This window comes from Rhineura floridana, chromosome 21 (assembly GCF_030035675.1).
Source record: "Rhineura floridana isolate rRhiFlo1 chromosome 21, rRhiFlo1.hap2, whole genome shotgun sequence".
Lineage (NCBI taxonomy): Eukaryota > Metazoa > Chordata > Lepidosauria > Squamata > Rhineuridae > Rhineura > Rhineura floridana.
The window spans coordinates 20108063-20337802 of NC_084500.1; the positions used below are offsets into that span (position 1 = coordinate 20108063).

General features: G+C 52.0%; 6 protein-coding genes across 13 annotated transcripts; 2 read left to right on the top strand and 4 right to left on the bottom strand.

Annotated features, from left to right (window-relative positions):
- Positions 1-23049: 23049 nt before the first annotated feature.
- OVCA2 (OVCA2 serine hydrolase domain containing) lies at positions 23050-25227 on the bottom strand. Its single transcript, XM_061604801.1, has 2 exons — positions 24887-25227; positions 23050-23752 (listed from the first exon to the last, which is right to left on the bottom strand). Exons 1-2 carry the CDS (start codon positions 25053-25055, stop codon positions 23250-23252), a joined length of 672 nt encoding a protein of 223 aa, XP_061460785.1. The 5' UTR covers positions 25056-25227; the 3' UTR covers positions 23050-23249.
- A 3165-nt stretch (positions 25228-28392) lies between these two features.
- Positions 28393-68520, bottom strand: DPH1 (diphthamide biosynthesis 1). Its single transcript, XM_061605081.1, has 12 exons — positions 68383-68520; positions 65468-65620; positions 61936-61999; positions 50903-51024; positions 46019-46173; positions 44472-44593; positions 39966-40034; positions 34901-35057; positions 33867-33967; positions 33160-33238; positions 32625-32756; positions 28393-29414 (listed from the first exon to the last, which is right to left on the bottom strand). The coding sequence occupies exons 1-12, from the start codon at positions 68438-68440 to the stop codon at positions 29313-29315; spliced, it is 1314 nt and encodes a 437-aa protein (XP_061461065.1). The 5' UTR covers positions 68441-68520; the 3' UTR covers positions 28393-29312.
- An 11091-nt stretch (positions 68521-79611) lies between these two features.
- RTN4RL1 (reticulon 4 receptor like 1) lies at positions 79612-136410 on the top strand. The gene is made up of 2 exons (XM_061604800.1): positions 79612-79950; positions 134101-136410. The coding sequence occupies exons 1-2, from the start codon at positions 79890-79892 to the stop codon at positions 135429-135431; spliced, it is 1392 nt and encodes a 463-aa protein (XP_061460784.1). The 5' UTR covers positions 79612-79889; the 3' UTR covers positions 135432-136410.
- A 24897-nt stretch (positions 136411-161307) lies between these two features.
- On the bottom strand, positions 161308-203572 carry RPA1 (replication protein A1). Of its 2 annotated transcripts, XM_061605439.1 has the most exons (18): positions 203359-203572; positions 201064-201111; positions 200720-200798; positions 199037-199145; positions 198145-198233; positions 195886-195993; positions 186462-186591; positions 183561-183663; positions 180492-180560; positions 179561-179753; positions 177743-177882; positions 175780-175928; positions 171975-172107; positions 170431-170607; positions 166829-166936; positions 163684-163770; positions 162849-162894; positions 161308-162304 (listed from the first exon to the last, which is right to left on the bottom strand). In XM_061605439.1, exons 1-18 carry the CDS (start codon positions 203389-203391, stop codon positions 162153-162155), a joined length of 1953 nt encoding a protein of 650 aa, XP_061461423.1. In that variant the 5' UTR covers positions 203392-203572; the 3' UTR covers positions 161308-162152. The 2 variants fall into 2 exon arrangements, with proteins under 2 accessions (XP_061461423.1, XP_061461424.1); XM_061605440.1 differs by lacking the exon at positions 162849-162894 and having other exon boundaries at positions 203359-203569.
- On the top strand, positions 203405-217324 carry SMYD4 (SET and MYND domain containing 4). Of its 6 annotated transcripts, none has more exons than XM_061605432.1 (12): positions 203405-203697; positions 204281-204326; positions 206095-206231; positions 206353-206497; positions 207058-207147; positions 208282-209413; positions 209761-209943; positions 212736-212908; positions 214170-214302; positions 214864-214980; positions 216025-216148; positions 216993-217324. In XM_061605432.1, exons 1-12 carry the CDS (start codon positions 203420-203422, stop codon positions 217156-217158), a joined length of 2724 nt encoding a protein of 907 aa, XP_061461416.1. In that variant the 5' UTR covers positions 203405-203419; the 3' UTR covers positions 217159-217324. The 6 variants fall into 6 exon arrangements, with proteins under 6 accessions (XP_061461416.1, XP_061461417.1, XP_061461420.1 ...); XM_061605435.1 differs by lacking the exon at positions 203405-203697 and adding an exon at positions 203707-203785; XM_061605433.1 differs by lacking the exon at positions 209761-209943.
- A 754-nt stretch (positions 217325-218078) lies between these two features.
- Positions 218079-228364, bottom strand: SERPINF1 (serpin family F member 1). 2 transcript variants are annotated; one of them, XM_061605450.1, is made up of 8 exons: positions 228041-228364; positions 223853-223947; positions 223219-223411; positions 222975-223130; positions 222123-222326; positions 221750-221892; positions 219779-219989; positions 218079-218495 (listed from the first exon to the last, which is right to left on the bottom strand). In XM_061605450.1, the coding sequence occupies exons 2-8, from the start codon at positions 223937-223939 to the stop codon at positions 218236-218238; spliced, it is 1254 nt and encodes a 417-aa protein (XP_061461434.1). In that variant the 5' UTR covers positions 223940-223947; positions 228041-228364; the 3' UTR covers positions 218079-218235. The 2 variants fall into 2 exon arrangements, with proteins under 2 accessions (XP_061461434.1, XP_061461435.1); XM_061605451.1 differs by lacking the exons at positions 222975-223130; positions 223219-223411; positions 228041-228364 and having other exon boundaries at positions 223853-223934.
- Positions 228365-229740: the final 1376 nt, after the last annotated feature.

The window sequence follows — 229740 nt, forward strand, 5'->3', positions numbered from 1 at the left end:
TCTGCACGTTTATCTCCTGCTGCTACCAAACCGCTTGATGATGTTGATGGGATGCTATCTTCAGGATTCACTGTCTCTTCTTCTGCAGTTACAGAATTCTCCCTCTCCACAACTTGTCTTGACTTATGGAGTAGGAACTAACAAAGGCTCACTTCCAGTTTACAGTCATTGGGACTCTTCCCAGTGGCCAGCACACTCCCTTGTCATGCTGATTGGCTTGTAGGACGCTAGAGACATAGGCACCTTGCTGGGACCTGGCTCCCCAAAAAGTAAGGGGTCTCAGGCTACATGCCTGGAGCCCTTTCAGTTCTTGATGGTATCTCCGGGTAGGGATGAGAAAAGAGCCCTTGCTGACACCCTGAAGAGTCACTGCCCAGCAGTGCTGACTTAGGTGGGCCAGGGCCCACCTCAGGATGAGGCATCTTCCTGTGTTCCAAGCATGCCTGGATGACATATCCCACCATATCCCTGATCATGGAAGGCCAACCCATCAGTGCTCATGCTCATCCTAGCTAAGGGAAGCCTTCCTCTGCAAAAGCACAGCCCCCAGGACCTGAGGAGAGAAAGCCAGGGGAGGTGTCCCGCCCTGCAGGTGAATTCCTCAAGAGCACCTGGCTGACCACTGTTGGCAGCAGGATGCAAGGGGCAGCGCTTGCTTGTTCTGCCCTTCCTGTTCATTTCCAAGGCTCAGTGCTTGACTAAGGCTACACACCAGGCGGCTGGGGAGGGGGGAGGAACCTGCGCCCCTCCAGCTGTTGTTGTACTCCAGCTCCCATCAGCCCCGGAAGCACCCTGGCCAGTGGTCAGGGAGGGTGATGGGAGTTGTAGTCCAGTAACACCTGCAGGGGCACCAGAGGCCCCCTCCCCCACACCCCTAACATGCATCCTGGCGAACTTCTTATGAGTCACTTCTGAAACGAAAAGCAACCCAGTAACCTAGAGCCGAAATGATTTGCCCGGGCCGGGCCAGTGTGGCTCAGCGGCAGAGCCCCTGCATGGCCTGCAGAAAGCCCCAGGTTCAATGCCCAATGGCAGGGCTCGGAAATGCCCCTTGCCTGAAATCCCAGATGCTGCCAGTCAGTGTGCACGATACTGAGCTAGAGGGACCCCCTGGCCTGACTCAGGATGTGTGTGCCCCTCTGCCATGTGCAGAGCATGAAGGTGGGGGAGGGACCCGGCATCCAGTGGTAGACTGCCCCATCCATGGAGGTTGCTGTCTTGGCTAAATAAGAGCTTGTTTTGCACCTCCTTGCTGTTTATGCAGGGGTGACTGGGGGTGCCAAGACCAGGCTGGAGAGGGAGGAGGTGGGAGAAGGACCTGCCCGCTCCTTTCAGTGCCCTCTGCCTCTCCCCTCCTGGATGGGCATCAAGAGCGTCTTGCAGCACCTGGGTGCTAAGGAGAGCCACAGCCCCCCCCTTTAGAAAGCCCTCTCCTTGGCTGGCTGGCTCGGTTCTAACCCCCTCCTCTCTCTTTCCCCCCCCTCTCCCCGCGATATAAATAGCAGCCTCTGCCCGTTCCCTAAATTTCCCGCTGACGTCGTGCCCACGTCATTGTGTAGGTTGATTCTTTTCTATGAATGAGCGGCGAGGTCCCCGTTACTACGAGCCGGACTCTATAAAAACCCCGACAGCGGCAGACACCGCTCCGGAGCCCGCATCGCAGCCGGAGCCCGCCGCTTCTGCCCCACGCAGGCGGGGGAAAGGGGGCCGAAGTTCCAGCAGAACCGAAGAGAGAGGGGCCGGCAGGTTGACCCAGAGAGGGACGCGCCGTCGAGGCACAGGTAAGCGGCGGACAGGGCAGCGAGTGCCCCCCTCTCCCCCCCCCGCCCCCAGCCAGCCCTAACCCCCTCCCCATAGTCAGACTGGCTTACCGGCGCTTTCACGAGTGGGCGAGTTAGGGGGGCTGGAGGTCCCGCCACGTTGATCTTCTCTCATCCACGTGGATTCGCCCGGGGCAGAGTCACGTCCCCTCCCAGACGGTGGGGGGGAGGGAGGAGCTGGGCTGGGGGTCTAACAGCAACAGCACCTCCCGGCACAGCGTGACTCGACCGGAGTCGATTGGCTCCGGCGCCAAGCACGTGGGGCTTGTCCTGGCAGCGACTGTCCCCCCCCCATATAAAAGGCGGGGGGTCTTTGGGCGCTGTGGACCAGGACTCCTTTCTCCACTCCTCTCCCCGGGGTTGTTTGGGCCTGGGGGCGGGGGGAGTCTCTTTTTCTAAGGAGGGCACTGAGGGCACTGAGACTCACCATCTCCCTCCCACGTGAATGTACCACTAATAAGAACGGGGGGGCACTGCAGAGCTTCGAGCTGTCTCTCCCCCCCACCCACTAAATGCCTTTCCTTGCCCAGCCCCCCCCCCGTAAAACCCAGCCCGGGAGCCGCTAAGAAGAACCTGGCCGCAATCCCTGCGTTGCACGGGAAGGGGTGAAGGCCTAGATGGGGGGGGCAGGGGACCAGTGGAACCCCCGTGACTCTCTTCCCCCCCATTTAACTTGGAGGGGGCTCACTAGAGCACTCCTTTGCCCCTTCTTCCTCCTGCAAATCCCCCTCCACCTGTTGCATTGCGTCTGCCTGGCGCGCTCTCCCCTTTTCCTGCGCGGGGGCCCGGCGGCGCTGCAGCTCTCCCCCTCCCCCTCTCCCGCCCCCAGCCTACCTGGCGCTTGATTCACCTTGAGCCGGAACAAGGGCTGCCTGCGGACGCTGCTGCCGCCGGAAGCGAGGGGGGCTCGCCAGCCAGCGCCCCCCCATCCGTTTCGCAAATGCCAAGGTTTCTCACTGAAGGGGAGGCGCGGAGTGGCTTGGCGCGGGACTGCAAGGACTGGCCTTTCCCCTCCCCCTCCTCTCTCTAACCACAAGCATTAGTCACCCCCCAAAAAAGATCTCTCTTTGCCTTCCCTTCAGCTCCACTCCAGCGGTCAAACATGAATGAGGAGCACAGAAATGCAAGAAGGAGGTGCTGTTAGGTGGGGGGTGGGTGGAGGGAGGAGGGAGATGTTTTCTCCCCTCTGACCCCCTCCCAGCTCTTCCCTCCCCCACCCCACCCCACCCCACCCCGGTGGCCAGGTCTTCACATCCGGAAGCTGAGCAGTCGGTGACTGTGCTCTAATGCCTGGGCTGGAGTGGATGTTTTCAAAGGGAAGGTGGAAGAGCTTTGCTCTGTGCACCTTCCAGACTCATTCATATTCTCCCTTCCTCCCTCTCTGGATGAGCTTTCCACTACCAGATGCCTTGTTGCTGGACAACAGCTGCCACCATCATCATTCCCTGACCATTGGCCATGCTGGCTCCTGGGAGTTGAGCCCAGCAACATCTGGCCACTGAGTGGGCAAAGGCTGCTCTGGGTCCTTGGGGGTCCAGAGAGACAAGAGGAGCAGGCAGAGATGGGGGGCTGGGCTCAATGGGCCCCCTTTGCCCTGATCCAGTGCCCAGGCTCTTCTGATGGCATAGAGGAGCTGTGGGGAGCCTTTGTCCCCCTCCGATGTTGCTAAACTACCCTTCCCATTAGCCCCAGCAAGCTTGGCCAGTGGCCAAGGAGGGAGGGAGTTGGTAGCCCAGCAACATCTCCCCACGCCTGCCACAAGAGGGTGAAACAGCCAAGTCAGTATGGCATGGACCAGAAGCCGGAACAACAGCAGAAAGATTGCTGGCATTTATGGAGGAAATTTAGCCATGGTTGCTCAATGGACCCTCTCAGTGTCAGTCCGACTGAGTTGGGGGCAGTGGCTTGGGCCCCAAATTCCTTTCCCCCCTTTTAAATTTCTTACAGGGTTTCTGCATTGCTGATGAGATCCCAGCCACCCACCAACTTAATCTGCCAGAGGCAAATTTTGGTCACAGACTGGCTCCTGTTAGGTCCCCAGCAATGCCTCTGCCGAGTAGGTGAAGCCAGGGGGGCGTGCAGGGGGTCACCCTCCCTTCCCGGTGCTGTGGCGAGGGCTCCCACCTGCACTTTGGTGCTGTTGGTGGTCTGGCTGAACAAGGGGCTGTAAGCACTGTTTGGGGAGGGCCTGTCTGTGACTTTTCCAGCAGAGAGATGTCTTCACCCCCTTGTCACCCTGCCTCTTCCAACATGACCACCCCTCACAATTTCTATCAACATTATCTGCCCACTAACTCATTTGTAAGCCCAGTGACAGCTGAGGGCTCCATGTTGGGGGGGGGAGTGGAATCCACTCCAGGTTTTAGTCCAAACTTTAAAGGAGCTATCCAAGGTGCTTTAGTTCAGACTAATTCCCAGAGTGGATTCCATTGCCCCACTGACATGGAGCCACCAGGTGGCATGGGGTAAGCCCTAAAGCACTAGAACTTCGCCGCCACCTCTGGAGTTGGGTTCACTAATAAAAGGCACAATTTCTTGTCTTTTGCATCCCAGTTATACTTTGTGGTCATGAGAACTAGAAGCTTAATATCTCTTTTAAAAAATGACAGGCCCTTGGGAAGAGGTGGGCTTTTCCAGTTTGGGGCAGCGGGTATGGCAATTTCCCCCCTGCCAGCTTGAGTCTAAAGGGGGCAGCTGCTTGTGGAAGATCCACCCACCCCCCACCAGGTCAGTTCGTCGGCACCTTGGCTCTAGACTGCTTACTGCTAAACACTGCCACAGGAACAGTAACAGTCTACAGTCATGGCTACTGAAGTCTGACAGCAACGACGGTGCCGCTCCACCAGGAACCTTTGAGGTGTCTCTGTCTCCTACAGCAGCCCGACTGCAAAGGCATGCCAGGATCCACTGGTAGGTTTCTGGGGTGATTTGCACTTCTTTAACAACAACCACAAAAAACTCTCCCCTCCCCCAATAAATCAGTCTTCTGAAACTAAGAACAGTTGGGGAAGAAGTTGTATAGCTCTGCGCCTCGGTTTTCCCCAGCTGTAAAATGGGGTCGTGATGCTTTAAAGTGCTATTCCTTTAAAAACAAATGGCAAGGTTGCTTTTTTTTTTAAAGGTCTTGTTATGGTGGGCCTGCTGGTCTAATCACTTATCTCTCAGCCTCTGTGTTCCTCACCTGTAAAACAACTTTGGTCCGGTGTACTTGCATATTCAGGCCCTGCCAGTGAGTGGCATATGGGAGGTGGGGGCAGGCAACTGGCTCTCCCTCTGGACCACTCCTTTGCAGCTGGTTCCAGCAGGTGGACTTTGGGATTCTGGTAAGAAAACAAAGTAGGTCCCACAAGGCTATGTAGTCTGCTCCCCCTCAGTTATGCTGCTTCCATCATTCATGCTCCTGGGAAAGAGGAGTGGGAGTTGTAGTACATTCCTCAGAGACATGGGGGGGGACTGTGGTGTGTGCACGTATGCATGTAACAGAGGATTCGACTGCCCAAGCCTAGGCAGAGGGATGCCATCATGATGACTCTTCACAAGCTCATTAGGAGAGGGCAGAGGTCTTGGAAGATAAAGCTAACAGTGGCTACCAGCCACAATGGCTATGTTCTCCCTCTGCTGTCAGAGGCAGTATGTCCCTGGGAGTCACAAGAGGGGAGAAAGGTGCTGCTGTGCTTGGGTCCTGCTTCCGGGCCTCCTATTGGGGGCCTCTGCTTGGCCACTGGGAGAACAGGAAGCTGGACCTGATCCAGCCACTGAAAGGCTCTTCTGACAAAACAGATGCTGAGAAAAAGATGGCTCAGTTTCCAAACTAGGTGAGAGAGGCTGATGCCAGAGCATCCTGCATCAATAACATGAATATGACGGGGTCATCAAGAACTCTGACCCGTCATAAGCAGGAAAGGCAAAGCAGGGCATTCGCCCACAAGGAGCTTCCCATTGATGAAGCTGGATTGTGGGAGAGACTGTGGTGGGAGAGGCGCTTGAGCCAGGGACAGATAGAAGCGAATGCCAGCAAGTTTCCTCATGCTTCAAAAAGGGCATGATGAGGAAAGATGGGCTTGGAGAAAGTTCTTGAAGGTGCAGAGACACAGAGGGAGACAGCCTGGCCCCATGCAGGTGTTGTGGGCCCTAGCTGCAAAGTTCAGCAAGGTTGAACGGGAACAGCTGTCGAGTCCCTGTCTCCAAACTGGGTCCCAGTTCAGACCCAGCTGGGGAGAGAATGTGGGGTGAGTGAGATAAAACCTTTCCTGGCCTTGGGGCCTGAACTCTAAGCCCTTCTGGTGATAGGCCTTCAGGCCTATGGGCCGCTGTCCATGGTGCTGATCTCCAGTCTCTCCTAGAAGAAAACAACTTCCCTGCCAAACAGTCTAGGGCTGGCCTCACTTGTGTTTTGGACTTGGACAGGAAAAGAGTATCTTTTCCATCAGGTGCCACTCCGGCTGGAAACCCTGGAAGGAATCGTTGGCTTTGATCCATTTCCAGGGAGTGCCTGTGGTTGCTGCCGCAAAAACAACCAAGAAAATAGAAACACTGCCTTATTCTGAGTCACCCCACTGGTACCTCTAGCTGTCCCAGCCTTTACTGAAGATGCTGCCAGGGATTGAACTGGGGACCTTCTGCAGGAGACGCAGGGGCTCTTACAACAGAGCAACAGCCCTTCCCTAAGAACATGGGATGCCTCTCATGCCTGAAGGGAGAGGTTGGAAAGGGCTAGGTGGCGTTCTAGTTCTCTAGGTTGAGGACTAACGGACAGAGAGGCCAGACTGAGAGCAAGGCATTAAGTGACATGCCAAGAGGAATTCTAAGGTGGGCACAGGGTACTCCCATCATGGCACCTTTCCAAGCCTTTGCTAGCTAATGGTGACATAATAAAGACCCGCATGGTGTTGGGTGTTCCAATACCAGCCTGGCCAACAGGAAGCAAGATTAGTGTGAGAGTAAGACATCACCCTCAGACAGAGCAAGGGCAAAGTCTGTTCTTCCCCACCATCGCTCTTCCTCAGCCCAAGAGCTCAAGTCCTGCATTTGTCCAAGCACACATAGTTCAGGACACGATGGATTTCCAAGAGCCTCCAGTGTCAAGCCGGTGAAAGTAATACTATTTAGGATTTGTTGACAATTTGGACTTGGAAGCTGCAATTCCTCAACTTGCCACAGCCCACTGTTAGCTCAGGAAGCCTCCTGATTTTGCTGCCTGTCTTGCCTGGGCATGTAAGAAACTGGCTGGCTACTAAACTCCTCTTTGGCCGGTGGGCTGCAAGTGGGTTGGTGGGTGAGACATTGTGCTTCAGGGATTCAGAGCCTGTGTGACCCAGGGCAGGGGTGTCAAGATGGCACGGTGGTTTACCCACTCACAGTTCCAGCTTGGGCGGATTTTGCTCATGTCAAAGCTTAACACCTTCTGGGATCAGAAAAGAGCACATGGGAGCTACAACAAGATGTTGCAGCATGGAGTGCTGTCCAGTTGGAATCCAGTTGGCATTCCAAGGCCACTGAACATGCTCAGTCATCATTGGACTGGGTTTTTTTGTGGGGGGTTTACTTTTTCCTATCATTTTTTTCATACTTCTGCAAATCCTGGGGTTCCCCTGAACCCAGCAATACTTATCTCTTGTGCATGGGTGGTGCCTTTTTGCCTTATAAGGGCTGGCACTCCAAGAACTGAGTTTGCTATTAGTTAAATATATTCCCCCCCCCCAGGTCATATGTGCTTTGGCTCACTTGCCTTCTCTTGTACCAGCCTTGGCTCTGTAGGCCCCTTTCTCCAACTATCCCTGCTTCCTCTGGGGTAGACTGTGGTGATGTTGTTGTGTACAATGCTTACCCATTTGGGAGACAACAGTGTGAATGCCTAGCTAAGTGAAATGATCTGCAGGAAGGGACAATGACCTGTGTGTTTTACATCCCTCCACCTCCTCCTTCAGCCAAAGAACAAGGGGCGCTCCATGCAGGTGTGAGCTCAACCCTTCCACCTTTTTCCTGGAGCCAGAGGTGCTTCCCCAAACTCAAGGGGGTCTTTGATGAGCTCCTAAGCAGGGGGACAACTGCAAATTTTGGGCCACAGGTGCCCATCTTGGATCTCACAGCCCTCGTCAGAGGAGGATCAAGGGCAAGAATTAGATCCTGAAACACACATTGGAATGGAATGGGAATGGACTGCCTTCAAGTCGATCCCGACTTATGGCTACCCTACAAATAGGGTTGTCATGGTAAGCGGTATTCAGAGGGGGTTTACAATTGCCTCCCTCTGAGGCTGGTCCTCCCCAGCTGGCTAGGGCCTGCTCAGCTTGCCACCGCTGCACAAGCCAGCCCCTTCCTTGTCCACAAGTGCCAGCTGGGGGGCAACTGGGCTCCTTGGGACTATGCAGCTTGCCCACGGCTGCACATGTGGCAGGGCACGTAACCCCTGAGCCACTCACTGAGGGGTGATATTTAGCTGGCCCTTGACACCCAGGAGACACGAGCGGGGATTTGAACTCACAAACTCTGGACTCCCAGCCAGGCTCTCCTCCCCACTGTGCCATACCAGCTGCTGAAACACACATTATGGCAATGCTTTTCTTAGACCAACCACAAATAATGTGTGAGCTAGATGGTTTTTTTCATATAAAAAGGGAGGAGGGAGAGTGGGTTTAGGACATCCTTTTCTGCAACTGGTAAGATGGAGGGTGGTAGGGATTTTCAAGCGATGCCCTTTCCAGTGTTTTGAAGGTTTCGGGTTGAACCCTGGCCTCCTGGGAAGGAGGGAAGACTGCATGGCTGCCTCATCAACCTTTCTGTGCCAATCGTATAACCTTCCTTCCAGGCTTGGAGCTTAATTTGGGCAGGACTTGACCCAGCAAAGGCCATCCTTATGTGCTCCTTCAGAGGATGCCACACAGAGAGGGGGGGGGGTTGCAGAGAGAAATGGCAAGACCCCCAGGGCAGGGATGGGGACTCTGCAGCCCTCCAGATGTTAATGGACTTCACCTCCCAGCGGCTCCAGCCTGGCCAACGGTCAGGGATGATGGCAGCTCAGGAACATCTGGAGGGCCACAGATGACCCCCATTTCTCAAAAGGATGCCTGTTCCTTTATTCCACAGAATGCTTTCTTATTTAGTGATACTAAAATTAAAAACAATAAATAAGGGACAGATAACTGTGCAGGTGCAAGAGGGAGCCTTGTTTACCCCCAATCCCTTTTGACATGTGGAGATTTGCTACCCAAATGCACTCCCCTCGCTTGCCCTCCTCATGTGCCACCGTCCCATGATCATTGGTGCTGGTGCTGGCAGTAGCCCTGGAGTGGAGCATGGTGGTTGCCGACAACAACCTTCCCCCTGTGGGGAAATCAAGGGGGCTGTGTTTTGCACAGATCCCTTTGGAGAAAGTGCCTGCTGCCACCTGGACTAAGAGTGGGTTCAAGAGCGCACTGATGCTCCTCAGGACATTTGGGGTCTAGACGGCACCTAGGAATGCACCACTAGCTCTCTCCTCTGTGTGGCTTCTCCTCTTCTCCTTTACAGCAACGGGGGAGAGAGGGAGAGAGTCGGAGTCTTCAGGATGCCATTCGCCAAGGTGCCAGCTCATCCTGCGTCTCCAGGGCAACCGTGGCTTTAGATTGTTACTGTGTGGATGTGGGCTGGTAACAGTCTACAGCCATGGTTGCCAGGAGTGGGCGCCCAAGCGGCAGCGGCAGAGACGGAGGGGTGAGTGTGGGCATTCAGCAAGTAGCCAATGGTCTCCAAGGTGCCTTCCGGTTCTGGGCCCCCGCTGCAGAGACCAGCCTGGGAGAGAGGCTGGGCTGACTCATGCACCCCCTCCCTGGGTGCTGGGCACTGCTAGGTGGCCTCTGGGCTTCTGAGGTGTGTTGTGGGAGGGGAAGGGCATGGGGAGGCCAGCTGGTTGGCTATTTCATTCATTCATTCATATTCCAACTTTCCTCCATGGAGCTCAAAGTTCTTCTCCCCATATTATCCTCACAACAACCCTGCACGCTAGATTATTAGACTGAGTTGGTCCAAGGTCACCTGGTAAGCTTCATGGCTGGGTCGGAATTTGAACCCTGGCCTCCCAGGTCCTAGTTCAAATCTCTATTACACCACTCTGGTGGCAGCCCCAAGACAAAGGGCAAGATTCTTTTTCACCAGCCAATTTATTTATTTATTTCATTAAACTTATAGACCGCCCCATAGCCGAAGCTCTCTGGGCGGTTAACAAGAACAAGAACAAAACAACATAAAAACACAATATCATATAACACATTAAAACGCAATTAAAATACAGAATATTAAATTAAAACAATTCCAATACATACATACAAACATGATTAAGATGGTTAAAATGATTAAAATGCCTGGGCGAAAAGGAAAGTTTTAACCTGGTGCCGAAAAGATAGTAACGTTGGCGCCAGGCGTATCTGCTCTGGGAGGTTGTTCCACAATTCGGGGGCCACCACTGAAAAGGCTCTTTTCCGTGTTGCCGCCCTCCGAGCTTCCCTATAAGTAGGGACTTGGAGGAGGGTCTTCGATGCCCTTGTAACCTCTCACTACATAAAAAGAGACCAGCATCTGGGAAAGGAGTGTGTGTGTGCATGCATGTCAGTCTGAGGGGCTCAACCTTCCTCCCCACTTCTAAAAAACAGGGAGGAACAGCAACATTTGCATGCCAATTTGTCAGCAAGCAGATGCAAACATTTATTGAAGGTTGGTGAATGCAAGTAACAGATCTGTACTCACTGAGGACTAGTTCCATGAGGAAACACATTCATCCAAAAGAGGAAGGGCCAGATGTCTCAAAGCAAAATGGACATTGCTGCTTGTGTTCGCATGCTCTGCAGCAAATGTGAAGAGACTCTAACTCAGTGGCAGAGCCCCTGGTTTGCATGCAGAAGATTCCCAGTGGCATCTCCAGGTAGGGTTGGGAGACACTCCATGTCTGAGAATCTGGAGAGCTGCTGCCAGTCAGTGCAGGCATTAATGACCTAGATGGTCCAAAATTCTGACTCCATATAAGGCAGCTTTATAGGTTCCTGTTTAAATGCCTCTCAATTCCCTTTCCCCACATTTTGAGAGACCTTCTCCCGCTGCCTTCTTTGGGGAAGGAGTGGGGAGGCCTCAAGATTGTCATTGAGACACACACCTCTCACTTCTGCCTCAGAACTGGATTTCCTTTCTCCATCTCCTTTGTGAATCTGTCTCTGTGGGTAACCATGTGACATGGATAACAAAAGCCTTTGAGGGTTATACCTCCAATTTTTAAAAATCTCATACAAATTCAAAATCTGTTGCCTGTGTAAACATTCACACAAAAAAATACCTTGCGTAATTTTAATTAATGTTTGCATAATCCATTCTGCAGAGAGGTAATGGACACAAGTTCCTCTTGGAGGGTCCCCTGAGAGCTTTGCTATGGTCCCAAGGGGGTCCTGGTCGCACCCCTGATGCAGTCCTTGATGCTGGATGCTGACTGCATTGCCCTGTGATCTGCCGCGTCCCCAGCCTGCCTCAGAGTTGCTTTCAGGAGACACACCCTGTGTCTGTCCAATTTTGATCTCACATCTATGAAACAAAGGGATTCCAAGTGAAGGCAAGATGAAAAAAGCCACAATCGTGGTGTTTACATAACGAAGTCGTGCTCAGCCCGTGATTCATTGTTTCTTCCTCAGACCTGAAGCCTTTGACAGCGATAGCCCCGGCTGCATGTAAAATATAACAAGGGCTGATTGCTCAGTGACTGCAGGAATAAGCGACACTCTGCGTGTGGGGATGGAAGCTGCTTTTACGGGGCCAGACCTTTGGTCCATCTACCTCAGTACTGTCTACCCTGACTGGTAGGGTTTCAGAGAAGGAGTTTCTCCCAGCTCTTCCTGGAGATGCTGGTTGGAGATTGGACCTTGGATCCTGCATACTACAGCCCTTCCCCACAGACCCTCAAACAGGTCAAATGCCACAGATGCACTTCCCAAATGCAATGCATTTCACAAGAGTTTATGTGGTACAGCTGCGGTTAACACGTGTGAACAGGGCCATTGACCATCTATTATTTGCAGACAAGAAGCCCATCCCCATTTCACACGCCCATCCCCATTTCACACGTGGAGCTTAAGACCTTCTGCTTCCTGGCAAGTCATAAGAAAATCAGAAGAGTCCTACAGGGTCAGAGCAAAAGCCCATGTCATCCAGCTGCCTGGCTGCCCACGGTGGCCAATCAGATGTGTCCAGGAAGCCCACAAGCAGGGCACTAAAGCAACAGCCCTCCCAAGGGCGCCCTTTGTGCTGAGAGGCAGTAACGCCTTGGAACATGGAACAGGCTGCTGGTGGCGCCATGTCAGTGGGCACAGGAATCCATCCAGGTTTTAGTCCAAATTTTCAATGAGCTGTCCAAGCATTAATGGTGGTGTTTCCAATACCTGGAAAGGTTCTCATTCTTCAGCCGGGATTTACTGCCCAGTGCATCTACCACCAAGATCAGCCTGCCTTCTGGCGAGTGGGAGGAGAACCCCTCTCTTCTTTGCATCTGAAGAAGTTACTCCAGTTTCCCTCCACCATGCTTGATGAGGACAGTCAGGGTTGCTTTGCCTCTTTGTGGTTGGGGGTCAGCGGACACAGCGGGGCAGGCTCTTCCAGGCAGGGTCAGCCAGACTATCTGGGCCCCCCTGCACAGGAGGAGCCTCTGTGCAGATCCCAGCTGGCACTGCACATAAACTCTTACTGTTTGGGGAGGGCCAGGGGCAGGCTTCAGGAGGTGATGCTGCTCCCTCCAGTACCAGGCAGGAATCCAACGCTCCAACAGCAGGGAAGGACTGCTCCTGCTGGCCCTAGAACAGGTGTGAGGAGTTTTTGGCCCTCCAGAGGCTGCTGAACTACATTCCCCCCCCCATCATCATGCCTGGCCACTGGCCATACTTACTTAGCTGCAGTACAGCAACATCTGGAGGGCTACAGCAGTGACAACGGGTGGCTCCGTGTCAGTGGGGCAGTGGAACCCACCCTGGGTTTCAGCCAGAGATTCCAAGGTGCTGAACGTTCAGACTAAAACCCAGAGCAAATTCCACTGCCCCAGTGAAATGCAGCCACTGGCTGCCACTTGGCCAAAGGTTCCCCATATCTGATCTAGAGGTTCCAGGCCACTGCAGGAGCAAGGAATCACCCCCAGCAGCATAGGAGAAGTCAAGGGTGGTGAGATGGAGGCTGCTGTCAGAATAGACTAGCGGTGGGGATCCTCAAGGCTGGGAGCCACCTGTGGCCCTCCAGGCCTCTCCACCTGGCCCTTGGGACTCTCCCCAGTTAAACAAGGGCCCTGCTTCTCATGTGTCCTTGAACTCTGCACGTGCCTCTTGCTGCTTGCCTGGGTGGAATAGGGAGAGGGAGAAAGAGAGAGAGAGAGAGAGGAGTGTGTGAGTGTCTGTAGAAAGCAGCCTACTGTACAAAGGTACACATTTATGTGCATTGCCCCATTCACGTTTGCCTCTGGCCACGCCACGCATGTGGCCCCGGGAAGGCTGACCAGAAGGGCACGTGGCCCTCAGGCTGAAAAAAGGCTCCCCACCTCTATAATACACCAAGGAAGTGTAAAAGGAAAAAGTCACACTGATTGAGCATGTCCTGGGAAGTGGAGCACAGTGGAGCATCTTCAGTCCTTGCAGCAGAGGCCAAAGACATGACAGGCAACCACCCAAGAGGCAGTCGGTCTCTCGGCCTGGCGCATACACTCTTTTAACCAGAAGAAGGACAAACCTTTTCAGTTTGACCACAGCCAGTATTCTACCTCCAATGGGGGACAGCTAGACATCTCCAGGAAGCCAACAAGGAGGACATGGGCCCCAGAATCATCTGCCTCTAAACTTTATGGTTATGCCAACTCATCCCATGGGCGCACACACACCCCTTGGCAGTGGAGAGGAGGGCCCGGGATCCCTTGGAGGACCACAGCCTGAGGCTACCAACTCTCTGGGGTTGGCTAGCTCACCCTCCTTTATTTTCTTCCAGAGGCCTCTTTCAACCACCAGGTTCACACAGACAGATCCCATTTGCTTGCCTTTTCTTCTTCAGAGGGGTTGAGAAGGACCCAGTGAGGCCTGCAGGTTCCACTGCAGCTGGAGAGTGTGCCAAGAAGAGGAGGTGGGCAGCACAAACGCACCCTGGCCTCACCCTGGCCTTTGCTTTCCTTCCTTCCTGAATGTTGTGAGAAAGGCAATGGGGCTAGACTCTGACGATTGGGAGGGCACCCTTGGGTGGTTCCTCCCACTCCCCCTGGCCTTACCTTCCTGTGGATGCCAAGAGGAGAAACTCCCACAACAGGCCGTTATCCTGCAGGATGGTTGTATTGGACAAGCGTCAAGTTTCACCACTGAGCAGGCCGGCCCTAGAAGGGACTCTCCAGCAGCTGAATTTCCTTCCTGGGAGAAGGTTGTCCCAGTAGGGCAGAGGGCAGCGAGGGGTTGTGGGGCAAGAGAGGCCAAAAGCTCTCCCTCAGTGTGTGTGTGACACATGGAGCCTCTCAGTGCGGCTGCATCTGGAAGCGATTTCTCTGTCCTTTGGAATGTGCCAGCTCTTGACTCTCGCGCAATCAGGCCTGGCTCAGCGGGGGGGGGGGGAGAACAAGCCGTTCCCAGAGCAGGACGTGCCTTTGCCTCTCAGTCACTGAACTGAGCCGTGGCCAGAGAGGCAGCTCGCTTTGGGGGGCAGCTGCAGCCCACACGGCCAGGCCGGGCAGCCCATCCTCCCTCCCTCCAGGCCGCCAAGCCACCATTGCACAACCAGCAAGTCTGCTTAGGAAGAGCTGGCTGGGCTCAGACCGCCCCCCCGCCTGATGTGAACCACCCCCACCCCATGGCTGAGCAAACTTTGCTCCCTAGATGTGGCACAGCTGCAGGGGTGGCCTCCTTCATCTCCCACAAGGGAAGTGCAGGGGCAAAGTAGGGGTTTTTTATTGTAGGTGTGGGTGTGTGGGTCTGCAACATGTTCTTGACACAATAACAGTGCATTGGTGGTGGATTTATTCTGCTTTAGAATGTTCTGCAATCCGTCCCCAACACTAGAACCTCATTGCTGTCCGGAAGGGCTGTAGCACAACAAAAGCGAGACAAATGTAAACCAGGACATTTGTGGTATAAAAAAGTACAGGATTTCAAGCAGGAAGCCGCGGGATGTGGAGAGATGGAAAAGAAAGCCGTATATCTGCCCCAGAGCAGTACCAACAGCAGGACCCCTTGCAACTGTTCCGAGAGCATCATGAGCACAACAGGAAGGAGGTCTGGAGGAGCCCCACTTCACTCTGCTTTGGCTGGTCTACCCCCAAGTCCCCTTGGTCCCCAAAACCAGGGCAGAGAAATGGGAGATCAGAAGCGCCCGGCTGACCCAAAGGGAGCCTGTCTAGACCAGCACCCCTTTCTCCCAGGACCAAGCAGATGCCCCAATGGGAAGCCCCACGCCAATCCATTTCCCCCTCTGCCCCACAGCGCCCCTACTTGTCAGGCATCCCCACTTATGCCAACCATCAGTCATTTTATTTCATTTATTGTTGGACTTTAGAAACATCCTCCTGCCTGCCACTCTTCCAACCAAAATGAACTCCCAGCCTGTCCACAGCCTGAGGACCCCTTCCTCTCTCCAAGCCCCTCACATGTGGCCCCTGTGGAGATTCAGTGCTGAAATGTATTTGCAGGTGGGGGGGGTTACATCTGGTGTCACTTTCTAAACCTGAAACCCTCAGTCTTTGTCAGGCATCTTGGCCCTAAAAAGGCACTCTGCACATGGCTCAGAACTATTCTGAGTGCCCCAAGAGGGCAGCCCTTTAGCATCTAACTAGGATCAGGGAGATCTGGATCTAAATCTCCACTCAGCTTGATAGGTAAGTTGGAGCCATTCTCCCTCTCTCATCCTAGTCTACTACGCAGGGTTGTTGGGTGCATGAAATTGCACGGAAGAGGAAAAGAAACTCCTTGGGAGAAAGGCAGGGTGTAAATGTAATAAAATTAATGAAGCCTGACAGTTCCAAGAGGGTTCAAACTGGGGGTCCCCTCCTCCACCCACCCCATTGAAATTAAGGCCCAGAGGGAAGGGGGATCCTCTCCTCCCTCTCCAACCCCCTCCTCTGTGGCTTATCTCCCCCCCCTCCTTTTGCCAACGGTTCACTGGGGGGGCATGGGGGAGATCGAACTGGGGGGAGGAGTGAATAGGCAGGCAGGGACCCCCACGTTTGTGGAGAAGGGCACATGCCAAGCCCCCCCCTTTTCCGCAGCGGCTGAGTTTTCTGCTGAGGTGACGGGGCTCGGGATGGGAGCCCGGCCGGGTGGGGGAATGTTAAAGGTCAGCCCCCCGGAACATTCTTCGTCAGCCAAATCTCAACCGTGCAGCAGGCGAGCGGCCCGTCCAGGCTGTGCATCTGAGCATGTGCAGAGGGAGAGGAGCACAGCAGGGCCTTCCCCCTCCCAGCAAGCAGCTACGGAGAGCCCCTCCCCCGCTGCAAAGGGGGAGGGGGGGTTGGCCCCTCAAGGCGGGCCGGGCCTCCAGGGCTGGGTCCCGGATCTTCACCCCTTTTACCTGGCGTTGCGCGCTCCTCTGCTCCTCCTCGACGGCTCCCGGGAGGACTCTGCGCCCGACAACTCCTCCAGGCTCGCTGACGGATGGGGTTACTGGAGCCGGTCACGGGGCGGCCGGGCAGGCGGAGCCGCCAGCCACTTGCGCAACCCTGGCTTGGCTTGGGATGGCCTACCCGGGGCTGCTGCCGCCGCCGCTCTCCTCCCGCCCCGTCGAAGGACGCTCACCGAGCCGCCAGAGGGCGCCCTTGCCGCCGCCGCTGCTGTGATTGCTCCACAACCCACATTCGAACAGATGGGGAGTGGCGGGTGGGCTGTTCTTTCTCAGCTGTCGGGAAGAGAGGCGCTTTGCACATGCCATGGGGATATTAGATAACAACTCCAGCCCGGAGGGGTTTGGACAGAGCGAGCCTGGTTATTTAACCTGGGACATTTCCTGTGCTAAACGTGGTGTGCGTATGGCGCCGCTTAAGAACCTGCAAGAGGTCAGGTCTCTGCCCCGAGGGAGCTTATCACCTGCCTCTAGTTCCCCTCTAGCCCTTCCGAGCTTCTTGGAGGACAGGGGTGGTGGCGGTGGGGTTATATAAGTAAGTTAGTTATTCTTTATTTATATCCCGCCATCCTTCCAATACTGGAACTCGCAGTGGCTTCCAGATAACAGCACATATAATTAAAACATACAGAATCTACATTAAAATGAAATTAAACTACATCCAATATTAAAACCAATCATACTGCTAGATAGAAAGGAATAAAAACCAATTTAAAAATAGTAAAATTCGGCATTAGTAGTGCAGTTCCCAGCAGTCCCAACTTTAGCAACCGTCAGTACCAAAAGCTTGTTGGAATAGGAAAGTCTTTGCTTGGCCAGAAGGACTGTAGGGAGGGGGGCATTCTTGTATCCCTGGGAAGAGCATTCCACAGCCTAGAGGCCGCCACCGAGAAGGCCCTATCCCGCATCCCCACCAATCGTACTTGAGAGGAGGTGGGTACTTATATAAGAAGACACACCCCAGCGCACCCCCAATATGGCTCCCCTATTTCCCCCCAGGAGGCAGGGAGGGATCCCCTCAGCTGCCGCCTTGCTCGCCGCAGCCTTGGGTTTTTCAGCCAGGCTCCTTCTGGAAGGGCGGGATATAAATGGAATAAAATAACTAAATGAGCGGAGCTATGGGGACAAGGCCTCTGCCTGGAGCAGCGAGCTAAGGCTGCCTGCTTGTGCCGGGAGTGCCACCCTGCTGAGGTCCCGCGATTCCAAGGAAAAGGAGGGCTCAGAGGCTAGTTACAGATGTGTTTGTGCATGGCGGGCATTGCACAGCTCTCTCTCCCCACAGACATTTGGGCCCTTTTAGGGCATAAGAAACTGCCTTATACTGTACCTGATCAGATCACTTTTCCATCCAGCTCAGTGATGTCTGCATTGACTGGCAGCAGCTTTTCAGGTGGGGACATTCCCAGCCCTACCTGGAGATGGTGGCGATTGAGCCTGGGACCTTTAGTAGGCAAAGCAGGGGCTCTACACCAAGACCCTTCCCCTAGAAAAAAAAGCAAGAGTCCAGTCCTCATGGGTCTGAGTTATGGATAGATTTAAATATACCCATCTGGGTTGATAGGGTGGTGGTGTCAGAGACCCCTTGCTTTTTTGGGAGCAGGGTCCCAGCCAGGTCCCTGTGTATGAGCCAATCAGCATCAAAAGGGAGATGTTAACAGCTGATAAAAGTACTTGTCCTTTAGTGCTGGTTGGAGCCATCAGAGTGAAAGGTGAGTCAGCCACTAAGAGGACTCTCCTCAGCAGCTAACACACAGTCTCCCCTTTCGTGCTGATTGGCTCCTGGGGATGTCTGTTGTAGTGGAGTGCGGCCTCAGAGATGACAAGAGAGCAAGCAAGGCCTGGGAAAGCAGCTGTGAGGGAGCATGGGTTGACTGTCATGAAGGGACGTTCCACTCCTGAATTTGCCACAATGCTACTGTGTGTCTTAGAAATCTATGTCGCAGAGTGGTGAAATTGGGAATGGAGAGACTGAGTGAGCCTTTAGGTGTTTGAATCTTTGCTAAAGATTACACCTTCCCTGCAAATTAGTCATACAGAGACTTTTAAGCTTTAAAATAAGAAATAACTACTTTATTCTGGAGGTACACTTGATAAGAAAGAGTTCTACATCTAGCTAACTAGCTAAGTTGGAGATGCAAACCCTAAGCCTAGTGTTTGCCCTCATGCTGGGAGGAGAGGGAGAGACAAAGAGAAGACATCTGCCCTCCCTCCCAAGAGAACGAGGAAGGAGACGTGGTCAACATCCTAAGCATATCAGTCTAGCAGGAAGGGAGAGTCAGCAGATCAAAGGAGCGGTATTAGCTTAGCAATCAGGAGGTCTCCTCTCTGGCTACCCTTTTTAACCCCATGCAGCCTCAACCCACAAGTTGGAGTTGAACCACATATTCCAACAATCTAAGCCTTGGAACAGCCTTCCCCATCCTGATGTTTCAGGTCAGTGGTTCCCAAACTCCCCCCGCAGCTAACATCACCCCTGACCATTAGCCATGTTGATTGAGGGGAGATGGAGTCCGGCAGCATCTGGAGGGCACCAGGTTGGGAGTGGCTGCTCCAGATGCCACCCTCCTCCCCAAATCCTCCTTGCTTTCAGTTCTGCCTCCCACCCAGGCACTGTGGTCAGAGTGCCCTGCGGGCAGTACAAATGGGCCATGAAGGTCACCAGGCTGATCTCCAACGGATTGCAAAATGGTCCGAGGGGAGCATTATGGAGCACCTGATGTCCTGCCGCCTCCTGACAGAGCCAGTTGCGGGGGGGGGGAGGGAAGTGGGCAAGTGGAAAAGCCCCCAAGCCCAGCTACTGATTCATTGTGGCTAGCTGCCCTGGCTGCTTAAAGCCCAGTCTTCAGGCTTAAGCCACCCTGCCTGCCCGTTCCATGCATAACAATACACACCATACATTTTATGCACCTTCCCACCCCAAAGAATCCTGGGAACTGTAGTTTACTCCGATAATAACAACAACAACAACAACAAATCATTTATATCCCACCTTTTCTCCAAGGAGCTCGAGGTGGCATATAAGTATGGTTTCCCCCCTCATTTAATCCTCACAACACCCCTGTGAGGTAGGTTAGACTGAGAGACAGCGACTGGCCCAAGGTCACCCAGTGAGCATCATGGCTGAGAGGGGATTAGAACCCTGGTCTCCCAGGTCCTAAGGCAACACTCTAACCACTACACTCCAACTCCCAGCACCCTTAACAAACTACAGTTCCCAGGGTGCACAAATATGCTTTAAATCTGCTTGAAAGGTGTGGCAGTCTTGCCATCGCCCCCGAGTCGCCTTTTGTGATTCAGGTGGGGAGGGCTCATCCCAGCCTCGGCCTGGCGCCCTTCCCCCAGCGGCTGCGGCGGCGGCAGCAGCAGCAGCAGTGTGGGGCTTCTATGGAAAGCCTCCATTGAAAAGGCGAAGGAAAGGGGATGCGACTGAGAGGGGAGGGGAAGATCGGGAGGGGAGGCTTGTCCCCCCCCCCCCGAGGCTGCCTGGGAGCTCAGGACCCCCCACCTGCTCCACAAACGAGAGGGGAAAGGTTGCCCAGGCCCCCGGTCCTCCTCTCCCTGCAGAGCTGCTGCCTACGTCGTTCTCACCCAGGAGGCCTCTCCTGTTTATGAAGCCTGGGGAGGGTGAGTAAGAGAGGCCGCCTGGTGCAGAGTTGGAGGGCCGGGAGCCAAGGCAGCTGCCCCAAGAAGCCGCTGACAGATCGCCCTCTCCCACAGAGGCAGGCTGCAGGGGAGGTGAGGGAAAGAGGGCAGGGGGGAAATGGAGAAAAGGTAGGCTTGGGCGGAGCCTGCCCCCTTGGCGGCTGAAATAGGGGGGGCGGCAGGAGTGTTCAATCCCTGGCAGCCTCTCCAGGGAGGGCTGGGGGAAAAGGTGCCTGCCTGATCCCCTGGAGAGCCATGGCTGCCAGTCAGTGCAGACAGTGCGAGCTGGATAGACCAAGGGTCTGGCTCTGTAGGAGGCAGCTGGCTCTGCTCCTGCCAAGCTGGGCCCTAGTGCGGGTCCGGGAATAACCCCTCTGGTGGCCTGAGCCTCTGCAGAGCTGCTGCCAGCCGGTGTGGGCAGCACTGAGCTAGAGGGAGCGGTTCGGTCTAAGGCAGCTTCCTCTGCCCCAGGAGTCTGACCGGGGCTAAGGCAGCTTCCTGTTTTCCTGGTTCCTGAGCTAATTTTAGCAGGGAAAGCTGCAATCTCAGGCATGCAAAGCCCGGGTTCGACCTCAGACCTGGGAGCTGCCTTGTACCAATTCGGTCACTGGTCCATCTCACTCAGTTTTATCTGGCAGTGACTCTCCAGGATCCCCGACGAGGGCTTCTCTGAGCCCTGCAGGCAGATGCCATTGGGGACTGAACCTGGGACCTTTTGTATGCAAAACAGGTGCCCTACCGCTGAGCCCTTCCCCTTGACAACAGAGCAGGATACTAGTCCTCATGGTTCCAAACACAGGACTGGTTTCAACTGCCTTCCACCAAGTCACGCCAGTGGCCCATCTAGATCAGTCCTGTTTACACTGACTGGGAGTGGCTTTCTGGGGTTTTAGGCAGGAGCTTTTCCTGGAAATGCCTGGAAGAGAATGTGGGATCTCCTGCATCCAAACTACCACTGCCCCATGAGCCTTCTTTAAGCCGACAGCAGCGCTCACACCCTGCAACACAGGTGTGGGGAACCTTTGGCCGGCCAGATGCTGCTGAACCACAACTCCCATAATCCTCCCTGACCACTGGCCATGCTTGCTGCAAAGCCTGCTGGGAGTTGTAGTTCAGCAACACTGGGAGGGCCAAAGGTCCCCCCACCTGCTGAAACAGAAAGCTTCCCCCTGTACACACCTGTGCAGAGAGAGCTCCAAGGCTCCCAATTTATTTTTTATTTACTTATTCTTGCATTTATATCCCACTTTTCCTCCAAGGAGCTCAAAGTGGCGCAAATGGTTGTCCCCCTCCTAATTTAATCCCAACAACCCTGTGGGGTAGGTTAGGCTGAGAGGCAGTGACCGGCCCAAGGTCACCCCGTGAGCTTCATGGCTGAATGGGGATTCTCCCAGGTCCTAGTTCAACACTCTAACCACTACACTACACTGGCTCACTGTCAGGAAGGGCTTACCTTGCTTAATCGACAAGTGGCTTTGAGTTAGAAGTGGCTGACTACATTGCTGCTGTGGGGAGTGGCCATAGCTCAGTGGCAGAGCATCTGCTTTGCATGCAAAGGGCCTCAAGTTCAGTCCCCGCCAGCATCTCCAGGTAGGGCTGGGAGAAAATCCTGCCTGAAGTCCTGGAGAGCTGCTGCCAGTCAGTGTAGGCACTGCTCAGCTAGATGGACTGAGTCTGGTCTCCCTCTCTGTCCCTCCCACACGGTGCGAAAGGTCTGGAGACTGGGAGAGGTGTTGAGGAGGGACCCCCTCCCCTTCTCCCTCCCCTCCGCGATCAAAGCAGCTCCGTCCCAGGCAGACGGCGTCTTTCCTGCTCCCGGGAAGACAGCTCCGCCCTTCTGCAGCCAAACCCCAGCATCACCACCCCAGAGCCCGACTACTGCAGCAGCCCTGGAAAGGAAAGGAGCCCCTTACGGAGCAGAGCGGGTGAGTCAGACTCCGCAAAGCAACATCCGCAACCTCTCGAAAACGGCAGAGCGAGTCAGCGAGCGGCAAGTGCGTGGCAACGAGGCAGCACAGCCCTCCCTCTCGGCGCCTCGGAGCTCCCCCCTGCCAGCCGCTTGCCCCCAGCACAGCCAGCCTGCGCCTGCCTCAGCACTGCAGAGGAGCCGGGCAATGCAGTCAAAAGGCAGAAGGCGGCCCTGTACAGCAGCCTGGCTTTTCTGCAGTCGCGGCTTGCAGCTTAATTCCAGCAGGACAGCTGACAGACTCGCTGCAAGGAGCCAGAGTCTGTCAGCTGTCCTGCAGGAATTAAGCCTGCAAGCATAATTGGCTGCCTTTTCATTCCCTCCTGGGGAGGCCAGTCTGTGTGTGAGAGAGAGATTGTGAAGCAGGTGGGAAAATACCTTTGTAGGTGACACTGCCGCCCTCTCGTGTGTAAGTAAAGAAAATATTAAAAACACTCGCTTCCAAGAGCCTAGATCTTCCTTAAGCCACAGGCAGGGGATTCCAGAAGGTAAGAGGAGCCTGGCTGCAGAATTGGACCAGAAGGGCCCACCTAGTGCAGCCTCCTCTTCTCACAGTGGCCACCCAGATGCCCCAGAGGGAAGTCTCCAAGCAGCATTCGGAGACTTACTGCCTCCACAGTGGAGGCAGAGCACAGCCACTGTGACCAGTAGCAACAGGTAGCCTTTGCCTAATCCTCCTTTAAAGCCACCCAAGATGGTGGCCATCACTGCCTCTTGTGGGAGCGAGTTGCATGGTTTAAACACGCACTGTGTGTAGAGGTAGCACTCAGACTCCAGCTCCTCCAAGGCCACCTCCTGTGGTGCTGAGGCTTCCAACAGGCAGCTCCAGGTGCAAACAAGGTTATGGATGTGGGTCAGTGTTTTGTGGAAAAGGCCAGAACGATTGTTTCCACCACACAAACATCTTGTGGGCTTTAATAGCCAACCTCAAAGACAGAAGTCCCTTCCCCCCCTCTGGGAAGACCCCCCAGTTGTGCTTGCAGAGGACGGGGAGGCTCCTTGCTAAGAGACTGGTAAATTCCCAAACTGGGACAGACACAGGACTTTCAGATCTTACAAGGCCACATTTACTCATTTGACAGACAGTGGTTGTAAAACAAACAGATTCTCTGGCCAATCACGCCACAGCGGCCAGGCAGAGAGATGAGTGTGCCAAGGGGTGCTGTTTAAATCGCGACCAGCTGTAGGCGCTGCTCTGGCAAAGCCCCAAGGCGGTCTGGGCAATGGGCCCAAGTCCAGCTCAGTTACTTTATAAACTGATCCAAGAATTCTAGGTAGGCTGTCTTCTGGGGTGCAGATGCTGGGATGAAGTGCCCCCCGGGGTGGGTGAGAGTTAGGGGCTCTGTAAAGTGGGAGGCCAGCTCCCTGCTCATCTCAGCTGGGATGACGCGATCCGTCTCCCCCAGGACGTGCAAGCTGGGCATGGAGATAGGCTCCCGGTAGTAGCTGCGGTGGGAGGCAGCGCGACTCTTGAAGCCAGCAACCACAATGGCGAAGTCAAAGGGGAAACGAGGGTCTCCACATTGCTTCAGCGCACAAACGATGCCCACCAATGCTGCCCCCTGGCTAAAGCCCAGAAGCCCATGAATGGGGCCCTGCTCCACGAATGCCTTGGCGATGGCTTCCAGAGACTCCTCCAGTCCTTTGCAAGAGGATGCTTCTTCAAGGGCATGGAACGTCCCCTCCTGAGGGTTGGAAAACCACCAGCCCTTTGAGTCAGCTTCCAGGGGGTCTGAGGCAGCTTCCCCTGCAGTGGAGAGGTGGGGGGGGGAGAGAGGGAATGGGTGGAGGGGTTAGTGATGAAGTCAACAAAGATCAGTGCTGGAAATGAGGGAGGCTGCTTTCAGAACACCTCCGTTTATTCCTTTTAAATGGCATAATAAAGCGATGGGTTATTAAGGCAGCCTTCGCCAGCCGGGTGCCAAGTTGGTGAAGGCTTATTTACAGCATCATCACAAGACTGTTGTTTTTGCTACAAACGAACAAACCTTCCCCTCTACAAATTGTCCCTGTTTTCAGTCACTTCCCCCTGACTTTTTCTAATATCAAGAGCTCATGGAGCGTCACCAATTTTGGAGACCGAGAAATATGATTATATAAAAACGTTCCCGATCAATTAACACAGTGACTAAACTGTTTTTATACATACTCAGGAAGGAAGAGCTTATGCTATGGGCCTGCCACTCAGATACAAACTATAATGTTGCTGAATGCTCATTCTGAGAAGAGAGGGGCTGAGGAGGAAGATTATTCCACCCCAGCCCCACCATCACTGACCCCACATTCCAGCAAAAAATATGTGGGGAATTAGGATTTTTCACCGCAGCCTGCATCGTTTTGCTCCTGCTTACCCTGAATTGCATTTGCCGTTTCGCTGGCTGTTTACCCAGTTTGGAGGGATCCTTTAAGGACCTCCTCGCAATCCCTTTTTGAGCAATTTGGTATCATCCACAAACTTCGGCAGATTGAAAAGAAAAGAAAGAGAGAGGAGAGGCTACAATGAGAAAAGCAACAACAGCAAAGCGTCTCGTGGCACCTAAAAGACCAACCAATGTTTGTATTTATTCGTTCGTTTAATTGTATATCCCTCCCACCCACCCACCCAGAGGGGCCCACGGTGGCAAACACGCAAGCCACAAAGCGTCGAAAACATCGAAGAAGGACCCCAGCACAGATGTAGGCTTTAAAGGCTCGATGAAGTGCTGCGTCTTTATCACCACCACATTTGCTAAGTCTTTAGGATGCCACAAGGCTCTTTCTCGATTATGCCGCGGCAGATGAAAAACGGAAGGGGAAAATCACTCTGCACATGCTCAGAGGAACACCCCCCCCAGCTGAAGGCCATGGGGAGGCGTGACGTCAGAGCGGGAACGTCGCTCACCTGGCTGCGGGCGTGCGACCACCGCGTGTGGCGCGTCCACGTACAGCAGCTTCACTCGCCCACGTAGGGTTTTGCGCAGGGCGCCCGTGCGCGCCCGGAAGCTGCCCGCGTTCTGCCGGTAACCATGGAGACAGAGCAGCCGCAGCCCCTCGCCGGTGCTTGCGGACATGCTTCATCCGGGTATTCTGTCCGGGCGGAAAGTAGAACAAGAGAGAAGCCACAAATGGCGCCGTCCCGGAGCGCTCCTTCTTACAGCCTCTATGGCTAGGAGGCCGGAAGCATCTCTCTCCGATAGCCGTAACTTCCTGCGTTGGCTCGCCCCACAGACCTAACAAAAGTTAGAGTGACTCGTCTCATTATCTGGTGGGATAACCTTCGGGTTCGCTTTGAACGCCAGTATTTATCTGAATCTTTCGCCTGGGTAGCTAGGCGGGGAGTGAGATGCCCGCAGAAACCTGGTCTTATTTTATCTGAAAAATCTACATTCCTAAATGTAAAACTTAAAACGACCGCCAAAGCAAATATAGCCCACTGTTATCTATTATCCCCAGTGTGTAGGTGGCGGGGAGAGTGGCTTATGCCCGCCCTGCAGAGTAGTCCACTGTTAACACTGGAGGCGGGCTTGAATTCCAAACAAAAAATGTACCTTCCTCCTTTCAAAAATAAAAATAGAAATCCAGTATTCATGCAGGGTTTTCTTCCCCCTCATGCAGAAGCTTTTTCACCGCCGTCTTGCCTCCATGCTCAAAAGCTGACACTGCAACTAGGCATGCTTGCTTACTCAGAAGGACGCCCTCCCAGCTAGGCCCCCTCCTTTATTTCTTAGGTTGTGGCTGTTAAGATACGCATTTCGTTTTACAGCCGTATCTGAGAAAAGTAACAATAGCTTATGTTGCCAGATGTTGTATTTTATTATGCTTTTGGTACTATTACAATACAGATACTGTATTATGTTGACATATATTGTTTCTTGTGTTCTATGTTGTAAACAACCCTGGAGGTCTCTCTTGACAAAAGGGTGGTATGTAAATTTAATAAGTAAATAAATAAATAGGTGTGTGTAGGATGGCAGTCTTAAGGCGTTTCTCCATTTAAGAATACATAAATTGCTCTACATTCAAAGAACAGTCAAGTATTGTACAAAAAATATATATAAAACATGATACAAGCCATAAAACTGTGTTAAAAGCATGTAGCCAACAAGGCTAAAAAGCTACAGAAATACCCCCCACCCCCCAAAAAGCTGCAAGCAACCCCTGTCTTGTTGGTGGGCAATGCTCAATTCTCTGGGGAATTTTTTTTTTTTAAGACATCAAAAGGAACCAGAAAAGGCGGTACGAGTTTATAATTTTTTAGTCTATGGCAAGCAGCAGCAGTTGCCATGGAAACACCAGGGTTGTTCCCCAAAATCTGTCAAATAGCTTGCCCATTGCACAGCAAAGGCTGCACCCCCTTTTATCGCTGGAGGTTGCATCCCAATGGACTAAAGATGCCCAGCGTCACAATGACCTATCCATGTTATTATTTGTAAAGCACTTTAAAAGTTTTCTGGGTGCTTTACAAATCTTTATATATACAACAAGCAGGGCCAATGCCAAAGGGCAGCCACGTTGGGCCCTGAAGGGCCCTTGTGGCCCGGAGGGCCCCCTGAAGGGCCCCTCCTTAGGGTGGGAGGGTTGTGGTTCTGTTCCACGCTCCATGGCAGCATCAGCTCCCAACCTTGCTGCAGATTGCAGAGAGGGAGCTCCCAGGCACCCCGCCCAATAGTCAGTGCGGACTTCAATAAGCCCACATGCACGCTCCACCTACCTCTCCCCACCCTGTGAGTAGCATGTGCACTGTGCGCACATGCCTACCATCCATCAAGATAGCGGCAGGGGCTTCTCTGAGGGGCTGACATCATCACCGCCATCTTGGTTGATGGCAGTCATGTGGTGCAGCACGCATGTCATTCACAGGGATGGGAGATAGGTGGGATGCGCAGGTGGGCTTATTAGCCCCACACCACCTGTATGGGGAGTGGGCTACAGTGCCATGGGCCCAGGGTAGGCCATTGCCCAAGGGCCCAGTCATGCCTGGTGCTGGCCTCGACAACAAGCCTTGTGAGGTAGGTTAGGCTGAGCAGTCATGGCTGGCCCACAGTTATGTGGGGAGCTTTATGGCTGAATGGGGACTTGAACTATTTTATCCTCACACCAACCCTGCATGGTAGGCCAGGCTTTGAGAATGTCATTGGCCAAAGGTCACCCAGTGAGCTTCTTAGCTGAGAGGAGATATAATCCTGGACTGCCTCTGTCTTAGTTCAAGTCTCTAAGTTATGATGCATGTGCTCCCCTGCCCTCCCTCGCATACACACTCTTAATATCTCGTAAGCGCATGAATGCATATTTGACACAATCCACCCAAAGTGAAAATGAGTCTTGTAGCACCTGACAAAGGCAAACAAATTTATTGTGGCATATGCTTTTTGGGACCAGAGCCCACACTCTCTCTCACACATACACATGAAAGTTTTTGCCATAATAAATTTTAAGGTGCCACAAGATTCATCATTGTTCTTCCTGCAGCAGACTAACACAGCCACCTCTCTGGGAATCACCAAAAGTGAGGCATTTTTTAATCCTGTGGATTTCAGAGGAAAAGCCTTAAAGTCACATTTAAGCCAGCTTGTGTCCAACCCTATTCCGAAGTCTCAATGTGGGTAATGATTATTGGGGGAGGGCGGGTGTTTGAAGCACAAAAATCCCATTGAAACAACAGAGTGTAGAATCATCATCATTACAATCAGTGTATAAAAAGCCTGCTGATTTTTAACACCCGGTGCAGAGACACTCTGCACATGGGCAGAAAGAGGACCATTATCCTGTGCCTTCAGAGCCAGGTTCTGAGCTCTGACTCACATGTGGCTTCTCAAATTGCTGCTCCTTCACCCCAAAAGGTCCATCTAAAGGACCAAATGCTATGTGAACAGTTCACTGATGGAAACGCAGCAGGAGGAGTGGGGCTGGAACTTTTCTGCCATCTCTCCCTTGTCCCAAACTTTCATTCAGACAAGAAGATGGGGCGGCGGGGGGGGGCAGCGGCTACATACTCCCAAGGATTTCCCTGGTTAGGGTCTCACTTTCTGAAATTCTGCTCCCCTTATCTCCCCAAGGCGGAAAAGCTCTAACCCTTTTTGCTTCTTAAATAGCAAAACTTTAAAATGATTTGGGGATGACCCTGTACAGCAAGGGTGGGGAACTGTTTTCAGCCCAAGGGCTGCATTCCCTCTGGACAACCTTCCCTCGGGGGGGGGGCAGTAGTGGGCAAGGCCAGAGGCAAAAATGGGAGAAGCAATGGCTGCAAATCCACAAGGATCTCACTAGCCATCCTTTATTTTCTTTGGGGGGGGGAGTGAGATAAATTAAATTCACATAAAGGCAAATGGGAGATGGCAGATTGGATTTGAATAAGTGAACATGGTTTATTTGCGGTACGAGAATAATTTATATCATGGTACTCAAACATTTATTTCAGTGGAAATTAGCCAAATTTTATTTTTTCAAGAAAAGCTTACCAGGAATACAGAGTATGCTAAATGACACCTTTCCCACCCCTTGCAGTTGCTTAGCTAAGGGGCAGCCAGCCACAAGACTAGTTGATCCTGGTTCCAAGCAACACGTGGGCTTGGAGGGGAACACATTTGCTTGGAGGCGAAATGTTTAGCTTTGGGGCAACACCATGGCAGGCTCTGCCTCTCTCTAAGTCCCAAAGCCAACCCCCACCCCGCTCTCCTCCACAGGCTCCACCAGTCAGGGATCACAATCTAGGTCCAACGTGGACACATCTGGCTTCAAATTAAAAGACCACCCACTCAAAGGCCCTTGGCCAGCTCCAGTAATCCCTCCCCACTGTGAAGGCACCTTTTTTATTTATTTTCTGTCCCAAACAAAGAGGTGCTAGCCCCCCCTCTAGCCAGCACCCCCTCCCAATTCGTGGCTACAATGCAAAGCGGCCAGAGCCCATGCCCGCAGCTAGTTTGGGGCCCTGAGAGGTGAAGGGCAAACTGCCCCTCCTCTGGCAAGCAAGGATTCTACCCCCCGTTTACACAAGACTCCAACTGGGCAGTTTAGCTCAGGGCCCATTTCTGGACACGAAAGCAAGGAGGTGCAGTGGTAAGTGCGTAGAGACGGGTGAAACGCACCATCCTCCTTTCCAGCCCAGCTGCTCAAAATGTGAGAGTCTGGGTAGAGTGTCTTTGGACCACGCACAGCATGGCAATGAGGGCTTGTTACCTGCTTAATGAAGCTCCCTCTGGGGGGGAGGGATCTGAGCCCCTCAGCTCAAGCCCTGCTGCTTCTCAAATGCGCTGGCAAGCTGGCCCCATGCCCAGCAGCATGACGGGATCCCAGGTACTGGCTGGGCAGGCAAGGCCTCCCAGGGAGACTCAGGGCTCCTGGGTCTGCAGGCGCGGCGGCTCTCCCTCACGGCACTCGCAGCGCTCACAGGCTCTCTTCTCGGCTGGAAGCGTGGCCTTTGCTAGGTTCACCTGCAAAAACCAGGAAACACTTAAGATGGTGGAAGGCAGCAGGAATGGGGGCTCTCCCCACACAGCATCTGCTGGGCGACAGGTACACAGGCAGGTGCCTTATCTGGAGTGAGACCATTCTCTGCTCCATCTGCACTGTCTACGCTGGGAGCGTGGGGAACTGGATCCAGCCAGTGGGCCGGATCTTCATCTCCCACACCCCCTGCAGTCCAAGTGTGACAGGTGGACGGGGCAGCCCACCTGTCAATCACCTGATGTCTATGCAACCACACAGGTCACTAGGCGGGGGCTTTGCAGGTGACACCAATAAACTGCAACCCCCTCTTTGATCCAGGTGCGTCTTTACCTGCCGTGCAGCTGACATCATACATTATCATCATCATGGGTCCTTGGGCCAGAGATTCCCCGCTGGTTGCCTAACTCTGACTGGCAGTGGCTCTCCAGGGCTTCAGGCAGGGAGACTTTCCCTGCCTGAACTGCAGATGCTGCCGGGGCTTGAGTTTGGGGCCTTCTGCATGCAAAGCAGGGGCTCCATACCACTGAAGTATGGCCCTTCCAACAAAAAAGTAAGATTCCCGTCCTCATGGTTCTGAATGAAGAGCTGGCTTAAACGGGAACTTCGGAAGCTGCTTCCTGCTGAGAACCAGCCAGTGTCCGCAGTAGTCAAGAAGGAGGCTGCCTTACCCCGATTCAGACCACTGGTCTATGTAGCTCAGTACTGCCTACACTGACTGGCAGCAACTCCTCAGGGTTCAGGCAGGGGGGAAATCAGACGCTCTGCCACAGACACATTGGGCATAATGAACTAACAGCCTGAGCTGGTATTAGCTGGCTTCCTGTGAATCTGACCTACGCTTCTTGAGTGCTGACACACAGCCTGTAGCTCAGTGGCTGGACCACGTACATCATGACCATTGGCCACGCTGCCTGCTGGGGCTAACGAGAGCGGCAGTGCAACAACACCCAGAGGGCCACAGTTCCCCACCCCCCGTCCTGCTTAAGCTCACCAACAAAGGCGATTTTTAATGGATGACCCCAAAAGAAAGGACTGATCATTGGGGGAGAATCCACCCCCTTCCCTCGGCTCCCAAGGTGATATGCAATGAATGTATACATTATTCCTAGACAAAAAAGTTGCTTCTACTTTGGCTTTGGCGATAAGCACATTTATTTAGGTGGCTTTGTATTCCTGATGCTTAATTAACTAGACTCAGCACACAGTCCAAATGGTTTCCAATGGTCGTACAGTCTTTTAATATAACAAAGAGCCATTTGGCAGGGGGTCGGAGCAGAAATGCTATTAAATATTGTAGCTCTGATACAAATTTTGGAAAGTGTTCACTTTGCACTTGGACACCTCTTTCAGATATTGCAGCCAAAATTTTGCATGACAGTTTTTTCTCTGTTTGGATACAACTGGATGCCATTTTGAATCAAGATGGTGGACTGAACCACTGAATTTTTAAACTACTGATCTCAAATTTGCATTTTTTAAAATTTATTTTACTTTATTTTCATTGGTTTCTTAGAATTCCCAAACAATGCCAGGTATAAGGCTGCTCATTATTAAATAAATGTGCAGCTGCAATGCTAGGAGAATCCACTGCTGGTCTACAGAGGGAAGCCAAAGAGAGCATCAGGAGAAAATTTTTAAAAAATTGATCCGAGGGCTGCAAAGAGCCAGGGTTACTCCTGGGTCCTCTCTCCAGCCCTGCTTTCTCCGCACAAACACAACTCCAGCTGGAAAGGACCAGTAGGGGAAAGAAAGCAGCAAGAGCCGCCTCATTCACCATCTAGATGGCCACTGGGGGGAGATGCTGCCCTACAAGTAATGCTCAAGGAGGCAAGGCAAACAACCGGGAAGGAAGCCACAAAAATGGGGTGTTTTTAAGAGAACACACACACACGAGCGTCCCATCCCTGCAGGAGGGTCTGCAGCTCAGTGAGCCATGCTGAGAAGGTCCCAGGTACGACTCCTGGCATTTATAGTTCAAAAGATCTCTATGGGAAAAGTCTGGGATGACCCCTGAAAGAGACACTATTCACTGTTGTAACTTTTGTTGAGTGTTTGGGGAAAAGAGGGAGATAGGTAGGTAGATGAATAAACAAACAGAAAGGGGAAGGGAGGCTTAGTGGTGAGAGAAACAGGGTTTATGGGTTGGCCCAGTTCAGTTTCCCCACAGGCCATAAAGCACTTTTAAATTTATTTATTTATTAAATTTCTATCCCAGAAGGTGCCCTATTCTGAGCTGGATCCTTGCTCCACATAGCTCAGTACTGCCTACACTGACTGGCAGTAGCTCTCCAAGGTTTCAGACAGGTGGATACTTCCTGCTCTACCTGGAGATGCCATTGGGACTGAACCGGGGCCTTTGTTGCATGCAAAGCCGGTGCCCTACCACTGAGCCATGGGCTCTCCCCTCAAGCTCCTGGACAGCAACTGCCAGACAGAGCAGACAAAGCTAGCTTTGCAGCAAATAAGAGACTGAACTACCAAAACAAAACAACCCTGAGCCATGTGGCAAGAAAGGTCCCCTGGTTCGAATCTCACCGCTGCCAAGAGCGCTCTCTCTCAGCCTCCCCCCCCATGCAGCAGCAGCAACAAAATAAAAATTGACCTCGCTGTTGTTATAATGGTTTGTAGGGATGGAGAACCGCAGGCACCAGAGGCAGCCCTCCAGGCCTCTCCATCTGGCCCTCTGAACTCTCCCAGGCCACCTCCCCCACTGGCCCTGCTTTGCACCTCCCTTGAGGGTCTTTGCCTGGCTGGAAATGTGTCCTTGATCTCTGACCAGGCCTTCTGATTGCCTGGACACAGGAGAGGCGTGTGTGAGCGTGTGTAGAAAGTAGCCCCCTGGACAAAGGTAAACATTATATGAATTGCTCCGCCCACTTTCTCTGGCCCTGCCCACCCCTGGCATGTGGCCCCCCCGGAGGTTGCCCAGAAGGGAATGTGGCCCTTGGGCTGAAAAGGGTTCCTCACCCCTAGATGACATCTTCAGGACACCGGTGAAGGGCTCTGAATGTGGGAAAGCACTTTGCAAACATGATGTTGGCGGCTGCTTTCAAGGTCCCGATTCAGACGGACTCGTCAGCATTCTCTTGGAGCAGGAGAGTGCCAGGGGTGCATGCATGTGGGGATGTGTACGCAGGCGCATGAGGGCCCTCTGAACTGCCTGCCTGCCGAGGCCCGGTGGCTGTGCCTCTCACCTCTTTGCCCCTGCTCCCCTTCTGGGGATGGCGATTGCTGTGGTTCACTGTCCAGGGCCCCAGCGACTGGCTGGCGTAGAAATCCATGGGGTACGTCTCCTGCCACTGGATTTGCTGCAGAGCCACAGCGGCCTGCAAAAGAAGCCCCGGGGGAATCAGCACCCTGGCTCTAAGCCCCTCCCCTGCAGGCGTATCGCTCCTGAAGCACTCCCTCCCCAGATGGGCAATCTTGGCCGTCGTGACCGACTCCGAGGAGCACAAGGAACTCAGGACAGCATCCAGTGGCCGGGTGAATCTAGCTAGAGTGTTGTCTCGGCTAAGGTAAGGGTTTGGGCCCTGGGTTCAAGCCACAAGCCAAACATTTAGCCCATTCTGTCCATCTCCTCGGCATTCACCAAGCTCAGCCCTGCGTATGTGGCTCTTGGACCGCGAGAGACCAGCCTCAGCAATTTTCCCGTTGGCTGTTCACCAATTCTGATTCCCTGCCCTGCTGGGTAAAAGGGCCCCCCGAGAAACCCAGATGCCATGAACTTACCTCATAGGGTGTGAGCAGAGGTTTGCTGAAGGCCTGCCCCCAGTCGATGGAGAGTCGGGGACATGCCACCTGGACCCACCTGCAGGAAGAGGAAAAGGGCTGTAGCTCAATGGGCAGAGCCCCTGCTTTGCATGCAGAAGGTCCCAGGGTCAATTTCCGGAAGCACCCCCCGATTAAAAAAACAAAGGAAAATGGATTTAGCAGCAAGTCATGAGGAAAGACCCTTTTCTGCCTGAAATTCTGGAGAGAGGCTGCCAGTCAGAGCAGACACTATGGGGTAGAAGGACAAATGGTCTGACTAAGCAGCCTCGTATGTCCATCTCTCCAAGGGCAAAGGGACATCCAACTGAGGCTCCCACAAGGAAGGGCACAAGCATCTGGGCACGCTGAGCAAGCGTGGATCTGTTGGGGTCAAGGGGCAGCAAACTTCCAAGCACATCTTTTCATCCCTGATGGACTAGAACCTTGGCTTTGATTTTCTTTTTCTATGAAAGATGTCCACAGCAGGATCCTGCTGCTCTTTTTGTTCTGGGCATGGCTGCTGAAATACTCTGGCAGGCAACTCACCAGGGGTGAGAGGAAGCTGCAAGGTGGCCTCAAATGTCAACCCAGAGACCGGGGGGGGGGGGAAGCCAGGCAGCCATTCTGCTGGGGAGGGGAGAGGTCTTTTGAACTCCAGGGAGATGGTCCAGTCAGTCAGTACTCACGCCTCCACATCGGGGAAGAGCTGCAGCTTGTTAGGGAAGATCTCCGAGAGCAGAAGCCGGATGTAGGAGCGCCCCACGGCACGGAGGCAGGACTCCACGTGCTGCGAACAAAGGGGGGGGGAGGACAGGCTGGGACCCAAGACAGAGCCTTGCTAGTGGTGGCACCAAGACGGTGGAATGTGCAACCCCCCTCCAAATCAACAGGGAGGGAGGGAGCCTGTGGGCCCCAACTGGGGGTTCCATAAAGCTGGGCCCACAATACTGAATACACCAAGGGAGGCAGATACTGGGGTGTGTGTGTGATGTGAAGATCCCAAGCACAAATCCTGCCCCTGGACAAAAATGGCTCTTGGTATTGCACAGGGACACCCACTTCATTCACGCACACAGAGAATTCACCTCTTAACAGCATTCCACCACCCAGCCTGGTTGGCAAAAAGAAAAAAGGAGGGGGTCCATTTTCCTGCCACCCCTGTGCCAGCTTGTGGGAGCAGGAGATTCTAATCCACACGAGCAGCTTGAACTTGGGGGGGGCGGAGGAGAGGGCACAACCCTTCCAGATTAATGACCCCACAAGCCCCACTCCCTGTGCCACCCCCTCAGCTCCCCACAAAGGAGGGCTTTGCAGGAGGGAAACTGAGGCCGAGGCTGGGCAGGTGCTGGGTGGCCATTGCTGCCCCCCCTCCCCCTTTGCCCCCTCCTCCCACAAGACCGCAAGTCAATGAGGGCTGTTCCTCTCCCTCCCTCCCCCCCACACTCATTTCTCAGCCACCATCTTTGGAGCGTTCCAGGCACAAGGTGCCTCGCAGGCCTGATGCGCTTTTGCCTGGCTGGAGGACAGAGAGAGGGGTGTGTGTGTGCAGGAACTAGCCTACCGTGCCAAAGTATATGTACATTTGTTGCTCTGCCCACTTTGGCCCCTGGCATGTGACCCCTGGAAGGTTGCCCACGGAGGAATGCGGCCCCTGGGCTGGAAAACGTCCCCCACCACTGTCCTAAGAGGAGAGTCCCAGGGAAGGGCTGAGGTGGCTCACCTCCAGGATGGCTGGGGACCCCTGGCGCCCCAAAGTTCCCAGGATTAGCCCCCACTTGCAGGCACGAGATGCTCTCCGGATGGCTTCTTTCCGCGACTCCTGCATGCGCTCGTGGTCAAAGCGCTCCCGCGAGAAGATCTTGCCGTAAGGATCGTACCTGCCAAGAGGGGTCACAGGGGAGGAGGTCAGGCTGCTGCTGGACCCCTCCCCTCCAGAAGACAGGAAAGCAGTGCATTAACTCTGATCTGCAGATTCCCCAATTCGCTTTCCGCAGGATTCCACTCTGGAATCGAAATACAAACACATTTTGCATGTTTACACAGAGACAGCACCGTCTGCACTGACTTGCAGCAGCTCTCCTCAGCCCTACCTCACCCCTGCGGTATCTAAACGGGGATGGCCGTGCCTCAGTGGTACAGAGCTCCTGCTTTGCTGGCAAAAAGTTATAGGTGCAATCCCCGACAGCATCTCCAGGTACGGCTTGGAGTGCCCCTGCCAGTTAGTGTAGGCAATACTGAGCTAGACGTACCAAGGGTCTGACTCGGGAACGTAGGAAGCTGCCCAATATCATTTCAACCCTTTACTCAGAACCATGAGGACTAGAATTTTGCTTTATTTTGAGGGGAAGGGCCGTAGCTCCATGTGAGAGCCCCTACTTTGCACGTAGAAGTCCTACGTCAACCCTGAACGTCAACTCCAGGTAGGGTGGGGAGCATTCTGTCTGAAGCTCTGGAGAGCTGCTGCCAGTCAGTGTAGGTAATACTGAGCCAGGTCCTGAACTCCCAGGTCCTAGAAACATAGAAGAGTTGGAAGGGGCCTATAAGGCCATCAAGTCCAACCCCCTGCTCAATGCAGGAATCCAAATCAAAGCATTCCCGACAGGTGGCTGTCCAGCTGCCTCTTGAAGGCCTCCAGTGTCGGAGAGCCCACCACCTCTCTAGGTCATTGGTTCCATTGTCGTATGGCTCTAACAGTTAGGAAGTTTTTCCTGACGTCCAGTCAAAATCTGGCTTCCTGCAACTTGAGCCCATTATTCTGTGTCCTGTACTTTGGGATGATCAAGAAGAGATTCCAGCCCTCCGCTATGTGACAACCTTTCATGTACCTGAAGAGTGCTATCCTATCTCCCCTCAGTCTTCTCTTCTCCAGGCTAAACATGCCCAGTTCTTTCAGTCTCTCCTCGTAGGGCTTTGTTTCCAGTCCCCCGATCATCCTTGTTACCCTCCTCTGAACCCGTTCCAGTTTGTCTGCATCCTTCTTGAAGTGCGGAGACCAGAACTGGACGCAGTATTCAAGATGAGGCCTAACCAGTCCTCACTGCTTAAAGATGCTTAGAGGAGTTGCTTGAGCTGATGGGGAAGTTCACCGGGGCTCCTGAGTGCCCCTAATCTGGGAGTCGTTGGCTTGCAAGGAGGGGATCCAGGTCTGACTCGAGTTTCGCTTGGGAGGAGAGCCAAAACGTGGGCAGACCCCCCACCCACCACCACGCTCTGGCGCTCTCTCCCCATCATCACTTCCTTGGAAACGGGTGATTTGTTATGGGGCTCGACAAAGGGAATTTTAATCAAGCTGCGCCTGGGCCAGGCCGCCTCCCTGGCCCATAAAGCTGCCGTCCCCCGCCTGCTGGTAACAAACGACCTACTCAGAAATTCAGATTCCGACAAGCAGGCCGGGCCTTGCCCGAGCGGCGGATATTTCATCAGCTTTCAGCAGGGCTCATCATCGCATTTTATGGCCTCTGCCTGCAGCAGCTGGGGGAGTTTAATGGGAGCCCCACAAAATGCTTCTGCAGGTACTTGTCAAAATGTTTAGATTTCCGGGGAGTAAATGGCAGCTGCTCCGCTTGGTGAAGGAGGGGGGGCCTGCTTCCCACCCACCCCCGGCAGCCCTTCCACACAGCTTGGTGCACCTCGATTAGGCTGCCATTTCCCAAGCTTCCCATTGCAGAGAAACACCTTTTCCCTGCAATGAAGCAGGAGGGATGCTTGCCCTTTGAGAGCAGGTGCAAGGCCAGGCCATGAAAAGGCCACAGGGGGCCCATCTAGTGCTGCCTCACAGTGGCCAGGCAGGTGCCCACAGGCAGGTCATGAGAGCAACAGCAATTCTCCCTGCTTGCGAGTCCTCCCAGCAGCTGGTATTCAGAAGCCTCTGACTGCCAACATAGCCATATCTGCCATGAAACGCCACACATTACCTGCCCTCGGAGGAGACCTTCCACTGCCCTCCCTATCTGCAGGCATGATTCCGCCATCTCGTGTGTTCTCTGGCAGGGAGGAGGAAAGCCCAGAGCGGCTACTCACACACAGACTCAACGGACACCCTCCTTTTGAGGGTGGATCCTTTGAACTCACAAGATCCTTTCGTCATTTAATCCATTTCTCCAAGGCACACAGTTGGGGAGTTGCAGCCACGGGCTGCCCGGGTATGAATAAATACCACCCACACCCCTGCTGCCAAAAGCCCTTTCCATGCAGTGTGGATGGGTCCCTCCAAGGAACTGGCTCTCCCCCTAAAGAGAAGCCAAAGAACACAACCACCCTGTGGGACGATTGGCCTGTGGGACTCACCCCCACTCTAAAAGAATGCTTCTTGGCAGCTTCCTCCCAGACATGGGGGCAGAGGCGGGGGTCTCCTTTCCATGGAAGATTTGCCAACATCTAAGCCTTAGCAACTTCTGGAAACGTGGCCAAAGCCCTGCCTTTTTTGGGCTGGTTTTAAGGTAGGATGGGGAACCCGTGTGGCCCTGCAGCTATTTCGGGGCTCCATCAGCCAGCATGGCCAATGGTTAGGGAGGATGAGAACTGTTGTCCAGCAACACCTGGAGGCACACTGCCCTGTGTTTGAAGGGATTAAGATTTTACAGGAGCACACAGGATTTGATAATTGCTTAATATGTTTTTCAATAATGTTTTTAATCAGTTTTTTTTAAAACGTTTCTAACGCTGTTTTGTTTTAATGTATTTTAAGATCTGTTTTTATGATGTTTTAAAGTGTTTTTAGTGCTTTGTTTGCCGCCCTGGGCTCCTGCTGGGAGGAAGGGCGGGATACAAATTAAACAATAAATAAATAAATAAATGTGATGGGGCAAGCGGTGGCCACCAGCTTGGAGTACTGGCTACGAGTCCTAATGGATATGCTCCACCCCCACTGTTGGAGGCTGCTGCCCCTGAATGCCAGCTGCTGGGAGGAATCCCAGATTGTGCTCAGGTCCTGCTCGTGGGCTTCCGCTTTGGGGGCATCTGAGCCCAGGATGCTGGGCCAAATGGGCCCCCTTTGGTGTGATCCAGCTGCCACCAGGCTCCTCTGATATTCTCGTGAGTAGAGGAGGCAAATAAAAAAGGGAGAACAGCACCAGGGCAAGAGGGGCTGAGCATGCAGACAGACTTCGCCGCAAGCAGAATCGTAACCCTTTGCTGGGCGGCGAGTGAAGCCACAGAGCGAAGGACTCCCGGTTTCCGAAAAAGCAGAGGGCGGAAGTTTGCACTGTGTGTTTGCCTTCTTGTAATCGCTGTTTGCTGCCCTTCCCACGCAGACCAACCTTGAATTCCCAAAGCTCATCTCTTTAACAAGATTCTTCCAGCCGCTTAGCTCAAAGCAGCAGCTGTGGTGGGTTCTTGAGGAACGGGGGATCGGAATGGGCGGTGGCAGGAACAGGCGGCAGGCGTGGCATTCAGAGGGCACGCTTTGTGGCCCAGGTAAAAATATGGGGCGCAAGTGGGAAGGGGGTGCCACCTGGAACAGTTTTTGCCAACCGGATGCCCTCCGGATGTTGCTGGCTGGGGCTGTTGGGAGTTGTAGTTCAAAACATCCAGAGGGCATCAGGTTGGCGAAAGCTGGCCTACAAGAAAAAAACAGCCAGGAGCAGGGAGTGAGGCACAGCACATTGGCTGGGACAAAATGACGGCCCACCCACCCTCCACCCCCTCTTAGCTGCACCCATCCAGATCAGGCCAAGCAAACATCTGCCCGCCCGGCTCCTAAAGTCCTCGGGCAATTAAAGTTCCCACAACAACAGCAGCCTACAAGCAGGGGTGAGGAACCCCAGACCTGGAGGCTGAACGTGGCCCTCGAGGCCTCTCAGTCCGGCCCCTGGCACTCTCCCCAGGCCACACCCCCTCTGCTTCACACTCTCCTTGAATATGTTTTTGCCCAGTCCTTGAACTCTGACAAAGCCTCTCTCTCTCTGTGACAAAAGAAAACATTTGCACCCACTGCTGCGCCCACGTTCGCCTCCGGCCTCGCCTATTATGGTACGTGCCCCCCCAAAGGCTGCCCAGAGGAAATGCATCCCTCAAACTGGTCCCCCACCCTTCCTTTAATGCAGTTTGGCCTATTTGTGTCAGGGGCAAAAAACAACAACGCTCCAGGGAGATTGTACAAGTTTGCACATCTATGGTTGGAGGAATTTCATTCTGCTCCCTGGAACGCAAGAGTCATCCAGCTACAATGCAGGCTGGGCAGTGGGTCCTGGCCAGGCAGAGAGCGAGCCGTCCTTTGCACAGAGCATAACTCACTTATGGGACTCACTGCCACAGGGATCTTGCTTAGGTGGCCTTAAAAGGGGACGAGACAAATTCATGGGGGAATTTGCTCTACTTAGGCATGGTGGCTAAACTGAACCTCCAGATTCAGAGGCAATCTACCACTGAAAACTAGTTCCCAGGGAAGAAAGAAGGGGGGGCTGTGTGCCCTGCCTGTGGGCTGCCCGGGTGTCACCTGCTCTTGGAGCCTCAGCGCTGGATACGATCAGGCAACGTATTCCCCACAGATGGCCGAAAGTGCTTTTGTTTTGTGGCTGCAGCTGGGAACCTTTTGCCCTTCACCCACGCAGAAGGGCAGAGCTGAAGTCCCTGCTTAACGTGCATGTTTGCTGGGACTGGAGAGACCCAAGACTCAACCCAGCGGGGGCCACGTGGCTAGCAATTGCCATGGGCTGTAGGGGCAGGCGGGAAGGGCCTCCCTCACAGAACAACAGTGGCCGGGGAAGCTCCAGCATCTGAATGGCAAGCTCTGATCTTGGAGAGCACCTTTGGGCCCAGCCTCTGGCCTCCCACTCCTCCAATACCTGTAGGCAGGAATCCCTGGGTTGGCAATCATGATGGATTCCAGGTGGAAGCGGCCGTCTCCAAGGTACCTGCAAAAAGAAAGGAAGGTGGAAGTTGCCCAAGGGCCGCCACTGAGGGGCACAGCATCTGCCTTGCATGCAGACGGCTCCCGGGTCAGTCCCCCAACAGCATCTCCAGGCAGGGTTGGGAATATCCTCCTGCCCGAAACCCCCAGAGAGCTGCTGCCAGCCCGTGTACACAATACTGAGCTAGATGGGCCAAGGGTCTGGCTCAACATATGTCCCAAGGGTTGCCTAAAAGGAAGGAGGTCCCAGAGAGCGTGTGGGTTTGGGATGGAGGAAAGCCCCCCCCTTCTGCCCTAATGGAGAACGGAGCTTGCAAAGCGGCCCTGCTGGGCACTGTCTGTCGGCCGCGCTGGATTTGTGCCCCCCTCCGTCTGTTTTGCAGGAAGTCTCACTCTCAGGGAGCACATTCAGGGTCCTCTGTTTGCTTCCACACAGGCCCCAGGCTGGTTTGCAAGGCTCTGCTGTGGCTGCCAATTGCCACCAACGTGGCATTTTTATTTTTTAATGATTGCATTGTTTTTATTATTATGGCTTGATATTTTATTGAGTAAAAACATTTTTTTTTAAAAGGCAAACAACAAACTTTGGTATAAACACATAAACACAATCTGGCACTTATTTGTTGCATCTGTTTCTCTCCTATTTCACCAACAAAAGTTAATTCCAAAGGCACCTTACAACAGGTATACTTCCTCGGAACATAGAGGCACCATTGAGCACCCAACAATTGCTGGTAGCCCTCTCCTCCACCATCCACAGACTGAATCCTCTTTATGGATTTTCAGCCTTTTGTGCAAAACAGAGATGAGGGCTGCAGTTCCCAGCAGTCTGGGTGGCCAATGGCCAGGAATGATGGGAGCTGGCCTCCAGAAACATCTGGAGGGCCACAGGCTCCTTGTCACTGGTACAAAACATGGGCGCCCCCCCTCTACAATTTCCAAACACACCATCCCCAAATGCCCACTAATACTTTATGTGCTTCAATTCAGAGTCTGGGGGGCATTCAAGGCGCAATCACTGGACAAAAGAAATTGGGAGGGAGTGTCATCAGCCTCACTCCCTCTCCCTCCACTGGGACCGGCCCTTTGCTGGGCTCCAAGCGACCGGCGGTAGACCTCTCTTTCTCCAGCGAAGGTGCCCGGGACCGCCCAGTGGCCAAGACGGGTCCTTGGCAGGGAGACGTCTCGGCTTCCATTTCTAATCAGGTTCTGAGTCAGCAATTACATTTCAAATTCTTTCATTTGGCTGCCCTAATAGAGTGAGGGGTCGGAAAATGAGTTCGGACAGAAAACCTGACTAGATTTTGCCTTTAATTGGAGAATGACATTTTGGAGGATCAAAGCTAATTTGCCTGCCTTTTTTTTTTGGTTGTTTTTAAAGTGTTAGCCCAAGAGACAGGCAAAATAATGACCGAGGCTGAACCGGTTATAGCAGCAGCCTGAACTGATGACAGCAACGGTGCCTGGGAGTGGGGAGGCAGCAAAGCTGAGGGTGTGTTGCTCCTCCCTCCCCACCCCATTTGCAGAACGAGGTAATGCCCCAAAGATCATGAACAAAAAAGCAGGTGGAATGTCTGTAAAGGATGGACCTGTGGAACTCATAGCCACTAGATGTTGCTCTTCTCTAAGGAAATGCCAGTGTGGGGGGGGCAGACTATTGCCCTCCAGATGTTGTTCTGCTCCCTAACTCCCAGCAGCCCCATCCAGTACAGCCAATGGTCAGGGACAACAGGAGTTGGAAGTCAGCAACACCTGGAGGGCATCAGGTCAGCTGCCCCTGGGCAAGAGTGCTGGACTAGGCCCTGGGAGACTAAGGTTCAAATCCCTACTCAGCCATGAAGTTCACCAGGTGACCTTGGGCCAGTCACTATCTGTCAGCCTAGCCTACCTCACAGGGTTGTTGTGAGGGCAAAATAAGGGAGGAGAACCATGTGTGCCACCTTGGGCTCCTCAGAGGAAAGGCAGGATATAAATGCAATGAATAAATAAGGTATTTAAAGATGCAATAAGAGACAGAAATCTCCTTCCCCCACTCTTCACAGAGGCCAGCTGGGGATGAACTCAGTTAAAGAATCTTGCACCTTGTTAGCTATCCCAAGTGGTCACTGCTAACTAGAAGACATTTTGGATGATTCCCACCTTGCAAAAACGGAAACACCGCAGCCCTTGCCAACCCGGTGGCCCTCAGATGTTTTGGACTACAACTCCCATCAGCAACTGCTGTGTTGGCAAGCGCTGACTGCCTCACCATTTGCATCTCTGCCACTTTGCAGGGTTAGGGTGGGAAACCTCAGTCCCGGGGTCAAATGCGGCCCCCTGCAGGCCTCTCTGTCTGGCCCTCAGGACTCTCCAGAGGCCACGCCCACTCCACTGGCCCTGCTCCGCCCTCTTCTACAATTTTTTTATGCCTGGCTGCTGGAATGGGACCTTCAAGTGTAACAATGGCGTTTGTTTGCCTCTACTTTTGCATGCCTGGATGGTGCCATACTGGCATCCGGCCCCTGAAATGTTGCCTGCTGGGGAATTTGGCCCTCAGGCTGAAACAGGTTACCTACCCCTGTTATGGACATTGTGGCTCGGATGAGTCCTTCTGCCAAGAAACAAACTCTGCCGTGTTTGCAGTCTACAAGGAACTGAACGTCTGGACCTGGACCGGTCTCGGCTTTCCATCCATCTCTGGATTTTGTGATGCAGCCACTTGGATTGTCTCTCTCGCAGGAGGAGGGCCACTCCAACGGGCGCCATTCATCAATGCCGGCTACCCTACGCTGGCATTTCCCAAACCTCTAACAGCTGAGGCATACCTTGCTTGCTGCTGTTTCTAATTAAATGTGGAGGGACACTTAGGAACACGGTGGCACTGATTCAGACCACTGGTCCAACTCGTGTCTTCTGCGGTGCCTAGCAGCCGCTCTGCAGGGAGTTAGGCAGGGGTTTCTCACAGCCTCATTTGGAGATCCCGGGGACTGAACCAGGAACCTTCTGCATCCAAAGCCAGGATTGAGAATGTAAGAGCCTGCTGGGTGAGGCCAAGGGGGGCCATCTAGTCCAGCACCCTGTTTTCACAGTGGTCAACCAGATACCCCAAAGGGAAGCCCCCTAGCTGGACCGGAGCGCAAGAGCAACCTCCTGCACCAATATTTCCAGCATCTGGTATTCAAGAGCACATTGCCCCTGACCACGGGGGCACCGCATGGCCATCACAGCTAGCAGCCACTGCTAGCCTTGTCCTCCATGAATTTATCTAATTTTCTTTTAAAGCCCTCCACTGCCTCTCCCCACACATGTCCCTAAAAGCCTACAGTGGGCTTCAGGAGCATGAATTACCTGCCCTCAGAGGAGCCCCTGCAGCCGCTCTCCTGAGCTTCCTTAATGAGACTACCGCGCATGCACAGTCTCACATGGAAACATGGCTGCCAGCACCCGTCGGGAGCCAAAAGACCCCTCGGAGGGGGAGCGCAGGGTCAGGCTGGCTCCCCCCGGCAAATTAAACAGAGTATTCCAACGAAATCAGGCAAGCCTGTGGAGGAAAGGAAACTGGGATCCCCTTATTTTAACTCGAGCCCCCACAAAAACAGAGGGCTGGTGAGTGGTGCAAGGCCACTGCTCAAGCTGGAGAATGAAATTTGCCAAAGGAAGACAAAAATCCTACCCTCCTATGCGCCTTCCTCGCCTAGGTTGCCCCCCTCCCTGAAGCCTGTCCTAGCCCCCCTCTCAGGGGGGGGGGCATTATTTATTTCTCCCAGTCTCCCTGGCATGGCGTTCACAGCGCATTAAGCATTTCCATTACCTCCAATAATTAGGTGTGCGGAAGCCGGGGACTCAGCTAATTCGCTGTCCTTAAAGAAAATTAATGGGGTTGCAGCACCAGGCCCGAGTCATCTGTCTTCCCCAACTGCCAACTCCCCCCCTCTCCCCCCCCCAATTCTGGGGGCACAGTCCTCCATCGAGGGGAGTCATTCCAGGGCCAAAAGTTGGAAGGAGGATGCTGTGAAGTTCATGTGCCACCATCATTAACTTCTAAACTTCTAACTTCTAAAAAACATTTGCCACCTGCCACCATCATTAACTTGTCTGCCAAGGCGGCTCCACCCCCCCCACACACATTGGGAAAGGATTCTGGAGCATTCTGTAGGCCAAGGCCACATCTGCACTATAAGTGTAAAGCACTATCATACTCTTTAAACAGTCTTGGCTTCCCTCAAAGATTTCTGGGAACTGTAATTTGTGGAGAATGTTTAAGGGTGTAAAGAGAGACGTTAGGAGGGCCCCTATTCCCCTCATACAACTATAAATCCCAGAGTGGTTTAATCATCAATCCCTCTTCCCAGGGAACCAGCTCAGAAGCCCTCTTTTTCTTCATTTCTTGAATGTAAACCTGTAAGGGTGGGACAAAACAAGCGTCCTGTTTCCAAGCACGGCCACATTCACGGGGACTCACACAACAGCATCTGTGTCCTGGGCCAACCGGGGGGACGTGCAACCCAGAAGCTCCCCAGGTGAGAGAGGCTTACACTGGGGGGTGCAGATGGCGAAGTCAGATCGAAGCTCCTGGATGGCAGCCTGGGGGGGGGAGGGGAGGAACAAGAAAGCAGAAAAATGGACATGAATACCTTGGATGATGATCATTTATAATAATAATAATAGTTGTTAGAGGTTTAATCCTATCAGCTTACAAATATTGTTAATGATAATAATACTGAGACCAGCCCAGATTCCCCCCTCCCAATGCAGCTGTCCAACCAAGCGCACGGGAAGAGGCTCCCCCCACAAAAATCAGACGCGGTGCCCCTGAGAACTTGGCTGAGCTACATCTGACTCCCGCCGAGGCATCAATGAAAAGAGCCAGGAGTGGCGCCTGCCGTTTAACGCTTGAATGCTGCCGTGTTTAGACAGCTCTGGCACAAGGCTCCCATCCATCTCTGCCCATCCAGGTGCTCCGCGGGCCCTGCTGGGGAACCTCCTTGCCCGCCACCCAGTGAGCGTGTCACTCGCTCCGCTGTCCCCTGTGACATTAACAGAGTGGCTGCCCGACAGGGCTGGGGGAGAAAAGGGAGACAGCGACGCTGAAACATCGGTCCCAGGATTTTAGAGCACACAGATCTAATGAGTTAAAACTGGGCTGGGAGGGGGGCAGGGAGAGCATAAGAAAGGGGGGGCAGAGAAGGGTTGGAGGGCCCTCCTGCTAAACACCTGGCATCAACCAAGGCAGACAAGGAGGAGGTTGGGAACACAGACCAGAGGCAATGCCTTATACTGTCCACACTGACTGGCAGCAGCCCTCCAGAGTTTCAGGCAGGGCGTCTCTCCCAGACTTACCTGGGGTTGCCACTGGGGATTGAAATGGAGACCTTCTATATGCAAAAAGGTGCTCTGCCACTGAGCTGCAGCCCACAGAGGTGTGGGAACGCCAGGAAATGTTAACATGGCGTCAGCCATGTGTCTGTGCTGCTGCTTTCTCCCCTCCTCCTCAACAGCCCCCTGAACTTTCTGCACCAGTTCACAGACTTAAATAGCGCATGATGGAGTCCGCAGCGCCAGGGCAGGGATAGCGGCTCCCAATCTGATCCCCTTGCTTTCTGTTCTTCAGGCCCACGCTAGCAACACAGGGGAAGGCCATTCACGCACATAAGAACATCAGAAGAGCCTGGCTGCTGGGTCAGGCCAAAGGGGCCCACCTAGTGAGCATCCTCTTCTCACAGCGGCCAAGGAGTTGTCCCAATGGAAAGCTGGCAGCACTGGAGTACCACAGCACCTTCCCCGTTTGCAATCTGCAGCAACTGGAATTCAGAGGCCTCCAGCAGCAGACAGAGAAGGCGGCCCCCTCTCCCCCTCCATGAGCTAACCTTACCGTCTTGTAAAGCCGCCCAGGTTGGTGGCCGCCACTCCTGCAACTTGTGGAAGCAAATCCCACAGTTTAGCCACATGCAGAGTGAAGAATGACCCCAGCTCCAACACGCGGAACGGGGATCTGTTCCTTCGTCTTACCTGCAGCGCCGGCACAAACTGGACCGTGCTGACCAGCGCCAACTTGGCCCCCGCATGGAAGTTGAAGCGCAGCGTCTCAATGAAATGGGCCGTGTCGATCTTGATGTCCACAAAGACGTACAACATCTTCATGCCCTGTGTGGAGTCGATGGGAACTGGAGGGAGAGGAGGACAAAGCACGTTTCTAGAGGGTCCCCCCAGACACATACACACCAAATATATTTCAAGCCTCCACACCTCCTAGGGCCACATTCAGGCAAGTATTCTTACCCAGCAACCCACCACCCCACCCAATCCCTGCCAGTTTCCTTCCGAGAGGGATACCACGCCATCGCTATCACAACGTGCCATCGTCAGACAGAGAGCCTTGACTAGCTGTTGGTCTGGTGCCACCCCTGCAAAGAACTCGTTCAGAGAGACAGTCACTTTGGTCTTTCTGCAGGCTGAAAGACAAGCCGAAAAATGGAATTATAACAGTAAGACCCCCCCAATGTATCTAACTGTTCTACTGAGGGAGGAAACTGGCATAAAGTCTCCCATTTTTCAAGAGGGGCAACATCCCCCCCCGCCAGTAATAGAACTGTGTGTTCAATTGCAAAATGCCAGAGTGGCACCCATTCGACCCCTTTCCAAGAAGAAAAAGGTTCTCCTCTAGAGTAAAAATGCCCCAAACTGTGTGCCTCACAAATCAAATTCATTCAACAACAAACAGCTCCTGTTGTGTCTCTGTGCGAGTTGCTGGTCTGGTCTCTTTCCATTGGGGTGGAGAGCCATTCTGCCCCATCTTTGCCTCTGGCATGACTTGAGCACCCAGTTTGCCCTATTAGGAGGGGGCCTGTTGTGACTCTGCATGCTTCTCTGCTCCAGCCTTGCCCAATTCCAATCATAAGGCACGCCCAGAAGATCAACTTACAAAGGGATATACAGGCAGAATACACTTCCAGCTTTAATGTGGTGGAGTGTGGGGGGGCCACACATCAGTTCTCAAAAGTTTGTGTAAACCAGGCTAAGTTCAAGGTTCTAGTCTTGGTGTACAAAGCCCTATACAGCTTGGGGCCAGGATACCTGAAAGACCCAGTCGATCACTGCACTCTGCAAGTGAGGGCCTCTTGCAGATACCACCTATCAGGAGGTCTGTTCTGCACAACATAGGAAACGGACCTTTAGTGTGGTGGCACCTACCCTGTGGAATTCCCTACCTTTAAATATTAGACAGGCGCCATCTCTGCTATCTTTTCGGCACCCACTGAAGAACTTCTTTCAACAAACCTTTTGAGTAGAGACCTTATCCCAGTCTGCATCTGTGTTGGAATTGCTTTTTAATATATTTTTAAACCTTCTTTTTAAATTTTTTAAAGCTTTTTAAAAAAAAGTTTTTAAAGATGATTTGTTTTAATATGTTTTTAATAGTTGTTGTGTTTTAATATGTTTTAAAGTGTTTTTAGTGCTTTTGTTTGCCACAAACAAACAAGGAGCAAGGCCGGGATATAAATCAAATAAATAAACAATAATAAATAAATAATTAACCCGATCTCGAATACAGAGCAAAGAAGAACTCTAAAGAAGCGTTCACATTACAAGCTCTATAAAACGGGAGAGCATGGAAACAGCCGGGGAGGGAGGGGGAGTGCATGTAGGGATGTGTGGGTCTCCACGTGCAAAATTCCCTAGACCAAGGGTCTGCAAACTGTGGTCCGCAGACCACCAGTGGTCCACAAGCTTCATTTAAGTAGTCTGTGGCATATCTGTGGATTTGTGGATGAAGACAGGAGGTAGCATATCCGCCACCTTAAATATTCGTATTGATAATATATGGAATTCAAACTGTGGAACAATAAAATATATAAGAAATTCAAAGCAGCAACATAATTGAAAATCGTACAGCACCTAGCATTATAACTGCTGCAACAGGCAGAAAAATCAGTAAGTAGTCCGCCAAGACCCTCTGCAATTTTCAAGTGGTCCGGGGGGCGGGATGTTTGGGAAGCACTGCCCTAGACTTTTAGGGTCCTCTTTGCCCTGGGCTTAGGTAAAGGAATTGGAACCTGCTGGAAAATTTAAGCACCCCAACCCCTGAAAAATATAAACACACACACACATGTGCCAATGCATCAGAAGCGTGCCTCCTTTGCCAAGGTGGCTTACCCTGCGCGGAGTGTTTGGTTTGGATCACTTCTCAATCTCCCTGCCAAACAGAGAGACTTACTGTGGAGCCAGGTGTCACGTTGGCCTGCCTGCGACACCCCTGCGGCGCTGGTGCTCTGGGACCAAGTTAGCTCAGAGAAGGGGGAAGGGCTCACCCTGTCCCACCACTCTGCCCCAATTCTAGGCTTGGCATCTGACAGCAGTTCCCCGTTGCTGCCACAAGGGGGAGGGCTGAGCTTTAGGTTTAACATTTTGTTTGGGGGGGGCTGCATAATACAACCTGCCCTTCTTGTCCTACTCCTCATGCACTGAAAAATTTGGGAAGAGAAAGGTGTGCGTGTGCACCCCTTCCTCTCCAAAAGCCAGCCTTGACCTACAATGGCAGCTCATTCCTGGGTGGGGGGGAGCTAGGAAGAGGAATAAGATTTATAAAAGACAGCTCCCCTCAGATCCTTCCTTCCAGGTCTTACAGTGCCCTCCACCTCTTCCCACCCCACCTCGCAGGTCCCCAGTTTGCTCCCCATCCATGCAACAGTCCTAGCTACAATGCCAAAATTATGAGATGGGCCAAGGAGGGGAAAAAGAGGCTGGCAAAGGCTTCGCCACTCTCCCTCCCCTGCAGATATTTCTGCAGATCCACCTTAAAAGCTAACACACGCCCCCCCTCTTCCACCCTCCCCTTCCTTTCCCTGTTATTTTGAGCTGATTCCATCCTGGGTGGACTTCAAAGTTAGCAGCATCTGGGACAGCGCTGCAGTTGCCATGGCAACAGAATCCAGAGTACCAGTTCTGCCTAGGGAGATGGAAGCCAGCAGCCCTCCCCTCCCCTTTCTTTCTCCCCCCCCTTCAGCCAGGCCTCCTCCTCTTCCTCCTACTGTGCCCAGCAACAGTGCCAGCCTCTCCAAGGAGGGCTTGACACACTTTGCCACACCTGGGGCAACAGACGTGTGGCTGCAAGGAGAACTGCAGCCTGCCCACCCCCACATCTCCCGGAACAAGGGCACCGAGAAACAAAAGCTTTTGGGACTTCCAGAAAAGGAGGAAGAGGCAAATGCTGTGGGTGGTGCCAACACGAGAGCAGGGAGAAGATCCTGCAGGAATTCTGCCGTGAGAGTCCACCAACCATTCTCTGGCCTAGGCCATGGCATCGCCACGGCTTGCTGTCCATAACGGCTGGATTTTAATTTATTCATTTATTGCCCAATTTTCCTCCAAGGAGCGCAAGGTGGCGTGCACGGATCTCCTCCTCCCCATCTATCCTCATTATAACCCTGTGAGGCAGGCCAGGCTGAGAGAGACTGCGACTGCCCCAAGGTCACCCACCCAGCGAGTTTCATGGCTCTGGTCTCCCAGGTCCTAAGCCAGCACTCGAACTGCTATGCCATCCCTGGTTCTCTCATTGTGACACCTCAGGAGTTAATCGCAAATTGTTCGGGATCTCGGCCTGGACTGCTCAGCTGGGCGCATAGCAACTTCTAAGAAGCCAAGCAGGGAGGCCACCCCAAAAAGCACCTTCCGTGGCACTTGTTTGCAAGGCTGTGTGTGGAGTGTGTGTGTATACAGTATGTGTGTGTGTGTTGACAGCTGGACAGCAACCGTTTGGACTGGCTGTAGGGCGAGCGGGTGGGTTGCGGGGACTAGGGGGCAAGATAGATCCGATGTGGCTCTCGGGGGGGGGGGGCAAGAACACTGAAAACTCTCCCAGCGCAGGACTCTGTGCCACAGATGTGGTGTTTCCAACCAGGCGGTTCTTTTCTAGGCCTGCAAACACAACCGGACATCAGAGAGGCATTCGTGAAAACTTCCGTTGCCTGGAGACCTCTTGAAAACGCCTTTGAGCCAGATCCCTAATTTCCCTAAGCGCTAATTTTGGCAGGGTCAGGCACACAGATTGTTACTTTGGGGCTTTTTTTAAGCAAAGGCAACATCTCAGCGGGTCCCAGAGTGAAGTCTGCCTCAAGGCTGAGCCAGCCACACTGTCTTCCCTCCACTCACCACCTCCAGTGTTCCTTTTGGCTCCCTGTAGATGTATCAAATGATGTATTTTGTTTTTAAGGGGACTGAACCAGCTCGTTTCCAGAATTTCTGCATAAAACAGACTTCCCCAACCTGGCGTCTCCAGACCTTGTTGGCCTCCAACTCCCATCAGCCCTTGCAGCCAGCATGGCCAACCATCAGGGATGATGGGAGTTGTAGTCCAGCAACATCTAGAAGCAGCCTGAACGTCTGAATGCCAACCTGGATGTCTTTGAAAGGGGGGGGGTAGAAGTGGTTAGACAAATTCATGCAGGAGGACAAGGCTATCCAGGGCTGCTAGCCACAAAGGCTGTGCTGCCCTCCTCCTGTCGGGATGTCAGTTGCTGGGAATCCCAAATGGGGAGAGGAGGGCTGTTGTGCTCCGCTCCCGCCTGGGGGCTTTCCGATGGGCCTCTGTGAGAACAGGAGGCTGGGCGATGATGGGCCCCCCTTGACCTGATCCTGCTGCTGCATCTGCTACCGTTGCTGCTGCAGGGCCCTTATGACGTTCCGGCTCCCACTTGAGACTGTCTGCTTTCCGCTCCTAAGGCTTCCAGCAGCTGACTGCCAGGCTGCCTACCGGACTGGATGCCAGCGAGCAGGAGTGGCCTGGCTGGGGCTGGTGGGGCAGTACCCCCATTGCCCTAATGGGCCGCTTGCTAGTTCCTGAGGGGAGGGAAAGGAGGTGGTTGGCTGACGCCCAGGCAAAGACTCCATACGTACTCAGGCAGCTGTGAGCGTAGTGGACCAGGAAGTCAGCCCCGAGGGCCCGGGCCGTGAAGTCATCCACACAGCAGGCACCGTAGGTCACGTCGCCCATCACCACGGCTTCTGCGCCCGTGAACCTGCAAGAAGAGGGAGCGGGCATGGGCTCAGCAAGTGGCGCCACTAGGATGGGTGGGCTCAGGAAAACAGCCCCCCCTCCTGACTGCAATGGGTCAGCAGAGGGGAGGGGGGACCCGGATCATGCCATGGCCAACACCATGGCTCACCAGGCACGCTGCTGCATCCGAGAAGCCCGAGGCAAATCCACACTTCTGCCACAGACTCACTGCAAGGCCCTGAGCCAGCCCCCATCTTTCAGCCTCAGTTTCCCAGCTGGGAAATGGGAACAGACACCTCACGGGACTTTCTGCAGAGGCAGAAAGAAATAGGCGGCTATTGGGGTGTTACAAAGAGGGGGAGGATGAGTGTAACCGCCCCTCCTGAAATGATGGGCAAAGGGGGGGCAGAGAAGCCATTCCCGCCCCCTCCCCAACTAGCTGGAGGACCCAGGCAGGCCGCGTGCTTGGCTGGAGTTGGAGGAGGACCTGGCTACTCCGAAGATGTCAACATGATTAAACTGGAGTGCGCTAATCCGCCTCCTCAATTGGGGAAAGCTGTTTGCAATTCAGGGGATTAGGCGCTCATCAAAACATGCCGCCGGCTTCTCCGCACCAGCAGCAGATATGGGAGGGAGGGAAGGAGGCCAGCTTTGGTTCACAGGAGGCATACAGACGCCCTAGGCCCATGCCACCAGCCCCCCCAAGACAAAACAAAGGGGCAGCCAGGCCCCCAAAGCAACAGTCCTTGTAAACACGCCAGGGGCAGTGGGGGGCAGTGGCAACAGCTATCCCCCGGGCCGGAAGGTGCATCCTTGACTCAGCTGGAGAGCAGGGGGAGGGGGCCGCAAAAAGGCTTACTCCATTGACCAGTATTTATGTCAGACCTGGCCAGTCTGGAGGCTTCAATACTGCTGGTCAACTGCAGGAGCTAATCACAGGAGAAGATGCTTCACTCCTTGAGTCATGAGGTTTCCCACCTCGAGTGCCAAAATCTCTGTCATCCCAGCATTCTTCTGCATGGCGGGTGTTCTTCCCATTCCACAGAAGGGAAAACTAAGGAGCAACTTTCCCAAAGCCACAAAAACAAGGCAATGGCAGAGATGAGGCTTGAAACCACAGGAAGAATTTAAGGAAATAAAAAGCACGGCCTGACACCAAGGACTTGCATCACCCAATACTGACAAATCCGACTAGACCTTCCACCCGATAGCTGAAATCACGAGCATTTGATTGTACTGTTTCTCACCCCGCCTCCCTTGGGGATCCAAAACGGAAATCTACAGAGCTGGCATGGATGCTGGGAAGTTCTGCTGGGCCGGCCCTGTTTGCCCACACAGCAGAAGGCTCCACTCCATTCCAAAAAGTTTTATTTTTTTATAAATATATTTCAATACTGCTATTTCATGTACAAACATCCAAGCAGTTTATAACAAGTTTTTGTACAGTAAAACCTTTAAAATACAGTAAAAACAGAGGCCAATTATTGCAAAAAGACATCTTTTCCAGAGAATTCCAGAGCATAGGTTCAGAGGAGGGCAATGAGGATGATCAGGGGACTGGAAACCAAGCCCTATGAGGAGAGACTGAAAGAACTGGGCCTGTTTAGCCTGGAGAAGAGAAGACGGAGGGGAGACAGGATAGCACTCTTCAAGTACATGAAAGGTTGCCACACAGAGGAGGGTCAATATCTCTTCTCGGTCATCCCAGAGTGCAGGACATGGAATAATGGGCTCAAGTTGCAGGAAGCCAGATTTCGACTGGACATCAGGAAAAACTTCCTAACTGTTATTATTATTATATTATCATCTTTATTTATACCCCGCCATTTTTCCAAAACTGGAACTCATGGCGGCTTCCAGATAAAAAATACATATAATTAAAAACATACAAAGTCTACATTAAAATAAGATTAAACTATTTCCAATATTAAAACCATACACACATATAGCTAAAAAAGTTCAAACTAGTTTAAAAATAATATAATAGACATTAGCAATGCAGCACCTTCACGCCCTATCCTTAGCCTTCAATTCCAAAGGCTTGTTGGAATAGGAAGGTCTTCGCTTGTCGGCGGAAGGACTGCAAAGAGGGGGTCATTCTTACCTCCCTAGGAAGGGAATTCCAAAGCCTAGGGGCAGCCACCGAGAAGGCCCTCTCACGCGTCCCCACTAGTCGTACTTGAGAAGATGTGGGTATTGAGAGAAGGGCCTCTCCTGAGGATCTCAGGGCCCGGGCAGGCTCATACAGGGAGATACGGTCTGATAAATAGCCTGGACCTAAGCCGTATAGGGCTTTATAGGTCATCACCAGCACTTTGAATTGTGTCCGGAAACAGACTGGCAACCAGTGGAGCTTTTTTAACAGGGGGTAGTATGGTCCCTGCAACCAGCCCCAGTTAGCATGTAGTTAGAGCTATACGACAATGAAACCAATTACCTAGAGAGGTAGCGGGCTCTCCAACACTGGAGGCATTCAAGAGGCAGCTGGACAGCGGCCCTGTCTTGGAGTTGAGTGGAGGGGTGCCTCCTTCCCCTGTGGGTTGACCGCTGGGTCCCGGCTGGGTTCCCATGGGCCCCAGATGTGGAGACACCTTTGCTCGGCTTCGGCGACCTGTTGGAGGCCTCTGAAGGCTGGGCAGCGTCCTTGCAGCTGCCGTTGACACTAAGACCACTTTTGGCCTCGTGAATGGAGTACCACTTACGTTGTTCTTACTTTTTATCTGAAGGCGCACCCTTGGGATTGACACAAGCGAGGCGCCCTGATACTGTATTCTGAACTTGGTTCTATGACATTGTTTAATTATATTGTTTATTGTTATTGTTATACTGTTATAGTTTTTTAATGTTCCTGATATTTTGATGTGTATATGCTGTACTGTACGTCGCTCAGAGTGGCAGGGAAGTCAGCCAGATGAGCATCTAAGAAATCGAATAAATAAATAAATCTGTCGGGAATGCTTTGATTTGGATTCCTGCATTGAGCAGGGGGTTGGACTTGATGGCCTTGTAGGCCCCTTCCAACTCTGCTATTCTATGATTCTATGATGATCTTCTTAACTGCTTGCATATGCCTGGTGGAACAGAAGGGTTTTCCACAGGCATTTAAAGGTTAAAACAGAACATGCCTGCTGAGCGTTCCAGAGAACTGGGCCGACGACACGGAAGGCTCGATTTTGTGTCGATGTTAAATGAGTCCTGCCAACTCAGGGGAAGACCAGCGCCACTCCTGCAGAGGATCTCAGTGATCGAGCTGGGATATGGGGGTTCAGGCGGTCCCTAAGACGCACCAAGTACTTCCCAAGATTACTAAGACAGACAAGAGAGCAATCTGCATTTTTGTGCCTGGAACAAAATTTATGTCAGGCCTGGCCAATCTCATGCCACCCAACAAGGAACTCTGTGCAGCTCTGAAGCTTGCACCATCTTTCAACCATTGGCTGAAAAGAAAGGGGGGAAATCCTCTCACCAATTCCCTAACAGTGGAGGAGGAAAAACCCTGGAGATGCCCAATAAACTCCCTGTAAAGATTTGGTGGAAAGATGGCAGTGTAAAAGTGCAAGCAGGCTCAAAGTGGGAGTCTCGGGCAGGCAAAGCTCCTGCACAGTCTCCACCCTGGAATTTGCTCCCACAGAAGGCAGAGATGGCCACCAACAGGGACGGCTTTCCGGAAGCATGAGACAAATTTATGGAGGGGGACAGCAGTATTAATGGCTACTAGCCACCGGAGGCAGAATGGCCCTGAATGCCAGTTCCTGGGAACCAGGAGCAAGGAGAGGACTGGTGCACTCAGACCCCTTTGCCCTGATCTAGCAGGGCTCTTATTATGACATTAGTCATGATGTCTAAACTGCCTCCTCATGTTCCTGAACGCCAGTTGTGGGCATCGGAGGCGGGGAGAGTTGCTGCTGTGCTTGGGTCCCGCTTGTGGGCTTCCTGTTGGGGCACCTGGTTGGCCACTGTGAGGACAGGAGGCGGAACGAGGGTGGGCCACCCTCAGCCTGATCCAGCTGCAGCCAGGCTCTTGTGAGGTCCTTGCGTCTCCTTCACCCAGCACAAAGGCCAATGGGGAGGGGGGGAGAACCAGCCGCACAAGAGGCTCAGAGGTCCTGCTCCTCCCGCCCTCCCCCTAACCTTCGCCTCCCGTGAAGACGGGCAGCCTCAGGCAGCCCAGGGCCAGAGACTCTGGCACTGCTGCTGCCGCTGCCTGCCGCCACAACCCTGGAGCAGAAAACTCTGAGCAGTTCTGCTTCACCGGCTCTTCTCCCGTCAAATGTCACACGATAAACAGATCATTAACTCTGATTGGAAAGGGCCGGAGGGCACCATTCTGCTAACAGCCTCCCCCATCCAGGGCCAGAGGGAGGCAGGCACAAGTAACAGCAGGGAGGGGAGAGATGGCGGGGCATTTGCGTGCAGGCATGCAAAGGGGGGCCAGTAGCTCCCTTCTTACACACACTCACACTCCCAAGGATGGCAGCGCCAGAAAGAACTCTGGAAAAAAGCAAGTGGAAATTCCAGCACCAACTAATGAACGGGAGAACAGAAGCAGCAGCCTGGCTTACACAGAGTCATTCCATCAGCCCATCCAGCAGCACCCCTTCAGGGTTTTAGGAAGGGGGGGTCTTTCCCAGCCCTACCTGGAGATGCCGCTGGGGATCAAACCTGGGACCGGCAGCATGCAAAGCATGTGCCCAACTGCTGTGTTACAGCCCTTTCCCTTTAATTAAAGTAAAGTATGACGCTAGTCCTCAGGATTCTAAATAAAGGGCTGATTTAAGCAGGTACACAGAGGGTTGCCTTTCACCCTTGGCCCATCCAGCACAGTACTGTCTGCACTGACTGGCAGCAGTGGCTCCCCAGGGTTTCAGGCAGGGGGACATGCCCTGCCCTACTTGGAGATGCCGCTGGGGACTGAACCAGGGACCTTCTGCATGCAAAGCAGGTGCCTTTGACATTTCGCTAAGGCCCCTCCACAGGAAGGGCTGAGAGCGAGAGATTGCAATCAGGCAAAGAGGCAATCAGAGAATGAGTCCCATCGTTCATTTTGTCCTGCCGCCGAAGGCACCAGCGTTTAGGGCTGGAAAGCCTCTCCCGGTGTTGCCTGCATTCGGCGATTCCTGGCAGGAAACCACGGAAATTGATTCTCTGGTGAAGCATCCAGCACCCAGAGAACACACACATTAAAAAAGAAAGCGCAACAGCAGCAGCAGCAAGTTGCTAGTCCTCAAGGCTGCAAAGTGGGACCGGGATTTCTGGGGCTGATGCGGCAGGGCCTCTCACTTCCTTGCCCTTCCTCGCAAGAGACAGGAAAAACTATGCAAAAACAACCAGACACAAGCAAATGCAAATGCTGCCCTGCTCAATTTGCATAATTTATTCAGGCCACAGTTCAGCTTCCCAAGGCAGCCCAGCCTGGGTGCTGAATTTTGGCGGCTGCTGTTATTTTTAAGCCTGGCCCTGCCTGCTTCCAGATTCGCAGCCTCCTCCCAGGTGAAGTCTGGCGCCTGCAGGACTAGCCGCCAAACCTCTCCTACTCATCTGTCACCCCCTGCCCCATCCCAGTCACTGTCTGAGCTTCAGCAGAATTAAAAGGAGTCCTCCCCTTCCATCCCTCCCGCCCCGGCCTGCATTTCTTATCCGAAGGGGGTGGATGGGATTCACCTCCCACCCACACTCAAAATCCAGCTAAGGGAGAGCTTCGCTGCCAAGACAAGCAACAGAGAGCCTCCATCTGCAGACGCAGTCTACCTGTGGGGGGACAGTCCTAGCCATGCAGCCCTCCCTACTTGTTGTTCTTTCCAAAACCACTGTTGGAAACAGGAATGGTAGGTCAGATGGGATCTCTTTTTGCCTTGGGGGGGGGGAGTCTGATCCACGTGGCTGGAACTCTTTTCTTGGCCTGAGTACCTCCGCAGTTCCCCTGTGGGGCCTGCCACCCCAGCCCACCCAGCTCGGTAGTGCCTTGGACCGTTGCTTCGCTTGCAAGGGGAGGGAGGCTGCCCGCCATCAGAAGGAGCTCGCAGTTCCCTCACACGTGGCTGGGGGGATGCACCTCTCACACATGCACCCCAGCAGGGCCTCAGCAGCTGGGCTGCATTCAGAAGGTCCAGGTCCCATCCCCAATGGAAAAAACTCCGGTCTGAAACCCTAGAGAGCGACTGCCGGTCAGTGCAGACAGCACAGAGCTAGAACGGGGGCCACAGCTTAATGGCAGAAGCCCCCAGGTTCATCCCTAATGGCACCTCCAGGTCCCCTGTCTACAAGTCCTCAGGAAGCCACTGCCGGTCAGAGTAGAGCAGACAACAGAGAGTGAGATGAAGGTCTGACTCGGGATATGGCAGCTTCTGAAACCAGCTTTTTCTGCAGAACCTTGAGGACTGGCACCTTACTTTGTTCTCCGGGGAAGGACACAGCTCGGGGGCAGGGCACCTAGGACCCAGGTGATGGTATCTCCAGGTGGGGCTGGGACAGGCAGAAATGCTGCCAGTCAGTGAGCTAACTGGGCCAAAGCTCTGACTGCGCACAAGGCAGCTTCCTCTGCCCCTCTGTGGGGTGCAGAGCACCAATGCCAGGCCCTGCAAGTCACCCTGGCCTAGGAGGGAGGGGCAGCCATGGGCAGGGGGGCGGGACAGGCAGTGAACTCCCCAAATGAGGGGCTCGAAGCAGCACGGCACCCCTTCCTTAGCAAATCCCACCTCCCCCCCAAAAAGCCACCCTAGGTTTGGTTCTGCCTCTTCTCCACAAAGCCACTTAAGAATGCCTTCGCCATGCACGGAACTGCAGCCATTAAGCGTTCCCCCAAACCCTGCAATGTGCCCCACCTAAAGAGGACCCTGAACCCCACAGGGGGTGGCGGCTGCACAACGGGGTGAACCCAATGCTCACTGCACCACCAGCATGTCTGCTTCCAAACGACCCACAAGGACCGGGGGGGGGGGGGGGACAGGGCTCTTTTTGGAGAAAAAGCGGCAAAGCGCTTCTAGACCCCCCGCCCTGGTCTCTCTCCCACTTGACTTCCAGGGACAAGACCCCAGAGTCTCACCTTCCCTCTGGGGAAAAAGACCCCACCCCCAAGCAAGTCAAGGGGCAACAGAGATACAAGGCAACCCAGAGCTGCTCCAGAGCAGGAAGGTCTTTCCACACCTTCCACGCCAACAGAAGCCACAGGATCACAGGGGGGGAGAGAAACCCCCACCCCAGCCTCACAGGCCCCACCGATGTCACCGCAGGGCCCCTTGGCACAGCGTCACTGGCTCTGGGCTCGCTTGATCCTCGTTATCTCCCATCCCAGTTTGTTGTGTGTGGGGAGAGGGGGGCTTTAAAGTTTCTGCCAGAGACAGTCCTTTTATGCCCAGAGTCTCTCTGCCAGCCCAGATACGTGTGCCTAGCAAGGAGTGCCAACTGGCATGCCAGGCTGCTTAACTCTTGCCTGCCTGACCCACAGAAGCCCTAGTCTACCAGTCCCAAGCGCAACACAGCCTTGAAATTCTGTGCCCTTGCCACCCCGCGACCTGCATGGATCACAGGAAGGAGGGCCGGCGGAATCCTTCAAGGCCCACCCAGCCCCCACTCCGCAAGGAGGGCGGCTGCTGAGCTGACTAAGCGAGGATCTGAGCAGGAGGCACCCGCTGCACAGCCATGACCCTTCTCCCCCACACACACACTCCCACCTCACTTATGGCCTGCTAAATATTTCATTCAGAGTCCTCTCTGGAAGAGAGGTTTAATATTAAACAGAGGAGCGGCAGGAGTGCCCGGGAGGGGAAGGTAGGAGGTGCAGCAGCTTAGAACGCAGCCACTCCGTCCCAGCAGCGCCTTGCCAGGCCGCTCCACCGCATGGCAATCACCACCACAGCCGCGCAGGTAACAAAGCAGCTCTGCCGTAGGTCTGGCTGCCGCTCTGGCAAAACACGGCAGCTGCAGAGCCAGGGCCAAAGTGACACCCATTCCCCCCCCCAACCCACAGGGTGGGAGAGACACCCCAGAGGCACACATGCCACCTCCAGGTGGGCTTTTAAAGGTTGGGGGGGAGGAGGAGGAGGAGGAAGGGACTTTGTAGAACATTTAAAAGGTCCTGCGGGGTTTGCCACCCTCAATCAATTGCAAATTTGGATTTGGTTTTGGACTCAGGAAAAGCACACACAAAACCCATGAAAGGTGCCCCCATGTCTGTGCATCAAGAGGAATGGGGCTGAGCCTTCCTCAACCTGGAGCTCTCCGGACACTTTGGACCACAACTGTGACCAGCGCCAGCATCATAGGGCCACGCTGGCTGGGGCTGGTGGGCATTACAGTCCAGAGAATCTGGAGGGCCCCAGGTTGGGTGTCCCTGCTTTACAGGGCTAGCTGTGGCTCTCTGTGCCAAGAGGCTCAGAGCTGGACCAGTCTCAGGTACATCCAGTGTGTCCAAAGTGCCAGACCTGGAGAAGCAGAAGAGCCCTCCAGCCTTATACAACGCTCCTCAGGCTGACGCAGGACCGCCTTCTGTCTCCGGCGGCTGCTCTCCAGGGTGTCAGGCAGGGAGAGGCCCATCTCAGGACAGACGCCGGGATCGCGCCCAGCACTGTCTGCTGGCAAAGCACCAACATGGGGCTCCTCCAACAGCTGGGCAAGGAAGTGAAAGCGTGCACTTCATTTGCTGGATCAGGCCACATTTCCCATTACTGAGAGCCAGTGTGCTGAGATGGCTTATAGCTTTTGCAGAGAAACGGGTTCAGATCCACCTGGGCTAGTGGCTGTTGATCCCTCCTCTAGGAGAACTGAGGCAACCCTGGGCCAGACAGACCAGCGGCTTGGGCCAGCCTCATACACCCATTTACTCAAGAGAAGCCCTCCCAAAATAAGGTTGTCTAAGGAGAGGGAGAGCTGGCAGGGCAGCGAATGCCAGGCGCCCCCCTCCCTCTTCCTGCTGGCTCAGTGCAAGGGCTTCTGGGACGGGGAGGATCACAGCCAGCTGCAGCCCAGGGAAGTCTCGCTTCAGCTGCCTTTGAAGTCTGAGACCTGAAAGCGGCCCCATGCTGGGAGGGAGGGCAGCTCCCTTAAAGGGGTGGTGGCGGCAGCAGCACCACCACCCAGCCCAGAAAGGCTGCGGCAGAAGACAGGCCTGGGCAAGCCACAGAGGGAGGGAGGGAGAAGGACAGAGAGAGAGGGAGAGAGAGAGGGAGGGAGAGGGAGAGAGAGAGGGGGAGAGGGAAGGAGAGGGTGTCACTCCTGCTTGCACCAAAGGGGCAGGATCAGAGGAGCGGCACCCCAGCCCAGAGACACCCACTCTGCACTCCTAAGAAAAGCCGTGCTGGATCCGGCCACAAGAGGTCCGTCATCCTGCTTCCACAGGGGCCAACCAGACACCTCTTCTGGAAGGCCCAAAGCAGGACTTACTCAAGAAGCACAGCACAGTAAGGGCCACAGCTCGGCATGCAGGGCCCCTGCTGGGCACGCAGAAGGGCCCAGGGTCATTCCCCAGCAGCATCTCCAGGTACGGCTGCGAGAAAGGCCCCCTGCCTGAAACCTTGGGAGTACTTAGACAGGCCTACGGTCTGACTTGGTATTAAGGCAGCTTCCTCTATCCCTACTTAAGCCGGCCCTTTATTAAGAATAACGAGGACTAGAATCTTACTTTATTTTTAGGGACAGGGCCACAGCTCGCTGCTTCACACAGAGGCCCCGGGTTCAGCCCTTGGCATCTCCAGGTAGAGCGTGGAAAGATCCCCCCCAGCCTGAAACTCTGGAGAGCCCCTGCCAGTCAGTGTAGATAATAGTTGGTGGGATGGACTTGTACAAGACAGTGTCCTACATTCCTAAAAATGTGCAGGCGCCAGAAAGGAGAATCAGTGGAAAGAAAACAGTCATCCCAGCAGCAGCTGCTGCTGGTCAGGGCGGAGGGGCGCAGGCCAGGAGAAGGGCGGCTTCATTGGGCTCTGGAAAGCGAGGCACAGGCCCTGCCCTGCGGGCCGTGCCATTAGGAGGCGGGGTTGCCTCCCTCCCTCCTGCTCCCTCACCCAGAGATCAATGGGGGCTCTGCTTGGTCAGCTCAGGAGGCCCCCAGCAAAGGGGTCCCACGGAGCCACAGAGAGCTGCATTTTTTAATAAAATAAATCAGCAGCACTGCAAAAAGTCACAGATGCCCCAAGCTTCTGCAAGCAGAGAAGCCTCACTGCATGGCACTTGTAGGAAACCTGTGAGCCCCAGTAGCTCCCCACTGTACAGGCCGGCCGGCGCCCTTTACCCAACAACCCTCTTGCCCCGTGCCAACCCCAGCCACGCACAGAACATCCCCCCATCGCCCCTGGGCAGCTGGGCCCTGGTCCGCTAGCCCACAGCAGCGGCTCTCCAGGGTTTCAGGCAGGGAGCCTTTCCCAGCCCTGCCTGAGACGCCACCATCGGGACTGGGCCCGGGAGCGTCTGCATGCAAGGCAGGTAGTCTACACCATCGAGCTATGACCCTTCCCCTGAAAACAAGGGGGGGATTCTGGTCCCTGTCTTCCTGAGCAAACATCTGATTTAAAAAGGAACGCAGGAAGCCGCCTTCCACCAAGTCAAAGCATTAGGTCCATGTAGCTCAGCACTGCCTGCTCTGACTGGCAGCAGCTGCCCAGCATTTCAGGCAGTCCTACCTGGGGATGCTGCCAAGGGCTGAACCTGGGACCTTCTGCATGCAAAACAGATGCTCTGCCGCTAAGCTACAACACCTCCCACTGCAAGCAACCAATCTTTCCTGCACCCACCAATTACTGTGAGAGAGCTGGCAGAAGCTATTAAAATGACACAGAAATGTTGCTCTTTCTGTCTCCTTCCCCCCACCCACGTCCAGCACATCCTCTCATGGCCAGGCCCACACATTTACCCTCCCTCCCACCCACCCACCCACCCACCCACACACACTCAATCCCAGTCACGGGCAAGTCCACACACTACACCTCCCTTCCCTGCTCACCTCTCAATGATGTCAGCAAGGGTGCAAGCAAACATAAGGAGGCCTTCAGGCATTTGCAGTGCCACTGAGAGAGAGACAAAGGAGGAGACATGCATCAGAAAGGCTCAATTCACACCCCTACTACGCTTATTTCCTCCTCCCTCCTCGTCCATTCTTCTTTTGTGTTGTGTCGTTTTTAGATCAGATCAGGTATGGGGGACCTTTAGCATGAAGTACAACTCCCATCTGGTTTGCCAAAGGCAAGAAGTTGGGAGATTTCACAGGCAATGATCAGACCAGTGGAGAAGATTTACAATGCTTTAACTGAGAGCAGTTGGAGTTTTCACAGCAGGCCAGGCGCTAAACAGATGAAAGCAGCTCTTGAGCACAGCTATCTTACGTTTGCCTTTCTGTTGTTGGAAGCCCAAGGTAACAACAACGGAGAGAGCCCAGCTGATGGCCAACAGGCACATAGTACCTCTCTAGGTCTGTGTTGAAGCTCCCCGAACAGGAGTTAGGGAGACTTATTTATACCCAAAAGAGCCCCTGGACCTGGGTGCAGGTTTAATTAGCTATACCTGTTGGGATGTTTTTAATTTGGGTCTCAAGCTTCTGTCTTTGTTTATCAATCCTGCTGGTCAGTGTCTTTGAGCTTTGGAGCGGCATGATTCATTGCCCCTGCCTTGAAGGCCAGATTCTCAGCCTTTAACAGTGTGAGAAAACATTTTTGCCAACAAACTATTGGCATCCACTGTCTCTTTTGGCCCATGAAGAGCCTCTCCTTACCTCATCTGTGCTACGTAAACAAAACCTCTCAGCCTTCTGTACTGTTGTATACTACATAGGCAGGGTGTGAAAACACGCAAGGGGCCACCTGGCTGGAGTGCAGGGGCGTGAGATAGGAGCACGGGACAGGGGAACTGAGCACATCATCCTAGACCTCCTCATTACATTGAGATGGCTTCCAGAGGTATTTCCCATACACCAACATCCCTGGACAATGGCTACACTGCCTGATGGGAGTTGTAGTTTAACGGTATCTGGAGGGCCAAAGGTTCCCCACACCTGTTTTCTGAGGGAGGGAATACCTTTTGTGTACATTATTTTTAAGCTGTCTGTCTGTGCTAAAGAGCAGGATTTGAAAACAATAGCAAAACTCTCTCGCTAAAATTCTCTAAGCTGGGGCCCTTGAACATCATCTTTGAGCTGCGTTCTTGAGCTCCACCTCACAGCTCACACACACACACACACAGAGTGCAGGTGACCTAAAGTGGGTGCCTGAGCTTCCACAGAAGCCACGCACCTGCCCACAAATCCACTGTGGCACACCTGGATGAGGAACCCTAACTCCAGCAAGCCCTGAGCCCCAGAACCATTCATTTTGGGATTTAAATAACTGGGTCCTTGAGCTAAGCACTATGGGATGGGCGAGTTTGTGATGCTGGTGGATGCCAGAGGCACAGCTGCAGCCAAACAGGGACAGGACCCAGGAGGAGATTTGTTTTTAGAGATGTTTTGTTCTGAAGATGTTTTCAGTGTTTTTGTTTCCCGCCCTGGGCTCCTTCTGGGAGGAAGGGCAAGACAAAGATATAATAAAATAATAATTATACACAATGTTCAGCGGGACAAGGACTGTTAACGCCCAGTTGCTCCTGCATTCATTCACAGACATAGGAAGAGCCTGGCTCCTAGACCAGGCCAAAAGCCCACCTAGTCCAGCCTCCTGTTCTCCCTCCTGGGTCAGCTAGAAGCCCCACTGGGAAGCCAGACCCGGGCACAAGGCAGCCCTCTCCCCACCGGTGATTCCCAGCAGCCGGTATTCAAGGGCATACTGCTTCCGACAGTGGGGGTAGAACACAGCCACTGTGGCTGGTAGCCACGGACAGTCTGATCCTCCATGAATTTGTCTAACCCTCCTTTGAAGCCATCCAAGTTGGTGGCCATCGCAGCCTCTTGTGGGAGCGAGTTCCATAGTTTAACTATGCGCTTTGTAAAGAAGGACATTCTTTTGTTTGTCCCGAATCTACCAACATTTGGCTTCACTGGATGTCCTCACGTTCTAGAGTTGTAAGAGAGGGAGAAAAACTTTTCTCTATCCATTCTCTCCATGCCATGCACAATTTTTATACACCTTCATCGTGTCTCCTCTGACTCGCCTTTTCTCTAAATCAAAACACTTCAAATTTCCCTTGCAGGGGAGTCACTCCACCCCTTTAATCATTTTGGTTGCCCTTTTCTGAACCTCACATCCTTTTTGAGGTGTCCAGAATGGACATAGTTCTCCATCTCTCTCGAATGGGGGGGGGGGGCTTTGAGCAGAGGGCACTGTTAGCTGCATCTGGCTCACCCCAGCCAAGCAGGCAGAGGCCTGGCAGAGATCCCAAGTCCATCTCTGGCTGACAAGCCCACAGGACGCTGCCTTGTCCGATCCCATTACTGCCCTGACGGTGAGGCTGATCATCAGGCAGACATGCATCTTTGCACGGGCAACATCACGGACGGCATCCGTGGCAGTGCCAGGGGCCCAGCATGGCCACAGGTGCACACACATGCAGAGGGCAATCACCCTGCTCCCCCCACGAGCCAGGGCTTCCCTACAAGGATGCTCATGCACAGAGGGGGGGGGAGGGAGGGGCAGGGATGCAGGAAGCACCACCAAGACCAGCCCCTGCCTCCAAACAGCAGCAGCAACAGGGGAGGGGTGTTACTTATTTAATTCATCAATTAAATTTATATCCCGCCTTCCTCCCAGAAGGAGCCCAGGCTGCCAAGCAAAACCACTAAAAGCACTCTAAAACCTCTTTAAAAAGAAAAGCGTCTAAAACATATTAAACCAAAACATCTTTTAAAACATATTAAAATGAAGCAACAGCTCTCAAAACATCTTAACAAGCAATTCCTGCACAGACGCAGACTGGGGCAAGCCCTCCCCTTAAAAGGTTTGTGGAAAGAGGTCTTCAGCAGGTGCCGAAAAGGCAACAGGACGGTGCCTGCCTGACCTGTGAGGGGAAGGGCTGCTTTTGTTCTGTTCCAGAGCACTGGAGGCTGGACCATCTGGGCAAAGGGGGGCACTGCCCCACCAGCAACCAGCCCCCACCTGCCTGCCTGCCTGCCTGCCTGCCAGTGCAAGGGCTGTCTGCTTCCGCCTCCTCCTCCTCTTCCATAGTCTCTGAGACGAAGGAGGAGGAGGAGGTGACAGGCAGGGCCACCCCCTGGACCAGTTGCAAGTACAGATTTGAAGGCCCTGGGGAAAATGGAAAAATAATTTAAAAAAATCTTTTTCCCAAAGCCTTTTTTGTTTTGATTTTTGTAAAAAACTGGGGGTGGGGTGGGGGGACATGGGGTTTCATCCCTGCCCTGAAATTCCTCCAATTTTATTCCCCCCTGGGCCTTCATATCTCTTGTCGCAAGGCTGGCTAAGGGCAGGCCGTTGGGGTAGTGCCCCATATGCTCAGTTGGGCTCTTTTGGGCTCAAGCGTCCCTGGTGAAGCTCCGTGCTCTACGGAGGCCACCCAGAGAAAGCCCCAGGCCGCCACACGGGCACGAGACTCACCCCGTTTCGCCTGAGCCTCCCGGATGCGCCAGACTGTCTTGTAGACCTCGAAGTTGTAGTTGCAGGGGAGGGAAGCCACGGCCTCCTTGAGCTCTGGGTCTGACAGGATCTCTTCGGGAATCTGGTGAGCCACTCGTCGAGGAGCCCGACGGGCTGCAAGGGGAAGAGGAGGAGGAAGCCAGAAGGATCCAGGTAAGGATCAAGGCCTTAGGCTGCATTTACTCAGTGGCAAGGAAAGGGCACTCTGGACATGGTCAGATTTCCCTTTTCTCCGTGTTACTACTTTACACGTCCCAAGGATGGAAACAAAGTCTTGGAGGGGCAATATAAGAGCACTGGCTCTCACAACAGTGCTGTCAGGTAGGCTGCTGCTGTTCCCATTTTGCAAATGGAATGGTAGAGAACTGACACTGGGATGGCATTTAACAAGAAGCACAGGAAAGAGGCACAACTTGAACCCAGCTCTCAGAGATCAAAGGCTTTTCCTGATGACTGATAAAGAAATAGGAACATCCCAGAATAGGATTCCTAGTAGACTGGAAGCCCCTAGCCTATCCTTAGAGCTGAATCTAGTAAGTAAGAGCAGGAAGGGAGAAACTCTGGCAAGTTTAGGAGAAACATTAAGGGGGCCAAAGGGGGAGAGAAAGCCCCCACCAGAGCAGGAACATGAAGAAGGGTCCATCCTCACCTTCCCTCTCAAGGAAGGGGTTCCCTCAGGACTCACAGCCGGGGGGTGGGGGGTCCTTCCCTCCCCAGACCCTCCCCACACTAGCCAGCAGGGCGATGACATCCATGATAGTATTTTGGGCTGTTGCGGGGGTGGGGTGGGGTGATAACTGTCCTGGGAGGAGCTGAGTCACCTTTCAACCTGGGTGCTTGGCACCCTCCTATGGGGGTGGGAGTGCCCCAAAGGCCAGGTGGGCACTGACACGTCAACTGAATGCCAATGGTGGAAAGGGCAATTTGCTATTCTTTCACTCTCCCCCCCCTTTTTTTAGCACAAACGCCGTTGTTGCGTGAATCAGCGAAGCAACAGAGTTCCTGGAGGACGCAAGTTGGCAAAGTGTTATCTTTTTGGGGTGGGAAGGGTGAGAGAGGGTGAGAGGGAGGAGATTTGGGGTGGAGGGGGGGCTATTTATGCTCCTGCATGACTGTGCCCCTCTCCCCCAAGAGCAAACAGGCACATGGTTACCCGTGGGAAGGAGCAAAGCCAAGTAAAAATGAGTCACTCGCAGGTTTCCCACTCACCAGGGAGAGGCAGGAGAGCCCAGGCCCTACACAGGAAGGAAACTGTGCAGAAGCCCCCCCCCCCATTCAAACCCCAAAGGCATCTCCAGGTAAGGCTGGGGGAAAGAGCCACTGCGGCCAGCCCGCGAGATGAACCCGTGGTCCAACTCCGCAGAGGGCACCTTCCTACGTTCCTAAAGGCACATCTCAGCCACAGAGCCGCTCCCCGACAAGTGACACACTGTTTTCGTCCAGGTGTCAACTTCAGGCCCATTGACTTTGGCAGGCCCTATTCAGAACAGTTTTACAGAACTGGGTCACTGATTATGATATTATTACATCGGATTTTTAGATGTTATGTTTTTTAATTCTCTTTTTAATGTTGTGTTTTAGATGTTGTCAGCTGCCTTTGGCTCTAAATGAGGAACAGCAGGATATTATATCATTATTATTAATAATAATAAATAACAACAACAATAACAACAAAACAACAATAATGTCAATATTGAGCCAGGATGGCCAAGGGTTTACAGCACCCCGCCTGTGTTCCCTTGTGGGCTTTCCCAGAGGCATCTGACTGGCCAGAGCTAGAGACACAGCTAGATACACAATCCTCATGTTTCTAGTCTCTTAACAGACAAGGTTTGCCACCAGCCTGTAAGCATGACAGCAAAATGGAGCCTCTTTGCCAGATGCAGTCTACCTTGAAGAAGTAGCAGTCAAGCACAAGTCCCAGGGGATGATTGGAGACCTCCCTACATATCAAAACTGCAACCCTGCCCAATGCACCTGAATGGCCACATCTGGAAACAGAATGCTACAGGGGATGGGAGGGAAGGCAGTGGCACTGATCCAGCAAGACAGTCACTTTTGGGTTTTTGATTTGAGGCCTGGGGAGTAAGGGGCTCTGGTGCTTCTCATTAGAGAAGGAGCACAACACAGCATACAGCACGATTCTCTCTCCCCTCCCCATTTTATCCTCATAACAGCCCTGCAAGGAAGGTCAAGCAAAGACAAAGAGAGAGAAAGAGACAGCCCAAGACCCCTCAGTAAGAAGCTCCATAGCTGGGTCTCAACCCTAGCCTGACACTACTAGTCTAGACTGCAAGCCCCTCCGGGCAGGGACTTGCCTTCTAAATCCTTGTAAAATGCTGCACACAGCGATGGCGCTTTAATACTGGTAATTTTCTCAGTGGTGGAGGGCACTTTTTCGGAGAGCAAAGGCTCGATCACATCTGATTATATTTAAATGACACTGAATTTGCTGCAGGGCTGATGAAGACATAAAAACACAAAACGGGCCTCGCAGCTGGATCAGACCAATGGCTTATCACGTCCAGCATTCACATTCGCCGTCGCCTCCCCACAGTGGCTAGTCAGACGCCTCCGGGATGCCCACGAAGGCAACCAGCCCTCCACCATTGTTGCTTCCCCTCCCCAACAGCTAGTATTCCAGGGTAGACTGCCTCTGACTCTGGGAGTTCTATAGGGACCTAATCCCCTTCTGCAAGGACCACCGAGGGAAAGCCTCCCAGCCACCCCCTTTGGCTCTGGTTCTCCTTTCCGGGAGAGGAGGAGGACGAGGGCCCAGACCTAAAGCAAGCGAAACACAAAGTAAAGGCCGGAGCCCGTCCTCACGACCCACGCGCGTGCACGCTGCACCCGCTCCGGAGTGACTCCCTGTTCACCTGGAGCCGGAGCAGCCTCTTTCCCCCCTACCGAGGCATCAGCTGCAGGATCCGCCATGGCTGCACAACCCACGTGGGCACCAGAAAGGCAGCGCCAGTGGAGCGCCGGTCGTGAGAACCAGGCAGGAGCAAGCCGCCACCGAGCGCATCGTTCAGGAGGAAAAAACAACCGAGCAGAGATTCCTCCGTCCGTCCCCCTCCGGCTCCCCCTTCGCTCTCTGCTGGCTGTTTGCAAAGCTCGGGAGGAGGGAGAGCGAGCTTTCTGGTGTGTGACGGGGATCAGCCGGCCCCAGCACCTGTTTCACGTGCCTCCTTAGTACATAGATAATAACATAGCAAGGAAAGACGAGAGTGCCCTTGAGAGGGTGCAGAGTGCATATGACAGTAGAGGTGGGGGTGTTCCAAACGTATTTGTGGATGCGCAGTCCTAAATTGCAGAACTTTTTTCAAGAAATGATGTGTAATTCCCTGGGCTCAGATCGAAGAGTTGAGATAAGAAGGCTAAGGAAGACGACCCCCCCCTCAATTCCAACCCCGTGCCTCTGAAGACAAGTGTCTGACCCTTTACCCTTAATCCAAATGCGTGTCTGTAATTGATATGGACGGCACTCTATACATGCTCCACAGCACTATCTTTTCTGTACAGTCCAGCCACAGGGCTGGCCTGAAACCAAATGGCACCCCTCCACCTTCCATTTTTTCAGCTTTGGGATACCTTAAGGGGGTATTATTGCGTTTGTGGCCCATTTCACGACTTTGATACACGATTTGAAATGCATGATTTATCCCTGTCCTATAAGATGATAAATCTGCATGCACAGACCTATAAATCTCTATTTATTCATGCCATATACAAACCGTTTGCATTTCAGCTGTGACCGAGTGGGTAGGTGGATAGATAACAGGGAGAGAGCTCTGGGGCTCGACCTTGGGACCTAAGTCCAGCCCCCCTCACCGCCATTTGCAACCCAGAGCAGCAGATGCTGGGGACAGTGGCACAGTGATGCCCCACGCCGGCACCTGGGCCAGGGTGGACCCCCAAGGCTGATGTGGGTCCCTTTTGCTTTCTTCCCTTTCTTCTTAAAAATCAAACATTTCCTACTCAGGACAGACAGACGGGCACGTGCAGAGCCACAGATGCTCCATTTATTATTTTTTACTTTAAAAAGGCATTGTCCTTTTCTGCAATAAAATGGGGTTTATTCCAAAGCATGTGTTTTAATTGACTTTTAAATATTTGTTTTTAAATTTGTATATTTGTTTTTAATGTTTTAATTGTTGTAAACCACCCAGAGAGCTTCGGCGATGGGGCAGTATACAAATGTAATCATATAAATAAATCCAAACTTTTGACCCTTGGCTTGATGGGGGGCCGCTTCCTCCAAGGCCTCCCCTCCTGATCCAGGGAAGCTGGGATTGTTGGAGGGGGGGGCAGCAGGCACCCATCCATGCAAAGCAGAGACTGCCTGCCTCAAGCAGGGCTCCTCTCCTCACCTCCCCCCATACAGTGAGCCAACGCCTGCCCTGGGGAAGGGACACAGGGGTCCAGGGGCTAGAAATGCCGTTATTTCCCCTCCCCTGCCTGCTTTGTTCATTCTGCGGGTGCCTGGCCCTCGTTTCTCTGGAGCCAGGACAAACGTGTCAGGCAGCCTCCTCCTCCTCTCCTCACAAAAAGCCTCATCTGGGCTGGGAAGCGGGAGGCCTCAGAGGTGTCCTTGAGCTGCTTCATGTCTCTCTGCGGGGCTCCTCATGCTAATGGCCTCACAGACAGAGCCCCTACTTGGCATGCAGAAGGTCCCAGGTGTAGCCCACAATGGAATCTCCAGGCCGGGCCGGGAATGTCCCTTCTCTGAAGCCCCAGAGAGCCGCCGTTGCCTGCCAGTGCAGGCAGTTCTGAGCCCGATGGACCAGGGGTCTCCTTGGCATCAGGTTGCTTCCTGTTTCCTTCTTCCAACCCACCTCCAGGCTCAGGGGAAGAGCTTCCCCTCTAGGCTTAGGCCTCGCATCTGCCACCGAGGACCGGCCAGCGCTCCCCATGGCTCCCAGATGCCCTGCCTGCTGTGCTTGCAGCCACTCTGCCTCCCAGGGTCTCCCTCTCTCTTGCTTTGCTAGCCACTCTGAGCCCCACACCCGCTGGGAACCCCACTGGGCCGTCCAATGGGGCCAAATGTTGGACGATTCAGGGAGGATGAAAGGGAAGCCAAAGGCCTTGACACAGCCGCGCAGAGTCAAACTACTGGATTTGCAGTGACGGCCACCAGCTTGCATGGCTTCAAAAGACAATTCGCCTGAACTGGGGAGGTGAAGAAGACACATTCATGGGGAAGGATGTGGCTTTCAGGGACTACTAGCCATGTGGCTATGCTGTGCCTTCACCATCAGGGGTGGCGTGCCTCTGAATACCAGTTGCTGGAGAACACAAGTGGAAAGAGGCCTGTTGCACCGAGGTCGTGCTGGGGGTTTCCAGGTGTGGGGAACCTTTGGCCCTCCAGATGTTGCTGAACGACAGCTCCCATCAGCCCCAGCAAGCATGGCCCATGGCCACTCAACAAGGCCCCTGTGTGGCATGCCGATGGTCCCAAGGGCATCTCAGGTAGGGCTAGGAGGGACTCCTGCCTGAAATCCTGGAGCCACTGCCTGTCAGAGCAGGCAACACTGAGCTAGATATGGACCAAGGCGGTTTCCTATGTCCCTGGAGGGCCAAATGTTCTCCACACCTGCCCTTTGGGGCTCCTGGCTGGCCACTGTGAGGACAGGATGCTGAACGAGAGGGCCCGTTGAGCGGATCCAGCCACAGCCAGGCTCTTCCTACGTCCTTATTTGAAGGTGGGGGGTTGCAGGTGAGGAGGAACCTCACGCCCAGTGGTTGAAGGCGGCCCTCCAGGCCTCTCTGTCTGGCCCTCAGAACTCTCTCCAGGCAACGCTTTGCACCAGAAGAGGCCAGCTGCAGCTGGATCAGGCCAAAGGAGGCCCATGCCGCCCATCTAGGCCACCATCCTGATGCCCACAGTGGCCAACCCAATGCTGTGACAGGAAGCCTCCCAGCAGGACGTGTGGGCAAAAGCCCTTGCTGTTGCTCCCCAGAGACGGGTAGTCGGAGGTCCACCGCCCCGAATCCATGAGACAGCTTCTCCTGTCGGTGTGAGGACCTTTGGAGGCAGAAGAGCTGGCCTGGGAAGACAGAGGGGCCCCTCTCCTCCTCTGGGCCCAAGAAGCCCCCCACCCTTCCCAACGTTGTCACAGCCTGGGATCTGCTCTTTGCCACGCCTGGATTTCTGTTCCCTGACATTTTATTACACGCTAATTAAATTAGACCCTCCCTCCCCCACACAGGCTGAGCGGCAGCTGGTCTGCCCCCTCTGCTGGCTTCTTACTAAGTGCCTGAGTAATCCTTGCCTCCCTCTTGCTGCTGGTGGTCAGATGCTGGCCTCGAGTGGGCTCCACCCAAAAACACACACACAACTCTCCAAATGGAACCAGGTCTCTCCCTAACCCCCCTCCACCAAAATCCTTCTCTCTCTTGCCCTCTCTTCCCCCCATCACCCTCTCTCCCCCTGAGAAAGGTCTCGTGAACTCCACCAGAGCAGAAAGACCCACCCTGGAGGGCTCTGCTGCTTTTGCCTGCGTTGCCAACATTCACAGAGAGGAGTGTCACTGCGCTCAGGACACCTGCTTAAGGACCTCAGAAGATCCCCTCAACAGCTGGATCAGGCCACAGATGGCCTATCCCACCCAGCCTCCTGTCCTCACAGTGGCCAGCCAGATGCCCCAACAGGAAGCCCCCAAAGAGGGCCTGAGTGCAGCCAGCACTCCTGTCCCACTTGCAGTTCCCAGCAAGCCGCGGCATTCAGAAGCATCCTGCCTCCGACGGGGGACGGAGAGCACAGCCAGTGTGGCTAGTAGCCACGGATAGCCTCATCCTCCATGTGTGGCATGTGGGAGGGCTCAAACATTGATCCAACGATATCCGGGACTTGATTCAGCAGCCCTAGAACATCTTCCTCTCCCACTGGGTCTGAAGGCTGAGGCGGTCTACTCCACAGGGGTGAACTGGCAGAGGGCTTGGTAGCAAGTTCTCTCAGTTCACTGCCCTGGCTGAGCAGAGACACCACCCCATACAAAGGGGCCAGGTCTGGGGAGAAGGCAGCGGAGGGGGCCTCATCCAGGAGTGCAAGTAGGACATAAAAGGTGGTTGAGGACCAGGGCAATTGTCAAAATGAGTTAAGTAATTTACTATATTTGCCACACACCTTCTTTCTGCCTTTAGCATCATGTTTATTTCAGTGTTTCTTCTGCTTTTTTACATAAAGCACTGAAGGAGACTAACAACAACAGAAACAATAAAAAAAACTTTAAAACTTATTATAAATTAAAAAACACACGGACACAATTTCCTCCCAATGGCAGATGAAACGCCGGAAGCATTTCATCGCTCACGGGCCGTGTCTGGGCTGAGGTTGTGCCTCTTTCATGAAACAGACATGGGAAGCTGCCTTCTCCCACCCAGCTAGACCAACAATGGGGAACCTCTAGCCCACCAGGCCTCCTCACTTGGCACTTGAAGCCATTTTGGCAATGCCATGCCCACCTGCCCTACACCTACGTCACCTGTAGGTCAGGGTGGGCAAAAGGGGGAATTGTGGGCACTGACCATTAACTAATTGCCAGGGCTCGCAAAGAGCTTTGCAAGTGCAGATGACTTGCGGATTCAGATTCTAGCCTGATATGGCCTGCTCTGACAGGCAGCATCCATCCTGTCCTCGGGCAAAGAGAGGCCTTCCTCCTCACCCACCAGCTGGCCTTTCATACTGCACCAGGGCCCTCCGTTCCTCTCCGGTCACGTTCATGTGGGCAAAGGGATTTGCTCAAGACAGCAGGCAGAGAATTGCCTCGCCCATCACCTGCCACCCAACCCTTTTCTGGGGATGCCAGGGATTGAACCCGCTCCTTCTAACAGGCAATGCTGTTGGGATGAACCTGGGACCTTCTGCCTTGGCTCTGCCAATGAGCGACACCCCCTCCCCAGCACGGAGCAAGGGCTCACGATCACGGAATAAAACCCGGTTCCTCTTCGAGAGGCAAAGATCCTCTGCCTGTTTTCAAGGCTCTCTCCCTTCGGTGCCTCCTCCCCAGGCACTCCTTCTGCAACTGGGTTGGGTCAGCAGTGAGAATGGGGACACAGGAAGGTGCCTTATCCCAGGTCAGACCATTGGCCAATTTGCCTCAGTGTTGTCTACACTGACTGGCAGCAGCTCTCCAGGACCTCAGGCAGGGAATCTTTCCCAGCCCTACCCGGACACACCAGGTGTTGCACCTGCGCTCTTCTGCAGGCAAAGCAGGTGCCGCATCACTGAGCTATTATCTTTTCCTTTAAAATAAAGCAAGATGCTAGTCCTTGTGGTTCTAACAACAGGGTTAATTTAAACAGGAACAGGGAAGCTGCCTTATGCCAAGTCAGAGCGTTGGTCCATCTAGCTCAGAATTGTCTGCATTGACTGGCAGCCACTCTCTGGGTTTTCAGACGGAGGAGTATTGCCAGCCCTACGTGGGGATGTCAAGGACTGGACCTGGGACCTTCTGAATGCACAGCAGGCTCTGCCCCGATCTACGGCCCTTCCCCTAATCGATGGCATCCGTGGTGGCAGAAAGGGCCTTCTTCCTCCAGGGAGGGGGAAACGGGAAGCAAAACGGCATGTGCTGCTCATGGCAATCTGCTTGGCCCAAACCCCAAAGATGAACAGAAGGGAGGATTCGTCATGTACCCACCGCAGTGGGGCGGGGGAGAGCTGAGGCACCAGCAAGTGCCGTCCCTGTCCAAAACTCATCGCTGTGTGTTGTTCTGGTGCGGCACTATCAATATAGTCAAAATAAAGATTGCTAGCTCCCTGCGGGCAGACCTGTCTCTTTCTCCTCTTATACAATTCTGTAAACTTCCAGGTACATCAATGCACCAGGCACTTTCCAGGGGGGGGGGAAGACACAAATATATGGCCCCCAACCCAAGACATTTTAAGTGACGCACAGAAAGCCTCCCCGTGACATTTGGCACTCTTTGGGGGGGGGGATTTTTAAATTTTATTTTTTTTAACCCTATGAAATTTCTGTGAAGTTTACAGAACAGCACAAGGGACAGTGGTGGACTGGTGGGGTGGAAAGCAAGGAGGCCGCAGGAGGCGGAGCCAGAGCCAAGGAGAGACGGAGCCAACAAATTCTACTTTGCTTCTCCTCCTAGCTGAGTTCTACAAGGGCAACACCACCCCCACCCTGCTGGTTTGGATGGATTGGGGTCCAGGCAGGGCAAGGAGGCCAGTCCATGGCAGGCGTGCAGCAGCACAAGCCTCTCCACTGGTTTCAGGGTAGGACGCCCCATCGTCTTCCACTGAAGGACAGGCAGGCTCCCACCCTGGCAAGGGGCGGGAGAAGGACCCTCCTCTCTTCCAGCCAAGCTAGCAAACATTTGGTCCAGCACGAAGCTCTGAAGGCTCAGCTCCTAAATCCAAGTGCAAACACTGGGCCTGTCCGTCTGTCATCGCTCTTGAAGCTTGACATCCCTCCAGCATCCCCTAACCACCAACAGCAAAGCCAGCAATTGAAAAAGCAACAGGGCTCAGGTACCAGCCTGTAACAATCTGAGAGAGAGAGAGAGAGAGAGAGAGAGAGAGAGAGGATCAGGTTCACAAGGGCCCTGGCTCTGGACAGTGGAGGGGGCTGGCCAGCAAAAGGGCACCATCTCGCTGAGAGTGGCAAACAGGCCAATCTGCACAAGGCAGCACTTGGAAACACAGGGAAAGCTGAATCAGGCCAAAGAAGGCACGTCTAGCCTAGCCCCATTTCCAGATGACTCCATGAAACCCATCAACTGGGCATGAGCAAAATAGCCTCTACCCAGCAAGGAGTGTTAAGAGGTAGACTACCCTAGGACCTGGAGGCTCTATAGAGCCAGCTGTCTTGGCCACTGATTGCCTTACTCTCCATGGAAGTGTCTTTCAAAGCCATCCAAGCCAGGGGGCCATCACCATACCAGGTGGCAGCAAATTAGACACGCACAAGCTCAGGAAGCTGCCTCATTCCACTGGTCCATCTAGCTCAGTACTGTCTGCACTGACTGGCAGCAGCTCTCCAGTGTTTCATATCAGAGGCTTCCCCAGCTCTTCCTCGAGATTCTGGGAAATTCAACCTGGGGCCTTCTATGTGCAAAGCAAATACTCTTACCCGGAGCTATGGCCCTTTCCTTAACAATTAAGATTCTAGTCCTCATTTTTCTAAATATTAGTAAAGGGCTGAATTAAATAGGAATATAGGAAAGTGCCTTCTGCCAAGTCAGACCACTGGTCTATATAGCTTAGTATTGTCCACACTGACTTGTGGGGGCCGTCCAGGACTTCAGGAAGAGTTTTCTCCCAGCCCTACTTGAAGGTGCTGCTGGGGATTGAACGTGGGGCCTCTTGCAGTGACAGCCCCCAACTTGGATGTCTTCAAAAGAGAATGAGGCAGATTCACGGAGGAGACGGCTATGGCTATCGGTGGCTACGAGCCACAATGGCTATGTTCTGCCTCCACTGTCAGAGGCAGCATGCTTCTGAATACCACTTGCTGGAAACCGCAGGAGGGGAGTGTCTCTGTTGCACTCTGGTCCTGCGTGCAGGTTCCCCGTCTGTGCATCTGGTGGGCGACCGTGAGAACAGGGGGCTGGCCTAGTTGGGCCACTGGCCTGATCCAGCAGGGTCTCCTGATGCTCTCACCTGCCTGCCAGTCCCAGCATGATGCCAAAACCCCTCTGATAAAGTGCTAAGAGTGTTTTCCCTGCTCATGAAAAGGAGGGCCATTTTGCCAATTGTGCCAAAAGTCATACTGTGCCCAGGAGCTCTGCCCTTGCTGCCTGTTATCTACCCTGGGCGGGACTCCAACTCCCATCATCACCCCTGACCACTGACCATGCTCTCTGCTGCTGGGGCTGCCGGGAGATAGAGTCCAGCAATGTCTGGAGTCCCAGAGGTTGTTTACTCCTCGTTAGACAAATTCATGGAGGATCAGGGTATGGAGGGCTGCTCTCAATGGGGAGCCAGTGTGGTGCTATTTTTATTTATCTCTTTAAATATTTATAGGCCACACTTTCATAAAGCACAGCAAGGTATACTGGTAAGAGTATTGGACTAGGTCCCAGGAGACCTGGGTTCCAATTCCAACTCAGCTGTGGAATTCACTGGGTGACCTTGGACCAGGCGCTAGCTCTCAGCCCAACCTACCTCACAAGGTTGTTGTGAGAATAAAATGAAGAGGAGGATAGAACCATGAAGACCACCTTGAGCTCCTTGGAGGAAAAGATGGGCTCTAAATGTAATAAATAAATCAACAAACAAACAAATAACAATAATGGCTATATTTGAGACCTCCAGGATCAGGGGCTGTCTATCTTAGAGCACCAATTGCTGGGAAGCAACACTGGCTGAAGGCTCTTGCTCTCATGTCCTGCCTGCAAGCTTCTCGGAGGCCAGACTAGACCCTTCGGCCAGATCCAGCAGCCAGGCTCTTATGTTCAGCATTACCCCGATGCTATTTATCACACGCCCTTTCTGGTACAGCTTTTGCTGCTATCAGCAGGGCTTGTAGAGGAGCTGGTTCCCAGTAGACTGGCTCCTTTGTTAATTCTATTCCCAGGTCCCCTGCCCCATAAGAGCTTACAATCACAGTTTCAAAAATGTATTCCTCCTTGCAGTAAAGCACATCCCCCCCCCGCCTCGCTGTGTTTGTGCCATGTGTTAATTAAATGTAGATTCTAAGTGAAGTGTCTTAATCACTCTGTGTGTGTGTGTGTGTGCGTGCGCGTTGGGCTGTAGAGGTTTGGGTGTGATTCAGTGAAATGCACGGAGGAATCTGGCTCAGTCAGGACTGGGCCTGGCCGCTCATTCCAAGGCAATGATTCTCAGCTATGAAATGAGAGTTGCATGAAGTGGCTTTCCGAGGTGGGCAGAGAAGCGGAGGCAGCAGCTGTTCCAGGGAGCAGATGGCAACACGGTACCATGGTGGTGGGGGTGGCAGGACACAGCAAGGGACATTCTGGGATGGTGTTGGCAGCAGAGGCAGGATGGTGACCTCCCCCCTCACACAAGCTGAGCCAGGAGAACAAGGTCACACACACACCAGTTCAGAGTTGTAGCATTCAGTTTGGAGGACAAGCCAAACTTTTTTCTGAGTTGCAAGGAAGTTGGAGACCTTCCTTTACACTTGGAGAACACCAGCCATGTGTGAACTAACCAGGCTCTCCAACAGCTGAAGACAAAACTTCCATATTCAAAGGTAGTCTACCTCTGAGTACCAGCAGAAGATGGCTGTCACCTCCAGGTGCAGCTTGAGAGTCTCTCAGAAAGAAGTGCCTGGGGCAACTGTTGGCAGCAGGACCTAGATGTGCTCTAGGGGCCTGATCAGGAAATTTAAGCCCCTGATACTGGAAGTGAACCCTGTTCCTACCCAACTGCCAGTTCAGAAACTGTCAACTGTGAGTATCTCCAGTACAAAGACATCTTCAAATTGAACTGACTGGAGATGCCAGGCTGTGAACTGGGAACCCTGAATCTTGATTCTTAGGACCACCAGAAGAGCCCAGCTGCAGGATCATCTCAAAGGCCCACCAGTCCTCCTGCTCCCCAAAGTGGCCAGCCAGAGGCCTCTGGGGACCCCACAAGAGCAAGACCTGAGGGCAACAGCACCCACCCCACTTGTGATGCCCCGATGCCAGCGTTCAGAGACATAGCTTCTCTGACAGCGGAGCCACCACACAACCATTGTGGCAAGTAGCCGCTTCTCCAAGAGGTTCTCTTTTAAAGCCACCTAACTTGCTAGCCATCCCTCCATCTTGCAGGAGTGAGTTCCGTAGTTCAATCAAGCGCAGTGTGAGGAAATCCTTCCTTGTGTCTGTCCTGAACCTCCCAACATTCAGCGTCCTTGAATGAGCCTGTTGGGTTCTACCATTCTCTCTCCACCCGCAGGGCACCTTTTCATGCACCCCCATAATCGCCTCCCCCCACCCCCTGAGGTGCCTTCTTCCTCAACTAAAAAGCCTTCACTGTTGCTTCCAGCCCCTTGGTCATTTCAGCTGGCCTTTCCTCCCCCCCAGCTCAGCTGGCCTTCCCTCAGACCCACTCAACTACCTCGGTGTATTGGGGGACAGCACAACTGCCCTGCTGGCCAGGGTTGTTGTAAATTGCTGCGCCAATAGAGGAGCACCGTAGCCACGACCTGGGCGGCATGGGGGGGGCCTCCTGCCCTCTCTCAAGAATGGAATGGGGGGCACAGAGGCTAGCCCGCGGGGCGGGGCGGGGGTTCACTCGCAACGCTCCAGGAAGGTGTGTCTTTGGGCGCGTTTCAGGATACCTTTAGCCCCGGCGGCCAAAGGGCTTACAGCCGCCCCTAACAAGGAGAGGGGGAGCAAGTGGGTCTGCCCCCCTGCCTGCCCCATGGCCCCCCTGCCTGCCAGTTGGGACACAGATGCATCCACGTGGCGGCGGAGGGCGTGGTCGAGCCCCCGGACGGGGAGAGGGACGGAGGGAGGGTCCATCCAACTCTGGTTGGTTTCCATGGCAATAAGAAGGGAGAGGGGCTCGCCGTCGCGTTGCTATGGCGACCACGGCTGTCTGTCAAGGCCCTCGGCTTGCCACGCCTGCTCCTCCCCTCCCGCGCCCGGGCTGACACCTCCACCTTCCCCCGATGGGAAGGGGAAAGTGGGCGGGGCCCGGGGCCCTCCCCACGGCACCCCTTGCCCTCCGCTGAGAGGGGCTCTACGGGACCTGCCCCCCGCCTAGGCCCGAGGGGGCTCCTTGTCCCAGGAAAGCCGGCGTGACTTTCTCCCGGCCGTCCGGGCTGCGGCGCCATCGCGCTTCCCGTCGCGGCCCCAGGTGGCTGAGCCGGGCAGGCAGTCGGGGCGGGGGGCGAGGCCTCCCGGCGCCTGCACCACGCTGCAGATCGGCCAGGCCCCTTCCGAGGGGAGCCGGTGCCTGCCCCCGCCTGGCTCGGCTCGGCTCCCCCCGTAGGGAGCTGTCGAGAGTGGCGGCGCTCGCGGCGCTCCAGAAAAGACTTTCATAAATTTTCTATGCGAAGCGGGCGGGGGGGAGGAGCGCCTCTGTTGGAGGAGGAGGGGGGGGGACTTGGCCCTGCCCAGCCCAGCCCAGCCCAACCTTGCCGTCGCTGCTGCTGCTGCTGCTGCTGCTGCGGGAAGAGGCGAGGAGTCAGAGCCGGGGCGCAGCGCGACGCCCTTTGGAGGCGCAGCCAGTCTGAGAGAGGGGAGGGGAGGAGGCAGCGGCTGCCAGCCCGGAGGGGGCGGCTCCCCCCCTAAAAGCGCCGCCGAGCAGAGCCGGCGGCGACCAACCAGGCGCGGAGCGAGGAAAGAAGCCAGCCAACCCGCCCGCCAAGGGAGCTGCAGCCGCCGTCGCTGCCGGCCGCGCGATGCGGCTGCCTGGAGCTCCAGCGAGCCACTCTCGGATTATTTGCCGCTGCCGACGCCGACGCCGCCGATGCCCGCTGTGAGCGCTGCTCCGGGGATAAGCCGCCGCGCCTTCAAGATGCTCCGCAAAGGTGAGTCTGCAGAGCCCGCGGGGGGGGGGCGAGGGAGGCGGGCGAGGACCTGCTCAGGAGTCGCCAAACTTTGCCGCGCGGTCCAGGGACTGCTGGACGCTGGGACAGAGCCGGGGGAGCGCAGGCCGGCAAACTTTCCTGGCCCCTTCGGCAGCTGAGTCCCGAAGCCGCTTTGCGCAAGAGAGCCCCGCGTCCCCGGGGCCGTCGGGGGGCCTACGAGAGAGCGGGGCCCTTCCCGGAGGCGAGGCGAAGGCGGGGGACCGCGACAGCTCTCCCGCGCAGCCTCGCCCCGAAGTGGCGGGAGCAAAGCGGAGCGAAGTGGCGGTGATGCAGTTCCCGGGTCACCCGCCGCCGCAAAGCACCCCCTGGAAGGGGCCGGCCCGAACCTGCCGCTTCTCCTGGGAAGGGAGCCTCCGCGGAGCTGGGGAATGGGAGGTGGCGTCGACCCTGGATAGTCTGAGCGGGGCTGAAGTCGCTGCTGGCGCCGCCGCCGCCTCCTGCCTCCCACCTGGATCTGGGTGGCGCTGCAGGGAAGGAGCCTTCGTCGACGGGGTGGGGAGGCGAAGGGTAGGAGCGTCCAGAGACAGAGCCTTCCTCCTCCTCCAGCCCCCACCACTGGCTTCCTCGGGTGCAGAAAGAAGGGGGCTCTCCTCCGGCCTCCGGGCGCGTCGCTTTCTGCTTTGCGAGGGAGCGGAGCTGGGCGCGGGCGCTCCCTGTCTCTGTCCTCCGACGGGGCGGAGAGGAGACAAGCAGAGCGAGAGGGCAGCAGCAGCGCCTGGTTGGGCGAAGGAGGGAGCGGCGCTCATGGGGAAGCTCCGTCCCGCTTCCCAAAGGCGCCCACCGTCTCCCAACTTTGCCCATTCGCGCCTGGCCTCGCTCCCTGGCGCGATCCGGGGCTTTCGCTCTGAGCCGCACTCTCGTCCCCCCCACCGACCCAGGGCAGCGAGGCAGCCCGCAGGTGCCAGGTGGGCAGCCCTGGGAGCGGCCGTCCGTGGGAGGCGCGGTGGTAGCGGCGGGTTGTTGGCTAGTCTCTGCCAGGTGGGGCCGGGGTCTCTAAGGACCCGTGGGGACGGGTGGGTGGGCTTCCTTTGGAGGGGGGGGCGGCCAGCGGCTTTCTTTGTGAGCTGAAGGGGGTATGGCTTCGCTGCCGGAGAGTGGCTGGTGCGCTCATCTCCCATCCTGCGGCGGCGGCTGGCAGGCAGGGGTCACAATACGGGAGGGTCCTCGAGATAGGCTAAAGGGGTGCGGTGGGGCGGATCCTGTTGTCACGGCAGCATCTGGCAAACTGGTGCCCAAGAAGCCCCTGGGAAGCATCTCCCCTCCCCCCTTCTGCCCCAGTTTCCCGAGCGTAATCTGTGCCGAAGCAGCAGCTGGCCCCTTCCTTGCCTCTCCTGGGGGCTGAACGCAAGGTGGGCACAAGACGAATTTTTAACACCTCTGCATGTGGCGGAGCCCTCTGAGCGTACACAGAGTGCCTTTTCTTTTCCACTAGCCAGAAGCACTTCCCCACATAGGTGTGGGAAATAAGGGGGGAGGAAGAGAGGCTTCCGGTGGTCAGGAGGTCAGCTTGAGCCGCCTGCTGCCTCTCCCCTTTCTGAAGGGGGGGCTTTGGTGATGAGATGCAAATTGCGAGGCCAAGGAAGGCGAGCGGCAGCGCCAAACCAGCTTTGTTAAGTGGCACCTTGATTAATTATTGAACATCTTGTAGCTGTCTTTCATTAGGATCTATCTATACATCAACCACAAAAAATCAGCTCAACACACTTCCCCCCCCCAGTTAATGCCAGCCTGAATAATTCAGCAGGCTGCCGTCTTAAGGCCCCCTTGTCTGCAAAAGGCAGACTCCCTGCCCCCCCGAACTGGCAGTTTGCCCTGCCGGGCCTGATCCCTAGCAAGAGGAGGCAGAGGGGGGGCACAATTGCACTGGCACCGTCCACTTTAAAAGGAAAGCCTCCCACCAAGGGAGGGGCGTTGCATGGCCCCAAAAAGATTTGCTGCATGCTCCCGTGGCACAAATGTGCAGATATGTATAATCTATACATATAGATGCAAATTTAGGCTGATGTTCAGAGGAAGTCACCCTGTAAGCAAAGTGTACAGTATGTATATTTTACAACATCTGTAAGTTTTGCAATAGTTTATATTGTTTTATGCAAACTGCTCAGGGTTTTTTGTTGATTAAGCAATACATAAGTTCTGTTTAAATAAATACATAATATGTATTTGGGAAGGGTCAGGAAATTCAGGGGCTGGTGCAAAAGACTTGAGTCCTGGGCCCCCTGTGCCCCCAACAACAACGCTCCTGTGAAGCAGCCTCAGCAAATGTCCAGAAAAGTGTCTGAAGAGCCCACAGCCATGGATGCCACTCCTGGCCACAACTGTCGGAGGCAGCATATCTCTGCCGGTTACTGGGAATCCCAGAGGGGCAGAGCACAGCTGTTGCCCTCCGGTCCTGCCTAGGGGCTTCCCTGGGGACATCTGGCTGCTGCCGCCGTGAGGACAGGAGGGGCCCCTTTGGCCAGATGCAGCTGCAGGACCCTTTGTAGGTTCTCATGGATGGCTTTAAAAAAGTACGAGACAAATTATTGGAGGAAAGGAAAGTCAGCGATGGCTGCATATAACTTCCAGTGACAGAGGCAGTCTACTCGGAATGCCAGCTGGTGGCAATCCCAAGGGCGGAGGACTGCTGCTGCCCTCTGGTCCTGCTTGCGGGATTCCCTTCAGGGCACCTGGCTGGCTGCCGTGAGGATGGGGGGGCAGGTTAGATTTTGTCAGACATCCTGTCCTTCCTCCGGGAGGGAGCCCCCTTAGCACTGCAGGGCTCTTCTTGAGTTCCTGCTTGCTCCTTATGATGGGGTTCCTTCTGGCCCCAGAGCAGGAAAGGCGGAATCCAGATCACTTCAGTCACAAATGTTCCCTTTGGTTGGATACGGCTACCGAAAAGCATTCATGTAAAGCGATATAGAGATTTGGCTAAACAAGTATAAACAAACACATCTGGCCAGGCGCTGGGGTCAAGGAAGGGTCGCTCTATCGTCCAGGGATGGGGTACCTGTGGTGGTCCTCCAGATGTTGCTGGGCCGGTAACTCCCAGCAGCCAGCATGGCCAATGGTCAGGGACGATGGGAAGTGCAGGCCAGGCCCCTTGGATTCTTGCTTGGGAAGAAGATGAGCTGTGCTGGGCTCCCAGTCTGGGGGGGGGCATGCACCAGCACTGGTGGTGGTGGAGGCCACCTGAAGCACCTTCCTCCAGCAGGACAACGTATCCTGTCTCTGTGAGAGGACTGCAGTTGGAGTGACACAGATTTAAGACTTCTTGACAAGGAAATGGACGAGAGGACCATTCTGGGGACTGTTCCTGGAGGGTCCATCATCTCAAGGCTGTTTCAACCCTCGGAGGATTCTTTCTTTTAAAGCCAGCAACCTCAGAGTGCACCAGTTTCATTCCTTCCTGGGAAACTTTCCAGAGGCTGCATGCCAAGGGTGGGCGGGGCCAGAGGCAAAAGTGGGCAAAGCAGCAAATGCACATTTTACCTCTGTACAATAGGCCGGTTTCTACACACTCTCCCACCTGCCCCTCTCTGACCTCCATTCAGGCAAGCGAGAGACATGACCAGACTGTTCAAGGGCACCTTTCCAGCCAGGAGGGCGCGAAGTAGGGCCAGGGAAGGGTGTGGCCTGGGAGAGGCCTTAGAGAAAGGCCTGGAGGGCCACATTTGACCCCCAGAGCTGAGGCCCCTCAACCCTGTCAGAAGATCAGAGTCCCTCCTGCCGAGGCAGGAGAGCAACCGCTGCCCTCCCCAACACGTAATCTAGAGAAGGAAGAAACCCGGCTCGTGCCATTGCACTAAAGGCGTTAGCTGAGCAAATAGCTCTAGATGACTTCAGGAAGTGAGCCAAGCCACATGTCGCTGGTTCATAGGCTCAAGAGCCGCTCTGAAATTATTTCTCAAATGCAGGAAATCCATTTTGAGTTCCCAGTTACCGGCACATCATTGCTGTTCAGTTCCCACACTTGGTAGGCTGGGAGTGTCAATCCCAGAAACCATTTTGCCTGCCCCCCTGACAGCCCTGTCCAATTCTTAACCCAAGTGCAATTGAAAGTGTGCTGACCATCTTGCTTGTAAGAAGGAACTTTCTTGCAAAAGGAGACAGAGCAAAGCCCCTTTCCCAGGAACAGCCCTCCTGGGTCAGATCACGGGGCAGAGGTGGGTGTGGAAGGGATGACCAAAGACTTTCCAAGTTGGGGGTATAAGCAAAGGTTTAAGGTGCAGGGCAGGAGGAAGACACCGTCCGGCATTCTCCCCAGAAACAGTGAATTAGCGAGGGGATGTTAGGAGCCCCACATGGGGTCTCAAGACACTTGGCATGTATGGAAATCTGGCAGTAGAGAGAGGGCTTGAAGCCCTAGGGAGAGGCCGTGGCTCAGTGGTGGAGCCCTTGCTTTGCATGCAGAAGGTTCACTCCAAGTTCAGTCCCCAGCACAATCTACAGGTAGAGCTGGAAGGATCTCCTGCTTGACGCTCTGGAGTGTCACTGCCAATCAGTGTAGACTACACCAAGGTAGATGGACCCAATGGGTTTACTTGGCAGAAGGCAACTTCCTATGTTCCTATGTTCCTTCCTGCCTAGGGAGGTGGTGGGATCCCCTTCGCTGGATGTCTTCAGGCAGAGGCTGGACAGCTATCTGCGGGAGATGCTCTAGCTGTGGATTTCCTGCTGTGAGCAGGGGGTTGGACTCGATGGCCTACAAGGCCCCTTCCAACTCTATGATTCTATGATAAATCAGAACCATGAGGACTAGAATTTTGCTTTACTTTTAGGGAAAGGGCCATCACAGCTCAGTGGCAGAGCATCTACTTTGCATGCAGGTTCAGTCCCCAACAGCATCTCCAGGTAGGACTGATAATGTCCCCTTTGTCTGAACCACTGGAGAGCCGCTGCCAGTCTGTGTAGGTGAGCTAGATGGACCACTGGTCTGACTCATTCTAAGGCAGCTTCCTCTGTTCCTAAACAACCTGCTAAAGAGATGAAACCTTCTGAACACAGGGAAGAGATGCAGTCGCTGAACTGTAAGCTGTCTTGGGCAGAAGAGGCTGGGCACTAATATTTAAAGAAATGCCTATAAACAAGCAAACAAATTCATGTGAAGCACAAATGATATCCAGAGGGGATGTCCAGAGCAAAAATGGACCCTGAGGCCAGGGCGGGATGGAGAGCCAGTGATAGAGAGTTGGGTCTGGGAGAGCTGGAGCACTCAAGTCTTGCCTCTGCTGGGGATTTGTTTTGTGACTTTGGGCAAGTCACTCATTTCTGGCTCTCATATAAACAGCACCTTTTTTTTGAAGTGGAGATCACAAGCACGATTGTTTGCCTTTATGCAAATCTATGGTATGGTCATAGTTCGACTCATGTGCACAGTTCTAGTTGCCTTACCCGAAAAAGGATATTGTACAGCTGGGAAAGGTTCAGAAAGGGGCAACCAAAATAATCAAGGGGATGGGGTGACTCCCCTATTGGGAAAGGTTGCAGCATTGGAGCTTTTAAGTTTAGAGGAAAGTCAGAGGTGACCTGATGGAAGTGTTATACAGTTACGCATGGCATAGGGCAAGTGGATCAAGGAACGTTTTTCTCCCCCTCTTGTAACATTAGAATTTGTGGACATCCAGTGAAGCTGAATGTTGGAAGATTCAGGACAGACAAAAGAAAGGACTTCTTCATGCGGGGCAGAGTTAAACTATGGGATTCGCTCCCACAAGAGGCAGTGACAGCCACCAACTTGGATGGCTTTAAAAGAGGATTAGACAAATTCATGGAAAAGGATAAGGCTATCATTGGTTAATAGCCACAGTGGCTATGTTCCGCCTTCACTCTCGGAGACGGCATGCCTCTGAATATCAGGTCCTGCACTCGGGTCCTGCTTGCAGGTTTTTCACTGGGCATCTAGTTGGCCACTGTGAGAATAGGATGCTGGACTAGATGGGCCACTGAGCTCTTCTGATGATCTTATTGACTCTGTCTTCCTCCTTACCCCACCTGTAAAATGGGAATCATACTGTTGTCCTCTGTCAGACCATTAGTTCATTGTGAGGGCTGCAAACTCAATAAAGGTGTTTCAATTATGTATTTATGGCATTTCTGTGTCTCCCTGTAGTCAGATTACATCAGAAGTTAAAATGCAAACCAATAACCATTACAAATGCAGCATAAAAAATTGCAGCAGAGAGAGTTGGAAACAGGGATGTTTTTCATATACAGCAGCCTCATACCTGGGGTTCCTTGGGAATTCTAAGAAATAAAAAAAAACCCAGCACAGTTTTGAAATCAGGTTCAGTCTGCCATCTTAATTCAAAATGGTGTCCAATTGTATCCAAACGTACACAACAGCCTGCCCCTTGAGCTCTGGAACCGCCATGTAAAATGTGCTTATGGTATCTTAAGAGGTGTCCAAATGCACAGCGAACAGACAAACAACTTTCCAAAATATAGAGTGGAAGTTGGCAGAGAAGTGGTCGTGGACAGGGATGATGGCTGCAATGAGTTAGAAGGCATTCCCAGTGTGAATGAGGGAGACCTGAGATGGAAATACAGTGTGTGCGTGCATGGGAGAGAGCGAGCTTAAGGCTACTTAACTCGCTACTGTTGTTGGGCTGGTGCTGCTCAATGCCCCTTCCGTTTACGTCTCATCCCGTTGGGTCTGATCAGCAGCCCGCAGGAGACTTCCTCCTCCATGTCCCAGCGCCACGAGAGGCACAGTTGCTGAGAACAGGCCTTTTTTTTTAAAAAAGTAGCCGCACTCAAGATGCAGAACTCCCAGCTGCAGGAGATTCACTCTCTCCCTCTTTCTTCAACGGTCTTAGTTGCCATTTGAAGGCATTTGTTTGTGGGGGGCAAGGGCCGTAGCTCAGTGGCAGAGCATCAGCTTTGCATGCAGAATGTCCCAGATTCAACTCTTGGTATCTCTGGCAGGGCTGGGAGAGTGAAACTGGAGAGCTGCTGCCAGTCAGTGTAGACAGTGCTGAGTTAGATGGGCCAGGCGTCGGACTCGGAATAAGGCATCTTTCTCTGTTCTTCTGCTGTTCTTTTGTTGATTTAGGCCTCTCTTTGATATCCTTTGCTTCTCTCTGGCATTTGAGTCTCTTTGTTGTTGGGAGAGGCTGGTTGTGATGTGTTTGTTTGTTTATTATTGTTACAATTTTGTGTAAACAAATGATATGATTTAAATTGCTAGTGCTCCATCCAGAGAAGAAAAGTGACAACGACGAGAGGGGGGCAGAGATTTGAAAACAGAGAGAGAGAGCCTTTTCAGTTGTGGCTCCCTGTCTGTGGAATCCACTCCCCAGTGAGGTCCGCCTGGCGCCCTCATTGTCATCTTTCTGGCAACAGACGAAGACTTGTCTTTTCTCCTGGGCATCTGATAGACTGAGATGATCATAGAATCATAGAATAGTAGAGCTGGAAGGGGCCTACAAGGCCATCAAGTCCAACCCCCTGCACAATGCAGGAATCCAAATCAAAGCATGATGCTGTAGCTTATTATTGTGCTGCTTATTATTGTGCTTCGTTTTATGGTTTTGTTTTTATGGTATAATTGTTTGTGTTTCTAATATTCTTGTAAGTTGCTCGGAGACTTTTGGGTACCAAACGAACAACAACAATAATAAAGCGGCTGCATACTGAGTCAGACCATTGGTACATCTCGCTCAGCATTGTCTACACTGACTGGCAGTGGCCCCCCAGGATCTCAGACAGAAGGTCCCTCCCAATTCTACCTGGAGAATTGAGCCTGGGACGCCTTTCCTCGCATCAGCCTCTTGCTTCACCCAGGTCTGCCTTTGGTGGGCTCAGAGCCCAGCCTGTGAACTGACAACCCCCCTGGGGAACTTTTGCTTTTGTGGGCAGGGGGTTGATCCAAGAGCTCCTACTGTGGGATGTTGGATAATTGTCACTGCTATCCATCCAGGGATGCTCACGGTGGCCTCAAATGATGAGCACAAGTGCATGAACCAAAGAGACTCTTCCCCCCCCCCCCGCCGCATTATAGGTCCCTGGCTCACTGCATAAATTGATGCAAGTCGAAATTATCTTTTGGCTGACTGAATCCAGTTTGGAAGGGTTCTGTGGGCTTCTAATCTGCAGGTCTTGCCTGAGGCGGGGGTGGAATCTCCTTAATTAGGGGACTTTTAAGCAGAGGCTGGATGGCCACTTATCAGGGATCCTATAGTAATGAGTTTCCCAGCATTAGCAACGGGTTGGACTAGATGAGCTTTGAGGACCCTTCCAGCTCTATGATTTTCTGGAGCCCCACCAGATGGCTGGCAGGAACTCTTTGTGGTTTCTTAAACAGAAGGAGCCCTAATGGGACAGAAAAGGGGGTGCATGTGTGAGGATGTGGGGCAGAGCCACAAGACACACACCATCTTATCTTTCCAATGCCTTGTCTGGGCTTAAACCCAACAGAGACGTTAGGCCATCACCCAGATCTTTGGGAATGAGGCGTGTTCACCTCCCCCCCACCGCCATTGGCGCCTTTAGACTGGCTCAAAGGTGACTGAAATAATCACAGATACATACTGAGACCCAGAGGAGAGCTAGTTAGCCACTGCCTTTAATCCGGATTAAGGGGCTTGCAAATCAAAAGCAAGTTCTGTGCTAAAGAGATGCCTGGAAGATGTGTAATCCTCTTCACATGGCGAGTTAATCCAGATTAACTCCCCTGTGTGGAGCAGGACCACTTCTCCTAGCAGTGTCTGATGACAGCCTAGTCTGTGAACCCTCGACTCTGTGTGTGGAGGGGGGGGGCTTTCTCAGTGTTTGCTGCTATGCTGGGGGGGGGGGAGGACGGCTTCTCTTTGCCGTGACTGGCTGTGTCACCCGAGTGTGGAAAGGAAGCAGGCGGAAAAGGCGAGATATCTGGAGTGCCCAGCGACACCAGAGGAGCCTGGCTCCAGAAGGTGGATTCAAGGTCAAGGCAGCTGGCGAGGTTGCTGTTGGCCAGGAGTCTGGGGGCTGCCTGCAGGGAGGTACAGGAGCCCAGGCTGAGGTGCCCCCATGCCTTGAGAGCTCTGCTAAAAGGGTCACATGCCGGCCGGGCAGGAGAATTAAATTAAGTTATTTTCACAGTTACTGGGCTAATGCACGGAAGAGAGGCTGGGAGTGGAGCCAGAGGGAGCTGGCTGTGGGGCGGAGGAGGGGGGCAAAGAGCTTGCCTGGGCGTTGGACAATTCCCCCCTCCCCCTCCCTAACAAGGCCTTGCTCTCCTGGTGAATCTGCTTGCAGCAGCCTGGTTACAACCACAGCGTCCTCCAAAAACAGGAACACTATTAGGCACAGCCAGGCAAGAGTCCCAGGTGGCAGATATGGGGGGGGGGGAGGCAGCAGTGGCCGCCCTCCTCTCAAGCCCCATGGCCACTCCCCTCTGCTGGAGGTCAGGACTGCGTGTGCCATCCACCCCCTAAGCTAGTGGGTGCCTCCTCAGGGCAGACAGTGGAGGATGCCACCCCACGAGGCTCAACCGCCAGCCTATTCAGCTGCTTCTCTATGTGGGCTGGTGGGTGGCGGCCATCTTGCCCTTTGCTTCAGGCAGCAAGGAAGATGTCCTGGGGGTGGGTGGAGAGAGATGCTTCTGGGATTGCCTAGGGAGGCAGCCATTCAGTTTCTCAAATTAGAGGACTCTGTGTCGTTTTGAAGCTGGCTCCCTACGTTAGACCACTTCCTTCCTGAGGATACTGAGGAAAAAGCTCTCTGCCTATGCTCAGGGGCACACTCTTTTGGGACATCACATGCCACATAGAACTGAGACCTGGTGTTGAAAGCAGACCGGATAATTGGTAGGTGAAGTCTTCCAGGGTGTTTCCCATTGGAAGTGGGGAAGGGCTGCGCCTGGCCTGTGCTTGGAGAGGGGAGCAAATTGGAGGGAGGGCAGGAGGCAGGCGCACAGGACCTCCCCATCCTCAGCCCCCACAAGTGAGCCCTAGATTAGGGTAGGGCTCGGGAGAGGAGGAAGCATCTCCTTCCTGGCTTCCAGTTTACGGAGAGCATTTTAATGGCAGGCAAATCCTTTTAGCAGGAGAGTGAGCCCATCTGCTTTTCTCCCTGGCCCAGGGAACTCAGAGTCCCTAGAAGGGTGATTTATCAGTGGGGAGGGGAAGGGAGGAGCAGCCAGAGGCAGCGAAAGGGGGAGGCAGAGAGCGGTGCCCAAGGAAGTGGGGAGGGCCAGGGAGGAAGCGCTAGCCAAGGCTGCAGACTGCTCCCCTCTTGCTCCCCGGAGGTGGGGCTGGGGATCCCACACAAAACAGCCAGGAGTTGGGATGGAGAAATCGGTCATTCCCGGTCTCTCTCCATTTCTAAATTTTCCAGTCTTAAGCCCAGTTCACTCCATTGTGAATCCTCCCCCCAAACAGGTCCCTATGAAAATCTGTATGCCTCTTCACACACACTTCTCCAAATATATTTTTGTACACAATTTTGCCCAGGATAAACATTTTTTGCAAGCAATTTCCCCCTTAACAGAATGCATTTTTGTACATTATTTCCACTAATGTGCACATTTTTGGCACACATTGCTTGGCTGGAAAACTGCACCTCAAAATTCAGGGAAGTGCTGTGTTTCAGTCTGCATATTGGTTCAAAAAGTGCAAATCTGGGAAGTTCGCATTAAAAGGTGAGCCAACTGCAAGGCGGTTTCCTAGCGAGGAGAACCAAGCAAAAATGCAGCTATTAAACACTATAAATAATAAAATAATAATGAATAACCATTACTAAGGGTGTGTGTGTGTGTATGAGAGAGAAAATTTTCAGTGCAGATTAACCTATGGAACTCACTGTCACAAGATACCTGAAAGACCATATTATCCCTTATATACCCAGTCGACCACTGTGCTGTGCAGGTGAGGACTTCCTGAAGATGCCATCTTATCAGGAGGTCTGTTCCGCACAACATAGGAAGCGGACCTTTAGTGTTGTGGCGCCTACCCTTTGGAATTCCCTCCCCTTAAATACCAGACAGGCGCCGTCTCTGTTGTGTTTTCGGCGCCTACTGAAGACTTTCCTCTTTCAACAAGCCTCTTAAGTATGGCTAGATGCGGCCTCCAGGTTCAGGAGCAGTCTAACTCTGAGAACTAGTTTCTGGGGAGCAACAGGGAGAGAGAGTTTCTCCCTTACAAACATCCCAGAGATACCCAGCTGGCCATTGCAGGGGACAAGGTGGGTCTTGGGCCGGATCCAGCAGCCAAGGGCTTCTTTCCTGTTCTTACTGGAGTCTTGCAAGTTATAAGCAGCTGTCAGAGGGGGCTGCTATTCTTTAAGAGGGGGTGAGGAGACCCCCCCACCATATAAGACTGAGAGTTGAGAAGGTCAACAAACGCAGCCCAGCTGACTCCCCAGAAGAGAGAAGTTTTGCTCAGTGCAGTTCCACCCCTTCCCCAATGATACGGCTGAGTTGTCCCTTTCATGCAACTCCTACAAGCACCAGGACCCTCTCGAAGGCAGCTAAGGCGGCAGCTAAGGCGGCTTTCAGATGTCTGTGCCTCAGTTTCCCCTGCCTGCTTGCCACGTGAAAATCCTTTCTGCCAGAGACCCCCCAGGTTCCATGCCTTTAGAGACAAAATATGCTGAACCTGCATCTGTGGGGTTCTTTTTGCCCCTATTATCTGCCTCTCTCCATTCCCTTCAGTCACCCAAAATCAGCTCCTTAGGATAGTTTATCTGGGTCTGATTCAAACTTGTAACGCTGACAGTGGTGGTTTGATCAGTTTAGGCTCTGGACTTCATCATTATTACCTCTATATTCCCACATTTTCTCCAAAGAGCTCGAGGTGACATTTTTCGTTTGCTGCCTCCCTAACTTGTCCTCACAAAAACCCTGTGAGGTAGGTTAGGTTAGGTTAAGCTGGGAGACTGTGACTGGCCCAAAGCCAGCCAATTGAGCTTCATAAAAAGGCCCTAAGAAGAAGCCTGTAGGGCTGGGTCAGGCCAAAGGGGCCCATCTGGTCTACCTTCTTCTTCTCACAGTGGCCAACCAGGTGGCGCAATGGAAGCCCGAAAGCAGGACCTGAGTGCAAGAGCAACTCTCCCCACTTGAGACTCCTCCCGGCAAGTGGCATTCAGAGGCATTTACTGCCTCACAGTGGCTGAACTGGGATCTGAACCCTGGACTCCCAGGTTCTAGTCCAGGTGTGGGGAACCTTTGGCCCTCCAGATGTTGCTGACCTACAACTCCCATCTGCCCCAGCAAACACGGCCAATGGCCAGGGATGATGGGAGGGCCAAAGGTTCCCCAACACCTGCCCTAGACTAGCGCCCTAACCACTATACCACACTGCCTCTCAGGGGTCTAACAAGCCCTCTCCCCCCAATCAACTCCAAAGAAAAAGTGAAGAGCATTGCTCCCCCCGTCCTCTCTCTCTCAACTCCCAGCCTGGTGATTATAGTATTACTAAACTGCTGCTTCTCCGCTGCTGGATTTGAATGATGGTCTTGCGCTGGTCTTGATTCTGCTTTGTTTGGCAAATTTATTGTTTCTATTTTTAGGGTATTGTATTGTGTATGTGTGTGGCGTTGTTTTCTGGGCAGGTTGCTTTGAATAATTCACTTTTAGCAAAGTGACTAATATGCAAATAATAATTGTAGGGAATAAGGGTATATTTGGGGGGGTCCTGCCCACCTTTCCCACTAATTGTCCCCCATCAGTGGAGGGGGACCTTCCCCATCGCCTGCTGATCCCTTTTGCGACTGGAGATGGCATTGGGGCTTGAACCCGGGACCTCCTTTGGCACACGAGGCAGGCGCTCTGCCACTGAGCTATGGCCCTTCCGACTGGAGGCCTTTTTAGACTGATCCGTGGAGAGAATTGACAGACCTGGGCTGGGAAAAAAATGTATGAAGTGAATCAAACGCAGAGGAGCGTGTTTAGCTTTCATTTTAAACCAGCTCTAGGACGCAGCAGGCAGTTTATGGGCCTTTTGCAGAGATGGTTTGGCTTTGTTTTATCTTGGGGTGTTTTAAACTTCTGTTTTGTAACTGCTGCCAGCCGGAGTTGACGTGGTGAGGCTGGATGGAGCAATGGCCTAAGGCAATGGTAGGGGGAGTTCATGCCGCCTCAGGCCAGGGGTAGGGGGCTTTGTCAGGCCAAGGGCCACATTCCTTCCTGAGCAGCCTTCCTAGGGCCAGAGGCAAAAGCAGGCAGAGCAACAAATGTAAACTTTCCCTTTGTGTAGGAGGCTAATTTCTGCACATACGTCCCTCTCTGTGTCCTCCACCCGGACAAAGCAAGAGGCGCGACCAGAGTTCGAGGACACATCACAGCCAGGCCAAAAGGAGGAGGGTGTGAAGCAGGGCCGGTGAGGGGTATGGCCTGAGGAGAGTGCTGAGGGCCAGAGAGAGAGGCCTGGAGGGCCGCATTAGGACCCAAGGCCTGAGTTTCCCTACCCTGCCTTAGGCAGACTGGGAGTCACTGGGATAATCCAACAGTTTGCTCCAAGGAGGTAAGAGGGCAAGGACTGGCGTCTGCTAATTGTGTGTGTTTGTCCTCGCTGTTGGTGGACTGGCAAATGTAGGGCTAAGAACTGGTAGATGCGACCCAGCTTGATGTAAAACGTCACACCCTGGAAGAGAAAAAGGCCCAACCCAGAGGGATCTGTGTGTGCAACATTGTCAGGAGAGTTGGGCAAATCTTATTTTTGCAATAAAGTTCAGTTCAACAGTTTGTGATACACATTTTTTTTAAAATCCGCATGAAAATCCATATTTATCTTCATGTGCATTTCACCTAATGTATGCATTTTTCACAAGCAATTTCCTCTAACATGGTGTATTTCTGTACTTTTATTTTCACTAATATAAGCATTTTTGTGTACCCTTTCTACTAATGTATGCATTTTTGTGGGGTGGAGGAGTGGAGAAATTCAGAGAAGTGGGAATTTGGAAGGACGGTTGTGTTTTGGTTCACGCACGGATCCGGGGAAGTGTGGATCAGAACAGGTTTTTAATGTGAACTAAACACATTACCCCATGTGTCGAGGATTTGGGGGTGGGAAGCAGCAGGGAGGAGGATGGCATGACAAGGGTGGCAGAGACTGGAGCTGAAGAGCCTGGGTGGGGCCCACAGAGGACCTGGGAGCAGCCGCAGCACAGGGAAACAGGAGGAAGGGTGGAGGAAGGAGATCAATGCTTGAGAAAGGGGGGCACCTTGGAGATGAACTGCAGAGCCCTTGCGAGGTCCGTGGGCTGTTGTGTCTTTAAATGAGGATTTGTTACACATTTTTATAGGATTGTGCTATTTTATGGATTTTTATCTGTTTGTAAACTGCCCTGTGGTTTGTGCAAAAGGAGGTATATAAATTGTCTAAATAAGCAAATTTGAATAAGTTCAAGCAAGCTTCTCCTTGGTCTTTTTTTTGGGGGGGGGGCTCTTTGGGAGGGCTGCTGCTGAGCGGGGTGATCATGTCTTGCTCAGGAGCCGGAAGCAGGATGGAGAAAGGAAGGCTGGCATAACAGCACCACAGCCAGCAAGCTGGTGCAACAGGCAGAGTGTGCCTCTCTGTGTGTGTGTGTGAAGGAGGAGGGTGTGCCAAATGCCTCCTGTCTGGGCACATCGGTGGACCAGGGCTGGCACAGGACTAGCCATGGCATCTGGCTTGGCTTGCTGTGATACCCAGGGACCCTCCATGTGCCCTCTTGAAGCAACTCCATCCCGGAAGGAGGATCATGGCTCACTTTGCGTGCCGAAGGCCTCAGGGTCAGTCCCCGAGGGCATCTGCATGCAGGGCTGGGAAAGACTCCCTGTCTGAGTTTCTGGAGAGCTCCTGCCGCTCCCTGTAGACAGTGCTGAGTCAGGGGGACCAATGGAGTGACTTGGGGCAAGGCAGCTTCTTCTGTTCCTCTTTCAACCAGCCCGTAATTCAGAGCCATGAGGACTGGCATCTTGCTTTATTTTGCGGGGAGGGGACCACAGCTTGGTGGTGGAGCGCCCGGTTTGCATGCAGAAGCTAATCCAATCCCTGGCATCTCTAGGTAGGTCTGGGAAAGACCCCCATATGGAAGCCTGGAGAGCCACTGCCAGTCAGTGCAGACAACACTAAGCTAGATGGGGCAGTGGTCCAACTTCATACAAGGCAGCTGCAGCATCCTATGGCCATGCTGGCCAGGGCTGATGGGAGCTGCAGTCCAACAGCCCTGAAGGGGGCCAGGTTGGGAGGGCCTCTTCTTACTGGGCTAGATGGGCCCAAGGAGTTGCCTTGAGGTGGTTCCTGCCCCCCCCCGTGCCCATCATGTCATGGCTGGTGTGAGAGGCGCCCGTCTGTTGGGATTTAGATAAAGGGAAAACCTGACCCAGATTGTGTAAATGAATAAGCACTGGATCTGAGCACACCCCCAAGGCTTGAAAGGTGCAGGCCTGCCCCCCACTCACACACACACACACACACTCCCTGCCTGCCTGCCAAGACCCCCCTGTGCCCGCCTGCCTGTTTGGTTTGCTGAGCTGGCTTTGATGCCCGTTAATGAGACTCTCTTCTTAAATGGGCTTCACTCTGGTGTGAATTTAACGCTGATCCAATTTGCTGACAACAGCAAAAGCCAAGGGGGCCGAAAGCACACCGGGGGAGAAGCGGTGTCTGGGGGGGGGGGGGACACTAGGGCACCCACCCCAGGGGAGATAGGCCCCAGGAGCAGAGGGCAGGCTGCTGAGAGGCAGTGCCTGCCTGCAAGCGGGACCCACTGATTGTCATCTGGGGCAGGGGCTGTTCATCCCAGTCCTGGGGAAGGCTGCAGGCATAGTGTGTGTGAGAATGTAGGGAGCTGCCTCGTAATGGGTCCGGCCAGGGGCCGCCTCCCTTAGCATCCCCAACACTGACTGTGGCAGTGGCTCTCCAGGGCGGGGGATGCCCAGCGCCACCTGGAGGTGAACCGGGGACCTTCTGCATGCAAAGCAGGTGCTCTGTCATTGACCTACAGCTCTCCTCTGGCCACCTGGGTAGTTTCAGTGTCAGCCCAAGGTAGGCCACTTCCAAAGGGACTCTGTTGAGCCATTTTCCAGCAAACCCACTTCTACGTGTGACAAAGCGTTCCTAGAGACCAGCCGGCCATCAAAATGCCTGTGGCTGGCATGGCACGCTCTCCTGTCCTGAGGGGTTGCTGCCTGCAGGTCGCATGGCCCCCTGGAGGCAGCCGTCCACATCCTGCAAAGGGAGGCACATTCCTCACCCTCCTCTGGCCCATTGGGTGGCTGCCCCTGCATCTTTACTGGCAGAGCCCGGGAGAAGCCAGGATCAACTGGCCTCTCCCCTCCTCCGTTTGGTCCCCAGTGAACCTCCCTCTTTGGGTTACTCGTTTTGGGCATGAAGAACTGGGCAAATCAAATTGCATGGGTGGCTGAGGCAAGCCGGTCAATTTGCTGGACTTCTTTCCATCCTTAAAGGACTCTGAATTGCGGGGGCTGCCCAGGAACGGAATATGCCAGGTTCCAGGCTCTACTCCTCAGTACTAAACCTACTTCTTGAAGAAAGCATACAAACAGGCCATTTGACAGCAGGGCAGGCTGCCTCGGAAGGTGGCATGCTCTCCTTTGCAAGAGGTATTTAGGCAGAGGCTGAATGGCCACCTCTCAGGGATGTTGTGAGCAGCAGATCTCCTGCATCATCAGCAGAGGGTTGGACTAGATGACCTCTGATATCCATTTCAATGCTGTGGTTCTAAAATTAGGATGATTAGAAATATGGAGGGGGGATAGTGAATAGCCACTGTGCTTATCTTACATGTTTTACAGGGAATGGCAGAGACTGTTTTGCTCAGGCCCTGCTGGTGGGCTTCCCATTCGGGCATCTGGTTGGCCACTGTGAGAAAAAAGGGATGGACTCGATGGGCCCCCTTTGGCCTGATCCAGCTGCTGTTGGGCTCCTCTTTGCATTTCATGCCCATTTGACACACATCCACACTCCGCAGGCAATTTCCAAACTTTCACAGTTCGGACTAAAACCCAGAGCAGATTCCACTGCCCCACTGACATGGAGCTATCAGCCGCCACTCATTCCCCCCTCCCCCATGCCCAGGTGGGTCTATACCAGCCTGCTGAAGATCACCTTCCATGCTCTGATGACATGGAACTGTAGTCCACCTCCAAAAACTCTTGCCGCAATAAATCTGTTGCCCTTTTAGGTGCCGCAAGTCTCTCTCTCTTTCTGGTTTTTGCTGCAACAGACTAACTCAGCTGCAAGACCCCCTGGAAACGGGTGTGTGTGTCATCCTTTGCTTTTCTTGATGCAAGACAGCACCTCCCTCTCCCTTCTGTCTCCTGCTGGTTCAGAGTGGATGAATCCAGGAGGCTTAACAGCCCTGGCTGACTCCAACCACGGATTTGCTAACACAACCCTGGGCGATTAGAATCCCAACGGCAACATTTAGAACAATCGCACCCACAGTCATCTGCGCAGGCCCTCCACTGCCAAGGCCTGAGCTTGCATGCTCTCTATTTTTTAAATAATTGACGGTAATAAATATGTATTCCTTTCTCCTTTTTGCCACCCTCTGCAGCTTGTCAGCTCCCTGCGTCTGTCCTCTGATCAGGTGGCATCTTCCTTGAGTGGGGGGAAAAATCCTTTAAGCAAAAAGGATTAAAGCTGGAAAAGTAGAGCTCTTGCAAGAGGAGCGACTCGGCTTATGCCTTCTGCAAGGAGTTGCCCTCTTAGGTTGGAAAAGGAGGAGGATGGAGAGAGGGGAGGTGGGTTCCCCCACCGCGTGCCAAGGCCAAAGATAGAGTGTGAGAGCTGGAAGGGACAGCTGAAGGAGAGGCCTGCAAACCCTCTTTCTGCACACCTCTGTGTATGTGTGTGTGGGCACCAGGCTGGCAAAGGCTACCCTAATACTTGCATGCATCACAACGCTGCAGCCCAGTTTTCATTTTTCAGAAACTATCTAGCTGCTTTTTACCTCTGGAGAAGGCTCAGCTCCTCAGAGCTCTCCTCCTCCTCCTCCTCCTTGTGCCTTCTGGATACTCTGATATCCTCCAGGCTGAGGAGGGGTACCCAGGATGCCAGCTCAGCTCAGCTGTCCTGGCACCATCTCTCTGCCTGATGGGCAGATAATGCCACATGGTGGAGGAGCGAGGAAGAAATGGAGGAAGGATGGTGATAATCTGCCCCTCCAGGATCAGAGACAGTCTACCTTTGAATTCCCCATGAGTGGGAGAGGGCTGTGGCCTTCGTGTCCCAGGCAAAGGGCCACAGCTCAGTGGCATAGAGCCCCTGCTTTGCATGCAGGCGGCCGCAGGTTCAGTCCCCAATGGCATCTCCGGGTAGGGCTGAGGAAAAGACTCCCTGAGTGAAACCCTACAGAGCTACTGCCAACCCGGTGCCAGATGGGCCGAGGGTCTGGCTCAAAATAAAGCGGCATCCTGTGTGTTCCTGGGCTTGTGGGCTTCCCATAGGGGCATCTGGTTGGCCACTGTGGGACTAGATGCCCTCCCCAACACAGGTCTGATCAGTGATGGCACCTGTGTGGTGGAGGTTCGTGAAGATGGGCGACCTTTGGAAGGTTTTTCTCTCTAGGTGATGGGTATGCCTATTAGGCCATCTGTTTAGCCTGTTGATGGCTTAATCTAGCCAGTTTTTTTGAAGGGGGGAGAGAGGGGGAGGCTTTAGGGTTGCTTTTAGGCTTAAATGTTTTATGAATGTTTTCATCACTGTTCTTGTTTTTTGCTTTGTGTTTATTGCAGAGTGCTTCCAGTGCCATTTGGCAGGGAGTGTGGCTTATAAATAAATACCCAGGTAGCCAGTTTTGAACAGGGATACAGCGTGTACCAGTCCCTGCATAGAAAGGGAGGGGAAGGGTTTAGGAACCTCCCCCTCCCCGGGCAATGGACTCCCTTTGGGGCTTTTTAGTTTAGAGAAAAGGAGAGTAAGGAGACATGACAGAGATGTATAAATTTATGCATGATGTGGAGAGAGTGGACAGCGGGACGTTTTTGTCCCTCTCACATACAAGACTAAAACTCTGGGACACCCAGCGAAGCTGAATGTTGGAAGGACTTCTTCACACTCTGGCACTTGCTCCCACAAGAGGCAGCGATGGCCACCGACCTGGAGGGCTTCAAAAGAGGGTTAGACAAATGCATGGGGAGGAGGAGGCTATCGGTGGCTACTAGCCACAATGGCTGTGTCTCCCTTCATTGCCGGAGGCAGTAAATGAACTGGGAATCACAAGAGAGCTGCTGTGGCACTCAGGACCTGCCTGTGGACTTCCCGTGATGGGCACCTGGCTGGCCGCCGTGAGAAGAGGAGCCTGGACTAGATGGGCCCCTGTGGGCCTGATCCAGCTGCAGCCGGGCTCCCCCCCTGTTCTTATGCCCCCAGGGTGCCCCAAAGGCAAAGATGGTGGGCTGGCTGGTCTGGCCTTGCCAGCTGCTGCGGATTCCCCGGGGAGCCCTTGGATGGCCTGTGGCGCTCAGCGCTCGCTTTCCTGCACCAGCCACTGTGATTCTGCTAAGGCTGCATTCTGCCCGGTTGCTTCTCTCCTGCCCTTCCTACCAAGGGATGCTTGCAAGGGAACAGAGGATATCTGTGCTCAGTCTCTCCTCCCCCACCTGGAGCAGATGGACCCGCCCAGACACATCAGCACTTGGGTGCTGTTTCTGCCCTGGCCAGGGCCAGCTCACCCGGCTGTTGCCAGGCGCCCAGCTGCCGGCCTGATAAATGAGCCCTTGCTGATCTCCACTGGAGGGCGGGCTCAGCCCCCCCCCCCGGGGACGACATGGCAGCTCAGCCGGGGATCAAACTGAACAAGTGTGCTGGAGAGGGGAGTTGGCTCTTTGGAGCCCCTCTTCCCTTTCCCCAGCTAAACTCTGTGCTAAACAGATTCAGTGTCGCCCACTGAGCCTCCCCCACTGCCGAGGCTGCCGTGACCTCTCCGGTGAGGCTGCGGAGGGCCCTTTTCTCTCCATTCATTAGCCCAGAATTTATGCATTTGTTTCTTGAGTGAGTGAGTGAATGAATAGCTTTATATCCAGCCTTTTGCATCTGATGAAGCGATCTCTTATAAGTTCACAGAAACATATGCCATGATAAATGTGTTAGCCTTTAAGGTGCCACGAGACACTTTGTGGCTGAGCTGCAACTAATGGAGAAGAGACGGTCACGGTGGTGGTGGTGGTGAAGTGGTAGCCCTGCGAGACTGCCCCGAAGGGCCGTCGTACAGAAGAGGGCCAGGAGATCTAATGGGCTTAATTAAAGTTTCAGGAGGGGTGATTTCATTTGCCAGAAACACAGTGAAGGCTGGTGGCTCCCTGTCAGTGGGGCAGTCTGGGTTTTAGTCCAGACTAGCACCTTGGACAGCTCAGACTAAAATCTTGAGCGGATTCCACTGCCCCACTGACATGGAGCTGCCGGCCACCACTGAAGAAATGTCTTGACAACGGGACCAGTTTCCTAGAGGGACAGTGGACAGAACCTTCCGTTGAGAGTGTCCCGGTGCAGGGCAGCCACATGTTGCATTCTTTTTAGTGGTGGTGCTTTATGTTGCATGGGTTGTATACTGCCCAGGTATTTTATATGGTGGTTCAGAATTATAAATAAATGTAAATAGGGGAAGGGCCATCAGAGCTCCGTGGCAGAGCCCCTGCTCCGCATGCAGAAGGCTCCAAGCTGTCCCCAGGGCATCTCCAGGTAGGCCTAGGAAGAACTGCCTGCCTGAAACCCCGGAGAGCTGCTGCCAATCATTGCAGGCAGTATTGAGCTAGATGGGCCAAGGGTCTGACTCAGTATGAAGAAGCTTCTGAAGGTCCTGTTTAAACCGGCCCTTAATTCAGAACCATGAGGACTGGAACCTTGTCTTATTTTTAGAAGACAGGCATGCAGAGGAGCTTGGGTTCAGTCCCTGATGGGAGAGACTTCCTCTCTGAATCCCTGGCAGGCAACATTATGCAAGGTGGGCCGATGGCTTGATGTGGAATAAGGCAGCTTCCTAAGTCCTGATAGACCTCGGCTGTGAGGATGATGGCATGTGCACACTAATGGTGTTGAGAGGCCGTCTGTGCTAAGCTACCTTGAAATATGAAGCCCCAGGGAAGGGTGCCGTTTGACCTTTCTCTACTGAGGGCACTCGACATCCTCCACCACCGCTCCCCCCCCCCCCTGAAAAATTAGGTGAGCCCAAATGCAAAAGTGTGAGGTTGTTCTAGGAGCTGAGAAGCCCAGCAAGAGCTCTGGGATTTGTTCTCAGCGAGCAGCGGCTCTCCTGGAGTCGGGGCAGAGTTAGAGGGAGGGAGGGCAGGGGCAGGTGTGCAGGAGCGTCTCCCCACTATACCTGGCCCAGGCATTCCCCAAATGGTCAGTGCCGCCTGTGGACAGCCTTGCACCTCTTCCTCGCTCACCTGGCTGAGCAGGCCCAGCCCCTCCCTGCCAGCGCCAGCACTTGCGTCTGATCGATACAGCAGCAAAGCATCAGAACAAAACAAGGTGAATATTTCATAGGATCCGGGGAGGGCTCCCTGCCCCCTGCCTGTCAGCTGCTCCCAGCAGCGGCAGCTCCTCTGCCATGAGGATCCTGCTGTCTCTAGAAGGGTCAGGCCCAGCTTGGCACCCCCTCATCCCACGAGCAGCAGGCACCACCCTGTGGCCATCAGTGGCCTGACCCCCTCCCCCCGCAATATCTCTGGCCCGCCTCCTGGCACTCAGGGCCCTGCACTCACCGGCCACTTGGCCAGCGGCTCTGGGGCCAAAACCTCACTGTGCAAATGGGCTCCTGGGCATCAGGGACTCTCCTCCTGCTAAAAGCAGCCGTGGGAACTGCACAGGAAAAGCCACCCGGGGCCTTCTGGTGTCAGAAGCTGAGCACAGGAGGAACTCCACTGCAGCAGCAAGGAGGAGATGCGTCCCGCCTGGGCTGGCAGCTGGACCCCCCACATTTTATCAGCATGTCAACAAGGACCATTGGGGAGGCTTTCTCAGATGTGTGCTGCTGAAATGAAGACACAGGACCTTCTGCATGCAAAGCAGGTGCTCTGCCCCAGAGCAATGGGCCTGTCACTCTGTCCCCTGCACTGGGTGGGGGGCATGAGGTCCCAGGTGCAGAGGGGCCCAGGCAGCCCCTTGGGGGAATCTACCATGGAGGGTGCTGTCCATGGGGGTCCCAGTTTGGGTCTGTGACTTGAGGCCCCACTGACTGATGGGGTCAGAGTCCGGGTGTAACACCTCCACCCCTTGCAGCACTCATATGCTTGATCCACTTGGTTCTTCCCTGTCTGTGGTTGGGTCCCATCTGCTGTATGGGGTTGTGATCATGACCACTGCTTTTCAAGCACGGCAGCTTTTGCCTGCCATGCTGTTTGCTCATTTGTGGGTCTCTTTGGACAGAAGAGCTGCTGGTCCCTATGACTTAAATGCGTGGCCTTAAGGTCTTTGACTCTAACTCCCACCATCCTCTCTGACCATTGTCCATGCTGGCTGTTGCTGGGGCTGCTGGGAGTTGGAGTCCAACAGCAGCCAGAGGGCACCATATTGCCTCCCCCTGTTTGAAGGTGTGCCGCAGGTGGAAAGGACTGTCTCAGGTATGGGACAGAGTGCATCCAGCTAGATCTTGTGGTGCTGGAGACTTTGGCGGAGAAGTGGATCCCTTTCTTCTCCTTGGCCTACCAACACATCTCTTGACTTATCAGTGGTGGTGGTGGTGAGATCTATGGAGATTGGGGGGGGGATGACTTATCCAGCACGGAATCCGCATCACAGCTGCAGACTGGCGTTGTGGAAGTTTTTGCAGCTGCATTAGAGGGTTGGGGGGGACTGTTGACATGGGGTGTTTTTTTTAAAAAACAATTTCAGATCTGATATCTTCGCCAGATTGAGTTTGTAACCAGCTTTATTGTTTAAGCCTGCTGGGATTTCATCAAAGGCGTCTGCTGTTTACCCAGAGCCATTTCATTGGAGAAAACAGCAAAGAGACCTGCATTTCGATCTGATTTCACGTTTTCCCTTTCCTCTGGAATTTAAGTGCTTGTGAAATGTGGGGCCGATAAGCTGGAGTGCAACAACGTGGCTCAATCTGCCCAGCGTGGCTCCGCAGAGACTGCCCAGCCCTGCTAATGGGCAAGAGGATGCAGAGAGGGCTGGGGGGCCAGCGGCCTGGCCTCTGAAGCCTGGCCCTGCCCTTGGTGGGTCAGCAGAGGGAGGGAGAGAGGGGGGTGTTCCCCCTTCCCTGGCTGTGCCAGGGCCATGCCTGCGGAAGCCAGGGTGGTGCTGGTGAGCATCCTATGGCTTTTGTGCCAAGGTAGGCAGAGAGTGGCCCAGATCACTCCAAGACGTTGCAGAATGCCTGCCTGTGCCTTCCAGTTCACTGCCCCAGTGTGACATCTTAGCACTCAATTATATAACACAGAAGGCATGAACTTGGGTCCAGCTGGTCCAGCTGTGTGAAAATCTATATGGAAAACAATGCAACGCCTTTTCATACCGTGCTTGTGAGCAGCTGTCCCCATCCTGGAGCCCCCTCTGGATATTTTGGACTACACTTCCCATCAGCTCCAGTGCCACAGGGCAGTGCTAGGACTGATGGGAGTTGTAGTCCAAAACAAGGGGAAGGGCCGTAGCTGTGTAGTATAGAGCCTCTGCTTTGCGTGCACAAGGTCCCAGGTTCGGTCTTCGAAGGGACCTCCAGGTAGAGCTCTGTGCAGGCAACACTGTGCTAGATGGACCAATGGTCTGACTCAACATAAGGGTCCTATGTTCCTGTCTGGAGGGCACCAGGCAGGGGAAAAGGCTGCTTTAAGAGTACAGTAGGGCCCCGCTTCCTGGTGTTCCGCTAATGCGGCGGCTTTCATTCCCCGTCTTAAAGCCGATTTTGCACTTTTGCTGCATTTTCGTGCGACACGCCCCATTATACTCAATGGAGTTCCACTTTACGGCGATTTCCGCTTTACAGCGGGGGTCTGGAACGGAACCTGCTGTATAAGCGGGGCCCGCCTGTACTTCATCACAGCACTTCACACACTTTCCTGCCAAAGTCTTCACAACAGCCCTGTAAGGTAGGCTAGTGTGTTGCAGTGGGTAGAGAACAGGCTCATTCTGAGGCACAGTGGCTTTGCATCTGGACACTTCAAGGCAGAGCTAAGCTCAGTCCCTGAGACAGCATAGCTCAGGGGGGTCAACGTCTTGCAGCCTGATCCTTTGCATATTAAGTCCCGCTGAATTCCCTGGCCCTGGGCTGCAGCTGCAGGAGCAGCATTGGTCCACAGAAGAAGTAACAGAGCAAACACAGGGGCCGTAGCCTAGTGGCTAGAGCAGCCTGCTTTGCATGCAGAAGGTCTCAGGTTCGCTTCCTGAAGGCATTGCTAGTTTAAAGGACCAGGTGGCTGGTAATGGGAAAGGCCCTTCTCTGCCCAAGACCTGGGAAAGCACCTGTCTGTCAGAGCAGGCAGTATTGGGCTACAGGGAGAAACTGCTCTGCCACACTCCAGGTGGCCTGTTTATTCAGCATCCATCTTGATTTGCTTGCAGGGTGCTTATATGTCTTCCCATTAAGTAATTTGTTCATTCCACATGTCTCAATGCACTTCCCTGCCACTTTCCTAACTGCAAAAAGTCATTAAAAATATGGATTTTTGTGTGTGCGCAAGGGCTTTTTAATCCTTTATTTTGTCCATCACCTTGAAATATGCATGTGGAAGGCAATAAAATCATCATCATCATCCATGTTAATCATGCATATCTTGCAGTATGAGCTGGAATCCCTTGGACAAAATACCGACCACCTGGAGGTACCCAATTCACGCCCCTCCCTGTATAAAGCAGCTTCCTACAAAGCCTATCATGTTTAAAACTTTTTTAAAAAATGTACAACAGCAGATAGATGTTTGATTCCACACAAGATGTTTTGATGCTACAGAACCCATTGTAAAAGGAGCAGGTTGCCTGTGGGGAAAAGGGCACTTTGGTGAACCAGGAGGAGAGAATTAGTAGGCTGTTAGAGAGCTACAAATGATTAAGGTCTTATAAAAGTATCTTTTATGGGCTGGCTGGATCAGAGAGATCTCTCCTTTGTGCCTCTGCAGGATCTTGGCCTTTTTCAAAATTTCAGCTGGATTTTTGGCACCAGCTGCTGCAAGGGGAAAGACAATGGGCCGGCGGGGGATGGAACACCCCCCCATGCTGTGCTTGGCATCCCTGAGTTCGCTGTCCATTGCCACAGTCAAAGAGCCTGGCTGCTGGATCGGGCCACCGGGAGCCTACCTAGCCCCAGCTCCTGTTCTCAGAGTAGCCCACCAGATGCCCCACGGGTAGCCCCCAAGCAGGACCCAAGCACAACAGCAGCACTCTCCTCACTCTCGATTCCCATTCTGCCTCCAGCGGAGGAGGGAGAGCAAGCCAACATGGCCAGTAGCTCTGGGCCGGTCACTGCTTCTGTACAAGTGAAGTGCCCACCTGAGTGGGATGGTGGAAATAGAAAACCCACATCATAGTTACACCCGGCTCGCTGTAGGGCTGCCTCTCCCCGTGTGGCTCCACAGCCTGTCTGAGGCAGAAACCGGAGCTTTGCAGTTGAGGGTGATGAGTCATAATGGGGGTAATGGCCGCTGTCCCCCCCCCCCCCGGCCCTCTTGTCGCTGGGCCCCTGAAGGCCTCGCTTAGCGGATCCTCTCTGCCACGCACCACCTTGGCGAAAGCGCGCGGCTTGTCTCATATATCTATCACACCTGCGCTGTGACAGTGTAATTTTTATCTCTGGTTGTTTATTTCTCAGATGGAACTACTTGTAAATTCCAGGAAGAATATATCTCTCTGCATGTGACAGAACCAGCACAAGGCGATTAATCTGGCCTTTAGGCATGGAGCAGGAGCCAGGGCAAAGGCGCCTGTGCAATTGGGAGGGAAGGGAGGCTGGCAACAATGGCAGGGGGCTCAGTGGGAGGGGAGGCTGGCTGGCTGGCAGCAGCAGCAGCAGCATCGATTGCGCCCATCCGCTCCCACCCCGTCGCTAGGCCAATACAGGAAGCATAAAAGTGCTCAGTGTGTGACGGAGCAGGCAGGCCAGGCTGGACCAGACCTTTTTGCAGGGGAATGTCTGCAAGGATCTTCGCCCCAGGCCTCCTCTGCAATCCACGGATGGGCACAAGGGGTTTGGTGGCAGCCATGCAGGCGACGCATGGATGACGCTGTGGTTCCTTTGCTTCTCCATCCCTCGCCGGACAGAAAGCAACCTGACTAAGGAAGCAAAGCTTGCAAGGCTGCTGCTCCCCACAAAACAACTTTTTGGCCCAGCCCAAATCACCTCCCCCGTTTGACCCCTAGACTGGCCTCTGCCTCGGCGCTTATTTATTGCACACAAGGTGTGCAAGAGCTTCCATGGCAATCGCAGCCAAGACACCCCCTGACTAAAGAACTGAAAGCGGCTTCCCTCTATGAGATGTGTGGCCCAAAGCGGTCCTTTCCATGCAAGACGCCAACAGTCGTTGGGACCCCACCCCAAGAATCTCAGTGAGCTGCTTTGGTTACAAATAAGAATGAGCGTTATGACTGGAGGGAGGTTAGAAATGGGGGAGACAACTTCCTTAATTCACACTTTACAAAACAACACATCAACCGAAATGCACCCAGCCTTTGAAACCTGCACTGCTCCAAATATTGCAGTGCCGTTCTCCAGTAACGTATACAAAAAGGCATTTACTAGGATAAAACCTGAATACAAATACATACATTGGTGAAAATAACATACAAAAAATGCAATATATTAGGGTAAATTGCTTGCAAAAATGAACATATTGGGCAAAATTGCATTCAATATGTGTATATTAGGAGTAGTTTGCACAAAAATGCTGATGAATTTTTCTGAGGACCCTTTTAAAAATAAATAAATAAAGATAATTTGCAAACTGATGTGGAAATATGGGGAACTGTACGTAAGACTGGAAAAATAAGAAACCCAATGGAACCAAAATGGCAGATTTGCCCCTCCCTGCTCAGGGTTGCCCAAAGCAGCAGAGGGGAACAAGGGGCATCTTTTACCTAGGAAGCTCCTGTCTGTATGCACACATGTGGGACAGACTGAGGCCAGAGTCTTTTGAGGATCCGGCCCCAACTAGGCCTTAGCAGCAAAGGGCTCTTTCTGGGCAACACTGGAGGCCAAACAAGGGTTGGATTCAGACATCTGTCCTGGCTCTTTTATGCTTTTGGCTGTTTCCACTGGGGGGGTGTCAGCCCTGTGAAGAAGTTTAGCTGGAGGGGGAGCAGAGTGAGTAGGCACAGGCCACCTAATGTCTGAGTAGGGACTTAGACCTCCTCTCTCTCTTTCTGTCTCCCCCTCCCCGCCCCTATTAAAGTCCAACAGAACTGTCAACAATAATCCACAACATTCTGAGGCAGGAAAAGGAGCCAGATTCAGTGACCTGATTAAGCAGATTTGCCCAGGCAGGCAACGGGGTGTGGGGGGGTGTGAGCAGTGAGTCAGAGCTCTGGGACCCTCTGGAAAGACTGCAAGCTTTGCATAGCACTGTGTCACACACAAAGTCACACACAAACACCCTGCTTTTTGAGATTTCACCAGGCATAAGCCTGGCACCAAGGCCCAGCATGGCCGGGCATCTGCCAAGGGCCCACACCCCAGCAGGGGCCCCACTGACAAGAGTCCTTTAAACCTTCTGTTGGTCCCCCTGCCTTCTGCCCTGCCAGTCCCAATGGGCACCAGCTGCCATGATTTGCCAGGGCTTTTGGACGGTGCCTCCAAGTCAGAGGCAGGCTGTCCATGAAAACTGGCTGCTGAGGGACGAACATCAGGAGAAGAATGGGGTCCTTGCGCCTTGCTCAGTGGGCTTCCAGTTGGCTGGCCACTATTGGAAGCAAAATGCTGGTCTGAATGGATCCATTTTGTCCTGAACCAGGAGGGTTCCTGTTAGCTCTCTGTGAGAGGGAGGGGAGTGGGGCCTAGAGGAGAACCAAGCTTTCCCCCTGGTGATCTTTGATCTCCCCTGTTGCTGCCTGTCAGTTGGTCAGTGACTGGGGCTTGGATCTCCACTTCTTACTGAGGAAGGGGCTGGGGCTTCCACTCCCCTCCTCCTCAGGCATCATCATGGCCCCCTTGCAGTTTGAATGTGAAGAAGGCTCCTGTGTGGCCTGAAAGCTGATGCCTCCTCCCCACATTTTGCACCCTGCATGCTCTACTCACATTGCTCAGTGGCCTTTTGGCCTTTGTGCAAAAGAGCAAGTGGGCAGGTGTGTTTGGGGTGTGAGAAGCAGCCTCCCCCGCCAGCCCCTGCTTGCATGCAGAGACAAGGCACAGCAGCCTTCGGATCCCCACTGAGCTCAGCCAAGCTGTGGCTGCGGCATCATCGTTGGGAGGTTTATGCAAATGAGGATTTGGGCTTTCTTCTCTGCTCCTGCGCCGCTCCACCGTGGCCCAGATACAGAGGAGGAGGACCGAAAGTGCTGAGGAGACACTTGTGCTGGCCTGCAAGGTGGCAACATGGCTATGGCGGCCATCTGTGCGGCTTGCATGCATCCCAGGTTGCAGGCCCCTCCCCACATCCCTGTCCCCCAACAGAGAGGTCCTCTCCAACGAAAAAAACCCATCCTGCAAAGTATATCTTCCTTATGCAGGAAGGTCTCCCTCTGCCCCCTCTCCAAGTCCACTTATTCACAGACACTGCCAGCCCCCCCCCCTCCTGCAGGGCGCCACTGACACAGAGTGCATCATGATCCAGGGAAAGGGGGGGGGGAGAAAAAACAACCCCCACACTGCATATTTCACCCTCTTGTGATATGTCAGAGCTTTCTCTGAAATGTGCTAATGGCTTAGCAGAGGGAGGGAGGGAGGGAGGGAGGTGGCCTGCTCCTTCCCAACATCCCTCCTCACCACCTTCCCTAAGATGAAGGGTCTGGATGCCACAACCGGTAGGAGAAAGACCCCTGCTCCGCCTCCCCAGAGATGCTGCCAGTCAGTGCAGGGTCTGGCTTAGGGTCTGATTCAGGAGTATGAGGCTGTTCTCCAATGAAAGCCGTTCTCCAGCTAAGACTGTGTTGGAATTGCTTTTTAATATGTTTTTAAAGTTTTTTTTTTTTAAATATGTTTTTAAAGCTTTAAAAATGTTTTTAAAGATGTTTTGTTTTAATATATTTTAAAGTCTGTTTTTATGATGTTTTAGTGTTTCTGTTTGCCACCCTGGGCTCCTACTGGGAGGAAGGTCAGGATATAAATCGAATAAATAAATAAATAAAATGTACACACAGAAAAGTGTATGCCAGTCAAAGCAATGGAATCTACTAGGGGGAAAATTCCCTGCAAAATGCATATATGAGGTAACATTGCAACAGGAGAGAGTGGCGTACACATTTCCATGCAAACTTCCTTTTTTTAATCACAAACGTATATGGAAATGGAGCACACCGGACTTAAGTCTGGAAACATGAGAGACAGAGAAGAACAAACATGGACAGACTAGTCTAGCCCTGTTGCCACAAGAAGTAATAATGGCCATGAACTCGGAGGGCCGCCCTGGGCTCCTGCTGGGAGGAAGGGCGGGATAGAAATTGAATGAATGAATGAATGTGGGGGACAGACTTTTTCATGGAGGGCAAGGCTATCAGTAGCTAGATTCTCCCTCCCCTGTCGGAGGCAGTGGGAGGGCGCTGTTATGCTCGGGTCCTGCTTGTGGGCTCCCCTTTGGGGCACCTGGTTGGCTGCTGTGAGAAGAGGAGGCTGGACTAGATGGGCCCTCTTCGGCCCAATCCAGCTGCTGAAGGGTTCTTCCTAGGTTCTTACCTGCAGCCTTGCCTTGATTCCCTCTGTTGTGTGTGTGTTTGTGTCGCAACCCTTGCCAGTTATTCCCTGCCCCCTTTTCCATTGCATCTGAGAGCTGGATCTTGCCACCTCCTGTACAAAAATTAGCATTGCTTTCTAATTGCATGTCATTTCCTGTGTCAGCTGTTTTTCAAGCCAGCTCTCTAGTGGTGAGTCATCCTCCCTGGCCTCTGTTTCAATGTTCGGTGAGTTCCACAGTGGAATTTGGTCCCGTGGCCAGTAGTGCCTTCCTCCTGCCCAGTGAGCCCTGCAAAAAGCACTTGTGCACATGTGCACGCACGCACACACAGCCCAGACTCAAGCTGAGTGCAGAGTGGCAAATATGTTTGTGTAAATAGCCACACAGAGCAAAACACCTCTTGCTGTTTATATGTCTGTTGCTAATTCATGAGGAGAGAAAACGGGTGCTGGATTCACTTGGCGCTTAGCCAGGAAAGGCACAGGGAGTTCTTCCAATAAGACAAAGCCTGTGTGGGGCTGAACCTCCCCCAGAATGCCTGGCTTAGAGTTTGATCCACTGGGGTGCCAGGGCACATCGCAATGTCCTTGCATCTCAGCCTTGATTGTCTCCCTCTCCCCCCCCGGAAGCAGAGTCTATCATCTCTGACCAAATGAGAGACCACATTTCTCACTCAGGAGCCGTCTCCTTCCCACCTTGGAGAAAGAGGGAGAGGGCGAGAGGGAGGGAAAATCATATGTTATTTTATTTTTTAAAAAAGGTATTCTGAGCGAGGCTGAATAGGGCTAGGAAATTGCCTTCCAGGCTCACTCTCTGCAGGGACGACCTCTTTCACGGAGCATAAGTGTTTGGAAACCTAATTGCGCATTTGCGCCGGCCACTGTTTTTATTTCTCCCCGGTCTCGGAGGTGGGCTTTGAAGATTGCTGTTGCTCCGTAATGGCTTTCTTTATCTTGAATAAACTCCACACACCTGTGAGGTGCAGCTTCTCGAGAGAAATGGTGCCAAAAATTGGCTCTCGATTTAATAAACCTGAAAATGGAGAGATGAAGCGAGTGAATGGCAGGTGGGAGGGGGAGTTAGCGGTGCTGCCGGCCTCAGCACTGGTTGCATTTGAACTTCTTCCCAAGAGTGGCTGCTTTCTGCCTCTCAACAATCCTGTCTGGGTAGCCTTTACTGAGGGATGCTGCACCCTCTTCGGCTGCCTCCTTAAGACTCTTAGGCTTAGCGAGGAAAGACAGAGCGTGGAAATGCAGTTTCTACTTGCCATCTCTCCTCTCTGGCACTCAGGGGCAATTGTGAGCGTGAGCATGTGGCCCCTGCCTCTGTCTTAGTGAGCAGCCCTGGGTATGGCTGCCTTGTGTGGATCTCTGCAGTTAGAATCGTAGAGTTGGAAGGGGTCTACAAGGCCATCGAGTCCAACCCCCTGCTCAGGGCAGGAATCCGACTTAAAGCAGTTCTTTCTTAGCACGACTGTGAGCTCCACAGGATGGGAGCACCGGCAGCTGCTGGCTCATGTCAGTGGGGCAGTGGAATCCACTCCAGGTTTAAGTCCAGACTTTCAAGGAATTGTCCAAGGTGCGAGCTTGGACTAAAACCCAGAGCGGATTCCACTACCCCACTGCATGGGAGCTTGCTCCTTAGCCGAACACCAGAAAACAAAGCAGGAACACTTGCAAGGCAGGCCTTCCCTGCCTGTCGCCTCTTAAAAGATGCCCATGGCCACCATCACCTCTTATGGGACTCCACGATGGGATGGGAACCCATAGCCCCCGGGGAAAAGGCACAGGCTCCATCCAGATCCCTGCAGATCCTTTTCCTCGACAGGTGGCAGTGACTTTGCTCCAAGGGAACTTCAGGCAGAGACGTAGGAGCTTGCCAGCAGCTGTCGTGGTCTGCTTCCATTGAGAAATGCAAAGGCCTTTGATTTTTACTTAGCAGATCATGAAGGCAGCAAGGATGGAGAGAAGAGACCAAACTTTTTCTCTTCTGTGCTCTGTCACAGGTGGGGCCCATGCCTGCCCCTCCCCTCGGCACCTCCTGGCAAGAATGGGGGCATCTGTGGGATGGGGCCAAGGGCAGCCATGATGGAGGTGGGGGAGAGACATAATCCAATCTGATCTAATGAGAGCTGGACCTCAGAGGTGAGGGTGGGACGCTGCTGCAATCTAGCTGGATGGCACCACCCTCACAAGGCTACTTCGACTGAGTGCTGTGGTGCATTCAGGTCATTTCAGCTCCTCGGCTTAATGCCCTGGGGCGTGGGCGATCTTTAGGTGGCAATGGAGAACACGGAATGTGGGAAGGTGCCTTATACGGGGCCAAAGAATTGGTCCATCTAGCTCAGTATTATCCACACTGACTGGCAGGGCTCCTCAGGCAGGAAGTCTCTCCTGGCCCTTCCTGGAGATGCCGTTGGGGATTGAGCCTGGGGCCTTCTGCATGCAAAACAGGGACTCTTCTGAGAGCTGCGGCCCTTTCCCGTGAGAAAGGAGAGCCTTAGACTGCTAGGCCATTGGTACATCTAGCTCAGTGGAGTGTACTCTGACTGGCAGCAACTCTGCCTATGTGGAGATGCCACTGGGGACTAAATCTGGGACCTTCTGCATGCAAAGTAGCTGCTCCACCACTGGGCTACAGCCCTCCCTTGTATGGATGTCTTCCTTTCCCCTCAGAATGTGCGCGGGTGCTGCTGTGCTCAGGGGCCTTAGCCATTCCTGTTCAGCCTGCCACGGGAGGCCTTCGACTCTTGTCCGGGCAGCCACACTGGGTGAGCTGCAGAGCCTGCATGGTGGGTCTCCCCATCAGATCTCGCTGCCTGGCTCCCTCCTCTGGGTGCAGGTGCAGCTCAAGCAGGCCAGAACCGCCTGGCCTCACTTTGGTAGAGCCCTGCAAGCAGCCTTCCATGAGGCCAGCCTTCCAGCCAGCGGTTTCCCCTGCTGGGGCCTTGCTGTTGGCTGCTCCCAGCCGCGTCTCCCCAGTCCAACGTCTGCAACGTGGCAGAGGAAGGTTTGGGCCTGGCTGGGACAGGCAGCCAGCTGTCAGCCACTTCCTTGAAGAAGTCCAGAGCCTCTGGCTGCTCTCGCGGCTGCTGCTGCTCCTCCTTGCTGCCTTCCAGCTGCGGCAGTGAATCCTGCTGCGCTAGGCTGCCTTGGGATGGCTCTCTGGGGTCAGGTGCTTAGCTGGCTCTCCACGCCCACAGCAAAATCCAGTGGCTCTGTGGCAAACCACTGCAGTGGTGGGGATGGGCAGACACCAAAACCCTTCACGGCGTGGCCAAAGGCAGCTCATGGCAGGCAGAGAGACGTGCATGTGGGAAGAAATTTGGGCTGATGGCTGATCCTGCAGCAGTGGCAGCACTCCGACTGGCGTGCGAGCGGCGAAGGGCGCGGAGGGAGATGTTGCCTCCTGCCTCACCCTTCCTCTTCCTCTCTCCCCTGCTGAGACTCCACGGAGCTGCTGTGCTGCTTCTGGCTCCAGGACTTGATTCGTTAAGACAGCACCAGCTCCCACTTGGCCGAGGAAGAGGACTAGTTCTGCTGGGTCTGTGCTGCTCCTGGAACATGGCTGGGATGCCCACCCCTGAGGGTGGGCGTTGGCCCAAGCAGGGTGGAGATCAGCAGTCCCAGGGAGACAAGAAGGCAAGGCAGGATCAGCACCTTGGAGAGGAGCCTTCACGGTGGTTTCAGGACCCTGCAGCTGAGTCCGGCCATGCAAATTATCTCTGCGGCCTCTCCTGGGGGAACGGGCAGATCTTAATGAAAGATGGAAATGGACTGCCTTCAAGTCGATTCCGACTTATGGCGACCCTATGAAGAGGGTTTTCATGGCAAGTGGTATTCAGAGGGGGTTTGCCATTGCCTCCCTCTGAGGCTGAGAGGCAGTGACTGGCCCAAGGTCACCCAGTGAGCTTCATGGCTGCGTGGGGATTCGAACCCTGGTCTCCCAGGTTGTAATCCAACACCTTAACCACTACACCATAGCTTGGACTAAATACTCTTTGACTAGAGGCCCCACCCCTTGAATGCTCCATCTGACCAATAAAAGGGCAGTTCCTTCTGCTACTGAGCTAGACAGACTGACTCAGTATAAAGCTTGCCTTTTTCATGGGAAGGACCACCACTTGGTGGCAGAGCCCCTGCTTTGCATGCAGAAGGTCCCAGGTTCAATTCCCGCCATCTCCAGGTACGGGCTGGGAAAGATTCCCTGCCTAAAACCCTGGAGAGCTGCTGCCAGTCAGTACTGGCAATACTGAGCTAGCACAGCAGCTCCTTACCTTCCAGCTAACCTCAGCTTGGGTCTGGGCTCATTGTCGACTCTGTTCCTCGTGATGTGGTGGTGAATGTGGGGGTTCCAGTGTTGGGGGATGATGCATAGAGTTAGAGTATTGCTCTCGTGACTTCCTGTTTGGACAACCCCAATGCATTGTACGTGAGGCTGCCCTTCAAGACGATGTGGCGGCTTCAATTAGTGCAGAATAAGGATGCCAGCTTGTTAGCCAGTTCAGCCAAATGGAATCACGGCCACACCCGATTCTAAAGGAGTTATACTGGCTGCCTAATCACTTCCGAGCCAAATTCAAGGTCTTGGTGTTGACCTATAAAGCCCAAATGCTGAAGGGGCACTGCTCCCAGTACAAGTCTGCCTGCCCTCTACGATCTCCGCAAGAGGCTCTTCTCTATGCACCACTGATAAGCGATGTGCATTATGTGGTGGCACAAAAAAGGGTCTTCTCTGTGGTGGCCCCCTGCCTGTGGAGCTCCTTGGAAGCATGCTTGGCACCAACACGTCCATCATTTAGGTGTCAAATAAAGACTAGCTTGTTTGCCCAGGGGTTCCCAGTGTAAATGACCTAGGGTGCTCTGTAGTTTTAGCTGTTCTTATGGTTTAAACTGTTTTAATGATTTTTTTTAGTCAGCTGGGGCTGATGGGAGTTGTAATTGAAAGCATTTGGAGGGCACCAGCTTGGCAAAGGCTGCACAACAGTTTTAGCTTTTAGCTGGGGCTGATGGGAGTTGTAGTGCAAACATCTGGAGAGCACCAGCTTGGCAAAGGCTGCCTTACATGCATTGCACAGCTAGGCTCCCCCCCTCCTCCCAATGATTTTCTGGGCTGGGGGGTGATGGGCGCCTGCAGTCCTCATGCCCTCAGTGCTTCTCTCCAGGCCTGTCTGCTTCCCAGCAGCGCCTAACAACAATTAGGCACTCCATGTCCCGCGGTTGCTTTGCCACTCCATCACATTCTCTCCAACCAGAACCCTTCCATCGCGGCCTGCAGAATTGCCGGCATTGTGGGCGCTTTATATATAGCCCCAAAGTGCCATGTTCTCGTTGAGCTCTCCAAGTAGCTTGTTGAAGTTCTCCATGTTGCTCATCACCATGGCATCAAAGTGCCTGGCAGGATTAAAAGGGCCCAAATCCTGCTCGAAGGCGCTTGGCCCCTCTTCCTCTCCTTCATTCAGTGCCAGCCTCTTGTCATTTGAACAGCTTGTTCCATGGGCTTCTGCGGCTGGATACATCAAAAAGACTCTTAAGCGCCCCTGCTCACCCCAGTCTAAGCTGGAGGGCTCTGCGCGTCCTCCATAGGCGAGGCAGCATGCTTCCAAATACCAGACGCTGGAAAATGCAGGAGGGGGAGAGTGCTCTTTGCGCTCCAGTCCAGCTTGCTGGTTTCCCATTGGGGGCGCTGGTTGGCCACTGTGAGAACCGGAGACTGGACTAGATGGCCTCCCATTGGCCTGATCCAGCTACTGCAGGGCTCTTCTGATGTGCTGGACCTGTATCCGCCCTCCCTCCCTCCCTTCTGCAGCCACAAAGCCCAGTGCCAAATGGCTATCACTGTTACACCAATTTCCCTAAAAGCTCAGGCAAAATCTACTACCTCTCTCTCTCAGGCTGTTTACATTCAGGACCAACAACTCCCATCTTCCTTTCCTGAGCTGCCTTTAAATTTTTGGAAAACATTTGGAGACTTAGATTCCTCGAATTTTCTTTTCTCAAATTCTCTGCCTGCTGACTCAGTGCGGCCACAGAGACACAAAACACAAATATACAGGCCGAGCTGGCGAGGAGCTTTGTCCTTACAGCAGCATCATGGATCACAGCACCCCACATTGAACTGGGCCAGACAGTGCCAAGAGCCGTTGTGTGGTGAGCCATTGCCAGGAAGCAGAAGACGCCCTCCCTAGGGAAGGCCTCACTCGAGGGCTGGCCCTGCTCAGGCATCCAATGCTGGGGAGCAGCAGCAGCAGCAGCCTCCTCCCTGGCTGAGCATCCCGGCTGCCTCCATCTGGGTGTGCTGTGCAAGCCCGTCCGGATGTTGGGGAAGAGCCATCCTAGCACAGTGGCAGAGTCCCGCTCTGTGTGCAGAGGGCCCCAAGTCCAGCACCTGGAAGCGTCTCCAGAGTCTTGGAGAGACTCCCTGCCTGAAACCATGGAGAGCCGCTGCCAGTCAGTGTAGACAGTACTGAACCGGATGGACCAAAGGCCTGACTCAGCAGATCCTTCCGTTGTCCCATAGCCAGCCCGCTCCAGTGGAAAGACTCTCCTGTTGTCAGTGATGGAGATCCAACTGCCAGGCCAGTCAGCTCCTGTGTGTGGAATGGAGGCTCATCTTGTCCTGTGCCAGCCCTGCGACCAGAGGAAGCAAGAGACCTGCCAGTCCAGAGTCAGAGTCTCCACAGGCAGAGCCCACAACAGAGGGCCGGGTGAGAGGCAAAGGGGTCCAAGGCCAGGGTCAGTCGGGCCACGTTCAACGCGGGTGCACAGACCTTGTTCCAGCAGCTCCCCTGGCCTCACCCTGGGGGCTTTGAGCGGATGCTGCTGGGACCACAGACCAAGCCTCAGCCGGCTCCTATCGGCCACCTTCAGCCAGACCTTTCCTCCCGAGGAGACCTTGCCTGTAGCTGGGCACTTCTCCACCTGGGGCGGGTCTTCTACTGGCGCTTGAAGCAACTCCTCTCTCTTGGGCTTGGGCCCTGTCCAGCCTCAGTGCCAGGGGCTGAGCTCACCCTTCAGGCAGACGCCCTTCCTGGACCCTGGCTGCTCACCCCTGGATGGAGCCTGACCCAGGGCTGGGTCTAAGGCCAGGGCCTCCTGGGTCTCCTCTGTTGAGGACTCCCCCCGGCTGGGACAGGACACGCCGACCCTGGTCCCTTAATTGCACCAGAGATCAGACTCCCCCACACACAAATTGGCTGGGCCTGTTAACCTGGAGGAGAGCCAGTGTGGTGTAGTGGTTAAGGTGTTAAGACTACGACCTGGGAGACCAGGGTTCGAATCCCCACCCAGCCATGAAGCTCACTGGGTGACCTTGGCCAGTCACTGCCTCTCAGCCTCAGAGGGAGGCAATGGGAAACCCCCTCTGAATACCGCTTACCATGAAAACCCTCTTCATAGGGTCGCCCGTAAGTCGGAATCCACTTGAAGGCTGTCCATTTTTTGGGGGTTAACCTGGATGGCTGGAAGGGACCTCTCCAGAGAACGAGCTCCCCCTCCCCTTTCCAGGGGGACCGCACTGCTGCTCCCTCCCCGGGGCGTTTGCTAATGGAGCATCTCTCGGGTGCTTGACTCCATTAAGTGGGAATGAGACAAGTCTGGACAGGGCAAATTGATCTGCAGAGCCAGCCCCTCCAGACTGAGAATGGCTCTTATTCTCCCTGTCCGGGTCTCGGTGATTGGATTATAGGCTTCTAATGGGCCTCCCTGCCTGGCTTCGCACAGGCGCTGCTGCAAGCTGGGACTGTGCTGAGTGGAGCTGTCAGGGCCGACGCGCAGGCCAGTAATTGAATCAGCGGCAGGCAGGAGAGCAAAGCCCTCCAGTGGCTTGCAGGACCCCTCGCCTGGCTGCGCGTCGGGAGGTGGGTGCACGGATGGCTGGGCAACAGGCAGGTGGATGGAGGGTCCAGTCAGGCCAGGCGGTGGGAGACAGCGGTGAGCGGGACTGAGTCAGCAAGGCTCTGGCTTTGGGTGGTGACTCTTGGGAGACTTTCCTCCAGGCCTAGTACATTAACTGGCCTAGCCAACTTGGGGCTCCCGTCTCGGTGCAGTTCTGGGTGTGGGGAGTTATCTTTCGCTTCCTGGATTTGGGCTCTTGCCACCGATCTCCACAGAGTGGCTCCCGGCAGGAAAAGGGAAAGTTTTTCTGGCCCAGCAAAGTGTAAGGAGCCTTGAGCCGGGACACTGTCCGGATGAAAACACTCTTTCTGCTCTGGGCCAACATTCAAGCACGAGGAACACAGGAAACGCCTTGAATGGCTGAGCCTAGGAGGCAGCCTGGCCTTCCAAAGGCAGGCTTGGCATCCGCATGGAAATGGGACTTGAAAATACATCTTTCTTCTTATTGGTATTACGTTTCCATCCCGTCTTTCCTCCAAGGTGCTCAAGATGGCGTCCATCAAGTGCAGGAAACCTTCGGCGCTCCAGATGCTTCTCAACTTCACCTCCCAGCAGCCCGGATGGCCAATGCGCCAGGGATGATGATGGGAGTTGTAGTTCAGCAACATCTGGAGGGCCAAAGGGGGTTCCGCACACCTGGCGTACATGGTTCCCATGTTATCCGCACAATAACCCTGTGAGGAAGGTTAAGCCAAGAGAAGGTGACTGTGACTGGCCCAAAGTCACCCAGGGAATGCCCCATGGTTGAGTGGGAATTTGAACCCAAGTCTCCCCTGGCCCTAGCCCAACACTCTAACCCTGACTACAGGACAGCTCTTTTTCAGTCAATTTTTCAGTCCTGGCAAATCCTGGCGCTGCTGAAGCAGCCCATGGCCTTGGCCTTTTCTGCCTCAGCCTGATGTTGCTTGGCTCGCATTTCAGTCTGGTGCTCGCTAGAAGTCCTCAGTCTTCCCCAGAAGTGCTGGTGCCCCTAGGGCACTTCTGCCTTTATTTCCAGGTCTGGCTTTGTAATATTTCAGAGGATGGGGAAGACATAGCACGGAGGGCTTGTCCCCAGAGCCAGGTATCCTCTTTTCTCCCTTGGGCGTGTGGAGAGTAGCATTTCGGTACGTGCTGTTCCTCTTTTCTACCCAGGTTGCCCCCCTCTCCCCTGAACTGTCGTTTCATGAGTGCTTGCATCGCTGTGGCAGTCGCTTGCTTTGATCTCATGGTCTTCCCATCCAGCATATTAAAAGTTGCAATTAGCAGCATGTTCACGGATGAGTCTGCTCTAAAAGAAAGCTGAAAGGTTATTCCGAGAAGCGGTATCCGTAGCTGCCCTTGCAGAGGGGAGAAGCTTGCTGGGTGAGACGTGAGGCAGGCGAAGGTCCCCCATGTCCAAGGGATGGGCCGGCTGGAAGGTTAAGGGCTGAAGGCAATCTTCCTTTTCCTGGGAGCAAGCCCCATTGGACACAGTGGGTCGCTCTTCCAAGCAAGCTCACACAGTGTTGCATTGTAGCTCATTGGGCCATGTGATAGAAAAGTGAGGGTGAAGACCCTCCCGCAAGGGGCCTCAGTCTTCACCAACTACCCCTCTGTCACTGCCCAGGCAGGTCTCCCAGCTGTGACAAATTTGCAGTTCATACTGACTTTTCTTTATCTTCAGATTACATTGTGAATGTCAAAACAAACAATTGGTCCCCAGGACAGCTGAAAGTTGAAAAACCCCCCACAGATATATATTTTTTCATGGCATAAGTTCTGGCTTGATCTTTGCTTCGGCATATTTTTGAAGGGGGGTGTCTATCGAGACCATGCCAGAGGCCTAACAAAGTTGGCTCCAGGCCTGAACTGCTTGTGTTGCAGCGGCTGTGTCGGCCTTTAAGACAACCACTCAGAATCTTAGCTGGTTTGGCTCCAACAGGCTAACTCTAGACTCTCCTTCCAGAGCCTTAGTTGCATTGACCCTGCTAACAGGTGACGTTAACACTCTCCTTTACAGACAGGGAACTGAGGCTGAGAGAGGGCGACTTGCTCAGAGCCTTATGGTGAGCCCGCAGCAGAAGGTGAGACAGAAGACCCTGCTGGATCAGGCCAAAAGGGGCCTATCTCACCCAGCAGTTGCCCGTGGGAAGACCACGGCAGGGTATGAAAGCAACAGCCCCTCTCTCCCACTGCTGTTCCTCAGCAACTTGTACTCAGAGGTAAACTGCCTCTGAATCTGGAGGTTCTATTCAGCCATCGTGACTGATAAACCTGCTCCCCTTTCTCCATGAGTTTTAAAGCCATCTAGTGAAGTGACTTGAAGTGCAGCCGCTCAGTGGCAGAGCACCTGCTTTGCATGAAAGAGGTCCTAGGTGCAATCCCCAATGGCATCTCCAGGTTGGACTGGGAAGGACTCCCTGCCTGAGACTCTGGATAATTGCTGCTGCCAGTCAGTGTGAGCAACACTGAGCTTGATGGACCAACGGTCTGACTCGATATAAGGCAGCTTCCTCTGTTCCTGTGAAACCGAACCTCCCAGTTCCAACATGAACTTCCACGATTTCACCATGAGCTACTTTCATCACCATCATATGGACTAGCTACTTTAAATCCTAGAACCAAGCAACAAACCCCATGTTATGAGAGTGCAGAAATGAGACACACACGGACGCAAACAGTGACAGAGAAGGGGGCAGGATGTAGGGGGCTTGGGACAGGTTTGGTACTTAGCAGCTGCAAAAGGTAGACCACCAGCTAGGGTTGCTGGTCAGCACTGTTGCAGCTGTGGTCCTGGAAAGCCACCCTCCCCGCCTCCCACGCCAGGCGCCTGCTTATGCATGGCTTTTCATACACGCTTGCCTCTTCACAGTGACTGGACTGATAAAAGGCCCCTAACAAAGACTTCAGAAGGGAAAAGCACCGTAAAAGCCACAGATGTTGCCCAGAGGATAAATGCTATCAGCAGCCATCAGATGGCCAGTCAGAAGTTGGTCTGGCGGTGGCTGCTCGCTCCCTCTTCCCCACTTCCAAGGCCAGCCGGCTGGGCCCTCCCTCAGCCAACCTCAATGGCTCCTGCACCTCTGGAGACGAGTGATCCTGGCCGCCTGGATGGCACAGGCCCTCTGCTTTGCATTAGCCGCTCCTGCCTTCCTCTCACTGCCAGGCCTCCCTGCCTTGTTGTCGTTCCAGCACTTCTTAATTTCCTTAAAAGTTTTGCTAACTGGACTTGAGGAGCAGGAGACTTGTAGTACAGGAGGAGGTGAGGGCGGGCAGCGGAGAGAGCTGAGCACCACAGGCTGGCTTCCTGGACCAGCACCACAAGCAGAGGCCGGCCACAGTGTGTGTGTGCATGCTGTCCAAGATGACAGATTTGGGGTTACCCATTCTGTTGACTGCAGAGAGAGGCATCTGGACCCCCTGCCTGAAGAAGCCAGAAGGCCTCCCTTGGCCCCCCCCTGGCCTTAAAGGGTAGTGTGGCAGTGGGAAAGATCAGATGGGCAAACCCCAGGCAGCTTTGGGTTTCGTCTAAAGGGAAGCGGCTGCAGTACGGAGGCAGGTAATAATAGTAATAATAATAATAATAAACTTTTATTTTTAGGCCGCCTATCTGGCCGAATGAACGGCCACTCTAGGCGGCATACATCATTAAAAATACAACATATAATACAGTTTTAACATATAAAACAATTATAATCCACCAACCTACATCTATACACTGTAAACTAAAATTATCTAGGAGACTTGTATGCCCGCTGAAACAACCAAGTTTTCAATCCTTGGCGGAAACCTGCCAGAGAGATAGAAACGGAACCACCGTAAAACAGTGCCCCCAATTCCCATTCCCTCCAGGCGATCCAGGAGGATACCGTGGTTAACGGTATCAAAAGCCGCTGAGAGATCCAGGAGGATGAGGAAGGAGTGTTCTCCCCTATCCAACGCCCTCCTTAAATCATCCACCAGAGCGACCAAGGCTGTTTCAGTTCCATATCCAGTCCTGAAGCCCGGTTGGAATGGATCTAAGTAATCTGTTTCCTCCAAGTGTGTCTGTAGCTGTTTGGCCACCACACGTTCGATCACCTTGCCCAAAAATGGTAAATTGGAGACTGGGCGAAAGTTGTTTAAATCTTGGGGATCCAAGGAGGGTTTTTTCAAGATGGGCTTTATTACCGCCTCCTTGAGGGCGGATGGCAATGCACCCTCTTCCAAGGAAGCATTTACCACCGCCATGATCCCTTCGCTCAGTCTCTCTTTGCAGCCCACAATGAGCCACGTGGGGCAAGGGTCAAACAAACAAGTGGTCGGTCTCACAGTAGAGAGCACCTTGTCCACTTCCTCAGAGGGAAGAGGCTGAAACCGATCCCACCGGACCGGATCGCAACTGATCGCCTCTGGCCCGCTTCCTGTGTCCACGGCGTGCGGAATTACGCTCTTCAGGCGATCGATTTTATCAGCAAAATGTTTTGAAAATGCGTCACAGGAGGCTTTAGAGTGCTCCATGGGTTCCTGGGCAGCTGGACCGACCAGGCTTTGGACCACTTGGAACAACCTCCTGGGACAACATTCTGCGGATGCAATAGAGGCAGCAAAGAAGCCCTTCTTTGCTGCCTTTGTTGCCACTTGGTAGGCTGCTATTGCTGCTCTAACCAGTGTCCGATCGTCCTCGAAGCAAGACTTCCGCCACCGGCATTCTAGCCGTCTCACCTCCTGCCTCAAACCCTGCAACCGTGGTGTATACCATGGTGCGGTCCGAGTTCTATTCAGGGGGAGAGGACGTTTCGGTGTGGACAGTGCTGAGCTAGGTGGACCAAATGGTTTGACTTGGTAGAAGGCAGCCTCCTGTGCTTCTGTTTAAACCAGACCTTTATTCAGAAGCCTGAGGACTGGAATCTTGGCCGTAGCTCAATGGTAGAACATCACCGTTGCATGCAGAAGGTCCCAGGTTCAATCCCGATGGTAGGGTGGGAATGTTCCCTGCCTGAGAATCCCGAGGAACCCTTGCCAGTCAGTGTAGACAGTACTGAGCTATGGGGACCAGTGGCCTGACTCAGTGGAAAGTAGCTTCCCGTCTTCTGCATGAGTGGCTATTGTTGTTGTTGTTCCTAGAAAAGCCTCCGAGGAGGGGGGGAGGCCATTTCTGACTGTGAATTGCTTTTCTCTGTGGTGCCCAGAAGGCATTCTGGATCCTTTGAGAGGAGCTCCCCTGGGGAGAGAACACTGCCATGGCTGCTCCGAAGAGAGAGCAGACTGGACTGGAAAGAGAAGAGAAAACCCTCAGCCCCGTAAATCAACCCCGTAGCTTGAGCCCAGTGGCGGCTGTAGGCGCCATGTCAGTGGGCAGTGAAATAAAAGAAAGCCTTTGCCTGGAGCAGCCCAAAAGCCATGATATTCAGAGGAAACTGCCTTATACAAAGTCAGACCATCCGTCCGTCTAGCTCAGTATTGCCTGCACTGACTGGCAGCAGCATCCCAGGATTTCAGGCAGGAGTCTTTTTCTCCCCAGTCCTACCTGGAGATGCCATTGGGGGTTGAACCTGAGAAGCTCTGCTTTCAAGGCAGATGCTCTGCCACTGAGCTACTGTTCCCTAAATGCGGCCACAGCTGAAAAGGCCCCTTGCCCCACTCACCACCAGCTTGATATCTGATGGGCATGCCCAGCCAAGGGACTCAGAGAATGATCTTAGCAATCAGGCAGGTTCATGTGAAAGGGTGAGGGAAGCTACGGCACAAGAGGGGGCAGATGAGCCAATCTGGAAGCCCATCAATCCAACTCACTGACTGCAAGGAACTAGAATGGCTCAGAGACATTAGTGGAGTGTGGCATCCCTGCGCAGGGAAAGCACAGCGGTCAACAATGCAGGGCAGCCCCCTGTAAACTGGGCCTGACCTCCCTAATTGTTTACCAGGATCCCTGATGGTCTTCCCCCAGGCTCCTTTCCCCAAAACTCCAGCTAGGAATTAACCAACGCCACCACTTACAACCAGCCACACCAAGCATGATGATGAGCCGTTAGAGGAGCGAAGCTGTCCAGCAGCAGGGATGTTTCATATATATCCCTCTGACTTGGAACAGGGCACTTTTCATAGTCGGTGGCCTCTTGAAACACCAGCTGCTGTGCAACTGGCAAGAAGCAGCATGCAACTTGCACAGAAACGCTCCAGCCTCATCAGCCGAAACACATTGGGTCAGGGGAGGATTCACGGAGTCAGCAGAAAAGTGGGAAGGACGGCTTTGTACGTGGGTGGCTTTTAGAGGCCGAACTATGTGTGGTGGGGCTTGGCAAGCCTACGGTTTGAGTTTGTGCTGCTTTCCCCCTGGCAGCCACAGCTGTGGCTCAGTGGTGCTCACAAGGAAGATGCTTTTCTGGCTGTTGCCCAGAAGCAGCCATGCAACGCAGGAGCCTCCTTGATGCCAAGCCAGAGCAGAGGTGTCCTAGCTCAGCAATGTCCACAGGGCTGACAGATGTTCTGCAGGGTTGCAGTCAGGGAGCCGACCCGGGGCCTTCTGCAGGCAAAGCAGGTGCTCTTCCCCTAGAAATAAAGCAAGGTCCCAGTCTTCACGGTCCTGACTTAAGTCTGTGCTGCCAGTTGGAACACAGGACACTGCCTTGTTCATAGGAGCCGGATCATTGGTCCATCTAGCTCAGTACTGTCTGCTCTGATTGGCAGCAGCTCTCCAGGTTTTGGACAGGCGACTCTCCCCGCCCTGCTTGGAGGTGCCACTGGGAACTGAACCTTTTTGAAGAGCGATCAAAGCATCAGCACGTAGAGGGCTTGTGAAATGGCTTCTCTGGAGAGGGTGGTGTTGGGAGGGATTGGCCCACCTTGGAGGCAGAGATGGGTGGCTTGAGCAACACAGGTGTGGGGAGGCCAGGTGTGGGGAGGCCAGCCCCCCTCATGCCTGCCAGATGCAGCAGGGAATCAGGGCTGCGGGAGCAGGTGCCCCTGCCTAGGGCCACGAAGGCACCCTGCTGGTTGCTGCCAGGCATGTCTCATCTTCCTGGGCCGGCTGCAGCCGCTGCTGGTGGCCCAGCCAGGAGCTGCTCTCTGAGCAGATTAGGCTGCTGGAAGCATTAATACTCTCCTTTTCCTGCACCTTCAGAGGCTGTTCCCTGATGGCCGCTCTCTACAGACAAGCGAATCGGTGCTAATTTGTTTTTGAGGAGCACACATCCGCCGACACGCAAAAGACAATCTTCCTTTCAGGGCTGGGTTTCAAGGAAGCGTGACAATGGTAATGCGACGTGAAGGAGACTGCTGGCCCTTCTCTTCCCTTTCTTAACTCCCCCCCCCCGGTCAGGAAAGATGTGGAGGGTGGGCTTTGCTCCTCGGCCCTGCACAGTGTGATCTGGCAGGCAGCCTGCTTTCCTTTTGCCCACAGCACTGGAGGCAGCTTTGCAGTATCATGCAGAGTGAAGGCTCTGGGTGCTTCTGCCCAGCAATGCCAGGGCCAGCCTGTTGCTGTTGGTCCCTAGACAGGGACCGCAGCTCCGTGGCAGAGCAGCATGCAAAAGGTCCCAGGATCCATCCCTGACAGCTCCAGGGCCCAGAAGGCCCCTTTCCTGATCAAGACCCTGGAGAGATGCTACCCTGGAGCATAGGCAAAAGTGGGGCTTATTGGACGCTCATGGACTCAGCCACTGCAAGGCAGCAGCGTCCAATAGTCTTGCTTTGACAGTTCTCAAGGAGTGTCTCTGCCACGGGACGGGGGGGGGGAGTGCCCAAGAGGGCCTGGTTAACATAAGGACATCAGAAGAGCTTCTTTTAAAGCCCTCCAAGTTGGTGGTGGTCGCTGTCCCTTGTGGGAGCGAATTCCACAGTTTAACTGCGCTGTGTGAAGTGGTTTCTTGTGTCTGTCCTGAATCTCCCACCATTCAGCTTCATTGGAGGTCCCTGAGTTCTGATGTTGCGGTTGCCAAAGGAGTTTCAGCTGGCCTCACCAGTCCTGGAGCGCTTTTGCAGGGTAGGCCGGTTCTCTTTAAGGCTGTCGAAAAAGGCAGGCTCCCTGTGCACGTGTGTCTTACTAAGGCTGCAGCCCTATGCACCCTTCCCTGGCATGCAATGGGGCTTCCCTCCGAGTCGACTTGCAAAGGAGAGCACTGCCTGTGCCTGTCAGTCACCTCCTTGACCTCTGCAAAGGTCCAAGGCACTTCTGCAGGCAGAGGGCCAAAGATTTCCTGAGAGGGCCGTTTGAGAGCACCCTGGTCTGCAAGGTGCCCCTTGGCTGGCGCCAGATGTCCAGCAGCTTGAGAGAGGAGGGAGACTTGTTTCCTCTGGAGCTGTCTCTTTTCAGTCACATCGTCCTTGAGGTTCATTGCAAGGGGGTGGGGGGATGGGGGAGGCAATGGCCCAAATTAACAGACCTCCCCCCCTCTCCGGAAGGCCAAGCGCCTGGAATGGAGGGCAATCCACCCACTGGTATTCATTTGTCTGGTTCAGGAGGAACCGCTCCGTGGGGAGGTCCTGGGCCTGGCTGCGAGGCAAGCGGAAGCTTGAGTTTCAGCCTGTACTATTGATTTCCCCTGTTATTACAGTAGGAAATTTATGGCTGGCTTTAAAACTGCAATAAGTGGCAAGCTAAGGTGGGTGGGTGGGTGGGGAGAGCTTCCAGATGACCTTGGAAACGCTTCCCTCTTCCACCAAATGCAAAAGCTTCCCCCTGCCAACTCCAGACTTCCCTCCCCAGCCTCTGTCCTGTCCTGCTGTTAGCAAGCAATGGGGGGGGGAGAGAGAAAGAGGGTCCAACCCTGTGCCCGTCTGGCATCCTGAGGCTCCTGGCGCCGTCTTAGCTGCCCAGGCGGCTCCTGTCCTCAGTGCCAAGGCGCTGCCCAGAGTCCGTCAGTGGCTAGTAGTCACACTGGCTATGTTCCCCCACCCCCCACTGTCAGAGGAAGTGTGTCTCGGACTGCCAGTTGCTGGAAGGAATCACAAAGTGGGGAGAGTTGCACTCAGGTGCTGCGCGTGGGCTTCCCACTGCGGCATCAGGCTGGCCACTGCAAGGACAGGAGGCTGGTCTAGGACCCGCCCCGTTGGCTCTCCTGATGCCCCTACGTCCATCTCCAGGTCCTGCTCAAAGGGCTGCCGGCTGACTGTAGTTGAGCTGGGTGGCATAGAGGCTAGCAGCCACTGACATAAGAACATCAGAAGAGCCTGCTGGATCAGGCCAGTGGCCCATCTAGTCCAGCATCCTGTTCTCACAGTGGCCAACCAGGTGCCTGGGGGAAGCCCGCAAGCAGGACCCGAGTGCAAGAACACTCTCCCCTCCTGAGGCTTCCGGCAACTGGTTTTCAGAAGCATGCTGCCTCTGACTAGGGTGGCAGAGCACAGCCATCATGGCTAGTAGCCATTGATAGCCCTGTCCTCCATGAATTTGTCTAATCTTCTTTTAAAGCCGTCCAAGCTGGTGGCCATTACTGCATCTTGTGGGAGCAAATTCCATAGTTTAACTATGCGCTGGGTAAAGAAGTACTTCCTTTTGTCTGTCCTGAATCTTCCAACATTCAGCTTCTTTGAATGTCCACGAGTTCTAGAATTATGAGAGAGGGAGAAGAACTTTTCTCTATCCACTTTCTCAATGCCATGCATAATTTTATACACTTCTATCATGTCTCCTCTGACCCGCCTTTTCTCTAAACTAAAAAGCCCCAAATGCTGCAACCTTTCCTCGTAAGGGAGTCGCTCCATCCCCTTGATCATTCTGGTTGCCCTCTTCTGAACCTTTTCCAACTCTATAATATCCTTTTTGAGATGAGGTGACCAGAACTGTACACAGTATTCCAAATGCGGCCGCACCATAGATTTATACAATGGCATTATGATATCGGCTGTTTTATTTTCAATACCTTTCCTAATTATCGCTAGCATGGAATTTGCCTTTTTCACAGCTGCCGCACACTGGGTCGACATTTTCATCATGCTGTCCACTACAACCCCGAGGTCTCTCTCCTGGTCGGTCACCGCCAGTTCAGACCCCATGAGCGTATATGTGAAATTAAGATTTTTTGCTCCAATATGCATAATTTTACACTTGTTTATATTGAATTGCATTTGCCATTTTTCTGCCCATTCACTCAGTTTGGAGAGGTCTTTTTGGAGCTTTTCGCAATCCCTTTTTGTTTTAACAACCCTGAACAATTTAGTGTCATCAGCAAACTTGGCCACTTCACTGCTCACTCCTAATTCTAGGTCATTAATGAACAAGTTGAAAAGTACAGGTCCCAATACCGATCCTTGAGGGACTCCACTTTCTACAGCCCTCCATTGGGAGAACTGTCCGTTGATTCCTACTCTCTGCTTTCTGCTTCTTAACCAATTCCTTATCCACAAGAGGACCTCTCCTCTGATTCCATGACTGCTAAGCTTCCTCAGAAGCCTTTGGTGAGGTACCTTGTCAAATGCTTTTTGAAAGTCTAAGTACACTATGTCCACTGGATCACCTCTATCTATATGCTTGTTGACACTCTCAAAGAATTCTAATAGGTTACTGAGACAGGACTTTCCCTTGCAGAAGCCATGCTGGCTCTGCTTCAGCAAGGCTTGTTCTTCTATGTGCTTAGTTAATCTAGCTTTAATAATACTTTCTACCAGTTTTCCAGGGACAGAAGTTAAGCTAACTGGCCTGTAATTTCCGGGATCCCCTCTGGATCCCTTTTTGAAGATTAGTGTTACATTTGCCACTTTCCAGTCCTCAGGCATGGAGGAGGACCCAAGGGACAAGTTACATATTTTAGTTAGCAGATCAGCAATTTCACATTTGAGTTCTTTGAGAACTCTCGGGAGGATGCCATCCGGGCCCGGTGATTTGTCAGTTTTTATATTGTCCATTAAGCTTAGAACTTCCTCTCTCACTATTTGTCTTAGTTCCTCAGAATCCCTTCCTGCAAATGTTAGTTCAGGTTCAGGGATCTGCCCTATATGACTCACCAGGCAGCCACACCCTCCTCAGGGGAGCGGCTCTCTTCAGGCAAAAAAGGGTTCCCCACCCCTTGCTGTCCATTTTCCACATTGGGGAAGGACAGGTGGTTCCCCTGCATGCCTCCTACGCCCCCACAAACCCACAGCCAACTTTCTCTTGGAAAGGGAATGCTCAGATTCCAAGGCCATTGAGTCTAATAGCCTTGGAATCTGAGCATTCCCTTTCCAAGAGAAAGTTGGCTGTGGGTTTGTGGGGGCGTAGGAGGCATGTAGGGGAACCACCTGTTCATTAACAATTGGCAAAAGGGGCTCCCCCCCGCCCCACACTAAACAGTCCTGATGCTGGCTTCCCCCTTCCCAGGCCAATGGGGCAAGAGGCCGGTGGCCCCTGAAGCCCACCCTTCTTTGCCTTTAAGGTCATAACTGCTATTAAGCCACAGCTTGCCTAAGCAAATTATGCGAAGACAAAATTATCTCTCATGATTTTTATGTTCCAAAACTGCCGGGGCGACTACTGGGGGATTGGCAACAGCTGTCACTCTCTCAGAAACTATAATTCCAAACAGCTGGGATCTGTCAGTTATTTATGACGCGGCTCGCTAAGAGTGATGCGGGGAGGTTGCGCTGGCTCTGCATCAGCGGCAGGCCACGTGCTGGAGCCCCCAAACACTACTAGCCACTACCGCAGGCAGCTTCTGGTAGGGAGGCAGGGGGGTCCTCTTCTCCCAAAGAGGCAGCAGGTACTGCTGGGGGGGGGTGGGGAACGGAGGGACACATGCTGGGAAGTGGAGTTGTGGAGGGCGGCACCTGGGAGCTTTAGCTCAGCCCCAGCAATGTGCTCTGGAAGCCTCAGGCACGCAGGGCTCTTCCTGCGGCTAAAGAAACTGTAATGCATTCATTCATCACAGAGTTTTCCCTAATCTGTATCAGTTAGAATCTGCCCAGGTTCACATCTGGCTGAATTCCTGACAGTATTTCTGAAGCAAGAAGCCTCTGTTCTTTGCTTGTAGATCATGTGTGCTTGTGCCACAGCGCGTGCGTGTGATCTTAGCAGGAGAGGCGTCCCCTCCTGGGTGCCAGAGAACCAGGAAGGCCTCTTTTAGGATAGCACTGGCTACCTGCAGTTCTTAGAGCCACTGGTGTGGAAAAAAGCATATGTGCGCAATTGCATATATAACAATAAAAATGCAGCCTGATTAATTAGAGGCACATTTTTAGTTGATTTAAAAAAGCCAATTAACCTAACTGATTAATTCATGAAACACCGCAGCCCTGCTTACTCAAGGCCTAGAAAGAGCGGCTGCCCAGTGGGAGAGTGCTGGTGTCCTGCTTGCATCAGTTTGAGACCCTGAACAGCCACCCCTGCCTGTCAGTGCAGACAATACTGGTCTAAATAGTCTATTTAGGGCCTGACTCAGTACAAGGCAGCTTCCTAAGTCTGTTGTGGGGCAGTTGTTCAAAGCCCCCAGACCCACCTAGATGGCTGGCTGTGCTGGGGGCTGTGCTGGCACTCTGCCTAGCCCCATGTGGCTTTGCCACTCTCTCCAGACCAGCCTGTTGTGTTGGGGCTCTGCCCAGCCCGGCGTGGCAGCAGCAACCGAGGCTGTGCAGTAAACAATGCCGCCTGGCCTCTGGGGGGCGGAGGGCCCGTGGAGACCAGCGCGAGATGCTTGCCGTGTGCTTGTCAGGGAGGAGGGAGGCAGGAGCCCAGTCTCCAAGGCCTGGTGCCCAGCGGGTCTTGCAGCCAAGTGATGCGCAAGTACGACTGGTAGTAGCAACTGGGAGGGGGGAGCCACGCCATCCCTGCGATGCATGTCAAGGCTCCCCGTCTCAGAAGAGGATGCCTTGCTCCTGAGTCTTGCTTGGCTCCTGCACTGCTCCAGCTTGTTACGCAGGGTGCCTTTTGCGCACATGCAGACACACACACACCAGCCCTCTGCTGCTGCCCATCCCCCCCCCCCGTGCCTCCTTCCCAGTGTCCTGGAAGCGGGGGTGCTCCTCTGCTCCTCACGGCCAGGAAGGAGAGCAAGCCAAGGCAGACCACTCTCCTGAGCACGTCCTCGCAGTAACCTAATAACAAGGAAGGCGCTCCTGGCAGCGAGGCTGTAGGCTGGACAGAGCCGGAGATAAATTATTTCAAGCATCCATTAAGCAATGCCTAATTAGCACCCAATTAGCATAGTCATGTGGGGCGTAATTCGGACAGGCCTGTGAGGCCGCCCTGAGCAAGAAGGGAAAGCCTGTGTGTGTGAGAGAGAGAGATGGGAAGGGGAGGTACCGCTATCCAAGGAATCAGGGCCTTGGGCTGGGAAGGGGGCATTTGTGCATGGGGGTCGGGGACGGGAAGAGAGGCAACACTGGCTGAAGCCCCACAGCATGGAGGCCAGAGTGCAGTGGCGTAGCGCAGTGCAGGCTCTGCAAATGCACCTGGGCGCAAGTGCCCTTGAAGACAGGAGGGCCTCCTTCCAAGTAAATGTGCACAGGGCCACTGGCGGAGGGGACTCCGGCCCCTGCTTTGCATGCAGAAGGTCCCCCGTTCTACCCTCAGCACCTCCAGTTTAAAAGGTTCAGGTAGCAGGTGAAAAGATTCACTTCTGCCTGAGATTTTGGGGAAGCTGCTGCCACCCAGAGTATGCAATATTCGCCTAGATGGACAGAGTCTTAACTTGGCATAAGGCAGCTCTCCGTGACCCACTGGCATCTCCAGGTACGTCTGAAAGAGCCGCTGCCGGTCAGTGCAGGCATTGCTGAGCCAGATGGACCAATGTTCTGACCTGCTACAAGGCAGTTTCATCTGCTCAAGGCCCCTTTCACCCCTGACTAGGCCTCCATCGCCTCCTCCCAACCGCAGCAGCAGCTGCCAACTGCTGCCCAGGGCACTTGACTGTTGCTTGGCTCCAGTGTAAGAAATCCTGCACGGTGCACAGGGACGGAGGCTGCTCATTGCCAGGATACATCATTCCCCAGAGCCCTCATGCACCTCTGATGGCCAACTCATAATTAGCACCAAGCACAGCAGAGAAACAAGTAATGGATGACACAGAACTCAGTGTCTTGAGGAACTCGGCTTGCTTTTAACAATTAGTTTAAGGCGAGATTCTAGCCCTCATGGTGGCAACAACAAAAATGAAGGGTGGAGAAGCCAGGAGGAGGTTGTTTCTGGCCATAGCAGAATCAATTATGTAAAATAAATAAACACAGCAATGTGCATCGTCAGCCTACTTTGCATAACTTGCTCTGGATTTGCTGCTCTTCCTGGCAGAGAATGTGGATCTTGTAAGCACAGCGGCATATGCGCAGCCCTGGGCTGAGGGAGGTGGCAGGCAGAGGAGAAGCGTAACGGGGCAAGGATCCTGGTGGAGAAGGCAGGCCCACAGGGGGAGGTTTCATGTGCCCAACTTGCCTCTTACCTGCCATGAGGCAAGAGGTCCTGTTGCAGATCCATGCGCAGGGCTGAAGGGCTTGTAACCCACCACACATACTAAGCGCGGCTTTCTGTGCTTGCTTGCACCAGAACTGGGAATTGCTGATGCAGAAGGACAATTCCTCCCCCCCCTTTTATCTTCAGGCTCAAAGTGTAACTGAGAACTGTGGTGGATGGTGGGAAGGACTGCCTCCCTGGTAAGGAAACTGAGGCCTATCCAAGTAGGTGCAGCAACAAAGAAATGCCAAGTGACACAGCATAGTTGGGTATGTGTGTCTTTTAAGGTATAGATCCCCCACCCCTTCCAGCGTGCTTCTCACTAGAGTCGAACCCAATGAGATGGAATCCCAGTCTGCACCGCTCATGACCCTTCCCGATGCAAATCCAGAATGCGCAGCAGCAACAATGGGCCTACTTTACAGAGTTGTTGAGAAGATATTTATTTATTTGTATATAAAAATATTTATATAAAGTATCGGGGCAGTGTACAGCAAAATTTACAAGGAGCATAAAATGCCATAAAAATAATACCAAGGATGCCTTTATCAGTCCAAGAGCTATGCCCATGAATCATATTTTACCATTTGTAAAACACTTACTTTTTCAAAACACTTTGCATGCATTGTTGGCCCTCCAGGTGTTGCTGAACTTCAACTCCCATCAGCCCCAGCAAGCACAGCTGACAGCCAGAGAGGATGATGGGAGTTGTAATTCGGCAGCATCTAGAGGGCCAAAGGGGGTTCCCCACATCCGCTTCAATGTGCTGAAAACCTATATGGGGCAGAGATGGAGGGTCCTCCACTTTTACCATCATGATCACCACCCTTCTTTGGCCCTTGTTCAGGACTGACTGGCAAATGCCAGAGATGTCGCTGGAACAGAAACAAATAAGGAGTTTTTGAGGTGCTACAACCAGCCTCAGGTTATGACCAAGAGTGACTCTGAAGCTGGGATCCCCCCTCCTGCCACCCCCCTCCCCTCCCGCCCAACACACTTTTGGGCTTGAAGCTGCTTTTAAGTACCAGGGGGTGAATTTGGCATGAGCAGAGATGCAGGACTTGGAGCAGCATCTGAGGGCCAGGGTCTTTGGTCCCAATGCAGATATAGGGCTAATCCCTTGGGCATAACTTTAATCAGCAGGATTCACTGCCAGCAGGGACCTGTTGATGCCTCTTCTTCAACACACCCACTTCTTGGACAAACAAGAGGTGCCGGACGGATGTCAGAAGCAGCCCAGTGCACACTCTCTCTCTCTCACTCCTCAGCTCCTCCTGAACACCCCTCAGTGGCAGCCCCAGGAACTTTTTGGGAAGGCTTTATCTGACAGTCTTTATATATATATATAAAAATAAATAATAAAACCCAAGTGGCAATTAGAACAGCACTCCAGCATCTTTAGTAGTCAGATGCTATAGCAACCTCAGTGCCACTTGGCAAAGGGCAGGGCATTAATATTTCAGAGCATAAATAATAGATAAAGGCGGGGGGGGGCTTCTGTCCTTGATCCCGTTTCTCTGGCAATATTCGGGAATATAATGCCTGGGAGACAGGCTGAAGTGGGAGCTGCAGCGTGTGGGCATCATGGCAGAAGGGAAGAGCGCCCACTGGGAGGGTTGGCATGTGTTGGGCAGCCTGGTGACGGGGCAGGCATGTGCCATGGAGGAGGGGGAGGAGAAAGGGGTCATGAAGCTGGGCTGGCGGGGGCTACTTGCTGCTGCCAGCCCTACTGCTGAGCCAAAGTGATGCAAAGAGAGACAGGAGACACTTCTTCACCCCACATTCCCACAGGATGTGGGGATGGCCACTAGCTTTTGAAAAGAAATTGATTACAAATTGACAAAATTGTTCTGATGGCTAAATGGAACCTCCAAATTCAGAGTCAGTCTACCTTCAAATACTGGTTGCAGGGGAACAGAAGGAGGGGGAGAGAGTGTGCTGTTATTGTGTCCTGTCCCTGTGGGAGGAAACTGTCTGGCCACAGTAGGAGACTAGATGGACCCCACGGCATGATCCAGCTGCAGGGCTGTTGTAATGGGGTAACTCATGGGGACAATGGCCCACCTCCAGCTTGGGCAGGCAGGGGCAGAGGGGAGGGAGGCCAAAGAAAGGCAGACCAGAGGCCCTTGTGGGGACACGTGGGGCAGAGCCAATGGCAGGAACTGCTTCTCTGCCGCGCATGGATCTGCCCACTTGCAGAGCCCCCCTCATCTCTCTCTGTCTTGCAGGGGGATGCCTGGAGTTCTTCCTCGTGCTCCTTGGGCTGGAGATCCACTCCTCCAGTGGCTGCCCTGTGGACTGCGTCTGCTACCCATCTCCCATGACCGTCAGCTGCCAGTCCCACAACTTCCTGGCCATCCCAGAGGGGATCCCAGAGGACAGCGAGCGGATCTTCCTCCAGAACAACCAGATCTCGCTGGTGCTGAGGGGCCACTTCAGCCCTTCCACGGTCACTCTCTGGCTCTACTCCAACAACATCACCTTCGTCGACCCCAACGCTTTCAAGGGCTTTGCCCACCTGGAGGAGCTTGACCTCGGAGACAACCACAACCTGCGGGAGCTGGCGGCTGAGACCTTCCAGGGGCTGGTCCGGCTCCACGCCTTGCACCTCTACAAGTGTGGGCTCAGCTCCTTGCCCAGAGGGATATTCAGCGGCCTGCACAACCTGCAGTACCTCTACCTGCAGGACAACCACATCGACTACCTTCATGAAGACCTCTTCGTTGACCTCGTCAACCTCAGCCACCTTTTCCTGCATGGCAACAAGCTCTGGAGCCTCCACCAGAACACCTTCCGGGGACTCGTCAACCTGGACCGCTTGCTCATCCACCAGAACCAGCTCCAGAGCATACACCGGCGGGCTTTCCATGACCTCCGGCGACTCACCTTGCTTTTCCTTTTCAACAACAGCCTCTCTGAGCTGCAGGGAGAATCCCTGGCCTACCTGGAGGCGCTGGAGTACCTCCGCCTGAATGGGAATCCTTGGAACTGTGACTGCCGGGCCCAGTCTCTTTGGGAATGGCTGCGCCGGTTCCGGGGTTCCAGCTCCAGCGTCATTTGTGAGTTCCCAGAGAAATTCCACGGCACAGACCTGAAAGAACTCAACGCCGAGAGCTTCCATGGTTGCACCGGCTCGGAATCCCTCCACCAGATCACCGGGCCCAGGTTCCCCCCCTCGGCTGACAGGGCGCCCCCCAGAGACCATCCACCACTCCACTCCTCCAGGGAGAAGGGGAAAGCGAGGGCAGGGGAGCATGGGGCCCAACCCGGACAGCGCCCAGGCTACAGGAAGAACTGCACCAAGAGCCGGAACAGGACCATCAAGGCTCCATCCCTGGGGCCCTGGAAGAACACTGAGATGCAAGACTACGAGCACAAGTCCAACTTCGGCCTGCTGCCTAAGCAGAAGGGCAAGTGCCAGCGGACACTCATGCCGCCCCCCAGCGGGGTCCAGCAGGCGGCAGGGGGCGGCACGTGGAGCACAGGGGCGAGGGCCGTGGGGGCTGCCCAGGCTGCTCTAATAGCCGGGATGCTGGCCTTGGTGGTGATTATCCGCTGACAGTGGGTTGCCCAGAGCCATGCGGAACCACGAACACGACTGGTCTCTAGAGCCCCAGCATTACTAGTTTTACTCCTTCTTTTTCTCTGCGTCAAGGGTTTGGCCCTGTCCAGGTCCCTGTCCATGGCCGGCGAGGAGGGTTATAAGACGCGGACCGTGTGGGGTGCGCGCGCTGTGCTGCGTGACCACAGGATGAGATTACAAGCAATACCCCACACGCTCACCACAAGCAGCCCCAATGGAGCACCCTCAAAAAAGGGATTTTCCCCTCCCCTCCCTTAATAAAAGGGACTGAAGCTAATCCTTGGATAGTGTCGACTGCAAAGAGGCTGTAAAATCCCTGTAAAACCCTGTTAATTTGAGAGGGAGATAAAGAGGGAGACCCTCCCCGCACCTGGGATTACACAAAAGGAACCACACCGCTGCTGTCAGGACATCACCAACCAGGCCTCCATGAATGGGGTCGGGGACACGGGTCCAGCACTGGTGGCCACGGTGGCTGTGGGGCACCTTTCAGCTTCCTTGTGGCTCCGAGCCAAAGCAGGCTGGAAGTCTCTTGGAAGACAGTATCCAGGTTCCTGAATTGCCTCAGGATTCTTTCATACCTTAGCAGGGCAGGGCTGGACTGCTGGGATGGGAGTTGCCGGATAGGATGACCAGAGGAAAGATGGGCAACGGCAGGCAGACTAGAGGTGGAAACTTTTAACAATCTTTAAAACAAAGGTGCATTTTTTTCTTTTTCTTTTTTGCAACGTCTGTGTTCACATCTAAAATAAAACCAATACACAGGTTTTCCCCACCCTTTGGTTACCCTGATGTGATGTCCTATGATGTTTATAAACTGCAACGCAGAGAAAACAAGCAAAAGGGACAGATCCCCAGACCGGACCCAAAGGACCCGTACTGATGCATTTACAGCAAGAGGAAGAAAGGAAGAGTATTTTGGGTGGGTGGCTGCGAGGACTTGGCGCCCGCTTGGAAAGGGCTTGGGGGGGAGGGGGGAAACCGTGTGTGTGGGAACCACGAGGGATCAACGTCCTTGGAAACTTAAGAGCACAGCACTTTGGCTGGTTTTATCTATCTGTATGCAATGTGTGTGAGGGAGAGAGCGAGAGAGCCAAGTGGACCAGCCTGCAATCTACCCGTACAAGCACAATTCTCAGCCTGCCTGAGAGGGAGAGGGAGAGCGGAGAGGGGTCTAGTTTAGGGTGTCCAGAACCCATCAGTATAGTCCATATCCTGGAGGTGGGGAGGGAGGAGTGTGGGCGGAGGACACCGCAGGCTGTCCTGAACAGTGTTAGCCCGGCAAGGCCCTTTTCGTAGCTGGCCTGAGGGTCTTGCTGGTGTCCTGGGGAAGGGGTCTTCAAAAAAGGGCAGGGACCGGGGTGGGAGGGGGATGTGGAGGAGAGCTAAGAATGGTCATGTCTGGGACCATTTGTCCATGGCTTTACAAAAGAGCGAGAGAGAGAGGAAATAAAAGCAGAGCCACCTATTTTCTTTCAAAAGGTTGGGTGGGGGCTAAGCAGTGCAGGAACTATAGGGAGATGAGGTGGGGGGAGGTGGGGGGCACCCACCTGAGGGGACATCCACCCTCCCAACCATTCATGCCCCCCACCCATTAGCTCCTCTTCTTGCCAGCCTACAGGAGGGGCCATATGGGGGGGCAGATTATGTGGGGAGCTTGTGGGGTTCATTAACACCCCCTCCTTCCTTCCCAGCCTTTTCCTGCTATCATTGGTGCTTGGCGGGGGCAATGGCCACATTCTGTTCCAAGCCAGGCCGCCGCTGGGGAGGACCAGGCCCCAACTGAGTGGGGCAACCCAGCGGGGTGGAATAAAGAAACCCTGTGAAAACAAGGACCTGCGGCTGCGTTTCTCTTCCTCCTCTGCGTGTCCCGCGGCAGCCGCTCTGGGAAGGACGAAGCCGCTGCAAGGATGCACTGACTCACCAGGCCTCCTTTGGGCAAGGAGGAGAGGTCTGGGGCCTCCGGAGAGGCAGCTGAGCCGCTTAAGAGAACAGGTTGGGTTTTAAAATCTGAGAGGAGGGTGGGATGGGGAGGGTCCTGTTCAGTGCTGCAGCCCCCAGGAGTGGGAAATACAGAGTATTGCACGCGCATGTCCAAACAGCAGAACGAGCTCAGCCCCTCGTGGCGGGGGGGGGGGCGGGCAGCTGAATGACACATAACAAAAGTACAGTTTGAACGCCAGCAATGTGACCTTAAATGCAACCTCACAAACAGCCACTCAGAGGATGCTGGGGGAGGGGGGATTGCCTGCAGCCAATGCTGGAAGGCGCCAAAGCACCCCCTCTGTCTGCCACAGAGGAAGAAGCCATGTTGGCCGAGGGAACCACACCTGGGAAGTTACAAAGGGGGCATAAGAGCAGGTGAAGCTGATCCACCCTGAGACAGACCCTTGGTCCTCCTAGCTCAGTACTGCCCACACTGGCTGGCAGCAGCTCTCCATGCCTGCAGGCAGGGGGCATTCCCAGCTCTGCCTGGAGACGCCAGGGGTTGGACGAGGGACCTTCTGCAAACAAAAGCATGTGCCCAATCCCCAAACTATGGCACCTCCCTAGGAACACAGGCAGCGGCCTCACACCAGGCCAGACCCTTGGCTCCAACTAACGCTGTGTGGCCCATATGGGCTCCCCAGGGATTCAGGCAGAGTCTCTCCCAGCCCTGCCTGGCAATGCCGTCGGAGATTGAACCAGGGGCCGTTGGCATGCAAGTCAGGTGCTCTGCCACTGAGCTAGGGCGTCTCCCATATGCAGAGGCCCGCGGGATAGTTCTGGCATGGAAACCGGCTCCAGGGAGTGGCAGGGCTGTGTTGCTCCTCAAGGCCACTGGCCACAACCTGAATCTGGGCACAAGCCAAGGGGCAATCCAAAGGGCCCTGTGTCACAGGGCCCTGCAGCCAGAGTGGCAGTTGCCAAGGGTTCCACTCCCTGCCTAGTCAGCCTTGAGCACCGGAAGTGACCTTAGGCCGAGTCAGACCAGAGATCCATCCAGCTCGGCACTGCCTGGCACTGCCTCTCTGGGGTTTCTGGCAGGGAACCTCTCCTGGCCCTACCTGGAGATGCTGTCGGGGATTGAACCAGGGACCTTGTGCAGCAACGCAGAGGCTCTGCCACCAAGCTACAATTTAGGCTGTAGCAATGGCCGGCTTTAATCTTAAGATGACTTAAGATCAGGCAGTTGTGGAAGAGGACAGGCCAGTCAGTGGCTATTTACCATGACAGCTAAATGGAACCTCCATGCCCAAAGGTAGTCTACTGAGCACCAGAGGGCAAACAACGGGTAGGGCTGTTGCCTTCATGCCCTGGTGGTTGCCCAGGGGCCACATGCTAGTGGCAGGCGGGGCCAGAAGCAACAGTGGGCAGAGCAATGAATGTAAATTTTGCCTTTGTACAGTAGGCTAGTTTTTACACACCCGTGTCAGTGCTGCATCCAGGCAAGGGAGATGCAAGGAAGGGGAAAAGCAGGATCAGTGAGGGATGTGGCCCGGGGGGAAGGGCAGATAGCAGAGTTCTGGAGGGCCGCATTTGGCCCTCAGCCCTGAGGACCCCCACCCTCGGACTGGACGGGGTGCATCCCTTGACCAGACCCGTTTTTGATGTTCTTGGGCTGATCTGGGCATTTGATGGCTGTGAGCTCTTGCCCCAGGACAAAGACCCTTTGGAATCAGCCCTACCCCTGGAGGGGAGCCCAGGCTGCCGGAGGCCCTTGCCTGGCTGTAGCCTCCCTGCAGTTGCTCCATGGGGTGGAGCATCGGTTGTTACAAGAGTCTTGTCAGATAGTTAAGGCAGGAGATTCCCTTCCGCCCCAGCAAGACCCTTAAGAGACTACTCATCCTTCTGTAAGTTGCTACTTTACACCAGCCTCTGCCAACCTGGTGCCCGGGGGCGATGGGAACTGTAGTTGGAAACACCTGGAGGGCAGCAGGTTGACGAAGGCTGCCTTACCCATTCTCAACAGCTGACAGGAAGGCTGCCCAAGAGGATGCAAAGGCAGAAAATACTGGGGACAGTCAGTGGCCCAGTGCTTTGAGGCAGGGGTGGGGAAGCATGGCCTGCCGGCTGTTCTTGGACCCCCAACTCCCACACCACTCCCTCCCCATGGGAGTTGTAGCCCAAGGTTACCTTCAGGAATGTTATGTAAATTTGTACATGCAGAGACCGTCAGCTGTCTGAGCTGTGTATGTGCCAGTGTGTGCATTTGCCTAAGTGGCAGGCTTTTACCCTGCACTGAGATCACTGAGACTTAAAACTTAAGTGTGGTGTAGTGGTTAAGGTGCTGGACTATGACCTGGGGGACCAGGGTTCGAATCCCCACACAGCCATGAAGCTCACTGGGTGACCTTGGGCCAGTCACTGCCTCTCAGCCTCAGAAGAAGGCAATGGGAAACCCCCTCTGAATACCGCTTGCCATGAAAACCCTCTTCATGGGGTCGCCATAAGTCGGGATCGACTTGAAGGCAGTCCAGCTCTCTCAAAATAAGAAAAGCTCCTTTATAGAAATGCACAATATATAGGAAAGGCATACCTCGTTCTAATTAGCTAAGCTGGAGGTGGCAAGGCCCAGACTTGGGGGTTGCTCTCCTGGCTCAGGAGGGAGAGAACAGAGACAAAGGCGTCTCCTCTCTCCAGGGACAGTCAAAGAAGACGACAAAGGAAGGCGGGGCAGGTCAGCTTCCCTGAGCATGTCAGTTTACAAGGAAGGAAGTTAGTCAGAGCACAGCACAGGTGGGCAAGTCTAGCCATCTGGAGGACCCGCACTCTATCTTCCCTTTGGAACACAAACAAAAGAATGATGGGGAGTTGCTCTTGCCCCACTTCCAACAAGGCAGGCCACTGGCTCCTAGTGAGGGGGATGCCAGGAGAGGCTCAATGCACTGATCCCAAAAGAAGAGGCAGGAATGCAGTCCAAGTCTATGCACGTTTACTCATGACTAGGTCCTACTGAGCAGAGCAGGGTTTACTCCTAGGTAGGTGTGCATGGGCTGCAGCCAAAGAGGGTGCAGATACAAAGCGTGGAAGGTGTTGACTTCCACAAGGCTACTCCTGGCCGGGGGGGGGGGGGGGCGGGTCACGACTATTCTTCCCAGCCCGCCCCGGACTCGTTTTCCCAAGGCCGCCTGGCTGGAGCGGAGCTGCGAGACGTGCCCAGCCACGCAATCCCCGTCTCGACGGCAGTCGGGGCTGGGGGAGAGAAGAGGGCTGGGCAGGAATGGACCGGAAACCTCTCAGCGCCCCTCTCCAGGCGGAGCTCGCTCTGCTGCTGCGAGGCCGCTATTTCTTCTGCGCAATGGCTCCCCCAGTCCATCCCACCCCCTTTCAAACTTCTTTACCCAAACGGCTTTGATTCCCAGCAGTTCTCGCCGCTTGCCCCTCCCCGGCCCAGGGCTGTTTGCATCTGGGACTTTTGGGCGGGACGGGGCTGATGTGGCTGCTGGACGCGCCTCCCCCGGTGGCTCCTGGAAGCGCCTCTTTGCTCCACCGGCCCCGGTCTCTGGAGACTCGCCTTCGCTGGGCATTAAGGCGAGCACCAGCAGCTTTGCTCAGCATAAAGCGCGCATCTGAAGCGTTTTCTAGACCGTGCGGAGAAGGCCAGGGCGGGGAACAGGCCGGCTCGGGAGGAAAGGAAGCCCCCGCGGGCCGTAGTCGCGGCCCGCGCGTCCGTTTCTTGATAAGAAGCATCCTCGCTGGGAGACCCAACGCGGCAACCACACAACATAGCAGACCCCCAGGCGAGCAGGGGCTCTTCCCAGCTCTCTGTCCCCGAGGGCACCGTCAACACTCCCGCCCGCACAAAGTCCCGCCAGCCGCTGTTCTGGCATTTCTCACTCCCCCCCTTTTCTCGGGCTTCGAGCTGGCAAACACAGCTGCCTTATCCTAGCGCAGACTTTTTGTCCATTTAGGTCAGTGTTGCCTGCTCTGACTGGCAGAAGGTCTCGAGCATCTCAGCCAGAGAAGGGTCTTCCCCCATCTCCTGCTTCCTGATCCTTTAACCGGGGAGCGCTGCGGAGGACTGAAGCTTCTCCCCTCTTCCCTTTTTCCTTTCGTGTTATGTCTTTTTAGCGTGCAAGTCTGGGGGGGCTGCACTATTTGGACTGACTTGCGAGCTGTTCCGGGAACCTTCCTGACTAAACAGCAAGGGGAGGACAATTGCTGGGGGCTCCAACGGGACGCGCAACGGGCCTCCCACTGCTCCTGGGGTGCCTCCAGAGTCCTGCCGCAATCGCTGGAGAAGGGCTCGCCGGCTCTCCTGCAAACCGCCGCGGGAGAAGAGGCGACTGTGGGCGCGCGTGGCGAGGCCAGGACCCGGCCTGGGGTCCGGCTGCGCAGCCTTGCCGGCCTTTCCTGGGAGGGAGGGAATTAGCCGCCAGCCGGGTCTTCCCGCTTGGCCCGCGGAGGCCAAGATGCGCCCGAGGAGGCAGGCCGAGCGAGGCCCTGAGCTGCTGGCGGGACAAGCGACGCTTGAAGGCCCGCGCGCCGTCTTCGAGCGGGCCCCCGTTCGCTAGAACAGCAGCAAGTAACCCCCGGAGCCGATTAGAGGCCTGAATAGCTTGCCCCCGCCCACGTGATGACCCCCGGTTACTCGAAGGAAAGGCGCTTGTATTTATAATCTCCAGTCAAGGCATCCTAAGCGACCCTTTAAAACGCCCCGTTGAACTTCGGCTCCACCCAACTCAGCCGAGGTAGGACCCCCAGCGCCTCTCAGCCTGACTTATCTGCTGCCCCCCCACCGGGCTCCTTCCGCAGGGATGTAAACCTAAATCCATCATTCGGCCCTTCCCCTCGGACCACGTTGGCCCCACAGCCTAGTGGGAGCGGGGAGTCCAGCAGGAGCTGGAGGGCTCGCCTTGGCCATACGTAACCCTCTACCCCTCCCCACAACACCGCTGTCCTCCCAAGAACCCTGCGCGGTAGGTGAGGCTGCGGAGGGCGGCTCAAGGACATCCGTTGCCTCTCGGCTTCGCGGGATTTGAGCTGGCGTCCGCCAAGCGCTGCAGCGATGGCTCCCAAGGCGTTGTGGACCTGCCTTCCCATGATCCCTGCCCTTTGGCAAGAACGCTTCCTCCGCTCGCCCCACGGGCGCCGCTTTGGCCTGCACTTGCCCCCAACGGGTCTTCTCGGCCCGCGGCTCCCTCGGGAGAAGTAGCGCGCCGCTAGCAAGGCGCAGCGACCGCGCAGTGATCATGTGGCTGACGCGTGCTCTTGGCGAGGCAGCCGCGGAGCGAGTGCGCAAGCGGCGGGCCGGGCCGGCGAGTGACCTACTTTCCCGCCTGTTGGGCGGGGCAGGAGTCAGGCAACCAAGCGAAGGGCCGGCCGCGGAGCCCGTCTTCGAGGGGCCACCTCGGACTCGGTTCAGTGGAGCAAGCCCCTTCCAAGCGGAGGTGGGGGAGCTCTTTGGCGCGAGGTCATCGGGTGCCTCTCCCGGGCAGACCGCTCGGCCAAGCGGGGCCCCTCCCCTCCTTCACAAAGAGCAAGGCGGGTCTTTCCTAGGCTGACCTCCCCCCGGGCCGGAGGCCCTACGTGTCGGACGGCGCACAACGCACGCGCGCCCTGCCTAGTCCTCCCGGAGGCTGGCAAATGAACGCCCGCAGAGAGAGGGGCGAGCCGTGGGCAGCACCCGCGGGCCCCCCCTTTAGGGCGGGGCAGGGAGCAGAGCGTGCCGGAGCTCGAGGAGGAGGAGAGGCTGGTCCTCCAAGTGCCTCGCCCCGCGGACCACGGCAGGCTCCTCCCCAGGAGTAGCGCTCCACCAGAGCTCGCCCGGGCCCCGAGGGAGGCTGAGCGTGGCCAACCTGCAGATAAACAGCCCTTGGCTGCTTCCGCCTTAACGCTGCTCCAAGCGGGGAGGCGAAAGGCGGCGCCCCTCCTTCCTCCGTTGGCGAGGCTGAGCGCACTCCGGCCAGTAACGAGGTCAGGAGTGTCGGGTCTGGTGCTTTCCGGGCAGCGCCAGCAGGCGACAGTTTTGCCCATTGCGCGCTGCGATTCTGAGCGGCTGCATCCAGCCGCGCCTTCTCGGCGGAAACTGCTTCTCTCACACACACACCCCGCGCCACAGCGGCCGGATAAAGCCCGTTGCAGGCGCGCGATTTTCGTTACTCGGAAAGTCACACTGGGGGAGCGCCTGGGAGTGTCCCCTCCCACGCAGCTTGCAGAGGGGAAGGGGAGAAGTGTGTGTGTGTAAAAAAAGTGGGGAGTCTTTTGCCTCCTGAATGGGGCGGGACATTCAGGCCAAGGAAGGCCGCGAAACTGGGGGGGGAGCTCCGGTGGAGAGTCAGATCAAGGGGAGGCGTGGCCGGCTGCCCCCACGCCAAAGGCGGTGGGGGACTCCATGCCCCCTCCTCCCTCGCTCCTGCTCCGTTCAGGGCCGTGTTCAAAGTCAACAAAGGAACTTTTTCGGTATGCAGCCCAGCAGCGAACAGCTGCCCCCGGCGCCCGCAGGGGACGAATACACGGAGCGGGGCGAGCCCGGCCGCTCGCGGTTCCCGCGAGGTAACGGTTCAAGGGCTTTGAGGAGCGGCTGGTGAGAGGGCCGCGAGCCGGAGCCGTGAGCGGGCGAGCCATAGGCGCACGCATGAAAGGCTCCTGGCCGGGCCGCTCGGCGCCTCCGGGCGCGCAGCGCAGGCAACCCCGGCAGCCTCTCCGCCCCCGCCGCCATTCCCCCTGCTCAGCAGCCGACGCACGTTTTCCTCGGCATTTGAGGGGCGCTCGCTCCCTGGTGCGCGTGGCCAGCAAGGCCGCGTGGTGAGGGGCGAGACCCGAAAGACAGCCAGGCTGGCCTTCCCTGGCGACTTTCGTAAGGCAAGCAGCAGCAAGTCCCGGCTGAGACCAGACGGGCCAGGCTCCTCTTCCACGCGCTGGGACCGGGCGCGGTGGGCAGGTCTGGCTGGGAGGAGCAAACGCGGCCTGCGCCCCACGGGCAAGGAGGAAAAGCCACGAGGTCCGGGGGGGGGCTTTCAAGGCCGGCTTGGCACTTGCGAGGAGCCGGCGAGAGCGGCGCCACCGGCCTTAGCCACAGGCCTGGGGTTTTAGGGTGGTCCAGCAGGCTCGCAGGTGTCTACAACCCCAAGGCAGGCCTGAAAAATTAGGGGGGAGGCTTTGCTGACGCCCCGTCTCCCCCCCCATAAACCAAAGCCCCCGTTGCTTCGCTTGCCACTACAAAAGCGTCGCGTCTGGCCGTGAGAGCAGAAACGGGAAGCGCGTAGCCCTTCAGGAGGGTTGGATCCCAACGCCCTGGTGGGGACTGGAGGGCCACCAGTTGCTCCTCTCTGGCCCACAGGAAGGCCGAGGCATCGCAACGTGCAAGCGTGGCAGAGAGAAACCTCCCCACTGGTTGTGGGACTCGGGAGGGTCTCTTAATTAGTTCCTCATTTCCTACCTGGTTTTTTTGAGGGGTGGGGGTGGGTTTACTGAACCCCACCCTCCATTGGGAAAGAGAAAAAGCTCTCTATCCGCCCCCCGGAATGAACACGGTGCCCCCCGAGACAGATGGTATTTACAAATCGTTACGGAGACCGAAGTCTCAAGAGTCGTAGGAAAAACGCAGTTAGTTCAGTAGTTATGGCAACTGGGATGGAACGGGAAAGGTGTTGGGGGGGGCTAGTTCCCCCCCCCCCCAAGTCCAGGAGCAAGTTTACAGTGAAGTTGCGCCTTCATTAGCCGAGCAGGCCATAAATGCAGCTTATCCCCAACTATTTTAGCATTCCGGCCTGGCGGTGCCTGCACGGCCTTAGTCCGCTAATGAGAAAATATACCTGCCAAAACCTTTCCGTTAAAATATCCCAGCCACTATTTCCCTAATACAATTTATCAATTTGTTTTCACGTTGTATTATGCAATTTGTTTGGGTGGCATCCCATTAAAATGACAAATAGCCTCAGAGGGGGAGGGGAAAACCGACCAACCAACATCCCAAAACGAAACTGTGAGATTAAACGCATTGCGATGTGTGACGTAACAGCCGGGAAGAAGGAAAGGTGACAACTGGTGTGTGCGGCGAAGCCAAGCGCGCGCGAGGGGCGGGAGCTGCGTTGGGGTCTTCCTGCATTAACAGGGACCCTGCAAGGGGGCGATGCAGAGACAGCTGACTTCAGAAGAAATAAAATTGCCATTAAACTTTGCTATAAGATTACATCAAAGCGGCGCCTGGGTTTTCATCTGAGCAGCGGAGAAGAGCTGCTATACTTGGGGTTTGTGCCTTGGGGCTGCCTCTGCGCGCCAAAGCGGACAGTGTGCATAATGAACAATTTTTATTCTATCAGGATCGCTGTAGAGATAGTGTTCCCACTCAGTGGTCTCCGGCAGTAAAGAGGCACGGAGGGAGACGCATCTTTGGGGAGCGGTTTCTTATCCTTACAGCACCACCTGCTGGCCACTGAGGAAACTCCAGCGGGGGCGGGCGGAGGGCCACGCCGGAGCAAGGGGAGGCAAAGCTGCAAAGGCGAATTCAAGGAATTTTTGAAAAAAAGGCAAAAACGAACAAACAGGCAGACAGGAAAGAGAATGTCTAGCACGAGTTAATATCACGTCTTTGCAGCAGGGGAGGTTGAAAAAACAACCCACGTTTGAGTTAGTGACTTTAGCAAACCATGGCTGGCCACCTGAAGCGTGCCTGAGAGTGACTCCGGGCACTGGAGCTAGAGAAGCAGGAGGCGGCTTTGTCCTTGTGTGTTTTAGTTTGGGCACGGGCCAGAGCAGTGGGAGAGCATCTGCCAGCAGCGCATCAGTGGCTACCAAACCCCAACGGCTGTGCCCCACGAGGCAGCGTGCTTCAGAGTACCAGATGCTGGAAGCCACAGGAGGGAGAGTCCCTTTGGGGCACCTGACTGGCCACTGCAAGGGCTGGGTGCTGGCCGAGGTTGGCCGTGGGCTGTCCTTGCATCTTTATGCTTTGCAGGAGGTCCCTTGTGGCATCTCCAGGTAGCACTGGGAAAGGAAAACTCTCTGCCCAAAGGTGGGAGAGCCCCTGCCAGTCAGTGCAGGCCCATTGTCCAAGGCAGCCTGTTAGGTTTCTACCTCACTCTCAGTCCAGCCAGAGCCCTTGGCAGTTTACACAACACATAAACACACCTCATAAAAGACGAACAATACAATAAAATTTAAAACCCCATTAAAACATTATACAAGGCTGCTTCAGCAACTCCACAGCATTCCAGTGTCCAGCTGAAGTCAGACAAGCCCCCTCCCTCCCTCCCTCTTTAACTTCTAGTGCCTACTGAAGACTTTATTATGCCAGCAGGCATTTTAATTGAATTCTGATTTTTTAGTTTTTAAAAAACCCTTATTTTTAATTTTCATCGTCCTGAATTTCTTCCATGCCGCTTAAGAGACAATTGTAATTCAGCAGAATGTAAATGGTCAAAATAAATGAATACAGGCAGCCTGTGCAGCGGCCTGCCTTCAAGGGTAGTCCTAGGAGTCAGGTCCCCACCACTTTCCAGCAGTGCATTGCTGTCGCCTGCTCACCAGCTGACCAGAGAGGCCACACCCTGCCTACTACAGGCAGGCTTTTGGGGTGGGTTAGGTTTTATTATTATTGTAGAAATTTTTAATGTTTTAATGTATTTGTATGTTTTTATTTTGTACGTTGCCCAGAGTGGCTGGACAGCCAGCCAGATGGGCGTCTAATAAATTTAATAAATAAAATTAATTTAATAAATAAATACTAGGGCAGGGCCTAGAGACTGCAGTGCGCCAAAGGAGTGACACTGTCTCATACTTCAGGGCAGGACCTGTGACACCCTTGCCCCCAAAGGACAGGCATTTTCTGACTACATTCACTGGTGTAAGTGCTGGGATGAATCTTGAATTTGGTGGTATTGCAGGGGGTGAAAGAAGAGAAGGAAACTCCAAGATTCCTAGGCTGTCTCAGTGTCCTTTGATCTCCGTGCTAACCTTTTGGCCGATTAGACTGACACTCTCGGGTTACTGATCTCATTTCCAGTTCCTCCTCCTTTGTCTTACTTTGGAAGAGGAGACATATTTCTGTCTCTCTCTCCAGCAGCATGAGGGCAAAGAGCAAGCCAGGGTCTTTGCATCTCCAACTTAGTGAGAACTGGGAACCCTTTCCCCCCCACCCCAAGTATTTCCTATAATAAGCAGGCTTTATTATTTTCTTGAGCCAAGAGTCTGAGCATGACTGTATGCAGGGAAAGATGTGTTGCTTCAGGTAAAGATTCACACACGCACAGCTCAGCTCCTGGTGCTATAAGCCACTCCTGTCTAAGCTTTACAATGACTTTTTTCACTGGAGACATCACATTATACAGCCCCCTCCAACAAAGCAAGGAAGCAAAGACAAGCCTAGAAGAGTTCTACTGGAGGGAAGACAGACAAAGTTGAATGGCAAGGCACTGGATGACGGCTGGTTACAATTCTCCATGCTTTGGGCTGAATGTGTGAACACACATAAATCCAGAGACAACCCAGCTTTCAAAGCAGACTGGAAAGGGGACCAGGAGGTCAGCCAAGCCCAGAATCTCAGCCAACTAAGTTTTAGAAGCGAGTCAGGCCACAGACAGAATGGCTTGGAGAGGCAGAGACCATAATTTGGAGACATTCCCAGATGGACAGGACAAGAAAGAGGTCTTCAGTATGTAGTCAAAAACCACAGAACAGAGCCCCCCTTGTACGCCCTCATGTGCAGGCTGCCGCCCTCCTCACAGGCCGCGAGGACCCTGCGCAAGCCGGATGAACACTACGCCCAGCACAGGCAGGTGAGTTAGAAGGACGTTCACCACTCCTCCAGGCTCTTTTCAGCCAAGGTGCTTCCTGCTCTCTCGGCCAGGCTGGAGCATCAAAGCGCTTAGCAGAAGGCGGGAAAGGGCCTGGGAGAGAAAAAAGAACCCAACCCCCCCCCCCCCACGCAAAGCTGCATAAAAGCTGTTTACAAAGTCCTTGGATGATCATGAGATTTTTAAAATATGCACATGGCAATTCAAAACTAATTACCCCAAGCACATTTGGAACCTTTATGCCCTCATTGCTGGAACCTGCCTATTAGCTGCACCTTCCTGTTTACCCTCCAGTGTGTCTATAAACTGCCTCAGTGCATTCAACTTCCAGCCTGGATCTGCCGCACTCAGACTCCCCATAAGACCGTGGCTCTGCTGCTGAGAAGACTCTGGTCCTCTCCTCATCCATTCTGCCCCCCACCAACTTTCCCAGGAGTCAAGGCAGCAGCACACATTTCAATCAAGCACACACAAAACCTGCACAATACAGGGACTTCGCATGGCTTCTTGTGCCAATTAAGCGGCACGGTTTCCATGGCAGAAGTTATAACCCAAAAGGCATTAGAGAACACAGAGGGGTGGAACTTAAAACCAGCTAAGCAGTTGTAGAAGGAAGGATGGAATCTCAACAAAGGGCAGGATGCTTCGTAGCTCTGCCTAAGAAAGTTTTTAGACTGAGCCGCAGATACTGGATGGCAAGGCCACATCCTGGATCCAGGGCTGTCCAGTTAGGGTGGATTGTCCCCTGACAATGGAGGATCATCAAATCTTTTACGCGTACACACACACATACTTCACTTGGCAACCAGAACTTCAGCTGCTCATCCTATACATATCCTGTCGCTTCATTGAAATCCAGCATAGTGTAGTGACTAACATGGCTGACTTTGCTCTAGTGAGATCTGGGTTCAAAAGGCTACTCAGACATGAAGCTTATCTTGGGCCAGGCATTCTCTCTCGATCTACCTAACCTACCTCACAGGGCTGTTGGGAAGATCCAAATGGGATAGTCACCAAGCCTCTTGGAGGACACAAATGTGCATGAGATTTTGAACCCACTTAGAGATAAAGAAGCTAGAGGGAGATGGAGCACCCTCTGAATTACCAAGCGCTACAAGCAGGAACGGGGAATTTCCATGGTCATCTAGATGTTGTTGGCCTCCAACTCTCAGCAGCCAGCATGGCCAATGGTCAGGGATGAATGGGGCTGTAGTCCAAAAACATATGGAGGCACATAGATTCCCCAGCCATGAGCTAAAGGGTACAACTTCTGCAATGGGTAACGTCTCTAGTATGCCTTCAGTCTATGGAATGGGGATAGGAGTTGTGGTAGAAATCCTGGCATCAACCATTTCTGAAACTGACTGACTGCCCAAGAACTGCTCCTAAGTCATTAATGGGAGCAGGAGGAGCTGAAGAGGTGGAAGACATCCTCACTCCAAAGACTGGACCAGAACTGCCATTAGGTGTATAAAATTGTGCATGGTGTGCAGGAAATGGATGGAGAAAAGCTTTTCTACCTCTCTCATAACTCTAGAATTCGGGACCATCCAATGAAGCTGAACGTTAAAAAATTCAGGACAGACCAAAGAAAGGAATTATTCACACAGAGTATAATATGGAATTTGCTCCCACCAGAGGTAGTGCTGGCCACCAACTTGGATGGCTTTAAAAGAGGATTAGACATTCATGGAGGAGGACAAGGCTATCGGTGGCTACTGGCCACGGTGTCCTTGTTCTACCTCCATAGTCAGAGGCAGTATACCCCTAAATACCAGCTGCTGGAAACTGGAGGGGAGAGTTGCTGTTGCGCTCAGGCCCTGCTTGCAGGCTTCTCATTATGGGCATCCGACTGGCCATTGTGAGCACAGGACGCTGGACTAGACTGAGCCCCTTTAGCCGGACCCAGTTGCAGGGCTCCTTTTATGTTCAGAAACTCTTTAACTCCTCTAAAGCACCCAGCATTATTTGCTATGAAGAGGCGACAGGATTCTGGGTGCTACACAAGGACCCCTCTGTTCAAATTAAGTTTAATAGCAGCATGTCTCCTCATTGCTTCTTGAGAGATGCATGACCTGGCATGCATTTTGTCAATAGCTCAATAATTCTCCCAATTAGCCTGTAAGGGTAAGACCTGTATTATGCCCATATTAGAGATGGTGGAAGAGGGCAGGGCTTTCCTCTTCTCATAATACTAGAACCACAACTGGATAATCCAAAGAAGCTGAATGGTGGGAGATTTAGGTCAGAGAAAAGGCAGCGTGCGTACAGCGTATAGTTCAACTATGGAATTTGCTACCACAAAATGTACCGATGGCCCACTTGGACATCTTTAAAAGATTAGACAAATTCATGGAGGGCAAGGCTATAAATGGCTACTAGCCACGCTGGCCATGTTTTACCTCCATTGTTGGAGGCAGTAAAATGCCTCTGGATACCAGTTATTGGGAATCACGAGCTGGAGCTCCCGTCTCGATTGTTCCTTCCCAGAGGCAGCTGGTTGGCCACAGTGAGAACAGGATGTTGAAGTAGACCCCCCCCCCTTTGGCCTGATCCAGCTGCGGGGCACTCGTATACTTCTGAAGCTAAGGAACAAGTCACTTGCCTCACGTCACCTGAATTCCTACCTTAACTTCCTGTCTAAAACTGCAAAAATCCTGCCAGACCAATCTCATCTTATTTTTTGATCAGGTAACCTCTCTGGTAGACTGGGGATGCTGTGGACATAATGTATCTCCACTTCAGCAAAGGTTTTGACAAAGTGCCCCTCAGTACTCTTGATTAGCAAGTTAGCTAAATGTGGGCTGGATGGGACAACTAACAGGTGGATCCACAATTAGCTAGAGGATCATACTGAAAGAGTGCTTATCAGTGGTTCCTTCTCAAACGGGAGAAAGGTAATGAGCAGGTTACTACAGGGCTTGGTCCTGGGCCCAGTGCTCTTCAACATTTTTGTTAATGACTTGGATGTGGAGGTGCAGGGAATGCTTATCAAATTTGCAGATGATTCAAAATTGGGAGGGATAGCTAATACACTGGAAGACAGAAACAAAATTCAAAGGGATCTTGATAGGCTGGGGCACTGGGCTGAAAACAGCAGAATGAAATTTAACAGGGATAAGTGCAAAGTTCTACACCTAGGAAGAAGGAACCAAATGCACAGTTATAAGATGGGGAATACTTGGCTCAGCAACATTACATGTGAGAAGGATCCTGGAACTGTTGTTGATTGCATGCTGAATGTGAACAAACAGTGCAATGTGGCTGCAACAAAGGCAAATGCTATTTTAGGCTGCATTAATAGAAGTATAGTTTCCAAATTGCATGAAGTATTAGTTTCACTCTGTTAGGCACTTATTAGGTCTTATCTTGAGTACTGCATCCAGTTCTGGACACTGCACTTTAAGAAGGATGCAGACAAACTGGAACAGGTTCAGAGGAGGGCAACGAGGATGATCAGGGAACTGGAAACAAAGCCCTATGAGGAGAGACTGAAAGAACTGGGCATGTTTAGCCTTGAGAAGAGAAGACTGAGGGGAGATATGATAGCATTCTTCAAGTGCTTAAAAGGTTGCTACACAGAGGAGGGCCGGGATCTCTTCTTGATCATCCCAGAGTGCAGGACATGGAATAATGGGCTCAAGTTCCAGGAAGCCAGATTTTGGCTGAACATCAGGAAAAACTTGCTAAGTCTTAGAGCGGTATGACAATGGAACCAATGACCTAGGGAGGTGGTGGACTTTCTAACACTAGAGTCATTCAAGAGGCAGCTGGACAGCCATCTGTTAGGTATGCTTTAATTTGGATTCTTACATTCATCATGGGGTTGGACTTGATGGCCTTGTAGGCCCCTTCCAACTCTACTATTCCATGATTCTATGAACTTCCTTAAAGTAAAAGATTATTAGAAACAATAGAGGAAATGTTTTGAAAAGTCTAAATGTATGGGTTAGAACCAGGTGAGTGTGAATTAAGTTTCTAAAATGTGTGACCACAGCAGGCTCCTCATCTCACCTCCCACCCTTCTATATAAATAGGACATTCTCTGCCAACACCCAGAGTGCTCTACACCTCCTCACTGATGAAACTTCAAGCCATGAAGCCTGCAAATGAAACAGCCGAAGACAAGAGGCAAACTGGCATTACCTCTCCCAACTATAAATGTAAACTTCCCCAAATGATCTGCCGAATGGATTAATCTCCGCTACAAGGATCCAGAATGCAGCAACCAGAGACTTCTCCTTTATGAGTCAATGGGAAGATCAATTAGCATTCAAGTTATAAATACATTCCAAGACAGTGACGGGAGTCAGCTCAGCCTTCCATTAACTGTTTTGGAGAAGGGAGGATACCGGGGCTTGCAGCATTTAAAGCTGTGCAAACCTGGAGCGCTTTCCTGGTTAGAAATGTGAGCAAGGAACACATTTGTCATCTTCCTCCCACAGAAGTTGTCCTGCGAGAGCCATATGGCGGGAGGAAAGAGATGGTCGGTGTCCAAACGGGAAGCCCACGATGAACTGTTAGATGAACTGAGTGTAGGACAGTGGATGCCCCTGCAAACTGTGCAGCTTGGGGTGGGGGAGAAGGCAGCAAAATGAAGTGTCAAGACTTCTGCCTCCCTGACCCGCAAGGGTCTACGTGCAAAAGCTGCTAATACCACAGCCGGATGGACTGTGGGGTAATGAAGGCACTAAATAAAGGCTGCAGTGAGTCAGAGGTAGTGCCGGACTGGCGCTGATCTAACTAGTAGCAAGAGGCCTCTTACACAGAGAGAATATCTCCAAGCACCGACTTGCAAGCTGAAGTTTGGCAGGAAGCTGGGCAAGAAGGATGAGAGGAGAGGGAAAAAGCCAATTTCACCTGGTAATCAGCTCTGCTATCACTATTCCATCTGGAGCGGGCCTACAGTACGATGGGCTTCATTTTCCTCTCTTCCCCCCAGTTAAGAGAAAGGAGCTAATGGCTTCCACTGGAAAGATATGGGCAAGGCGGGCTTGTCTGTCTGCAAAAATAATAACAAATATTTGTTCAAAAAAGAGATGGGAAAGCTGCTTCACCATCTTCTTTCAGGAAGGAGGGGCCCGGCACCACCACCCATGCAACCCAAGCATGGCCAACAGGCCTCTATGCAGGGGTGGCTGGTGGCCATTGGGACTGGCGGGGTGGAAGGCAGAGAGCCCAACAGGTAGAGCCACAGCCAAATAGTTCTAGTTTCATCCCTCACCCTACTCCCTGCCGAGTTCTACAAGGGGCCACACTGAGCCTAAGAAAGAGGCAGCTGATAGGCAATGCCGCTCCCTGGACTGCTTGTTTGGGAAGAAGGCAAGTGGGCCAGGCAGGGCCCCATTTTCCCTCAGGGACCAACCTTCATTGCTGGGATACGTGTCCCATAAATCCCTTGACTATCAGGCATGCTGGGAGTCCAACATCTGGAGGGAGGGCCACAACTTTGCCACCCTGGCTCTATATGAAGATCAGCAGACAGAAATCAGAGGCACAGCATTGCCTTCGCCGGCTGCTCTTGAGTGCGGAACTCTTTTTTCCTCAGTGGTCCTCACCAGATTGTACACACTTTGCAGGGAGCAGAGCAAAGAAGCCTTAGCCGAAGTGCAGAAGGCCCAACGGAAACAGCGGCTTGCCCAAGAGAGGCAGGAACTGCTTCTCACCCACGGGACAGAGGCTTAAAATGGCCATAGAAGCAGCCCTGGCATCTCCCAAAGGAAGTTGGTGGAGGCAGTTGCACATGGCATGTCATTTTCCTGCTTAATCAGAGGGTTATGCGAGGAATGCTTCCAGGCAGAGAAGGGAAAACAGCTTGTGATAAAGCAGTGACTCAGTGACGGGGCAGCCCTTCGGCATGAAATGCGTATTTGCTGAGCTGACAAAAGGGCCACAATAGGGGCTCTGTTTGGTGCCTTTCAAGGGAGGTGAGGGACATCAGTACAAAAAACAAAAAATCCAGCACGCGCGTGCACATGTACACTCTTGAGCAATAGCCAGAGTTCAGAGTACACAAACATACTCTCCATATGTGATTTCTGTCAACAGGAGAATCATTTTCAAGACGTCCAAAGTTAGAATAACGGCCTGCTTTCGATTTACAAGCAGATGCCCAGAATTCTGTTCAGTTTGGAGCACCACAGTTCAAGAATAATGCTGGCAAGCAGTGAAAGAAAGAGAAGAGAGCTATGAAGATGAAAAAGGACCTAAGTAGTCTTAGGGTGGAGGGGGCGAGAGATTCAGAAGGGGGAAGTGAGGGGGAAGCGTGGCAAATATTTTAGCGGAACTCAGACTGGGGTGCGTGTGTGTGTGAGTATAAGACAAGAAGCAAGAAGCGAGGGGTTTAGGGAAGCTGCTGGAAGAGTTCACCACTCTGCATGATGAAAGGATCCTCCTGGAAAGGCCCTTAAGGAAGGGATGGAGCTCCATAGAGGAGCACCTGCTTGGCATGTAGAAGGTCCCATGTTCAATCCTCAACAGCACCTCCAGGGTAGGACTGGGAGAGATTTCTGTCTGGAGAGCCACTGCCAGTCCGCACAGACAGAACTGCACCAGGTGGTACCAGTGGCATGACTTGGTACAAGGCAACTTCCTTGGTTACTGCGGAATACTGAGGGGTCTTCTTCCTTGGGATTTAAGGCAGGATGTTATTTCAGGTATATAACACCTGGATTTGGACTAGACATTCATCCAGTTTTATCCAATGGATCGCCTTCAGTGTCTCTCAACCCATGACACGAATGGCAGAAACCTCAAAAAGAACTTTAGGAGGCCTGTCCCCAGCTGACAGCCTCTCTATCAGAAGCTCTAGCAGAGCACACGGGAGGTCCCAGGATCAATCCCTGGCATCACCAGGTGAAGGATCTCCCTGGCAATGGCTCAAGCAGAGTAGACCTAAGAACCCTGCAGCTAGACCAGGCCAAAGGGTGACCATCTCGTCCGGCCTCCCATTCTCAGTGGCCAACCAATGGGAAGCCCGCAAACAGGACCCGAGTGTAACAGCAGCTCTCCACGCCTGATTCCCAGCAAGAGGCATAATTCAGAGGCATGCTGTTTCCAACAGTGGTTTGGTGCCTAAACTTCCATGAATTTGTCTGATCCTCTTTTAATACCAGCCAAGTTGGTGACCATCGCTACTTCTCTTGGGAGCGTGTTCTATAGTTTAGCTATGCATGGTGTGAAGAAGTGCTTTCATGGGCCTGCCCTGAATCTTCCAACATTCAGCTTCTTTGGATGGGCCAGCTGTGTTCCAGTGTGATGAAAGAGGAAGAGCTTCTACTTAGACACTTTCTCCATACCATGCCTTATTTTATACCCCTCTATCATGTCTCCTCTTACTTGCAGTTCCTCTAAACTAAAAAGCCCTCAATGTTTTAACCGATCCCCATAAAGAAGACAAGCCTCAGTGGGCCGCTGGTTTCACTCAGGACAAGGCAGCGACTTGCATTCATCAGCCTGGGAGTCTGGAAAAAAGCAGCAAGAGAGAACTCCAGATACTGCAAGTTAAATATAGGCTGTGTTCGCTGCATTTTTACAAGTGCTAGGCAGGGATATTATCCAGAGAAAGCTGTCATTTTTAATGACAGCACAAGCTCCAATTACCAGAAAGCCAATACGCTTGGGAGCTGAAGGTTTTATTCACCCCCACCCCATCAAATTGCTTGAAATTGGGGAGGGGAAAAAAGGCTTCACTTCTGAATTAGACGTAAATAGCTCCACCTGGTCTTAAGACATCCAACCATTCCACAAAGTGCTTCAATAATTTAGACTCATTTATGCAACGCCCCAACCTCGCCTTGTTATGAAGCCCACTGGAAGAATGGGTTTGGATTGGAGACGGAGGTGAGGGGGGAAGACTAGCCTGGGAGGCAGAGCGAGACTCAGAAGTGGCTACCTGCAAGGAGCCACCTGCGCTAACAGGCCCAGCTAAAAACCTCCCCTGGTTGCTGCTCACTGCAAACACAGAGCCATTAGCCTGGGCAAGAGGGCCCATAAACAAGTTGCCATGGGTAGCGGTCCTCTGTACCAAGACCCTTGCGGCAGAGCGCTGTTGCATTCAGGCCCTGCAGGTGGCCTTTCCATTTATGTATTTAAAAGCATTTCTAAACTGTTTAACTTATAAAAAACCTCTTAAAGTGCTGTACAGTCTAAAAAACAAACATATAATTGAAATACTCTGTTCATAGGGTTTTCGTGGTAAGATATTCAGAGGTGGTTTACCATTGCCTTCCTCTGACGAAACTGAGGTTATCCTACTTTGGACACATCATGAGAAGACCTGATTCACTAGAAAAGACAACAATGCTGGGAAAAACAGAAGGGAGTAGAAAAAGAGGAAGGCCAAACAAGAGACGGATTGATTCCATAAAGGAAGCCACAGACTTGAACTTACAAGATCTGAACAGGGTGGTTCACGACAGATGCTCTTGGAGATTGACGAGTCATAGGGTCGCCATAAATCGCAGTTGACTTGGAGGCACATAACAACAACAACATAACTGAAATATTAAAACCTAAAACCATAAAGCAGCAATACAAAAGTGAATAAACCAAGAATTGAAGGATTCAAACACGCGCCACAGAGTCCAATCTTATGGATTAGGGAAAGCCCAGGAAAAAAGAAATGTGTCACAAGGCACCTGAAGCAGCTGATGGTTGGTGCTTCACCTATGGCAAAGGGAAGGGCATTTCAGCAGCTGCAGAAAATGCTCATTTGGATGTGGTGCCACAAGTAGGATTTCAAAGATAATCTGAATGATCTTACACGTCCATGGGAGCACCTAGCTGGCCCTGTGAGAACAGGTTGCTGGAGTAGATGGGGCACTGGCCTGATTCAGCTCTTCTTATGGGCACAATTCTCCTGCTCCGAAGACAAAGCTCCCAATGCGCTTTCAAACATCCTGGTTCCTGACTGTGGCAGTCCTGAAGACCAAGGTATTCTCACTCCACTTCAAAAAACTTAAGTTCAGTTCAGGAGGAGGAGGAAGAGGAGGCAGGGAAAAATGCTGGCTCTAGAGAGGAAGCGTGAGACACCTCTTAGACCAGTCCCGCCAAAGAATGGAGAGGAGAGAGTGAGCTAGTGTTCTGGGCCAGCGGATGGCAACAAGGGAGAAAGGCCGTTTCTTAAGCCAGAAGGCCTATTTTGGCAGAGCTAGACTGTTGCAGCTGGTGATGAGCATCAGCGAGGGCGCCTCCAAATCTCAGTCAAGTCGTTCCCTCCCTCTCGCTAACACTGACCGCCTCTGGGGGTTAATAATCTTGGCCCACTTGACAAGGCTTTTGAAGCATTACTGTATGTGAAGTTGTTTGAACACTCAAGGGAAGGGTTCCTCTTTGTGGTTTCTGTGCAACCAGTGGTGGCTCCTGCCAGTTTGGGACTGGCAGGGCAGAAAGCAGGCAGCTCAGCAGCAGATGGAGCCAGACGGCCAGCGAGAGGCACTTCTGTCCCCACCCTCCTCTGTAGTCAGTGCTGTTTTTATGGAAGGAAGCGAACAGCCACCCCTGCTCTGGTTGTGTAGACAGCCAGGTGGGGATTGGCCGAGGGTGACAGGGCAGGGCCCCATTTGCCCTGATGGACCAGCCTCCACTGTGGGCAATTCCACAAAAGGACTGTTCATCAGAACCTGGATCCTCCCCAGCTGCTAAAAGGTAGGGCCCCGCAATTACGTTGGGAAGGATGATCTTTTGGAGACGAGAGGGTAATGGCATTTGTCTGAATTGATTGCGAAGCAGCGGGTGGGGAAGAGAACCACTGCAAGCAGTTATGGAGGGGTATGTTCTGGCAGCACCATATCCCACAGCGGGGACTAACATCTGGGGCATTGGCAGCAGGAAAGCTAAACTGCAGTTTTAAAATGCTCTTCGTTATTTTGGTGGTGGAAAAGCAGGGATGTCAATAGTTAAAAAGGGGACTTGGCCGAATCCTCTAAATATACAATGTGGCAATTGTGACATTGCACACACAGCTCCGCTCCTCTCGATTGACCCCCTTTGTCAATGGGGCAAGTGGGGGTGGGGTGGAGAGCCTCTTCTCTTTACCCACTAGGGAAGGGCTGTAACTCGGGGGTAGGCTATGTACATTGGTATGCATAAGGGTCCAGGTTCAATCCCCACCATCTCTAGGTTGGGCTGGGAAAATAGTCCTTGTCTGCAAACCTGGAGAACGGCTACCGGTCAGAGTAGCCAGTACCAAGCTAGATAGGCCTGGCTAGATGGTCTGACTCAACGTAAGGACAGCCAGTGTGGTACAGGGGTTAGAACGCTGGACCAGGACCTGGGAGACCAGGGTTCAAATCCCCACTCAGCTATGAAGCTTGCTTGGGCCAGTCAGTCTCTCAGCCTATCCTACCTCACAGGGTTGTTGTGAAGATAAAATGGAGAGGGAGAATACCGTATGCCACCTTGACCTCCTTGGAGGAAACGGTGGGATATAAATGTAAAAATGATGCTGCTGCTGTATGAAGCAACCTCAGATTAAGACAGTAAGCGCGTCTCTTTCCAGCCCGATCTTATAAGGAAGGAGGGGCAGGGTGCGTGCACATGTGCCCAGCAAACCCTCTCCCTCCAACCCATGATAGATGCTGACAACGTGAGGCAAGAGGCAGGCTGGAGCCATTCTGAGAGCCTTCCTGTGCTGCAAGCAGCTTTTAATAAACCCCGATTGCTCCTAGAGTGGTATATAATGAAGGCTTTCCCTGCTGGGAGGCCAGAACTAAATTTATGGTTCCCACCAAGAGAGGGGCTGCAGCTGAGTGGCACAGCACCTGCTTGGCATGCAGAAGGATCCCAGGTTCAATCCATGCCAGGGTCCTCAGGTAGGGCAGGGAGGGACTTCCTGCCTGAAACCCTGGAGGGCCACTGCCAGTCAGTGTGGGCAATACTGAGCTAGATGGATCAAAGATGTGACTCAGTGTAAGGCAGCTTCCTGTGTTGGTTCTGTCTGTTGTTACTACGGCAAGACAAAGCAGGCTGGCTGCCACAAGGGCCAAAGGCTCATGGATCCCTAAAAGGATGAGGCAAGGGTTCCAGCAAGCACTGTGGCAGCTGCCATATAGCACAAGCAGGCGCCCCACTGCCACCCCCAAAACTCTCTTCTGTGAGGAGGTGTCAAGTGGGACATTCAGCACTTGGTTTCTTGGCCTGACAACAGCGCAAAACAGCCACTGAACAGGGTGCTGTAGGCAGTTCCCACAAGGAACGGCCGGCACCTGCTTAAAGGACTGGGAGCCCACACAACACAGACTCATGGGCTGCTAATGCAGAGAGTGCAGTTTCAAAAGAGCCTACAAATAACAGAGCCATTAACACACACACACACACACACACGTATGTGCTAAGAAATGGTATAACAGGTGAAAGAGCTAAACACTAGGGAATTTTAGCACCCCCACAGATAAATGGAAACCTTTGAGCAGGTAAAAACCAGCTCTCTCTAGTGTATGGCAAGCAGGCCTGACTCACAGTATGGAGAAGAACCGGCTTCCCTTTGTATAAATAAGATCGTCAAGGCAGGCACTCTGCCAGAGCAGCCCCAGTCAATACAGCATTCTCCATCCCTGCTGCCAAACTTCACTTTTAGGGAGTGTATTAATTACGTAGTCAATATCTGTCTGTTTCATTAGTGTATTAAATACCTGGATCAATAATATTTATACTGTTCACAGAGACAGTCTTAAGTGGGGGGTGGGGAAGGAGAGAGAAATGGGGGCAATCTGGACCTAGAGAATTCAAAATGTCAGTGCAACCCACTAGAGACCAGCTGGGGCCTTAATGGAAAGCATAAAGCACTGGAAATAGACAGGAATCAGATTATCACTATCTGTTTTTTCAGTCCCTTGAACAACGAGACACAAGGGAATTCAAGGAACATTTAAGAACTGGAAGTGAAATGATTTGGTTCACTTCTCCCCTCCCTCCCAGCAACAGAGAAAACGCAATTCTCCACCCACCACTCCCAAAGAGTTAAGTGAAAAAGCCGCTAGATCGCACAGCACGGCTGCCCTGTATTACTGCTTTACGAGAAGGCTAATGACTCCATGCCCACACCTAATTAGCACATATGGCTGCAAAGAGGACCCTCGCCTCATCTCTTCCACCATGATCATCTACAAACAAATGTGTGTGTGTGTGTGTGTGTGTGGGAGCACCAGCAGACTGCTTCTCTCTTCCTCCCTCCCTGGAATTTGATAATCGGTCCAGAGGACCTTTCACATGCTGAAGCGCCACATTTTCACACTTTGCTTCCATCTTTCCCAATTCTGGAGGAAGGAAAGTGAATGGAAGTCAGCAGAAGCAAAAGACTGGTTAGTAGAGCAGAAAGAAAGATGATCACGCCAAACCTGCAATTTGTCAATCGTGAAGTGTGTGGAAGACTGTAATTTTCCAGCCAACACTTCATAAGCGAGGTCAGAGGGAACAAGCACCTCCCATAACAAGTGCCAGAAGTTCAAGTGCCCAGGAGCTCACCTACAAGACCCAACAAGGGTTCTCTTGTTCAGCTTGGGAGGTGAAGAAGGCCGACAGGTCAGGGGCCCCGGGAAATCTACTCCTGTCCATCACCAGAGAGGACACACACTGAATAATGGCAACTGGTAGCAGGGGACTCTGTAGGAGTGAAGAAAAGCATCCTGTTTGCTCCAGAGTTGCCTTCCAATACACACCACAGGAAACCTGCAACACTGCCCAGCTGCCGAGAGCCATGCAGCCAACTCTTTGCTGCAGTCAGAGAATGCATAATTAATGCGATCAGAGGTGCACAGAGCTCTCCTGGTCTGTTAACTGGAAAGCCCAGCAGCACAATTTCTGTTCCTGATACTAGTACACTCTTTGTGTGCGCACGTGTGCGCACATGCAGACCTCAGAGCCTGGCTAGTTCTAGGCTGCTGGATAAACATTAATAAAAACAAAACAAAACCCCCAAACACCAGAGAGCTCACCTTCACGAGCAAAAATAAGATCACATTTCAGTGTTCGCCAGGACTAGATTGAGAAATCTCCACTCTTCCGTCTAGCCAACTTCAGCACCAGTAATAAGGTAACGTCTCTCCCCAAGAGAAAAATTATTATGAAAACTAATTAATTGATTTCCAGTAATGAGAAACTGCTGGCGTTTGCAGAAAGCAGAACCCATAATATAGAAGAACTAAACATTATTTATTGAGAAATAAAAGAGAAGACCCCCCTTCAATCTGAAAGGCTTCCCCATTCATTTGCATCAGCTACAAACAAATGGAGAAGGAATTTCGTTCACACACAAACACAAAAAACATGGGCAGGTAGGCAAGCCACCACAGTCAGCAGCCAAAAAGATGCAATATTAATTGAAGTGAAAAACTAAAGCACTGCTTTGTAGTTGCCTAGATTTCCCAGGGGGATGAAGAGTCAACGCTTATCAGCCTCTCTCAGAAGAGACAATTTTGATTAATATCAGACCCATCTGACTCAGTCTATTAAACCCTGAAGGAAGGATATTCTTCAGATATAAGAGATACGTCTTTGATTAATAATTCTGCCATATTGCCATTCCAAGCATTAACAACTGCCTGGCACCTGTGGAAGGAATAAAGTCTTTGAACGCAAAGGAAGAGGAGAGGGAGGGAAGCCTCAGTCGTGCTAAGAGAGCCATCCTGACTACACCAGCCAAGCAAGCTGCAGCACAGGATTCTACCCTCCCACACCACCCAAGTGGAACCAAGTGTCAAGCATTTCCAAAAGGGTTTTTTGGGGGTCGGGTGGGGGAATTCACCACAGCCTGGAGTTCCTCCTCCAGCTCAGCCTACCATAGGCTACGGGCATTCCCTTCATGCCAGCAGCCCTTTCTTTGCCTAAAGGTGGCACTCATTTGTGCCACAGGAACACAGAAGTCAACTGCGGTGATCAAGAAGAGGTTAGAACGCATTCTGGAACTCACACCCCTAGGAGAGCAAGGCAGGGAGAAGCCTATTTAAATCTTTGTCTCTAATGGTTCTGCAAAGAGGACTCAGCTCTGCCTTGAAGGGGGGGCTGGTGTTGGGTTGCTCAGCATCCCAGCTGTGCGGCGTTCTTCCTGATGTTCATGATCAGCCTCTTGCTGTACTCCTTGTGGTTGACAGGCTTCACATCCATCGCTGTAGCCTTCAGGCGTGATTCGTCCTTGGGAAGAGAAAAGGCTTCAGGTGAGGACAAAGATCAGTCGCTGGGTTGAGCTGCTGTGCAGGCACCACCTGATGTGGTTTCAGAGTTCCCAGCATTAAAAGCAAAAGCAGCATTGATTGGGAAGGCCCAATTCTCAAAGGCTAATACTGGCAAAGACTAAAATCCTATCCAGACTATGTGTAGCTTGAGGGAGCGATCAGGATGGAAAATGCCTGGTGCAGCACAGTGGTTAGCAACTTGCATTAAGAGCTGGCTCAAATTCACAAAGTGGTCACAGGCAAGCCCCTCTCCCTTCATCCAAGTAACATCACTACTTAAAAAAAGGAAAGAAGCAGCACTCTTTAAAAATCAACAGCCCAGTCCTAATGACAGTTTTCTGTCTGGAGCTTCGGAGCGCATCAATCTGCCACGTTCAGCAGCGGATTTCGATAGGTGGTTCAGTGGATTTCCAAAATACAGACAAAAACTCTGGCAGGGCTTTCAGGAGGAGACAGAGCGTTTTACTTAGGGTTTGGTATACAAGCTTAAACTGGATTCTGACCTGCTCTGCTGTCATGACTCTCATGAATCCCAGCATTCTCACATGACTGTAAAAAAAAAGGATTCTTTTGGAAAAGCCACGAAGGTTGGACTTGTTTCAAACTCATCTCAATTTCTAGTGTAAGCACACCCTCAGTCCTAGCCTCAAGCAAAAGGAACTTGCATGTAGGTCACTGAGGTCTCTGGGACAGCTTCTCCTTCAAGTTCCAAAGATATAAAAAACCCACTCCACAGTCACATGAAGCAAGGCTTTCAGTGTGGCTGCCCCTGATCTCTGGAACAGCAATCCTGTCAAAAGGCGCCCACTAGCTGCACTTCCTGGAAGCAATTGAAGAGATTTTTGTTCTGACAAGCTTTCCCAGCTGGATGAAAAGATCTCTGCTGTGGGTGTCTACCTCATAATGTTCATAAATTTATCTGCTGTTATTTTCTGTGTTTTAAACTTTCCCCCAGCTGTTTTCATTGCATCTTGCACATTGCCTTGAGACCCCTACCGCTGCAGATAATAATTTGTTCAGACATTGTTAGAACTCCTTTCGAGTACAGACTATCACAGAGCTCATCCCACTGCATGCTTTGTAACTCCTTAGATTCGATTAAGCTCAGTGTGTGAAGTTCCACTGGACAACCTCCAATACTACTCTGCTATCAGATAAGCCCAGATTCTCCAACTTTTTTCATTATAAGGTGCATCCTACCAGCTTTGCCAAAAAAGTGCAATTCCTGGAACAGCCCAAATCCATTTTAAAAAAACAAACAAACCCAGATGCCATAAGCACAGATCGATCTGCTCGTTTTGTGCACGTGCGTGTGTGCCACGTGTGCCTCTGTCTTACGTTGAATGTCTCCCGCTTGACTCTGATCCGGAATTCATAGGTGGTGAAGTTGGCATTCTGAAGCACTTCGTCAAAAGCGTGCTCATTCTGTTGAAGAACAGAACAGAACAGATGTCAATAGGCTCTTACGAGTTCTGCGGCCAAGCCTAGCTGGAAGCGAGCGCGAGGAGTGCAGAAAAAGGACATTATAGCCTGGTGGTATTAGGGCCTTCATGTGCGTTTCACCGCCAGAGCCAGAAGTGCAGCATTTCTGCCACAAGCTCAGAAGTCTCTTTCCAGGCCCCAGGAACAGACATGCAGCTCCACTGTCAGACAGTCTCAGCAGAAGGTGCGAGGCTTCTCAACTGTGATTAAAGTGGGTGCTTAACATGCAAACCTGGACAGCCACTTCGTTGCCAGGAGTCTTATCAGTGGCAGTCAGCTTTGCTGCTTATCTTGCAAGTCACATCCAGAAGCTCTAGTTGTTTCAATGGGGGCAAATTCTGAAGGCTCTCTGGGCATCCATAACATCAACTACAGAGCCATTGACTTCAGCACTTAGAACAGAAAAGCGAAGGACTTGCAGCTAAATAACAAGCACTTGAGCCACACAACACCCTTGATGGAACTGTTTCCCTTTGTCCCACTCTTGATGTCCTGCCCACCCCCAAATGTAATGCAACTCTCCAGCTACAAAACAGTTCTCCATCAGCTGACCACTCCAAAACATCATGTGACACTGTGCTTTCCCCTGCATCTTGGGAAGGGCCGTAATTCAGGGCAGAGCAACAACTTTGCATGCCGAAAGTCCCAGGTTCAATCCCTGATGGCACCTTCAGGTGGGGGGGAGAGACTCCCTGTCTGAAACCCTGGAGAGCAGCTGCCAACCAGTGAGAACAATACTGAGCTATATGGGCCAATGCTCTGGCTCAGTATAAGGCAGCTCCATTACCTTCACCCTCAACTCACAAAGAAACACCACAGCCTTTTAAGCTGTATTCATCTACAACAATATAAGCAAGGCTAACTCAACCCTCAGAGCTTTAGCTTAATGATCGGGCACTGGCTTCCCAGGAAAGCGGCCTGCAGAGATACAGGGAAATGCTATTATCTTGTTGTGCTAAATGCACAGCTTGTTTTCGCCTTGGCAAAATGGCTGCTTTGAAAGCAACAAGGCAAGACGCCTTGCTAGAGAACCCCACTGCCCATCTACCCCAACGGAGCGCTACTCTTTCATCAGCCACAACATCTCTTTCCCTGAAAATTAAGACACCGCAAATCCTTCATTCTCACCAGAGTCTGCCCAACAAGAGGCATATCGCTACACAGATGCTGAACTGCATGCAGGGAACTTTAACTCTGCCAGTTGGAAGCCCTTTTCTAGTTCATGCAAGCAGGTAAGCTGCTGACACAAAAACAGACTCCACTCCACAGGAATGAGGTTAAAAAGAAAAAAAAGACTGCCAGATTAAATGGACACGGATTCTTCAGGACACAAAGGTTTGGCACTTCTAAAAGCACAGTGTTCAGGCTGCAATCCATAAGTGAGCGTGCAAGAAGAGCCTGGATGCAGCTGGACCAGGCCAAAGGGTCCATCTAGTCCAGCATCTGGTTTCCACAGAATGGCCAAGCAGTTGCCCCAATGGGAAGCCCCCAAGCAGGATCTGAGAGCAACTGTTAATTAGAGGGATCCTGCTTCTGAACTTACAGGAAGCCCATTGTGACTCGTAGCCACTCAGCCAGCCTCGCAACCACACCTTTCTAGAAAGGGCAACAACAGAGATGTGGCACAATAAAACTCTGGTTTGTCTGGAACGCTAGCACAAAAGGTCCAACTAGCTACAGGGCAAACCAAACAGAATGTTAGTTGCCAGAAGGTCTCCAAGCGACTTACAACACATTCAAAACATAAATATTAATGCGTAATACCACAAATATTATTGATGGCTACTAGCCAAGATGGCTACACTGCCTCCAGGATCAGAGGCAATTGTGTCTCTGAACGTCAGTTGCAGGGGAACATGATGGGGGGGACGGGGCTACGGCCCTCATGTCCTCATTGTGGGCTTCAGGGAGCGTGTGTGGGGCAACGGGCCAGTAACTGTGGGAATTTGAATGCTGGGAAAGCTTTTGGCCCAGCCCAACAGGACGTTTCTATGTGCAGCCTCTGCTGAAAGCAGCTCCAACTGCTAGTTGAACTGGGACAGCAAAGCTTCTGGGGAAGCACACCAGCAGCCACTGGGCGGCTGCAGCCAGCAACCCCCCCTACCTCCCAGCAGGAGTGAGGGTAAGACCAGCCGGGAGGGAGGGAGGGAGGGAGGGAAGCGGCTTCTCCTCTGCCCGAAAGAACATTTGGTTCCAGCTGCCCAATGCCCTGAGACAGCAGAGCCGAATGGAAGCACGCTCAGCCAAGGGATGGCTGCTGTGTGGGTACGAGTGTGTGCATGTGTGTGTGTATGAGAAGGGGGGGAGTGTGCATTATTACAACCTGTAATTATTATTTTTAACTGTTTTTACAGGTGGAATTGTTTTTACATGTTTGTATTTAAATTCTTTTTAAAAGTCTACACTGCTTTTATATATGGAATCGCTTTTGCCATTTTGTTTTGTAGCTATTTTATTTGTTTCGTAATTGTGTATTTTATTGTTGCAACCTACCCTGGAACCTTGAGGCAGAGAAAGAAATGAAATAAAATATTATGATTGAAAGGCAGGGCATAAATTCTTCCAAAATAAATCAATCCCAGGGCAAGGCAGTACAGACCATTTGCCAACACACACATGCGCACACAAGCCCAGAAAGCCAGACAGCCAAGCTCCCTGGCAAAGTTGCTCAGAATGTTACATCTTCTCCCACCGAGGGGCTCTCAGGATGGAAAAAGGGCTCTGCCCGACTCCTTCCATTTTCAGACACAGCTGTTGACCGTCTTGGCTGCAGCTCACACCGCAGGCACCAACAGCAGGCAGACCTCCCAGGGCAAGCTGACAAGTCCTCCCTCCTAAGGGAGTCCATTCTTGTCACGGTGCCCAAGAGGCCTTTGCAGGCCCAATAATAATGCTGCAGCCGCAGCCGCCAGCATCTCCGCATCCAGGTGAATAGGAGGAGAGAAACCCCCCGAGGCTCTCGACCGCTCACTTAACAAAGAAGCAACGTAAGTTGACTGACCTTTTCCTTCAGTTCTCCGAGGTAGGCCGTGTTTTGCCCAAGGATGGCCTCCGCTGACTCCTGGAAACAAGTTACCCACATATTGTCCTGAAAGTCTGCAACGTTCACCTGGAGGGGAAGAGAAAGAAAGTGAATATTCACAGCACAGCCGCGTTCCACAACAAAAGGCAGGCTGTAGCCCAGAGTAGGCTTGCTGAGCCCCTCCAACTAGCCCCCCCAAGCCTTGACCCCTCCTGTCTCTACCGACGCAATTGTTGACATCTCATGCATGGCCACATGTTGCATTTTGATAAGGAAACACAGAGGCTGGGAACTGGTGGGATGGCAGCCATCGCAAGCAGCAGGTGCACACAGTAGGGAACAGCTGCCCTTGCCCCCCCCCTCAAAAAAGGTACCGGTCTGGTGTGTTTGTGTCAGCAGAGATGAGCTCCCCTCACACAACCAAGCAGACCCTGCTGGAGAGGGACCCAAAACCTGGCAGCCCAGAGCCACAAAGGCTTGCAAAGGAGCAGGCAGGGCAGAACAGACTGCACAGCTGGGTGCAACTTTTTCCAGAACCTCTACGTCTTTTAAAGTCTTCCGTTTTATCCCCGTTAGGGTGCACATCAATTATTCAAAGCTGTGTTCCAGCGCACTGAAAGAGGCTCAGTGGCCCTCGGGCAAGTTTGCTTTTTTAAAAACAGAAACAACAACAAAAGAGAGCAGAGGTAAGGATGAGAAAAAGCACTGCCGTCATCAGACATGGGAAGCGCTGGCCAAGAAATTCAAATCGAACCGGCTGCTTTGCCGAGCTTGGCTGCTAGGACAGCCTGATGCAATTCATCGCCACATCCAGTTACGGTGGCAAGGCAAGAGATGCCGAGGGCCAGCGGGACTAGTGAGTGGTAGGGCTGACGTCTAGGGAGGCAAATCATGGTCCAGGGAAGAGGCAGGATGGGAACCCCTGAGAATCAGACAAGTCTGGGAAAGAAAGCCCCAGTTGCTGGTAGGTCACAGGAAAGCACGTCCACCACAGAGCTGCTGGCTAGAGCTAGGAATAGTCTGCAAAGGGCACCCAGCCTATCAGAAGGCTGAGCAGGGAGCCAGTCAGGGTCCCTGAAAGCAGAAGGAAAGGTGGGGAAAACCTGTTGGCCAAGTAGCTTCAATGTCTGGACCCAAAGCTAGTTCAAGAATCTGTATTATGATCAGCACGTAGGGAAGAAGTGTAAGAACAACAGCAACAGCAGACCCAGGCTCTGATTGTGACAGGAGCTGCTGCCCAGCCCGGGGGAGGTGGCAGTGGGAGGAGCCAGCGCAACCGAAAATGCCCCTCGATAAATGCCTAACAAGCGCCAAGGGCGCTCCTAAGAGACCAAGACACTGTCGCCAGTGGCTGGAACCACCCGGAGAGAAAAGAAGCAGTTTAAGAGATGCCTCCCTCTCTCCATTTTTGATTTGCAGATGAGCCCCCTCCCAGATGGAGAAAGCAGAGCCTGCTGCTCTACAATGAATTAAGAGGGACTTCCCTTTCCCCCAACAGTGCCACACACATGCACAGCTTTCAGTAGGGCACCTGGGAGTGCAACACAACTCGTGGAGGAGCCACCAAGATACACTCCTCTTCTGCTCTGGAGCAGGTCCTTCCTGGGATCAGGTTGCTCACCTTTTGTCATACCACCCCCACCATCCCCCCCCTCTGGCCCACATGTTGCCCAGGTGCCACAGACAAACTGCCTGTGAGATCTCTCTCTCTCCCCCCCCCGCCACCCCAATTGCCCCCTTTTGAGGTGCAGGGCGGGTAGAGAAGGGGTTTTAAAAGCCTCCTGTTAAAACATTAGGCAAAGCCTCTTGCCCACCACAGAGTCTAGCAGAATAAATGCAGAAGGAAAACTTGAGTGGCCCATAATTCATAAGCACTTCTCCCCTTGCCCTCCCACCTCCATTCTGCACAATAAAGCCTTTCCCCGGGGGGGACGGTTTTTTATACTCTCAAACATTCTAATAAGGCGAGGCCGTCTGTTTGGAGTGGCTGTTCATTTAGCCGCTCTATTAGCTAAAGCGAAGCCTCCAGCAGCAGCTAAACTGCCCCTTAGCAGGCTCCCTGTATAGGAGCTTCTAAAGGCGAGTCACAGGGCTCTAATTCTGGGGCACGGTTACAAGCCGAAGGATGAAGGGGAAAAAAACAGCTGCGTCCTGGTGGTGCAAGCAGGCGTCACAATGGCAGCCCTCAGACACTCCGCTCTGAAGCAGGTTCCATTAATGCATGAGACACAGAACATTAGCCACAAAAGAGCAAACTAAATATAGGGAGCAGCTGAATAAGTGCAATTACAGCTCTCCAGAAATGCCATTCCACATTAGCTTATCTTCCTAACAAAGAAACGTGGGCCAATGAAGCTTCTGCACTAAAGTGGCAAGCCCAAAACCCAGTTCAGCTGGGTGAGCCGCCCCTTGACAGGAGGAAGTGAAGGGCTCAAGGCCAGGCTGCTGAGTAGGACAGAGACAACAGGGCAGGCGCCAATGGTAAGTTGGGTGTGGCCACCCAGGGCAAAACGCTTCCCATCTATTCATTCTGGACACCTGGAAAAACTCTCCAACCCGGAAAAAAAAGCAGCCACGAAGCTCAGCACACAAAGCCGTTGCTGTGACCACATAATTCTCCGCTGTGGGGATCCTAATGCTCTGCAAGGGAAGAGAGGCAGGGAGAATGGGTTTTTTAAAATAACGGCATGGCACCATCAGGGCCCTAAAGCACCGCACATATTGGCACAACAACAATGTGGCAAACAACCCACAATAAGCAGGTAAGGCCAGGTTTGAAAGCTTAGCAATAAAAGGGGGCATTATGTACACATTCTGAACTACAGTTCACACACACACACACACACACACACACACACACACACAGAGAGAGAGAGAGAGAGAGAGAGAGAGAGAGAGAGAGAGAGAGAGAGAGAGAGAGAAAGAGAGAGAGAGAGGAAGTGCATAGTGAAAAGAGGCTGCAAATCCATTCACAGAGAAAAAACAAGAGTTTCCAGAGCCTGGCTGGTCTGGTACAAAGAACTAGGTGGTCATGGTTGAAAAGTGGCCCTTGGCCTGGAAGACAAAAGAGCTGCTACTGCACGTTTTAAAGGGATTGCAATGCGGAGCAGGAAGAAGGTTGTTCATGTGCATGGCATGTGAACAGCCACATTTCTGTGTGCAGAGGAACATGCATGGCTTAAGGACAAAGGAAGCTGCCTCACACCAAGTCAGCCAGTTCATCTGGCTCAGCACCGTCTGCTCTGACTGGTAGCAGATCTCCAGGCTTTTGGACAGGTGTCTTCCCCAACCCTACCTGGAGGTGTCACTGTGACCCTCTGCATGCAAAGGAGGTGCTCCGCCCCTGAGCACCCTCCCACATTTCCAGAGAGAAAAGGCTCCATTCGGAATAAGGCCTCCATGCCCATTCATGTGGTCTGGAAAGGACCATTACAAATGGCCAACTGGCTCAGCAAAACCTTCCTTACCCGGCTGGCACACATGTGCTCCCCCCCCCCCAAGACTCTCTTTTCCTCCCAAGCTGAAGAGAGTCTGGCTGCAAAGGGCACATGACTTGCTGGAAAATCACTCCTTGGACTCACCGAGAGGATCATACGGTACTTGAAGTTGGGGAACTCCCGGTCACACTTCTCACAGCGATAGAGGCCATTCTGTTCGTCAATCACTTTCTTATTGCAGTCCTGGGACGGACAAGCCTGGTACATGCAGTTCTCTTTGCGAAGATACACCACTGTAGCCACGCAGCTGAAGTAGTCGGCCTACAGGGAAAGGCAGCAAATGCTGCATAAAGACGGCAAATGCTGCCGCCTTGCTGCTTCCCAGATCTGCCAGACATGAGACATCAGCAGCGCCAGCCCTCCGCGGCCAGGTCAGCAACCGAGGGTGACAGACAGACACCCGCAACCCTAGTTCTGCTGTAATCACACACCCCAGCCCCACACCTGGCACCATCAGGACCTGTTTTTAGGTGCCAGGTAAAAACATTTTTATACACCCAGGCTTTTGGAGTTTAATTTTCTGTGTTTTTAGGTGGGGAGGAGCTGGATCTTCTTTTTATGTCCCTCATACGTATCTTAGGATGTTTTAATTTTGTTTTTCTACCTGTTTTTAATGGTCTAAGTCACTTTGAGTTTCTTCTGGGGGAAAAAGTGACTGGTAAGTATAATAAATAATGTGAATTTAACTGCCCCTTACTTTGACCCCACTTTCACACGTTCCTCGTCTCCTGTTTACGCACTAGTAATTCCTTTGCATAACCAAGCCAACTCCCAACAGTGAGTTAAGCGATGCGCCAGTGTTATTCAGGAATCAAGATCAAGAACTGCATTCATTAAATATCCTCCAACACATTACCTGAATTGAGATATTGTAGCATGAGTGCGTGTGGGTTTTAATTGACTGATTAATGGATCGACCATTTAGAGAATGAACTAATTGAGCTGGCTGAGGAATCTGATGGGCTCTGCTGCCGGCATTTCCCTCTGTTACAAATGTGAGGCCCTTGGTCTTGCTTATTAACATCCCAACACCTTAAGACACAAGGGTTATTGCTGTCCATTTTTATTTTAAAAGATAACGAGCTGTTATTAAGACTGACATTTAAGCCATAAAAGTGTTTTTAATGTTTCTGCTCTGCTGGAATTGAATTGCTTCTAGATATGCCATGATTTAATGTGGTTTTACTCAGCTGTTTTTAACTGGTTACTTACTGTCAGATTTTGGAGAGTCCGAGACATTCTTAAAAAACAAAACACAGCAAATGCAATATGCAAAATCTAAATTCCGCATATTGAAATTGATTGATTAATTTCAATATTCATTCTTTTTTTCTTTAGTCCTTAACAATGACTCTGCAAGGCAGATAGTTGCTGCTTTCACTTCAGAGAAGAGAAACAGAGGCTGAGGGGCAACTCGTTGAAGGCTACGTGAATGAGTTCATGGGGAAGGGTGAACTTGAGCCCAAGGCCAACCCTTCCAGCAGTACAGCTCTCCTGGTTCCTCAAAAAGGCCTAGGAGAGCCAGCACTCATTCCCCTGCCTCCACCACCACCGCCAGCTTCTCAGGGAACAGCCCACCTGGCCAGGAGGCAGCACACAACCGCGGCTGCCTCGAGTCCCCCTTGTACCTTATCTCCTTGTCCCAGGTTCTCAGATTTGGCCTCATACACAGTCTTCCAGTTGGTGTTTCCGCCTCCTGAAGGCCCACCCCGTGCATTAGAGATGGAGGTGGACTCCAGGAGCTGCCCTTCAGAATCAAACCTGGAAGCAAACAACGAGATCTCTCCCAGTTCCAGGAAGTAGAAGCACTGACAAGGTTTATTTTCAGCCTCCTGCACTCAATGCAAGAGGGATTTTTATCAATGGCTTGCACAGGAAACAATTACAGTAACTTGTGTATATTATTCACTAAAACAGCATTTCAGGATAAGCTAATACTCCATTTTAATTAGTGCAATATTTTATAATCCTACAAAATGGGGACATGCTCTGCCTTGCTTCCCACACCAGCTAGTGGCCAGGCTCAGCACTGCAACCATTTCAGAGGAGAGGTAAGGGCACCTGGGCATTTGCATGGTAAGAGTTAAATTACATGCTAACATTGTATTTGCAGAAGCTTGGAGAGAAATGCAGGGAGAGACTAACAGACCCCGTGTCTGAAGCAAGAAGCAGCAGCCCCTCTGCCTGCAAGGGAAGACAGTGCTACTGTCTCTGCATCGACGAAACAGCATTGCAACTTGATTTGTTTTAGTAAAAACCACTGGGCTTTGGTTCATCAGACATGGCTAACAAGAGACAGCTGCTCACATTGGGAGGGGGAGAGGAGCTCCGTGCCAACCTATTGGCTACCGCTGGCAACGGCAGCAACAGAGAAGCAGCCCACACAAAACAGTAGCAAAAGCCACCAGGGTGGGGAGGGAAGACAAGGGAATCTTTCGCCTAAAGAGCTCTTTTGTTCCCCTCCACAAAATGGTCCTGCATTTGGCCAGGCTGTTTGGGAAGGAGGAAAAAGGGCTGAAAGCAGCAGTTTTGCACTTGTGACCATCTCTGGCTTCTGAAGGCGCCTGCAGCACGAGGCAGAGCAGAAGCAAGCCAGGACTGGAGCAGAGGCTCCCCCCCCCCCGAAAGGAGTCATTCCTCAGCCAATGCAGACAATGTTCTGCTACAAAAGGAGCTGGGAAGTCAAAGTGAGAAAAAACTTGGAGAACGTGATGGGCTGGGCTGTAGCTCATCAGCCTTCCATGCAGAAGGTCCCAGGTTCAATCCCCAGCAGCATCTCCAGGTAGGGCTGGGTGTGGCCCGCTTGAGACCCTGGAGAGCCACTACCAGTCAGTGCAGGCAATACTGAGCTAAATAGACCAACGGGTATGACTCAGTATAAGGCAGATTCCTACAAGCTGAACACTGCTGAGAGGAAAAAGCCCAGACAGCCTGCACTCAGAAACCTGCCTTTCCTGTGATCCTCACACCACACTTTGGGTGTGCTCAGGCCTGCTTTGGCCAACCTTCCCTAGGATGAGTGGCTGTTGTGCAGGCAGAACATTGCCTCAAATTTGTGTCCCAAGGATTCCTCTCTCACTCTGAGAGAAAACAGCACATCTGGTAACATCATCTGTGTTTGTTCGGTCCTGACCATGCTGTGGACAAACACAGCCGTATTCACCTCTTAAAAGACACTTAGCCTACCCATGAGAAGGACCGATCGAAAATGCAAGAGACTGAGGGCTAATTCTTGTTCTGGTGGTTACCCTGTGCCTGGGCTCTACCGCTTCTAAATGTGGATAGGGACTCATGTGGATCACACACACACACTCACAAAATCCCCTGCCTGCTTAACACTAGCTGGCAGACAGGAAGGAGGAGTGTGGCCTAGCTTTGTCACCCCCCCCCGGCATCTAGTTTGCTAGGCAAAGGGATATATGGCAGTGCATGCAGGCATGTGAACCCCTCGCTTGCGTGTCTGAAGTGGCACAGCTCTGGCACCCAAGAGAAAAAAGGGCTGTGAAAGCAACTGTGACACCACCTGAAGCAGAAGCCGCTGGGAACGGCCACGGCTCAGCAGCAGGGCATGCAAGAAGCTGCCGCATACAGCTTTTGATCCATCTAGCTCAGCACTGTCCCCACTGGCTGGCAGTGGCTCTCCAGGTTCTCACACCGGCTGTCCTTCCCAGCCTACCTGAAGATGCCACTGGGGACTGGGACCTTCTGCATGCCAGGCAGGGGCTGCCCTACAGAGCTTCCCCTCCGAGGCCCGAGGCTGAGAACTGCCCACCCCCAGAGGGTGGAGCTGCACAGCCAGCCAGGTCTCTCCAAAGCCCCTTCTCGCCCACCAGGGCCTCCTGCTTCGGCCTCCGCCATCACACTCTGTACCACCAACTGCTTCCATCTTACAGCCACCTGCTCACCCCCTCACTCCCACCCCCACTCTGTGCACTCTCTTCGCCAATACTGTTGCCAGCAAGGCAGAGACGGACCCCTTTCAAGCCCCTCTTACGCCTCCAGAGCCGTCCGTGAGCGCCAGCCCACACACCGACACTCAAAGCAAACAGTAGATGCCCAAAGACACGAGGCGCACACGTGCGCCGCCACCTTCCCATGTCTCTGGGTGCTTTTCAGAGTGGCCGGCAATTCATAACAAAAACATTCGGCCGGGGGAAGAAGGAGATGCAGCAGCAGCAGCAGCGAGTGCTGCCTCCTCTTCTGTCTCTGGCACAGCCTTGAGTGTGCCAAGAGCACCTAAAGAGGAACAATGCACCGAATGAAACTGAGTGCATTATTAAAGTGCCTCCATCGCTAATGGATTCTTGTCCTCGGCAACAAGAGAGGCAGGAGAGGGATTGTGCGCCCCCGATTCTAAGATTGGGGGGACTTGCTCAAACCTGGTGCAAGGAACTCATTGTTAACGGCTGATTGGGGAATGCAGACCACCTCCCTCATTATATGGTTTCCATGCCAAGATTCATCACAGGACGCTGGGTGAGGCAGGAGAATTTCTGCCCCCCACGGCCCCCAGAGTCTGTGCTCCAGCACTGCCAGCAGGCAAGTGTGGAACTCGTACAGCTTTGTGTTGCCAACAACTAAATGCCCCCTTGGCACTGCATCAAATGCCATAATCAACACAGAAGCCATTGTGGAAATAAATGCCAGAGTGAATGAAGCCCCTTCCGGAACGAGGAAGCAGAATCATCTCCCTGCTCCCAACCCCACAGCAAGCCTTGAGGTAAGCCGAGTCCTGCTGCAAAGGAGTGCATGCAGGAAGAAATGCACTCAAGGGGGACCTTCCAAATAAGGCTGGCCAGCCGAGGGTGCTTTTGCAAAACTCAAAGGGCAACCACCTCACACTGATGAAAACATCAGGGAAGTCTTGTAGTGGAGCCTTTGCTAACCTAGATGCCCTCCAGAGGTGTTGGATGACAACAGCAGCCACCAGCAGCAGCCACTACTTGGGAGATGTTGTCCAAAACTGGAGGACACCAGGTTAGCAAAGGCTGGCCCAACATGCAAACAAACAGGAGCTGCTGTACAAGAGGACTAGTTCCCAGTAGACGGTGCCCCAGGGGTCAGATTTGTCTTGCACTCTGCTGCCCTTCATGGCACCCAGAACCTGCCACCTGAAGCAAACAGCTCAGCTGCCTTTGTGTCCAGAGCAGAATCCCATTTCATGCTACCTCGCACAGATCTGGGCTATCGGGAACTTGCTTCCGCCTGACCCCTTCCTCTCATCTCCAATCTGTTTCAACACCAAACTCTTGTCACAGGGTCACGGGTTTGTCAGCTGAGCCTCTCTCAAAAGACAACTGACCTTTTTCCAGCAACCAGCCTTCATTTGTAGAGACATTGCCAGGAGTGGTGTGGGATTTCTCTTCTCTGTCCCCCCTCCAATCGTCGATCAAACAAGCGCCCTCCGGAGTTCATAGAAGTGAGTGGACTTACCATCCGCGCAACTTGAAGGACTCTGGGCTGTCAGGGTTGACGATGACAGAGCTCGACGAAAGGACAGAGAGACTCCGGCCACCAAAGTCGGAGACTTTGGCTCCCTTGATGGCCACCACAGGTTGCCGGGAGCCATCAAATTTCTCCGCCTGCAAAAACAAAGAGGAAGGACACTTATTCCACATAATGATGTGGGAAAAGAGGACGCTCGTGCATGATGATGATATTTATTGCCTGCCCCTCACCAGTAGGTCCCAAGACGGGTTACATACATTTAAAACAAAGTATGAAAAATAGTTAAAGCACATTACATTCAAAGGGATAGGGTGGGTTCTGAAACCATACAGTTCAAATGCCAAAGGCCAGGGTAAAGAGGTACTTCTTTAGTATTCCCTGAAAACTGTACAGCAAAGGAGCCAGATGTGCCTCTGCTCTGCATGGGGCCAACAAGGCCCTGAGCCTTCCTATGCACAAACGTAACAAAGAATGTTGAGGAATCTTTGTTCAGAACAGCACTTTCTTTAACCTCCAGCCTGTGGTTCTCAAGCATCTATGCATGGCAGCAGGGCAATTGGTACTCACCACCTGCATTACGTCACATTTTATGAGATTGTAGCCAATTAAGTTCTACTCAAGAGCAGAGCCACTGAAATGAATGGACCCAAGCTAGTCACGTCTATTAACTTCACTGAGTCTACTCTTAGCAGCACTAGCATCGGATACAGCCCACAGGGTTTTCAGAACAAGGTAGGAAGGGACAGTGCACGTGTGCACACACATGCACCGCAGGGATAAGGGTGGAAGTCCACCTCATGGTGCTTTCACACGACAGAATGAAACCCAAGGCCGCCATGATTCTTTTGCAGCAGGGAAAGGCAGAGAACAAGCAAGTTAGGGAATGACAAACTTCACTGACTTTAAACCAAGGAGAGCTGACAAGAATCTGCATCACAGGGAAATGGCCTCAGTCAGGTATCTGGTCACTGCCCAGCCAGCTTTCCCCAACAGGGTGCCCCCAAGATCAGTGGTTCCCCCATTTTTTTCTCCACAGACCACTTGAAAGTTGCTGAGAGTCTTGGCAGATGACTGAGTGACTTTTCTGCCCGTTGCTGCAATTGTAATGCACTGTGCATAGATGCTTTGTGGTTTCTAATTGTGATCTTATTGATTCTTCCATTTCTTCTACTGTAGTCAATTGTATCACAATTTGCATTTTACAGAATTCAAATCGTAATACACAAGAAATAAAGGAAGCAAATGAAGATCCAATTAGAAATGAAAGGGCCATGGGCCACTTCAATGAAGCTCACGGGCCACGGGTTGGGAACCCTTCCTCTAGAGGCCACAGACATTGCAACTCCCATCAACCCCAGCATCTTCCGGCTATGCTGGCTGGTCCCGAGAGCAGTTGTAGCCCAAAGGAAATGGAGGGCACCAGCTTGGCAAAGGCTGCTCTACCCATGGATCTTCAGAGCCAGAATCGGGCCTTTCTCTCATCACCTCCCATCCGAAGCTGGAAATGTCAGAGACTGAACCTTGGACCTTCTGCATACAAAACCATGGGCTCTGCCGCTGACCCATCGCTTCTCCCCAATCCTGACCTCCCAGTCCCAGCAAGCACCTCTTGGACGGTGCCTTTCCCCTGCCCCATGGAAGATGTAGGCTGGCCAGCACTGCAGCAGAAAACATTCTCTGCCCTTGATGGACCCCCTACTTGTGCCAGTTTAATACCAGCACCTGGGAATCCCAAGTGGAGAGAGGAGTGTCCCTCGCGCTCAGGTCCTGCTTGTGGGATTCCCTTTGGGGGCAACCGGCTGGTATGGACTAGATGGACCTCCATTGGCCTGATCCAGCAGGCTCTTCTTATGCTCTTATGTGCCAACAGCCAACTCTGGCATGGCCAGGAAATGGCCACACCCCTTAGCAAAGGGTAGCTCAGCCTTCACCTCCCTTGACAACTTACTTCAGCTCCCCACAGAGTGACTGTCACCATCTTTCCAGACATGTCCATCAACTGCACATCCCTCTTGAACACCTCTCGATTGGAAGACTTTATTGTAATTTTTGCAGCGTCCTCATAGCTCTTGCAGATTCCAATTACATCTGAAAAGGCAAGCAGGACACTCGTTAAGAAATATCTTGACTGGTACAGCATGCTAAAAAACCAGAAAAGTCTCCCTCCCCCACCACCCGTTGTGCATCACAGGGCAGGGCAGGGCAGGAGAGGTGTGTGCGTGTGGAGGACACACAAGGTAGGGCTTGTATCTGCAGCACTTGCCCACAATCAAACTTGGATGGTTGCCTGAACACACCTGGGGAGGATTTGAAACCAAAACCACCATAAAAACAAGAGACAATGTTCTCTGTTGCTCACGCAGGTTCCTGCTTCATTGACAGATGTCGCCTGATGTTTACAGTACAGATGTTGCATGCTGCCACGGCCCACATTAGCACAGCAGCCCAGGCTAACCCTGATGCTAATGCAGCCCTCTTAAGGATTACACATTCATGGCTACTAGCCACAATGGCTATGTTCTACGTCCACTGTCAGAAGCAGTATGCCTCTGAACACCAACTGGTGGGAATGGCAAGTGGGGAAGAGTTGCTGTTGCACCCAGGTCTTGCTTGTGGGCCTCCCACTGGGCCATCTCCTTGGCTACTGTGGGGAACAGAAGGCTGGACTAGATCCAGCAGCCAGGCTCTTCTGATGTTTGTCATCTAATAAGCACAGTACACTGATCATTTGTTACCCCACACAACATCAGGTGCAGGGCTTGGTATCCATTTCACAAATGGGAGCATTTTGCTGTGCATGAGGACGGAGCAGGGTGGGGAACAGATAAATATAGGACAGGCACAAATCCTGGGGCTGACATGCAGCACAGAAGTCTGGCAACGGAGGGGCTTTTCAGGCTCTGCTGTTCACTTTAAACTATCCTCTTGGGTTGTTAATTTGGACGTGGCTCCTGAAGGGGAGGGGAGGAGCAGCCGCAGCAGCAGAGCAAAAGCAGCCACCACCAGTGCAGCCAAGAAACTTGCACCCGAGCCCCTGCCAGTACGAGAGCCGGGACCACCAAGGGAAGGGGTAGATGGAGAGACGTTTGGCAGTGCTACTCAAGGAAGCGAGCCAAGAGCGCTGCCACACTTGTGATCCTGCAGGCAATGGTTCAGGAAGAGGAGGAGGAAGGCTGAGCCAGTCAAAATCAAAATGGCACACCTATGCCAAATGAGTCATCGGATGCCCCCCTTCTTGTGAGAACACCAACGACAACGTTCCCTAGCTGGTGGCTGGGTCTGTGAGCAAGCGAACGAGGCTGCCGGTCTCTGGCAACAAAAAGCAGCAATGGGAATTTGTCCAATGAGGGTAAGAGAGAGAAAAGCCCTTTGCACCTCAGTACCCAAGGCGGTGGCACTGGGCTGCCCTGGAGCTGTCATCATTCTGGAAGCTACCAAGTTGAGGAAAGGCTGCACAAGGCCTAGAAAACCCTTGAAACACTCTCGAATGGAGCACGTGGCCAGCCTTTTGTGTGGCAGGCCCTGCCTCGCGGAACTCCCTGCCTTCATCTACACGTCACCTAAAAACTGTTATTCAGACAGGCCTTTGCAATGTGAATGTCTTGTTACTAGCCAGTATTTCCTTATATTTTTACTGGCTTTTTTTACCTTATTGTAAAAAAGTTGTATACTGCCTTGCTGTAATTTTATTAAAATGGAGTCTATAAATATTTCAATAAACAAACAAATAAATAAATAAAGCCCCTGCCCTGCCCGGCTGTCTCACCCACAATCGTGTCTTTGTTTGCATTCTCCAAGTCACTGATGGAGGTGAAGTCAAACTGGACCGAGGGGAGGTGCTGCGCATCCTCGCAGGGTATGACGGAGGTATCATTCATGAACGTGATCTCATAGTCGTTCTTCACGGCTGTGTATTGCTTGTTGGCTGTCTTCAGGTTGCCCTTTGAGAAGTAATAGACCTGAGGCAGAGAAAAGGCGGTGAAGCCCAGGACAAACCTGCAACCACATGTCACCTGTTCAAGGGGGCTGCTGCATCTCTACCTGACACCCCAGATAAGGAACCCCCAATGGCTGCCTGCCCACACCCAGCAGCGGGGTGGGTAAGGTGGGAATCAGAGTCACATCCAGAAGCACAGGGGAAGCTGTGCTTTCAGGCAGACCTTCTCGCTGTATCCTAAACATGGAACAGCAGCATTCTCCTACAGCAGCTCCGGTCTTGTGTTCAGGCAAATGGACAGGACAGCAACTGGCTCTTACCAGTGAGCTGTGTACCTCCCCAGATGCCAGAGGGGAAAAGGAGGGGCCACAGGCAAATCAAGGTGTGCATGGCTACAACCCTTGCTCCTTAGGGATCCTTTGCCTTAGAGATTTCACAGAGTCATCAGACCCACCAATCAGCTCCAGCAAGGGCTGGACACACCAAGTTTATTCCCCTGGGGGAAGAATTAATATGCAGGGTGTGCATATTCCACTTTGCCTCATTCAGAAGCTTTTTGGAGGCAGCATGCTTCTGAATACCACTTGCTGGGAGCTGCAGGAGGGGAGAGAGCTCTTGCTCCAAGGTCCTGCTTGCAGGCTTCCCTTTGGGGCATCTGGTCAGCCACCGTGAGAACAGGATGCTGGGCCACGTGGGCCACAGGCCTGATCCAGCAGGCTCTTCTTGTGTTCCTCCCCTGAGCCAGCCAACAGCACAGTACCTTGTTCAGTTCAATGAGGGGGAAAAACTTGTCCACTTGATCATTGAAGGCCGTTGCTCTGATCTCGCCCTGAAGGAAGAAGGCAGGAAGGGCAATCAGCACCACAAGGGGATTTCTAGACCAAAAGTGACCCCAGCCCATTCCCACCGCCCTCCCAGCCAACAGTTCTGATCCGTGACTACAATAGAAAATGGGAACCATTAAAGGTGGCCTTTTCCTTTTAACAACAAGAGAGGTTAACTTAACTCAAATGTTAAGTTCTCAGGATTCCATCATTATCGCAAAAAGGCAGCCTTAGTAACATGCAAATACGTTTTGATTATTTTTTAAATTAAAAATACCAATCTGTTAAAAAGCAGGCGATTTCTAGTTCGTTAATCAGTTGACAACCCGGCTTGTGACCACAATATCTGATGGAATGCCTCTCCCAACACAAACCCATCCATACACTATGCTCAACATCAAAGGCCCTCCTCTGGGTGCCTACTCCGAGGGAAGCTCGGAGGGTGGCAACAAGGGAGAGGGCCTTCTCAGTGGTGGCCCCCAAATTATGGAATGATCTCCCTGACAAGATGCACCTGGCGCTAACACTGTTATCTTTTCGGTGCCAGGTCAAGACTTTCCTCTTCTCCCAGGCATTTTAGCATGTGTTTTTAAATTGCTTTTTAAAAATGTGTTTTAAAATTTGTGTATTTGTTTTTAATGTTTTTAATTGTTGTAAACCACCCAGAGAGCTTCAGCTATGGGACGATGCAATAAACAAACAAACAAACCCTAATGATGGGATGTATTTTGTGTGTGTTTTATGAATGTAATTTTAGTGCTGATTTTACGCCGTTCCCCACCACGATATTTTCCCCTTAATGTTAGTGGCATAGATGTTTTTGCAACTAACTAAATAAAAAAATAAATTCCATGTTCAGATGCCCCCCAGACAGGAAGAAGTCTCACTGGGGTGGACGCTTCCCTACAGACCCCTGAAAAGAAACTCTGGGAGAGAGAAGGACCAAAACGAGGAATAGGGCACTTTTTTTGAGCCTAAGGGCCACATTCTCTTCTGGGGGCCACATGCCAGTGATGGGCGGGACCACAGGCAAAAGTGGGTGGAGCAACAAATGTAAATTTTACCTTTGTACAGTAGCCTGGTTCCTACACACCCCTCTCTGCACCTCCGTCCAAGCAAGCAAGAAGCATTCTCAGTATTCAGGGAGATATTCCAAGCAAGCAGACACCAGCGGTGCAAAGCAAGGCTGACAAGGGGGTGTGACCTGGGAGAGTTCCAAGGGCCAAAGAGAGATGCCTGGAGGGCTGCATTTGGCCCTCAGGCTCAGGGTTCCCCACACCAGACCTAAACACACCACTAACAAGCACCTTGCGGCACCAGGCTGAACAGGGTTGTCTTACAAGCTCATGGAACACTTGCCTCTATAGCTCTACCAATTAGAGGATGACATCACACAACTGCAGCAGCAGCAGCAGCCGCTGCCGCGCAGTGTTGTGACAGGCCCTTCCCAAAGTGATAATTAAAAGCAGAGCTAGAGCACCAGCACCTTAGACGTTTATGCAAGAGGAGGATTGAAATTGTAATAAAAACCGCCAGTCAAAAACCTGACAGCACGGATAGAGGAGAAGCAAAATGAACAGCTGATGAGGAGGTGCCAAGAGTTCAGAGCTACACCTTTCTGCCCTGGAAAATTTTCACACACAACTAAGCAACTAGCCTCTGTGCAGCGAGCGGCTGTAATTTGATCAAGAGCTTTGAATTATGAAACCTAAGTACACATTTTCCTTGAGTTACATATTTATTTTCTAATTAAAAAGATGCTGTTTGAAGATACTAATCATTTACATTCCATACCTCCCCTGCTTCCGCAATCCACACTCCAGCAGCAGCAGCACCAGCTGTCCACTGAATACGGCCACGGAAAACAGAAGGCTATTGTCTCTCTCGCTCTCTAAAGTTCCTCCTGACAGACATAAGGTTTTTCATGGACCATACTGTCCAAAGGAGCCTATGTTTATTTTATTTGTTTTTTTCTTACATTTATATCCCACCTTTCCTTCAATGAGCTCAAGGTAGAGTACATGGTCCTCCCCTCTACATTTTATCCTCATAACAACCCTGTGAGGTAGGTTAGGTTGACTGGCCCAAGGTCATCCAGTGAGCCTTCATGGCTGAGCAGGGATTTGAACCCTGGTCTCCCAGGTTATAGCCCAACATCCTAACCATTACATGAGGTGTCCCTCATTGGATCCACTCCAAATTCAGGGAGAAATACCCGATACAATTAATTAAAATGGAACTATAAAAAGACCAGAGGGAAAGGGGTGGGAAAATGAAAATGTACCTCACAGGGAATCTGCATATTATTTCTTGGTTTTCCTTCTCACTGATCACAAGGGGGGATGGGGGGGCAGTACTACATCACCCAGCTCCTGTGTGGTCTGCATGAGAATTTGGCCCCTGCTGCAACTGAACATATCATGCCAATTATTTCTGCTCAGGCACCTGATTAGGTACAAAGCACAGATGAAGTACTATGTAGCATGGCAGATGTAAAGCCAAGGAGAGGTAGCAGAGCAGGCTTGGGAGACCAGACAGGCAAGGACAAAGAGCCAGACTACAAGCAGCAACCCCTGCAGGGGAGAGGATGAGAGCCAGTGCAGTATGAGCGTTAGACTAGGCAACACCAGGGTTCAAATCCCTGCTTAGCCAAAAAGCTCACTAGGTCACCTTGAGCCAGTCACTATCTCTCAGCCTAACCTACCGCACAGGGATGCTGTGAGGATAAAACAGGGGAGAATGAAGTATGCCACCTTGAACTCCTTGGAAATGGGGGGGGGGGATGAAGTTGATTTGAATGTAAGCGTATTGAAGGAAGGCTGGGCTCCCCAGCCTGTCAGAAGCAGCAGCAGAGAGAAGGCAGGTTATACCTCTCTTAGTTAAGAGCTGCTTGCCAAACACTCAGTTTGTTCTCCTCTAGACCAGCCTTTGCCATCCTGGTGCTCTCCAGGTGTTTTGGACTACAATTCCCAGCAGCCCCCAGCCAGGCATATCACGACACTTACACTTTCGTCAACCATCTCTATGGAGAACAGTTTCCCTTCCCCACGTGAGTTGCTCCATGTGCGGATCTGGCCCTTCTGAGTCACCCGAGCGCAAATAGTCCACCTGGAAACACAATAGGAAGAATTGGATTCTTGTCAAACAACTTGAGCCAGGTCTCTCCACTTTCTCTTCTTGAGCCTTTCGTTGTACAACCTTGCAAGCCATTTAGCAGTAAGAGAGAAGTACACAGGAAATGCTGCGGCCCCTTTGAGGGGGGCATCTCAGGCACCAAAGGAACGCTGGACATGTGCCCCCCAAGGCCTGTCCGTCCGTCCTCTGGGCTATCCCTGTGCCACAACCCTTTCGCACAGGCTGGTCTGTGTGTTTTGTTTTCATTTGATGGTATGTGTGAAGGAATTGGACTTTGCTGTCCTAGACTGTTCATATGGATTATGGGATGCTGGGTATAACATGGGAATGCAAGTTTGCGCTTGTCTGTTTGGGAAGTGATAGGGTTCACCTGCCCAAATCACCTGGTCTGGCTGATGACATGTCCTGGCCTAGGAGCACAACTGCCAAGGCAGTGCGCCTGCCATTACCGCGGTCTGCAAAGTCACGTCCCAGTCTGGACCATTCAGGACTTCCTGTGACCGACTGGGGTTAGGGTATATAACTGACAGGAAGAGCCTTTAGCAAGGACTCCGTGATTCTGAAGTTTTTTAGTTCAAGGCCGGATTCCTGCCCTGGGATCCTGCTGGAAGGAAGGGTGGGATATAAATCAAATAATCAAATAATAAAAATAAATAAATTCCTGAGATAACAGGCCATTAGACCAAGGTGGACCTCCACATGATATGGAAAAGCTTGGCAAGCCTGGGAAATGGGCAAAAACCAAGGGGAAAGGCTGCTACTCGAGAGTAAGATCCTCCTTACAGCCTGGTGAGTCTAGGGACTGTTAAGAGGAGGGAAAGGGGACTGTGTTTAGCCAGCTTTAACTTATTTGTACTCAAAAGGCGATATGCTCTGTGTTCCTGTAATTTTTTCTGCATCACACAGGGTGGCATTTTGGGGGGTTGCAATTCTTTCTCCATAACTTTTGCTTGGCCCAAACACCACAATTTTTTCTGTTTTAGTAAATTCTTCATTTGTTTACAAACCTGGTGTGGTCCCTCTTTATTTTCACCACCCAGGCCTGAAGCTATCACACCAAGCTACTGCAAGAGCCCCCAGAGAGACCTCGGGGAAATTTGGAGGCTGCTTGATTAAACTTTGCAATTCCCTATCTGGTGGCGGCGAGAACCTCAAACGGGGAGTGAAATGGAAATGGGCTGCCTTCAAGTCGATCCCGACTTATGACTACCCTATGAATAGGGTTTTCATGGTAAGTGGTGTTCAGAGGGGGTTTACCATTGCCTCCCTGAGGCTGCTCCTCCCCAGCTGGCTAGGGCCGGCTCAGCTTGCCACCGCTGCACAAGCCAGCCCCTTCCTTGTCCGCAACTGCCAGCTGGGGGGCAACTGGGCTCCTTGGGACTCTGCAGCTTGCCCACGGCTGCACAGGTGGCAGGGCACTCCCTGTGGGGGTGATCTTTAGCTGGCCCTTGACACCCAGGAGACACGAGCGGGGATTTGAACTCACAGACTCTGGACTCCCACTGTGCTATGCCAGGCTCTCCTCCCCACTGTGCTATGCCAGGGTACAAAAGAGAGGGACACTCTCTTGTGGCCAGATCTCGCCTCCCCAGGCGGCCCAGTACCAAGAGTGGGCTGGGTGTGGCTGTCACTGCAGAAAATATTTATTTCTGTATTTTTAACAGTGTTGTAAGTCGCTTGGAGACCTTTGAGTAACAAACAGCTAACAAATTAAATAATAATATTGCTTGGCTGCAATGTATTCTTTAAATGGTGATACTGCCTCTTGCTTGCCTGAGTTTTGGGCTTCCACTGGGGCATCTAGTTGGCCACTGTGAGAGCACGGGTCCCCTGTGGCCTGATCTGGCAGGCTCTTCTGATGCTCTTGTTCTTAGGTTACGGATGGAGAGCGGTGTGTGTAGAAACTACTGATCTGTGTGGCTGTAATACAGCTTCCTGTAGAAATCTGCTGCTCCGCCCACCTTTGCCTCCAGCCACGCCCACCACTGGAGTGTGGGAGCTTGCCCATGAGGGGGGTGGCCCTCAAGCAGAAAAAGATCCCCCAACACTGCCTTTGAGTGCCTATGGCTGATCCCAAGGGCTGCCTCCTATACCTTGTACCTTCTCCTCACACTGCAGAGCACCTACAAGGCAGAGACAAGAGGAGTCTCTTGGCATGGACTTCAACAGGCAACAGCCTACTTCATCAGATGCACAAACGGAATTGGTGGCATGCAGATTATACATTCATACGGCTTGTAGTGCAAAAGCTCCATTGTTCTGCGGCTGTAGGAGCAAGTAAGCCTCGTAATCTTCACCCTCCCCCACAATTTACACCCATGACTGCAGCTAGCGACTTCTGAATGAAACACAGCACATCAGAGCCCAGAACGCAAAGGAACAAGGACAGTAAACAGGCACAAATGGAAGCCTGCCATGCCCAAACCACCTGCTAGGAACAGACAGAAAGGACACACTGTTTTGCTGGGAAGAAAAACAGCTCAAAGTCACACACACAGAGTGCAGCTTGTGTTGAGATTTTACAGACCTTATGCCATAGTAGCAAAACTTCTCAAAGAAGAATACCTGCAGGCTTTAATATCAACTTCTCAAAAATTAATCCATTGCTCAACCTTGAGTGGTTAATCTCACAGCACCTGGTGTAAGCAATTAAGACCAGCACCACACACTAGCACCACAAGCAGAGACCCCAAGGTTAGGTTAACACAATTCTGGAAGCACAGGGGTTTCAAGGCCGCGATGGTGACAGGCTCTCAACCTGGCCAACTTACTTGGACTGGTATGGGTTCAGACTGGCAATGGGCACCACTTTGGTCTGGGACCCCCCAGGGGTGCTCAGGAAGCTGGAGGCTCCTGCTTTCCCAAGCATTTTTGAAGGGCTGTTGTGTTTCACCGCAGATCCTAAAGGCAAGAAATATCCAACATTCAGCAAAGCAGTGCTCAGCAGCAACAGAAGGGAGACTGGGACTTTTGTTTGGTCTGGGGCCGCTCTGGCACTCCCCACTCCCCACTCCCCAAATCTCACAAGGCATCAGAGAACAGGCAAGACCAAGTACACAGCTATGACCACAACTGCAAACTTTCCCAGCTTTTTGCTTTGGCATTTTAGCCTTTATGGTCAACTGCATCCTGTTATGCCCAAACGGAAAGTTGGACTTACCGCGAAGTGTCCTCCTGGTCAGCGGAGAGTGGAGCAGACAAGAAAGGTATTAACTCCTCCTCCTGGAGGCAGAGTCAGCACTATAAAAAAAAGTTTAGCTGCTGGCTGGCCGGAAGGGGAGGAGTCTTCTCCCTTTCTCCAGTTTCTGACGCAGCTGTAAAAAGCAGAATACTGGGCAGCTGGCCACCCGACTTACATGAACCTGAACCTTGAACAGTGGATAGAATAAGAACAAGCGATAACAAATCAGCAGACAGTGCCAGGGAAGGATGTAGGGGGCCACTACTACTCTATCCAGAGGGTGAGCGATCATGGTGGCCAGAGGGTTTCCAGAGTGGAGCCCTCCCACCCCACAGCCTAGGTTTTGCTGCAGGGTGGGGCTGTCTGCTCCACGCTCCGCTGACCAGAAGGACACTTCGCGGTACCTCCAACTTTCCGTTCTGGGTCAGCAGAGCAGTGGAGCAGACAGCAATGGGATGCACCTGAGCAGGGACTCCACCACCCCATGCCCTCGGGTGGGAGCAAACCTAGGCCACCACCCTCTAAAGAACCCTTGTGCTGAAGGTGGCTTCAGCAGAAGTGAACTTATCCACCTTGTGGTGTTTGATGAAGGTGGATGGGTGAGCCCAGGTGGCGGCTTCGCAGATTTCCTCCAGCAAGACATCCTTGTGGTGGCAGCTCCTCTCACTGAGTGCGCAGTGATCCCTGGAGGGGGAGCTTTCCCTTTTGCCTGATAGGCCTTAACCACGCAATTCCTCACCCAGCAGCTGCTGGTGGCCCTGGACACCTTTAATCTCTGCACTCCCTGTTTAAAGGACACAAACAGGGCCTCAGACCTCCTGAATGGTTCTGTATGGTCCAGGTAAATCCAAAGTGTCTGCCTAACATCGAGTTTGTGCCACCTTCTCCCTGAGATGGACTGGGTTGGGGCAGAAGTTGGGTAGAGAGATGTCCTGTACCCTATGAAAAGAGGAATTGTCCTTGGGGAGAAAACTGGGGTCAGGATGAAGAACCACCTAATCTGGGTGGGAAATGCACAGCTCCTCTCAGATGGAGAGGGCCCCCAGTTCCCCCACCCTCATACCTGAGGTGATTGAGGGTGAGCTCCTTGATTGGTACAGAACGTGCTGGTTTGAATGGATGTTGTGAGAGAGCTCTGACGACTAATGAAAGATCCCATCAAGGAAACCTGTGTTGCACTGGAGGTGACAGCAGGGTTGCCTCTTGGAGAAAGCGTTTGACCCGAGGGTGAGAGGAAATGGAATGCCCCCCCCACCATTGGAAACACACAGCCTAGGGCCACTGCCTGTCTTTTGACCTTGTTGGGGGCAGCCCCTGGTCCAGACTGTCTTGCAGGAAGTTGAAAATGGTGTGGAAGTGGCCTTCTGCGACAGGTAACTGTTTGCATCTACACCACCTGTTGAACGCCTTCGAGGTCATAAATTCTCTGGGTAGATTGTTTGCAAGATGCCAGAATGGTGGAAACAACCCTCCCAGACAGCCCCTCTTCACTTAGCCACTGCTGCTCAGCCTCCAGGTATGAAGCTGGAGCCACTCTGGGTCTGGGTAAAGGATAGGTCCTTGTGAGAGAAGATCCAGTCTGGAGGGAAGCGCCACGGCAGGCTGGAGCTGAGGTCCACTAGGTCAGAGAACCACTGTCACCTGGGCCGGGAGAACCCGGATTCTGCGGAGCAGTCTGGACGGTAGAGGTGGGAAGGCGTAGAGAAGTCCCCAAGGCCAGGGGGCTGACAAGACATCTATGTCTTGGGCATGTGGATCCCAGCCTTGTGCCATAAACTGGTCCAGTTGGGCATTCACTGATGAGGCGAACAGGTCATGCTTGGAGGCCCCCACTTCCGAGTGATCTCTAGGAGCATGTCCCGGTGAAGGGCCCAGTCTTCCTAGTGGACTTGTTCCCGGCTCAGCCAATTGGCTTGTGTCTTCAGGATCCCCTGCACACGTATGGCTGCAATGGAAGCCAGGTGTCTTTCTGCCCACTGGAGCAGCAGGTTGGTCTCCTGAAGAGGGCCTGATTTCGTGCCCCCTTGTTTGCAGACATGCAATTTGGCTGTGACGTTGTCGGTGCATACTAGCACATGAGTCTGATAAATAAGAGGTAGGAACTCCTGGGGTACTAGTTGGATCACTCTGAGCTCCAACCAGTTGAATGACTGGCACTGCTCCTGCACTGACCACTTCCCCTGTGCGATGTTGGAGCAACAGATTGCTCCCCAGCCATATAAGCTCGCATCCATGGTGACTATCAAAACTGTTGGGACTCTGAGGGAAAGGCCTTTCTCCAGATGAGGAAATGTCCCCACCACTGGAGGGACTCCTGCACATGCCTCAGGAGGGTGGTGTGCCAGTTCTGGCGTGAGGTGATGTAGTCCTGATACGGAAGTAGCAGCCACTGCAGGGCTCTTCGGTGGAAGCACGCCTACTGCACTGAGTCTATGGCTGCTATCATGGAACCCTTCAGCTGAGCCAGTTCCATCAGAGGAGCCTGGCTGCCTTGCAGGCACATGTGCAGCTGGAGCAGAAGCTTGTCCATGCATTCAGTGGACAGGAAGCGCTTGCTTTGAGCTGTGTCAATGACCACTCCCAGATGTTGAAGGCGCTGGGTGGGTATCAGATGGCTCTTGTCCCTGTTGATGATGAAGCCATGGTTCTCCAGACACTGGATGGTCATCTTGAGATCAGGGCTGTGGAGTCGGTACGTCAAACCTTCGACTTCAACTCCTCTATTTTTCTACTGTCTGACTCCACCCAAAATTGCTTCCGACTCCACAGCCCTGGAAAACGCTATAAATGTCTTTTTAAGTTGGAAGCTCTCATAGGTGCATTTTTATCGCTGCCTGAATATGTGTTGATTTTGGCATCACAGCATTTGTCTTCATCTGGGTCCTGTGTCATACACTGACACACAAAATGTTTTCCATCTTGAGTTATGGTGAAATGCGCAAATACAGCTGACTTCATGGGAAGCTTCTTTGACACTGTGAATTTGTATTATAAAAAATTTGTCAATCAAAATTTATTTTGAAGCCGGAGTCAGAACACTTCTACCGACTCCACCCAAAATTGCTTCCGACTCCACAGCCCTGCTTGAGTACCCGTTGCACCACTGTCACTGAGGAGGCCCTCAGGGTATACGTGGACACCCTGAGTGTGAAGATGTGCCACTATTACTAACATGATTTTGGTGAACACCTGCAGGGCTGAGGCGAGGCCGAAGGGCATGGTCCTATATTGGTACTGGTGGTGGCCGCACACAAAGCGGAGGAAGAGTCTGTGAGATTTATAGATTCCAAGAAGTCCCCCGGTTGAATGGCTTACGCAATAGACCTGCATGTCTCCATCTTGAACTTCTTTGTCCGCAGGAAGCGGTTCAGGAACTTTAAATCTAAGATGACGTGGTAATCACCATTGTATTTGGGGACTGTAAAGAACACAGAGAAGATTCCTGAGGACCGTTGATGCTCTCGCATGGGTTCTATGGTGTCTATCTCAAGGAGGTGAGAAATGGCATCCAGGGTTCTCTGCAGCTTCTCTGGCTGATGCAATGGAGGAGCTGTCCTACATCTGTCCCAAGGGATGGTGGCAAACTCTAGGGAATAGCTGGTCTGGATGGTGCTCAGTATCCACTTGTCTGAGGTGGAAGCCGCCCTGTCATGTCCGAAAAACCGAAGCCTACCCCCCACCTGGGCCGTCCTGGCGTCATGCTTGGCTTGACACTGGGCTTGGGGGCTTGGCAATGTTTGTTGCCCCCCCCCGAGAATGTGGAATGGGCGCGCTGGCGGAGGAATTCCAGGAAGAGTTCCAGGACCCATGGAGTCCTGTAAGTAGCTGGATAGCCCTTGGGGCAAAAGGAATGTGAAGTCTGATGGGACTTTTCATCGTTCCTGGGAGCAGAAGGAAGAGCCTTCTTTTTATCCTTGGTGTCCACCAGGCGGCGCTCTAGAGACGTGCCCAAAAGTTGACCACCTGAGCTGCAAGGCTGGCTTTGGAGTGATGGTCCACTTCCCACTGTTTCAGCCAGATATTGCATCTTACTACCACTCCATATCCAAGTGCTCATGCTGGTACTGTAGGCTGTCCAAGGAGGAATCTGCTAGGAATTCAGCTGTTTTTGCCAATTTGTGCAGCCTCTCCCTGACGTGCCTGGCATCAGGAGGCACTTCTGTTAGCCGCACTTCAGCCCACTTTACCACAGCCCGTGCCAGGAAAGAGTTGGCTGCCGAAGCTCTCACGGCCAATGTGGATGCTTCGTGTGCACGTTTTAAGAAAGCCTCACTGTGCCTGTCACCTTGGTCTGAAAGAGAATCCGTTCCTTCTTTGGGGATAGCTGTCTTGGCCCTGAGGGCAGATGCAGGCTTGTCCCACACGGTGTGGGACTGCAATACCTTGTGGAACGCCTCTCCCGCTATGAACCTACCCGCTCACTTCGTTCAGTATCTAAGGCCCTCCTCCGGGTACCAACTCACCAGGATGCCCGGAGGACTGTTACTAGAACTAGGGCCTTTTCTGTGGTGGCCGCCGAATTATGGAACAGCTTACTGGAGGAAATATGCCTGGCGCCTACGGTTCTTTCTTTTAGGCGCCAGGTTAAGACCTGGCTGTACTCCCAGGCATTTTAATGTTCAATGTTTTATGTTTAATGTTTTAGTTTAATGTGTTCCTTTCTGTTACTGATTTTATTCTATATTGTATTTTAATCTCGTTTTGTACACCGCCCAGAGAGCTATTAGCTATGGGCGGTCTAGAAATGAAAATAAACAAATAAACAAATAAACAAACAAACAAACAAATAAATGGCCGGGACTTGAAAGGTTGCCATGGTCGTGGCAGGAAATGCATACAGTAGGGCCCTGCTTTTCAATTAGAGTAAGGCCCTACTCATATGGCACTTGTTCCGCTTTTACGGCTTTTTCGGGCGCCATTTTACTGATGGAGTTTCGCTTTTCGGCGGGGTTCTGGAACATAACCAGTCGTATGAGTGGGGCTCTACTGCACAGCTTTTTGGACAGGTCATGAGGAGCTTTGGATTTGGCTGAATGATCCCATTCTTCCTTAACAATGTCCTTGAAGAACTTGGGAAAGGGAACGACCACCTTCTGATCCCCTGCTCTGGGGAAGAAGTCTGAAGCTCCCTGTTCCCCATCCTCTAGTTCCTCTCCTGAGGAGTTTCCTTAGGAGGGTCTAGCTGAAGGCAGGCCATAGCCTCAGAAATCAAAATAGGATAGGAGAATACAGTTTCTTATGCACTGGGGATGACATGGGGGAATCCTCCCCTGAAAGTCCCCCCTCTTCCTTCTCTGAGTCTGATGCAGCAGATGACGGGAGGGCAGCCTCCCTCTAGGAGTTTGGGCTAAGACAAAGGCAGTCAGGCAGGAACCCAGAACTCAAGTGTCTTTTGCATTTATCTTTGTGAGGTTTAGGCTTCTGTAAGGAGCCCATCTGGGCTGGCATCCAAGCAGCAGGAAAATGAGGAGACGTAATCATGGCAGAGTGCTCTGGAGTGCTTGCAGCCTTTTTCCTGTGTGTAAGGGCCCAACGATTGGCTAAGAAAGCCCCTGCCTCCTTCCTCATGGCCTTATTAAGCCAGGCCAGCATGCCCGAAGAGGTAGAGGGCTCATCTAGATGAGATTTGGTGCGCTTTTTCCTGTAGGGGCCATGTGCGCATCTTCCCCTCCCCCTAGCTGAGTAGAAGGGAGATAAAACAAAAACTATTTCAGGCAGGGGAGTCTAGCACGCTTCCCACCCGAGGCGAGGGTGACTAGGGGATCGCTTAACTGAGAAGTAAATCCCCCCCCGCTGCCCCAGGGCGTTCCATATCAACAAAAAGCCTTGGATAGCAAGGGACCAATCCCTGCTCCTCCAAGGCTCTTAAGAAGCAACACTGCTGAAAGCTTCCCTCTCCTTAGGACCGCGGAACAGCATTCCAATAAATGGCAGCAGGGGGAGGCGTGAGACAGATCCTGGCCTCCGCTGCGCCCTGGTGCTTTCCACGCCTCTTCAGAAAAACAACCCCTCTTCCTCCCTCAAATCTGCCTATTCACTTAGGGTGGGAAGTGAAAGAAGAGAGAGGCAGAAGACTGTGCGCTGCAACTGCAGTTGATGAAGATAAACTCTCTGATGAAGAGCAGAGAAAATACCTAAACTGTTCCTGAATCTCTTATGGGGACCCAGGAAGAATAGGTTGACTCTGTTGCTCACTGAAGGCAGAGTCCAAAACTGGAGAATGGGAGAAGGTTCCTCCCCCTTCCGGCCGGCCACCAGCTAAACTTTTTTTATTATTTTATTTATTTATTTATTTATTTTATTACATTTTTAGACCGCCCTATAGCAATAAGCTCCCAGGGCGGTGTACAGCATAATAAAACAGGTTAAAATACAAGTGGATGTAAATACAATACACAATAAAACATAATTAAAAATTTTCAATTTTAAATTCAAATTTTAAAATTTTTAAAATGCCTGGGCGAAGAGGTAGGTCTTTACCTGGCGCCAAAAAGATAACAAAGAAGGCGCCAGGCGTATCTCATCAGGGAGGGCGTTCCATAGTTCGGGGGCCACCACTGAGAAGGCCCTAGCTCTAGTTATCGTTCTCCGTGCCTCCCTATGCGTTGGGACACGGAGAAGGGCCTTTTATAGTGCTGACTCTGCCTCCAGCAGGAGTAGGAGTTAACCCATTCGTGTCTGCTCCACTCCTCCACTGATCGAGAAGGGACCAATCACATCAACACTCAGCTGGCATCCTGTGACAGTTCACCACTGCTCTGTTCTGGTATCTTGTGCCCTTCTATATCAATGCTTTAAATAAATGTGTGCAAACACTGCCCCCCAGCAGCTAAATGAAGTATTGCAGGGGACCGGGGGGGGGGTGGCAACAGGAAGGGGAGAAACTTCATTATATAGTTTGCTAACATTCTCTAATGGTTAAGATGAAATGAATTGCCCACAGATAGGCGAGAAGGACAAAGAGTAATGATGTCTGCAGGAGAGTGTTCATCCTTTTCGTCATATACGAGAAAGAAAACTTCCAGCTAATAAACCAGGATTGTTATTAGAGGAGCTTTTTCAATATTAATATTAAAATCAACATAGAGCCTTACAGTACCTTAAAATCAAACCTATTTATTAAGGCATAAGCTTTGCTTCTGATGAAGTGGATCGCACCCAACAAAAGCTTATATTGTAATAAATGTGCTCGTTTTTTAAAGGTGCTTCAAGACTGGCAGAAACAAAAATGAAAAACCTCACATGCCTCTGGAAGTCTCATAATGTTAGTAATATATACACAAACTACTCAAATATGTAAACTCCTGTTATAAGAAATATATTTCTTTTTTTTTATGCTGAATAATTTACAATGAATAGCAGTTTGTTTCACTGTTGTGAAATAATGCCTTAATAAAAAGTAAAAAATAAAAAATAAAGAGGAAGAATTAAGCTGCCTATCATCTGCCAGCACAACGCTGCGTTTCCTCATTTAGATAACAATTACAGCGTGTGCCTGCAATAATTTTCTGCAAGCTACAAAAATGACTAGCTCTATCATTATTAATGAAGCTCTGCTATAACCTGACAGGGGCTAAAAATTATTTTTCAGTTTCAATTTCAACATCAGCTTCCCTTTTCAATTTGCTTTTCAACTTTATGTCACCATTTTACCAGTAGCACCGCTCACCCCCTTGGAAACAAAAGGCACTTTAATTATAAACATTTATTGCCAATATGCCAACAAGCCAGGATCCAAACTAAAAGCGTTCAGTCAAGCAAGGCATCCACAGAAGCTTTTGGCAAATCCATCAAGCGCCCCCCTCGCACAAACACAAACTCCACTGCCATCATTTCACATATTCTTTGGCGTTGCATTCTGCTATCTTGGCCTTCGCTTTAAAGCAGGGATGGGGAACCTGTGGCCCCTCAGATGCTGCTAGACTACAATGATCCCTGACCACTGGCCTTTCTGGCTGCTGATGGGCATTGGAGCCCAACAATATCTGATGAGCCACAGACGTTCCCCATCCATGATTTAGAGTCCTGGGGCACAAAACTCCAGAAGTTCTTATGTGCCTTACACAGCTTCCATTCGTTTCAAGGGGGCTTTGAAGGGAGAACTTCTTGCAGAACTGTGGCCTCAAATTCCTGACTTAGTATTCTGTCAGTTGGCACTGCTGGATTACAGCCGTCAGCCAGATCAGCCTTGCAAAGAGGCCAACAGACAGCCCTACAGTAGTGACAGAGGACAGCGTTAGAAATTGGGGAAAGGTCCTTGCTCAGCAAGTACAGCCCCTGTCTTGCATGCAGAAGGTTCAACTCCTCATGGCATCTCCAGATAGGGCTGGGCTAAGACTCCCTGCCCTGAAACCCTAGAAAACCACTGCCAATCAGTGTAGACAATACTAAGCTAGACGGACCAATGGTCTGACTGCGTATTAGGCACCTTCCTATGTCTCAATGAAATGGGCGCCTACCGAGCAAAGCCTCTTTGCTCCTTAACTCAAAAGAATTACGGTTGTATCCAATCAACTTCTGCTTGGAGTAGACCTATTGAAATTAATGGACCTATGTTAGTCATGTCCATTGATTCCAGTGGGTTTTACTTCAAGAATGACTTACAACAGATGCCGTCCGTAGCAGGCAAGGCCAAGGATCCTCAGTTCCCACGAGGCCAGACTGAACTGGGCCCAGGGACAGCCACAGTGCCCTCCGGATGTTCTTAGCCTCCAACTCCCAGGAGGCACCACAGCCAACAGTGAGGGGTGATGGGAGGTGGAGTCCAACAATACCGGCAGGGCAATGTGTAAGCTACCCCAATCCAAAGACTGGGAACAGCCTTCCGGGTGGGGAAAAAAGAGCTTTCCTTCAAATTGTGATGAGTGACATTGTCACCATGTGGCTTTTAACACCATGCTGACCCCACATGACATGCAGAGAAGGGAAATGAAGCCACGTGGGTGCAATAGCTCTCCATTCTCCCGCTACTCACCAAACTTCCCTCCCTGCTTCACACATCCCAGGTTCATTACCTCCTGCTGCTGCTGGACTCCAGTTCAGCTGTGCTGGCTTGCTGGGTGCTTGGTTAGCTGCTGGACCACCAGAGATCTGCTGCTGCTGCTGCCCCCCCTGAAAAGCTCCTGGGAAGCCAAGGAAAGCAGGCCATTTCAGTGGCACAAGTTGGCGATTAGAACCTAACCTGGCACCTCCTCATGGAGACTAGTCAACCAGTCATATCAAGATGGGTGGCGCCCCGGCTGAGGAGTGCTCTCCCCAGCGAGGTCCACCTGGTGCATTTGCTTTCCTTTCTTACCAAGCCTTTAATAGACTGAGTTGATTATGTATATTGCTAGCGTGTTGCCAAAGTTCCCTATGGCTGTTATGGCGGAGGGGGCTGGGTTTTTTGGGGTATGATTTATGAAATCTTAATGTTTTATATTAAATTTCTATTTTCCCCTATGGTGTATGTATGTTTATATTTTTAAATGTAAGCCGCTTGGAAACATTTTAGGTAACAAGTGATTAAAAGTTTATTATTATTATTATTTACACAGCAAGTGCCCTCCAGATGTTGTTGGGACCCCAACTTCCACCAGTCCCAGTACCATGGAGGGCACCACATTGGCTACCCTTGATATACTGACTAATATATATTATTTGTAAACAGCTTAAGTTTCATTTACAATTAAGCAGTATGCAAATGTTGTTAAATAAAATAACTATACAGGATACGAGAAACTGCCAAACTGATTTGTAATTTAAGAACTTGAACCTGAAATTGCTAATTTCCTCTTCCCTCCCAATCCATTTTCCTTTTGTATCATGTCTTTTTAGAGATTGTAAGGCTAAGGGCAGGGACAATCTTGCCACCCTGGGTTGCTGCTGGGAGGAAGGGCGGGATATAAACCAAATAATAAATAAATAAAATCTTTTTTATTTGTAATCCTTTTGTGGCTGAACAGAAGCTTTAAAATAATTACATAATAATAAACTCAGCTATTGTTTAGTGAAGACTTATGACAACACATTTTTATCTATGCCACATTTTTTTAAAAAACACAAATAGCTTTAGGAGCTTCTGAGATCCAAACTGCAGGGTTATTTACTGCCGCGCTTAGCAAACGGGCAGTGAAAATTGTTTTTATGCACCCAGAATAATTTCCTTCTGGATCTGAATTTCTGCTTTAGATCAATGCTGCACACATTTGTGAAGTTTAAATTATCTGTGCTGATTTGACTCAATTTATGAACCTGCTTTCTGAAAAACGACTATCCAGATGTTGTCAGGGCCAGGTGGCTGACACTTCCTTCCATCTGGATCCCACAATGTTCCAATAAAATCAAGGAGAACCAGGTGGGTGAGGCAAATGAGATGGTTTCTGCTCTTGCCTTTGGCTTGGCATTTGACCAAAACAAACAAACAAGATCTGGTCAAGTGGATGATAAAATATAGCCTCAATTAATTTTTAAAGCAGTGACAGGCTTATTGTTCTGCTAATTACAGAGACAACTGTTATTGCAGAACAAAGAAATCAACTTGTTTAGAACATGGAACCAATTATTATAACTTGCAATGCTCATGGAACAGTCCTTTTTGGCATTTATATCAGTTATAGTAAAAGAAGAAGTTAAAACCAAACTAAAGCAAAGTAACAGGAACTATGAAAAAATATGTTTGTGAAGATAGTTGGGCTAAGGCAGTAAGCTAATTCTAGTATTGCCAGCAACAGCTTATTCAGTCAAATAATAGGTAGCCAAGTGCCCAGTACACCAACGCTGCCAACGCCATGGTCATGACAACAATGGCATGGGAAGAACTTGCAAAACTCATCTAACTTGCTTGGTTCCTCTTTGTGGGGGAGAAGTGAATTTGACAGTTCACCACTGCCTCACAAATAAGTCCCAGCACTCTTAAAATTGAGTGCTCCCTAAAACACCCATCACCTTATCTTAGAGCAATGAATTTAATCCTTTGTCTGGGATGTGCCCTGCCTACCAGGCACCGAAGACTCCATTCCGATGTCACCTGACTCCATTCCAAAGTGGAGTCCATTCCCATTCCAATAGTGGTGACAGCTCAGCAAAGTTGAAGGAGTGTATGAATGCAACCCCAGAGTAATGGGGGTGCCAGAAGAGTAGCAATCTAGACACAAAAGCATTTAAAGCCAAAACACAAACTCCCTGTTTCTCACTAAAATGGGAAAACACGTTACTGAAAAGATGACATGGCAGTTAAAGACTGCAGAACAAGCTGCCACTGCAGGCCCCACCGCTTGTGGAAAGCTTCTTACCATCGGTGTACTGCACTGGATTGCCGATCTTTGTGCCAACGGCATCAGCAGTTTTGAGAACTTCTAAATCCATCACGATAACCACTCTCCTACAAAGACAAAAAGTCAAGTCCTTACTCTCTTGGTGCCTGCTTTCCTTGTTAAAGAGACCAGGAGTTTGAAAGGGAAAGAGGAGGCACTAAATTGGGGTTCAGCTCTCCGCTGATTACTCTGTGGGCATGGGAAGCTGCCTTATACCGAGTCAGACCATTGGTCCATCTAGGTCAGTACTGTCTACACTGACTGGCAGTGGCTCTCCAGGGTTTCAGGCAGGGGACATTCCCAGCTCTACCTGGAGATGCCCAGGATTGAACCTGGAACCTTTTGCATGCAAAGCAGGTGCCCTACCATTGAGCTACAGCACTTCTGTGGGTGACGGGCAGGAGGAAAGTGCCAATGAGCGACTCCCTCAGGCAGAAGGTTAAACCAGTACAGCACTTTGCTGGTCACTGCATGCGCTAGCTGGGGCTGATGAAAGTTGTAGTCTAAACCATCTGGAGGTCGCCAGACTGGGAGACATCTGCCCTAGAACACAGAAGCAAACCAGCCTTTTCCCACCAAGTGGAAGAGCACTGGTCATGTTTTGTCCTTTCAGACACTCCATGTGCCACAAGTGACTAAAACAGGTAAGTGTGGGCAGATGAGCCAGTTGGGAAGTCTGTAGACAAGTAACTTTTGCAAACTTCCTTCCCAAGTTTTTGGCAGCCCCAGAAGATTGAGATCAAACACCACAGGGCCATAGTTCAAGGGATAAAACACCACTCCCGGTCCTTAATGCTACACTGGGGGAATCAAATTATAATACAGAATCATACAGTTCCTCATCACCTTTTATCAGATACTGCGCAATTACCTTCCATCCTTCAGGATATTAACGATGAATCTGTTAATCTGACAGATGGCATTCGCATTCAGGCCCTGGTCGTTAACGAGGGAGTTCAGCTGCGTTGCCAGCATAAAAGCTACAGGAGAAAAAAGAAAGGGGGAGGAAAAACTACTCAGATCAGCTTTTGTAGGGTCAGAGAGGCAGCATGTAATTGTGGCCTTGTTCTGAAAACACTCAGATTACTGCTCAGAGATCCAAAAACTGCTCCATCAAATCGACATACATAATCAACATTCAACAAGCACTATGGTATTGGGTCTCCTTTGCTGGAGGTATTTGAGTAGAGGCTGGACAGCCACTTGCCAAAAATGGAGCTGCATCCTACACTGTAAAACCTGCGCTGAGCAAAAGTACGAACCGCAAAAGTGGATTCTGCGAGTCTCTATGGTTGCCAAAAGACTTATACTTCGAGCCTGGAAGAATACCCACAGTCTATCACGCAGTGGTCTGAGGACCTCACTACCCTGGCGGCTACTTTTGAAAATATTTCATGTAGATACCTATTTGGACACCTGGAGGGCTTACATGTATCACTTAGGATGAAAGTACTGATGGTTATTGTATCCATGTGAACTGATGCTAGTTTTATTACTAATCATATACTATTTTTTTCTTTATATTAATTTTATTTAATAATCTTTTATCTCATTTTTATTTACTATTTTTATCTCTTTTTTGGTCCAATCTGCAAATAAAAAAATAAGTTAAAAAAAGCATAAGGACTGGACTATCATGATTCTATGGATATGGTTAAAACACAAATCAACATTTCCATTTCCAAAAAGACCTTTTGACACAGAATAGCCAGGGCAATGTTATTCCATATTAACCTAAGAGAATGAAGCCAAATTTAGCCACTTGACACAAGAGCAACTGAACTCAGAGAGGCTCAAGAACACCTCGAGAACCCAAGTAGACGATGGCCTTAAAGGAGGAAGGCCTCCACCACATTCTATCAAAACAAGCTCCTCTTTTTCAAAAGCACACAGACCCCCAAAAAAGAATCCTGGGAACTGAAGTTTGTTAAGGGTGCTGGCAATTGTAGCTCTGTGAGGAGTAAACTACAGGATTCGGGAGGACGCACTTTAAATGTATGGTCCGTATACAGGCCAAGTCTTCCATTCTTCAGATGCCAAGCAGGGAGGTGGAAGGCAAGTCAGTCAAAAGGCAGCAACTTCGCTGGGATAGGGTTAGCTCTCAAGCATTTCTTTAAAACGTAGTTACACTGCACCTCCCCGTGTAAACACACACACACACACACACACACACACTCTCTCTCTCTCTCTCTCTCTCTCGATCTCTCTCTCTCTCTCGATCTCTCTCTCTCTCTCGATCTCTCTCTCGATCTCTCTCTCGATCTCTCTCTCGACCTGCTCAGATGAACACATGGTTTATTTAGCCCAACACTGTCTCTTCTGGCTGGCAGTGGCTCCAATGTCTCAGGCAGTGACAGATTTCCTACTCCAGCTAACTCAATATCCATTTTAAACAGGAGCTGCTAAGGCCTGAGAGTCTGGGATCTTTTGCATGCAAAGCACATGGCTCTACACTGATCCCACAATGCTGACACAGTACATTCAGCTACCAGTGCTGATATCCAGAGGCGCCTTGCAACAGCATTCCCACAAACAACTGTGCATTGATGCTTACAGGAAAGCGTGTGTACGCCATCACTCATCAGCATTCGGTAACGTGGTGGGCCATTTCCAGTGGAGATAGCACGGATGGTCTGGATAGAAAACCACAAGAGAGAGCGTTATGTCCAGTGAAGAGAGTTGACTTAAAACGCAGCAAGAGAAGCTACAATGCAAAGTTCAGGTGCGAGGGTCTAATTAAAGTCTGCAGAGGCTGCTCTGCTCACACACAATATCCCCAACACTTTCCCACTCAAGTTAAGGTTATAAAGCTTTCTTCATAAAGCTGGCTCTTGGCCAACAGTATATTTATGTAGCAGCTTGAAACCCATTACCAAGCCATAAGCAGGGAATACTCACAATGAGTTGCAAGATGGGGTTCACGACATCCTGTCCCTGCATCATGGCCTACAAAGGGAAAAAGAGAACGTTGACTGCTTCAGGCGGGATTAGGCGATTGGCCAGATCACCTCAGCAAAACATTTTCTTAGACTAAGGTTTGTTTGTTTTCTGGAGCAAGAATAAACCCATACTGATGACAGTTTTATTGTTTATATAGCACTTATGTGCAGTAATCTTGAGCATCCCAATAGCCATTATTTAATGGTATGTTAGTAGTCTTCTTTTTTCAGAGATTGAAGGAATAAGACCAGCCAACAATGTCATGTTGTTTGAATTCAATCTCTTTCCGTGCAAATTCTGGGAAAAAACTTCACTAGGTGTCTACAATTCATATCATTAGTCTAGTCTAGGAAAAGATGCCTCTATTCCATAGACGTCATTGGACTTCCTCCACACTTTCACATGTTAATTAAACTTGAAATGTCTCGAACCCACCTGAACACTACGCTCAACATCAAAGGTCCTCCTTCCAAGGGAAGCTCAGAGGATGGCAACAAGGGAGAGGGCCTCCTCACTGGTGGCCCCCAAATTATGGAGTGATTTTTGTGACGAGGTGCGCCTGGCGCCAACACTGCTATCTTTTTGGCGCCAGGTCAAGACTTTCCTCTTCTCCCAGGCATTTTTTAACAGCATTTGAATAGGACGTTTTTAACTTGCCTATCAGTTCTTATAGGTTTTAATTTGGTATGGTTTTAAATTTGTATACTTGTTTTTAATGTTTTTAATTGTTGTAAACCGCCCAGAGAGCTTTGGCTACGAGGCGGTATATAAATGCAGTCAATTTTCACATAGGGAGACCATTCCAGCTTGCCCAGCCTGCCAGAAGCACAAACCCATAAGGCAGGGGACAGGGAACCTCTGGGCCTCAAACACTCTGGTTGAGCTCCAGCGCCCATCAACCTCAGGCAATGGTCAAACAGCCTCAGGCAACGGTCAGAGATTATGGGAGTTGGAGTCCAAACACATCTGGAAGGCAGCAGGTTCTTCATCCTTGCGATAAGAGGAAGGAGCAGGCTTGATTTGGGGGGAGGAGAGGGAGAATGACACAAAGTGCCATCCTTCCATGTTAGGACAGTGTTCTCTAAACTTGCAGTGGCTAAGGCATGCTCAGGCCACATTCACATGTCACTGAACACCCCAATCCAAGGCTAACCACGCATGAGCTAATTGCACCCACTTTTCTTCCCCACCCCACCACCAGCATGAAGGAGCTTCAATCCCCAACAACTCCAAACAGGGACGGGAAAGATCTGTGTCTGAATCTGTCTGGAGAGCAGCCACCATTCAGCGTAGACAATACTGAGCTAAACACACCACAGCCACGTTGTATCTAACTAAGTCTAACTCAAGAGTAGACCCACTAAATTAATGGATGTAGGACATGTTTATTCATGCAGATGGGCAGACCCTCAGTAGGACTGACGTTGGCTGCAACCCCCTCGCACAAACATATATGCATAAAAGTTACATAGATGTACACACGTACATACAGGGGGTTCCATGCAATGTTAGTCACGCTTAGAGTAGAGCCACTGAAATTAAGAGACGAAATGAACTTGAAGTCTATTAATTTCATCGTGTCTACTCCCTCCTTGGATGCAACCCATAGTTTGTATATACGCAGAATAAATATTGTGTGTTAAGTGTGCATGTATCTATTCTTGGGTAGCCAGTCATTTTAATGAATGTTCTGTACTACTTTTAATGGTATCTTATTTATTATTTGATTTATATCCCGCCCTTCCAGCAGGAGCCCAGGACAGCAAATTAAATGTATTTTATGAGAATATATGTTTTAATAAATAAACAAAATTTGTGTATTACTGAATATAAAATTTGTAAATAATGTGCCAATGCATGCCTATAACTTGTAAATAGCAACGTATTTGATTTGTAATAATGTGCAAGTACACGAAGACATAAAATATGTTTTTATTTAAGACAAATATTTTATTGTTTTATCCCTTGTTGTTTGCTGCCCTGGGCTAAATTTAATTATTAACAAAAATAACTATTATTGATGACGACAATAACAGCAACAGCAATTTCCAACACTAACACCAATAACAATAAAGGTGGTGCAAGTTTTCAATAAAATAATCGTTTTTTGGGGGGAAAACCCTCCGCCAGATAAGCCAGTTCCCGCTTTCAGGCTTATTACAATCTGAGAGAGATGGAGCGAGGGTGCGCGGGAGCATGTGCAGAGGGCATTTCCTCACACCGCCTCCCTCCCCCCCCTTGCCCAGTCCTCACCGCGATGGCCCCCTCGCTCAGCCGAATCGCCATCCTCGACGAAACAAGCCCAGGGCCGGAGATGGCGGAGACGCTGCTGACGGTGTGCTGGCGTTGCAGCAGCCGCTTTCCCTACGCGCTGAGGCAGAGCGGGACGGCAGGCCGCGCGCGAGAGACCGTGATGACGCAGCGCCAGCCCCGCCCGCGCCCTCGCCACGTGCCGTTGCCAGGGATTGGGATTGGCCGAAGGGGCGCCGTGAGGGCGGAAGCGGTGCTCCACAGCCGCCTCCCTGCTTCACCCCTAGTACCGCCGCAGCCGCTTGGGCTCTCCTCACGCTTTCGCGCCTTTCCCCCGCTGAGGTAAAAAAAGCGGTTCCCGCGCGGGGATGTCTGAGGCGGCCGCGTTGCCTCCCTTCGCGGAGGGCTGTTCCGCTGGGAGCCCGGCTGGGTGGGTGCTCTTGGCGGTGGGCGCCTTTGCCTGAGCGCCCCAAACCAGCCGCCTCCGTCCTTCTTTTTATAGCGTCATTATTATCATTATTATGGATGCCTCCATTTCCACCTCTCTAGCTCTAATTTCGGTAGCGTTGCTGAGCTGTTGCATCCAACTAAGTTTTACTCAGAGTAGACCCACTGAGATGAATGGGCCCAAGTCAGTGCCTTTCAGTTTGGATGAGTCTACTCTGAGGAGGACGAGCGCTGGATACAACCCATTATTAATATCAGCCTAGTTCGTTTTGTAGCGTTGTTGTTGTTATAATAATAATAGTTATATTATTCCTTCTACATTTGAATAGTTTTTAGGTGTTTTATGGCTTGTGGGTTTGCCGCCCTGGGCTTCTCTGAGAAGGATATAAGCTTAATACTTTGTTTTGTAGCATTCTCATCTCGGTACTTTCTTTGGTGGTGTTATTTCTGACCTCGTTGTTCTGCTTTTTCTTCCCAGACTCTGGGGGCCCTGCCCACTTTCCCCCTCACAACATCCCTGTGAGGTAGGCCAGGCATGTCTTGTTTATGGCAGGGACGGGAAGCCCTCCAGGGGCTGCTGGACTCCAGCTCTCGCCGTCCTTGCAGGCTGCTTGGGCTGAGGAGAATTGGGAGAACAGCATCATTGGGAGGGAGGCTGCTTGTCCCTGGTTGATGCCGTGTGAACCAGGAATCTTCCTTTTAAGCTGCGCAACAGCCCTGAGGTAAAGCGTCTTGCCCAGGAGTCACCCACTAGCCTGTCCTGGCTGTCTGGGAATTGAGGCTGCAAACCTAACCCCACTTAACCTGGGAATAAACCAAGTAGGACTTCTGTGTAGACATGGCTTGGATTGCAGTCCAGTCTGTAAGGTTTAGCTGCAGTTTATTACAATAAAAGCTCAGATTGTACAGCAAAAATGCTCAAGGACATGAGTTCTTATTGTTCTCCAATAAAAGCCTCCCAGACTCATCCCCTAGGAAAATCCCCCATATTCTCTCGTATGGTTGGGATTTTTTTGGGGGGGGTTAGGGTTAGGGTTCTGAATAAATAGCTTTTTAAACAAAATAGAAGAGTAAGTACCAACAGCCTTTCCCAACCAGTGTGCCTCCAGATGTTGGACCACAACTCCCATCAGCCTCAGCCAGCATTGCCAATGGTCAGGAAAGATGGGGATTGTGATCCAACAACATATGGAGGCACACTGGTTGGGAAAGGCTGGATGGAGATTGTCTTCCTGAACATTTTGTTGGAATAAGTTTGAGGTTAAGCACATTTCTGAGCCAGCTTGAAACTTGTTCTTTGTCTTATTCCGTCTCCTGGTCGCAGACATTACATCCAGTGAAGCTGAATGCTGGGAGATTCAGGACAGACGAAAGGAAGAACGACTTTACACAGCACATAGTTAAGCTATGGAACTCGCTTCCATAGGAGGCAATGAAAGAGGACTAGACAAATTCATGAGGATAAGGATGTCAGTGGTCACTAGCCATGATGGAAACCGCAGGAGGGGAGAGTGATGTTGCATGTCCTCCTTGTGGGCTTCACATTGGGACATCTCACCTGCCACTGTGGGAACAGGATGCTGGACTAGATGGAGCCCCCTTTGACCTGATCCAGCAGGTTCTTATGTTCTTATGACATTGTTCCATCCTGTCTGGTTGCCGTCATAAGTATGCTGTGTGGTGTACTGTCTGCCTCAGTTCACCCAGTGAACGTCTTCAAGCATTTGTAAGCAGGGACTTAAGAATGGTCTGCTTATATATTTAATGCATGGTTGGTTTTTGTGTGTGTACATATACATTTTGAAATTTTGTTATAATATTGTATTGTCATGTTTAATTATATTTGATTTTTTAAATATTGTATTTTATGTTTTTCTGATGTAAATCACTCTTGGGCCTATTGATGAAAGGCGGTATACAAAAATCTGAAATAAACAATTATTTGTGGGCTTTGCCCAGAAAGGTGGCTTATAAATATTTAAATAAAGAAATAGTCCAGCACTCTTACCACCAAACCACACTGAATTGCTTGGATGTTCTGGTCTCTCTCCCTATTAGTGCCCAGACGCATGCCTGCGTGCTTCTTTGATGCCAAAGAACATTATTTTTATTATTAATAATAATATAAAAAGTGCATAACTTCTTTTAGACTCCACACACATACCTCAGCTCTGGACTAGATTCGCCCTGTGTTATACCTTATACAATATCTGTGGATTGATCTCTGCGAACAGACTGGTAAATCAGCATTTGGATGGATTGTTCTGGACTAAATAATACTTGCTTTTCTAGCTTATCATGGACCTACCTGTGGAAAAATGGAAGCTTTACATTAGTGAGAAACTCACTTCACTGGAGCTGTTGATGGAGAAGCTACACCATTCCATGTCACTGAGGGACACCTTTCTTCATTCTTTGACTCTTCTCTGGTAAGTAACTTCGTAAGTTCAGCTGATGAGTGGATATTTTTCTGAGAAGCCTGCATGCTGCTGACTCTCCTGCAGGCCAGTCCCAAACCTTTCTCTCTCTTTCTCTGTTTTCTCCTCAAAGTCCTGAAGATGAAGAGTATTTGCTCAGCCTGTCCAGGTACTATTGTGTGAAGAAAGATCTTCAGATGGCTCTGTCCTGCAAGGAGGAAGGGAACAAAAAGTTTCGAAAAAGGGAGTACAGAACAGCAGCAGCGCTATATTCCAGGGTAAAGTCCTGGGGGTGGGTGAGGGCACTCGAACCCTATTTATAACTGAGTGGATTTTTATCCCACCCCACCCTTTTGCATTCAGAGAGCAGTCAATGAAGCTATACACAAATCTTAATAACCCACTATGTATTTTGGAAATTTGTTTGTCTGTTCGCTGGACATCACTTTAAGATAGCATAGCCAAATTTTGCATGATGGGTCCTGAGATCATGGAGCAGGTTTTCATGCTTGGATGCAATTGGATGCCATTTTGGATCAAGCTGGTGGACTGAACTTTCAAAAGTGTATTGATTTTAACCACTAATCTCAAAGCTGCACTGATTTGGGGGTTTCTTAGAATTCTCGAGCAATGCCGGGCGTGAGGCTGCAAGAGGGAAGGTCCTTTCTGCTCACAAGGGTGATGAGTGTGGAAGTGGGTGTTTGAAGGCACATGGATGTGTTTCAGTCCTGTGCAAGTTGTGTCCTGCGGCTGAAGTGAGGTTCGAACCAGAAACCTCACAGCTCTCGCTCTTTAACCACTATGCTTACACTGGCTTCTCTTTTTTTTATCTTTGCAGGCGCTCTCCCACGCAGAGGGCGGCAGTCCAGAAATGGCAATGTGTTATGCCAACCGCTCCGCAGCTCTTTTTCATCTGGGGCAGTTCGAGGTGAGTTTGAGCAAAATGGCACTGCCCCAAATTAAGAGTTATTTTCTAGTTGGAAGCCCTGCGTTCAGAAAGTCATGTACCCTGGAAGCAGAACTGTTTGATTTTGGATGTGTGTAAGGGCTGCAACACTGTAGGGCTTCCCCATCTTTGAGCAAGGGCCATAGCTCAGAGGTGGAGCACCTGCCTTACATGCAGAAGGTGCCAGGTTCAATCTTTGACAGCATTTCCAGGTAGGGCTGGGCAAGACTTCCTGCCTGAAAGAGCTGCTGCCAGTTAGTGTAGACATTACTGAGCTAAGTGGCCCAATGGTCTTACTTGGTATTCCTAACATGGTAGTATGCTCTCCGATTCCACTGGCTGTAGCACTGTAAAATAGCTCTCGTAGCTTGTCCTGCATGGCTGGGGTTAACTGCAGAATAATGATTTCCCATATGTCCACCTACTGCTTTTGTGGCCAAGATGCAAATCAACCAGAAACTGCTGGCTCATGCTCTTAATCACTTTGCTATGCCAGCTCCTGCCTAAATTAAAGCATCCTTTAATACTGTAATCCTATACCCTTCACCTGGAGTAAATCCTGCTGAACTCAGTGGGACTTAACTTCTGAGTAGAAATGTAGAGGATTGTGCTGTAAAAGGCTGCAGGTCGATGGTGCCCAAAAGGAACTATAGCTCAGTGGCAGAGATAACATGTTTTGCCTGGAGAAGGTCTCGGGTTCAGTCCCCAGCATCTTCAATTAAGAAAAGGACGAGAGAGCAGGTGATGGAAAATGCAGTTTCTCTGCTTGAAGCCCTGGAGAACTAGGAATTCCAGTGGCTGGGAATCGCAAGTGGGGAGAGGAGTGCTGTTGCACTCAGGTCGTGCTTTCAGGCTTCCCATGTGGACATTTGATTGGCCACTGTGAGAACAGGATGCTGGACTAGATGGACCTGTGACCTAACGCAGCAAGACTTTCATTATGTTTACTGCCAGCCAGAATAGATACTCCTGGGCTAGATGAGTGAGAGCCTATTCTTAGCTGTAAATTTAATCACAAAGCTGAGCAATGGAATAAACAGAACGTGGTACTTTACAGCATCCAGGCACCACCAGCCCCATTTCCAGCATTCAGAAGCCCTTTTCTCTTCTCCACAGGCTTGTTTGGAGGACATTAGGAGGGCACAGGTACAGGGCTACCCAGAAGGATTGCTCCCCAAGCTTTTGCTGCGGAAAGCCGAATGCCTCCTTTCTCTGGGTCGATTTCAGGAGATGGCAGAGGCCCTCGACAGCGTGGAGGAGAAAATATCCTCAGACAAGAATCTGGAAGCTGTCAGCCACAAGATGCTGCTTAGTAAATTCAGTCAGCTGAAAGTCGAAGCCTGCAAGGAGAACAGCAGCTTGCTCTGTCGGCCTGCTCTGTCTGACAGGACCCAGAAGGACTTGGAGCCCTGGGAGGAAAATGTCAGGATCTCATGTGCCTCTGCATCTGTGAGCTTGAACTTTTCTACATGCAAAGGGCGCCATTTAGTTGCAGCTGAGGATGTCCTCCCTGGCGAAATCTTAGTGAGGGAAGAGGCATTTGTCAGTGTGCTATGTCCAGGGGAAAGCTTCTTGCTTCGTGGCAGTAGGGAGGCCATGTTGCACGGGCAGCTGGCTAATGGAGATCTTCACTGCCACCATTGCTTAAGGCAGGTGCTAGCGTCTGTTTCCTGCCAGGGGTGCAGCTATGCTAACTACTGCAGCGATACATGTGCCCAGCTTGCGTGGAAGAGCTATCACAAGGTAGAGTGCTCCCTTGGGGGGCTGCTGCTCACCTTGGGAGTCTTCTGCCACATCGCCTTGAGATCAGTTCTGGTGGCAGGCTTTGCAGAGGTCAGCACTTTAATACAGCAGTCTCACGGAGAGGATGTTGTGGTGGAGTCTGTTGCTGAAGCGCCGGCTTCCAGGACTGTTGCGGAGGGAAACTTGGCCCACTGTATTCCTGGCTGCGACGCTGATGGGCAGTACAGCAGTTCCTACCGAACCGTCTTCAGCCTTTTGCCACATGCTGAAAAACACAGTCTTGAACTCAGGCTCCTCTGCAGCCTGAGTGTTGCAGCCTTGTGCAAGGGACTCGGAGATGCTGGTCTGGAGACTTTGGTTTCAGAGAAGAGGACATCCAAGAGCCAGGAAGAACCAAAAGCTGGCCAAACGTCTCCTGAGCTGGAAGTCTTGGGGGAGGCCATGCTGAGGCATATGTTGCAGTTGCAGTGCAACGCACAGGCAGTGTCTGCACTCTGCTCATCAGGTCAGTGGAGGCTTGCTTGCTCTTCCTTCTGCTTGGACTCTCTAGAGTAGGTGGGTGCCAGGTGTCAGGACGGAAATGACCAGGAAGTTGTAAAGTCCTCCCTCCACATGTTCTCCCTCCACTGTCAGAGGCAGTATGTTTCTGAATGCTAGTTGCTGAGAATCACAAGTGGGAGAGAGTTGCTGTTGCACTTGGGTCTTGTTTGGAGACTTCCCTTTGGGGCATCTGGCTGGCCACTGTGAGAACAGAGTGCCCTACTCGATGGGCCTCCTAGATGTACCCAGGCTTTTAATGATGTTCTCTTTGCTCCTTCTTGTCCCTCAAGCCTTATTGTCTCTTTTGCTCAGGGCCTGAAAATGGGCCAGTTGCTAGCAGCGAGCAGGTGCGCCTGGCCACTGCGTTCTTCCCTGTGGTCAGCCTCTTGAACCATTCCTGTGAGCCAAACACCAGTGTGACTTTCAGCGGCAGAACCGCAGAGGTCAGGGCTTTGCAGTCAGTGCCAAGAGGACAGGAGATTCTCCACTGCTATGGTGAGTAGCTGCCATCATTTTGCCAAGGAGGAAGAGGCCAGGCAACCTGATGCTTAGGAGCCCTGCCATCCTCCTCCTCTTCAGGGGAAGCCAAAATACTCCAGGATGGCAGGTGTTTGGCTCCTGGCTTTGCTTCCCCCTTGACTGAAAATGGGGCATAAGGGGGCCTCATGTCAGCAGATCAGCCTCATTAGTTTCTGTAACGGGCCTTGAAGATGCTAGAGCAGCACTGGGAAGCTGCTTTCAAATCCTTCCTGACGTTGGCATTTGAAGACACGTTCCCTGCCTTTTTCCAGCATTTCAACAGGTTCATTTTTTTCATTATTATGTCTAAGTACTACCATTTTATAATTTTGATTTCAATTTCTGTATCTGGGAGTGAATTTGAGAGCCCAATTTAAGTGAGATATAAATTGTTAAGTAGCTGTATCGCGTTTTTGGATGACCAAGCGCATGAAATTTTTCCAGCTCAGGAAAATGCAAGTTGGTCATGTGCTGGAAGAAAGTATTATTTATTATTATTATTATTATTTATTAAATTTATATCCCACCTTTCCTCCCAGTAGGAGCTCAGGGCAGCAAACAAGAACACTAAAAACACTATAAACCATCATGACAACAGACATTAAAACATATTAAAACAAAACATTTTTAAAAGCATCTTTAAAAGCAAAGTAAATAAGGTCAAAGCAAAAGATGCACAGACAGACATGAAAACAGCTATGCTCTCAAAAGTCACAGATTCTTCATTTATTTACTATAGTTACTTATATCCTGCCTTTTAGGATAGAAATCCTTCCAAATTAGCTAACATTAAACAACTTTTTTTTAAAAAAAGTATCCTAAAAAGCCACCAGGACCCTTTCCCCAGGAGAATTGGTGGTCCATTGCCCTGCAGGTGGGTGAGGGAAAAATCCAGCTGAAGCAGGCTCTGACGTGGCCTTTGCCCACTCCTGCTCTCCGCTGGAATCCTCCATCCTGTGGAACAGTTAAAGGTGGATGGCCCTGTGGGGGAGGGGAAGTGCCTCTTCATTATTATTATTATCTAAAATTTATTCGACACCTATCTGACAGGACAACCTGTCACTCTAGGCGACATACAAAGGAATAGAACAAAACAACATATCAAAATATAAATCAACAGGTACATAATAAAAATACTAATCACAGTAAAAACCCCAATATCAGACCACCCCCTTAGCCACCTAACTATAGCACATTTCATTCATCTGACTGTACAAAGAGCCATGTCTTCAGCTGCCTCCGAAAACACAGAAGTGAAGGGGCTAAGCGAGTATCAACTGGTAAAGTGTTCCACAGCGTGGGAGCCACAATGGAGAAGGCTTTAGACCTAGTACCACTTAATCTGGCTGCTCTGATAGATGGAACCACAAAAAGTCTAGCGGCTGAGGATCTTGTCCGCCCATCTGCTCCAAGAAGAGAGAGTTTGTTCTTCAGATAGATCGGACAAGCATCAAAAAAGGACTTATAAGTTAAAGCTAGTATTTTAAACTTCACCCGCAGCACTATCGGGAGCCAATGAAGTTCCCGAAGGATTGGGGTGATGTGTTCTCTCCTATGGCAGCCCTTAATGAGTCGAGCCGCCGCATTCTGGACGAGTTGAAGCTTACGCAAAGTTCCCAAAGGGAGACCAGCATATAGAGCATTACAATAGTCCAGACGGGAAAGAACCAAGGCACTAACTACAGTTGGTAAAAGATGCTTTGGGAGATAGGGGCAGATTTTGCGAATGAGGGACAGGTGGTAGAGTGCAGTCCGACAAACTGCCGCTATCTGAGCCTCCATCGTCAGTTGGGAGTCCAGGATGACACCCAGACTTCGGACTTGGTCACTCAAGGGAACAGAAACTTGGTTGAAAGTCACTTGAGTTATTCCTAGTTTGGACCGATCACCTACCAAGAGGATCTCAGTTTTATCAGAGTTTAGCCGCAGTTTGTTCTTAAACATCCATTCCCCTATTAGTTCCAGCCCTTTAGTCAGTTGTGTTGCAGCAGCCTGTGGGGAAGATTTAAAGGCCAAGTAGATTTGGGTATCGTCTGCATACTGATGAAATTGCAGACCTGTACTACGAATAAAGTCACCCAACGGTTTGATGTAAATGTTAAAGAGCATTGGGGCAAGAATCGAGCCTTGTGGCACGCCACAATCTAACGGCCACGGTTCCGAGATCTCATCCCCCAATGCTACTCTTTGGGTTCTCCCGCTGAGATAAGAGCGGAACCAACACAGAACATCTCCTTGAATGCCCATGGTCATTAAACGATCTAAAAGAATGTTGTGATCGACCGTGTCAAAGGCTGCTGACAGATCGAGAAGAGCGAGGAAGGTATATTCTCCTCTAAGGCTCTTCTCAGATCATTGACTAGTGCGACCAGGGCCGATTCGACCCCATGTTTTGGTCAGGGCCAGACGCTCTGCATACTGTTAGTTGTGATGTCACAGCCTCCCAACGTGATCTTTTAAAAAAAATTATTTTGGTTTTTTTAAAAAGACATAAAATGAAAATTTGAATGAAGGCAGCATTCTAACTCCTTTTTTAATGGCTGCCAGTCTTCCCAAATTATCGTGAAGGGCAAAACTTGAGGATTCAAATGACATTGGAATTACTGGCAAGTCTGCCTGTTTTTAACAAAGCAAAAGCTGGAGGAGGAAGCTGAGTTCAGATCCATGGAAAGGGGGGAAACAGTACATTTGCAAGCACCCTGCACTCTGGATTGTTCCCTGTAGTTAGCGCTGTTGATTACGGTGGTTTTTGTCCCTTCTCTTGGCAGGGCCTCACATGTGCAGGATGGGGGCTGCTGAAAGGCGCAAGCGTCTCCTTTCCCAATATTTCTTTGAATGTCGGTGTCGGCCCTGCTCAGAGGAGCTGCAGCCCAGTTCCAGGAAGAGAGTGTCCTCCCAGCACAGCCTCTTCTGTTGCCCTGCCTGTCACAATCCCATGCGGGTAATGCTCTTGTTGTGTTGCTTCCATGGCGTTGAGCAGGGCAGCTGTGTGTCCATAACTTCCTCTGTTTGTGACTGTCAGAACACAAAAGCAGCTCTTCTGAGGCAGAGCAAAGCATTCCAGCATTCTGTTCCCACAATCAGGCCATGAAGGCAAATGGCTCTTTCTTGCTGTGGTTCCCCAGCAACTGGCACTTTTGAACATGGAAGTGGCATAGTACAGCCATGGCCATTCATAGCTACTGGTCTAGATTGCTGTAGGCTTCCCTGGTGCATTGAAACCACCTCATGTGCCTTTGTTTCCCCCTGGCTTCCTCCTCTTTGCTTTACTCTGGGGGAATGGCCACATTGAAAGAGGGGTGTCCCACATCTTCCCTGGGCCCTCGCTAGACTAAGGGGTCAAAGAGTCCGCGTCTGGTCTGCTGCAAGGATGGCTTTATATTGGATCTGTTGCTTTTCAGGCCAGCTTCCCGCCATGCCCCAGGTTACTCTCAACAATAAGTACAGTCCTTCTGTAGGCTTCCCCCCTGGGGTGCTTGGCTTCTGTGCTGTTGGCCTTGGCAGGCTGAAGCCCAGGACTTCTACGCCGCCTCCCTGTGGAGGAAGGGGGCTGGATAAACCTGGAATGCTGCTATTCCCTCTTTGGCCCCACCCAAGTGTGCTTAGAGGGAGGGCCTGCAGATGGTCTTGGGCAGGGGCCAAGCCTCTCATCGTTGTGTGGCGGGATCCTGTCTGCCACTTGGAGGCCTCCCTCTTCCAGCCTGACTTCTACTGCCCCTCTTCCTGAGGCTTTTTATATCCTCCACCTTTCCCCACCCTTCATTCTGGCTGAGGCCCTATAGCTGGGCTCCCCCCTGCCCATCAGACAGGTGAAAGAGATAATTCCCTGGGAAGAGGGACTGATTGTTAAACCATTCTGAGAATTGTAGGTCTGCAAGCAGAACAACTCTCAGCACTCTGTAACAAAGCTCAGTTCCCAGGTTTCTTTGGGGAAAGACATTACCATTTAAAGTGGCGTAATATGGTTTTAAATGTATATTATAGATGGGACTTGACACTTGTTGCTGAAAGACTCAAACCCTTTAGGCATAGGCTAGGGTGGATCTTTGTCTGAGTCAGTTAATGTGGGTCCCTTCCCTCTGCCCCCCACAACACCATGTGCTCAGAGATGTGGTGGTCTTGACTCTGTGACATGCTATGAACGGAATGGAGAGCGCTGCAAGTTGTTTGTCTAGAAATGATTGTAAAATGGCCTTTTCCAGGGGGATGGGCTCCTCCATTGTTCCAGCGAGGCCTGCAAAGTGCTAGTTCCCGAGGATCACTTCCAGCCTCAGCTCTGTGACCTTCGGCTGCAAACTGAGGCAGCCTTGGAGCTTCTGGAGGGTGGCAAGCCAGGTAAGCACCTTTTCCCCCCATAGGTGCTTTATGCTGCTCCTTATTCAGTGACAGCTTGGCACAAGTAGAAATGATCTTCACCAGGAAGCTGTGCTCCTGACCAGGAGGGGACAGCATTGCCCTGCGCAGGCTGTACGAGGAGCCTAGTCCTACCCTCAAGACTCAGCTTCAGGATAAAGAACAGCCTTCTAGTAAATGCTGAAGGGGAAAAATCAAATACAAATGTGAAGCTTAAAACACACACAGGGAGAGGCAGGGCCTGTCCTGTCCCTGGATGACTCGTATAGCATAGTGACTAGGAGACACAGGTAGGAACCAGTTACCTGAAGCATCTCTGTCCTGCCTTTCTGCCTCAGTATGAGCCGCTGAGGTATTTCACAGGAAATCAGAGTAATAAAAGCAAAAGGTAACACCTTTGTCTGTCTCAGCAGCACCCTACCCCATCTGCAGCACTGACATGTTTTAATATGGACCTGCTTTACTGGGCTGTTGTAAGTATTATTGAGGTTGGTGTATGCTCAGCTCATGCTTGTGTTGGGATCATGTCGTTTGAATTTCCAGGTCGGTCAGTGGAGCTGCTGCTGGAATGCAGGCTGGATGCTGAGAGATTCCTCTCTCCAGCACACGTGATGGTGGGCGAGATTGAGGATAATCTGGCCCAGGCGTATGCGATCCTGGGTAAGATGCCCTTTCAAACGAGGGATGGGGACCCTTTTAGGCTCCATGGGCCAGATCTTTATCTGGGCCCACCACTGTAGGCCAACTTTGAGAGGTGGGCAGGACAGCTCACTCGTTGGACCTGTGATGTCGTTAGGATGCCGGATGATCGTGAGGTGGATTATCCCACCCACCTAACAAAAGCCCAAGCACCCAGTTGACTGTCGAGCACTTGGGAGTCTTAACACAAAGCCCTGGGCAGCCGATCTCTCAGTCTTCAGCTCCTCCACCCATCAGCTGATATAATTGCACATATCCCCAGCACATCCCCCCCTTATTTACCATTTTTTTAAAACTAAAAAGTCCCAGATACTTCAACCTTTTCCTGTAAGAAGTGTGCCAACCTTTTATCATTTTAAATGTTCTGTTTCAGCACCTTTGCGCCCTCTACGAGATCCTTTTTGAAACAGGATAACCAAAACTTTATGCACAGCATTGCAAGTGTGGCTGTGCCACAGATTTATAGAAGGCTTTGTAATACGTGCAGTTTTATTTTCAGTCCCTTTCCCAATAACTAGCATGGAATTTGCCTTTTTTCAAGACAGCTAGGCGCTGAATTGGCATTGTCCTTGAGGTAACCACCATGACCCTAGCCTCCCTCTCTTGTTTAGGCATTGCCAGTAAGATCCCCTCGGTGTATGTATGTGGAGTTAGGCTTTCTTGCCCCAACATAAACCTGCATTTGACAATTTGCACTCCATATTTTATCAAGTTTGCATAAATTATCTCTTTGCAAGATTCAGATTGTTTATATAAACTCAAGGAGGGCAGGGTGAATTGTGGGTGGGGATGGCAATGGGCTGTGCTGAGTTGGCCAGTGAGATGATGCACACAGGCAACCTTCACTGCTTATAGCTGGAGCTCTCCATAATCTGTAGCTAGAGAGCATTTAAGATAATGAGAGCGTGAAGCAGTAGCTGTGGGGAGGGCAAGAAAGCACTCCTGCTGGCCCCCAACAAAACAATCCAGTGGTATATATACATTCCTCCTCTTCTTCTTTGCCAGGGAAGTGGCAGGAAGCAGCAGGGCACCTGCGCAAAAGCATCCAGAGTGTAGAAGCCCGTTATGGGCCCTCCAGCATAGAAGTGGGTCAGGAGCTCCTCAAACTGGCACAAATCCTCTTCAATGGGTAAGTGCCTCGCCCCCTCCCCTCACTACTGTGGCTTGCAAGACACATCTTTACACCTGGCAGCAGACAGGAGTACAGGAGGGTGTGTGTGTGAGTGGAAGGTGTTTCTTCAGAGCAGGCATAGGAGAAGCATCGGTAGGATTTCCACTAAGTAGTTCTGTGCGTCACCTTCCATCCCCTAAGGGGGCTCTGAGGAAAATGAGCTCACCTGTGTCATAGGATTGGAAAGAATTTCTTGGCACTGCGTTATCCATCCCTGCATCCAATCAAGGTTGAACTTCCTGGACTGAAAAATTGTCCTCAAGAGCCAACTTTTCTCTGAAAACCTCCAAGAAGAGCCTGATTTTCCGGAGCTGTTTGCTCTGTTAATTGAGGGCTGAACTATATGTGATGTTAACTGCATGTTAACATGTATTTTTAAAAAGATATAAATAGTAGCCGCTGAGCCTGAACTGCCTTGGCACCACTCAGAAGAGGAGTTTTAATTCTCTCTCTCCCCCCTCCAAGGTCAGGACAAATTGCTTCAGAGGGATTTTTGTCTAGATTATGAGAGTCAAAACTCTCTCCACTCTGTAAGTCCCAAGGCTGCTCAAGCTTCTCCTTGGCTGCTGTTCACATAACAAAAAGTTCTTCCTAATAATTATCTCCTAGACCCTTCATTCCTATTTTTCTCCTCCTCCTCTTCCTGCCCGCTTCTCCTGCTGGACCCTCAGTCCTCTTGCCCCAGGGAAGAGCCGGGTGGCTGAGACTAGGTTCTGAGCTCCCTTGGGATTCTGCTGAGGGGAAGGAGACACTGCCAGCCCTTTCCTAGCTCAAGTTGTCTCCTCTTTGTGTGCGTGACCAGGCGTGCTGCATCAGAAGCCCTGCAAATCATTCAGAAGGCTGAAATGGTTTTGTCTGTGCACTTTGGCACCCGGAGCGCCCAGCTCCAAGAGCTGCAAGACATGAAAGTCTGCCTGGAGGACCTGCTCGGAGGAGTCTCTGTTGCCGCGGCACCTAAGATGTTGTAAGTGGAAAACATGCTGGCTCTCCTGGTTAGTCTGATGTTCGGCATTATTAACCTTGGTGGGGGATGAAGCCTGAATGATGATGGGACAGACATGCCCCTTGTGCCTTGTGAGGCCAGCAAGAGCAATGTGTGATGTTGCCGCACTTAATTAAACCCTCATGATCTTTCCCTGAAGGCTTGAAAAGCCAACTCCTGCGTCTGTGTGCTTGTTCAGGACACAGGAAGCTGCCTTGGACCAAGTCAGACTTTTTGTCCATTAAGCCCAGGACTGTCTCCTCCAACAGAAAGCGTCTCTGGGGTCCCAGGCAGAGGAGGGTCTTTCCAATTGGGTGCTTTTAGTGGGAGATGATTGGGAGCAACGCTGGGGCCTTCTCCATGCAAAGCATGTTCCCTTTGCCACTGAGCGATGACCCTATGCCATTTCCCTAAGTACGCTGAAGGTGGCAGCTGCTATCAGATGTAGGCATGGGAGAGCAGAGTATGTGCACACGCGGGGGGTGTAAATGGAAAGAAGGAAACGCTCTCTCTCGTATCCTCAAGTCATAGGATTGGAAGGTACCTGTTGGATCATACAAGTACACTTGCTCAGAGCACTACTGTGCATGAACAGACACACAGGTCAGCGGCCCTCTGTAGCAATACCTCACGTGGTACACAGGGCTGCTGCCGGAAGGCAGAACCAGCCGCTCCTCCCCAAAACCCACACAAGCATCTTGCCTGCACCTATGAGCTTCGCTGGATCCCAGGCACAGGACGCTAGTGTGCGCTTGGAGTGGGAGTTGTGAGGACATTGTGTTGAATGCTGGAAAGGAACAAGAAGGACCAGGCAGCTTTGCTCAGCTTTCCCTTCCAGCCTACTCAATACGTCTTTTGTATGTTCCTCTGTCAGCAACAAGACATGAAATACTGAGGCCCACTCAGTTGTTTGTGGGGCACGTTTAAGGCAGAAACACGTTTACTGCTTTCAGCACATAAGCATTAACAATTGTGGGGTCCGGCCCAGGTGCAGCAGGGCAGTCCCATCCCCCCAACCCATTTCCCAGGTGGCCACAGGCTGCTCTGCCGGCTGGGTAGGGATCTAAGCACTCTGAGGGTTCAGGATTTTTCCAATAAAAAGGAGAGCTCCAGTCTCATTGTCCCGAAGCACAAACAGAAAGGGTCTATCCAGATGGTACTCTATGGTGAAGTTCAAGCGCTCGGCCTCCGTTTCAGGAGTGGACGTGGAGCCGGCCCCATCTTCGGTGAGTTCCAGGACCACTTTGTGCTGCACATGAGAGACCTTGACAGGCTTAGCAGAGATCTTACTAAAGTCAGGAGTTGAAAACAGCGCCTGGAGCCCTGCGAGGAAGGAGAAAGAGGTCTTGTTAGCTGGGGAGGGCTGAACAGGGGATACAGCCGGGCAGCATCTCCTGGGCTTCCAGCCCCAAAGAAGGTGACAGTGACAACCATGGCAAGCTAAGGGGAACCGGTCAGTGGGGAAGAATTGGCAAGGCTTGTGGCTGATTTGGCTGGAACTTCAAGGCAGTACATGGGAAAAGAGGAAGCTGCTGAGTGAGCTAGAGCGGCGGCAGCAGCTCTCCAGGGTTTCAGGCAGGGAGTCTTTTCCAGCCCTACTTGGAGATGCCATGAAGGGTTGAACCTGGCATCTTCTGCATGCAGAGCAGCTGCTCTGCCACTGAGCTATGGCCCTCAGCATAAGTCCAGCTTCTTGTAAGTGAGTGATGCAAAGAGAACACCAGGCCTCAGCCATCTAATACAAACCAGCAGCAAGTGCAGGGTGGCCTACTTTGTGCAGGTGCTGCTTTGTGCCGTTCATAGTACGCAGTCCGGTTGCCATAAGAGGCCATGATGGCCCCAGCAGTTTTACTTTTTCAAAAGGTTAGACAAGATCACCGGAAGAATAGATCAAGCCATCTAGCTCAGTATTGCCTACACTCACTGGCAGCTTCTCTTCAGGGATTCAAGTTGAAGTCTTTGAACCACCTGGAGTTCCCAGGAATTGATCCTAGGACCCTTCTTCAGGCAAAGCATGTGCCCTAACCACTGAGCTATTGCCTTTCTCCAGAGTCTCTTCTGTGGCTGCTGCTATTATTAGAGTGGTTAGTCGCTTGTTACCCAGAGATCTCGAAGCAACTTGGAAAAAAGATATGGAAATGGACTGCCTTCAAGTCGATCCCGGTTTTCATGGTAAGCGGTATTCAGAGGTGGTTTACCATTTGCCTCCCTCTGAGGCTGAGAGGCAGTGACTGGCCAAGGTCACCCAGTGAGCTTCGTGGCTGTGTGGGGATTTGAACCCTGGTCTCCCAGGTCCTAGTCCAACACTCTTAACCACTACACTGCACTGGCTCTCAGAAGCAGCTTACAACATTGTTAAAAACATACATTACCATAACACAGAAGAAGGAATAACCCCATAACAGCAACTAGAGATTACCCCTGCCGGTGTTTACAGACTCGATACGAAAACAAGGGGAAATTCTAGATGCAACCTGAGATGTTTCATCAGCCCTGCTTGGTGTATCTGTTAATCTGTTTGGCTAACAGCAGCAGGCTGAGCTGGGCAAACATGCTGGCAGCAAAGCTGGCTCTGGCCCAGCTGGAGAACTGGCTGGAGTACATACGCATTGCTTGGAGTGTGCTGGCAAGCCTTGTCTCGGAAGTCATTGTGAGCCGGGGCAGGCTCAGTACCGCTTGGACAGTCTTCAGCTGCTTGTCTATGTCATGAATGAACTCGGAAGTGAGGCTCTCCTCAATCAGTGTCATGTTTTGGGTCACACTTTGGGGCAGGAAGAACATGGCGCTGGTGCTTCCAGTCAGATGCAGCTGAGCAATCTGGAATGGGTAGTCAGTGAAAATGAAAGGTGTTAGATAATGACATTTCAAAGGAGTTTCTTCTGCACTCCTTGCCAGGCTTTGAACCTCCCACCCACTCAGCCTAGACCCCAAAAGAATTAGTTGCAGTTTGAGCTGTATTCCCCACTGTTAAGACAGCAATTCATCTCTCTTTGATCATCCACCTTTCGACCATAATAGATGGTTTGGAAAATGTGGTCTGGGGATCCTCCTGTTTCCAGACTGTGGGAAGAAACTGGGGGTGGGGGTGGATTATAGTATGTGTTTGTTGTGGGGCTGATGGGTGCAGCTTTTTGGGATACAAAGTGGGAGGAGGATTGTTGTATGACTAGGGGCAATAGCCATAAGTAGGTGGAGACTGGGTTCTTGGGATGAAAATACGTGTAATTACACACCAAGATATCGCTATATATCTCCTTGGGACATTGCACCTCCAACACTAAGAATGCCTTCCAGTCTCCATTGTAGCAGCTGGCTAGTGTCCTGTCAGACACTGTTAAAAATTAAATATATGAACCAATCAAGGTTGCTCTCAATGTATAATCTCAAATTTACAAATCCCATTGTTGCCATTCCTTCTGGGAAAAGCTTGTTAATTTGTTGGAGAAACTGACATCTTTTTTAAAATTTACAGTGCTTCATAAAAGAAAATAACCCCAGCTTAACTAGCCTAGTTCTCACTCCTGAGTGTCCTCCCAAGCAAACAAGGGATTGTGCTCACTGACTTGGATCTCAGTGAGAAGCCACTGAAAAAGTCTCTCCAGATGCATCTTTCATGCCTACGTGGTAGAAATTAGGGAAGTTTTTCTTGGCCAGGTTTAGTTTAACAGCAAGGCAAATCCCTGGTAGTATGTTATTGATTCATATGCAGACACACACACTTGGATAACATATTAATTCAGAGGTTCAAATCCATGCTCAAAGAACATAAGACTCCTGCTGGATCAGGCCAATGGGGACCCATCTAGTCCATCATCCTGTTCTCACAGTGGCCAACCCGATGCCCATTATGGGAAGCCCACAAACAGGACCTGAGTGCAACAGCAACTCTCCCCTCCTGTAGTTTCCAGCAATTTGTGTTCAGAAGCATCCCATGTGTGATATTGGGCAAATGACAACCTCTGGCTGCTTCTCATTGGAAGTATTGGTGGCTGAAAGGTACTGGGTTGTATCCAGAGCTGGCCCTACTCTGAGTAGACCCATTGAAACTAATGGACATGGCTAACTTAGGTCCCTTAATTTCAGTAGGCTTACTCTGAGTAGGACTTAGTTGTTATTATTATTTTATTATTATTATATTAGTATAACCCAATGTACCTGCCAGCCTCAAAATTATTAGCTGTGAGGATGTGACTGTTTTAACATTTGTTTTATTTTATATTTAATTGTATTGTTTCAACTTTTGTGTTTTCTGCCCTGAGCTCCTTGGGAAGAAGGGTGGGATATAAATTTAATGAATAATAACTGGGAATGTCTCAAAGGGGGTTATTAGGAAGAGGAAACAGTCAGAGAGCTATTGCTAGTCGGGCGGTATATAAGTTTAATAAATAAATAAATAAATAAATAAATAAATAAGAACAGAAGTTGGCTCACTAGAAGTGCAACAGTTGGTGTTCATAGCCCTGGTTTTGTGCTCCTTGTCACAGATTTAGCAGTGATGGGGGAAAGGAAAGGCCCACCCATCGTTACTGTGGAGCAAACAGAAGGCCCTTTCTGCAGGCCCTCCTCCCTGTACTGACCTTGCAGTCCAGCTCGGAGTCAAAGCCGTACTTCAGGACAGTTTGGGGAGCTGACATCATGGGCACTTTCACTGTCCTGTCCTCATCCAGGTGGAAGTCCTGCTGCTTAGTCAGCTTGGTGTCAAATCTGGTCACCCACTGCCCTGTTGTTCAGAGAGGAAATGTTAGTGTTCCTATTTTCTTCCTCTTTTGAGAAGTTCAAGCTGGAGCAATGACTTCCCCTGGGGAGAAGCAGAAGACATAATAGCCCAGCCTCCATCTTCCTGTATGATCCTAATGCCAAGGGATTGGAGACATCTCTTGTCACTCCAGGGTGTTTTATCCATTGCTGGACTTTACATCCTCTTTTCTCTGAGCACAAGTCTCCCCTTACCTTTGAAATAGGCTGCCCCAAGGAGGAGGATGCTTAATCCAGTGGGGATTTCCCCGAGGAACCTGGTGACCTTCCCGCCAGTCCGCTGCTGCACCCAGTTGTTGATCTCTTGCAGGTCTGCCCGGGTATTTCCACTCAGCACTCTCGGACGGACTCCGTAGGCTTTGTCTAGCTCGTTCACAAACCCAATTTTCATTCTCAGCCCTGAGAGGGAGACCAGAAAAAGCCATCGCACTCAGTACTTGTGGGTGATGTCTTAGCAGCATGAAATCACAGATCTGGAATCAGACAAAGGTGGCCTGGTCCAGCCTCCTGCCCTTGTGCAGAGCTATCTGCTTCCACTGGGCTTGTACAGAGAGCCACTTGCCCAGCAGTCTGGCCAATGAAAATCCCTTCCAGGCACTAAATATGAAAAATGTGCAGTTCTCAACAGGAACTGTTTCCATAGAAAGGGCTAAGAACAATTTTTCTTTCTTGCCTGGGGTTCACTGTGGAAATTAAGTAAAGAGCAAGTAGCAACCAGTGTTGAAAGTAATTTTTCTGCCTTGACGTTTCTGTACTTTGAGGCTGGGCTGGTGCTCGCTGGCTTCCAACAGCCTAGGCCCAGTTGCTCATGAGACTGACAGTCTTTTGGTGTGGCTAGATCAGGCAGCACCTACAGCCTAAGTATGCTGATCCTAACAAGGCAAACATTCCCATGGGGACAGTTGCCCCTTTGGGGGTAGTTTCAAGTATGAATGGTTTGATTTGTGGACCAGGAAATGCTGCTTGCTGAAACACGATCACAGTGACCATTCACTCTGCATTTGGGTGCCTCTTTGCCATCCCCTGAGACACAGGCACAAAATTTACTTCTCTCCATGATGAGGCGAAAGGCGCTCTTCAGGCCTTTGGGGGAAGCCGCAATGCTGGCCAGGAGCTCCTTGTATGTGCTGTGGATCTCGGCCTTGTTGAGCATGTCGTAGAAGAGAGCACGAGATATTATGTCTTCTGTCCGTTCTCCCGCTCCTGCCAACCACACAAAAAAAAAGGCCTGTGAAGTTGTTTCTCCAGGTGAGTGATGTTGGAGCAGGATGGAACGGAAAGAGAAGCTCACCAAGGGAAAGGCCGGAAAGAGCAGTGGCGATGCTGAAGGGCGACAGCAGGATGTTGCTGCTGGGTGCCTGGCTGGATTGCTGGCGATACAGGTCAAAGCCGAAGTTGGAGATGGCAGCTGCCAGCTTGTTCACGGGGCTCTTGTAGAAGGGGTCCTCCTCCTCTGCTCCCTCTGTGTTGTCAGGTTCAGAACCCTTTGAGAGGCAGAATTGGCTGGCTGAGAATTCTCCCTTTCCAATGGCCACCGTGAAAGAGGAAGGGGAGTTTCCTTTCTAAGACTCCTTTAGTTGGTGGGAATGTCAGAAAACAGCCTTTGCCAACTTGGTGCCCTCCAGATGTTTTGGACCACATTCAGCTCCCATCAGTCCTAACCAGCTGTGCTGTAGATGATGTAGTCCAAAACATCTGGAGGCTACAGGTGGCAGAGGCTATGATATGACCACTCTAGGAAAACCACAAAAGTGAAAAGACAGCTTAGGAGTCTTCATCCCCAGGTTGCCGTATGCTGGGCCATCCAACCTGTTCCCAACCCATTTTGGCCACCTAATGTTAGCCTTTGGACCCAGGTGACCTGCAAAAAGTTTCAGGGATTGTGTCCAGCATTTCTGGAGGGCCCTGGAGCCTCTAAGACTGACCTGCAGACTGCTCCCGGTGCCTGAGTCCTGGCTTCTGCAGGAGATAGCTAGGAGTCCCAGCCACAGAAGAACCACCAGATTTTGCATAGCGGGGCCTGGAGAAGGAAGAATGGACAAGTGTAACTATCCTCTTCAGTACTTGTCTCCCAGCTCTTTCCTTACAACTGGAGCTGTGCTTAAAGCAAGAACTCGTCATCCCAGGAGTTAGCACTGCCATTTAATAAAAGAAGCAACAAATCTCATCTTTATTGCATTGAAGGGAAGACCACGGTGGGCTCAGACTTCAGTTGTCTGCAGATCTCCTAACTGCTCCCACTCCCCTGAGCCAGCAGAAACAATAACATTGTTAAGTGAGATTTACCGTTTCCCCCTGGTAAATATTCCAGGCAGGGAACAATAAGAGGATCATAGCTCGAGTCCAATACTTGACATGGGCCGAAGCATCCAGATCAAAAGCCAAAGCTACAATCTGCCCACCAGACAATTTAGAAAGACTTTCTCAAGCTTTTTAACCTTCCCCTGGAAACTTGACAAAATTGGGTGTTACTCAGGAAATAATTGCTAATACCTTCTAATAATTGTACAACTTGTAAATAATTCATGCAATAAATTTTGCACAGAAATAGTTTTCAATAACTGCACTGTCATGAGGGTTAAAGAATTTGGTTTGTGATGTTGCAATAATTTGAGCGTGGGTAAATGGGTGAAGAGAGGTGTTCATTTATCCCTGTTTAAGACTACTGAGTTCTTTCTTCAGCTCTGAACAGAGTGGGGCCTGTGGGGAAGGGTCATAGTAGCTCAGTGGCAGAGCATCTGCTTTGCATGCAGAAGGCCCCAAATTCAGTCTCCAACAGCAGCTTGAGGTAGGGCTGGGAAAGACTCCTTGCCTGAAATCCTGGAGGGTGCTGCCAGTCATTGTAGGTAACACTGACCAGTTGTCTGACTCACTCTAAAGCCTTTCCCCCAACCCTTCCAAAGGCAGCTTCCTGTGCGCCTGTTTCAGAGTGTTGTTCATTTCCCTCTTCATGTCAGAATCCAGCGCTTTGACCTAGTTTAAGTTCTTTGGCTCCGTGGGCTGGGTGGGAATTGGATATGGGGAGCTGGGAGGCTGCTACATGCGGGTATGGAATTGTATAAGGGATTGCATCCTTGCAACGCAGTCATGGATAGAAACAGGGAAAATAATGTGTACGTCTTTGTTGGAAGGCTGAACCTACAACTGCCACACCAGCCTAGCATACGAATTTGTTGCTGGATTTTACATCTGCCAGCCATGCAAGGTGGCAGCAATTATTGCAAGCACCCTGTTGTACAATTAGTCCCTATTTTGGAGGGCCTTGTTCGATAAGACACGCATGTGCAATGCATTCCTAGCTTCCAGCCTGGCTTTCTAGACCAGCATGTTCTTAGATTAACACAGGCTGCAAGAACACCTATTTTTTCCCATCCTTCAGGCTCTGGTGGAAGAAATAGATTAGGGATGAGGCCCTTGGGTGGAAGGAAGCAGGCCTGTTGTTTTGTAGAATTCTGGCATTTACTCACTAGCATTCACAGGGCATGGACTTAGACCGCAGTCCAAAGGGTAGTGTGTAACCCCAGCAGACACCAAAACTGTCCCCGAAAGCTGGCGCCACCAGGGCTATATGGACATGGTAATTAGATCTTTAAAAGGCTACAATTAAAGGGAAGGCAATCTTGGGTGCAGCCAAATCACCAGGCTGACACATAAGCTTCAAATTAATGCAGTCCTAAAGTGAGTACGTCTCATGATGATGGCAGGGCAAGCCCTCAGAAGTGTTGTGCACAGAGAAGCCCCCATATATTAAAAGCCTGCAGCATTTTGCTCTGCATTGCTAAGCCTAACTGTAGAACAAAGGCAAGCAAGCAACTTGCATATCATGCCACCTCTCTTCTTTCAAATCCTGTATTTCCCATGAAGCCTTTGACCTAACCCTGGAGTGGGGGTCCTGCAACCTTCTGGATGTTATTGGATTCATAACTGCCATCAGCTAGCACAGCCAATGGTCAGGGATGATGGGAAGTGTACTCCAGCAACATCTGGGGGGCCACAGGCTGCCCAGGCCTGATCTAGCTCACTAACCTCATCTCCATTTGAAATACATCTATCTGCTGTGGCTTACTCCTTACCTCTTTGGTTTCCCCCAGGGTTGAAATGTTGGATGTAAGCTCCTTGCTAGAAAGGGCTGCTGCTTCATTTACTTGGCAAAAGAAAGGGGTGTAGGGGTGTGTGTGTGCACGCTTGATGGTGCTCTGTTGCTAATGGGGCTCAACTCTGGTGGATGTTACTGATTGTTCTGAGGTTCTTAAAGTGAATGGAAGCAACTCTGCTAGGCACCATACTGCTGGGTGGGTAGCAGAAAGACATCTTCTTTTTTTGCCAGCTGTGCTGAGGTAGCCATCTAGAAATCCTGGAGAATAGACTGGGGGGGGTCCATTGTGGCCTACAGGATGCATTCAAGGTTTAACAACATGAGAAGAGCCTGCCTGCTGGGTCAGGATACAGAGGGCCCATCTAGTCCAGCATCCTGTTCTCACAGTGGCCAGCTGGATGCCTCTGGAAAACCACAAGTGGGGCATGAGTGTAACAGCAGTGCTCTCCCCAAATGGGATTCACAGCAACTGATATTCAGAAGCATGCTGGTAGTAGCCACTGACAGCAGTTTCCTCCTCTCTGAATTTGTCCGATCCTCTTTTAAAGCCATCCAAGTGGCCGTTACTACATCTTGTGAGAGCAAATTCCATAGTTTAACTCTGTGCTGTGTGAGGAAGGAAGTACTTTCTTTTATCTGTCCTGAATGTCCTTCTAGTTTTATGAGAGAGGAAGAAAAAACTTTTCTCTATTCACTTTCTCCACACCATGCATAATTTTAAACCTCTCTTGCAGTGTCCCCCCGCCCTGCCCTTATTCACCTTTCCTCCAAACTAAAAACTCCCACATGTAAGAACCTTTCCTCACTGGGGAGTCACTCCATCCCCTTGATCATTCTGGCTGCCCTTTTCTGAACCTTTTCCAGGTCTACAATATTTTTCAGGTGAGTTGACCAGAACTGTACGTAGGATTCCAAGTGCAGTCGCACTTTGGATTTGTATATCGGCATAATGATATTGGCTGTTTTCAGTCTCTTTCCTAATTGTGCAGGGTGAGTGAGTGGACAAAAACTAGCAAGCGGAGGGGGCGTGGGTGTCTCTGTTAAGCCTGATACAGATGCGAAAGGCGACTGCTGTGCTGGTCCTAACCACATTCCGCTCTGGGGAGGGGCCTCAGAAGGGAGATCCGATCATCATTGCCAGGCTGAGAACTTCCACATTTTGCCAAGAAGCTGTACTGAAACCCTCCTTCCTTGAGTAGGCCTAGACATCTGGATCTCATTAACACTATTCTTAAAGCATACGGCCAAAAGAGAAAATAGGAAGAACTTATACTTTAGCCAAAGTTGGGTGGTTTCTGGGATAGGGTGGCTTTTTTCCTCCTGAGTTTCTTCTGTGAAGGAAAAAAAGAGCCTATACTATGAACTCTCTCTCACACACATGCACAAAGTGAAAGAGGCACAGAGCAGAGATTCTTAAAAGGGTAAAATCAGCTGCTGGGTAAGGTGGTGGGTGATCTTTGCCACCTGTAAGGCTGAAGTGGAAAAGCAGGTTTCTTTTCTCAAAGGTGGACTGTGACTGTTCTGTCAGGGTGAAGCTCTTTGACCTGCCAGAAGCTTGCTATTTGCATGCTAGCCCTCCAGTTGCATTTACAGCAATCTTATTTCTAAAAAGTCTCACACTGGGACTTCTTCCTACAGGTGAAAAAAAATTAAGGTAGATGTTGCCTGGCAGTTAACTGATGCTGCATTTTAGATGGAGCCAGTCCAGTTGGATGCCCTTGCGCTTCCTCTTTAAAAACCCTATTTTGTTTCTGTCACAGAGGTGATACTTTTAAAAGTAGGGCACAAGTTGATAGCAAGAAGGAGAACAGCTGGCATTTCTATGTTGTGGCCTCTTGGAAGAGGCACAGCTTTCTTACCCTCCGCCCATGACACAGCTCTCCCTCTCTTTCCCTTCCCACTGTGCCCCTAGGGAGACAGCTTTCCAGAGACAACCACCCAGCCTATATGTCCTCCTGCCTTTGGCTACCAAGGAGTGAAGCAGCTGGAATGGCTCCTCGGAGCACCACCTCCTTACCTCAGGCTGCTGTCCTCCACTGCAGTTCTCTTTGACCAGGCTGCGTGTGTGTGAGAGAGAGAGAGCAGGGAGCTCCTTATAACGGGGCCACCTCTGCTGCCGCTGCTGCTAGAGCCTGCCCGCCAACCAACAAGCTATCCCAGCCCAGCCATCAGTAGGCTTCAGGTTACAACAGCTTTCCCAGTTTGGTGGTGGTGGTGGTGGTGGGGGAGCCTCTTAAAGCAGCCTCCTCCTGTTTTTGACACTGCGTGGCCAGCTGTATCAAGCTGTCTCTTGAGCCCTCTAGACTGGAAAGATTGTGTAGCTTGGCAAAGCTAAGAGCTCCTTTCCAGCGGACAAGTCCTGGGATCAGAGGTATGCTGCTAGGATGATTTTTTTGGGGGGGGGTCTTTAGCATCTACCCTTCTCTCTGACCAGACACATGTGCAAACAGATGACATGCTTTGTAGACACACAGTGTTGTATGTATGCAAACATTGAAACAAAAAATAATAATTAACCAACCAATTTTAATTTCTTTGTAAGCTCCAACTCCCCAGGAACACATGGAAACCTAGAAGCGAGACTGCTAAAACACTATTCTCAAACACTACTTCCAGCAAAGTTTCTAGTCCTTAACACTGCAAAGAATGTATTGAAAGTATATGGACAAAACCTGATGAAGGCGGGGGGGAGGGGAGGGGGAGTCCAGCAGGAGTGGGAATGGGGTAAATCCTAAACCCCGCTGTGCTGGCTGAGCCCCAAGACAGGAAGCAGCCTCATGCCAAGTCTGACTGCTAGTCCGTCTACAGCGACTGGTTGTCACTCTCCCAAGGTTTCAGGCAGGGAGCCTTGTTACTCAACCCTTCCTGGAGATGCCATCAGAGGTGGAACCTGGGGCCTATAAAGCAGGGGCTCTTCAACTGAGCCCAAAAGGAAGCACTTTTCACACAGCTCATAACTGGTATTTGTTGCCACAAGATGCGACAATGGGCTGCTACTAGCCTGGGGAACAGCATGCTGGCCTAGGTGGCCCCTCCAGCAGTCTGACCCAGCAGCTAGGCTCTTCTGACCCTCTAGGGCAGCAGTGTAGATCTGTGCTGGCATGGCTGTGCCATTATGTCAGCAGCACTCTGATGCTGGCAAGACACAGCTGGCATGAGGGGAACTCTGGATGGGTTGGAGAATGAGGCAGGGGCAGTAGAAGGTCCTGTCCTGGGTGGCGACGCAAGTGGTACAACTTACAGCACTCTCCCTGGACCAAGACGTCAGGGCCGGACATGAATCCGTGGCTTCTCTAGGAGACAGTCTCCCAGTGGGATGGATGCTTCATCTGAGGTGGCCCAAAGGGAAAGGCCGTGGCTCAGTGGCAGAGCCACTGCTTTGCCTGCAGAAGGCCCCCAGGTCAATCCCTAACGGCATCTCCAGGTAGGGCTGGGAGAGACCTCTACCTGAAACCCGGGAGAGCTGCTGCCAGTCAGTGTAGACAACATTGAGCTAGATGGACCAATGGTCCGATTCAGTATAAGGCAGCATCCTATGTTCTTAAAAACTTAATCCCAGGTCTTTACTCATGTGTAGCCTGTAGTCATCTTGTCATCACGTTTTTTGTCTTTTGTTGTTGTTTTTGACTGGAAAGAAGCTTTTGCGTCTCGAAGGGGACAGTCTTCTGGTCATGAAGGCATACAATATGACGGAAGCCAAAACCTAATTTTGGAGTG

Excerpts from the sequence above, each read along its gene's own strand:
- OVCA2 (XM_061604801.1), bottom strand. The coding sequence starts at position 25,055 with ATGTCCGCAAGCACCGGCGAGGGGCTGCGGCTGCTCTGTCTCCATGGT. Across the intron at positions 23,753-24,886 it reads GGTCGCACGCCCGCAGCCAG|GGGAAGCTGCCTCAGACCCC; the intron begins GTGAGCGACGTT and ends TCTCCACTGCAG.
- DPH1 (XM_061605081.1), bottom strand. The coding sequence starts at position 68,440 with ATGGCGGATCCTGCAGCTGATGCCTCGGTAGGGGGGAAAGAGGCTGCT. Across the intron at positions 65,621-68,382 it reads AGAGGCTGCTCCGGCTCCAG|CCCGTCGGGCTCCTCGACGA; the intron begins GTGAACAGGGAG and ends TTCCCCTTGCAG. Across the intron at positions 40,035-44,471 it reads CAGGACACAGATGCTGTTGT|GTACCTTGGAGACGGCCGCT; the intron begins GTGAGTCCCCGT and ends TTCTTTTTGCAG.
- RTN4RL1 (XM_061604800.1), top strand. The coding sequence starts at position 79,890 with ATGCCCGCTGTGAGCGCTGCTCCGGGGATAAGCCGCCGCGCCTTCAAG. Across the intron at positions 79,951-134,100 it reads CTTCAAGATGCTCCGCAAAG|GGGGATGCCTGGAGTTCTTC; the intron begins GTGAGTCTGCAG and ends TCTGTCTTGCAG.
- RPA1 (XM_061605439.1), bottom strand. The coding sequence starts at position 203,391 with ATGGCGATTCGGCTGAGCGAGGGGGCCATCGCG. Across the intron at positions 198,234-199,036 it reads AATATCCTGAAGGATGGAAG|GAGAGTGGTTATCGTGATGG; the intron begins GTAATTGCGCAG and ends TTGTCTTTGTAG. Across the intron at positions 162,305-162,848 it reads GAGTCATGACAGCAGAGCAG|GACGAATCACGCCTGAAGGC; the intron begins GTCAGAATCCAG and ends TCTCTTCCCAAG.
- SMYD4 (XM_061605432.1), top strand. The coding sequence starts at position 203,420 with ATGGCGGAGACGCTGCTGACGGTGTGCTGGCGTTGCAGCAGCCGCTTT. Across the intron at positions 214,303-214,863 it reads TCTGGAGGGTGGCAAGCCAG|GTCGGTCAGTGGAGCTGCTG; the intron begins GTAAGCACCTTT and ends TTGAATTTCCAG. Across the intron at positions 216,149-216,992 it reads GCACAAATCCTCTTCAATGG|GCGTGCTGCATCAGAAGCCC; the intron begins GTAAGTGCCTCG and ends GTGCGTGACCAG.
- SERPINF1 (XM_061605450.1), bottom strand. The coding sequence starts at position 223,939 with ATGCAAAATCTGGTGGTTCTTCTGTGGCTGGGACTCCTAGCTATCTCC. Across the intron at positions 223,412-223,852 it reads GCACCGGGAGCAGTCTGCAG|GGTTCTGAACCTGACAACAC; the intron begins GTCAGTCTTAGA and ends TGCCTCTCAAAG. Across the intron at positions 218,496-219,778 it reads CAGCACACTCCAAGCAATGC|GGCTCCAGGCGCTGTTTTCA; the intron begins GTATGTACTCCA and ends CCTTCCTCGCAG.